Source organism: Lichenostomus cassidix, chromosome 5 (genome assembly GCF_008360975.1).
Source record: "Lichenostomus cassidix isolate B80296 chromosome 5, HeHo_3.0, whole genome shotgun sequence".
NCBI lineage: Eukaryota > Metazoa > Chordata > Aves > Passeriformes > Meliphagidae > Lichenostomus > Lichenostomus cassidix.
In genome coordinates this window covers 27,203,571-27,491,928 of record NC_139486.1, presented here as the reverse complement: position 1 = coordinate 27,491,928, position 288,358 = coordinate 27,203,571, and the positions used below count along the sequence as shown (strand labels likewise).

General features: G+C 36.5%; 2 protein-coding genes across 6 annotated transcripts; one reads left to right on the top strand and one right to left on the bottom strand.

Moving 5' to 3' along the window:
* Positions 1 to 69,001: 69,001 nt before the first annotated feature.
* PRKD1 (protein kinase D1) lies at positions 69,002 to 189,378 on the bottom strand. 2 transcript variants are annotated; one of them, XM_085061974.1, is made up of 19 exons: positions 189,190 to 189,378; positions 125,406 to 125,544; positions 111,710 to 111,841; positions 110,845 to 111,005; positions 108,039 to 108,062; positions 98,132 to 98,342; positions 96,451 to 96,528; positions 93,368 to 93,572; positions 90,807 to 90,930; positions 89,905 to 89,982; positions 89,058 to 89,337; positions 86,705 to 86,757; positions 85,569 to 85,641; positions 84,520 to 84,626; positions 83,933 to 84,094; positions 82,905 to 83,003; positions 81,582 to 81,849; positions 72,232 to 72,317; positions 69,002 to 69,976 (listed from the first exon to the last, which is right to left on the bottom strand). In XM_085061974.1, the coding sequence occupies exons 1-19, from the start codon at positions 189,376 to 189,378 to the stop codon at positions 69,758 to 69,760; spliced, it is 2,688 nt and encodes an 895-aa protein (XP_084918100.1). In that variant the 3' UTR covers positions 69,002 to 69,757. The 2 variants fall into 2 exon arrangements, with proteins under 2 accessions (XP_084918100.1, XP_084918101.1); XM_085061975.1 differs by lacking the exon at positions 108,039 to 108,062.
* A 180-nt stretch (positions 189,379 to 189,558) lies between these two features.
* On the top strand, positions 189,559 to 196,468 carry LOC146436221 (uncharacterized). Of its 4 annotated transcripts, none has more exons than XR_014852577.1 (4): positions 189,559 to 190,199; positions 193,327 to 193,437; positions 194,024 to 194,116; positions 194,438 to 196,468. XR_014852577.1 is itself a non-coding variant. In XM_085061977.1 (2 exons), exons 1-2 carry the CDS (start codon positions 189,559 to 189,561, stop codon positions 193,331 to 193,333), a joined length of 648 nt encoding a protein of 215 aa, XP_084918103.1. In that variant the 3' UTR covers positions 193,334 to 193,982. The 4 variants fall into 4 exon arrangements, 2 of the variants coding, with proteins under 2 accessions (XP_084918103.1, XP_084918102.1); XR_014852576.1 differs by having other exon boundaries at positions 193,327 to 193,561; XM_085061977.1 differs by lacking the exons at positions 194,024 to 194,116; positions 194,438 to 196,468 and having other exon boundaries at positions 193,327 to 193,982.
* Positions 196,469 to 288,358: the final 91,890 nt, after the last annotated feature.

The following is a 288,358-nucleotide window of genomic DNA, read 5'->3' as shown; positions in this document are numbered from 1 at the left end:
AGAGGCTTCTGATAGTTTAGAATGCTTTAGTTTAGCCATTACATGGCATTGAATTTAGTAAAAATTAAGAGGGGAATGTATGAGGCATTATCATTCCTCCATCCCTGGGTACAAACCATGACATTCTGTAGAAGGTACAATGCTGTGTTCCCTGTGGGTTTGTTAATTTAGTCTGCTATGGAATACACTCGAAATTCAGTTTCTATGGCTTTTACATCACATTTAAATAAATGTGACACCATATATATTAGGCAAAAATGGTATTGTTTCTTCTCTATTTCTTAGCCTTTCATACATGTTTTGTACAATTATTAAGACCTGACCCAGAAGGACATGGGAATGATATGAATTCTTTTCTATCAGCTACAAGGTCATAGTAATGAATTAAAGATATATTTGGAACTAAAACTTCTGAGTTTTTCAAGTAAACTTCACAGTTGCCTGGAGGTAGATTAAGGCTATTACTTTTCTCTCTCAATACTCAGGGAATTTTCTTATCATATTTATCAAGAATTAAATGATTCTGAGGGTAATTTTGATAGATGCTGTCATTTTTCATTTATTGTGTATTTGATTTATAATATGTAATGCCAAACAGAAAGTAAAAAAATCTATAAAAAATATAATCATCTAATAGGTGATTTAATTAGTGCATGTATGTAGAAAATGTAATCTGTGGTAATTATCTATAATTATGTTTTCCTTGCAATTTAAAATAACTTGTCTTTTTCAGTAGGGAGCAACCCTCTTTTTCACTTTTCACCATCTTCCATAACATTGATTGCCTTTTTGTCAAGGAAGAATTCACCACTTTAACTAGAAGAAATATCAAGGAGTTAGTAACTGGTTGTAGTTTTTCAGGGACAGAAATACTTTATAAGGAGGTCAAGTGTATTATTTCATCAACAGCTATCAAATAAAACAACAATGTAGATTATTATAGAAAATCTTCTCAGCAGTGAGATGTATTGCATCATTCAGAAGTCTCCTGCAGGAAAGTGGAAGAATCTTTTGCGTTTAATTTGTAGCATGAATTTGGTGCTCCTATTCCTGAATCTGCTCTGTGACAGAGGTGACAGTGGAAATGAAGACATAGGAGAAGAATTAAATTTTACAGGTATTGAGGAGACTTATGAGGCACTTACAGGGACAATTTGCAAGGCCAGTAGGGCACGAAGACAGATAGATCTATGAGTAGAATTTACAGAGGGGAGCTAGAGTTAGGTTGAAGCCTTACATATATCTGAGTATAATAACACAATAGCACAGATAGAAAAGAATTATTAAAATTCTAATAGAAATATGTGAGAAATTAGCAAAATAGGAAGAGGCTTGTCCAGCAATAGCCATAAAAACCCTGCATAAACATTTAGAAATATATACCCCAAATCCTGCATTCACAGATATGTGGATTGTAGAACTTGTTCCTGAATTCCTATAGTAATGGAAATGTAAAAAATTCAGTATTAGAATAAAAAGATGGAATATCAACATTTCAGTAGGTTTCACTTTGAAATTTTCTATTGAACAGTCTATTTATGCATTCCCATTTCAGCCTTATATAATCAGTAATATTCCACCTGAATTTTCTTGGGTAATAAAAGATTTTTCTTTTCCATATAACGTACCAGTTCTCTGCCCTCTGATACTGCCAGAGTCCTGTATTTGAGCCTATACATACAGTGGATCTCTGAGCTCTTGAGGCATTTAGCCAATCTGAAAGACATGAACACAAAATAGTTTCCATAAGACAACCTGGTAGTAGTAAAATTAAACAAATACAAAAAACCGTTTGAACAAATGGTTACCACAAATGAAATAATTTCAAAGCCACATAATTTAATTGTGTGTTTCCTGATCACAGACAAATATCGAGTTTGATTCTGTTTCTGACAACTGCATGATTTTCACCTTAAGAATTTGATTAGGGTGAAAATGTATTTTCTCTCCCTCTGACTGGATTGAACAGATATTCTGCTTCAATGACCATGTTCTTTACTTATGCTTGATGTTTGATACGAAGAGAGAAGTTGTTGATGGCCTTCTACTTCTAGTGTCATAGTATACAGTTAAGGATGAAGAGGTAAAGACAATAAAGCAAATGCCAGAGAAACATCTTGAGTTTTTAATTTTGAATGTGCTAGAAATATTATTAAGATAATACAGTTAAGAATAAAGGCAAGACTTTATGAGTTGTTGAGTGAAAAAGGGTATAGCAATAATGAATAACATATAGTTTACTTTTAAAAGTAGCTCAGATCAAAATGAATTAGGGGTGGTATAAACTTTCTCAGACTAAACCAGGATGTTCATAGGTGTAATGATAAATTAGGCCAGTTGACATCTCCATGGTTTCATTTACCTCTGTCAGCCAAGAGTCTGCAGTCAATGAGACAGGCATGTCAAGACCAGATTCTTTGCAAAGGGTTTCAATGACCACACTGAGAAAATATTCAGTAAATTTTCACAGCCATATGGTCAGTGATCTGTACTGGGGGTTCTTCTCCCTCTGTTTCTTCAGACCCAAGAGAAAGGCCATGGCAGTACATGTCTAACACAAGTTCTTCACTCTGGCCTCTTTCTTGGCATAGTTTTAGGATGGTGTTACTCAAGCCAAGACTTCCTTTCTTTCCAACACTTTTTGCAGCATAAAAGTGAGATTGAGACTTCTACAAAATGTTTTTCTGAAAAACTTTTAACTTTTTTAAAGAGGAGACCTAAGGGGAAGGGGTTTGGTGGGTGAAGGCCTTTGCAATAACTAGTTCTTAGGCAACAGGCATAGGTGACTGCTATCATATACGAGTAAATGCAGCTTGAAATGTAACTCAGTCATTTATATTGATTGGGATGTCACTTTTCCAATATTAAGCAGCAGAATATTTTATCTGATGCTAATTTATGATTAGTTAATATTTTATGCAGACAACAGATCTCATCTGTATTATTGCCAAAAAAGTGTTATATTCTAACAGTTGGCACTTAAGGAAAATAGGAACCTGATATTGGAAGATGTAGGACAGATTAAAAAAATTTGAAATAATGAAAGATTGTAAAATCTGAGGAGGGATGTTTCAGTTTGACATCCAAAACTCTGCATAGGTGATTGAGAGCCATGTTAAATAACACTGCTCCTAAAAAGATGGGTTCATTCATTATAGAAAAGATTGATGCATGAAACTCACATTAGAAGCATTTAAGACGTTATTTTAAATTATTAATTCCTATTTTTCAAGTTATTTGTTCATGACATCCTGGGATGTCCAGAACATCAATTCAGTAAGCGTAGTGGGTGGAGCCTGGCTGAATGCCAGGCATCCACCAAAGCCACTCTATGTTTCCCCTTCTCAGCTGGACAGAGAAGCAAAAATATAACAAAGGTCCATAGCTTGAGATAAGACCTGGGGGAGAGATCCCTCACCAGATACTGTCATGGGCAAAACAGACTCAACTTGGTGATATCAATTGAATTTTACTGCTGACAAAATCAAAGCAGGATGAGAAGTAAAACAACTCTTAAAAAAATTATTTCTCCCTCACCCCTCCCTTCTTCCCAGGCTCTTCCTTCTCCCTACTAGCAGTGCAGGGAGATGGGGAATGGGGATTATGGTCAGTTCATCACCTGTTTTTCCTGCTGCTGCTCAGGGAGAGGAATCCTTCCCCTGCTCCAGTGTGGATTCCTCCCATAGCTGACAGTCCTCCAGGAACTTCTTCAATGCAATCCCATCCCAGGCAACCCTTCTCCATGAACTACTGCAGTGTGGGTCACTGTTCCATGGAGTGCAGTCCTTCAGGCACATCCTGCTCCAGCATGAATCCCCCACAGGGTCACAAGTCCCACAGGGTCACCTGCTCCAGCATGGGCTCCTCTCTCCACAGGTCTGCAGGTCTCTACCAGGAGCTGTTCCAACATGGGTTTCCCTGGGTTTACAGCCTTCTCTTGGGCATTCATCTGCTCCTGTGTGGGTCTCCTTCGTGGGCTGCAGGTGGATCTCTGCATCCCCATGGACATCCATGGGCTGCAGGGGCACATCCTGCTTCACCATGGGCTGCAGGGGAGTCTCTGCTCTGGTGCCTGCAGCACTTCTTCCTCCTTCTTCTGCACTGAGCTTGGTCTCTGCAGGGTTGTTCCTCTCACATAAGGTCACTCTGCTCTTCCCTAGTAGCAATTACATCTGTGCAATAACTTTTTTTCTTTCCTTCTTAAATATGTAATCACAGAGGTGTTACCACCATTTCTAATTGGCCCAGCATTGGCCACAGCAGGTCTGTCCTGGATCCTCCTGGCATTACCTCTGCTGGACGTGGGGGAAGCTTCTGGGAGCTTTCACAGATGCCATCCTTGAAGCTCCCTCTGCTATTAAAACCCGGCCATGCAAACCCAAGGCAGTAAGGTTTAGAAATACTATTCATTTCTAGCCTGAATTTACTCAGAGCTAGTTTATATCTGATTTCTCTTTTGCCAACAACACTTATATAGTTCATCCTTTTCCCTGCTACCTGGCTGAAAAATTTAGACAGAAAAATTATTTTCTTTTTAGCTTTTACTTTGCTTGGTTAGACAAACCAGCAAGACCTTTCAATACTCTTTAGAAAAGATCAGATCACAAATCATCTGTTCATCCTACTAGCATCTCCTTGCTCCTTTTCACTTTGAATTTCCCTTTTCTGAATATTGATGTCTAGAATTATAAATGTGTTACACATGAGATTTTATGTATGTATATATACTTACTTATTTATACTTATTGCATTGCCCAAATTAGTGGAAATGAGGTCAGACTCATGCTTTACATTGAGGGAAGAGATTATGAAACTCAAATATCAAACAAAAATTGTTTCTTCCCTTCATTAATTCCAAGCATTTTTTTGAGAAACAGAGTCACACCAATGAAGACATATTAATTTACAGTGTTATCTCTGTTCACTGAATTTCTCCCTAGCTATTTTGAGGTGGATTTTTTTTTTGCTTTTAGGCTATGAATAACCATAAGTATTTCATATTTTTATTTCTAAAGTACCAGTTCAATTCCTTGTAAATTCTCAATATTTTGCAGCTCATGTAATTGCATATAACAATAAATCATGCACCTTTATCATACCACTTATTCCTACTCATTGAATATATAACTGTCAAGAAACAACTATACCATCATATTTCAGTTTCAGTAAAAAAATCTCATTTTATTGTGGCTTTCATTCATTTCCAGATGTCCTCCCTTCCTTGAAAGAGACAAGTCTGGGCGATGCCAGATTAAGATGAAATATCATCATCGCAACATATTAATTTTTCTTCAAAGATCTTAAAATAGCTTTCTTATGCTTTTGCTGGAACATTTTTCATCTTGCTTCAAGGGGAAAAACATGGATAAGAAAATCAACATCATAACTTCAAATTGAGTGGTATATCCTCAAAATGTGGGCTGCAAATTTAACTGCAGTGGCACAAACACTGTGCAGAAATAAACAAATACATCCTGCTATACTGGAGAAACATGTCCTTTTGGAGTCTGCACCCTTTATACATAAGTAACAAGATGAATGTAAATAAGCAATATTTTCTAGGCATACTTATGAGATTTATGCAAATAAGATAAAAAGGCAAACTTCTCTTGTGCACATTTGAACACTATATAGTATTTTCTGCATCATATGTATAATTTTAAAATTCTTAGAGATATATCAGCACAAATTTTGCTTGGAAAAAGAGCTCATAGAAAACACACAGCTCATAATCACTGAAGTTATTTTCACCAGTCTAGTATCTGACAGTATCTACTTGTCTTAGTTCAGATGAGAGAACAGTGTTAGACTAATAACACATATGGTATGAACATTTACAAGGTAACTGTAGAGACATTTTTCATCTAAAATGCAAATAGAATATCAGTGTTGTACAGGAAGCTTTTAGAACATATGAACACATCTGTAATTATATTTTGTTCTTGTGAAATACTTTATTTTTTAAAAAGTGCTTCAGAGTGGGATTACAATGTAACATGAGCCAAAAAGAAGGAATTGAAAAGTGTTTGTGTTTTCTGGTGCTTTCATTATCAGTCAAGGTAACAGTGAGTTAGTAAAACACTATCAAGAGAACAATCAAGTGTGAAAAAGCAAACAGAAAAACTTCATGTAAGGTTGCATTGGCAGAAAAACACAAAGCTCAGTCACTCTAGGCTCTTCATTTCAATGATGAAGAATGGAAATAGCTAATTTGGATTTTTATTTATTATTTTTCTGCCATATGCAGAACGTATAACACTCAAGTATAGTTAAAGTCTCTTGATTCATTTCAGCCATTGTGTTTGCCCATCTCTCTCCCTGAAGGATCCCTCATTTTCTTGGCTTAATAACCATGTCAGACTTAATCTAAATAGAGTTTGGATTATTCTAATTATTTTTGTTAGTGAGGAGATTTTTTCAACGTAAGCATACTGTAACTTGACATTATGACGTGTTTCTCAGACATTCAGGATGTAAGTTTGCTGACATTCAGGATGTAAGTTTGCTTACATCCCTATGGCTCACTGCATACCAGAAAGCTCATGTCCTTGTGGCAAGTTCTGTCCCTCCTGGACTCACCTGGCCTGTGCAGTTGAAAAAGGAGGGTTGAGAAATTAATGTAGTCCAGCCTCCCAGTTTAAGCATTTGCCATTTTCATGTGTGTAGAGTAATTCACAATTAACTTTTTGTGGTCAAGTGCAAAACATTTGCTCATGACAGCCAAAGCAGACAACATGATTGCTAATGTTTGTAGAAGACAGAAATGCTGAAATGGAAGGAAGAAAGTATATGCCATTTGCTTACACTAAGGATACATGAGGTGCATTGCTCTTTTTCACTTACCCAGCTGATTTTATGTCCTCCCTGAAAATGTGGTATTCAGTGCCATGGAGAGAGAAACTTCCCTGTGAGAAAGCTGCTGTCTGAGATTTCCATCAGAGAATGCTTTCAGGAGCACTCCCAAGGAGCCACCTTCAGAGGTATATTCATGTTCTCAGGCTCAATTTCTGTGAGACATGATATTTAACTGCTCACAACCACTAAAAGTGGCAGAAAGAGGGAGAGAAGTATGAGAGGATAGGAAAATACTGCTTTTTTTCTTTTGGCAGCAGTAATCTGTTATGTCAAGATAACTGCCTTTGAGATGGAAATCTAATTCCTCAGCACCCTGAGATAGCCACATTTGGGAAGAGTATACTTGCTCATACTGTTCATCTGCTTTTTGAAGTACTACTGTGATACCAAAAAGTTTTTTTTTTCTATAATACCATAACTATAAAAAATTAATAATTCCGTGAAATGACATATGTAATAATAAAACCAGATATGACAAGGAAAATCAAATAGTGGGTGCAGGGGATTTTATGTGTCCTGAAATTTTACATTAAACTTTGGTATGCAACACTTATATGGTATCAAATTGTAGCATGCAGATACAAGGATTCATTCCAGAAGATTCATTGCTAGACTCAATGCAGATGTTGCATTAGGGAGGCAAGAATGGGTGTGGTGGTGAAATTACTGAACCATATATGTAATATCTGGAATCTGTTATATTGAGATGAGGTCCTTTCTGTGCTACAGGGAAGAACATCCCTTGCCATCACTGAGTTTACCTTTTCGCCATGACTGTCCAGTGTCTCTTGTTTTTCCCTTTCTATGAACAATGTCCTGCCACCCACATGCCTGGCCAGGAGATATGCATTCCATCCGCTGCTTTCAGCCAGGGGTTAGTTAAGAGCCCAGCCAGGATGCACACCCTGCTTTCTCTAACAGTGCATATTGCTATTAAATAGTTGGCATGCTAGAAAAGATGCTCTGCAGGCTGCACGAAGTCCTTGAGCCTTATGTTATGCAGGTCTGTTCTCCAATTCAGTTTTGTTTGTTTCTCTGTGTGTCAGTGGTAGGATATGGAGCTGTGATCTCTTTTCTTATTTAAATATATTAATGTATTTCAAAGGCAGAGGGCTTTTAAAAATCATTATTTCATTTGTATGTTATCACTTATTTTTAATATGAATTTTTATATATGGTAGTTAGTCATCTCAGAGTAAACAACAGATGTATACACCTATATTATGGTTTAACACTGACATTACTATTAAACAATAATAAGAAAACATGTCAGAAACTTTAATGATTAATAAATGTGACAAGAAGAAGAAACACTCAAAGTTCAGTTCTGCTTTCAAAAAAATGACTGAAAAAGGCACATACTTTTTTTCAGGACATTCTAAAATGCTAACATTCCTGGTCAGAAAAATCCGTATTTGCTGCTATATATGAAAACTAATTTAGCAGGCATTTGATTTTTATTACTGTTTTCCCCCAGACCATGCTTTTCCCTGCTTCTAGGGTAAACAAGGAATAAAAAAAGTTATTCCTACAATGTAGCAGCCCCAGCTACCATAAAAGCATGCAGATTTAGTCCTGAACAAAAAGAAAAGTTTGTTAACACTTGAAACCAGATTTTTTTTGCACTCTAGAAGTTTTACACCTCACTGTTGCTCAAACCAATTTACAGCATTACCTGTGAGGTATCAAACGTGACTTCTTACCCCTGCCAAAGGAGTTGAGTCAGTTCAGTCCTTGTCAGTAAAAAACCAGCAAATCAGTGGCTTCAATAAAGAGAAAGTAGCAGTAATTTAGGAAAACAGTGAGAGAATAGAGTTGATGTTGATGACTGCAGCACCTTCTATGAAGCTGGTGCAGGGCCAGAGGACAAATCTGACCGTCTCAGGATATTAAGGGAGACATGTACTGAAGCTTAACATATTAATAAAATTAATTTATTTCACACATAGTCATATTGCATGGCAGTAGCTTCATAGGAGATAATCAAGGCCATCATCCATCAGGATGGAAGTAATTTTTTATAGCTGGTTGGAGATGATGGAAAACATTCCATAAATTATCGTGTGGTAGCTTACTGTCAACAAGATAGTCATGAGCACTTATGACCTGAATTGTTTAATTGTGTGTATCAATCCACTAAGCAGCATGATTTAATACTTTCCAACATGCTCTCTTTTTGTTCTCTGTAATCCCTAACAGGATTGTGAATTTAATTTGACAATCTGGGCAGGGGTAACTCAACAAAGGTGTAACTTTTTTGTAATTGCACAGTATAGGGATAACATTGACTCAGTATTTAAAAAAGTTCTCTCATATGCCTACATATACATATACACAACATTGGATTTATTAATCAAGAAAGATTATTGCAAAGTATTGCAGGACTGTAGAGGCATAAAAAACCCAAGTCCTGTTGATCAACTTGATGAAATGCTTTATTCATTATAAGCAAGGAAAAAAGTTTACTTTTCACTTTGCAACTAACAAACCACAACAGAGTAAGAGTAACTGGCCTTAAGAAAGAGATAGCAGGAAAGCTTAGCTATGGAAAGATGAAAAACACCTTACCAGAAACGTAAGGTGTTATGAACTATTTTCCTGTCATCTACTCCATATCTGTATTCTTTCTGAGTGGTACAATGCAGTGTAAAAGTGTGCTGCAGGCAATTCTTGCAGAGTATGAGAAACACAAGTTCAGAGGGTAACTTGCTCATCTGCACACACCCTTAATGCCTCTCAAGTTGTGCAAGTGAGGGATGCTTGCAGATAAGACAAAACGATTATGTAAAAGCAAGTTCTATCACATCTGCAGCTGACTGCAGAAAACTAGCAGCCTGGAGCAATGGTTAGCATCATTTAGAATGAGACTGCACCACAGAAATATATATTTTCAATAACTGAGCTATGTCCATGTTTCATGTTCTACAACACTCTGTATTTTGTGAATTTTTAATATTACTCTGTTCTTCACCAATGGTTTTCCCCCATATGGCAACTTCCACAGATTCCAGGTTCCTAAAGCACAGAAAAGCTCCTAGAATTATATCCTAAGTCATGTACTGATACATCAATTTGTTGCTGTGGTCCTGGCTCAGCTGAGCGTCCCTAGCCCATTGCACAGTGGCAGGGACCCACGGGATGAGTCGTGGGAGCAGCTAAAAACAGTGCTCCCGGGGAGCCTTGAAGGGAGATGTTATTGGCCCAGCTCGTCTCCCCTCCCACATTACGTATAAAGATTAATTCCAGAAAGTTCGTCTTTGTTTGCCAATGCCGTGTTCTCTGATTGGAAAATTCAAAGTTCTGTACCCTCCCCCCTGTTCCCTCATAAGATTAAGTTATTGTCAATCCAGAGTTTTGTGTTCCCCATTGGCCCTTTCGGTCTCCCCTCTCCCTTTTCTCCCCGCTTTATAAGCCCTGTCACAACGCAGAGCCTGCACTTTCAGGTCACTGATCCGGTCCCATCCCGTCCCTCCTCCATCTCCCCTTACCCTTTTAATAAACCTCCTGGATCGCCAGCTCGACTGCCTGCATCTCTTGCCTCCGCTCCTTATCTCCGGGTCTCACTGCTCCCCTGAGAGCTCTGCTGTTTCCCGAACACCCCACCTCCCTCCGAGAGCGAGCTGCCCTGCCAGGGCTCCAAAACGCAGCCAACCCAATCTCGAACTGAGCTCGTGGGTCACAAAACCCATTATCAATTAAATTAAAATTATTGATTTTATGATTGAGAAACAAAGCTAAAATGCAACTTCAAATCTTGCTTAAATCTGTCAAGAAGGAAAAATAATTCCTAGTCATAAGAACCACACCAATCTCACTCCTTTGTTGTTGTTTTAATTTTTGGCATGTACATTTATCTACTCCCAATTTCTGTTTAAAATACATTCACAGAATAAAGAATCATCCTTTTGTTCTGATTGTACACATTTGTACAGTTTGTTAATTAGAGTGAGGCACTTCAGCTTTGTGTCTTTACTCTTATGATCACTTATCAACCCCCTGCTTCTGTCGGGTAATGTTTATGGTGGAACAAAGAAGTGTCATTCTGCCTTAAACACTGGATACAGTAGTACCACTAGTGAATGGAAACAATAGTGCCACTAGTGAGTAAACAACCACTGTCAGAAAAGTTATCCACCTCTCCACAGTTCTTACCCCTTATCTGGACTATGTGTAAGAAATAATTTAGAAACTGTCAAATCAAGGTTCAATACTCAGCTCAGTATCGTCTACCTTATTCATCAATGACTTGGATGAAGGGGAGCTGCCTCCTCAGCAAGTTCACTGGTGACACAAAGCTGGAAGGAGTGGGTAATACCCTAGAGGGCTGTGCAGCCCTTCAGAAGGGCCTTGACAGGTTGGAGCGATGGGCAGAGAGGACACTTCTGAAATTCAGTGAAGGCAAATGCAGTGTCCTGCACTGAGGAATAGTAACCTCATGCACCAGTACAGGCTGGGGGCTGAGCTACTGCAAAGCAGCTCTGCAGAGAAGGACCTGGGAGTCCTGCTGGACAAGAAGCTGTCCCTGAGCCAGCAATGCCCCTGGGGACCAAGAAGGCCAGGGGTATCCTGGGGTGCATTGGGAAGATCATTGCCAGCAGCAGATCAAGGGAGCTGATCCTGCCCCTCTAGTCAGCCCTGGTCAGGCCACATCTGGAGTGCTGTGTCCAGTTCTGGACTCCTCAGGACAACAGAGATATGGAGATCTTGGAGCAGGTTCAGTGGTGGCTACGAAGATGATTAAGAGATTGGAGCATCTCTCTTATGAGAATAGGCTGAGGCAGATGGGCCTGCTCAGCCTTGAGAAGAAACAACTGAGAGGGAACCTTATAAATGTCTCTTAGTGTCTGAAGGAATGAGATAAGTCAAGAGGATGGACCAGGCTCTTCTCAGTGGTGCCAAGAAATAGCACAAGAGGCAACAGGTAGAAACTGATGCACAGGAAGTTCCAAGTGAATGAGAGAAAGAGCTTTACTGTGCAGGTGACTGAGAACTGGAACAGATTTCCCAGGAAGGTTGTGGAGTCTCCCACATTGGAGATCCATCTGGATACAACCTCTGCCATGTGCTCTGGGATATCCCTGCTTGACCAGGGAGGTTGGACCCAATGATCCACTGGGGTACCTTCCAACCTACTCTGTGAAATCAAATTAACATTGCCAAAAGGGGGATGATTGCATGAAGCTATCCTTGCTCAGTTATAATCTGTTGTTTTAACATTTTCCACTGATTGTTGTAAAATTTTCAATTCACCTTCACCTGAGTACTTGACAACTAACTGGCAAAGAGCAGGTCTTAAACTTACTGAATTTGAGCTGCAAGTGACTTAAGCACTTAGGAGAGCTGCACTATACAAGTTTAGGTTGATTTAAAATTATGAAAGGAGTTTCTGAGACGATAAGAATCTTTTATCTTTTGTATGCTGAGTGTGAACAAAGAGTACTAAATGCCGTAGAAAGTTACAATCTTTTCTGGTGAATTATTCTTAAACAAATATGGACAGCAGATTTCAAACTGATGCTATAAAATGTGTTTTACTATATTCTAGGCATTTAATACCATTTCTATATTTCTGAAAATGTCTATTTTCATGTGACACTGTATACAGAGAAGTATACGTAGTTAATTTACATATCTCTGTGCAGGTAATCTCAAGAAATTTATAGGTTTTGCATGATCATGCACATTTATTAGAAACCCTAATTACCCTCTAAAAGTTTATTTGAAACCAGGGAAACTACAGAGGAAAAGGAAGTTAAAGTAATAAGTGATGTCAGTAATATATACATATATATATATGATATTTATGAAATACTGATTTCTACTACTAAATGAACACTAGATACTTTATAAAATTTTTACCAAAATGGATGGTAAGGGTGTGATGGCATTGGTAAAGATAACTGTCCCACTTAAGAATGTTTCTCCAGAAATAACCTTTCTGTGGTTGTCAGGCCCACTTGGTGAGGTACAGATTAAGGATAGGATCCCATTCAGTTCTCCTAACTTCAGCAGCCAAAGACATGGCTTCATATTCCAACCCAAGGGGTGACCATCCTCAGTGATGAACATCATAAGACAAGTGACACCCCCTTTCTCAGATAGGTGGGGAATTACCCTTCTGGAGGTGGTTCTTCTTCCACTGACTACAGCAAAACTTAGAAGATTTATGCAAACAAGATGCTTAATTTTCATATATAAAATTATGCGAAATAAATATCCTCATCTGACACATGTATCCACAAAATATCATAGTTGTCAGAACTAATAGTTTATTAGTAGCCACATTTAAAGCAGTAGGATGATCCAGGTGGTTTAAGTGTATAGGGGCCTAAATGTTTTGCTGGACCTTGGTTTAAATCTGTGTGTTGTGAGCATGTTTTCTCTCTCAGTTGCTGAAGTTTACCAAACCCAGACTGCTTTCAGTAACTGCCATCCACTTAGTTTTCCTGGCTGAGCTGCTGTTGAGATTGCTTTCTAGGCTATTAAAATTAAAATGAGCCAGCATAAACCATTGAAATAATAGATCGCTTCTGCATGCCTGCTTTGCTAACCAATCACTTTGAAATAAATTAGGGAGTGATCACACAAGTAATTTAACCAGTGGATCTGGCAAGGCAGTGTTCTCTGGCAAGAGGATGGCAACAAACAGTTGGGGGTTGGCTGGGGCTGGTAATCTCTTCAGCTGGTCCTGTGGGAGCAGTAATGCAGAAACAATTACACAAAGCTCCCAACTGTATCTTCTTTTGAGGGCCATCATTTGTTTTCATCCAGTAGTCTTCAGTCCCCTCATTTACCATCAGAAATAATGCTGTGGTTTCCTATTTCTCATGTAAATATAGGCAAAAGAAAGAACTTCATATTCTAAGTAAACAAACCTTGCAGGATATGGCACATTTAGACCCATTTGTATTAAGAGTATGCAACTCTAAATCATAAGGAAACAAGTTAGCAGTTTACAGATTTAATTTTTACTGAGGTTTTTTATAGAAAAAGAATGTGTTAGAAATTCAAAATATCTGGTCTAGTGAGATAGTATAGGAGAACTCCTGGAGTTGACATACACTCAGAAAAAGAAAAGAAAAACAAAAAGAGTAAATGCTTTACCTTTTTTTTTTTTTTGGCAAAGTCATCTTGGAAGTTGATGAGGGAGAATAAAAAAAAGGATATATTTCTTTTTAATTCCTGAGGTATAAAATGTTTAAATACTGCAACTTATTCATTAATTTTGTGTTAATAAGTCTGTTGCTGGGAAACACGTTCAAAAAGAGAAAATCTCTACAGTTTCTGTGTTAGTAATGCACCTATTTGACATAACTCTTATTCTTGAAGGAATCTAATTCTTAGAAGAAAGATATTTTTCTGTTCAGCTCTCTTCTGCCCTTCTAAGTGTCATCCTATCTTGCTGCTTCATGAACTACATGAATGTGATCTTCATGCTACTTGATAATCTATAAAGTTTGCGGCTTAAATAATTTTTCTTTAAAATGTGTTCACTCAGGTTTTAAAGTTCATAAAGTATCCTTTATTGGTTAAGTTTTGCACGCATAGTTCTTTGCATTTTAATTAATTCACATTGTTTTATATAACTGCAGCCTTGGATTTTTAAATAGCATTTCAATATGCAGTCAAGATTTATACTTTTTAATGAGGAAGTATATATACCAGTGTACAAAATTTATTAATTATTACTGCATTAGACATTTTTACACAATGATTGAAATTTTCATACATTACAGATAAATCATTTGGCAAATCTTTAAAAAGAATTCTACTTGACACAGCTGTGAAATTATTTAGGAGGCTAAATCACTTCCACACTTGCAAGGTCCTTACTTGTTTCTATCATATATTAAAATTGTTCTCATAATTGTATTTAATCACACAGAAAATGTGAGCCATGAGTTTGTTCAAACTAATACTAGTTACTTTGTGCCAAATTGTTTAATTTGTCTTGTGGAGAGAGTTCATATTATTTTTTATTATTCTTCTATGATAAAAACTTTGCACTATTTCTAATTAATGTGAGCAATCAGAATGCCACACTCTTTTCTCACTGTGGTGACTAGTCTTTGCTAGTAATTGAATGGTAGCCTTAAACAAGGTGAGGTCATGAAGCTTATTTATCTGACACCATGAATTCTATGCCTGTGTAAGAGGGAAAAAGGATGTTTTCTTGCCCTCAGGGTATTAGTCATGGTCCATAGGTTCGTGGGAAAAATGTAGGAAGTCTCAAAAGTTTGTTCCTATTATTTCAAATTTTCTTAGACTCCATTTGAATCCCAAAGTGAATTTTCTATTATTCCTTTGAAGGGTGCATAGGAGGGTACCAACAGTCTTTGAGGAGCAACACCTGCAGTTGCATTCAAAGGCATGACTTTTCCAAGCAGTTTCTGAGCTGCCTGGTATTGTCCCAGGAAGGATAAAGGCCTAGGTTTTTTACCTGACTGGCAGAACATTCCACCACCAATAGAACTCCAAACATTGTTTTAGAAGTAATGAGTCCTGCTGGTTTCATCCTGCAAGACCTTGAAATCCCACAGGGCAATGTGGTTAGAAATAAAACAGAAGGCTGAGGCTTTTAATGAGTTTCCTATCCACAGATGCCATCAAGCTTTTATACTATTCATTTTATTTCTACAGCTTCAACAAAGGAACCCAGAGTTGTGGGCAATACTCTGACAAGTGCAGTTCACAAACTTGGCAGAAATCTAGACTTTAGACAATAAAAGATCATTGAAAGGAGTAAAAGAAAAAGCTAAATAATTTTTTAAAATTAACTTAAATATGGGATACTTTACTTACAAAAAGTGAACGTAGTGCAATTCAGACAAGCTAAACTGCTTGGAGCATAGAATGTGGGCATGGCTGTGGGTTTCCATGATGTTTACAGAGGTTATGATGACAAAGAAAAGTGAACTGAATAGGGCCAGTGAGAGGTCAGTGTGCATTTTGGGGATGTCCTTCAAGCAATACTAAATTGACAATTCTCTTCATTGTGTGTGGATCTGAACTATTTGAAGTCTCCCATACAGTCAGAGATAATGAAGAATTTTAATGAAGAAGGAGTATATCTCATATGAGAAATGAGGAGGAGAGCATCTGTACCTACGTACTAGAATGCAGAATATGCATGTGTGGGTTTGGGAGACATTACATTTCATTTTTCCTCATTTTACCTGAGGAAATCATCTTTATCACTTCTTTCAGGCCCTTCCTTATAGGAAGATCCTGGCCTGGAACAAATGTGGTATAAAGAAATACATGGTCCATGGACTTCCAGTCCAGATTGAATAATATCGTGCTGATCACCCTTGATTCATCCCAAGTAAAATATGGAAGATTTTGTGACTGTAAGATAAACAAACCCAACAAGTTGAAAAATGTGACTTTCATCTTATCTTTTCAGCCTCTGTTCAAACACAAATGAAAAGTCTTGTTGATAAGCACATAGATATTTTGTTCACAGTAGTTTCTTCTGGCAGTGGTTAAGAACAAGTCTGTGTTGAATGCATTTGTGAGGATGGTCCAAACCAGTTCAAATGTCAGAAAACACTTTTATTGTAACATGGAAAAGATTATTTTTCTAATATTTTCAGTACAATTTTGCAGTCTTTGGAGTTTTCACCAAAAAATTTAAATCTGCTATAAACCAAATATCCATCAAGAAGAATTTTTCTTTTTGAGATGTGCATGTCAATGGTTTTTAGATGATGAAACAATGATGACAAATAAAAAATAGACATTTCTGAAAACACTAACAGCACAGACTCTTTTGGTGTGTGCAATGCACTGTTCTCTAAATGTCAAAATTTTTCTTTGTTTTTGTTTTCATTGATACAAGAAAAGATGCAATCTCTAAAAAATCTTTAGGAGTTATGGAGAGCTATCAGAACAGAATATAAGTATGAGAATCTTTTCCTGTTCAGCGTTAAATTCTTAAAATAGTATTTACTTCATATGTAGACTTATATGTCTGTAATTTCAGCTGTGGACTGCAAACATTGAGTCAGACTCAGCCTATTGACTCAGTCATGGCCAAGAAGGTTGAAATGAAGAGATGAGATTGAATGCCTCAAACTTCTCTGTACATTCATTCTAAGAATTTTCCAGGGCTCTCAGAAGCTCCACATTTTGGCACTTCTCAATTCTGAACATCTCTCATTCTGTCTTCTGTATCTTACGCTAATTAGCTGTACAATGTTTAAGTTTTACTATTTAATATTGAAAGGAGACTGCCATTCCATCTTCATGTTCTCTTTGAAATTTCTCTCTTTCTTCTAATATCATGTGTTTAAATTTAAATAAATCATGTGTTATTTGTGATGCTGTCATAAAGACAGCAATGGAAGAATCGGCTTTTGAAGAATATATATTGTATAATTGCTGCATAATCATATATGCATGCATAGACATACATACATACATACATACATACATACATACATACATATTCTATACATTACTATTACCAAACCTCATTTTTACAGAGCAAAATAATGCAGTATTGCAAAGTTTTTCCTTTTTTAATGAAAACTGCCAGCTGATTATAAATTAAACAGCACCTAATGTTTAATGCTGCCAGTAATGACTAACCAGATATTTGCTGATAATTCCCAATATTCATTGTGCAGTACAGCTTTCAAAACAAATTTGAAATTACTTAATAATCAACTGGCATTTAAATATAATCTTGCAGCTACACATTCTTACCACTTGCCCTAAATCCTTACTCCTGTATTTGTCTGCTAAGCTTAGATCAACACTTTTTTGAAATTAATTGGCACTTTTAGAATGAAATTTTTGCATTTTTCAAATCTGAACTCAAATCTCTGTTAGTATTTTACTAACAGTATTTTTTCAAATCTCTGTTAGTATTTTACTGACAATAAACAAACCATAAAAATCATTGATTGTAGCATCTAGTTTTGTACAAAAGTCTAATACTAAATTCCAGGTCTATAGCTGATTCTGCAGCAGCATATGTGTATGCTCAGCACTCCAGTTCCTTCAAGTGGGCTCTGGTTTGGTATGGGAACCTTGAGCAACATTTGGTTTTGACACTGGCATTTGGTGCCTAAACCAATTTTCTAAAAATGCCCATACTGCCTATTATAATTTGATAATATCCTGAAAATGTTACTTACTATTTAGTAATGGAAATAAAGGAAAAGTAGTATTAAAATTATAATGGTTAAAAAATGTTCTGCTTTAAGCTTATATAGCTGTTTGTGGTAGAGCCACTAAAATTCCTTCTTTGTCTTTCAGAGAACTTCACACTGAAAAAAAAAGGAAATAAAATATTAAAGAAGGTAGAATGAATGGTTTTGGAAAAATATGTTGTAAATTATGTTTTTTTCTAGTTGAGTGCAAGTTTAAGTGCTAACTAGTATTTCGAACACTTACCATGAGATACCAAACAGCATGTGCTTTCTATTTATATTGGTTACCAATCTCAATATTCAGAGGAAGAGTGTATAAAGTTAACAAGCAATTATTTGGCAAATTAGTACTCAACAACCCTGAGTAAATAGGAAGTTTGAAACCTATCTGTTATACAGCTACTTTAATTTGCATAGCACACTGGTGTGTTTGCTTTGCAAATACTTTGCAATGAATCATCATTTGTACTATACAGTCCAAAGAAAAGCAATCAAAATTCACAGCAAGACAATGAAATTAATTATAACTGTTGAATTCTGTGGTGGTAATTCCTCCTCATGCAGGAAGATTAATTGCATTGCACTTTCCTTGCACTCCACTAAATGATCTGATGAATGTATAATCATTTACAGATTTTTCAAATGCTGAAAATTGATTACCTTTGATTAGCTCTGATCTGCACAAAGAGCTCTGACAGAGTATCAGTGAAACATTACAACATTACAGACAAAGTAACAAATGATTTAATTACCAGTGTGCTTATTAATGTTAGATTCCCTGCAGTGATCCTGGCAAATCAGGGACCTGTAATAGACCTGTGGGTTTCGCTGAATTCCATTAGGGTTTAAATAATATTTCTCACTATTTCTCAAATCCTTCTTTTCATGGCTTCTTAATAACTCTAATTAATTCTAATTTGCACAAAAATCCATTGCATCTCCATAAACTTTTAATTAGATGTAAAGTAAGATAAGTCACTGCTGTCAGAGACTGGGGAAAATGCAAACTGTGGTTTTATATGCTTCCAAATAAGTTTTTCATCAACAAAAGATATTTCTCTGCAAAGCTTTTTAATGAAAGTTTAGAACTAATTTTGAATTAGGCATGTGTTTCAGCTATACACTTTCAGTTACAAACATAATAATAGTTGCTTATAGATGAAGCAAGTGGAAAAAACAGGATGGTAAAATGTTTAGCTAACAGAATGGTAAACATAAATTTAATACTTTTTTTATGTATTGCCAATATATACATTCACTCATTTTGTTAATTGTGGTAGATAAAACACTCTGATTAAGCAGCTACACTGTACACTGAAAGACTATTTGAAAATTAAATAGCAAAGGAACACTAGCCCAGTTACAGACCATGCTGAATGTTGTTGGCACAAACAAATCAGGCTTTTCTATGCTTATACTAGTGAACACTTAGATCAGTTCAGATTGGCAGCCTCTGTGGTTTTCCCTGGTTTTATGTCATTATATATGACATTAAATTATTATGAAGCAATGACAATGAAAACCCAGATGATCAGAGAAGTCAAACAGAGCTAAAATTAAGCTCTGTTTCTGCAAGTGTTTCTTAGAGAAAAAAACCAAATGTAGGTAATTAAAAGCTTATTTAGCACTGAAGTACTAATACATAGACAACTTATAATAATATTTTTGTATTTCAGTTTTGTAGGAAAGGAGGGACTGTAATACTGCAGGTGTTACTTTGTCATTCGTAATGCACAAGACGGAAAATTTAAAAAATAGAAATATTCAGCCCCCAGTGTGGATGATTACATTTATTACATTCACTGCTGTCAGCAGCTGAAAAGCTATCCATCACACTGAAACAGCGACGAGAGTCAGAAGTCTCTTTTTGTGGAGAAATATTGAAGTCAGATTGTTGATGTCAAAAGTCAAACTCTAGTTCAGCTATCTGTTTTATGAATCTGACTGAGACACATTGTGCCTGTGTTCAAACTGATATCTAGCAGAGCTCATTTTAGCAAATGTGTGATTTAGAAGTCAGAAAAACATTCGTACCAGCAAAATATTAAGAGGAAACTGATAGGGCACTCAACTGCTTTTATATTTAAATATCACATCATTCAATAATAATGCATCATTTATTTTTCACTGATGGTTATAAAACTGAAGTGTATGATACAATTATGTTATTGTACTTGCATGCAGTAACCACAAAAATATTTTATGTGCACAAAAGCATTTGAGATACAGCTGCTTTTACCACACTAACATAGGTTTTCTGTTGACATGGGTATAATTTTTTTTTTTCAGTTTATTTTGGATGCACATATACATACATACCTACACACACACAGAGACACACGTGTGCGTATATATATATGAGGGGTGATACATTCAACTAGTTTCAAAAGGCAAGCAGAAGACTTACATGGAGGTATATTGACATAAAGAAGAGGCAGTGCTCATACAATAGCTGAGTGAGAAAATCCAGTGTAGACATGATGAGAAAAAAAAGAATGTTTTAAGCCCTTAAACACTGATTACACATTCACCATTGGAGTTACCTGTATTTACCGACCGCAGCTACCATTCACTGTATTTTGCTAGCATATGAGAGATTCTTAGAAAAGCAATACTGAATAAAAATACCTAAATGTACTTTCAACTCTCTAATTCTTCATGTCTGACTTCTGAAAAAGTGAATAAATCAACTGCTCCTTTTAATTTCATTAGAATTTTTAAAACAGAATTTTACAAATAATTGGGAGGTAAACAGGTCCCAGATAATAAATTGTATTCCATTAAAAAGCACTAAAAATAAAACAAGAAATGTACTCACAGCTTGGGGAGTACTACTTAATATGAGTATCTTCAGTAGTTTACATAGAATATTTTAAAAGCGTTTCTTAAGGAAGGTGCTTTCTAGCTGAGAGAAAAACGTATGCGCTACACGTTATTGAACTTGCTACCGTCACCGCAGATTTTGTTCTGTTTAACAAAAACAAGCACAGTTTGTGAATTCAAGTCAGGGAGTTCCTTTTATTTTTGCTAATTTCACCATCCTTTCTCTTTTTAAGCACAGCCCTCAGGGTACATGATGTAATGGTCACCATTATAGTACAGAACAGGAAAAAAGGGTATCATGAAATGCAGAATTGAATGGTATTCTTAGAAAAGAAAAATGTATGCCAGATTTTTTCCAAGGGAGCTCTACTGAAAAACAAACAAATATGCAGATACTGTAGAAAGCTTCTTGAATCATCATTAGTGGTTAGAAAAAAAATTGGCAGAAAGAAAGTGGACGGTTTAAAAAAAAAAAGCAAGCCAAAATGGAAGGACTAATTCAATGATACCAGATGTAACACATGACTGTGGGGATTGAAGGGTCATGAGTTTGAGTCAAAACTCAACTTCGAGTTAATTGGCTGGCAGTGGGGCTGCACAAATTGCAGAGATAGAGTACTTGTTTCCTAGTGCAGGAGGTCAGCCTTCTTATGCATTTGCACTCTTTGCATGGCATCCAAGAACTAACACTTTTATTTGCTAGAAAAGAGTTTGCTTGCTTGTCATCTTTTTAAGGAGAAGAAAAAGAACTGGCTGAGCATAAAACAGAATGACACATTTAAAAAGATTCAAAAGCTGCTCTGTCTTGAACTACATGTATTTCCTTCTGCGGTTTTTTGTCTCTACAAACAATCCAGAAAACAAATGGTACACAATAGTTTCAGGGAATATTTTAACTCAGTGTTATGAATTCATTGATATAAGAACCATATATAAAATACGTAATCCTAACATATTTTCCCTTTGAAAAGACCAATATATTTCTTTCCACCTTTTCCAAGTTGAAATGTTATTATGCTTAAAAGAGGAAAATAATTGCTGTGACCGACTTTGCTGAGGGAAAAAAATATAATGTTCCTTAAAACATTTAAATGGGCAAGTGGGAAGAATTTTTTTTAAAAAAAAAAGCTTCTAGCTGTGTGCGTGGAAACTCTGGCTATGTGCCTGAGACATACAGCAAAAAACAACATATGGAACTCACCAGTTCCTAAAATCCCTTTCCACAAAATTCATGCCACTCCTCACCACAATAAAATGACTCACAAAGGGGTGTGTTTTATGCCTCCCAGGCAGAACTCCCTAGTCCACAATTAGTCTATCTATTGAAAGGCCAAAATACCTTATTGTTTTACTTGCTGTATAATTATCTGTTATGATGAACTGTGATTCTAAGGACTATTGTCCTTAGGCTTGGATCTGTGTGTGGAGCAGTTCCCTGGCTGAGACCCAGGAGTGGACCTTCCATTTAGAATCCATGCCTGAGTGATTTCTCCAGTCTCTCCCTGGCTGGCTGAAACAGGGACTGTTTCTGCATGATTTCTTGGGTTGATGAGAAGCAATTATGCCTTAAATGAAGTCATTCATGTCTGCCATTTTGTTTGCATATTTTTCAGCATTCACCTGTTATTAGACCTGTTTTTAAACTGTAAACTAGTTTCAAGTAGACTCTTGTGTCTAATGCGGTTTGGTAACCAGAAAAAAATATATATGTAATGTTTTCTTCACAAATCACTCAAGCAAGAAATCTAATAGAGTGATTTAGAAGTAAAATAGCATTTAAGAATGTCCCAGACGTTTCTTTTCTGAAGTGATAACGTATAAAGATAATAATCTTGAGATATTAACCAGGATTTTTAATGTGCATTCTTTAAATAACCTTATCTGGTAAAGAAGATTGCCAAAACAGTTACTTTACATCATTTAAAGCTGGTAATACTGGTAGTATAAACAAAATACTACTTTGATATTTAAGAATATATTTGCATGTATGGCAAGATATTGTGTGCCGTTTTTCAGAATTCATTTTGAAATGTATAATCTCTTTAAATAGCCAGATTTTCTTTTGCAAAGCATTTACTTCTGATTGTTCTTAAGTTATTATAAAAATTCCTTCACTATGTATAGAATCTTCTAAGTAGTTAACAAATAATTTTCTGCTTTCATTCTCAGTGTCTGGTAAAGCTTTTCCACAAAGCAGTTTCCAAGGTGATGTTAGGTACAATGCTGATAAAAGGTAGCCATGCCATGAAAACAAATACTGTAGAAAGAGCTTTGTCAGTCTGTATTAAGCTGGATATATTTTATGCTAATTTACCAAATCTTTTGTTGATTTGTCAGGCTTCTGAATGCTTTTTTTTTTAATGAAGATGAGTGAATTTTGATAGATGCAATTTATGTCTGAGTATCTCCTCCTAAGAAACAAATTACTTTGTCACATTTTTCCCGATGGTAAATATAAAAGACAAAAAAATATGTAGTCCTGACAGATCTTTATATAATTGTAAAGCTTAAAACACAAACCAATTTTCAGATATTTGAATGAATTGTATGTGTAGATCACTGATCAAAACTGTAAATGTGCTTAGAAAAAAATCCTCTCTTCATATTGAATAATCCCTATAGCTAAACACAATGAAATTAAACTGACAATATAATCTTTTTTTTTTTTAAGTTTATATAAAACATTGGAAGGAAGTTGTGAGTACTTCTAAGTGCATAATTTATCAGGGTAGAAAAGGGTTTTTTATTGTTGTTGTGGGCTGTTTTTTTAGAAGAGACTTGTACTAAGGTGACCTCTACTGTTTAAAAAAAAGGCTTGCAAAAGCAGCCCTCTCTTAAATCATCCAACAATCCTAAATTGCCAAGACAGACATGGATACTGCTGTGCTTAAAACTATTTACTTAATTCACTGCCATTTGGATTACCACAAATGATTTTAAGGTTTCTTTCTCATACATTGGAAAGTTCCCCTGCCATTTACTTCCTAGCCATTTGCGTGCAAATTCTGCCTGTACTGGGATCTCTGCCATTAAATTTTCTTCACACTGAAGGGTTTTCTCTGCTCCTGGCGGGGCGAAGTCATGACCCAGAAAAAAATTGATTCATGAATTCTCAGGGTGCAACTAAAGAAGGGAGGAAATATGCCTTGGCTGAGCTCCTACTAGTGACAATTTAAAACCTGTAATTAGTTTGGATTCAAGCTGCAAAAGGAGTCTGAATTTAAAATGCATTAATTCAAACTGATATATTAACTTTAACAAAGTAGATCAATTATTATGTAGAATCATTATTACAGTCTGTTTTGCTAACTGTTGGATTCCAGACTTTATTAACTTAGATTTTATTAGAAAATGCAAGTAATTGCTTGCGAACTCTTTATCTATGTGATGATTTTCTTGGTGAAAAAGAACTTTTTATTGGGGTTAGTTAGCTTTAACACCTCAGTTATGGATTCTATTTTTGTAAATTCCCATCATCCACATGCTGCACAATGGCTGAGGCCACTTACCCCCCGCTGATATCAGGACCCCACATCCCCTTTAGCTAACTCCCTGACATTTCTATGAACTACACAGCTGAAATGTTATACAGTAATTAATGTTGATCCTAGCACACACACAGCCTCCAGTACAAATTAGGATAGAAAAGGTTATCATAATATTTTGCTAGACTGTTTGGTAGACTTGAATTGCTCCCTGTGGGGGACAAACAAGAAAAGGTATTTTTAAGGTTTGCATGCTGGAGGAGCATCCAGGTATTTTTATTCAGATAAAGTAGAAACTGTTTTGAGCATTTGGTCTGGGAAATGTTAGTCTTGCTATTGGCATGTTTTGATACCTGTGTAGTTGCAGTCCCTTAGGAGCAGCTTGCTTGTGGTATGTGTTTTCAAAGATGAAACAATGTATGGTGACTAAAACTCTTAAGCAAAGCTCTGTTATCTTGTGGAGTTCAAATCCAGGTACAACCAGCAGCTGGATCCTCTCGGACTGTCAGTGGTGTCTGAAAAACACTCAGAGACTAAATAATTTAGATTACACCATTCTGACCTGTATAATTGTTTAAATGAGTAATGCAGCCACTAACTGAAAGAGGTCAACCATCTGTAGAGGAAACATAGAATTTGGTTTCATTTCCAAACAAACTTTTGAAGCGCCATACTGTGGGAGGTAGGGAAAAGTCTGCTGACAGATCAATGGCTTATCTGCTACACCAAGGCTAAAACTTCTATCACTTGTAGAAAGCAATGTTAATAGAAAAAGCTCCTGAGAGAGTAGGCTTAGCACAAATAAAACTTGATCCACTCAATATGCCATTAATTGTCTTTTTTAATTTTTTGTGGTTTGCAATGAATGTGCTTTAAACAGTTGTGATTAGTATTGATGGATTCTCATTACTCACTAAGGAAGACCACAACCTTATTTAAATATTTTTGAAAAATTAGATTCAACATGGAATTGCTGGATAGTATGTGGCCTGTCAGTTTTCTTTTTTTAGGAAACAAAAACCCCTACAAAAATTGCTGTTACATTAGAAATTAAAATTTCACATCTCTTCTGAAAATGGGAAGAGAACGGGTTCCTCATCCAGAAGCAGGCATTTGTGCATGCATGAACCGAATTTTTTTATTTAGCCCATATACGTACATAATATTTATCTTTCCACTCACACGTTGAAATGTGTTATATGGAAAAAAGAGAATTTTTCATGCATAAGGATATTTTTTTCAAAATTTAAATCCCAAGGTACAATTTGCCCCACCAGTCTGTGCACAGAAAACTCAATGTGAAACAACATTCCCCATGACTAATGTAATCTCTGTAATTTTGATAGCATATATAGTGGCATCAGAGTTCTTCCCTGCTATTTTCTGTCTTTTTTTTTTTTTATTGGAGAATATATTTTATATGCAGGCTGAACCTCACTTAACACTGCACAAGATTGCAACTCGACAAACATATATTATTGAATGATGCCATTCATCACATTCAGAAACAGAAGTGAAGGCCAATTTCGTTTAACAGACAGTGTGAGGATTGCTGCAGAATGCACAAATGGTACTTTGTAAATGTTGTCCCACTCATTTATTAAGGCTCTCTTAAAACATAACTATTCTTTGAAGACACTAGACAGAATATAAGATTTCTTACTGAAATTAAAAGAAACATGTTTTTCCCTGGAAACCTGCTCAAATTCATATAAGCTCATAGAAACCAATACAAACTGATAAGTTGGGAAAATCCATTATGATTTCTCACCCAGTGGTGAACTTTGTCTTTTTATATAGGGAAAAGAGTAAAGTTTGGGATTATCCCAAAGCAGTGTTTACCAATCCTCCTGCAAAATTCTTACATAGTAGCAGGCTAGAACAATGTTCTCAAAACCCAATACAATAATGATGAAAAAGGATCATGTCTGTGCCTAAAAAAATGTTCAACCTTTTCAAGTTAGGATTGGGTTACTCAGGCCCAGACTATTCTAGTAGGAAGTAGTCATCCCACTTCTGAGAATTAATGCATCCCTTTGTTTAATTTATCTCTGAATTCTTTGCAGCTCAGTGCCCTAACCTGAAAAAGTAAGGACTAAATTATGTCCCTCCTAAGACTTCTTGGTCACCAGATGCAGGTTTAAATATAGAAGCCCTGAACCTATATTCTCTAGCCTCTGGTTAAATATGTTAGCCATCATAACATAAAGTATCAGAAATATTTGGGCTTCTAGAGATATAGTGAGACAAAACAGAAAGGGATGATTTGAGAGTCAGTCAAAAATGAGAGCATGAGCTGTAAATCTCAGTCTTTCATAAGCATCTATGTCAAGACTTTAGAGAATGTTGGCAGGTGTATCACAAGGAGAGTGTATCACAGGCAGGTCATACGAGGCATAGGCTGGGAACAGGTATATTCCAGAGATGGACATACAATCCTGGTTTTTGTAAAGGAATGATGTCTTTTTAATCTTGACAATTTAAACTCAGAAACTTTCTACCAAAATTCAGTTGTTCAAGAATTACCATTGAGTCACTAACCCATAAATATTACCCCTCAATAATCCAAACCTGACATTTCAGAGGAAGGTGAAATTCCAGTTGCCCACCATTAATTCATTGGTGTGTCCTGCAGTATCACCCAGGCCAGACATCAGCATATTACCATCTTAAAAATATTTCAGCCTTTTTTAATAGACCGTTTTTCTGAATAAGTTTTAGAAATGGGCTGTGGGATTTCAGTAGCAGTTCCTATAAGATAATTTCAAATAGATATCCTTTTATGCCCATGCATAGATCATATTTTTCAGAGTTACAATTTTGAATGTAAAAGTATAAAATTTTTCTTTATTAGCACAAATATGACATTGTCTTTGCTACCATAAATATTCTGTGCTACAACACATTGAAAATTATGTAAATAATCAGACTCTGCTAATTACATTATCTTAAGTTAGATTCAGTTGAGATGGTTGGATTTTAAATAGTGTGACTGAAAAAAAAAGTCTCATCTTGAATAGAAAGCTTTTGTAAGTAAGCAGAAATAGTCATCTGTATAAAAGGTGAAATAGGGGCTAAACGCTTCAGGGAATTTGCAAAATTGCTGCCACACACTCTGAGCACTTGACAGCTTGAACCACCCAAGCAAATGAGGTCTAAGGAATGGATATCCAGCAAGTATAAAAAGGCAGCATGATCTTCAAAATGGGCCATGTAAGTGAAGCAAGGAGTGACAGGTAATGACATTCAAGCAACAGATCTTCACTGCCTGTTCCTCATTCTTTTCTAAATTACCGTGTTTCAATAGAGTAGACAGATAGATTCATAGAGGTACAAATTAGGATTGAAATTTACAGTCCTCATAATGACATCTGTGAACATGAAGTTCTTTAAAAGAAAGAGTTCCAAATATGGCGTTTAAATTTGGTGATTTGGTCTTTGCCAAAAGCCGGTAGATAAATTGTAAATAAATGTTACATTTTATGGTAAAGGGGCTTTTTGTGAGGTTTTGTTTGTTTTTCTTGGTAATGGTGGCATAATGATACTATGAATTAACCTGGTAACTAATAGACACCAATTAGATGCACCAAAATTCATTCTCAGAATATGTTTTCTGACCTAGGTAAGGGGAATTCTGCTGTAAGTTCCAAACAGAAAGCAGACTATTCCAAAAAATTCATGCATCTTTTAGTTCTAGTAGCAGAAGTACATGAGCAGATAAACAAAGTTTATTCTATTTTGTGGTAGATTAATCTCTGCTAGTTTACACAGTTTCTGCCAGTTCTTGAATATGTGCATTCCTAAACTAAGGTTTATGCACATCGTGAGGAACACATGCAGTGCAGCTGATGTTTGTCATTATCTGTTTTATACATCATCAAAATCATGGTGTAGGAGTGTCATGTTATGGTACTATACTGCCACATTTAAAAGACGGATATTTTAAAAGATGGATCTTTTAGGATATTTTAAAATATTTTAATAGACTCCCTATCTGTTAATTGATAAGCCAATTTTCCACATCCTGTTTAGATGGAAATTTTCAGGATATTGATGTAACATTACAAGCTCAGCTTCACATCCCACCTAGTAGAACTCCTTTTTATTCCTATAAGCTTACCTGTCAGGTGCCATTACAGGAGATGCAGAATGATAATTCAGGGTATTCACCAGTGTAGTAACCCACTTCATGGTTAGTTAGGGCATTGGCCACCTATTTTGCATTTTGAAAAGATAACTTTCTTTTAAAATGATGTGCAGAAATGCAAATTAAAATAGACTCATATAGTTGTGATGACACTTTTTCCATTTGTTACAGTCTTTGCAATATTTTGTATTTTTCTTCAAGCATAATTTTGGAGACATTTAAATATAAGAGACACTAAACTGTCATTTAAAAAAAAGTGTTTTGGTGAAGTGCTGGAAGGCCTAAAAGACTCATGCGAGAGTAGGCAAATGAAAGGAACCAAAACTTTCTAGTTTCACACAAAATATTTTTATATAATTTTAATTTAATGTAATCATAGGACTGGATTATTGACAGTGTGTACTAAGGGTACAAAGTCCTGGAAAATGAAGATTGCACAATCTGCTGCATAGCTCACATTGTTGAGACACCATTTATTTTTACAGTGTTTTATGCTGTAAAGATAAAAATGAGTAATGATCTGGAGATTCTACAAGAGAATACAATTCCTTTAAAATCAATACAACACGAAATGCCGAAATAATATTTTATTTCTAATGGGAAGAAATGCTGGTTTATAATTGCAGTATACATTTGTATTTACTGCAGACAACATGCCTTCTCCTTTAAAGAATTTTAAGAACTGTTTAAGCCTCTTTTAAGTTACCAAACCTGGGACCTCTTGTACAAATCTGTGCCATCACATCAGCATGTAAGTGCACTCTGCATAAAAAAGGATGGGGATTGATTTAGGCCGCACTACGGAGCCATGCCCAGGCTGAGAGTAGCTTTATTCTCTGCTTGTTTTCTCAGCTTTTTATTCATTTGCAATGAGGGAGTGTGGTGCTTTTTTGAAAATGACTCTCTTGATGAGGCCTCTGATTGTAAAGTACTTTCAAACTGGGAACTTCACCACCTTTGTTGCTGAGTGGATAACTTTTCCATTAAAAAATATGAACCTGCTTTCCACCAGTCCCTTTCCTCCTTTTCCTTATTGTTCATGTGCATCGAAAGCGACTTTCCATAGCAGACCACTTACAGGATGCTAGCAAAAAAGATGCCCATGTTCCAGTGCAATTGCATGATAGCAACCAATATTTTCATTGCCAGATGGTACTAATAGCAGTTCTCTAAATGCAACTTGAGTATTTATCTAATCCACTTTATCTCTGCAGATCTCCTATAGGCTTCCCATCCCAATTTCATCTCCATACAGAACCTGCACACCCAGCATGTAGATATGAAACAATCCAATGAATTTTAGTTACAAAAGTAACTGATTTAATGGCAGACTTTTAGTGAGAATTTGTCCCTGGAAATGCTGTCGTTTCTGCAGACTACTGCTCACTACCCACCCTACTTCCGCTCTTCAGATGCTTCTGCCTAGACTGAGCCCACATTGCCTTACTCTCTTGCTCTCTCTCTCAGAAATCTCTGTTTTCTTCCTCATGAAAATTGGATGTTTTTTTCTCATCGTGATTTGGAATTTACCTCTTCTATATACTAACTGTTCTTCCTACTATACTATGGCTGTAGCTGTCAGATCTTCAAATCAATGGTAATTTACCAGTGAAAAAAAAGATAGATACTTAACATTTTAGCAAAAGTTTGGGCAATATTTAGCACTTGAGTGTTAAAAGAAGTGAGAATTCAAATTGTCAGCACTTAGCACTTTCATTCATATTCACTAATCTCAGGAAATTATGTCCTGAGAAACCGGCACATACTTAAAATTAAAACAGGCTGTTTAAAAAGGAGTCTGCATGGCATCATATTTGTCAGTATTCAAAGTAGAGATGATTATTTTCTTTTTCTTATTAGATTGGTAGCTGCATCTCTTAATAATTTATCGCCTCTTTGTTTGCAGCGTCCCAGGACAGAATCTCTCACAACCCATTATTGGAAGACATGACCAAACTCTGTCAAATTTGGATGTCAGATTATGTTATACATTATAAATTACAGCAGCAGATGTTCTTTTAAAAAGTTGTGGTTTCTTTAAATGATCTAGCTGATGCAACTCTTTGAGTCACTGTGGTGAGAGACAAAATTGATGACAGGCTGATTTAGTGGTGCACTTTTTAACCAACAGTTTGAAGAGATTAGGAGGTTGTCAGAAAGATATCAAGAGAGGTAAAGGGAATAATTTAAAAATTAGTTTTAAATTAAATATAAAGAGTTTCTTTGAAAGCTCTTTTATAGGTGAGAGCACCTCAATGGGAAATGGGCCAGAAAGAAAATTTTTCATTTAGTACTCCCTTTTTTCTTTTTTTTTTGATTTTTTTTTTAGGCAGATGATTTCTGGATGCCCAGTACCCTGCTAATTTTCTTGGAAAAATGTAATGTGAACATTTCTTGGCAAACATTAATCTGTTAAGTTTCTTAAATATTTCTTCATCCCTGGAATGTTTAAGCCTTAACAACAATAAAAGATATCAATCAAGTCAATAGACAGGAATGTGTTTGGTTTGACAGATAAATATTTTAAATAAAATGTGTAATTGTCATTAAAGAAATAGAAATAAAGACAGAAAATTACAATTAAAATATTTTCTTTTAAAATCTGTTGCAAAGTGAATTAATGTGAAGGAAATGTTAATTAAAATGTGTTTATAATTTCAAAAGAATTTATCAGAATGTGTTGGCATGGAAGATGGGATATAGATAGATTGATAACATGCGATGTAAGCCGATGAAGTTTCCAATGTTATAAACAAGCCCATACCTTAAAAATAATATCTGCAGGTCCAGTGCTATTTTTTGCAAGGAGAAGGGCTACTCAAGCATACAAAGAAAGAAGACAGGGAGCTCTCAGATAATTTACTCCTGGAGTTTCCATGTAGTGGCTTCAATTGCATGATTCATTGTCCCAGGTACTACTCCCAGAACTAAAGTTGTTCAATTATTTTCCTTTAAAAAGAACTACTTTTTCAACTTATTATAGCTCTGCCAAAATTTATCAAACTTACCTGAACCCTACCCAAATTTCTACCTGAAATTTGGCAAACTAATTATATTTAATTCTGTGCGAATGCATGTATATATATATATATAAAAGTAAAATAGAGCTGCTGTTTATAAAACAAGTAGATGGAAAAAACCCACCACAAAACAAACCCCTACAAAAATTGGTTCATATTAAAAAATTATTAAATTGCTGTAGTTCAGTTGTTCAGATGCTCTAGCACATAGCACCTCATGTACATTTAAAGTACTATTGAAATTTGTTTAAAATTCACACTGTTAATAAGACTATGCAAAAAATCTGATCTCCGATGTAATCAGAGTTCTCTCTGTGCAGTCAGTCTCCAATCTGAGGACAGAAACTGGCCTTCCAGATTTCCAATATTGTCTCCTTTTGGTTGGCAGGCAGTGTGGGCAGAGGTGAGTACGGCTTGACCGAAGTAAGCATTTACTCAAAATATATATTTGAGCAGAAATATATCTCAAGAATAGAGGAAGTAGCAGAAGCTTGAGCAACACATTTATGGACAGGAATAGGATCAGTATGAAGATAACAGATATTTGCAGAGGGAGGGCTGAAGGGAGAAATAGATTTGGTATGACCAGGAAAAAGCAAGGAAGAAAGGAATGGGACAGAGTCAGAGTCGATTGATCATTATGTTCTACAATTAGGGTTTAAAAAAGACATCCAGAGAGCCTTGCTCTTCTGCAGTTAAAAAGTAGTTCTAATGTTAATAATTTCATACATGGACCAGGGTTGGTTCACATAAAGAGTAGTTACTGTGTTGATGTTTGACACCAGAAATTACATAGATTCAGAAGAGTTCTTGACATGAAAGTCCTTTTAAGTTAGAAACTGTTCTAGACATGGTGTCACTGTTGAGCCGCTAGCAGAGAAAGGACCCGGGTTCTCAGTGTGGCAAGAAAAGAGAGCTTTATTATTTTGATTCCAACTTATATAGACTTTTCAGAGGTCAACCAGATTGGTCAGTCAGAAACCTCCCCCTAGGCCTGATTGGCCAGGCCTGAACTGTCCAAATCTCGAGACACTGTTTCAATAACATCCAAACTTTATCTTTCTTTATAAAACACAGGAGAAAGTTCTCATGGGAAAGACCTGTGCTAGCCACAGACACGGGATGTTTGTTTTCTCAGTTAATGAATCAAAACAAATAAGACACTCTATTTCCTAAATATTGCAATTAATACTTTGATGTAAATGCATGATGATGCAGCCGTTCACTAGATGATCCTATTCAATTTCTTCCAGAGTAGCCACATCTTTTTCAGTAAAACCAATAATTGCTTTATACCCAGGTTGTCACTTATAGAGCTATCTTCACAGAACTACATGGAGATAAATTAATTAACTTCTTTATAGCATTCAGATGCTGCAGTAATCATATCAAAATACAGAAGAAGCAACCTGTGGTGAATAATAAAAAAAAAGGGATCACACTTTGAATAGCTAGCCAAATATTGAATTACTAATCATTCATCAAAAGAGGCAGAGACTGTACAAAAATAGAGAGACTCAAGTAAAGAACCATAATCGTGATACCTGCATAAAGGGGCCAAAATAAGAGTGCTCAAACTATTACAGTTGTAGCATTACAAGAGTTTGATTTCCTTTGTATTATCTCTTTCTAAAACCCCAAGGGTTATTATTATTCTATACTTCTGTCTCTGTATGAAGAACATACATGACCCTCTATAGTAGAATAAATGTTTCAAAATCTTCCTTTTACATATGTTTACATCATATTCCTGTTAGTTCAGAAAGGACTGTTTCTTTGTTTTTACTTGTTTAAAGTTTCATATGAATATTCTATAAAGCACAAAAATTGGTCTTGTCTTCTTTTTCCAGCTTTTATTTAATCCATCACACTATTCATTTTCCCGCCATTTTAAAGGACTGAAAACAAGTTATGTCTAAAAGGAAATAGAAATGCCTACTCCTACTGCCATGCAACAGCTACAGCAACTCTTTGAACTTTTTATTAATGCAGGATTTAGCAAAGTTATTTGCTATAAATTCTACTGCTCTTTATTTTTGCTTGCATAGTGCAACCTCTTTTGCATCATGACACAATTTCTCACAGAGACAATGTAAATGACTGCAGTGTGAAAGCAAGCATAATCTTTTAGTTTACCAACCAAGAGTGAATTTGGATTGAGATCGAGATTATTTGGATTTTAAATTTACTTGATCACATTCAGATTACAATAAAGTGGAGCAATATATCTTTCAAATATTTTGGCAGGACACATGCTCTCCCTTGCATTATACCTTGCTGAGTGCTCCTGTGGGGCTGTGCCCTATCCTCTGCTGATTACCACACCAAACCAGAGGTTGTGCTACCTCCAGAAACATACTCAGAATCATGAGTTGGCCCAGGGTCCCTCAGCCTGTGCTGTGCCATCACCCCACCACCAGCAACACTACTATCGTTACCACTTGCTGTTCTTGGTATTTCCACACCACCTGACTTCACATACTGCTCAGTATTTTTTAGCACTCCTCATCCAAATGCTGTAAAACCCACCATCCAAGTGCTTCAAAATATATATGCAGTATACATATATATACCCCCACGCTACCCACAAAGGAGTAGCAGAGCTGTAGACAAGCAAAACTGAGACAGCCAAGACAGAGTGACTGAGCGGAAGGCTGGGATGCAGAGTAAGAATCCAGAACATTCCTTTTGAAAGCAGAGATCAGATATATCCTTAGGTAAATACTTGGCCAGAACAGCCTGTGGTAAGAGCGTTCTTTCCCCTGTACTTGCTAGAAATCTGTCCAGTATCGCTGAAGAGAATTGAAACCTTCATTCCATGCCTGGTAATAAGACTTAGGAATATCTCTAACTGATTGACTAAAGTTTCAAGTACTGTAGGTAGTCCTAAAAGAATAAGCTTGTTATAAAATCCAGGTATTTGAAATCCTATCAGCAGTGGCTCTGAAAACTATTTGACCTATAATTCAGTCAGACTGTTCCACTGAATATTTTTCATGGAAGTGTAATGTCCTGTGTCCACTACTTGAGATTGTTTAGTCTAAACTCTAATGGACATAACATATAATGTCATAAATTTGTCCAGAATATCTGGTATACAACTACCTTTTGGGGTTCAGAGGCACAGAGGGGTCAAATGTTTACATGTTTGTAAGACCTAACACTTTAGACCAACCACAAAAACTCAGGACCTGCAATTCAAAGAATCTGCACTTATATTGAAACTGCTTATTCAGCATTTTGGCTATAACATCCATGGCAACTGGCAGTTTCCACATCATTCTGTTTCACAGGTGATACACATATATTTGATTAGGACTTTGGCAAATGTACCCCAGAATAAAAAGAAAATATTACTTAAAAAATATTTTCCTTCTTAATATTACAGTGATGTTTAAAGGATAACAGAAACTGGTATTTTTTTTTTAATTGTGTACGAATGTAGTGTTCCATAAAACCTCCCCCCAGTCAGGTTTAGAGGCCTTTTTCATTCTTTAAAAAATTTAGTTGGGGATGGGAGGGTTGTGGGGTTTTAATTTGTTTGTTATGCTCAGAATAAGTGGAAGAGAGAGAAAAATGAAACTTGTATTGTTATCTAATCATGTTTGATATAAATGTTTTCAGAGAATTTTCAGTACTCTTAAGCTAAATTCTTATGTAATTAACAAATATGACACAGTTAATCATATGAGAAGTCAGAAAGCATCATGGGTTAACTCTGAAATCTTAGTAGTTACCTTTCTACAATTCAAGTGACCCTTTTCCCTGCTGCACCTCTCTGCTGGAAATTTTATTGCATAATCAATATGCAAAGCAATAAGAGTAGATGATATTAACTGGGAATATGTTTCTGGGATCATAGACCCACTTGTGAAAAAGTGTTGTGGGAAAACCAAGGATAACAAGTGCAAGAGGACAAAAATAGGAATCTGATCAGATTCCACATCCAAAGTAAGGACCTTGTCTTGACCACTTTGCTGTTGCTGACTCCCTGAAATTGATTTCTCTGCTAGCAATTTTGCTAGTCTACAGTAAAACAGGATGCTACAGCATGTTTTCTGTTCAGAAACAGTAAGTCTGCTTCAATTGGGTTTTAAATGTCTTCCTAGTCCTGACATAATCCTAGCTGCAGGCTTTGTTGAACCAACTGGTGTTTATTTTGAAACTGACATCTTAATTCCCATAATCTGACTGCTCGTTGTAGGTCATTATCTCACCAGCAATGTGCTGACCACTATACAGAAAGGTGTAAAGAGAAAAGAACCTTTAAATGATATGTTAAAAGTCCTGCAGTTTTGTTTGAATTACTGTGAAAGTTGTATTCATGTTTCTGTTTTCAGCTCCACTCATCAGTTGTTTGTAACTATGCTAGAAAAGATTCTCTCCTGGCTGGAGCCCAGCAGATTGGTGCTCAGCTTGAGAGGAACAGTATTATTTAACTTTGAAAATATTTATTGATTCATGTTTTAATTAGCAGTAAAAAGCAATTTGTTTATTTTCAGAACATTTTCCCCCTCACATTTAAGGGCAAATTCTACTCGTTTTGTGTTTCACTTGCATAAAGGTGACATTTTCATAGATGCTTGCTTGGCACAAGGCAGAATCATGTACTTGGTATCCTGCCCTTGCTTTTTGAAAGATCCAGAATTGGCAGCTATGGTTATGCGTAGGGGGTTTTTGCTCTCTCTATAATTTGCTACCCAGATCAAATATGGAAATTTTTAACCCATATTTTGTGGCTTTATTGCAATTTTGCATTTGTAGGTGTTTTTCCTGTAATATGCTTTGTTCTGACATTTAAACACAGAACAGATATGTTTAAAATGCTTATGCCTAAAATACTATTCATCATGTTTCTAAGTTTGTACAGTGCATTCCAATGAATAGTTAACATTTTGGGTCCCAAAATAATCTCGACAAAGCACCATTTAATGTAGAAGCCAGGAAAAATGGTGGCAAGTAAATCCAGGTTTAAATGATACTGCATTATTATCCAAAATCATGCATTTCATCTATCTCAGCAGCATTCAGATGAGGAACTTTTAACAATGTCACTAATGTTACTGGTACTTGCAATGAATATAAAGTACTGATAGAAAGTATTAATTATTATCATTGCAGGCTTGAAAGTTGAAGCGGTGTTATTTCATATGACAAATTCTTTGAGCATCCAACACTGCCTCTGAAGCATTAGAACTGGGCAAAATGCTCATGAGAAAGGTACTTATTTGTTTTCAATAATGGCAAAAAAAACCCAAACCTATTTTCTAATCTGCAATTGATTCAGAAGGAAATAATGACAGCAAAAATTTCATTATTCATTAATTAATTATTTTCAGAAACTTGAGAAATATGTCCTTCTATATCCACATTTTCTCTCATGAATATTTTAAAACCCTAATGAACTATATGGACAGTGGGAGCTAACAAGTTTTTGCACATTAGAGTCATTCTTATCAGACAAATATTTTTAACCTTTCTATGTGCATTGGAAAAATGATGCTCAGACAAGTGAAGACATATGCTTTGTATAACATACATACAGGTACTCTGATATTTTGTGTTTTTTTGCGGCAGTCCACAGCTGACTATCCTGTTTCTTTGCTGATTGTTTCCAAGGTAGAGGAGATGAAAGAGAAGCAAGTATGTATGCCCACTCTCCAAACCACAACGTGCTGCATTAATCCATTGGTGGCTATTTAAGTGCATGTATTAGGATGTGAAATGCAAAGCTCCATTTCACTGACCAACTCCCCTGATGGGGTGTCAATCTCTAGCAGAGAAACACAGCAGCTAGCTAGGGGCAATAAGGTTTCTTCCTCTCTCCACTGCTGTGGAAAAGCATACAGATGACAACACAAGGCTCGCTGGAAAGCTGTTTGCAGAGCAGATGTTAGGTGAGTTGAATGCCACACCCAGAATACCTGCAAAGTTCCAGCAGCCCCATGTGCATGTTTGAGAAATCACTGTCCACAATTTTATATTTACAGGAGAGGATTATCTCAGCAGCAATGATATCAGAATGTCTGATGTCTCTTCTCAAGCATCACTGCAACTTCTGCAAGAGAATATAGCACAAAGAACCAAAGTGCTTGGTGACAATCTTCAGAGATCTTGCACTCATAAACAGTGGTCTAATTGTCAGGAATACCTTTTAGCTTATGCAATTAGTTACAAGTTTTTAGTGCTTTGCTGAAAAATTTTGTAAATTTGAATTCGTTCATGGACATATTATCCTCATTTTGACATGAGAATCCCTGTGAAACAAATCAGTGCACTCAAAATTCTTTGGATTCAATTTATATTCATTTTCCACAGGGAGAGGAAAAAGAAAAAAAACCCAAAAAATAATACTATTTTCTTTATCAGGAAGGACAATAACTCCTTAAGGCTTTCACTTGCTCATCTCCCCACTTCAACCTCAGATATTTCTAACATTCTGCTGCTACCTTTGTCTAGCAGAGAGGTTCCAAAGCTGCCATTCAAAGTGTTTCTCTCCCCACAGATGGGAGCAGATCTATTATCCATAGCATCATCAGTCTTTGTCAGCCAATCTGTCAGCTATGAAGTCATAAATTACGGCATCCAAAAATTCTTTCTGTTCATACTTCTTCACTATTATTTTAAAAAAATATTTTAAAAATATTTATTTCAATCAATATAAATAGAAATCTTCATATAGCACTTCTTACAGTAAGATTCCTTTTATTCCACCATAAATCTCTAATGGTGGTGATGGAATGGCATAATCATGGGGATTAGAGCATGTCTGGCTAGAAACAAATGCCATGACTTACAGTTTACAGTTTCCTCTAACTGAAGAGTTTAGACAAGAAAAAGGATTATTTTGTTCCTGAATCTTGTATGTTTTAGCCATGCTGTGGTTTTCCATGCAGTTGTACACCTAAAAAACACAAAAAGAACAAACAATTTTCACCTGCAGGCCTATACAGGCTCTGTCTACATTAGTGCTGAGGTTTGTATTCAGTTCTGCTGGCTTTCCTGGAAAGGAACTTCAGAATCGCTACGTCCATCATCGTGCCACCGCACAGATAAACAAAATATTATGCTCATTTATCAAAGCCTTAAAGCTGGCTAAGCAGCTTGCCTGCACTGCAGGCAGGGTGTTCTTGATATTCACGCAAGTTTCTGAACTGTTTGGGACATTTCCCTGTACTTCATCTCTATATATAACCAAGGCAATCTGTATTAATCCCTCCCTGTAAGATCAGCCTTCAATCATTGCAGTAGTTCTCTTCACCAGCTTCAGGATGAGCTTATCTTAAGTGACTATGGAGGATCACAGCCACATGCAGTAGTAAAATGATCCTACCAGCTTCTTGTGCAAGGGCATTAGCAGGTACATGGCTTTTCTGGAAACACTTGATTAATCCAAAGTTGGTAAAGTAGAATATTGTCTTTGCTTTTTTATCTATGCCTTGGCAATGAACATGAGTCAATTAAATATAAGAAGTTTTTTCGTCCTCTAGTTTTTCCAGATAAGAATTTATCATATATGTTTTCATCACATTGCTCTCATTTCACTTCTTAGTATCTTGATGCTGTCCCGTGGAACATTTTGAGTATGCATCTACATCTTGTGTCATTAGAAAATTTCAAAACAAAGTATTTTTTGTCAGTGTTATTCATGAAAATGCTAAGTAGCATCAGATTCTGCTCAAGTCCCAGGAAAAACTGGATCTGTTAGCTTAACCATTTGTTTTCAGTCCAAGTAATTCTTGTCTCTCTTTTAGTAATACTACATCACTATTATTCATTTTCCTTTTATCTTGTCTGCCCAGTTAATCACCAGTTAAAATTACCTCAGATTGTTTATATAATCTGCTACGTTTCCACATGAAAATGAGTGTGATGATTACTTTGTTGAAATGTAGTGGCCTGAAGAAAGTCAGCACTGTTCTTGTGTCTCACTAGCTTTGTTTTCTCAAGTCCTAGAAGTCATTGGATCTTTGTTTTCTTTCCTCTACATTCTCTTTTTCTGTTGTTTTCCATATAATTCTCATTACATCTCTCCCATTCTTCCAGAGTGTTAAATTCTGTCTTCTCAGTCCCTTCTTCCTCATGGTAGTCACATTTCTTTTCCATTGCAAACTCCAGATTTTGCCTTTTCTTTCTGAACAGTAACCTGGTTAAAAGCTTTTTTTATATCACAGAGAAGCAAATTATTCACCAAGTTTCTCCTCCGACATTGATGATACCTGAATTTTGTTAATGAAGTGATATACCTGAAAACTGCATGTGTTCAAGGTCCTTTAGGAGTGTGATTAACTCCTTGTGACACAAGTGTTCTAAGACTGTGATAACTTTATAAAATTTAAGACATTTATAGAGAATCATAAATGGCATAAAAATTCTGAGAAAAACATTTTCCCAGTTACTTCTTAAGGCTGTAAATCTTTGGCCTCTTGGATATAGACAATAAAGAAGGAAAAAATGTGAACTGATGATCATCTGAATATATTTATATAGAGGTAATGTGGCCATGAATGGGCATATATATATGCACATGCATATACATATGAATATAGATGTATATAAATCTATAATATTCCTAAACTAGTTATTCCAAAGCAGTTAGCATGTATAATGCAGATTTCCATAAGATGTCACACCACTTTCAGAAAACTAGGTAAGAGACTACTATATAATTCACAGCTCTAAAAGAGTATGTAGCCAAAGAAAGAAAAGATCAACTTTAACATGTCTTTTTAATTTTTTTTTTTAATCTGTTGAACATAGTTGCATTATTAAAGAGCCAGCCTCTGGGAAGATACTTTTAAAGAAAGAGTAAATTAAATATAGTTCAAGCAAAATCTTTACCAATGAAATGCATGGTCACCAAGCAGACACTTCAGAAATTGTGTCTCTTTTCTGCTACCAGTAATGTCATTGTAACAGTCAGTGAATTGGGTTGTTTTATGCAATACAGGAGGTATTGTTTTACCATGTGATTCATTATTCTAGCTTAAATGCAACACTGTTGATGCTGTAGTTAACTTGGGAGACACCTCCAAGGTAGCCACTCACCTCCCCTTTTGCCACTGAAAAACTAGTTGAAAACACCTGAACCTCCAGTGTGAAATAGAAGAGCAAGGCATTGCCAGCAGTAATATCTCCCCTTATTTTGAGATATTTCATGCAATGCTCCAACAGGAGGACTCTCCTGAACTTTGAGCCTTTAAATGAGTTAACTCTAAACTTCTGAGACATGCAAATGAAGGTTCCAGCTGCAATTTGAAGATTTCAAGTATATGATTTTGGTTATTTTGTATTTCTATTACACAGTCAATATATTTATTGGGGGGGGGTTGACTTGGAAATATCTGATTTACACTATTTAAATTGACATTTTTTTGTCAATGTAGAAACTGGAGGAATATCTATATTCTCTCACAAGGGATGAAAGGTGACTGAAAACGTGGTGCAATGGCAGGAACTACTCTAGTGTGATTTTACCAGAGAAGCGAGAAACAAATGGAGAGCATGGAAATATTTTGAACTTGGACTGAATTACCACCTGAAAGCACTGGCTTACAAATACATATGAAAATGCTGCTTTGAAATAAGCAACTTATTATATAACAATACATAACATTTTTCAAAGGGGGAAAAAAAATTGTGGAAGAGAAAGAGCATGCACATTACCAAAAAAGTAAGATTTGCTTGTTACTAAATATAAGACAATTGTCTCAGGAAGGTTTCAGACTTAAATTTTTTTTGCCAATGCCTGCAATCTCTTTAGAATAAAAGTTGGATGTTAAGCTAGAACAACAATATGAAATTTAAATCAGGCATTTTCTAAAATAATATCCACTGAATCCTATTAATTTTGAACTCAGGTGAGAGCACATATCGACACAAAGAGAACATTTATTCTCTACCTGATCTTTAGGACTTCTCCCTTCATTTTGAAAATATTTTTCACCCTGCATTTCCTTTCCATTTAATTTCTCTATTGAAAAATAGAACTCGAGCTTCCACAGTATTTAGCTATTACTATCAAAGCTGAGCATTTCTTTATAAGATTTCCTGTCTAATGCATGTCTCTTCAGGATTTCAATTCTATTTTATACACTTCAGGCAGACAAGATCTCTGTTTTGGGAGAACTGGGCCAAAAAGACATTATTCTTGATAAAGAAGGTATTTCTAAAGATACTATTTCATTATGAAATATAGCCATACATGAAATACAGAGTTTTAGGTATTCACAGAAGCTGATAATCAAAATTGGTTAATAATGGATTTATCAGCATTTAAGTAATTTTATATTCTGGACCTACCCTTACATTTTGAATATCACAACAGCTTTTAATATCTCATCCCTAACTATTTCCTCAAAGTCACCATCATTTTATTAGACAATTTATTATTATTGTATTCACTGAAAGACAGCTATTTAATAATATATTAGCACATCTTCCAACACAAAAGATGAAACCATCTTTTAAAAAAAACCAGCAATACTCTACATTTATTCCATTGCCGTAATCCCAAAAAGAACTAACTTCTTCCAATTATGTATTTATAAAATGATGAAAGAAAAAAAAAAACGTTTGCTACCTTTTTTTCCCCTTTTCCTGTTACATTTTTTTTCCATGGTGGTGTGAAAATTCATGCTATCTGACATATATAATGCAGTCAAATAATTTTAGAGAAGCCAAAAATTATATTGGTCATCTCTCTTTCTTTCCTCTTTGTAATTAAGATCTCATTTTAAATCAAAGCTTTCCATTTAAAAACTAGTGATTTAGTTTTGATAGCAATATGGTGTCATTCAGAACACTTCTCAGCATTCCCACAGTGAATGCAGAAATTTATTTGAGTTAGTCCATAAATGCCCTCTGGTGACTATCTCAGAAAATGCAAGCACTTTTTCCTTTGATATTACCTTTTTCAATCACTAGCACGGTAGATCAGCCAACTAATGTTGAAATCATAACAGAAAATAAGCAAATAGAAATTTAGAGATAAAACTTCTGTGCTTTGCAGGCCTTTAATTTCTGTTTTGTTTGTCAAGTCTGAGGTTTTAAGGGAAGAAATGGCAATATTAACCTAATCCAGGTCTCCTTTTCCATGGTCTTAAAATTATGTTCAGTGGCAAGATATATTAGAAAACTCTTATTTATTTAAATAAAAATTTGAAAAATAAAGATGAGGCCAACAGATCAAAGAGCAAACAATGCTGAGAATCTATAAATCAGAAAAATTGTCCATAAAATAAAAATTAAAACATTTTTTTAATTATAAAAATCTTTATATAAAGGTCAGACCAGTAAATTGAACTAAAACTGCTTTCCTCAAAATTTCAGGTAAACTGCAAAATTATTTACACGTATTAGAGCCTATTCGTTCTTTCTTTAGCTAATAAATTTTCCTGCTTATTATAGATCATTTTTCTTTAGATTGCAACAAAATTACTGAATTTGACACCATTTCTTCCCCTGTGCATAGAAAGCAGTTAAAGTCATAGTTTGTTCTTACAGAGTGTCCATACTGCATCTCCTGGATTTTATCAACCTAATATAAATAAATATTTGAAATTTTCATTTGTAAAGCTTATAGGATTAATAGAAAACTCTCCAGCTGATAAATATTATATAAATAATGTAACACTGCACACCATTTAATTTGCTCACTCAATTGAAAATTTTTCTCAGAAGGGTTCCTCTATTTGACATCTCATTCAAGGCAGTTCTAGAAATATTTCTAAGAGAAGGTCAAGATAAGCTTTCCCGGTTAATCTGAAGACACACAGAATGAAGGCAATAGCTAAGAACTGTCAGTAGTGAAGAAAGCTAAGAATTTTAGAAGTTGGAAAGGTAAGGGTAGGAAAATATGCCATTACTCACCTAATGGCCTGGTAAGAAAAAATGTAATTTACAGTGTCAGCTCCCACAACTCACAAGGATATTCAGTAGAACATATCAGATCAATAAATACATACATTTTATTAGAAAAATTTGCATTAGAAACATTTTAACTAAACACTGCATCCCCTAACAGAAACTAAGAAAAACAAATCAAATTACTCAATCCTTGTTGAATATTTTTCCCTATGAGCATTAGACATGTAATTAAAAACAATATAAAATGCTTTGAATTTGCTGAGACTATAACAAGATTGCCTGAGTGCATCTAGAAATATTCCAGCAATGAGTTCATGGAATGATTTGTAGTAGTTGCTTTGATCAAAAAAATCTGTTTTGAAAAATAATCTCAAATTTACGATAGCCTTAATGCCATTAAAATAATACACTCTAGTATGATAGAATAAATGTATAAACAAAGAAAACGTCATGCCTTGCAATTCAATTCTCTTTGGGGAATCTGGTCAAGAGTGAAAAAACATTGCTTTCCCATGAGTTAGCTAAGAAATGCTCTTCTTTTATAATGCTCTGATAACATACCTAGAGAATAACAGCACTCAACGGTCACATTGAGTACAGATTTGATTTGCTACATTATTTCAAATGCATCATTAAACAGTGAAAATCATGTCTTATAAAGATATCTTAGCTGTGTCAACAAGTTAAACTTAAGAAAATTGTTTGATTTTTACTGTGTGACAATATGCCAAATCATGATGTTTCCTAAAATACAAGATTTACTGTGCTCAGGGATCCTAAACCTAAATATGTCCAGACAACTATATTGCTTCACAAACATATGCACTGTCATGACAATCAAAAAGAACCAATACCAAACAAAACAAACAAAAAAAAACCAACCCAACTAGAGACAAAAAAAGACCAAACCCGTAAAATTTTGCCTATACTATTGTAAGTGCAAGTGGTAAGCACATAGATGGTGTATGTTAACTTTCACCATTCTAGAAGTTAACTAAATTAGCAGGAGGGCTCAATAAGCCTTAGTATTGGTTGAAAAAGGAAAATAAAATGGGTGGTTTAAGCGCCCCATGACTGCTCCTTTCACTAAGAAAGAAAAATAATTTGCTTTAGGACTCTCTATGTTCTCTGTTGTCAGGGCTTGGGACAATGGCTAGGCAGGACTAGGTGATCTATAAGGTCACTTCCAACTCATACCATTCTATGATTTAGGTTTGTGCAGGAGACAATTGTAATAGGTAGGTAGGTAGGAAAGTAGGTAGAGAGCTCTCTAAATCTTTCAAATGCACATAAAGTAGCTCCTGTAGCCATGAGTTTTACTGCTGTCATCTTCATCTTTCCCTAGTTTCTCATTTTTTGGTAAATTCACAAGTTTTAGAAATTTCTTTATAAGATGTTTGCAGTTTCTGTCATATCTTCCTGAGTTTTTGTCACATATCCACCTTAGTGTGATGCTAACAAATAATACTGCTTATTAGATATGGCAGGTGGAATGAAAATATTCCATGTAGACTGTCCCCCTTGGAAATGATCAATAGCTTTATTTTTACATTGCATGTATTTTTGGTGTGTCATTGTTATAGACAAAGGAACCCTGCCCAGTATGAATACCATACTTTTATCAAGATGAATCTGGAATGCTTCCTAGGTTATACATCTGCTTGCTCCATCTAATTTACATATCAGAAGATATGCTGACCAGGGGATATGGAGAGTAATTATATGTATTACAAGTTGTTAGGCTACTATTTCTACAACTGGCAAAGACTCATCACCACCACCCCCTAAATCTAAATAAGCTTCTGGTGATCTGGCTGTCAGAAGCAAGTTAGAGTGCTTGTGTGCCAGATACAACTAGCTCTACTGTGTTTACATGCTATCCTGGATGTACTGCAAGATTATCACAAACTAAACATTTTGCCACTGACTAAAGGATGATAGGTTTGAAATATTCTAACATTATATGTTGCACTTAAAATTCTTTATCCTTTTGACAACTTCCCATTTCTTTACTAATTGTTTTTAATAAGCTGTGTTCGTCTAGTTGATGAACGCTGGACGGAAGCAGTGGTAGAGCCAGATTGAAAATAAGTGAGTTGCCTTGAAGGACCAGAGTCTCTTCTTGCAGTAGCTGCTGCAGCAGGTTGTCCTGTCTGGCCAAACATGCAGTGACAGTGACAAGACAGCAGAACACCACTGTTTGCTCACAATGTCCTTTGCAAGTGAAACGGCATATTAGAGTGAGGCCAGCACTTCAGGAAGCCACCTCAGTTTTGCTACTGTGAATATTGCTTGACACATGTCCAAAAATTAAGAAAATACTCACTGGGTAGTACAATAGCTTGTACCTCAGTTTTAAAGAATTTTAAATAATTTGTCTGAATTTCAGCTGTGGAATGCTATTTGTCAGTACTCAGGTCAATTACTAGAGGAGAACTAGGTTTTGCATGTTTCCCTTGAGAATCCAGTACAAAACTTGGCTTTTCTTTGTTCTTCCTGCCTGTTCCTTGTTCTTTTTACCCCATCAGCATAGGTGAAACGTTAACCCAGGTCTTTTACATACACGTAAAAATGTATTATTACGTGTATGTATTATACACAGTGTCAGATCCAGACATGCAGTATAAAGTAGATGTGCTGGTTAGCAGTGAATGTGTCTAAGAGGCAGACTGTCATTTTGGAGAGAACACCTCGGTGCAAACACCTAACATGCACTCCTATATAAAACTTTTGGTATGAGTCTGAATTTGCTCTCTCTTCCATAGGTCAAAATCCTGCTTGAGACTGACTAAACAAGAAACGTAAAAATTTAGTTTCCAACAGAGATTTTCAAAAGTATTCAATAATTTTAAATGGATTTAAATGCTGATTTAACATCAGCAGCTCAGCAGAAGGCATTGCTCCAGCTACTTACCCTGCCACATGTTTTCTTCAGAGAAGTAGGACACTAAAATGGCCTGTAATTTGCCTTTAAAGCACTGGTAAGTAATATGGGATGTCCACCAGAAATGCAAAAGATTTTTCATGTCCATGCTCTTGAAGAAATCAGGGCAAAGCTTACCCCAGCTCTCAGTTTACCCCTCAGACACACTGAGACTTCTTTGCATATTAGAAGTGCATGCTCAAAAAAGCACATTTCTTGAGAACAAGTTTTCTCACTGATGTACTAATTCACACTTATACTCTAAACTTCAGTAGCCCCTTTTGAAAAACAGTCTTTATCTTCAGAACCATTTATATAAATGTTTCAAGTTAGTGGGTTTGGCTTGTACAAAGAGAATGACAATAATAACTGTTACAGAAAGTCCCATCACTATGATTTGTGTGAAACAGTAGTCAGTATTGAAACCTTGTATTAGTGGTGATATGGTGCAGCTAGAAAACTTTCATTCCATGATTTAAGCTTTAATATACATGAACATAATTACTTCTACAGAGAAAGCTTATGGTAGTTTTTAGTATAGTATGTATTTAGTACTTATCTTTCTAATCATATTTAATCATCTTATTTCTCCATAACAGTTTTGAAACATGCAAAAACATCTAAAGAGAGGATACACCGTTCTGTTTGATAATGAAAAACACTTTGAATACTTAGGTCAAAAGAAAAACAACATAAATTCAACATTGAATTAGGCTTATTAATTTTGTTTTAGTTATCTTAAATAGTGAGAAATCAGTCAGAGCCAAAGTATTCGGAAAGTTCAGAGTCCTGAGAACATTAGAAAGGAATTGCACTGTACAGTAGGTAAAGAATTTCTTATTCATTCTGTGAGTCACCACTTTTTCCTTATTTCAGACTTTCTGTATATACGTGAAGAGATTATTGATCTGATTCTCCTGTCATACAGGTGGTGTGATGTCTGATCATGACGTGAAAGAAAATTTGAGTACACTACACTGTCTTTGGATCAAATGTGCTGTATAGATCCCACAAGAGTTCTGCAACCCTCATGCCCACAAGTTTTTTCCTTCCCTTTTTTCCTTATTAGGTATGGTCTTTAGAGATATCAAGTGTTCAGGGTTACCATGTGGTTTTGTATCAGTACAACTTCCAGCTTCCAGCACAGAATTTCATTTTAGAAGCTAAGAAAATGTAAAATTTAAATTCCTCAGCCAAGTTAACCATGTGTTGGATGTTAGCAGACATCTATAAAAAGCTATCAATAATGCAGAACTGGGCTTGTAGTATTGCATCTAGCAAGATACTTTAGCTACTCCATTAGCTTTTTATAATTATAATTTGTTTATTTACTATAACTGGAGATTATTAAATATATGACCTACATTATTTGAGAACCATCCAATATGAGCAATCATATTCATTAATCTTTGAATTGCACAATATTAAACTAAAAAATATTAGTCTAGAAATGAAATTTAGTTTTACAGGTGACAAATGCATTTTAATGGCTAAAATGCCTTCAGTCAAAAGAAGTCTTATTTCAGACTTTATGGATTTTATTCTTCAAAAAATGAAATGAAAAAAAATATAAAGTAGCTACAAAAATTAGATATAGTATTCCAACATTATTTTCTGTGACTCTGATTCTGTTCCATGATTTTATTTCAGAGGCAAATTATAATGCATATATTACCAAAAGTATTTTCTTTTAACTTTTCTTTACCAAAGTTGTTTCAGAAGACTTAATAAGATTTGATGAAAATAATTTGTGGGATACATTAGAAAGTTCCATAATTGTATTTAACTAAAACCTCTTTGAAAAAAGACCCCAAAGCATTACAGATTTGCTAGATATGGTCCAAACACAGTTTTAGAATTATTTCTTTTTTATTTTTGAGAAGGTAAATTGCCCCGCTGTCTATACTATGACAAAAAATTGCATTGGGCTGAACCTTTACAGGATATGTGCATCAGTCCAAATAACTGAAGAGCTGTAAACATTGCTGATGACTTATTAGCTGCTTCTTTGGGATGTGCAACAGACAGAAGTTGCATTAGAAAACTTATTTTTTATGACAGTGATATCTAAAATATAATGCTGTTTATTTTAATATGATGTGCTCAATGTGCATTCCAGATGTAAAAAGTTTGTAGTTAAAAAGACGCATTTACAGGTGCACAATGATCTAAGAACAAGAAGTGGGGCTGAGACCATTCTGAAGGAGGAGGCTATAATGACAGGAATCACCTTTCCTCCTTATGCATTTCTTTTACTTATCAAATACTTGCAGTCTCTCAATTCATATTAAGTATCATTTATATCTAATGCACATAATACACACACATATACATATAGTCATATGTACCTATGTTTTAAATGAATAAAATGTAAGATATGATCACTTAAGGGAACAGGATACTTTAATTACAGCATTTTAGCAGTGTTAAAGTACTGAAAAACATCTGGAAGACCAGATCAAAGAGATAAATGTTTAGCTTTGTTATGAGTAACACACTAACATACAATTAGGTTTTAATGGTTGTAACTTAACAGAACTGTTGTATGAAATATTTTGTTTAGCATTCATTAAAAACTGCTAATGTACTTGTGGCTTTTCATGGACTATATTTTTATGCATATTATTAGTGGAACACAAATATGCAAAAAACCAAACAGTTTGGTGTTATAATGTGAAAAGAAATTTACACCAATCTTATTTTTAATTTGTATGGGAACATTTTTATCACAAATTCCATATTTTAATAATACTATCCCAACTCTATTTTTTAAACTCATTTTGTCACTGTTTTGTAACAGAAACACTGTAAATATTATAGATGTGGTAAACTATTATACTTGTTTTCTTATAAATGAAATGATCTGTGCCAACACTGACAAAATGAATTAATGTGTTACTAAGGCAACAGTCACATTATATGCTTTCTCTTTCACAGTATGCGGTAGAGCATATGGTTTACTCTTAATGGAACACTAGCTTCTCATTAACATACCAGTAGCAATGTCAGAACTTACAAACCAGCATAACAGAAAAATGGAAAAACTTATAAATTAGACCCTTTCAGTATTATTGAGTAGAAAATGACTGATGTTCCAAGGTACAATATTTAGCTAATACAGTGCCCTTTTCCACATCTTTCTTCTCAAAGGAAAAAAAAAAACAAACCAAGAAACCCACAACTTTTTCTTGTAACAAATGCAAATATTGAGGTCCTTTTTTTACTTTAAAATGATTGACATTCCTATAATTTTTAAAAACATGTTTCAGTATTTTTCTTTCTCATACAATGTTTTACATAAGCTTTGTCTTCTCTAGAAAGTATTAATACCAACATCTTCATGGGGAAATAAAAGTGTTCACTTCTGTGTTGGATTGTCCCTACAGTAAATGAAGTAAACCAAGCAGGAATTGTAAAATGAGTTATGAAGCTTCTTTGACCATTCAGGATCATACAAAAGAAATGGATACACCAGTTTGTTGGATCATCCTATGGGGGAAAAATAGTCCATCAGATTCTCATCAGAGTGGTCTGGTGTTGGTTACCATATTAAACCCAGTTTCCCTAACTGAAAAAGTTACAACTAGTTTATGCCCACTGATGTATTTTATCTTTTTTGCCTAATGTCTTGGGAGTGTCTGTGGCAGGACAGCACTAGGGCATAATTGTGTGCTATAAGGAGAGATAATCAAAGTTTTTCTTATTTTATGCCTTTACAAACAGATTGAGTGTGAATTCTGAGTGTGACTGAGTATGGCAACAGCAGAATTAAAACCATGTGTGATTAGTATTTCCAGTTTAAAAATTCATAGCAACTAATCCTTCCCTCTGATTTTTTTTTTAATCTAAAAATAAAGAAAATACATGATTATGCTGTATTTCTTTCGCTTCAGCACTCTTATCTTTACATCTCAACACAGCAGTGGTACAGCCGGATGATGACTTGGTTGTAAGTGGTTTTCTGCTATCTAAGTCACTTCACGGGTAAAACTTGAACTGTCTAAGACTGGGTCAGTTCAGGGTTCCATGAGAACTGAAATCTGAAGCTGAAATTCTGTACATTTGGTGCCACAAACTATTGAATCTCTAGACCCTTGGTAGGCTGCAACACATACCAAGGAAAAGAAAGTGACACATCCCACTGGATTCAGCATGACTGCACTACTTTTGTTCACAGTGAAACTCATTTCAGCAGTAGCTGTTCCAGTGAATCAGAGAAATTATATAAAGTAACTCTAGGAAGATCACCACAACCTTGTCCTCTACGTTACATTAATTTAAAAATCATAACTATAGGCGGGTTTTAGAAATTTAAGAAATCTTGAATAAAAAATTTATATGTGTCATTAAATATAGATACAATTTCAGACTTGGACCTTTAAAGCGATGAAAGACTGAGAGTTTGCTCAGCTTAGTCCACTGACAATTTTCTTCTTGCTTATTGTCAATTAATTTTTGAACCCCCTTTTTCATTCTTATTCTTTCACTTATGTCTTGCTTTTAACTCTGCAACATACTCGTTTGTTGTTGGTGAGGTTTCTACAAATGAATGACCTAAGCTCCTTAGAGTTAGCAAATAGTAACCACAGGCTGAGGCCAAAGCAAGAAAAGGCTCCATAATCCAAAAGCAAGAGCTGTTTATACCCAGGTGCATGTGGGGGTGTGTGCCTGTGTGTGTGTGTAAATAAACACAGTAAGGCATACTTCATTTGTGGAATCCAATTCTTTCATTGAGAGGAAGTCATCAACAAAAAAAGTGTAATTATCAGACTAGCCTAGCTTCTCTTTTTTTCAGCTGTATTGTGTATCTGCACCTGAGTGAACCCTTATCTCACCTCATCGAGGATACCTAAGCTGAGTATCAGTTTAACTTCAATAACACAAACTGCAACTGCAATTAGTTCTACACTAATTCTGCAGTGATGTCTGTCCTGTATATACTTTTACTAACAGAACTAGTGCATCCATATCATTTGTAGAATATAAACAGGTTAAGGAGGAAGAAGCTTTGCAAACTACTTTAACTTTATGAAACAAAAAGATAATTTCCCTAAGTACAAATTGCTTGTTAACTCTATTCTTTCACAATCAACCTCTGCTAAAGAAGCATTCATTTTTAGCATTCACCTTTGCACTTCAGCATTATAGGGAGTATATTACCATTGAACAGGAGCGCTGCTAACTCCTTCCACTTCAATGAAAATAACATGCAAAGAGTTGGTTTTTATTATTATTTCAGTGAAGACTCATTACCTGATCTGGTCACTCCCTCACTGGACTTAACTGCTTTGATAGGGAGAAATCAGTGTTTGTGAAGAAGTTGCAGTTATTTATAATTGCTTTACAATACAGTACATGGTAATAAATGTCTCTGAATGAAGTTACAGATTCAAAGAGATAATTAAAATGTATGTCTATCTGACTCCAGTTCCTGCCAGCTTCATGTATCCACTATGCTGCCAGCATCTTTGTTATGTTTAGACAAAGAAACTCTGTGTGGCATTAACAATGAAACTCTGTGTTGTTTTAACAATACTTAAAACAATTGCTGAAATAAACATTTGGTCCAAGCTGGAGAACTGCACTACTCTTGTAATTCTGGTGAGGTGCATATACTCTACAGTGGTTTATTTTCCTAGAAAAACATTATTTCGTTGACTTTCCACTGATGTTAAAGACTTAGCTCAGGGATCGCGCTATGCTAGGTAGTCTCTTCAAGAGAGAAATAATTAGAGTGCAAAGGAATCCAGCATGCTTATCATTTGATCAGGTCATTGACATAAGTGCTTCACACTTTTTTAAAGCCAAAAGCTGTCTTGTACACCTGCTCAGAGGTCTCATCAATTTTATTTGAGCAAGGCAGGTCTTTTAAGCTTGCCCAAGGAAAAAAGTGGCAATTTTGACGGAGAGGGAAAAAGAGAGAAAGATGTGTTGCAAGCTCTTTATCTTGATCTCATTGTTTGTTTCTGCCCTGATGTATGTAATGAAACAAAGAGGGTTTAATCACGGCAAACAGAGGACTATTGGCACCCAGAGGGATCTCATTTTCTCTCTTACAAGTCTGTTTCGTTTCAGGTTGCAACATCTTCTTTTCAGCCTATCCACAAGGCCCAGTTTCTTACCTGGGGCTTAAACTTGTGAGGCGTGAAGCTCCTTTGTTTTGACAGGTGCTCTTTGCTCCACATCAGCCCAGCATTGCTGGTGCTAATACACAGAGCAAACTCAGATGTTCTAATGACTTCAGTTATCAGAATTCTGACTGTAATGGGTTTTATTAGTTTACTTCTCTTTTAGTTCCTCGAATAAGGTGGTAAAAAAAAATTGTGTTGATATAAGAGTGAGAAAGTTTGTTTTGCATTGCACGGATTTCTCCAGATTCTATAAAATCTCTGGAGTAATGGAAATATCATAATTGAGTTAGAATCAGACCATAACCTCTGTCACAGAATAGCTGCATGTGTTTCAAATGCAAGGAAAATGTTCAGAGGGAACTTAAAATAGTCCTATACTTATATGGCTTTCAAATTCTTCCAGAAAGGAACATCTTTTTTTGCTGACCAGCTGCCCTGAGCCTAATGTAGTATTTGCATATTTTGATTCTTAACTGGTGGATTAGAAGGTGATAATATAATATTAATATAATATCACTAATAAATAATAACACATCTTTAAAAGGTGGACAGTCAGGCCTCAAAGTTGTGAACAAATATCCTTGCCTTGCCTTGCCTTGCCTTGCCTTGCCTTGCCTTGCCTTGCCTTGCCTTGCCTTGCCTTGTCATACCTTTTCATCCCTCCCTCCACTTGCATTGCCTCACCTTGCTTTCCTTTCTCAGAACCCTCCATCACTTATATATTCCTAGATATATCTTAGGTAAAATTCGATTATTACATTCTAAATAGTTTTTCTTTGTGGTCAATTTAATCATGTGGAAATGATGTACACATTGTTCTTTTGTGGTTTGGAAGGAGCTTGTTGGCCTCACACTGTGGAGATAAAAAGGCTGAATAGGCAAGGAATATTTGGTTTGGACAAAATGTAGGAAAAAAGAGAGAATTCTCCAGTTAGAGGATAGAAATTAAATATAAGGTACAATATTGCAAAATCATTCACAAATACTTATTCAATTACAATTTGTTTCATTTTTCTAGTGATTTCAATCCTAGTTTTAGAAGAATAATTATCCCAGTGGCTTGGCTTTTTTTTTTTTTTATGCTTCTCTTTGTACTTTGAAAAAAAAAATACAGTTGTCAAACCTTGCAAAAACAAGAATGCATCATTTCTCTGGAAGGTATTCAGATCTTAGTGCATCTGAACTGTCTATAAGAGGTCAACAATTCTGATAACTTGAATCTGATTTCATCAAAGGTTTTAATTTTTCTCACCTCTAATTTCATCCTGTTAGTAGACTTCAGGAAAAGTTGACATTTCATTGTCCCACTAAGACACAGGCTAGAGAGGTGTGTTTTATCCCCATTTCAAATAACTATGAAAAATTATATTATAGAATCATTAAGGGTGGAAAAGACCTCCAAGATCATCAAGTCCAACCATTAACACTGCCAAATGTACCATTAAACCAAGTCGTTATGTGATACATCTACATATTTTATGAGCACTTCCAGGGATAATAACTCCACCACTTCCCTGGGTAGTCTATTACAGTGCTTCACCACTCTTTCAGTGAAGATTTTTTTCCTAGTATTTAATTTTTGTATACTTAAGAGATCTATCAGATATATAATATGTGTTTCATAATCTTGCCCCTTTTAATGAACTGGCTTGCCTTCTATGATTAAAGTAATCAGAGAAAATCTAAGTAAACCTAAAAGCAGTGTGAAGTACTGCTTGTCAAAAATGTACGGTTTTTGGCTCAACCTTTTTCTTGGAAAACTGTTTTTTTTAAAATCTGTCTGAAAAACGTAAGTTTGTTAAACTCCCATGTGGTTTTTTTTGTTTCTTTCTTTTTGTGGCTTCTTGTTTGTGGTTTGGCTTTTTTTTTTCGGAAGGGTACTCTTGACACTTGAAAACAAAATTCTGCGTAAACAATTGTTTGGATGTCAAATATTTGATCACGTTTATTTACAGCTTCCAAGAGATACATTCATACAGACTCCTACAAGGGTGAAAGGGCCTTTATTAAGACAGTGAAATTTGGAATGGAAATTTTGCCCAGGACTACCAGCACAGTACTTGCCTTTGGCTGAATTCTCAGGAGATATTTTAACTTCATGCTGGCAGGTGCTCATCTTTCAAGGTTTGATCAAGGTTTGTTGTTTTCTTATATTAGATACTTTGGAGGGAGGAAGATGAGTGAATCCTGCTGACTTTCCTTGAAGTCTCCTCACTGCAAGTTTGCCCTTGTTTCACAACCCTTCTAGCTTTTGTAGCATGAAGCACAATACTCAATTTGACTTGCTCAGTTATAATTATTTGCTTTTTTGATGGAGTGTTATATTAATCCCATATTCTCTTTGGAAAAAAATGCAATTAATGTATGAATCTATGAATGCAAAGTTTCTGGAATGTAAGCATTATAGATAATCACATCAGATTGCCAAACCCACCTTGTTTTCAAGTCTAAGCTATGTTTCTCTCCTTTCCTTCTTTAACTTTTATTCTAGGGACTGCAGGCACAAGACCTGCAACTGTAAGCTGTAGTTGCTCTAAGCAGTGGAGTCACTACTTGATAGCAGTTTGCTTGCAAATAGCAGCAGGTGGAAAGAGAAGCTTGGAACTTCCCTTCCTGCTGAGGGAAGACATAGACTCTTTCTCCATCTTCCTGGAGACTGATGAATTTCCAAGATTTTCATAAATAGGGACAGATACAGAAAAGGCATTTAATTTAGGATATTTGTTCTTTTTCCAGAACTTTATAATTTCTTCCATTGTATCAAGTAAAAACTGATCCTATTTTTTAAAAAAGGGGGACAAAGCTTTTGCCACAAGAAAGGTCCATTGCATCATTGATTTTGCTCTTGAAGGGTTAAATTGTAAACCAGAAAGCTCATTTTTCAGAGAGATTCTAGGACTTTAAGTAACAATGGAGTTTGAATTTACTGCTGGGATAGAAAGCTGAACAGCAAGGTTCAGCTCTTCTGAGGGAATCTAAGAGTAAGCCAAGAGGCCAGAAGGTTAAAGGGCAGTGCTCAGGCTTCCCATCAGTTCCAGAGAGTCCAAATATTCAGGCATTCAGTAGCTGGATTCCCTCATGACATTCAGATGAATGGCCAGTAGGAACAAAGAATTAAAACTGGTCCTGCTTTCTGTAACTTGTACCCTTCCTTACCCATTTAAATGCAGGTAATAATCAAAGAATAATTCTATTAAAAGTTATAGACGAGAAAAAAATCATATTTTCTCAAATATCTTTGAGCATTATTCCCTATGTGTTGAAGTGCAAGCAGAAATGAAGATAAACTCAGTGCATGTACAGAGAGCTCTGACTCCATTGTGTCTTTTGCTATGAATGTGTGCAGCAAGGTATATTTTGCACTAAATATATCTTTTTAGAGGACATAGCTTATTGGAGCTTCTCAGAACATGTAGTTTAGAGGGTTTGCTGAAGGTCAGAGAATGAGGTTTAGTAAGCTACAACAATAAGACCAGAAGTTAGGAAAGACAAGTGCTGTTGTAGCAATCATTGTGCAGTAGAAAGACTGATTAATACTAAAACATTTACTAATGACTCCAAGAAGCTAGGGGCCACCCTGTGTGCTGCTTTTGGCTAGGATGAGAAATATATTCTGAGTTCTGGCTAATTACAAAGACCATGCAAAAATTTTTATATCCCTTTTCACTGTAGATAACAAAAAGGTGAGAACATCTTTGTTCATAATTCCATTTGCTTATCCAACTGTTGAATTTTGCCCCAGTTCTTTAATTTTTTAGAGAATTACACTACTTTTACTTCATTTGGGCTGTTTCTTTGATGAATAGCGTGTTTGAATGCTATGCCCAGAGCATCACAAGCTCCTCCAGGAGCTCCATGTGTTTCTTGATCTGGGGAGCACAGAACTGGTCGCAGCACTCCAGATGTGGCCTCACCAGGGCTGAGGAGAAGGGAGGAATCACCTCTCTCTGTTTTAGTAGAGGATTGAAGTTTTTGTACCCAGATTTTACATGGCCACTTGCATGCTTCAAGAAAATTGTATGCAATCTTCCTAACAACAGCATTTTCATCATGATTTTTAGTGCAGATGAATTGATTACCCCCTGCATGTTTTCATGGCCTGCTTTACAGTAGTAGATACACACAGCTCCTGATCTAACCCCACCAGAAAGTCAAAATTTGAGCCATGGTTTTCTTTTCTTTACTCAACCTTCTAAAATTTCACCATAAAACCAATGAACAAGTGATAACCTAGGTGTTTTGACCTCGCCTAGAGGGGCTTCAATGACAGAGTTGGACTGTCTTGCAAACAGCTTACTGAAAAGCTTGTAAAAATTGATTTTTGACTGCTTCTGGTCGCATTTGCAAAAGACAAAAGATTTATTCATAATCTCATACGCTGTGGCATATGAGAAACACAAGTTTGACAACAGATATTGATAACAAGGGATTCTTTAGCTCATTGCTTTTTTTGGCAGGAAGCAATAGGGGAGACATTAAAAAAGGAAAAAAAAAGAAAGAAAGAAAGAAAAAATATCTGGAAACACCAGATCTATACAATGAATTTTTTAACCAAAGTATGTGAGACTTAGCTCCCTGTGTTTTGAAGCAATATATGTAAGACTAGTTACTATGATTCACAAAGAGCCATCTTGCCACTTAAGCACACTTTCAGCTTCAGCAGCTGTTTTGATTCATAATCTGTGCTGTAGCAAGGTTTATTTTAAAATACCAAGCAGGAGACAGGGCATTCAAACATCAATTACTTAAGCGAGAGGATTCAAAACCTGAAGTGCTTGAAACTGAAATGAAACACATGGCAAATATTTTGCTTCCTGTCACACAGGGGATTCGATCGTGTGAGCTGTGTGAGTGCAAAGCTCCAGTTTGTCTGCAGTTAACAGGTGAAATTCTGACATTGTTGTCATCAACCACAATCTTTCCTTCACCTTTCGCAGGACCAATCTGACCACGGGGATGTCCTCAGAACAGGGTAGGGTAAGGTCTCAGAGTCTTTAAATTCTTGTCATTTTAAGTTATATTTCCTGCAGGCTTTTAAATATAAAATCATTTAATGCTATACTTTAGAGATGTTGACAAAGAATGTCATACCTGCAGTCCCTGGGAAGGAGTGTTTGAATATTTGCATTTGTCTTTTGCAGCTGTGATTGGAGCCAGTACACTTCACATCAGCCCTTCTCTGACACTGCATTCAGGTCTTCATGAGAGTTAGTGGCAGCCTATATATGGCAGAATAAAACAAAATTTTAAAATGTATAAATAAAACTGCCAACCTATTATATATGGATACATATTATATCCCTATATCCCCTCCATCCTATTTCCAAATCTTTTCAGGTTTCCAAGTACTTATCAGAGAGGAAAATGTTGCCCAGTAACTGCTAGCCTCTTCCTGTGTTTGGTAAGTCCTGATCTGCCAGCCTGAGCAAATTCACCAGTGAAGCAGTGTGCAGGATCCTTTCACCATGCCTGGGATCACTGGTGTGAGAGGATTGCCTGGATACATGATTTGCAGGATGGTGCTCAGACATCACCTGGAATGCCAAAGCATTCAGACATAGAGGTGGTCGAGAGGAACTTATACGAGGCACTCAAATTATTTTGTTAATGGTGCCATCTCCTGGTAGCAATTTGCTAAGATACTCTTTGCCCCCACAGATTTTTTACTCTTTCTATTTTAATACAATAGCCCTGAAGAGAAATAAACAAAGTAATTTAGACAACTTTGTCTGCTAATATTTGTTTTATTATTTAATAAGGAATATTCAATTACAAAACAAGCTTTTATTAAACAACAATATATTTTAGAACAGAACTTTCAGGATATAGACCCAGTGCTTTTGGAAAAGATTTATTTTTTCCCTACTCAAGTTGCTTTCATTTATTTCTTTCATAAGTATCAAACAATATAAAACCAAGTGAGATGATGCTGACAGAAAGCAATGGGTCTGCATACCAGTGCAGGTCCTAAGCCACCACATTTTGGGGAAGCAACAGTGTAATTCAGAGCAGGTTAATATTTGACAAATAAAGGAACTGTACACTGGAAGACACTGATAGCATGCCTAAGTCAATAAGAAATACATATTTGTATTTTTAGTTGGACTAGTATTATGTTTGAATGCTATGTCCAGAGCCTTACAAAGGCTCACTTTTCAGAAGATACAAGAAAAAAAGTGTGGTTGAACTACAAAATACTAAGCTATCACAGTGGAATAAGAGAAATATACAAGTAATCATCTTATTCCATGATACTACACTGAGGGAAACTGTTTTCCTGAACTTAATCAGTAATTTATTTCACTGATACAGAAGGATTTGTACGGTTACATTATGGCAAAGTTACTGTAAATTTGTTTTCTATATCTCTCTTTCTGTTCCAGTTCTGTCAGACTAGGCTGTTTTTGTGAAAAAATGCTTAACTGAGATGCATCTCATGTATTTTACAAACAGAAAGAAAATCTAACAGGAGTGATGGTAGTTTGAACTTCACATGACTCCTGTAAAGATCAATAAAATAAAGTTTGCAAAGTGCTTCTATACTATAAAGTTCAGAGCCACACAGTAAGTAACTTGTACTATAGTTCCTATAAACGTGAAAATGTCTTGGTGAAGGTGAATTTGGCTTTTACTGTACTTACATTCGATATATAAATTTCTGTAGGATGACAAGTTAGCTACATTAGAAGAAACATGGATAGCCTCCTGAATGTATGGATAATCTTCATTTACAAGCAGGAATGGACATGTATTCTGTGTGAGGACTTCACTTTTGCAGATTCCATTTTGATGTAATATTTGTTTTTCTTCACATTTCTACGCTCAGAAAGCAGCACTTGAGCAATGTTATAACTCCCCAGAGTTTAATCAGTCAAAACCTCTGTCTTTTTGACTGGAGGAAAGCAGTCTTGCATTTTAATTTGTCACCTATTTGCCCATGTTTTTCCATGCATGCATACTGTTGCCACCTTCTCCATCTTCCCCATCTTCCCAGCCAAAGAAAAGTAGGGGATGCAAAGGTAATCCAGTACCAAACTGGACACTTCAGAACAGCTGCTGGTTTACCCTGGCAAGTGTAAAGACCCTCCAGCAGAAGGGCTTTGCTGGAAGTAGGTCTTATTCAATAAATACATAGAGGAACCCAGACATGGCCTGTTTGGGGAGCAGTCCCATGAGAACCATGCTGGAAGATATTCCAGAAGACAGTTTCTATTGCCATGTGATGCCTAATGTACAGACAAGCTGAAATGGTAGTAAAAGAAGTAGGGAAAATGTTGCCACAGGCAGTGTGTGGATTACAACAGAACAATTTGCAAGGGAGTGGAGAAGTGAACTGCACATCTGCTGGGAAAGGTCAGCTCATGTAAGTGACAGAATTTCTACTTGGGAAACTCTAATGGTAGACAGATGTAAGCAACACACTAAATTACTCAATACAGTTGGGTATCTAGTTGTTTGAGCAAAAAAATTAGCTGAAGAGAGACTTCCAAAACATACTTAGGGAGACATTACAATCAAAATGGTAAATAACAAAGTAAACTATAAACATTTGCAATATATGTTAGAAGCCACATACTAGACAGTTTGAAAGCAAAAGAGATATGGAACCGAACAGGAGGAATATCAAGAAGTAAAAAGTGAGCAGGTAGAAGAAGTCTAAGAGAAATAATCAGCTCACTTCTGTGTGTAGGTTGCTGAATATCCTACCTTTCTTTTTGTTTTCCCAAGTGTATATCATTACAGTTTAGCTGTGATTTTTTACTTTTTCCAAATATGCTTCTTTAAGGAAAAATCATTTTGATCTAGAAATAAAAATGTTGTGTTTGCCTTCTCTGGATGGAATTAAACTGGATTAATTTTCACTCATAAGTACATTTTTTCTTTGCTCAACTTTTCTAAGGAACTTTCAGGATCTTATTTATATTCAAATTGTTTAAAGATTTTTTTAATGCAAGCTAAGCTTTTTACTTCATAGCCACTATTTGCCCAAAGTTAATTATCAATTAAACTCCTAATCGTTTCAGTGAATGTATCTTGCTATTGTCTTATGGCTTAATGCTTTTGAACTGAAAGTGGGACATTCAGCAGTCTTCCAATGCAGCATTATTTTACAATTCAGTTGGAAGTGGCTGCCTGTAAGTTGCTTGGCAGCACCGCTCCGTGACCTCTGCTGACTAGAAGCTGTCAGAAGCACTGTAACCATTTCTAGCCGTTGGCATCCGCTGCTATATTTAAAAAGAATTTATAGGTTTTTTTATGCAAATAGAAGGCGGCGGAGGGCGGGGGGGAGTGGGGATCTTATTGTTCTGAAACGCAGAACAATTAGCAGCAGGGGAAACTCCAAAACATTCCGACATCAGACAGAAGGAGACTTAGTATCTACCTTAAAGCGAATTATTGCGTTTTCACATTAAAACCATCCTGGCGGGCTGGCATTTACACACTCCCTCTGTGGCTCAGGGTTCGTAGAAACAGGGCGACCCGCTGATCTGAGCCACCTCGGGCGCTGCCGTGCCGCGGGATGCTCGGAGCGGCGAGCGGCAGCTGCCGGCGCTGGCCAGGAGGTGGCGAGGCTGGCAAGGACACGCTGCGAGCGCCGCTGCCCGGGGCGGCCGGGAACTCCGCCGCTCTCCCTCCGCTCCGAGGATGGGTCCTGTTGAACATCGCAGCTTGAAAGTACAGTACCCTGGGATGGGAATAAGAAGTGGTTAATATGTATCTACTACCAAAAAAACCCCACAAAACCACACCCCAAACCCGCCAAGTATGGATATATATTGGTAATGGAGAAAAAATCACGCAGCCTACAGTTTTACAATTATCATGCAAATCAGAAAGCATAAGGTAATGATTACTGGATGGCTCAGAAAATTGGCGACACCCTGGCATTTTTGTCTTTGATCATTGGTTTGAGTTCAATCTAGAATTGTGATATTACCCACTTGGCTCAAAAGAGATTGCTTTGGTGGTTTCAGGCAAATGCATGATTGTTCACATCATAAAATGCTAACAGTTACTTTGCAAAGAGATTTGAAAGAGGAGACTAAGGCTTTGACTGAGCAGTAAAGTTGAGCTACTTATGAGAATTTAATTCAAATTATATTGTTGTCTGGATCTAGTCATACTTGTACACCTACTTTTTTATGAGTAGAGATTTAACCACTATAGTTATAAGATACTTTTGTGCTCATATAAATATGTCTACTTTAGAAGCTGTGCCAATATAATTTTACTGGTAAAAGCTTCGGCTTAGCAAACAAAAGAGTACAAATATTGAGAGAGGATTAGAGTAATAAATTAATTTCATCACCCTTAAGGCTATGAATACATGAATAAGTCTGCTCAAAACAAATTAGACAGGGAGTATGTGAACCAAGGTTTTAAAGATGTGTGATAGGAGTGTTATTAAGCATGCAGAATATCATAGCATTTATAATATTAGTCCTGCATCCTCTGCAGTAACTAGCCTTCCCACTCTGTTGTCTCCTTCCCAGAGTCATGGAATAATTATCTTCATACGCTGCGTGCTATAAAAGCGGAAGAGCTGGTGGGAGTCTCCTTCCTTCTGTCCAAAAGCTGCCCGAGCCTCCTCGCAAGCAAAAGAGTGTAGCAGATCTACAGTAAATGTGGAAGCAGCAGGTCTGTGAGATGCAAAACGCACTGGGTGGATGGAAGGGCAAAGCCTTGAGGCTTTTAAAGGAAGGGCAAGGCGTGCTCCCTGCCGGAGCAGGAACTCGAGGAGCTGGAGCCCAGCCACAAGATGCTTCCAGGAACAAATAAGGTCCGTTATTACTGGAAGGCTGGGAAACAAGACACAGAAGAAATTAGATTTCTAGTACAGTCGCTGACACCTCTGCCCTCTTGATCAAAAGAGCAAATTGTGTCATGCAACCACACTTTTATTCATACAGCACTGTGAAGGATTGAAGTGCTATCACCAATCAGTGACAGATAAGTCTTTTTGTGTGTGCATTCTCTACCACATCGAGCTCCACATTTTGCACAGGGATAGGAGATGCACTGGTGCAGTGTAATCTAACATATGAAAAGATATTCTACTTTGTCATAGTACTTTGTTAGCTATGTGCTGTGAGATTAGTGCTAAACAAGGCTGGAGACTTTGGATCTGCCATGACTAATTAGTGCCTGTCATTGGGATTTCAAGGGCTGTGCTTGTATCTAGCAGTCAGCCTATGGACATTGTGACCTCTAAGGCAACTGGTTGCAGTTGCAGGGAGTCTGTGCATTTACAAGTATTCAAATGCCTGACAAAGAGATTTTTTTGTAAATGGACTGTAATTCAAACTTTTTGGACACAGTATACCCTTTGCCTCCCACAGAAGAGAACATTTGGATGCATCTAAGTTAACTGGAAAGGTGAGAATGTATCACTTAGTATGTTTGCCTTTTATTGGCTGTGAGTTCCAGATTACTGCTCTCTGTGCCCAAGTCATCCATTTACTTTCTTTGTCAGTTTGCCATCTACAAATGTAGTTAAATATAGAAACATAATGAGGAGCTGACTGAGAATATTGTACATTCCTGCATATTTTTGAATATTGCATTTTCCAAGTGTCAGTAATCCATAAGAAAACTAAGATATGTCAGGATAATATCTGTCTGTGAAGGTACTCTTGTATTGAAGCTGATTTTTTATTAATGTGAGCTTGTTTAGAGCAAGCCAGTTCATGCATGCAAACCTATGCTACCCAAGCTGTGAAGCTCAAACAGTTGTATTCTTTCTCAGGCAAGTGGCTAATAGTCACAAATTTTTAGAATAGGTACAAATATTGTGCATCTCAATTGTTGCTAAATGGGGAACAATTATACTGGATACCTAGTTTTGCTTTGTGCTCTTCCCCAATTTCTTAGTATGCATTCAGCATCCTAATCGAAAACTTTTTCTGAATTTCCTGAAATATTGTGATATTGAAAAGCAACAGTCTATGAAATTTTCATTCATGTTTTACTGAATTCTGGGATTGAATTCTTTATTTCAATTTTAAATAAATACTTTCTTATGACTCTTTGCTTGTTTAGTAGGAACTCTTCCAACTTTAATATTAGTTAGTGCACGTGTATATACATGTTTTCAGACTACAATGAATATGAAAAGGCCATTATCAGGGTCAAAGCAGTTAATCTTGAACTGGCCCATTTTTCAGAGGGAACTTTGATGTGCAAAACTTCCCATTTGGATAAAGGCTAAGTCAGGTTCAACCCAGGAACATAAAAAGTGCTCCTTATTAAGATCTTATTTCCCTAAGAAAGACTGCAGTTACTATGTTTTACTAGTAGGTCTGCTTTTGCCTATTAGAGGTTTTCCAGTCTGGAGCTGTGAGCCAAATGCCTACTCTAACTTTTCACCACTTAGTGCCATGCATATTGCTGACTGTAATTCCTTTTGGCAGATGACAGAGTAAAGCCTGTGGATACATAAATTTTACATGAGCATGGGTTTTTAAAATCACCTTAATTATTGTTTTTATTAAGATTCCTATTCATAACACATGTAGTGATCATCTGTGGTGAGCATAGAGATACAATGCCATGAGCAATAGCGGCAAGCTTAGAAACCTCAGCAGTCCCTAATTACTCTCCGTAGCCCTTAAATCCTGTTTCAGAAGACATCGGGAAGCCTGAGACACATAGAAACCCTCAGGGATTCATGCCTGCAAGCATAATTCACTTTTGAGAAATACAGTTAAGCACTCTGACCCGTGACTTCTGGCAAACTCAGCTACAGTAGCAGAATGCCCTCACCCTCCTTCCTGCCCTTTTTCCAGATGCCAGAGCTGGCAGAACAATGCATCACAGCTCTAATTCACAATTTGACAAATTAACTTAAACATTAAGATAAAAACTGTGCTTATGTTTTTCTGAGTGTCAATCAGAAATATTCTATTTTTCTCTGTTATAAGGCCAGTAACAAACAGCTGGAGGCTGAGACCATAACATCTTAAACTGTTGCAGCTGTTTACTTGGTTAATGTGAGCCAGGACCCTCAAGTAAATTTTTATTTTTTTAAGAATATGTCAGTTAAGTTTCCATGTATTAAATTCAGTGACCTAACTGCTCAAATAACTCATGTTTTTATATGTCTAAGTCAAAAGAGGAACCAGGACAACTACTCGCTTTTCAAAGGGTAGTTATTAGTACTCTCTGAAAAAACAGTCCCCATTAAAAGTGTCAGGAGGTCATTACCAATAAGTCCCTATTCATTTTGGAAGGTACCGAGAAAACTATTTAAGTTATAGTTGGCAAATGTATCATAAATTTATATTGAAAAATAGTTTGTCTTGATAGAAATACTTTAATAGAATCTGCCAATTTTTGTCAAACTTTGGCAGCACACACATGCTTGCAGATTTCGGCATTTGCCTTAAAGGCACATTTTCATCATGCCTGTTTTCCTTGTAGCTCCCCTGGTTGGCACCCTGCCTGGCAGACTTCTGCAGTGTGAGGCCTCAGGTTCTCCAGACTCACAGCAGAGATAGATTCCCTTCGTTTAGGGCCTTAGTGCTTGGATGCCCAAGCAAATAATTTCATTTCATGGAACCTTTCAAAAGAGCAAGTTTTCAGTCTGAAACGGAAGTAGACTTTTATTAAATTCTTATTTGTGAACAGCTTATATTCAAGTTTGTAAATGTGCTTAGGCAGCAAAATAGTTTACACTTCTTATAATGTGTGCTCCCTGTTCTTCACCAAAATAAAGCAGTGATCCATGAAGCAGCACAGACAATTAGCTTACCCAGTAGATTCCAATTTCAGCATTGACTCGTTCCAGTTGCTAGAAACAAGCTAAACAAAAAGCAAGGTGAAATTGCATCCCCTTCATGTGTCAAATCCATTACCCCTGGAAAGTGCCTCATCTACCAAGACAGTTCCTCTGGTTTACATTTGATTTGGTTGAGTTCTTTCCCACCTGGCATATGCATGGGAATCACAAGGAATGTGAGAGTTTTGGTACAGATGCCATAGGTCTGGTGATGCAGAAGGTGGCCAGTGCAGTCTGTGTCTGGCTTCCTTTGTTGAATATGTTATGGCCTATTATTCCAGAGGGAAAAAAGTTTTTCAGCAAACATGGTAAGTTTAGCTAAGTTTGGGGTGCTAAATAACTACAGGTACTTGTCTCTGGAGTATCTGCATGAAGTAGAGCTTTTCCAGGATGCCAATATTTTGGTAGACTTAGCTGAATAATACTGCACCCTGATCCATAAGTATCCAACTCTGATCTTTTGCCCAGTCTTATGGACTGAAGCAGTATTCGGGGGCTAATCTGCCTAGTGATTAATTTTTAAAATTTCCCTGGAAGTTTTTTTTCCTTTTCTCCCTAATTTAATAGGATGCCAAATATCCTTATCAGCTTGTTAGCATTTTCCCCATCACCTCCATGACTCCATTGTCCAGGATAAACTCAGGTGTGCAGAAGAGGTGCTGGTTTATCCAATAATGTAAAATAAAGAATCTCTCAAACAAAAAAGACTGTTATTAACACCAAAAAGAGGTAGCTATTGCCTGACATGAGGACAGGATTTACTACTTTCTAACCCCTGGAAAGGTGAGACTCTAGAAAGGCTTTTCAGGAGTGAGGTGTAGAGGGGTAAGACGAGGGAGGATGAAAAAAAGAGAAGGTAGAATATTCAACTGGTTTTGAAGAGATCCTGCTAAGATGAGAATGAGGAGGTCTGATATCTGAGAGAATGGGAGAAAAAGGCATACTGACAGGAATTCCCTTCCATCCTATGATGTCTTATCATATCATGGAAGATGAGAATGCCTGGATGGATGGAAGGTCACATGTAGCTGAGCAGCTGCATGACACTTGAGCTGTACAAATTGCACAAGTGCATGCTTTTGCTCACCTTGTTTGTTTAGTTGAACTACCTGCACAAGACATTGGATAAACTAAGTGTATCTGAATGACCAAAGATTGTAGAATTGAAAACAACAACTTAACATACATCAGAAGTTCTGACTTCCAAGTATGTGTTGGATACATCTCTGCATCCCCAGCTAAGTGTTGACACAATAAGCATGTCTTCATACGTATGATTACCTGTACACCTGTGCTTGATATGCATAGATATGGTGGGGTGCAGCAGAAAAGGAAACACCATCAACAGATCCTCAGGTCAACACATACGCAGCATAACCACTTGGTTTTGTTTCCATGATGCATCTGCAGGAACCGTTGGCCTAATGGAAAATGGTAAAGGCCATGGAAATATTACCACAGAGTAGCTTACCATTCCTTTTTCCTGAGTCAAAAAAAAAATCAAAGGACAATTATACAGGACAACACAACCCCAGATTTGCTTCAGCACCCTTTGATGCTGATGTGTCTGGAAGAGCAAGTTTCTATTTAGGCTATGAGTTAGGAATCAGTGAATTCATCTGTCTGGCTAAAAGGCAAACAGTTCAAATTTCACAGCGTAACATTTTTGAACAGCAGCAGGGAAAATTTTAATGTATTATATTGGCTAATGGCAGATTATTTTTTGAAAAGCAATGAATATTTGCACAAGTTTCTTAAAGTGATGAAGCAAGCTTCAGTGGTCAAAAAACCCCACAAAAACAAAACAGGCATAGAGAAGAAAAAATGTGAAATATGCCCCTAGTAATAAAACAAGGCCTTGGAAACCATGTTTAATAGCTAGCCAGAGTGTCTCAGGATAGAAATTTATTTATACATTTGTCTCCACTCCGATAGTAAACAGTTTATCAAAAGTGCTCCATGAGATTAAAAAAGATATTAACATAGGTCTGTGCTTAGCAAAACCATGTGCATGCTAAGCATTGCTCTGGCAGAAATCAGCCGACATGGGGGTTTAGTAAAACTACTCAATGTTCTTCTCCCCTCACTAGTAGTTGCACTGTTTTTATTTTTGTCATCCAGCTTCTTAGAGATGCTGTTGGCAAGTTGCAATGGTTTGCTTCCTCTCTTATCTCTTGACTACTGTCCATGCTCAAGAACAGGGTGCCAGTATACTATTTGATATTTCTGAGAATTTGTGTTAAAACTACCTTTGCTCAAGAGTTGGTACACTAATTGTAAATGAAACCAAGTCACCAATAAAATCCCAACTCACCTAAATTGATCAATATGAAAGCAGAGCTCTAAATCTGTTACTGGTTAATACAGAGGAATGACACAACAACACTAAGGCAGTTCAGTGAAGTCATGGTTCCTTATAAGCAGTCATATTGGCATCTGAACAAAGCCTGTATGATTCTGGTAATTTTCCAAATTTCCTTTCAGAAAAGTTAGGTTTTTTTACTTGACCCCTGCAGTCCTCAGAGAATGGAATATATATATATAACCTTTATATATCCATGAGTCCACCAGTGCACCTGTAAGTGGACTTGCTTTTAAATACACACAAGCACATACACTTTTACTCACAGAAAATTTGGTAGTCAGCCCAAGTCTATTTTTATGTTTACAGTCAATTGATGATTAAGCTTAAAGCTGAAAGAAAAATAAACAATGGCCAATGGTTAGCCAATTTTTAGTCTTGTAAGAACATCCTAAAGGAAAATACAGACATGGCAGAAAATACAGCACGGCAGAATAGTCAACACATTTGAACTTGCCCAACAAGAGCTGCCTCAGAACATGTCATAAGGCCAGCATTACCAGAGACCTTCCTTGAAGGTCTGAAGTGGAAAAAATTTCTTTTTTTGGCAGTGTGAGTAGGGAAAGGTGGGGAGGAGGGAGAAGAGATTTATAAATAATTTTTCACTATACTTTCTAATTTTCTAATTTTTTTTTTCTGTTTGAATAAAGGTGCCTTTTTCTCATTTTCTCTACATTACATACTAACTATCCAGCAGAGGTGCAAAATACCTAAGAAAAATTCTTCTGACTTTAGTCGTGTTATGTATCTGGCAAAAATTTCCTCAGGACAAAGCTCTCATTCAATGAAAGAAAGGATTTATCTACCGAAGAGCTCATGATTCTAACATAAAGCCAAGATTTAAGCAGTGGAGGTTTACCATATGTGGCTATTAGCTCACGTCTTTGCATACTTCTGCCTCTCATTCAATGTATCTTTACATTTTTAACCTCAGTCTTCAATACCTATACATTAACTGTTTTATTCTGAGACAGACCGTGGCACAGAACAAATATCAGCTTTTCACCAAGTTACTCTGTCACATGGTTTTATAGCACAGCCTGAACATCTCTCACTGTTAAAAGTAAATGACCTAGCATTGGTAGTCTTAATTAATTCTTAGAAATGACAATTAGTATCATTAAAGTTTTCAGGGGAAGAGCAAGAAAGATCTGCAACAGCTTGCAAGTTCAGTGGAACCCAGTGGAAAAGCAGAAGCAGCACATTTCTCAAAAAACTAAACTTTCTTTAATGCATCCTCAACTTCCCCATTCCCTCAGGTTGTTTTAAAACTCACTAAACTCATGATCAGTCCAATCATGTTCTTAAAAAATATGTGTGACAGGTGCAGAGGTTAGCCAGCAGCATTTTCTCACCTACCTCCACATCATCTCCTTAATGATTAATTATTTTTTTCTACCTACTTCTGATGCCATTCCAGAAATACTTCAAAAAGAAAGTTTCATCAATGAACCAATTTTAACAAGACTTTTATTGAAAACATATACAAAGTCAACACGTTATTTAGCTTCTGAATGTACATATTAGAGTATATTAATATTAGAGAAGAATATTTTAAGAAAAGGGGAAATACAACTGACATGCTGCAGTTTATATTTTACTAAGGCATTTAGGCTTTAGAGCAAGTTATATTGAGTGTATGTGTATGTGTATCTATACACACAAACAAACACATACAGGTTATCTGATTTGAAACTGTACAATTCTATGCAAATCATTCTTTTTGCCTTTTCTATTTTTAGAACACTAAATAAAGCTTTTATCCAAATGGTAGAAGTTGTTCACAGAACAGCAGTTATAATCTACTCTTCAAGAGTTTGCTTACAATTACAATACTAACGATGCACAAAAAATCCCAAGATCTTCACAGGAAAGTTCTCTCTTACCAAAACAGGGCTCAAGTAAGAAAAACACTAGTTTGCAAAGGCACCGTGGAGACAGGTTTTAATACATTAAATACAACATGAATCATTCACAATAACAAGTTTAGTGTTTCTGGGAACTTTTGTAAATACAACACAGTTGGTCACACAAAAATGTTTCTGTTGATTTGTCTTGGCAACTCGGATATATCAACAGCGTAACAGCATAACAGCTTTGTTCCCATCTGACAGAAAATAATGGCAGTTCTGCAAGGCAAACGTTAAACCTGACCGTATGTATTTATTAATTCCACAGTGTTTTGACAGATTATAGGGGATGCAACTTAAAGGATGCTGACACGCTCACTGAGGGCTTTCATTTCTGTTTCTTCTAGCTTGGTGTTTTCATTACGGTTAGCACTTGGGCTGATAAGGTGTGCTGGATACTGCAATCCATGTTCTTCTGAATACTGCTCCCACCGGGAGTCATCGCTTTCATGGGTGATGTAACGTTCCCCCATTTTACATTCCAGTTCCCTTAAATCTAACCAGGTTTGGTAGTCCTGAAAAAGAATAACAGTATTAGTTTTAGATTTCTTAAAATAAATTACATTCCCTTCTGCTATCAATAATATGCAAAGTGCTATTAACTCAGCTTTCTAAAGGTCATCCCTATTGCTCTGCAATGGAAAAATATTACAATATATAAACATGGAATCTGCCTAAGGATATAGATTTCATCTCTGGAGGATTTTTTGGATAAATTAATTTTATTAAACTCTGTCGCTAGTATTAAGATGTTATAGCTTGTTTCATAGATACATGATACATAGATACATAGATACATAGATACATTCATTCATGTACAGATATATATATAGATTGCAATAATGTCTAACTGAAGCATGGTGGTAAAGCAATTCCTCACCCCAGTCACAAGATGAATTTGGAAGAAACATCTTTCAATCATACATGTATATTCTAGTGATATCTATCACATAGTCAAGACAGCTGAGTCGGCATCTCAGTATAATCACACAGAATATAAATTCAGCTTGGGCTAGAAAAAATTCCTTCTCCGAACTTGGGCAGTTACTGGTGTGCTCAAAGAAATGTATACATCTAAACATCAAGGTACTTTGGAACTCCTTGTTGACAGTCAAATGTCAAGCTGGAAGCTAGTGTGAGTCTCATGCTATTTAGACCATGATCCTCTGCAGCCTCTCATCTGTCCAAGGTATAAAAGTTTAATAATTCCTTTTATATTCCCATCCAAAATACACATGAAGCTGCAGTAATAGAGCTAATCCTAGCCCCATGCAGACTAATCTCTCCTCATTATCCCTTATCCAGTTTTCTTTTTTCTCTTTCATCTTGTTTCAGCCTAAGACAGTCCTAACCACCTAGCCAAAGCACCAGAAAGTTCAAACACTTTAAATGCATAAAGCTTTCACCTTTAGTATCTCACACCCTTAGGCCCATTTCTTACCCAGTCATCCTCTCAGAGAACATCACTAAGCCTCACTGCCCTGTACCACTGTTATCTTTCCTCAGCCTGCAAGGTAAGACTCTTCTAGATAGAGGACACATCCCATCCTAGGTGCTAGAGCTGGTGCTAAACTGCCTCATCTTAGTTCATCTCCACTCACTATTGCACAAGCAATAAAATGGACATAGAGGTGAAGGACTCTGTCCTGTCATGTGAGAGAACCAGCATCCTTGCTGCAGACCTTAGCCCAGACACTTCTGGTCCCCAAAGACTCAGGCAAATGCATTCTGCTGTGGTGGCCAGAGAGAACAACAGTCTTAGAGAGAAAAACTAGTGAGGGACAGGAAATCTGAGAGGAAGAAAGCAAGCTCTGGATAAATGTCCCTGAGGAAGGTGGGGTGCAGTGTGGGAGGTTACAGCCCTTTTCCTTCTATACCAGAAGGTCACCATTTAGTTTGAGAAACAGCATCAGCTACAAGATACCAGAGTAGAACTCAGTTTTATTGTTTGATAAAGATTTCTTTGGGATTGGGGCTTATTCATCTGTTCTATGCCATGCCTGTACCATAACTACGTTCCTAGATGTAAACAAAGCTCCCTTGGGAGATCTGACAGGCTAATGTATTTGTCTGGCTTCAGCCTGTCCTCATCCCCAGGGAGTGACCCAATGCCCTGGCCTGGGCTGTTCCCAGGCTTCCCTGCTCCTTGGCTGGCGGAAATATTAGATTCCAATACTCCTGCTCCTCATTTCACTGGCTCCTCACTGCACTGTCTTAGGCCTTGAATTTGCAGTGGTTTGACTGCTGCCAGGATAAAAGAAATTACCATATGGTGAGCACCATATGGTAATTTGAGACCGAGACTGCTAGCATCTTAAAAATTCCTTACATCTCAGTTTTTAGTAGAATTCAGTTGAATGTTGCTAATGTATTTTCCTGAAAAGCATACAACTTCACTAGTTTTTGTGATGACTGTGAAGTGAAAGCCCATTGATTAATTTTAATAAGGAGTGAATCAGGGTAAACTCCAGGCAATGAAATAATGTGAGTAAAATAACTACAAGGGTTTTTTTAATATACATAATTTTCTCAGTAGACAAATACAATTAAGTATTTTTGTAGTGTATTTTGAAAGCATGAGACAGTTTAGTATTGGAATCTAATACTTCAGAAATTAATGAGAAATTATAGGCAAATTGGTGAATGAGCATGAGGTTCTAAGGATCTAAAAACATCTTCAAGTTTGTAGATTTTCTTAGACTCTACTGGGCTTAAAAATGAAGATTTGTTACATGCATAAGTAAAAACATGGAATTTTTAGAAATAATACCTGTAACCATGGGTGGCTTAACGTTTTGTCCACACTGTAGCGCTTTCTCATTTTCACTTGCAACAAATTATTTATGAGATCAATAGCTGAAAATAAATAATATTGGAAAATGTTAGTTCAAATGAATTTGTTTCAACTAGGACATGCAAACAGAGAGCTAGATAGACATGGTAGTTGCAAAAAGAGGGCAGTCATCCCTTCTTACTCAGCTTTTCACAAATTGCAGTCAATGCTGACGTACCTGAAGGTACCCATGCAACCCTTCCTAATGGGATTAAAACTGTTTTACTCAACAGTTGTCTGAAAATAACTCTCACTTGGATCCTGCTCAAGTGAAAAAAACTCACGTAAGTGAGGATTAGTTGTATGATTTGACACACACAGGTAACCAAGGAGACCACCAAGTCCCAGCTGAAATGCAAGTAGATTTATTCCATTAGCTCCGTAACAACACTGGGTGGCACAGACACAGGGGCACAGCTCCATTAGGCTCAGCTCATCCTTTCAGAAGGGGGCACTGCCTGCCCCAGTAGATCAAAGGGCTTTGTGCACCTGCAGTTTATCTCAAGGCTGTGCTTTTGTGATCTCTCTCCCCACCAGGAAGCTCATGCATACCTGTGAGAATGTGTTGTCCCTATGTGGGAATTCTGCTTCTCAAAACAGGCAGAGGATGAGCAACACTAGGCATAAGAAATGGAGTTTTCCCACACCAACATTTTTAGCAGCAAGGTGCAAAGTCACCTTGAGTGAAAATATTCCCTCGTTGCCAAATCTTCCAGCTTTAACCCTCTCCTCACAAGAACAGTATTCTTCAGGTACCACAATTAACAATATATATGTGTATATTTCTGAGATTTTCAGTGTCACTTTTAGCTGAGAGCAGCACCTTCCCCAAGTGGAGAAATCAGGTTTTGTAAGTCATCAAGTCTTGCTATACTATTCTTTTGAACTGAGCATTGCTTCTACTTGCTAGTCAACAGTCTGCTGTTTCAGAAAAGTGAGAGGGCTTCTTTTGCAAATGTCATAATTTCTGTGGTTTAGGAGTCAATGATTCACAGACGTTCACAGAATCACAGAATGGTTTAGGTTGGAAAGGTCCTTAAAGATCCAACTCCCCTATGATGGGCACAGACGACAGCTACTTGACCAGATTGCTCAAAGCCCTGTCCAGCTTGATCTTGAACACTCCACAGATGGGGCATCCACAAGTCCTCTGAGCAACATGTCACACTGCATCATCACCCTCACAGTCAAGAATTTTTTCCTAATAACGAAGCTAAGCTTATCCTCTTTCAGTTTAAAGCAATTACCCTTTGTCCTATCACTACATGCCCATGTAAAAGGTCTCTCTTAGCTCTCTTGTAGCCTCCTTTAGGTAGCTCAAGGCGCTACATGTTCTCTCTGGAAACTTCTCAACTCCAGACTGAATAAACCAAACTCTTTCACCCTGTGGGTATGTGTGCTGTGGTGCCTGAAGGGATGAGCCCCATGAGCCAATGACCAGTGCATGGAACTGTTATGAGTGACCCATTTGAAAAAAATCTCTGGAATGAGATTGATGAGCTTTAAATGCAATTACAGAAAACATTACAAAATTTAAAAAAAAAAAAAAAGAGGGTATCATGAAAGGTTAAATCCTGTTAGGTGGTGCTAAATGTTCAGCATGTGTTCTGGTGGAAAGTTACTGTTATTACAGAATAACTGACTAGCCACAAGGAATGATAATATTCCTGCAATTTCCCATTTCATCACATTATCCCTTGGATGTCCGAAGTATGCTGGTTTACATCTTTATTTCTCTGTTTATATCATGATGATAGAGAAAGATGGCCTTGAGAGTAACAAAGACACATGGCATCACTGAGAGGCATTGGGTCAGAAACATGTCAGATGGATATTGTTGCCAATTGTATTGAAGGAACTGAATAATCATCTTGTCTGTTTTAAGGGTATGAGATGGGACAGAATTCTTTAAACCAAAACATCTCTGAGGTTGTATTTTGTACAACAATATGGAAAAGCTTTCCTTTTTTAACAAAGACTTCCTGTCTGCAGGCTCAATTTGCCATCTATGGCTTTACGTGTATTTCTGCCATGGGGTAGAGCACAGTGAAAACAATGTCCAGGAAAATGGGAATGCACATGGCAGCCTATCTGAATGTATGCAGTAAGTTTGACAGACCAACCTATTCTTAGCAATAGCAGACTATCACTAAAGCATCCGTGACTTCCTGGTGATGAATACTGTCTTGGAAATCAAAGCAATTGTGGGAATAAGAGAAAACAAATCTCAGGACTTTTGACAAAGAAAGCACTGCCAGAGGCTCTGAGCCATTATTTTCCTGGAACAGATGGTCCTAATTTTACTTCTCTGTTGTGGACAAACATTCTTATCTACTGTCTCTTTTAGCATCAAGTACAGTTCATGCTAAAATTTCTAACTCATGCTTATTTTGTTCTCTCTCAAAATGCTGGTGAAGTCAAAGTGGGATAAGAAAGTCAGTGGATATCCAATAGGACCACTACTGACAGATAATATTCTTAAGACTAATATATTTTCAAAAATAGTGGGGTTAATCATCTCCCCTTTAAGAGACATTCTTAAATTCCAAGCCATGGGGAAGAGATTGGAAAGTCAGTCATACCCCACAGCTTTGATACCACCTATCAAAAAGTAGTGACCATTGTTTTTATCTGATGTTTCTGAGAAGGAAAACATAGTCCCTTACCCACTGCAGTACATCTCGGCATCAGCAAACATCAACATCTTCTGCACCACTGTCAACATACCCTTACATTCAGCAGAATTACAGTGAGACTTCAGTCTGTCTTTTGATACATAAGCCAGTGCTAATGTGAATTTAGTAGGGCTACCATTTCTTTATTTTCAGTGGTATTTGTGTGTATTTGATCTTCAGAGTTCATTTTTCAGTGTTTACTATGAATCTCAGTTTGGAAAACAGGTGAAGAACTTGCTGAAAGGGCTGATTGTCCTGGTAACTGCTGCAATGCAAGAACACACATCCCAGCATGTGCCTAGCTAACTGCCAAGTACCTACTGAAAGCTCTTTCTGCTGTTGAGGGCTGATAATGTCTCTACTAGACACCTTCTGCACAACCCACTGGAAGAGAGATGACTGTGAGCCTTACAAGTGATGAAATTACGTATAGCTATTCAACCTCCCTCAAGTTACAAGAGGATGAGGACCCCTATGTCCCTTTTTACACCTCAGGACAAGGATGTATTACATGTAATAACGTTATTTCTTTGTATTTGTGGGGGAAATTGCCAATGGCTTGTTGGACAGATCAGAAAGATACTGGTCTATAAAAAATCACTAGAGAAGGTGCACAAAAAAGGACAGAGAGGAAAAACTATGATGAAAGTGAAAAGGCAGCTTCACTGGATGGTTGGAATTGTCAATATCAAGCAATCATTTCTTCCTGAGAACAGTTTACACAGATAGTCTGCTTGTTTCACCACCGGACTATTGCTGTCTCTGAAACCAGTTTTGTTGCTTGTTTTTAGTTCTTTATTTAGGGTTCTTCTGAACAGGAAATTTTTGCCTATCACTGGCCTCTTAATAAATAAGCACAAATAAATAGATAAGCAGAAATACAACATGATTACTAGAAGTACACATGAAGTAGAAACTCAAACTATCTGATACAATTTGATTTGCTTTATTACTCAGTTTTAAAACTTAGTGGAAGAAAGAAATAAAACACGAGTTTCAACAGCAAAGAATGCTACTTCTCAAGAGTAAGGGCTCTGTCTGAGTATCAGAAGCCAAGATGCAAGTGATACAAGGCAAGGCAAGAAAAGAACAGTGCTGTGTAAAGCAAAGAAGAAGCTAGGAATTTTAGTACTGACATTGTGAGAGCTGGAACTAAAATACTTAAAAGACAAGTGGAAAATTTCTGGTTTTTCCTCTCTGTTTCAACTCACAAAAAACCCCATCCTGTTCTAACAGTGTCCTGACAGCCACTATCTTACAAAGTTTAGTCTGGCTTCAGTTCATGTGAAATGAATGAACAGTAAGATTCATGTTGACTCAATTTCTGAATCTAATTTAAAAAATTCACATAACTGTTTAATGATTAAGCTTTGAGTTGTACTGCTTAAAAACACTGGAGATACAAATTTGGAAGGCATTAACATTTATTTTAGACACACAACTTCAGGGGACTAAATTTGAGCATCTTCTGTTACAAAATTAATTATTCTGTCTAGGAAGATAAATTTTGAGGAGAGGGTGGCAACTACACTGTATTTTAAAGTAATTTTATGCATTTTCCCATTTTTTTAAAAAAATCAGATTTTAAAGTAATCCTTGTCAGACATTTCAGGAGCTTTATAAAATTTTATGGTATTCCTCTGTAAAATCAATAATTAAATAAATTCAGAGCAATAAAAAAGACCACCTATGGTCTGCACACCATCTACAGGAATGCGACAGGTTATCACCAAGAAGACAACCTGAGTGAAAGTTCTGAGAGGGCTATGGAACTGCTTTTTCTAACACTTTTATGGGTCCTGTTTACCTTCAATGATTTAAGGATGGTGTAAGCAGCCAGCTGAGGGCTTATAAAGTTTCAGGAGCTGGAGATTTTATTAAAGGGAATAAACTAGCCAACTACTCCAATAGAATGAGTACTGGTCTTTTAGACAGCAGATCATTCATTAGAATGCCCAACACAAAGCTTCAAATGCAAACTTTAGAAAGCTCTGGATCCCCTGGATTTTAGGAAAGATGCCTCTTCAGTTTCAATTCACTGGAAAGAACCTTCACAGTCAAGAGGTTCATGGTTCTAAACTGCTTATACAAGTTTATTATTATGGTGAATAATTAATTGCAGTAAAGACAAGGTCACAATTTTCCCTCTAAGTATCAAATTACCACAATAATTACTTTTCACAGGAATTACTTCTTTAACTCAATTAGGATATGACCCACACATAAATGCAAAAGTTTACAAAGTATCTGAAAACCCCATTATGAACATATCATTCATTTAGTCCTTCCCTACATACTTAAGCTTTTTACATAATTTATAAACAAGAAATCACCTTAAGGATATAAAAAAAGAAGCAGTCCTAAATTAATAATAAATGTAGAATTTGTTCAGAATTTTTAAAGTACACCTATAATATTACCTACTCTTACTGCCATCATTTGTAAAAATTTAAGCTGCTGCCACTAATATAGGAGGCCCAGGACTTCCTAGGCTCTGGATTTTTCTAAGAATAGGTTTATTGACTAGAGGTACCATTTTTCATACACATAAATCCCTTCCCTGCTGCTGGTCAATACAGCTTTCTTGACAAGTGCTTCAGTGTACCTCCAATTGTTTTAGCATAAAATGATGTTCAGCTGGCTGAGATTTTCAAGGACATGGAATCAGCTGTACTCTCAACAGAAATCCTTTGCAATTCTAAGCTGTACCCCCTTACAAGAGAGGTTTCTTAATACAAATTTATCCTAGCAAATGTGTAAGTAGAGCCAAGACCTCAATTTCAACAGCTAGCTAAACATTTACAGAGGCAGAGAGCATCTTTGAGCTATAACATGCATTGACCTCCTCATACTCAATGCTTGCTCATTCATGTGACTTTTTCATTAATGTGTGAAACAGTCAGAGCTTCTATTCACATTATGTTCTAACAAGGATAAATAAATACTGCCTTGAAGGCAGCTGTGGTATTTATTTAAGACTACAAAGTATTGTAACAGGGACACCATGGTCAAATTTAATGCATGAAAGGAACTGCATTGTTTCTCAATGTGAAGTACCTAATCAATGATGTGCACATCACACAGCTCATCAGGCTAGTAGTAATAGCTGTGTTGGTGGTAGCTGATGAAAAAAGAGAGAAAAAGTCAAAATAAATCTTTTGAGATTATGCAAATTTGGTTGACTGGAAGGTCAAAGCTGGAAACAAACAGTAAAGCTGTTGAAAAGAGGTTCCATGTTTGAGAGATGTGAAATTTAAAGGTATAAAACGCATAAGAATTCTGCAAGTAGATTCCTCTAGATCAATATCTAGCAAAATGCCACAATAAAGACTAAATTAAGTTCAAATTGTCATACAGCAATTCAGTGAATTTGGAAATGTAGTGTGGCTTGACAAAACATTGTTTTCTAAAATATACCCAAAGTCTACTACAAAAATTACCTATGTCCAGTAATGTCTTACAATTTTATTTAGATATAGAAAACAGACTCAGGTTTTGGGATGTGGTCTTTCAAATGAGTGAAGTTAATGGAAAAAGATGGAAAAATAAAGCCACTTAGGTAAAAATCAGAATTCCCTATGGAGAAATCTGAGACCTACAAAATTGAAAGGTCTTAGTTTTCATAAGTTACATTTTAATAGTGAAAGGAAGGACAAAGCATTACACAAAAAAGCTACATTTCTCAGCAGGAAGAGTTGACGAAATTAATCCAGGAGTTATGACATCAGACAGACACATTATGGAAAGAGAAGACTCAGTCAATGACTAGACCACACAAATGATTGGCAGAGAAGACAGAACTGTTGACGGTGACTTAAAAACATTAAGCACTCAAAAAATATTATCCTCAAATAGATTCCATCTTTTTTCTTGGCTTGTGACTACAGATTTTTATTTTAAGAATTATTAGAAAATGCTACAGAAAAAGTAACTACCAAGAAAATAAACTAACACAGATCACAATATTGCACAGTATGACACACCTTCCCTCCAAAACACAACTTATCTCCATGTGCTTTTTCTCTGAATCTGTTAGATTTAAAGTATATTATTTACATTACCATGCAGTTTAAACTGTTATAGGTCATGTGCTTTTAATGCATCTATCACCTCATCAGTGCAATTTAAAATTTTAAAAGCCAATTTTACCTGAAGATCAGTAATTAACTAAGGAACATATAATAGGAATATTTAGGCTACTTTACCACTGTTGTTGCTTTTCCAGACACATTGTTTACATATGATCAGTCTCTTTTTTTTTCTTTTAAAGTTTTGCTACCCTCTGCCTTCCAGCTCACAAATTAGCACGCTGTTGTTTAGCAAGTATCAGGAAAAGCATCTAGTGTGCACTAAAACCAAAGTAGTGATAAACACAGAATCATTTACTCTAATTTCTGCACTATCCATTAAATTGAAATAGACGTGTTTTTTCCTCTCTGATTACAATAAAAATAGAACATGGCAATAACTACATTTAGCCATTCTTAAACTTTTTAAATGAGCATTGGTCTGAAGAGAGCGTTGAAATAGCTACGGTTGCAAGAAGTTTTACACATTTGGCTCTCTGAGTCACAGCAATAATCATGGATGAAACACAAAAGGTTTAGCTGCTCCTCAGCTTTCCTTAGCACCAATCATTGCAAAAGGCATGCAGACGTTCCTTCATAAAACCTTTCAAATTATCTGTGTTTCTCCCCATATTATTTCAATCATTTGCAGCATTAATTAACATGGCACTGTTCAGAATTGTAATCCAGATTAGATGTGTTGAGACACCAGGTGCAGGTTTGCATTTTAACCATGCTACATTGTCAGAGGTAACAGAAACTGGATGGAGCTAGCAGGTCCACAGGGCCCAGCTCCTGCCCTCTTGCAAGCTAGGAAGGAGAGAGGAGCAGGACATGGAAAAAACTTCCTTGATTTTCCCTAAGTAATCTGGAATTTGAGTTCAAATTTGAGCTCCAAAAATCAGCCTTATCACGTAATACTTGGATGGAGATCCAGATTTCAACTGCCTGCGTTAGACATAATGGAATCTCTTCAGACATTTTCCAGGTTTTCATTTAGCACAACAGAGTGGTTCATCAGCTAGCAATTCAAAATATGTAATAAAATCACAATATATAAGCAGATTTTAACTTAGTAATTTGTGAAAGTGTTTTTCCCTCCCTTCTGCATGCTTGCAGCCTGGTATCCATCAGCTCTTAATGAAGGCTGCGATTCTACAAATGGAGAGATAACACCCAAGTAGGTGAGTTTTCTGTAGGTGCCCTACTGAATGTTCACCTCTGAGTGCAAAAATTGATCTTCTGTCTACCACAGCAGAAACTTGTGGGAGACAATTTCTTGCAGCTTCCCCTGTGTTGATTGCTGTTTGCTTATCTCTAGCGACAGATAAAGCATTGCTGCCAACAGATTCTGTCAGCTTACATATCAAAGTGTGTGGAGGTTCAGGAGAACTTCAGTGTGTAATTGTGCAGATTTATAGCATTTTTTTCTCCAACAGATTTCAAACTTCATCTGCCACCGAGATAAAATAGCAAACAATGCTTTCAGAGCATTTTCAGAAGTGAATCTCATCACATGGCTGTAATGTATATTACAGTAAGCATTAGGCACACTGCTCTAAACTATGCTTAACAGGTACATTAAACATATCACCTGAAAACTAGAAAAACGGTCCTGTAAATACCAGAAATTGTAAATGGTAGTATTGTAATTCAATTTGCCACATATTAAAATTTGCAAAAAGATATAAGAATCTGATGCTTATAATGGTTCTTTACTTTAAGACTTATGAAGCAATCCTGCAAAAATTCCAGACAAAAAAACACCAAAAAAACCCCAAAAAAACCCCACAAACCAAGAAAATCAAGTTGCCTGAAAATATTATGTAAGTGAAATTGTTGCTGAAACCAGAAGTGCCAATTTTGTTAAATGCCATACTTAGTTGAGTTTAGAGACATCTTTAATAGAACTATTTTACCTTCTTTAAGGATGTTCCTAGTGAACTAGTCACATTGTTCTTTATGTTTTTATCAAGTCTTTGATGCCATTGACCAGAAGTCAAGTTTCAAAGGTCTCACAGTTATCTCCAAGCCTTTTCCACCTGCCTAAAGTCTCTTGTATGACATTTTCTCACACTGTTCCTGAAATCGCATCAACTTGGAATTGTTCAGCAGTTTTATCTTCTCCACACAAAGATATCAGAGTGCAGCATCCTATTGAAACCAAACTAAATTACTGGAACAAGTAAAAGAAACAGACTGCAGATGCAATAGAGCTGAAGGATGAGGTATATAAATAAATCTACACAAAACCAGTTGCAGCAGCTGAAGTTCCCCACAGATTCTACAGCAATCTCCTCTGTAGGTGGTTATGTGCCTCCTTCAACACCTCCTGGAGAGATCCCATGCTAGAAGATTATGCCATATGCAGTCTATATGTGCTCTGTAGGAAATGTCTAAAGCAGCTGATAGCACAAAACAGACACATTATATTACAGTAAGTCGGATTTTTTTTAATACTGTCATGCACAGGAACAAAATATAAAAGCAAAATACATCTACTCTTTTTAGCATTTATATAAGAACAGCCACAAACAGGTATTACCTTCAAGAGAAATTTCCTTCCATGGATTAGGTGGATACATGAAAGCAGCATTCTGGATTTGGTCATGTATATCTTCATCTTCATTGAATGGAAAAGTACCACTGAGGCTTACATAAATGATGACACCCACTGACCACATATCCAGAGATCTGTTATAGCCTTTGTTTCTCAGAACCTCTGGAGCAAGGTAGGCTGGTGTTCCTACAACCGAACGCCTGAACGATTTCTCTCCAATGATTCGGGCAAAGCCAAAATCACAAAGTTTTACCTGTTCAATGAAAAATGCTACAGTAAGACATACATTATTTTTATTATCAAATACATAGTTGAGGAACTTGTATCTTTAATTAGTTGCAAGATACATCTCTACTGTTCTTCAAGGATACTTTTTTTTTAACTCCTCTCTGAGAGGAATACTCTTATTCCACTGAAACAGTAGATCAGATTACCAGTCCATAGTATCTCTTCTACTCCTTCATTCCATTAATAAGACACAGTTTTTGATAGGCTTAACAGCTCCAGTTCCTGATGAAAGTAGTAATATAAAGTAATACTTATTCATTCATAGCACAAGAACAAAGCAAACAGAAAAATTGTTTTACCCATGGCTTTCTCTTAAAACAAGCAACTTGATAAGATTTAGTTCTTAAATTTCCACTTTTATTGTGGATCTAGTTATACCTTGCCTCTCTGAAACCTACTTGTCTGAGTTCTGCAAAGAGACAGATTTAGCTACTTGAAAATTCTCACAACAACTCAGTATAGATCCCTCCCTTCCAATTATTGATATTGATGTTATTAAAAAAATTCAATAGTAGTCCTTTTGAATATGGGCAATTGAAGGAGATTATAGATGAACTCTGCAGACTGTAAGTAACAGAAGCTAAGAATACCTCTTAATGAGACATACGACCAGTCAGAAAGTATATTTAAATATCCTCCAATCTATCTGGCATTTAAATTCATAAAATTAAAGAAGCTCTTGTTCTGTGTGAGCCCTACCCAAACTTTCAGAAAAATAACTTTCTTTCTGGAGCAAATCAACCAGCTAAGTAATTTATGCTGCAAATGTGAGTAAATTAGAAAGGATCACACAAGTAGGTATTTCACACTTGAAAATCTAGGTCAGTATTTTAGACAAATGACAAAAGTCCAGGATTTTCAAACATGACTTCTTTGTAAAGTGGTTTGAATATGTGATCAGTTTCTTCTCATCTAAAAATTCTGTGTAGACAGGTAACTAATCGCTTACACATAAAATAAACACTGCTAACACTTATTAGTTTGAACAATTCATCTTAAGAAAGGGCATTTTCTACTTGCCTGTGGGAAAGGATCTGCTGATGCCAACAATACATTTTCTGGTTTGAGGTCACAATGAACAATATTTTTGAAATGAAGATGTCTTAACGCAACAAGGATCTGTGAATAAACAAATCAAATAACGGTTGTTTGGTTTATATTGTTTGAACAGTATCAATGACCAGAGAAGCAAGGACTGATGTGAAGAAAAACAATCCAACAAGAATGTACCTGTAACAAGAATGTCAACAATGAAAAAGAAAAACCCAACAAAAACCAAAATGCTGTGCCTCAAGTTTTCTTGATGTTTCACTGCATCAAATATGATTTTTCCCTCTCCAAGAGTTTATACTATAAACATTTTTTAAAAACTGGGTTCTAAGTATTTGTTTACTTATTTGTACATGAAATCTTCAAATGAAGTAACAGTTATTCCTGCTCCTTTATTTTTCCTGACTGCTGAAACATGGGCTGCTCTGACTGTGAGATGGCTCACTACTGATTTGTGTATCTAAATTTAAACAAGTATTTTGGGTAGCCAAAGAAGCAGTATGATAATATTACAGGAATATATCAACAGGAAGCTCAAATAAACCCCAGATCAAATTGTTAACAGAAGTCATAAAGGAAGCCAGACTCGAACACAGGTAGCACTAAGATCCAATCTCAGCACAGAAAATAGGTGTAGAAGTGCATAGTATGAACTGCTTGGGATGGGCAGTTCAAGAGGCTCAAATTTCTTTTTGTAATTCAACAGATTTTTTTCAGTGCTTTCCTTTTTTGTGCTTAATTCTTCCAGCATAGGAGAAACTGCAGTTTGATGTCCCCGCCATGCAGCAGCAACAGCTCTATATGTGTCTAGTTTTAGGTCCTCTTAATGGTTTACTATCTATCAGATAATGTACAGTGATGTAAAGAAAGCTGTTTTATCACTCCTGTTTTACTCAGACTTTCATAAACCAAACACTTAATTATGTCAAAAGGAAAACAAGAAACAGTGATAATAATTGACCTCAAACCTCCTTCTAGGTCTATAATTAATTTCTTACCTGAGTAATTAAAAACTTTGTTATTCTCTCTGGCAATCTGCCCTTTTCACTTGACAAGATCATCTCCAGCATGTCTCCATGGAGTTTTTCCATAACAACAAAGACTCTTTCTGGCGTCTCAAACATACACTCCAGATTTACAACCCCAGGATGATGAAGGTTCTATTGAAGATAAATACAGCACTAGATTTCTCAATATGATCAGTAGTTTTTATCATTACAGATCCAGACTTCAGACCTCAACCTAATCCAGACAACGTTTCAGTATTTCACAATTTAAACTGCATGCCTAACCTGTAAGCAACAGGGACAAAATTTCTAGGGGCAGTACAGGAAAATGTATAAATTTCAAACTAGTTTAACAAACATACATTTTTGTTATTGTGCCTGGTGCTTAAAACTGCAGAAATCATAACTCCTAGTGTGACACTGCCAATACATTTGCTCTTCGCTGCTTATGGAGAATAAGCAGCAAAAATATTAGCAATTTTCAAAAACACTAGTGATTATAAATTAAAATAATTATAATATCTGGTATTTATAGTAATAAATAATGGAGGTAATACAGTAAAAAAATAGAAAAATACCTGTAGAATGGCAACTTCATTACGAAGTTGACTTTCCTGTTTAGTCGGAAATCTTAGTTTATCAATTATTTTAATGGCAACATCTCTTCCAGTTTTGCGATGTTTTCCTGCATTAAGAAAACAAAAGCTATCAATTAATATGGTTAATTATGAAAAGTATTCCCCTTTCATGGGTTGTACAAATGGCCATAACCAAGTAATTCCCAGATCCAGTTTGCAGCTAAGACATTAAAAGTTTTCTGTCATTTCTCTTCTGTCTACCTTTTAACAACAGAACTTTTCTTACTCTCGCCTGACAAAACCATTTAAACATGTAACAAACATACATATGAGAAAATCAGCTCTACATTTCAACAATATACATGCAAAGTTAATTTTCTCATCTACGTATAAGCTGCAGCTGCATTCTCTGCAAGTGGCTGGTTGTAGGCTTAGTCCTTCACTGGTAGCTCCAGACTAGCAAATAATGGAATATGTGATTGCCTTTAGGCAAGTAAGTGCATGTCCCAGGTTTATCAGAGAATCAGGGATACCTCAGTGAGAAATTTGTTGCTAGTTCTCACTTCACACTGTCTCAAACAACAGCTGTATCTAAATACACCCCCAAAAAACTGCTGAAACAAAGAGAAAAGGGAGAGGAAAAATTAACAAGAAAATAAAAAGAGAAACAATTCTAACAAGCTATTGAAAAAAAACAATTAAAAAAAGCCTCACTGGAATATGTGAAGAAAAACAGAAGGAAGAATAATTTTTTTTCACCCATCGCAAATCTAAAAAAGAACAGCTTTCTGCACTTCAGGGCTTGCTTTATTAGAATTAAGGGAGAATATGAAGCTATTGATATACACAGACCCACTACTGGGCAGAAAACTTCAATCTACAAAATTACTTCATCAACACAAAACATAAACATATATTTTGTTGAAATTATAGTGCTTAGATGAAAAGACAGCTAATTTCTACAACAAAAGATTTCACAGTCCAAATACTTTCCCCATTCAAGAAAATTTTTATCTTAAGCACAATTGTACAACACACCAAAGCCTTACCTCCATAAACAATTCCAAACTGTCCTGATCCCAATACTTCATCTGGGAAGATTTGGTATACAGTGCTAATATCCTGTTTATATAAACATAACAGATATTAAGCCCTAAGAATATGGAAAGAAAATTTGTATTTCATTTGCTTTTTCTAGTGGGAAGTAGCATATTTTTAGTATAGTACATTTTAAAATATATTATCTGCCAAAAAATTTCAGGTGTGTTTTCTCACAAGCCATATTAACTGTAATTGCTGTAAAAGCTGATGAATCTTCAATAGGTTCACTGAGAGGGGCAAAATATTCCATTTGTGCCAGAGAGGCAGTCTCATGTCTCACGATTTCTCAGTGCTGTAACACAGGCTAAAGCACAAGCTGTTAGCAGATTCACTTGGGAGATTCAAACAAACATCAAATCTTGCAACTCAGTTTTATTTTCCTGATATTTAACCAGCCTAATTCATAATAAGAATGCCTAATTCACAATAAAAGGCTGTCTTACTTTTTGTTAGGAAACAAATGGACACATCCCTAGCAGGCAATCTTTTTCTGACAGCTACCAGAGCTGTCCCAAAGCTTTAGCTGGCTGCAGGGAGTATCTATTTTCTCCCTCTGCCATGAGACTGAAAGCAAGCAGTGTGACTGTTTAACTTGGCCACATGACCTGTGTCTAACTGTCCTAGCGTAAAAGAAACTCAGAATTCTCTGTGTGTGTGCAATGATATATGCAACTCTTCCTTTGGATAGACTTTCATCTTCACACAACAGAGAATATCTGATCTCTCAGAGATGACAGGAAGTGGTACATTTATCAAGGCTTGTGGTCAGTCTTACAAAGTTCAGCTGACAAATTCCATGAATTAGTAATTTCTACACCTCGCTTTTCCATTTGGTAATTAACACCCTACACAGATCCACAGCTAATGTCTGTGAAATCACCCATATATAATTCTTGCATCTCAAGAAAAGGTGTCATGAAGATGGTTTTTGTCAAAAGTTAAAAAAGTTAATTGTTTGTTAATTTCTAGGGAGTAAGTGAAAAAAGGCTGATGGGAACTCCTCTAACACTCCTCTTAAAACAGATCAATGACTTTGCAAGCCTAATCATAGCATGTCTAGCACCAGCATCCAGAGAACACTCACCACATTTTCTTGGACTTGGCAGTTTGACACAGAAATACTGATGGATATATCCCCTGGGGAAGAAAGCAAAATATACTTTAGATTGCTGTGCTTTTAGTTCAAACATGTAGTAATAGGAAATGACAGTCACATTACATCAGTATCTACTGACAGCTCTAGAAATTGGACCAATTAGGTCAGGTTGTTTGTCTAACAGCTAATACAAAATTATACCAGCCCACAAACATATGAATTGAACAACACTTTTGCAGTGTATGGAAAAAACTGAATTATACTATTCATTATTAATTTTTAATAGTGAGGTCTCATAATTCCCATTTATAAGCTTCTTACTGCTTTTTTCCATTCTGTTTTGAGGTGAGGCTTTGTACCTCATGCAAGTAACAAATGCAACTAAACTGGTTTTATTTAGAGTATTTCATAGTAATTTTGATTTATTTAGTCACCTACAACATATTTGATGCTATTCAGATGAAGGCAAATACACATTCATATTAGACTCCATACTGTTACAGGGAATATACATTTCAACTGGCTTAACAGACATAATTAAAATTTAAAAATTAGAATAGACATAATGGAAACAAAATCTTGCACTTATGTTTTAATACAACAAACACCAGATCCAACTTCTATCAATTCAGAGCTTAGGATGTCATAAGCATTTTGAACTGAAAATTTACTGAGGGGCTCAGTAAAAGTTCAGTCTATGCCTACTGCTAACTGCATTACACAAAGACAATACTTTGGGAAGGAAAGAATGCACTTTGGAACATTGCCACTTCTGTTTCCTACTTCTGCATAGAATCGCATTCATGCTGACTTTCCATTTGTTTAAGTAACAATTTTGAAACCAGTGTCCCCTACTATAAGGCCTGTATTACACACTTGCTACTACCCATCAGCACATCCTAGTTGCTGTAAGTAACACGAGTAACGTCTGCCTCACATGGTTTATTCCCTTTCCTTAGGAATACTGCTTTTGGCATAGAATGTTTCCATTATGGAGAGGCTTTTTATCATTGCCAATTTGTTTTCAAATATATGTACTGCTGTGTTTACATGAAAAGAAGCATGGACAAAGACATGGACAAGTCTTAGTTTTTGAGCAAAAGAAAGAAGGTTGCTATCATCTCACCCTCCACAGGAAATTGTTTTAAAGGTCTCAGACGACCTTAATTTTTGCACATATAACCCAAAGATAACTACTAACTTGTAAAGAAATTTTTCAAACTTCCCAAGAGGGAAAGAAGACAGCTGTCATGCCCAGACCAGCACTTTAGGTGATTTGTTTAGCTACACTGGACTCAAACCAGGGGCACTAGGCAACTAGTCTGATGGAAATGACGTCCAGAATTTGACACTATTTTATACAGGATCCCAGTTGAGAAAGCAAAGGACGCTGCTGATCTAATCTGATATGTGAGCTGCTGTGCCTGGAGATGCAATGCCACAGCCTGTTGTATTACTTGGTTCCTGAAGGGCTTGTGGCCTCATTAGCATTTTGTGCTGCATTAATAGCATCCAGATGTCAAGTGCTAAAGTGGGTGTACATTGCAAGAAAAGGTCTAATCCAAATTGTGTAGACATATCCAAACTCTCTTTACACTGACTAGGCTGAATAGCAGCACACGCCTAGTAACGGGGAATTGTTTGCTCTGTGCTACTTTATTGTCAGTACCCAGGCTAGATTTAAACAGCTCTCATATTTGGTTTACATAAACTGTCACCTTTGCTAGAGAATTACACAAAGGTATGTAAATTGGAAGCAAAGATATATTCAGTCCTTTTGGCCCTGGATAACACACATGCCTTGTTGTGCTCAGAATAGCTGTTCCTCACACGTGAGCTCTTTTCATCTCAGCATCGGACAATGTTTGAGGCAGCTGTACATCCAAATATGATGAAAGGGAGCATATCATCTATACTGCAGTGACCCAAAGAGTGAAAAGCTGCTTCTGCAGACAGCTAGAAACATAAATTACAGTCGGGATGGGGAAAAAAAAACCTATCAGTTCCAAAGCCGAGCTCAGAAAACCATCCCTTCTGCACAAGGAGGCCATTTCTCACACCAGCAACACAAATTTGAATTAGAAGCCTTACTAATTTCATAACTATTTAATCACTAAAAAATCTGCATCTTGTATGTTAATACAGATGTCCTGCTATAAACTGAAAACACATGGATGAGAAACTGTGGTGTTTAAAATAACATGGAAGACAAGTGATAAGCCATGACAGAATAGCCTTTACCAGCTGTGCAATACATCCTTTCGATGTGCGCAGAAGACTGAGCAATGTCATCTGTGATGTGATTCTACTTCTGTGAAATGGAGGAAATGAAAAGACTTACTGTGCAGGCTGGGTCCTGACCCAGTGGATGCCCCTTTAGGGATGACAGGCATCAGGGCGTGCTGTATTGCCATCTCCCACATCCGTGCCACATCGATGCCAATACCACTACTGATAACACTGTTATTCAGTGGAACGCTTGAGAGGGTGTCTATGTTTTCTCCAACATAATAGACTATATTTGCTGTGCTTATTTCAAAACAATGAGGATTGGCTCCTTGAGGAAGCAAAGTGAAAGTTTTTGCAGGTTCCAGAGACAAAATTTCAGACAATGGGATTTCCTAAAATGAAAAAAATATTTTACTTTCTGTATGAAGATTATTAGCATGTAAAGCTTAAGCATGAACTTCATTTAACTAGTTTATGATATCAGCTGTTGCTTTTTACCACATGCTTTTGTACAAACAAAAAGGCTCTTGTAACCTGAAACTCCATGACACAGAGGACTGTTGATGGTAAAATACTAAAGGTTTCTGTCCAAGACTAAATAGAACTTGAATTATATAACTAAACTTATCAAGGAGAGTAGCAAGGTTCCTTCAGAAAAAAAGCAGGACATCCATGTATCAAGAGAACTCCATGAGAAAATAAAACCCTGATGACTTCTCATATAAAAATTTTTCATTTCCACAACACACATTTTACAGATCCTTGTTAACTGACACCTTTCTGATCAGAAACTTGTTTGTGAAAAGCAGAGCACACATACGCAGCTTAAACAATGAAAAAATTAAAAACCAAAACCTAGATAGAAATTATACTATTATTGTACTTTTAGTAAGCATCAATCTAGTAATTTAATCTTTATATTCTGTTGGTATAAAAGCAGATTGAAAAATATTCCTTACTTTGTAATATTTGCTTCCAGTATCATTTTGAAAAAGAGTAATGCATTTGCTGTCCAGCCTCCAGTAGTGTCGCTTTCTCTGCAATGAAAAACAAGTGAAAAATAGTTCTAGCACTTTCCAAGTAAATTAATTAAATGCTCATTTCTCAAATGTACCGCTCCCAAAATGTTTCTTTAGTTCGAAGAGATGTGCTGTGAACAATAAAGATCTATTCACTATTACAAGATTTTAATGAAGACTTAATAATTGAAATTAGGCTTTATAGAGCTCTTATTACGCTCTGCTGATTCAGTAATAGCTCTGTTAAAATTGTAAAACTTTAAAAATTTTAAAATGTCACTTTGATGTCTGCATTACATTCAGCACAACTTCTTGATATATATGTTCTTAAAGCAATTTAAATTTCCTTTTTTATCCCTTAGAACACCCCAGCTCACTTTTGAAGAACACATACTGAAGGCTTTATTCAGTATGTGATCTGTATTCCAGTACTTTCATTCCAGTATGAAGGCTGGGATGAAAATGACCTTTTTCTACACTAAATCTACTTTACAAATGTTGCAATTCAACTGGCAGTATCAGGGACAGTGCAGCTGGAAGGTAAAGCTATGCTACAGAACCCTTTAACATTATGTTTCACTTCCTTCAGAATGACTTTACATTTGGCTGCCTATGATAAAGTAATAGATATAATCAGATGGGTTTTGTGTGTTTTAACTGTCTCCTGTTCTTACAAGCAGTGCCAGTCGTAGTTATGATAAGAACTGGGACTTTAGGAACTGCAAAAATCCCAAAAAATGCCTTACATGAGTGACTGTAAATTATCAGAGCATTGTTAGAATTTGATTCTAAACTATAATATAGTAAATACTGGAAGACAGGTCTTCCATTACAATACTTACCAGTGTGTCCTTGCTTGTATAGTGAACCATCCAACCCTCCTTCATTACTGTGCTACTTCTCCTTTTCGTGTGCTTCACAGATTGTACCACTCTCATTAATGGAATATTGTTGCTGGTTGAAGGGCTTAAGAATAAATCATTAAAGGCTTTTAAAAAGAAGATAACTTTGGACAAAAAGAAAAAAAAATCTTTAAAATCAGAATATATGTATATACACACACAACAAAATATCCACATTCATTTTTATCATTGCTAGCAGACCTTGTTTGCACACTGTGTTGTTTTGTCATTCCAATTATCTTGAGATTACAAAGAAAAAAGACCGTAATATCTTTTTTCCATGAGAATATCAGAGACCATCTGAAGCCTTACACACACTCTTTCAAAAATATTTCTAAAGATGAGCTAAGAAAATGGGCAAATGACTAGGGCCTCAGCAAGGCTGTGGGAGCCATTGCTCAAGTTTGTGCAATGCATGATTCAGACAAGTACTTGATCTTGAATCTCTCATGACCTAAGTAAACACTGTCCATCAGATTACTGTCCTGTGATCTTGCTTGGGTTCAAACACACAATGGAGTGATGACACTTAACAGATTACAAAACATGTTGGCTGCCCAGCTGCACACACCCTGGCCAGGCACAGCAGAGAATCCGCTGCAACCTCTCTGGAAAGGAGGTTTAAGCTACTTTATCTTCAAAGACTTAAGGCGAAACACTATTGCCTTGTGGGGTGTGCACACAACAACTTTCTACCACTCAGCTGACACATAGTAAGTTGGGAAAGTGTGGGAACATGACAGCATGCCTGACAGCACAATCAGATAAAACCTGGTAGTAACCAGAAGCAACCTAGCCCATCTTCCTTGCTGTTAGAGTTAACAATCCCTAAAGCACATTCTTTGTAATGGAATATGAAGTCAATCTGCTTCAATTCTGAACATGAATGCTTAGTTATTTCTGGCGGAACTTCAAACAGTGATGCTGCATTTTATGTGAAAACAGCACAACACAGCTCGTGAATTCGGCCCTGTTAGCAAAGCTATTGGTGCAACAACTCCAACAAAAAAGGGCTAATACTATTTAAGAAAAGAATAATATGTTAAGTTCCTGAAGTTGTTGTGACTGTAGATGTCTGCAGATGGCCCTGCTTCACTGTAATGCATTCTGGAAATAAGTTTTATGAATTGGTAGTTTCCCATTAAAATGCAAAAAGGGCTGTCTGAAAGTTTAATTAATTATGTAACATATAGTTAACATCTCTTTTCTGCCTAAAAATGATTAAACAATCTGCAGTTCCTATTTAGCTATTCCTGTCTGTACTTACAAAAGGTTTACTTTTTATTTGCCTTTTACAGATCACTTAAAAAATATCCATGGATACAGAAACTACCGTTAGAAATAACTGAGAGAAGGTATTACTGGAAATGCAGGAATGTCCCTTAAATAAGTAAAACATGTACCTTAGTTATAAATGCTTTTGTTAGTACAATTGGGTATTTTTATTTTGAAAACTTGCAATGCTGTCCGCTTAATACAACTTACAAATTTAAAATGTTCTGTGACAATGATTTCATGATCTAAGAACAGGCTCATATTCCAATGATACAAGGTATCTATACATCATTATATCTATGCAGATAAATATGACAGTAGTTCACCACTGCATTAAGTAAAACTGCATATTTTTTAAATTTTAAACTTTCTATTAGTTCAACAGGTGTATGATAGCAACACACAAATAAGGAGAACATATTACTGAAAGTCTCCCAACAAGCAAATAAAAGAGGAAATTGCAGGTCAAGCAGACCTGTGAAAGAAAAATGTTCTGTAATTCTTAAAGGTATAGATTCCTTGCATCAAGGAAATTATAGCTGAAATTACCTTAATTCATTTTAGGTTCCCAGACAATGAATAATCTCTACTTTTTCTGTATTATTCAGATAGTTCCAATAAGTGTTTCTTCTCTCAATACACTTCTGAGCTACATTGCCTGGGCAGTCATTTCAAAGTACTTATCTATTTTGTAACTTGTTTTAAATTACTACTTTAAGTTTGCCAAACTTTCTTTTTTTCTAAAGGCAACTAAAAGTACAAACAATTAATCTAGATCTGATTATACTACAGCCACTTACACATTTTATTTATTTATGTAAGTGACCAGGCATTGCACTGTTAAGCCAGGGAAGAAATGCCTTGGAAAATAAGTAAGCAACAAGGAAATTAATAAATAAATAGTTTACTATTGCTTATGCACAAATAGTTTCACATCATTTTTCCTAAGAGAACAGACCTGTAGGAACCACTTGTACATAAGCTTTCAATTGCTACTTCTACTTGACAATAATTTTCATGCTTCCCTTAAATTACTAATGCATGTAATCAGTGAAGTATTCTCACTGAAATTTCAAAACCACATTTCACCAGCATTCTCTATTCTAAATGAGTGAGAATAGCGCCCATGTGATTCCCCCTTGAGCCCTAGAAATAGTAGATTCCCCTTTGAGCCCTAGGCAAATCATAAAAAGGAAGATGGAAGGTGCATTCACTCCCCAGCTCACCTGATCATCCTGTTAGACTCATCGTGATCCAGATCAGCATCCTGCATTTCTCCATTGTCACTATGGCATCCTGTCATTGACATCTCTGAATCATGAGCCATAGATTCTTCCATGTCATCTATAAAGCCACTGTTTCTTTCACTGTCGTTGTCATCACTCCCTTCTTCCATGACCACATCAGACTCAGCCCCAGGACTAAGAAGGTCTGGAATATCATTTCTCAAGTTATTATCTGAAAACATACAATACTCCAACTACTACATCCTGGCGCATCTTAGACTTCCAAAATGCTCAGGTTCTCTTTGGAAGTCTATTGCCTGCATCTAGACCAAGTAAGTAGACAATTACCTATAATGTGAACTACACGCTCCTTTGCACAGGAACAGTGTTTTCTGTGAAGCCTGCACCAAACAGCATAATAATACCACTGAAATAATGTTTCCTGCCATTAGAAAATGAATATTAGGTAACCACCAAAACCAAAGGCTTAGGATTTAACTTATTTGACTATGGCATAGCATTAATAGTATCATCCAGCTAATATTTAAATTACATTAAACTTTCCAGTTTTCAAATTAGATACACCTAAGCAAGATCAGAGTAAGAAACAACTTTTTGTTGCATTGCTGCTTGGGAATGTAGAGTTATCTGGAATACAAAATCATTAGTGCAGTCAGAGGGTAAAGACAGCATTGTTTTTTTTGGTATGTTGCAGTATTTCAGAAATTTGAAGTAAGGCTAAAATCACATGGAATACATCAAATAGTTTCTCCTAGCAACTTCTGCCTAACTGTGTGGAATAAGGTTCTTGACAGTCTATGTAGGCAACAAACCACCAAAAAAAGAACATTGAGTTGTCTGACAGCAAAATGTTTGGAATTGATGGCATTTCACTGAAATGAGAAGTGCACAGCTGAAAAGTTTGTTTTCATGCACAGTAGTCTTAAGGTATTTGGATATAAATTACTGATGTGTGATTAAGAGACACACACTACAGAACCAGTCATTCAGTCATGAATGATACTTCACAGTGCAAGGCTTTCTCTTTGCTATTCCTAAAACATTGATAAAACCTCTATTTTTAATAAGCCTACAATCAGTTAAAAATAACTCCTTACATTGAGCATATAATGCATTTACTAATGACACCATACTTAGAATTTCATTGCTTCAGCTCTTCTTTCACTTACTATTTTAGGGAAAATGTATCACACAGCAGATGGACAAAATGACAGATACTGTATTTTGTTTATTAAGTTTGAAAATAATGTGAGCCACATTATTGTGAAAATACAAATGGGATACAGCGTGAAATTGTCTTTGATAATCCCAAGGACCTTCTAGCAATCATTTAGTGCACACAGTTCAGAGTTCTATGAGGATACTATGTATACTGCATTATGATTATTTGGTGTAAAAAGCCAAATTGGATATATTTTAAGGTTTTGATCTTCAAGGATCATACTTGGAGTAAGCCCAGAATATGTGTTCTCATCCCAAGTGACTTTGCACAAGCTTTCCTGAGACAAACTATCACTTCCCATTAGCCCAGCATCAGATTCACATGTAACGAGGGAAGTCCAAACAAATGTTGTGTGTTGCTTGTGAAGCAAAGGTGGGGAGAAGGCAGAGGGGATGTGTTGGAAGATGAAACACAGCTGCCTCAGATGGAAAGAGGGAATTTGGAGGTGTAATTCAGAAAAAAAAAATCTAAATTTTGTTCATTAAGTTCAGCTGTGCAGAAACAAAGTTTACCTTCCTTCTTGTCTTCTCACAGCACTTTAGATCAATCACTCCTCTCTAAACTGCATCTATGCAGGAAAAAGTTTATTGTTTATAAGCAGGTTTAGTTACTTTCTCTCACTACAAATCTCAGGGAAAACATTACACTGCTGTCAATGAAATTAACATATCATTACCTATATTTTAGCTTTTGAAAACCAAACCCCAAATTTCCATAGGCAACATTACTTGCACTGCTGAAGAAATAGTTGTTGTGGGACAGTTAATGGTTAAATGAGGTATGAATGGTGAAAGATTTAAAAAAACAAAAAATAATGGTGACTTCAGGAGTCCAGTGACAGGTGCATCAGAAAGGACATTCAGTAGGAAGACATCTACTTTCCAGAAAATCATGCACCTTATCACATTTCAAGTGGGTTACTCAGTATCTGTAGTAATTTTCCTATTAAGCATAAAAACTTCATAGTGATACAATAACACTACTATGAGAAATATTATGAAAAACATTAGTTAGCATTCCTAATTTTGGAAATTCTTGATATGTCTTCAATAAAGTAGACCACTGAATTAAATGAAAAAGAATGCATCATAAGGTAATACTTTATTAACCTCAGAATCAGTTTAGGCTGACAACTTAACATGCTAATACACATTAGAAACAGAGCACTTCACCACACTTCTCATTCCCTTACCACATAGGGAAGTGACATTTTCAAGGCAATCAACAACTCATCTACAACCACTCCTTTTTCCTCCAGTACCGTCTGTCAAGCCTATCCATATACCCTTATACTTAAAACCAGCAGTACATGCATGGGCAAATCAGCAGATAGTCAAGCCTTGATTTCTGGCAACTGATATGATTAGTTTTATGCCATCAGTAAGTGGTGGAGTTTTTTCCTAAAGGGCATTCCTAGTTCTTCTAGATATGCTTTTCCTTAACTACTTTTTTCTCCCCTCACATTAAAAGATGATTTTGAGCTTCTATCTGACAGGTGAGTTCCAACTTCCCACATGTGTTTTTCAGCTTTCCTCTGGCATTCTGCATTTACCAGGTTTTATCACAGAGCCGTTCTGCTGCTGACATCACCTCTGTGGCAGAGCTCGGCCTGTCTGCCAGTGCTACCTATTTGGAAGAAACACTCCAAACTGATGGCATATGAGCCACTTGCAGCATTCCTCCCACACTTCATCTTCCACATACAACAGAAACATTGCAGAGGAAAGGCCACTCCCAAGCAATGGAAAAATGTGTGTTTGTATACGTCACAGTTTTACATTTCTCTTTTATTTAACTGATGGTTTAAACAATGACAGGAACAATTGCTAATGCAACTTACCTCCATTAATGGCAACTTCCCCCAGGCAATTATTTGGCACTTTAGGAGCACAACGTTTGTGACAGTTGAATCTACAGTCTGTTCAGTAAAAAAGGAATACAGCCAAATTATTTCTTTTTCTGTGATATTTTTTCCTTCTATCCAGCCTACAGATGTCAAGCCCTTCCATTTCATTAACACAAGTCATAAGTCCAGAGAGGGTGCTAGCCTGGCTGCACACTGCCTGTCAGTGGAAGGGACAGGATGAAGATGCTAGAAGCATGTTTATGAGGGGAAAAAATGCACTTCCAAGAGTAGCTGGTGGAGTGGCACTACTGCAGCCAAAGTGGTACTCAACTCATCTAGGGGAGTGATGAGGAGACACAAGTGCTCTGCTGCAAAGCCAGGGCTGCTTTTCCAGTGAATGAGGCAGACTGGGCTGCAGTGTGTCAGCTACAGCTTAAGAGACTGACTATATATCCAACACTGGTGATTGAAAATTGAAGCAGGAGAACTGTAGCCAACAATTTTAAGTGAGAAAATATTTGCTCTTTACATCCCAGGAAACTTCTAGACAACTTGCAACTGTCCTTCCTTCAGTCCTTTCCCTATTTTTCAATTTTTTTTTTACTTCTTTCATATGTGTAAGTAGCACTTCATAAGATGTCATGTGAACTGTTTTGTTTTGGCTTATGAACACATTTTACTTAAACTAAGAGCTGTAACTTACTAACACACCAGAAAAAGCAAAAAGCCAGGAAGGAAAAAATAGACAACGGTCGTCTATAGCCTTGTAATTATTTAAAACTGATCCAAAAACCAATTAGAGGTACAGCAGTGCAAAACTACAGATCTTTTTTTTTTTTTAAGTCGGGTTAATATTTGCTTAGGTTGCCAGGACTCAAAATGAACTGCAACAGGTGATGCCTTCATAGGTATTTAGCTTTAGTTAAATTGTATCAGAATCACACTTTAACTTAAAGGGTTCAAAGAAGCAACAAAAAGCATATTGATTAATTTTATGATAGTTATTATTGACTGTAAGAGAAGGAAGGTGATTTTGAAGCATCCATTAGCCAACATTCCAACCCCACAGCATGCACAATGCTTTGTATTTACAGGCTGAGGTTGGCTAAGGTGAGCCAGCAATCTAGGCTCTGATCCAAGGTGCCTGACTCACTTCAGCACCTACTAAGGTATACAATGCCATGAGACATGAGAGCACATTAGTCACACTGAAAAAATGTGGGCTTAAATTCTCATATAAGCCCATCTTATTTTACTTCCATTACAACTTCCCCAAAACCCTGAACTGCTGAGGCTCAGGCACATGCTTCAATTCATACAAAAGACTTGGTAGATTGAAAACAAAGAAGATAAGAATATAGCTCATTATGTTAACTATTCTGCTGTAAGCACGGGTTCACCTATGCCAAATACAAGATCATTTACACCTGAATGAAAAATGTGAGCTACTGCACATACATCAAAGGGCAGGTATGAACAACCGTGCAGCCAGCTCCTACAGAACACCAATTACTGTCATTTGGACTGCAGCTTAATCCAATGTAATTGTACATGTGCCTACACCTAGACAGTTCAGTGAGGAAATCATGAATAAGGCTACATAGTAACTACTCAAACACTAATTTATTACCTTTATTATGTGTAGCTTTTATGTTCCTAAAGGACATTTACTTACCTTTGCACTGCAAACCCTGTCTAAAAAGCCCTTTGAGAAGCTTCTTGCAGTACTGGCAAACAGTGGGACGTGTGTAGGAGTGGATGACAAAAGTGTGAGGCACTTTAACTTTGGACAGTAAAATCTTGTCTAGTTGAATAGGTCGTCCAATGTAGGACTGTGAATTCGACCTCTTCTCTCGCCCAGTGTATGATTCTGATGGAGTCTTTTGCTGTAAAATACATAAAATGAAGTTTTGTATTCGTTTTTAAAAGAATATCATACTCATCTATTCCCTCACTTCAAGAACACTGTCATGTAAGTGCCCTTAAACAATAATAGAACATACATCAGGCCCCTTTCAGACTGCTTTTGAAAAATTTGAATGGTACTGAACAACACCTTTGCCAATACTACTACCATACATTCCACATTGTTACTGAAACAAGTTTTTATTTAAAAAAATATAAATAAAAATTTAAATGCACATCAAAATTTCTCAGTAAAGCATTTTTACATTCTGATAAAAACACACTATTTTTACCTCTCTAATTTTCTCTTTTACATCAAACGTGGCTTTGAAAGGCTGTATTTTTTGTAAAAACATTAAGAAAATTATTACCTTATTCTATGTGCATGCAGGTTAATGACAGGAAAAGGATCACTATTTTCTATCACCTTTATTTATAATTTTTGCTATCATTAACCTTACCACATTTAGATTATGCACAATAGATCACAACAGGTATTTAAGAGAGAGAGAGAGAGAGAGAGAGTATGTGTGTGTGTGTGTGTGTGTATTTTTAGTTTAACGAATGAAATCCTAAGAATTCCTGGAAGATAAGAGTTACCCTTTTTCCCTACCAAATTTATTTAGATGTACATGTGATAATTACCCCAGAAAACAACTCGCCCAGAAAACTGCTTTCTCCAAATACCTGCCCTTGAGAAACAACCAAACTACACCCACAATTAACATTGAAAGGAGAAAAAAAAGTGGAAAAAATACAGCTTGGTTATTTAAAATTCAGCACCTTCTCAGCATCATCTGCAAATAATGTGATAACTGAAGGCTAGAAAACAAATCATTCACAGTGAGCCTGCACTATTAAAAAACTGCAATAGCTGAAGCTTCAGATAGACATTAACTTGAAAAACTGCTTAGATTCAAACACATCATGTTATAGGAAATCCTACATCTGAGAAGGTTGATTGATTACTATTTCCCAGTCACCAAAATACAGAAAAATACATTTTTGTGTGCTTCTGTCTGAGACTTTTGGAATAAAGAGGAATTGAAAAGTCATTTTAATGGCAGAAGAACCTAAGGAGTTCTTTCCAGGCTTTGCCTTCTTATTGTATTTGCAATGGGGAAAAAAAAATTTCTTCCACACGAAGTTCAGATAGATTTCTTGCCATGAAGATAAATTCTTTTGGTTATGCTGTAGAATTAGGTGTCTTTTTCAAGAATCATAAAGATCCACTGTACTAATGTAGTCCTTTTAAATAAAGGAAAAACATGCAAAATACATTGTATGAGCCAGGTACATAGGGTCACCAAAAAGGAAGCTAGATTGAAAGAAGACAGCATCTGTCTTCTCTTTATCACAAATAATAGTGGAAGAAGTCTGAGAACATACTCTGATATTATGGGTTTACTTCTTGAAGTTTATATCTTCATGCTCTGCATTTAAGACTAAATTTATTTAATATTTGTTAGCTAGCAATAAAATTTGCCTAATATTTCTAAGGCAGATTGCAGTAAGTCTTATGAAGTCAACATGAACAGGCCTGTAAAAGAGAAGGCAGAAGACCATCAGGACAGAAGAATAAGCCATATATTCTGCACAAACTCCATTGCTCAGCTAGTGCAAGCCACCTGGAAATTACGGCCCTTGGTGTTTGTGGACAGGGCAAAGCTCACAAGGAGCAGTGAGAAATAGAGATCCTCTCAGTTTTATGCTTGTGTAAAATAGGAACAATTTTGGTCCAGACTGATGTTACTTTATAGTCCTAGTTCAGTGCCTTACAAGTTACAGCCTCAACCCTACCCTATGATCAGATACCTAACCCTGAGTTTGGTCTTCAGTGCCCACAAGAAGAGTTTTACTTGTGGCATGCTATATTTTTATGTAAATATTTTCTTTATTATTAAAATAATTCCTAAAGAGTTTGCCTTGATTCTAATCACTACTTGCAACGCATTAGTCACAGCACTGCCCTCTCTTTTTTGAATCTGGACATTTGGTAGACTTTTCCCATGTAGTGACACTAGTCTATTAAAGTTTAACTGAAAAGGAGTGAGAATATGTAGGGGAAGAGTTCTATTGCTTACTTTCATTATGTCACTGTAACAAAGTAATATTTCAGTTTACCATTCTTGCCACTAGAGCTATTTCTTGACAATCTAACTCTTGTCTGCAGTACAAGTTATGCAAACATCTCTTAATGCTGTCATCTCTCTTAGAATCCTGACTAACATCATCTAAAATAAACATCTCTTTGGCTTCATTTTCCAAATTACTGCCTAATCAAAAATTATTTTGGCAACCAAATCGTGCTAAAAGCAATGTCCAAATTACTCATATCTAGGTGACTTCATGCTTAAAAGATTTTAGAAAGCTGGTTTGGCCCAGTTTTTCTCACCAAATGCCTTGCAGGTCTCAGAAACTTCAGTAGTGTTGCTGAAATGTACTGAGACTTATCTTGGGCAGTTACGATTAACAGAGAGAGACAGTCCTCCCTACAGCTTTGATTCTGACCTAGATGTCTGATCAAATCTCAGGTGTGGTACAGTACTACAAGCATGGGACAAATTATTTGCTATATTTTGTGCTCAGTTTGATGGCAAATTTTTTAATGTGCTAGTATATGTTTCTGACAAAATGTCAGGTTGAAGAAAAAGTAAATTCTAAATGCTCTACATTGAGTCTATTCTTTCTAACTCTGATACAGTTACTCATCATACCATCAAATACAGTGGTCAAATAGAGTTAGCTTATAAATAAAGCTAATAAACTAATTAATAAAGCTAATAAACTAATAAACTAATTAATAAACTAATTAATAAACTAATAAACTAATTAATAAAGCTAATAAAGCTAATAAACTAATTAATAAAGCTAATAACTAATAAAGCTTTTGTCCTGTTGTTTGGGAGGGTTTTTTCCTCAGAATTTATATTGGTCAATGCACAGTTTTAATTCCTGAAATATTGACTTCAAGTCTCATTTCACATGCCTGCCAAGTTGTGTTCCAGAACAGACAATTAACTGAGTTTGTGTTAGTAATTCATAAGTGCTCTCTGTATACAGCTCAAGCAGTAATGGGCACTAAACAAAAGATAAAACACTGGAAAACCTATTGTAAGATGTTAGTCTTCAAGTCCAGTCTACAGAGAAAAGTATTTCAGCTTTTCTTTGCCATTCTACAAGTGCTGGGCTGCTACGTGCCAGCAGTGCAGCACACCATATAATTCACCAGCAATTCTCACCTTACAGTGCCTTCAGGTCAAGAGGTAAAGCTGAGTTTCACCTTCTCCCATGCTAGAAAAGACATCAGAATTCATGGATCTAGTCTCACTCCTTCATGCCCAGGCCTGATATGCCTGACTCCACTCCCTCCCTCTGCCAGCCAGAGGCAATGTGCCCCCTGAGTCCTGCTCAAAGGTAGCAGGGGAAGGGAAGCTGGTGACAGATAATTCATGGCAGAAGGAGCTGGAGCATCTTCCACATCCCTCTGATGACTGACTGATAAGAAAGAGTACCTCCTCCCCCTTGTCAGACAAGCTTCTCTTCCCAGTATTGTCCAAAACTCCTGTCAAGTTCCCTCAACTCTAATTTCCAGTATTCCCAGCATCCCATTGATGCCACAATTTTAAGCCTCTGAAAGCAAAGGAAACCAGGAACTATCCTATTTTCACAGGAAAAGCAAGAATCTCTTCCACAAAGCACCTTCTCCTTTGGCTGGCGTGCCTGGTTTGTTAGAAAGATAAATTAGTTTTTCCTGGTAGTCAGCCAGACTACTGACTCAGCAAGTCTGGAAACTTCCCAGGAAATGATTGTTTAGCCAGATTACACCATGGAAACTAACAGCCTGCACAGCTCCAAATACTAAACAGTCCTTCAGAACAATCATCCCGGCAAGGTAATCTATACTTTAACAGCTCAAGAGTATGATTTTCCAAGTGACAACAAACACCAAGAAACATGTGCAGATACTTAACTGTTCAACCAAGCCAGTGACACTGATCACATCCAGAAACCTCAATTATGCTTTACCTACGAGAATATCTAATAGAATCCAGTTTGCTGACTTTTATTTTGAAAAAAAGTTTTGTTTTTTTAATTCCAAGAAGGAAGATGTACCAATCTTTTCCTCAACACAGGGCATTCATTGTGATTTTTATTTAGCTGATGCCTTGCTTCTCTTTCTTATTCAATTTCTTTGAATTTTTGGAATATACTGAAGCCCCTGGTGTGACTTCTGGTGAGCTTTGTTGAAAGCTATTAGAAGACACAACAATTTGTGTACATTAGCCTGAAGCATAAAATCATTGCACAGTCATTGCAGGAAGAAGACAGTCTCCCAAAGGTAAAAACAGGTCAGCAGATCTTTCCTGTCTTTTCCACCTTGTCCAAATACACTGCAAAATGCAATTAAGAAACTGAAATAAATACTGATTCGCCACCAATGGATTCTTTGCTTTTATTACCTGGACAAGTTTGACTGTCTTGTAGCATTCACATCTATTCCTCCCAGGCACAGAAATCAAAGAAACTGTAGGGCGATGCTGGAGGGACTAATGAGAAGCAATAAAAGCTGACTGCTTGGACACAGAGAAGGCCTCTTGGGAACAAAGACAAGGACCAGCTCTGTAATCCAGCTGCATGGGTTAGCCTAAAACATAAAAGATACTGCTGTTTGCCTTATTTCTTTTAAAAGGTTTTGACAGTCCCACCAAAAAAGTCCCAGGGTTTCTGACAAAACTTAACCAAAAAGCTTCATGGTCTATAAGAGTCAGAAAGCAATTACTCCCATTTTGGCAATCCTGCTTGCGGAAACACACTCAAGTCAGTAACCTTCACTCAGAAGAGAACAGGCTACACAACCTATAATCTCCTAAACATATATTTTTTTCAAAACTTACACAAAGAAGTATAACTTTTTGCAGTTATATCTAAGAAGAGTTTCAACATTATTCCTGTGCTTTACACTGAGATATTCAATCAGAAATAACAAAAGTATTCCCTACAATTTTGAAATGTTTGCCTTAACAAAATAATAAACAATTATGAGCTAGGGTTTTCTATATACTCAGACAAAAGAGAAAAGTGATGTGCATTTTAAAAAAGCAAACAGGAGTTAACTTCATGAAGTTTCATTTTTAGTGTGGAAGCAGACTTGTTGAAACATGCATTTCCTTCCTATACTAAAGGCAGAAGATAACACCTTAATATGTTCATACACAATTTCTTCACAGGAAGCTACTGTCAACCGAGTTGCTAGATATCTATGTAACCACAGGAACTCTGTTTTTAATGCAATGCAAATGTTGACTTTCTTTTACAAATTAAACTATGTGACTGTAATTAAGTGAATTCAAAGAAACAAATCTTCAGTTAAATATACTGAAATACCACACTTATACTGCAATCAACTGTGTTGTCTTTCAAGGCTTCTTGCACTCTTCTCTTTATGTCAAGTGTATGATTTAATCCTATAAGCACCACAGTTAGATAGCTATGGTCTGAAAAACATTTCACTTTCACATGTGTAAACATATCAAAGAACTGACTTCAGTACAAGCTGTTAATATTAAACTACCCGCAGATGGAAATTATTATGTATGCCGTTCTTCTACTCAGACAGACAGTGGTTTGAATGCTCTGTCTGTAACCTGCCTTATTTTGGAAAGTAGCAAGAGAAGATTACTGGGTTTCAGCAGGCATTGTGGGACTATGCTGACTTCTCAGAACCAGGGAATTCCCAAAACAAAAGCCCTCTCTACACAAAGGATTTGCTAGTACCAGCAGGCATAGTAGGACTTACATAGCACAAAGCTTCTTTTTCCACCATCTTACAGACACAAGCTCCTTCAAAAATATTAGGTTTAGTTTGATCTTGTATCATGTATTTCACAATTTTAAGTACAGTAATTAGTAAGTTATTTTCATGGAAGTACCTTCCAGTATTAGAATGGCTGCATCAGAAGTCAGATTTGGCAGCTTCATTATGCCTGCTGAATAAAGCTAATATATGGGGGGGGGGGGAGAAAACAAACATGATGACACAAAGGTATCATAGCCAAATTATAATTCAATACAAAGCCCTTCAGATAGGATGAATCAGAATTGTGCAAAGACTGTCAGACTGTCATATACAAATATTGCCTTTTTTTTCCCCTCCAGTATCTGTATAATCATGTCCCACCTGACACTGCCTACATACCATCCTTACCAAATCAGGGATAACCAGCAGCTCTTTAGGCTTAACCACAGTTACTGGTTAGGAAGGTTTTGGCACTGGGCAGAAGAGATCTAGACAAACCTACTGGGTGAGGCTTGAATTAAGTTTGGGGGCAGTACTTTTGCTAGCACTTAGAAACTACAAGAACTTGGCTACTAAGTTTCCTTAGATGTACCACACACTCGTAAAGAGTTCCTCCTGTTACAGCCACAGAGCATCTAGGAATTCCCAGTTTAAGCCACGGTGATTTATATGTAGGGTCATAAGCAGCCAACAAAATAGGTGATTTAAGAACAAGTGGCAATTAAATGATAACAAAACCAGCCTGAACCTTTCTCCTCTTCCAAGTTGAAGAGTGAAATGCCCATAAAACCTCTGGGATCACTAACAATTGAATTCAAAAACATCAGCAGACATAGCACATATGAAATTTCACAACATGTACATCTTAAGTTCTTTACCATTTTCTCTTCTATCTTCCTAGATATTTAGAAAATATTAGGTGCACAACTGATGCAATATTTCATGGTTTCCTAACTATACACCTTATAACTTGAAATTATTGGCTTGATCATCTTTTGTATCTTATCTAGTTGTAATGAACCTCTGACACAATCATATTGGGGCAAACTAGGTCAGAAAACTACCAATGTAGTTTGCATTACCACAAATTCAGTTCTACAACATTTAGTACGTGGCAAATAGTACTAGAACTACTATTATGTTATGGCACAGCAGTGTGTAACGTAAGCTGGTCCAAATTTTTCTTCTGTGTCCTAAAATGATTTAATTCAGGGCACAACTGAACTTTGAATATCATAGACACTGATATATCAATCAATATCAATGCAACACTTCTAAGAAATAAGAGGAAACATTGGAAATACTTTTTGATTTTGACCTTTAGTATGTTTTACTATTTTTAATTATCGTAAAAAAGCAAGTAGACTAAAAAATACATAAAAGATTGTGTAATTAACTTAAGTTCCTATTTAAATATTCAACTTTCAAGGCCAGATTCTCTGAGTTCTCAGTTCTGTTTAGCGCATGACCCTATATTCACCCGGTGGATCTGGCATTAAATCAATGTGAACACTACTTAGATTGGTTTAATTACTCAAAGCCTCTATTTCACCTTCTACTATTTTTAAATAAACTCTATATTTTGGAGCAAATTCCAGGAGCACTACGTAAAACAGCATAGGGGTTTTTATTAAACATATGAGAACACTGGAAGTAAGTTCCCATTACAAGAGAGGAATGTGCAGTGTGTATCAAGATAACTTGACAAGAATAAAACATAACTGAACAGTATTAATTCACAGTTAACTCAAGTGCCTTCAAAAGAAAATATTAATTTTGCCTCTGAGGATCTTCCGTCTAATGAACTCTACTTCAGCCATTAGAAAAGGACTTCTAATTACAAGTGGTTTAAGGCACCAAGATGCTCTCAGCTGCAGCACCCCAGCTCTTCTTTAATCCTTCCCTCAAGGGACCTTTTTTCCAGTTCAGTGAGCTGGGGAGGCATACAAGACTCTATAGGGACTGAAGGGAGAAAAAGGAGATGTATCTTCTGTAGGAGTGTGGAAAACAAAGGCTTCTTAGAGTGGGTATTTCTGAGTCACTGGAAACAAGGACTCCTTGTTTCATTGGGGTAAGACAAAAGGGCATCTGTATTAATTGTTGGGTGTGAGGGAAGAAAGAGAAAATGGCCACCTACGACTCAAGACAATTCCTTCCCAGAGTCTACTGTCCTAGTTCTGCAGAATCACTCTTCTATATATAGCTAAAAAGCCTCAAGCCAGCTCTGCTTATAACAAATCTACACAGGCAAGCAACACCTGGTGCTTTGTATTCTATCAGCAATATATAAATAGTCTTTTTAACTAAAACTATTTACATTTTATATTTTAAAGTATTTAGCAAAAAATAACTAATTCCTGATTCTTCATCAAAAAGTAAAGACAGTATGTAACATTCCACTTACCTATGCCCCATGACACTCATCATTCCTATTTTAAACTAGCAAAGCTCAGCTAGGCTTTTCCTGAGAAATCACTTCAAATATGTCTATTAAATGACCTTACTAAATCAACATTCATTGCTTCTAGAAAACAAATAAAACCAAAATAATGGAAACATATTAAAAATAGAAATAAAATTCTAGTGTGTCATATAAATGTATTTTGAAGCAAAAACATAGATAGCTAACACATTTTCTTTTCACTAGAGAAATAAAATTTTGTTTTTCCTCCATATACCCTTTTCTTTCACGACTACCTTTAATTATTGCTACTTTAGGGTAATCCACAATGCTCCAGATTGGTGGATTCATCATTTTTCAGACAGTACCATACTTAGAATAAAATTATCTTAGATATTACAAAAATTGTGCTTTATATATGCCTGTTTGTGTTACTTTATGGATATTCTGTGAGTTGGAATGCCGGGGCACACCATAGGAATGCACGTGTTTTAGGAAGAAATACAAACCTCATCCCCGGAAGTGTTCAGTGGGGCTTTGAGCAACTGGTCTAGGGGAAGATGACCCTGACCATGGCAGGGAGGTGGAACCAGATAATCTTTAAGGTCCCTTCCAACCAAAACCATTCTATGATTATAGGAAATAAAGATATTTCTTTCAAAGAGAGAGATGTTTGGCCATGGAAATCTTCATTTTAGCATAACAAAATATTCCTCAGACTAACTACGTAGTATTTCTAAAATGGAGAACATTTGCAAAGCCTGTTCTTCTCTGGCTGCGTCCCAAATACATGCTGCAAGGGACAGATGCCAATATTTCTTAGTTTCAAAAGCTTTTGAAAGCTTAAACACCAACAAAACTTCTTTGGAAAATCTGTACTGAAAGTCAAAGAGAAAAACCTTTGACATGAATCATCCACTTTTAAAAAATAATATTGTTTTCTCATTTAGACTTGATGCTCTTTTTATATATAGCTGTAACTTATTTTACACTGTTCATGGCTATTTCCACAGAAACACAGAATCCTAGACTGTTTTGGGTTTTTTTAGTTTAACCATAGTCTGAAAGAAAGAGCTACCACAATAGTAGCATGGTATTAGAAGTTTATTGCTGGTGAGCACTTGAATGTGAGGTTTGTAAATGTTAAAGACAAAATATTTTTTTCTACATTACTCCAGCAAATTCTCAAGTCCAGAAAGTGAAGTTAAATTTTTCCCCATACATTACTATCAGTATAAAATAGGGCTTCTGTCTAACTAATGACCTCTATCACACCTAAGCGATTAAAAAGTCACTTTTGTATTGATATACTTTAATGTTCACTAATTTTACTATTTAGTATAGGAATAACAACCCTTAGTCTGGAATCTGGACTTTACAAATCTGACTTAATTGCTGCATGTCTTCATATTCATACTGATAATCATGAAAAAGGATGATGCTGATAGCATGGTAGGGAGTAAATTTAGTACATACCTCATAGCCAGGGCTGACAGGAGACTGACAGGAAGTTGGAAAGAAGAAAAAACAGAACAAAGAAATAAGGGGGGGAAAAAGACAGAAAATAACGTTATTTTAGAAGCAAGCATGAATGTAGGATATTATACTCTCATTCTTTGTAATAGAATAAATGCAGAAGAATTGCATTTGAGCTGTAATGTAAAAATCTGGGTTGCATTGTATCCTTTTAGTTCTATTTTTTTCTAGCATTTCTGTTGATGAGTTTTACACTTCTAAGCTAAAAATCAAAAAGAGATTTTATTCTTTGGAGGTAGATTTTTAAAGCTGTACTCAAATATAGTTCCCATTCAATTTTCAGCTCAATTAAATGCTTTATTGTCTAATGAAAACATTTACACCCAAACTGAAACCGTTTCTGTGCATGGTGGTTGCCTATGTAAGAATAATTAAAGTACAGGTACATTTTGCATGATTCCACATTATCCTGTCCCAAAGATTTTGAAATGACACAATTTCATAAGACAGGGCATAACTTATTCACTTTATAAGTGTCTTTTTTCCAGAAAGCAGGCTTATGTGCTGTGTCTCCTTTTAGGTCCACACAGCATCAACAAAAGAAAAGGAACCAACTCAGTTTGATAATTACATCTATCAAAGATCTTCAGGAATTATTCTCTCTCAACTGCTCTGACTCTATATGGTAATAGGGGGTAAAAATGTATTTATTTTAGTCCTATTTAAAGAACTGATAGATATCTGATTGAATTCAGTGCTCCCAAACAGAACTTATATTTTGTTAGCAGTGATTCAAGTGACACATCAATATTAGTAATGAATGATACACTTTTATGAATGAGGATGATGTTTTACAGTATATTCACACAGACTGTAGAAAAATGAAAGCCATTCCAAAGTGCATGGTTTGAGTGGCATCACCATATAAACTGTCATAAAACTTATCTCAGAAGCACTGCAGAGGAATTGAGTCCAAAGGACAGATCTGGTACATAGAAACTGACAAAGCTTATGCCACTTAAAAAAGGTGGGGTGGGGGCGGGAATGGAAATGCATTCAATGGAAAAAAAACCAACTAAACAGAACAAAAGACATATAGAAGCCTTATGTGAGAGCATTTGTGAAAATCTGGTAAATGATACCACGATTTCATGAAGTAAGAAAACTATTTGACTTCTCTAGGCTAATGCCCATGGCTTTAACTATTGTAAATATATTTTCTGTGTGCATGCATGTGTGTGCACATGTGTGATGTCCTGACTCATCCAACACAGGGACAACAAGGTTTACCAGCTCTTAGACAAGTATAGCCTGCTGTATGGATGACACTTACTGCATTTCTTCACTGGCAATTTTAATACTTTTAACCATTTTGAAACACATAGCTTTGCAGAACAGGTATTTCATATAAGAATGTATGTAAGCAACACAGTCATAGAATTTAAATTGTTTTCAAATTGAAAATTTTTTGCTACATTTTAACTGTACAATGCAGTAAATATTTATAGAGGGTATACCAGGATGCTCACTCATACAATTTTTTTTAAACTGAAATTTAAAAAAAATAAATTAAAAAAAAAAATCAGAATTATGGCCAGCCTTCCTCAAAATTTTCTCTCTTGGCCTAAGTAATTTCTGAAACAACCCGCTGAGAATTATGATTAATCTGTAAACATTTGTTGCTGTAGTCTGCAGAACTTAAGCACCTTACTCATTTATGCAGCTTTTCAATTAAAAATACAGATTCATAATGTTAACCTTAATTTCCAAGTAGCTTTAGACTAATGATAATCAGTAGCATAAGTACATAATTATGGTTCGTCGATGGTACTGCATCTAACACCAGGTCTACATAATTTGCAATAGTGTCCTTTTAGTATGTCAAGTTTAATAAGTTTAATATTCTAATTGAGAGGAAAACATGATAATTGTTGTGTGTACTTATAAAATTCTTTCCTCTCTTTTAAACCTTAAGGTTTTCAAAACTTTCACTTAGGAGTGGATTCATTTACACACTGTGTAAAATCTTAACTATTCAAGTATATTATGACCATGAATGCTAAAAAGAACAAACACTTCAAAAGGAAAAAATAGGTATCATTGTCATTTACTGCAATCAACATTTTATTCTCAGAAGAGTTGCTTTCATTTTGAAAAATGAACATATTAATGCATATACAAGTATACCACGTATTTACATGTTTTTGTGTATCCTGTACATCTATATATACATCTGCACATATGTATATGCACACTTATACATATATTCACTACAAAGAGCCATTTAAGGATCTAATGGAGATTTCTCCTACTTTCTTCTGAACACTCAGAAATATGCTCAATACGCAGGCTCCAAATAATTAACTACAGCCTTGACTGTGACAGATACTCAGTTTAATACTGTGGTGTCTGGGTCATGGTGTTCTAATGAGGCAAACCTTTCCTATTTAACAAGCCAAAGGAAATAATGGTCCAATACAGAAGAAATTAAACTTCTAGTTCCAGAGACTGGGATTCTCCAAGATCCAACTAATTATATTATAGTGGGTGGCAGTTTTAGATCTTAAAAATAACCTAATTCTTGAAAAAGGAGGAGACTGCTGGGAGTATCAGAAGTGGCACATACCTTAAACCCACATACCTTAAGCTGGTGACCTCCCTGTTATGTCAAGATGCCTTCCCTTACTTTATAATTTACATACCACCCTCCTCTGTAGTCTGCAACAGGCAAAACCAGATTCTATAGCACTAAATGTCATTGTTTCTTAGCTCCTCCCATGGCCTCTACAGCTAGGAAATCCCATACCAGAAGGGCTTCATCCGTCACGCTGGGTGAAGGCTCTGCAGAAACTGTACGGACGGTGCTGAGTCCTGTTAGGGACACATTTGACAGGCGTCTTTTCCGTACACCACTGCAGTTGTTAGGAATTTTAAAAGCACATCTCTTATGGTAGTTTAGACCACATCCTGAAAAGAGAAATTTTAAACCATATGATTATGGTTTATTACTCAAAAAAGCAAATAATTTTGGATTTTTTCAAAAACAACATAAATTCAAAAACACTGGCCTCATTTTTGATTAAACTTTTTGCCTCTACTCTGCTCTTATATTCTACAAAATTTTTAGAGAGATAATGTTATCAGCTCCAAATAGACATATCTACAACCAGTGTCTTTTCTTTGATTTTTCAAAATCTATAGTCTCAAAGTGCAGGAAATTTCTATGACCAGCACTTGGGAGGTAAGGAAGTCTTTCACTGAAAATGGTATATTCTGTTGGATTCAGTCTACCAGGAGTCAAAGAGGTGTGGCAAAATGAGAAAATTTAGCTATTACAACCTTATATGGATTGACAGTAGCTTCAGTTAAATAATCTCAATTACTGTGATACAGAATGAGACACAGGCTCATTAAGAATCATAAGGGAAGAGTAAGATACCCAGCCTTTTGTTAAAAATACATATTGATCAAATTGTTTTACACTAAAGGTTACAGAGGCATGTCTAAGAGGCCTCGGAGCAGTCAAAAAGATCAGTTCTTTAATCAGTTAATTACTTTGATAGTTCTTACCTTCTCTAACTGATTTAAAAGCAGCATTAGACACAACACACAGAAGTAGAATGGAAAAGTCTCTTTTTGAGACTGCAAAACTGCATCTCTCTGCAGCTTACCTTCACATTTGAGTCCCTGACGCACCAGCCCCCACAGCATCTCTCCACAATGGTCACAAAAGGCTGGAGCTCGATATGAATGAACAAACAGAGCATGGGGCCGGATTTGAAAGTCTTCAAATGTAGCAGAAGCTATAACAGCAAGATCATACAAAAAATTAACAGAATTAGTAACATAATTAATATTTTTCACTTCTGTGATACTTCATCACCGAACAAAGCAAAACCCCTTCTGATCACTATGACGCTGAACCTTGAATTTGGTATTGTTCACTGTACAATGTTTTGAAGATTAAAAGATTGATGATATAGCCTCATACTACAATGACCACTGGAAAATAGATAAAGCTGCATTTACAAACCTGGAGCAATGATGTCTCTGACAGTATTTTCCCAATTAAACACAGGAGTATGATTGCATATCAACAATTACCAACTTGTCAGAGTTCAACAGAATGTCAGAAATTTTTCAAAATACTCTTTTACAGGCTTGACTCACTACACCTGAAGGTATATGTACATAAAATAAACTGAACACATCCAGTAAAGAACGGTTTAATTGATCACTAAATTAACATTGTGACTTTTTTCCCAGATAGAAAAGTAAATTGTCTGTACTGGATTAGAGCTGGATTTAAGTAGTTCTGCAGCAGGTTAGGCTGTAGTTTTCACAGTGAAAGCACCCTCCTGTATCTGCCACAGCTGCCATAACACAAAGTATGTACTCAGAAGGGATGAGGCTGACTGGCCAAAATGTTCACCTACTGTGACCTGAACTGTATTTCTGAGACTATCATTGAGCAAGAAACAGTAACAAAAGGTCCACCTGAAATGAAAGGTCCTGAAAGTTATGCTTAGAAGCTCCAGAAACCAAACACAAAGCACAGAAAGGCCCAAAACAGTTTCAGGGAATAGCAGAGGATTGTTATATCCTACCTTTGTATGGGATTTTGGTGCTGGAATACAAGGGTCTGCAGATCAGCATCCCAACAAATTACCCCAAAAATTATTTACTCCACAGACAGATATTCTTAGGTGCCACCCATACAGGCAGTCAGCAAGAAACTGAACCTAACAAACTAGAAGATGATGAAAACCAACCTGTTGGTTGAAATGGTAACTGAGGCAAGTTCTAGGCATTCTCATAAAAAGATATCAAGCAGTGACAAATACCATTCTTATTCTACATTTCAACCCTCCTGGTTAAATTATAAGAAACTTATAATATCATTTTATATAATGATATATGAAAAAAGCCATGTCATTTTATACAGACATGATAAAAATTCAAAAGGCAGGGAGGAAAAATGCATTTAATTTTAAGTAAGATTCAAATTTGGCAAGTACTTCAGAATAAAGCAACATAAACAATACAAAATATCATTCTTTCTCCTTCCTTTGAAACTGGTTTGCCAATGCTCCACTCTGTTGAAAAGCATGGAAGTGTTTTGGGTTTTAATTTCCAAGGGAAAAACACTGATTTTCCAGGCTTCAGATTTATGTCTTCTCATCAAGCTGTATAGTGTAGAGACAGCATTCTGTTTCCTCTTCTCATGAAATGATGTTAATTCAAATCACTATTCACTGAAACTAGTGTGTCATAAGGGCTTGATCTGGAAGTAGGTTAACTAGCAAGTTACACAAATCTTCAATCTGTATAAACATGTGTAATTAGTATTTTTTGTTCTGCTACCTGTGTAGCATAGTTGACTCTGTGCCTAGAAGTAGCAGGGCTTAAATTTTCAGAGCATGCCATTTCAGTAGCAGTGATTTATGAATTTGGTCCTTCTTCTAAACTTCTTCCTACCATCTAGTCAGTCATAACTTTTTAAAATTACATGTCTAGGAAGCCTTTCATACAGCCCCTAACATTCAAAGCTTTAACTTTCAGAACATTCCTGTGTTATTCACTGAAAAAAAGAAAAGAAAAGCCCTGCTGATCAAGAGAAAAATATGTGTATTTTTTCCAAATTAAATTAAGGCCTTTCTTGGTAACAAAACTTCTGTAATCAGGCTACACTTTTGCTTTGAGAGAGCACTGATGGGGTGAAGGCAATTTCCTTGCTATATGTAAAACTGTGCAGTAAAAAAGCTCAAAAATATCCAAATATGGCTATAAGCACATCCTGAAAAACTTAATTATTCTGGAGAAAAGTCTGCAATATTATGTTCTGAATACGACACCATTACACTGTTAACTCTCAGGCTACCTTGTCATCATCTATTGAAGCTTTCCCAGATCACCAAAACACAGCCATTGAAAGTACAACAGTTTTGACAAGACTATTTCATCAGGTCTATTAATGACTTGGCTCTTAATGGCTAGTACTCCTTGTTCTGGGCTCAGGAGCAGATCTATCAGTCAGCACAGCTGGAAATGAGAACAAGAAGACATTGCAAATCAGAGAGGCAAGGTCTTGCTTTCAGAAAGAGGCAAGTGTTCAACATTTTGTGTTCCAAGTCCAAAAGGGCTTTGAACTGTGAGCAGAAGTGAGATCCTGCTATTATGAGTAACAGAGCTTCACATAATGGGCACTGTCATCTTGCATTCACGCCTCTCATGGCAGAAGCAGCCATCAACCACAAGACAAGCAATACCTTGCAGCTATGAAAAGCAGGCATTCTGCTGCCTTCTCCCATTAGGAATGTATTTAAGAGTAATGTATCCTGTTGAATTCCCTTAGGGGTTCAAAACTTGAGTCCTTACTTACAAGAAGTGCTGGCATCCATCACTTAAAAAATAAATACAACTTACAACCATACACTACTAAACTTCAAGCCCTGATTAAACCATAACAATTAATGACTGTGTATACAGCTCAATTAGACTAAGAGAAAGGAAACTATTTTATTCTTTTCAATGTTCCAATCCTGGCAATCAAATACAGTTTGAGTTTCCAGAGTTTCATTTAAGTTTTCATTTTAGCAGAGTTCTGGCACTTCATACACGCCAAAGACTCCATCTCTCATTTCCATCCTAAAATCTGAATTAAAACCAGAATTATCAGAACCTCAACACTGACTAGAAATAACCACTGCCTAATATCTATACATGTACACACTTATAATCATTCTGTTTCTTTATTTGTTCTGCTCTGCAGTAGGGAAACTTGGATAGGAAAAATTTGGATCTAATAAGCTTTCTGGATATGTATGTGAGTATTTTAGCATTCTATATTTTGCACGCAGGAAAATCCTTCGAATATAATAAATTTCATTTTGTTTTCTTTACCTATTATTTCTTTAGAAGGAGAGATACGTTTTCCAGATTGAATTTGGAACTCTTGAGCAGAGGCCTGCTACTTGCTTAACTGCAACTGGTACAGGCTAGTTGCAATTTTTTTACAATATCCAGACTAATCAAAAGCTGCATGTCCTCAATCCTCCAGTGACAGAGATACAGGAAATTGAATCCCCTGCTACAAGGCTGATCACATGTTGTGCTTCTGCACCTGGACTATTTAGTTTGGAAACATGAGCTTGGATGTCCAGAAAGCCAAGGAGGGGGAAAAGAAATGTCCCCAAAAATAAACAGTCATCTCAGAAAGAAGGCAGGCTGGAAAGGTGAGGGTGAACATCCTGCACAGAGGTAAGATTCTGGAAATCGGAGAAGATCCCAGAGATCAGAGAGATGGAGGCCAGAGAACCTTCTATGCATTTTGATCAATGATACTCAAGGTTGGTAGCTGCAAATGGTGGCACAGCACAAACAAACAAGACTTTGTGTCCAGCCTTCCGTGGCCAGCAGCTGTCTCCTTACTCAGAGGGGCAGTGGGAAGCTGGAAAACATAATGCTGGGAAGGGAGCAAATGAGTCAGCATGAGAGGCATCCAAGTAAGGCTCTCATCTCCTTCCTCCTTAAATCCCACTATCCAGATTCACTACAGGCTATTGTTTACACAGTCTCATCAGTGACGTGAGATTTAATAATGAACTGAAGGATACAATAAACCATTTGCAATCATTTGTCCAGGGCTAGCTCAGAATTTTAAGGAGAGTGTTAATAAAAGATTAACATTTATGAGTCAACATGCTTGATTCATCTGTACCTTCTAAATTTTTAAAGTTCAGTTTTGATGCACTTCTATTCTTCTATTCATTTGTGAATGACTCCACAGTTTCAAACCTACAAACTATACAGCTCAGTAGGTTTAAGTTCATTCGAAATCCCATCACACAATTCTTTCATTATGACTTGACCCGTTTTTCACCCAAGTGGTAAAAACAACAATACCTTAGTTCACAGCTTCAGGCCCTGTTAACCATAAAACACTGCAGAGGTATCAATTTACCATAGGAAAAAAAATTAAATACTCCGCAGGTTTACTGGAGCTATTGATGCATGGTTCAAAATTGATTCTGACTACTGGCAGCACGAAGCAACTCCAAATGAAAAATAAAGTCTCATGCTCCTTTTCTATCCCCTGACTGATCTAAATTAGTATCTTAAACTAAATGCTATGAGTGCTTTACATCTTTATTTCCTATGACGTTTTTTCTAAGTTCTTCACAGTTCTTTTCCAAGGATTCTTAAAAAAACCCTCAAAAATAAGAGGTGCACAAAAAGAATTAGTAGCACTTGTAAAACTTACTTAATTCCCACAAGTTTCTTTCATAAAAGGTTAAGATTTTTTTATTACATGGTAAATAAATGCTACTGGCTAAAAGTATAATGGAATTAAAAGTACAGTCGTACATTGAATTCAGTAAGGAACAAAGGAACCTCTGCATACGCTAAATTATCTTCAACAAACTACAATGATAACTATCTGCAAAAGTATAGATATCTTTTAGAATTACCCTAAGAATTCATAAATGTATACCATTACAGAATAAACACAGGTGGATTTTTGGGGCGTTTTTGCATAGTATTATTGGATGTCCACAGGCCCTGATGGGATGCACCCAGAAGTACTGAGGGAGCTGGCTGCTGTCCTTGTGAGACCACTCTCAATAATCTTTGAATGATCATGGTGATTGGGAGAAATGACCGAATTCTGAAGGAAAGCAAATGTTATTTCTACCTTCAAGAAGGGTGAGAAAGAGGACCCAAGGGAACTACATGCCAGACAGCCTCACCTGAAGCCTCTGAAAGGTGATCAAACAACTTATTCTGGAAATACATGACATTTCTGGAATATGCTTTAGTGTCTGTCTGATTAATAATGCTCTTTCTTCAGGTTTCAGATCTTTGATGAGACCATCAGAGATATGGAACAGAAGCATGACTATACAACCATTCCATTTTCTCAGCTCCACTTGAATCTTTCTAGGATAACACTAGAAAAGGGAGAAGGGAAATTAAAAAGGCTGAAGAAATGCACAAGATGACATAATCTGGAAGAAACAAATTAACTATTGCTCAGAATCGTGGTTGATTTTTTAAAATTGTTTACAAAAAGTTCAATAATGACTCATCACGGAAACATCTCCATTGCCTGGCCAGGGAGATCTGAAGGTCAAAATTATACAAGCACAACATTTAGTTGCTCCCTAAAGACAACAGAAGAATTCCACTCACAACATTTTTACCCAGTATTTCATCTATGCACATAAATAACTAGAAATTAACACTAGGAAATGGTGATACTAATATTCCTCACATGATGCTCTGTGTTCAGTTGCTGTGAACAGCTGTGACAGATGAGGAAAACCACTGGAGGCATGGAAGAGACTTACATAGAGATATTAAAAGACTGGCATTATTTTGTTTGGAGAGGAAATGAGTAAGAGCTTACTGGACTCAAGGAGAGGAGGAAGCAAAAATAAAAAAAAAAAACAAAAAAAAACCACCAAACCAGGAAACAAACATAACTGCTGCAGAATAACCTGCACTACCAAACTACAGTAATAGGAGTCTTCATGTCCTAAGAAGCAGGAAAGCTCTACAAACTTCTTTTTGGCAACAAGTCATATCTTAACTACGTTAACAGAAACATTCTTGGGGTCACTTTAAAAGCCAGAGTGAGCCAAATTTCAGCTGGAATGACAGGCTTGAGTCACACTACCATCGAGATATAAAAACCAGCAGACTACAACCTGAGCCAGTTCCTGAGTTTCTTCCTCCTTAGTTGACACTTGAAATTGTTATATTCCCCAAGGGAAGGAGGTTTGCTTGTTTGTGCTCAGACCTCTTTTAGCTGCAAACCTCAAGCACTTCCTAAAAGAAGATATGTATCTTACCACAAAGGGTTGCAAACATCATTTATTGGAAATTACCATGAGACTGCGTATTGCTATTTGCTCTTTCAAAATCAAAGCCAGAAGCAGCCAATGGAAGTAAATTCAATGAGTACAACAGTGATATTGAAAGATCTTTTTTACATAAGCCATATTTAATTTGAAGCCTACTAAAACACTGAGTTATTGAGACCATAACTTCAGAAAGACTGAAAAAGCAGAGAGATTCTCCAAACAGTAGATTTTTTTTTCCCTGGCATACATCTGAGGAGCATAGAACACACTGTTAACTGTGGAGATAAGTTGTCTGATGGGTGAATTATTCCAAGTGTGTTACCCTTTATTTTTTGATGTGCTGAATCATTTATAGCTACTCTCTCTGTAAGACTCACTACTATCATTTAACTAACATAGTGATACAAATGTTTCATTAAGCATTTACTGGTCAAAGAAACTGTTAAATCTATCAAACAAAACCCTGTATGATGAATCAAATTAGCTGAAGCAAGATTTGCTGCCCAACAATTTGCAGCAAGTGAGAATGAACTGAGGAGGTAATTATTAGATGAAAGGGAATGGTCTGGTGAGGAAAAGAGAATTCTTCAAATGGTGGCAGTTTTATTATTAAAATCTGTTTTCGTAGCAAAAACAACTGACAGAATATGAAGAACTGTGAAAAGCAGGAAAAAAGTTGACATTTTCTTACTCAAACATTAAAAAAAAAAAACTTCATAAAGAGTTGAATTTCTTTTCCTAATATACAACTTCAAGTGAACCTATAGCTGTGGTCTCCATAGTGAGATAAACACGCCCTTATTTCTGCACAGGACAATCCATTGGGGTGCAGAAAGTAAATATTAGAACTTCAGCTACATATATTAAATATAAATAAATAAATGCACATATATTGAGGGTGTATGCTTGAAGACTTTTAGTGAGGAGGTACACAATAAAAAATTTGAACTTTGGCACTATATCTTTAAGAAAAGCTTAAGTGCTATTAAAGATACATCCTGTGAAATAATTTATAGCTATACCAAAGTTTCACACACCATAGATGTAAAGAAAGATTATATAGTAAATAAATTTGCAAAACAGTAAACAGAGTTGATATATCCTTTGATGAAAATATATTTTTTATTATCATACACTTTTTCCATCCATGACTTTTTAACTACATGCCTTTCTTACAGATTCTGAATGCAAATCAGATTATAGCATTGCATTTTAAGTCTAAATGAGCACACAAACAGCCATTAAAATATGGACAACATACCACAGACTCCAAGTTTCATTCATCACCTCAAATCTTTTGAGAAAGGATCAGTTGATATGGGGACTGCTGAAGTATAATACTTGAATTACATATTGAGTTACTAAGTGGATTGTGTTAAACTCACTCAAAATGATAGTATCTGAAATAATTTTTAAAAGGGTAAATGTGATATGTATCATATTAAGAAAACTGAGTAAAAATTAATAACAAAAGCTAAAAAATTGCCTCACTGAACTAGGAATAAGATATTTCAAGGAGAATAAGGGCTTTTTTTAACTCCAGAGGCTTTAAAATAAATATAATACGCAAATAACTTAAAGATTTAATTTGGTCCCCTTTAGAAGCTGATAGGCATTTTTTAATGCATTAACTTCAATTAAGGTAGCTAATCAGCTTCAATTCTACCTTTCTTGGAAAGCTGTCTGTACAATTCACTGAGGTGAGGCCTGTTAAACTGGTGTGACATGAAATATGTCTCTTTTCAGTGAAATCATGTGATAGGAATACAAAAGCATAAGAATTACTGGATCAGACAAAAATCTGCTAAGCCTGGAATCCTGTCTTTGAAAGAGGAGTTCTTAAAGCAACATCAGTATTTTCTGAAGCAGAGAAGGTGACAAAAGTAGATGACACAAGGGCAGTGATCACATGTGTGATCATTAATTACAAGTCATTTTCGGTTTTTTTGTTCACCTGACACTGACACTTTATTAGTAATGCTTTCCAGATCATTCATGATTGTATTTATCAGCACAGACTTAAGTACCTTGCTGGTAACCTGCCTCCACCGTGAAAAGTGCATGCACTTCTAGCCTTTGTTTCCTAAGTCATAAACAGTTATTTATCCATTTGAGCATCTACCCTGTTCTCATCAGGAAAGCATAGTTTCTTTATGAGAATTTGGACTAAAGTTTTTGTATTAAATCTTGAAAACCAAGTAAAATATCTCAAATGAACCAACAATTTGATTGAACACCACACAAGCCAAAAATTTATTCTTTAAAAAACTGAGACAATAAAGATGTATAAGGTTGGATGTTTGATCTATTAGGTTGCAGTGGAACAGTGACCTCTCACATATAGGCACTGTCCAGAAGGTGAAGGTAATAATTATCACAGTTACATATGGAAGAAAAGACAGTCAGGCAAGCATAAACGAAAAAGGAAAGAATCTTTTAGTCCTGAGAACTTCAAACACAGTCATCTATCTGAAATTCATAACCCAAGAACAATGTTAGACTAATGAACAGTGAGGGATACAAAATCAATCCACTTTAATGTAATCACCAATGAGCCTTACCTCTACAAGAATAAGAAAAATGACAGTAAAGAAAATTGAAAGGACATAAGAGGAAGAATAATTGTTAAAGATATCATCTTAGACAGAATAAAGATATTTGTGTTTCTCAAGATACAAAAATACAGCGTGTTAACACAGCCATGAAGGCAGCAAGAGAAGGATGGTCTTCAATCACAACAAAGCAAAAATCACAAACTGTGACCAACTATATAACTACTATAAAATTATGTTCAGAGATATAACATCACAGTGGTTCAATTCAAGTTGTACTAAAACTACAATCCAGTTATGTGTTGATATATGGCATTCAATGTAATTGCATAGCTATCCACAGCTTTTATTCAGCTCAGGATATTTTATCATAGGCAGTACAAACTGTACTGAATCCAAATAAAAGGTCTACATCTAACAACCAAGTGATCCACCATCTACGTGATAATATAACAGAAACAGCTTCTTAACCAAAGCAGTGGATCAATTCCTGCCCTCATCAGCTCAGCAAGGGAACATAAAATAGCTGCTATTTGACCTTCTTGCTTCAGGAATCCTGCCAAGTTGAGCACAACTGCTCACAGCAAGCAGATGAAATACATTCCACTAATTCACACAAGATGCTAACATTTCATTGTCTGCTTCCCAGCAGCAGACAAAAATCTCTTACATCTCAACGTAACTTTGCCCAGTAAAAATAAAATATATTTTTTATAAACAAACTCACGTTAAAACTGTAAATATACAATTTTTTCTCTACATCATTAATAAACTTGGCAAATTTACACAGCAGTTTTTAATAAACTTCATGAACAAGGTACAGAAGAGGACAAACTATGGTGAAAAAACAAATCTGAAGACATCTAAAGTAATTGTTTCCTTGAAGTCCTCAAAAAACAGAACTCAAAAAGAGAGTGCAGATGTACAGAACCAAAGCAATTCTCATCTGTCAGATTGTCCTATAGGGTCTGTGCCTCCATTTAAGGAAAAAACAGCAAATACAGTTATTCTGAAAAAAGTCACAGATAGACAGAGGAAGGGTGGTGATTGCATCTACAGACAGCTTAAAATAATAACTTCAACACATCATTCATTTTAGAAAGGGGCTAACTCATGTACATTCCAGATCTCATGTAACAACTTAAAGTAAAAATTTGTTAACTATTTAACTTCTCTGTGGAGAAAGGGTATGAAGGACAGCACCTATCATTAATATCCATTTGCTGGCATCAACATATTGCAGCAGAAATAAACTATTTTTATAAGTTAATCAAAACAACACTGAAGATCTCCAAAAACCCAGGAGTTAACTTAAAGAAGAGAGTTTATCACAGCAAAAATAGCCCATTCTGTTCAAATTTATTGTGAATTTTACATTATGCTATTTTGGTAATTCATGTTTGCATCCTTCATTTCATGAGTGGAACATGAAAGTTAACTTTTCAGAGGTCCAGTTGAAGATTTCAGCAAATACTACATCAAGATTGAAGACTATTTTTCAGCTTAAACCTACTTTACATAAATATGTTTCTTTTTCTTGGGCAAACAGTAAGACTACATTTTAGAGAGAGAGAGAGAGAGATCTAAAAAGACGTAACTTCTGGTTCCTCTTCTTTTCAGTGCCACTACTCATTTATAGCCATCTTTGACTGTAGCTTTGACTGCAACTTCTGTACCTTGCTTCCTGATTTTGGGCTACCAACTAATTTTTGACAATATTCTAATAAAAGGAACCCTTCTTACAAATACACTTTGATGAAATCCTCTCTCCAAAGATTCAGATCCTTTTCAGTCTGAAATGTAATAGAACTAAGCAGATGTTGGATTCAATGAACACATTAGTTTCCACAGAAGTAGTAAAGAATTTTCCTCTTTTGTCATCTGAAGACAAGATGAACTTTCCAGTATTTTGATGAAAGCATGAAGAATGCATAGCTAAGAAAACAGAAACATGGTGAGTTAATGCTACTGGCAGAAGACTATTAGTGAAACTGTTCAATGAATGCCCAGGAGTGCAGCCTAAATGTGCTCAACGTAAAAATTCTGCGTTTTAATACATCTCTCAAGTGTTCCCATATTCATGTACAAGCACTATCAGAATCCCATAAATAAAGTGTTCAAACAGATATTTTAAAAAATACATAAAATAAAAGGAAGAAAAGAATATAAGTAAAACTAAACCTGTATTTATTAGGGCTACTACATTCATAATTAAAGTTCACTTTTCCTCTTTTAATGTGCAGCTGACCAAATCCATAACTCAACATTCACTTTTGCTTCCACTCTTATAATAACGCTTGACCTTTCACTTCCAAAATGCCAGAATCTCTATTGGCACTGAACCACCTTCATCTGGCTGACTGCAACAGACTGGGCTTATCTCCTCGGGATGAGCCGGGAGACATACACACAACATTTGCTCAGCACATTACACGATACTTGCAGTCCATTAAAATACTGCTGTGTATTGCACCAATGCAAAATTCAAGTAATAATGTTCATTAGAAATACAAAAGCACAGCAGGTGCTGCAATCTGAGCTGAGTAAATTTCCTGTGTTTTACCAGAAATCTGTACCTCTAACACAAACTCTTTCAGTTATATTGCATGACATCTCCAGGTACAATTTTCTGTACTAAAATTGACTAAGATGCTTCAGCTACACTGAGGAACACCTCTCACCTGTACGTTTCTCTAGAAAATTTTCAGCTCTTTCAAGAACTTGTAATATAAGCTCTAAACCTGAAAACGATCATATTTACTAATCCTTAAACTGCCCAAGAACATAAGTGCAGTAAGAAAAAAAAAAATCACAGCGGGTCCAGCCTTTTTAACAATGTTTTAAGTAAACTACAATGAAAATTAGAAAATGCATACTACTAGGATATGAACTGATTGCATAATCCTGAATACAAGGACTGACTGTTCAGCTTTCTCTACTCTGATCAATATTAACTTGAGCAATAAAAAATGAATGCAATCGATCAGTACAGCTTTTGACATCAGATATCAGTGCCTCAGGGGATGCTGACCCAAAACACAAGGAGTTTTTAGCAGTAAAGCCATAGCAGTAAATCTGTTTTACTGCCTCTTTCAGACATGACATTCAAAAACAATTACCATAATATACCTTGAATTTACAGAACTTTAGGATGCATATTCTGCTTAGATCTCTATAATGAAGGCTAGAAATAGAACATTTCAATCAGTTCAACATATGCATCTGAACACATATTGTATTTCATTTGTCCTTCCACTACTCAAGCACTCAAAGACACTGTAGTGCTAAAGGCCAGTCTCTTCTGTTTTCAGGAGGTTTTTTTAATCCCTTCAAAATAAATTTTCAATGCATATTATTAAACATCCTGAAAAAGACTCTGTAAGGCCCTGTGTTTAGATATACTTTGTCCTTTAATCAAAAAGGAGAGATGACCCATCTACAGCTACCTTGATATGCACTACTGCAAAAATCCCTAATAATTTTAAACTATATATGAATATTTTTCAATAAAAAACTGCCTGCATTAGTTTTAATAATACCCTAAACATTACAAACTGTTTATATAGTTCTTTCTCTTCTTCAGTGTTGCAGAACTGGAAATAATTTCCCTCCTTTACATGACACAGGAATTGTCTACGAAAATGAATTGCTGCATTTAGTTTAAGCTCATCTGGGGGAGGACACTAATGCTCCCCAGTGTTTTTTGACGAAACGTGTTTAATTTCTTGTATAATTTTTGACACCTGACTGAATTTTTGCCATCAGTCAGGCACTGACGTATTAGAAGTTTCATTTGCTGTCCTTTGCTCCCAAAGATTTAAACAGCTACTTGCCTAATTTTGGCAAACTATAAAGCATGTGATCTACACTTCAAAAGCATATCAACAATACACCAAATAAAGCACTAAAGGCCATGTTAACTTTTTTCCCTGCATCCTGATTACTGATGTGGAGTGATTATTTTCTGTGGGAAATATTAAGTTCAGATTACTGGTATCTTTTTGAAAGTGAAAAACTTGTTTCCTGATACGGAAAAGGTGAATGACGACTTACAGGAATAACATGCGTTATTCCTTATTTTACTTTTTCCTATTCTAATCGAAGAATATGGAATAGGGTCCTATACAAGAAAACTGTATTTAAAAGCTCAGTTGGCTTACATTACGTGACCTAACTCTTACTTCCACTCTTTTCTACATCCATTAGGACTCGGCCTTTCTCTTCACTAATCCTATATTCTTCTACAGTTTCAATTCTTACTTTCATATGACATACATATTGCTTTATTTTTAAACATCTTTCCAGATGCTCTAACTGCATGCTCTATCAGCAAAAATTCAGCCCTTCAGCCATCTTTCAAGTTTTACTTGTCAAATAACACCTTTCTATCTTTACAGTTCCAGCATTCACTCCTCTGTGCACCCATGTAAACTTACTATCATTCCTAGTCACATACCTCATATCTTCTTATATCTAAGTTTTTGACAAGTTCTATTGACACCTAATCACATCTTCAGACATCCTTTACATTTGAGTCACATAATTGTGATCTCCCTTTCCTCTCATAATTTAAAAATACAAATCATGTAAAGAGTCAGGGCAGTCTTGGCAAGCGTAACTATGCAGGGCTTTGAAAAAGCAGTTACTCTATTTCCAGTGGACATTTTCATGGCTCTCCACATAAAGTAAAATCCTTATTAACATAAACCTGTTGCTTAACTAGTAATATGGATGAAAGAGGTTGCTACAAAATATACAGTGCAACAGAAAAAAAAAAAAGTAAAAGGCATAACATGTTGATATACATCTGAAAAAGGAATCAAGGAAAAGGAAATTTTTGTTTGTATGGACTCTGACCTATGCTGGGTCAAAATCTAATAGGGAGAAAACTACTCTGGATATTTTTATTTGCAAAAAAATGACACTAATTTTCATTGGTTTTTAGTTACCTGATAAGACAACTTCAACTAGGTCTCCCTCTTGGATATCTGCAGCTGATTTCACCAACTGGAGAATGTTTTCAGAAGTAGGGTCATGGCGGAAGAGCAAGATTTTGTCGTACATTCCATAGAAACCACATTCAGGAAACTGCAAATACAAAGCCATGAAAATTTACTATGCTGTAGAACATACAACTGTAAAATACAAAACCATAAAACACAATTGATGCATAACAAAATTTTGAGGGCAAGCTGGACCACTTCTCAGACTAGTACCAAAGAGGATGTATAATTTTTTTCATCTATGAAAATATTTATCACTATATTCTGAAAAGGCTTTTTCCCCCAAGCAAGTAAACTCATTTGCCTCTGTCTTCCCATGAACAATACAGTATTCACTAGGAAATGAGACAGAAGTGTATCCCTCAGCCACTGCCTGTAACTTTTTTCCTTCTTTGTTTTTTTGTTTTCTGCAGCACAAAAGTCAGCATTCCTTTTCATGGTCCCAGCCTAAAGAACTAAGATTTTGTTCTGAAAACACAACCAAGAAACCCTTTTTCCATTACAAAAGAATCCACTCAATTTTACATCAATGCACTTCGTCATGTCTTAGCAACATGTAGTGAAAAAAAAAAAAATGAGAAACATAGCAGGAGAGATAAACTGGTATGTTTTGAAGTTTTACACAAACACAGTGGCATTCCTAAGAATTTTTTTTATAGAGGCAGTGAAATATTATCCTTCAAAATGGGAACTGCTGATCCTTTCCAAAAACTGCAAGATTTTTCTCATTTCACTGGATTTCAGAGATACCACAGGCATTTCCCTCTAAAGTCATTATGATTTAACTTGTTTGCTTTCTCTTTATATTCCCATTCCATTTGCTCCTTTCAAATTAGCTCTACTTTTTCTACCTAAAAAAAGTATTTGGAATATTATACATACGATGTATGTATGTAGAAATATGTGTATCACAGGGTTTAATTTATTATATTCTGTAAAAAGAAGTAAATTCAATCACAGCATCTTTTGGTAAATTATATACAAGAAACATCTTCTGTTTGAATTAGTTTTCCCCAGATACACTACCCTCATGTCAAAAAGTCATTTTGACAGTGCGATTCTTCAAACATTGTATAAGGACCAACTGTTGCAACAGAGACAAAAATTCCCTCAGCTAAGCTTATTTCTGCCTACAATAATGCTAATATGCACAGACCAAAGTAAACAAAAAACAGCCACAAAGTTTAGTATTACATCACCATAAACAGCATTCAGTTTTGCTAAACACAAGACAAAATAGGAAAACTATGGTATTGGAGCTAAATCACCCAATACGAATAAAAGGCCTTGTTTAGGTATAATAGCCACTTAAAGTGGAATTACCAGAGTTAAATGGTCATTTCAGTCACCATAATGAGGAAATGGCAGTATGTCTATAAGAATTAGGAGGGGAAGACTTGCTTACATGGTGTTTAGAAACAGGATGTGTTTCTGACTGCTTAACAAGTCATCGGTAGCCGTTAAGACATCGCAGCTGTCCATAAACACCTTGTTTGCCCATTCCAAGTGTGAAGTAAAATTAATCACTTTAATGGCTTTCAGTGCGGTTCAGTCAAAGGTGCATTAGTTTACAAGTGAAACAGTATAAATTACCTTTACAGCATAATAACTTGTTTAATTGCCACAGTTTAGCTGTGTATTTCAAATGTTTCCCACCTCCCTGATTTTAGCAATAAAAGTATCAGATTTCTAACATGGTCCCTTAACAGCAATTTTAGGTTCCAGATTTAAAATTTAGCAAAATTTCTTGATCAACTCAAGTGTATCCCCAGTACTGATATTATTTATTAGATACCCTTCTGCTCGATTTAAGGAAATTTAAAGTGAAACAGTGAAAAATGAGTTCTCTCCCTTTGTTTTAACCAGTGCCTTTGCACCAATAAGGAGAAACAAAATACAGGTAGATACCAGTGAAAAAATAAATTTACTAACAAGTGAAACCGCAACAGGCAAAAAAACCCCAGTAAATAATCACTAGATACAGAATTGCTAAATCTCACAACTCCTATAGAACAGAGAGACCCAAAATGGCGGAAATGCCCTTTCCAAGATGGTGCCCACCACGGGTGACTGTGTGTAGGGAGACAAAGGGAGGATGGCGTCAGACCCTCCCCTGAGATGGCGATTGTGCGGTCTGGGAGACAAAGGGAAAGGATGGTGGCAAACCCTCGGGGAGGCAGGAGCTTACGGAGCATTCTAGTGGCAGATGAGAAGTGCCAGTGCATGTGGGGTCAGCACTGCTGCCCGCCAGACTCCATGTTGGTGCTGATGTTCTCCAGACAGTGGGTGTGTTGTGGGGGGAGAAACCGACCTGTCAGCACTGACACAAGGTGACCAGGCCCCTGCTGGCTTTGTGAAGTTCCCCTCAAAACAGTTTTTGATTGTGAAGTGCAGTTTTTCCAAGTGGCTACTATTGCAAGCCCAGAAGAAAAACCCAACCACCCAAAGCAACCCTCTCCAAAGTGGAGCCTCCACCTTCCGCAAAGGCTGCCAAAAGAGAGAGCTCTCTCCTTCCCAGCTCCAACTTAAAAAGAGACCACAGCAACACCCCACACCCCTGGTTCTGTTTTCTGCCTGCCAGATCTTAAAGTGTCAGTAAGAATTTTTGGACACAGATAGATATGGAATACAGCAACATTTTGGGTTACCCATGACTCTTCTAGTGTAGAGAAAAGAAATATTGGACAGTGCACTTGGTCTAAGAATGAAAGGCTCAGTGCATCTGAAGAAAGTTGAACATTTAGTGTGCTACAGACACCAGAGTTTGGAAAAGCTGAGATAAGTTTTTAATAAAATCACTTAGGAAAAAATATCATATTAAAACACAAATAAGAATGCAATTACTATTGAAGAGACTATCCAACATGCAATGTGAATCCCTTTAAGGCTTTATTTTTATTTTCCAAATCTGTACTTTCAACTTTGCCACTGAAGGTCAATTTATGAGAGACGTGTAAGACCATTAGGAAGATACATCATATTAGGTAAACCCTCCATAAAAATGAAGGTTCTTAGCCTAGACATTCTCTGTCTGGGACACAGGCATAATCAATTACAGTCTTGTATGTACGTAAAGACTGGTGCCAATAGGAACAGAATAATCCCTTTCTCCTCTGCATGGAACATTAAGGATTAGCAGATCTGAAGCACAGGAAGGGATAAAATACAGGCAATTGGACTGGAGACAAAGAAAGCTTTGCAAGGCTAAGAATTAAAAAAAAAATATTATCCTTTGTCTTAAGAGAATATCTATTACTGGAGAGGCTTTTTTTTTTAAAGAGTATATAAATGTCAGGAACTTGACAGCTGATCTTTCTGTGTTGGATAGAAAATTATAGATAACCTCACATGACATGAAAAATTTTCTATCTCATACAAATGGAGACAGTTTTAATCAAAATTATAGCTAAATGTGTATTACTAATTTTTATCTTATTTATTTACTTACTTACTACCTACAAGTCTCTCTGTCCACAAGCAATGTTAAATCTTGCATGTGGCTACCCAGAGTGATACTAGGCCAAAAAATGTACTAAACTTGGCATAACTGTACTCAATAAAACTGTTATTATCATACAGGGAATGCTGTACTATACATCCAAAAAATTTTAGTCATTAATTTGCAAGAAACAAGGGAATTGATACAATAGTTTGGGATTTTTTTCAGTTAAACTGTCCTAAGAAAATGAACAAGTATTCTATTTTTTACAAGGGCAGTTAATAATGTCCAGCCTTGCTATGTAAATCCCATTTGTTATTATGTTTTTATCACTGCAATAGTCTTACAGTGGAAGCTCAATGTTGTTCCCTCTCTCTGTATTACTGGCAAGCAACCTGTAATGCACCACAGGGATATTAGAGGACACTGTCAGAAAACTGCTGCAGAGGTAACACCACGTAGAAACAACTACTACTCTCAAAACAAACTATTGTCAAATCTGTAACATACTCTTCTGCAGAAAGGTAAATACAACACACTGCTTTTCATCATACTGACAGTTATATTTAAAAAAAAAAGAAATTGCTCCTATGAATAAACAAAATTCTGGCAGTAAGTAAACTGACTGTTTACCACACTTAAACCTTCAAGAAGAATCCAGTTTCTGTGTCCTGTAAAGCTGCATTTATAAAGCAGACACATGTACGTTTGCAGGGTGAAGATTCAGTTTTAGTGGAAAATATCATTCATGTAGACAAGTAATTATGTCACAGTACAGTCAAAATCATTTCAGCCAGCCTGATGAGGAAAACTTGTAATTTAGATATCCTATCCATTTAAAAATCAGCATTCAGGGATAGCAGAGGGGGACTGTTGGAAGTTTTAGCAAGAAAATGTTTCTGGATCAAGCTGCAAGTTACTCTTTTACTTGTCCACTTAAGGATGAAAAAATAAACATTGTATTAAGAAGAAGGTATTAATTACTATTGCTTGGAGAGATTACAAATGTATTCTGGATATAACCCATTTACTTTTGGATAGCAGTGATTTAAATTTGCTAGCTTTTAAGCTATTAATAGTTACTGAATGTATATGCAGCGATCATTCACAGACTTAGAATACTACTTTAGTACTACTTTAATCAATTATGGCTCCACAAGAAATAAAATGCATGTCAAGAGGTGTGATTACCCTAAAATTTTCTTCTAAGAATGTCAACAAAGACCTAAATGTTAGTTTTCATTATTCCAACTCTTGCCTTCTCAATAATGTTTGTCTCATATTATGCTGATAATTTTTCTTTACATGTACTGTAATACAACCACAATAAAAGCATGTTATTTGGCAAAAGCATAACATACTTTTATTCCTAACATTGAGCACTGAAAAAATGCTGTCTAAACATTCATATAGAACATGTCTTATGTGATATTGTAGCAGCTTTTATGGTAAAAAGAGGAAATGTTACTAGGAAATGAAGTTACCTGTAATAAGCACACTGAAACTGTGTGTTTCTTTCATTTTCTAAAAGCATTACATCATGATTGTCCACCCACAAGACTTAAATAATTTTTTTTTAAAAAATGACTTTTTCAAATGAAAAATACTGCTGATCAGGATATCAAGTAATCATTTGTTATTGCCCAGATTGGGGGCACTATGGCACCAGATCATCCATAAAACAGTGTAAAAGGAGCCTCAGCACCAACCTTTCCTCAGCAGACACAAAACAGAAGCAAGCATTTTGCTTTTGCACACATTGAAGTGCTTTTACCTCTAGCAACTGTAAACATCTCAAGAAAATCCACCAAAGTATTCCACCAATAACTGTATAGAAGCCAAATGATTACACAAATTCTGGATTTTCATTTAAAATGCCTTCAAGTGATACTACAAAAAAAAATTGCAGACTCAATTTTCAATAACTAGAACCTCTAATTATAAGTACCCACTAATTCATTTAATCCACTATCCATTGCATCAGTCAATCAATGGCATTGGTATCTCCAAATGCAAAAATGCAAAGCTCCAAAAAAAATGCAAGCTGAATTATGTACATCCATAGCTTTGCTGTTATTAACAGTTGTTCTCAACACAAGGATCAGAGAGAAGCTGACAAAAGAAAGATTAGTTATATTTAAAACTCTATTTATTGCAACAATCAAGTGGTTTTATTATTTGAGAATGGAACTTTACAAGACCTGAGATATCTAAATGCTAACATATTTCCAAACTGAATTGTGAAGCTTCCAAAAATTAACTAATAATAACAAATCATATACACAGTTATCTGAATGGACAACCTACTCAGCCTCCTTTTCTGGTAAACCACAATTTAGAATGGAAATTAACTTCAAAGAAAGGCAAGACAACTCTTCACCACTTTGGTTAAATAATTATGTATTTGAAAGATTAGCACCCTAGCTATGTCAAATGAAAACCCGATGAGAAAAAAATTTCTTTCGCATGAAGAACTTAACCTGGAAGAACTGGAAAACATATACTCTAAACACTGATGATGGTTTCAGTGCAATTAGTAATGTAGTCCAATAGTCCAAAAAGTCTGTTGCTGTGATAATTTTGCAAAAATACTTCTTTCAACATAATAAAATAGTAATATACAGATAGGCAGACTCTCATCACTAAGGATGAAATAGAAAAAAAAAGTAATCTTCCCATTTCTGTCTTTTTGTATGTTACCTCAATTTTGCACCTTCTGTGAAAGTTAAATTATGTTGCTTTATTCTAGGAAGTAATGAGACTTATTTTCTTAATTTTTTCAGTCATCATTAAACTTTTCCATAAAATTAAATATAATTGTGTTTTTTAGTGACTACTTCTTTTTTTCTTCTAGATTAGTTAGATTTTTAGAAACTCTTGGGGATTATCATAACAGCAACTGCAACAAGAACCTTGATAAACCTGGAAGTCTTTTACAGCACAAGATACTGATCCAGCAAACACAAGGACTGCTAAACAATGTCTTCACAGCATGTGGAGAAGCTGAGTCACACTGAATCTTTGTTGACTTAACTTGCTAAAACACAAGTAACATTGACCTAACCTAAACAAGACTTTTGACTTGACCTTAACATATGCATAAATAAGTAAATAAATGGTCTTATATCAATACAACTGTTTTAGTATAAAGATATAAATGTACAAAACTTTTGAAACAATCACATTAACCGAACTGAAATACTTTTCTTTTATGTTCTTAAAATAAAGTCAGAACTTCCTTTCTTGACAGAAGTCAGACAACAGCAAAATCATGACACTGAAAGGCCAATCTTTCACCAAGAGGACTGTCTTAATTTTCACTTAGTTGTGGCAGTCACTATTAACTCACTTGCAAAACTCAAGAGATTTTTAAAAGGCTTTATTTACCAAGCACAAAGTTATCATGAAAATATTAGTCTTATGCATAACGAAAATACCACAAGACTTTGTGGTTTTGTTGTAAGAAGCATCAGTTAGTATTCAAAGATTTTCTTCACATATACACCACTACAGTCACTAAAAACTAACACAAACTCTGGAGTTTAAATAGAAGTTTACACCATGTATATATAGACTATATTTAGCAACATCTGAACATGAAGAGGAGGTAGAGCTTGCTCCAGCAGTGGTGGCATCTCCACCTCAATCCAGGATGTCATATTCTGTACTTAAGACACCTCAGAAATGGTGACTCACCCTAGACCTTTCCAGTAACTGCATTTGCACTTGCCAGGCAGACAAGCAGCATGAGTAGGCAATAAACTATTTCCTTTCCTTTTTTCTCCTTTTTTATTTTTCCCAGGCAATCAGTCTTCAGTGATACAGGAAGGAAAAGATCCAGAAAATATAAGGAGTAGTACCAATCAACCTGATGCTGCCTATGCTGCAGTTGTCCTAGGTTGCAATATTGATGTAGTTTTCTATTACCACCAGCTGTGGGCCATTAGCTGCTATCACCCACTCCGGATGACAGGCAATGGGCCATCCGTTAGCTATTATCACTTGCTAACGACCCACCCCGCATGACAGGCAATGGGCCATCAGGGACCCACCGTGTGACTCATGGACTTATCTCATCCCATTGTGAGATGCTCTGCCCAGGAGGGAAGAACCAGGTGTTCCCACCTGGATATAACCTGGCCTTGGAACTGCCTGAGCTAGCCCTGTCTACTGGGTTCCCAGAGGATCAGAGCTACTACTGGATCTTCAGCTGGAGACTAGACCTTCACAGGATCACCGCTTCAACTGGACTACTTCAGTTGGACTGCTACTACCACCCTAACAGGGTGTTAGGTTGTATCTGACTTTGTCAGTGCTTTTCCTTGTATTATTTCACTTATTTTTAATTTCAATCTTGACTTGTGGTCTCCTACTGGTTTGTTTTCAAACCAACACACAGTACAACCCAAGACAGGGTCAGGTCAAGCCCATTTGACACAGGTTCAGAAAAACGGACAAATGACAGGTGAACAAATATCTGCATTGGAAAGGCAAAGGGGCAGCTGAAGAAAGGCAAGGAAGAGATGACCAGAGCAAGGAAAATACACTTAGAAGAGAGGCACAGGAAAGACCTTGATTGTCTCATGACCCTTGAGGATAGCAGCCAAGAGCCAGATTTACAAGGGTTAAAGTGGTGAGCAGGAACAGCATTATAGGTCTTCCTTTTTGCCTTTGCATTCCTAAAAAAAGTATCAGAAAGTTTCCTTCCAATCTAGCTACTAAGCAAAACAGACAATTTATTAAGCATATACTGACTATATCAGCCATTTATATTCAGGTTCCTATATCCAGGAACCATTCTCTGGATCCACAGCTGAGAGGCACAGAAATGGCTCACTGAGACACAGATGACCTCTTTCCCCAGAAGCAGGGAGATTACATTCCCATTCCTTATTTTAAACAGTCTCTTACATATGCTAAGACCCGAACTGCCTGGGCATCATCTGAAAGAAGGTGATTTGGCACAGTTGGAACTGTATCAGGAAGCATGCAGTTAAACAACTGAAAAGTTTATGTGATTTTGGGCCAATGTTTTGGCCTGTATTCTCATTTCAGTTTATTTATAGATATATTTTTAGATACAATCTTGGAGAACTGTCACCATTCAGTACATTCCTAATATCAGTTAAGCTTTTAATGCTTTGCTGTGGGCAGTGTCATTCCTTATTTATAATATTCATTATTTCTTTTACATTTTACTACAATTCTTGATGTACATACATGTTCTATAAAAGACTTGATGTCTGCGGAATAGAAGTCAGTAAACAGTTTCCAAATGGGCCATCAGAAAGCAGCAAACTTCTTACCAACTTCTTTATGATGTAAACAATATTTTAGGCACCAAACACATACATACAAATATTTCACTAATTCTGTTCACAGCAGTTGATCTGCTGCAGAAATCAGATCCCTTCATCTCTCTCAGATCAGAGAATGGAACAGAGAATGTTGTCCACACACACTGACTCGGACTGGCTATAGAACAATGAAGATCCACAGAGTTAAAACACAGTTGAGCTCCTTCATAGAACTACCCATGAAAAAGAAAAAACACAGCTATGGTGAAACATAGAAATATGACTATTTTAGAGAGAGCCTGAACTCTGAACAACCTTTTTATCAGCCTTTTTCAATGCAGGTTGTTTTCTGTGGTCATTCAGGGCAGGAGTTATTTCCTTTGTATTTCTTTAACAGGTTCTCTCGCTACCTATGTTTCCTGATGCTGTGTGTTGGTTTACCTTCTGTCACTCAAATTGCTCACTGCCAAAAATACTGAGTATACACCACATTACTCATGCTACTTCCACGCAGACTTTAAGAACTCCCAGTTCAGGGCTAGCAGCCCTGAGTCTTCTCTCACTGCTCCTGAATTGACTCTGGCCAAGTGGCTGCTGTCTGGGGTCTATCCACCACAGCTCAATGCAATTAAACGTAAGAAATCTAAAATAATAACACTTCTCTTTCAAACACAGAGAACTTCAGCATAACTAGTGTAACTCTATTTGTTCTATTTCAAGACACCAATACAACTATCTCAATTTCCATTAAAAATTTGATTTCTTTTTCATTGAAAATTCCATGGCAGTACTTTATTCTGAATTATTACATCTAATAGGTTACCAAAAATATGTTGATTATGTGTTGAAAGTTGATTTTCATTAATACCATGCAAAGACTACCCTAATTTAAAATAGCCTTTGTCTCTCAAATATAATGTATCTTCTTTAAGACTTAACTTTTTTACTATTATTACCTCAGCATTTTGTGAATATTCTATTACAGCTTCCAATGCAATGAAGATGATGCACGGTCAAGAAGCTGTAAAGAAAGAATAAGTTCAAGAACTCAGGAATTGAGAAAACACTCAAAATAATTTTGTTCCTAAAAGTTAATGCGCCGTGCAAATCAAAACACATTTGTGTAGCTAACTGCTCTATCATGTAGATTAAGAGGTTAATTCAATAGAAACATCAGAAAAGTAATAATTAAATCACAACAATGAGACTGAGAAGATAAAGTGGTCTTTGCATTCTGTTGGTGGCAAAAATATTATCACATCTACCACATCTGCATATGCTGTATTATTTCCCCAAAAATTTTCATGGGCAGAAGCACTAAGGGAGAGTACTAACAGTTTCTGTCTTCTCTGTCTTCTGCTGAGTGTTTGAGATCTATGCTGATCCATTAATGCCACATTTCTCTAAGACATCAGGGGAACTTCAGAAGAAAGGCTCCCACAGTTCCTGTACACATTCTCTGTGCAGCTCAACACTGTCCACCCCAGTGCAGAATTATGGAGTTTCCTGTGAAATGTTTAGGAGAAGAACGTGACAACAAGTGCCAGATTGTTGACAGGCATCCATTTATGTAGATACTTCACGAACAGATTGCATTTCTCACCAAGGAGGTTGAGAAATGGAGCAGAATCTTTCATGCCCTTCAGCAAACAGGCAGAAAAAGGATGATGAATCACCAACAAAACCAAGCTTTTTTTCTAGTTCCTTTAAAATAAAAACATCTAAAGACAGTGACTAAAGAGCCCCTTGCTCACAAGTATTGACTGATTCTGAAGCTGTAGTCTTACTAGTTCTATGCCATATACTATGTCTGGGGAAACAGATTCCTAATTCAAGAAAGATGAAAGGAAACCAATTAAAGAGCCAATCCCACATACATTATTAATAAAACACAAACAAACCAAAACAAAACAAATAAAGCCCCAAACCCCCCATTTCTGTGAGAGTCTACCACCAGATGTGTTTCAGCATCATTGATGCATTACATCAATTCAGGAGACTCAGTCACCAGTCACGTACATCGCTCAATAGACTACACAGATGTACAACAAGTGTCTTTGATCTTTTTACACACTGCACAACACAAACTGCCTACATGCAGTCAAAGCTTCTGTTTTTGAGGCAAGAGATCTTGGAAGATCTAATAAAGGTAAGAGATCTACAGACCACTCTCACTTCCTTATACCTCTGATCTACTTTCAAAATTGACATTATTTCCTTCAAGATAGATGCCAGTTTACATAATTGATTAAAAATAATTTTGTTTTGCACAGAACCAGAAAACAACACACCTCTGATCAAGAGCTCTATTTTAAATAAAGTATTCCCAAGTATGTGGTTTACTCCAAAAATGCAGAATTCCTTCACAATTTAAGTAAAATATTGAGGGAGAATCTGAAAATTAATTCCTCTTTCATCCACTCCCAACATTAATTCTATATTCCAGGAAATCCACCACGAGACATCTGAAAAATACTTGCAAAGGGCTGTCTCATACTGAATTTGATAGAAATTTAAGAATCATATTGGTTCAGTTTTTAGTACTGATAATTAGTTTGCTCCTTAGTTGGCAATATTACTTCCATTTGTTACTAACTACGATCCTTATTAATAAGGGATAAAACTTCTATTTAATAATAACTAGGATCCTTTTTCCTAAAGGAAAAAGTGACACCACCAAGTAACAGGATTACTGGACTCCCTAAATCTACAAGGAATATAATCAGGAGGGAATTCTAGCAGAAGAAAAGGCCGAGGGCACTTATGTTGGACACCAGTTTACTATGAGCACACATATCTAGAACCAGGTCTGTACTGGATGTCAGATGACTAACTTAGAAGAAAGAACTCATAAGATCATGTTATACACAGTAATTCCCCATTCCCAAATACTAAGAGGAAGCTGGCCAGAAGAGCTAGTAAAAAACATTACGACAAAAGTGCCTGTAAATTATTGTTTTATGCAAATTAAGCATTGCTTTGTAGCTCTGAGTAAGCCATGTCATAGGAAGTTTGGATTTCATTGTCTACAACACTCAAAAGAATTTTCCTTGCCAAACACCTGTTTAGGGATAGGAAAACAACATGGTTTTTGTTTTACTTTTTTTAACATGACAAAAAATGGCAGCTTTTATACAATAATACTAGAGATATATATAGGCTTCTAGAGAGTGAATCACATTGGAAGAGGACCTTTGTGTTGCAGGCCTTCCTACCTTAAAGTTTCAAAGGTGGACTGTACAACTTTTTGAATGCACTCCTAATCATGATACTGGGACATGGTAAGTAAAGAAATAGAAATCACTGAAAGGAGAATGAACAAGCAGATTACAACAAAGTTTCTGTCTCTGTAATGGGACAATTTGCATCCCTTGCTTCTTTTAATTGCATATATTCACTGCAGGAACACAGAGCATAGACAGGCATAAAGATTCAATATACGTCTAAGCCTTTGATGAATCTAGAAGCACTTTCACAAAATGAAGAAAAGAATTTAAAGGTAAGTATATGAATAAACCTTAAGGATAATTAATTTTCTTTTGTACTGCTTTCAAAAAAATAACTGCATTAAATACAGAAATTGCCAGGTTACAAAAGGGGCTTTAAAGTATGTCCCCCATAGATACAGAAATATAATGTTCAAAACAGAAACTTGATAGCAACAGATATAAATAGAAACTCAAGGGTTGTAGAAAACCAAGGAAGAAGCCCAAAGTAATGTGGAAATACCGCTGTCAGCATACCAAACGCACATTAAAAGTTTTGCTAACACTTTAGGGAAAAAAAGGAACTTTAACAATTCTATCACCCACGAATATTTATCAATCACTTTCCCTTTTGGGGAGAAGATATTATTGCATATTAATGATTCACACTTTGTACTCTAATTTGATGCAGATGCTGAAGAGGACTCACAAAAGCTGAACACTTATATTGTCAAGTCCAAAAGCAACACTGAAATAGCTGAAAAGTCAATGGTTGGGTTCTGGAGTAATCAAGATGAAGAAAACTAATATGTTGCTCTTGATAAAGTGACACTGAGCTGTAGACTTCTCAAAATAATAGAGCAAATGAAACAATGAAGGACAGTATTACTACTTAACTACCTTGGATTATGGAAAAACTAGATAACTTGGTTATGTAATGAGTAAAATGCACAAACATAGCTTAACAGTAAGACAGATTCAGACTTTGCAAAATATTATTTCAAACATGGAAACATGGACTACAAACTTCTCTGACGTAAAAGGGAGTCTCTGAAAAGCAGCAACGAAATTTAGCCAGTGTAGTAGATTATCAGATAAACATGTACTCCTAGTGAATTGTTTTTGCCATAAACTGGGGAATATCAAAAGCACATGGATTTACTAACTCTGCTTTTGGCAGTGATATAACTGCAACTGGAAGTCTCCTCATACCTATCATTTAGAATTCAAAAAACTAGGCCACTGGAAAAAGGATTCAGGGAGGAATATTAGAATAATTAAGAAACTGAAAGACATACTCTCCTGTACACGGCAGCAGGGGATTAAACTGCTTAATTTCTAAAGCCAGGTCAGGATTTGATCATTTTTGATAAACATCAATGCTAGAAAGTGAAATCTGATTTTCTATTGATTCATCTGCCAAGCAGACAAAGAAACCGCAAGTTCCAATTCCTAGCAGCTGAGGCTATGTAGAATTAGATTACACAATAATTATTTTTCTGGTCCAGCTTCTTTTTTTGCTTAATTTAAGTATCTAAAACAAGTGCCTACTGAAAAACAAATATGGCTGTGCTATTTCCACATTATTGGATTTTCATTTCTAAAAGAGACATACTATTTGAAAAGGAGTTAATTCAGACAACTCCTATGGCTTTCTTATACAAAAAAGTATTAGAACAAATTACCATACTGTCATATTCTGCAACAACACTCACTGTGAGGCTGAACTGGAGAAGGCTAACAGCTTTCTTGGGACTCTTCTCAGAACATCTTTTCCTTTCAGTCTCAGGACATCAAAAGGGGTATTTAATACCAGCTATCTGAAATTATCCTGACACTCATTTTGGCATTGATGAGACCTCTAATGTAACACTCAGTCTAGTTCTGTGTGTCCAAAGACAGTCCAAGGACAGCAGCAGAAAACATTTTGCAGAATGTGCTATGAAAGGCAAGATTTAAAGTGCTAATCAATGACTAGGTGGAAGACAGACTGAAGGAAACTTTGACAGTCTTTACTTCTGCCTCTAGATAGGCAGTAATGGGTGTATATAAAGTGAATTACAGTTCAGTATTAAGAAAAAAGGATCATTTAAACACTGGCAATGACTTTTGGAGGGAGCTTGTGGTATCTCCATTACTGGACGTTCCCAGAACAGGTTAGAGAGAGAATGGTGCAAACAGAGCTGATTCTGACTCGAAATGGGAAGAAATCCTTTTGGGTCTTTTGGAGTCTGTATCCACACGTCTCCTGGAAGACGTGAAAAAAACCCCAACTTTCAGTTCAGAGCAAGAAAACCATGTAAGGTACATTCCTAGAGTTTAATGCTCCTTTCTGCAAGTCAGATTCCTGTTACTTTCCTTCCTGATTATCTAAAATTCCCACTGTAAGTTCAACTGGATAAATATTTCCCCATTTTTTTATCCTGAACTGTTGTGTAGAGCTCCTACATAGCTGCCACATTTCACAAGGGAAGTATTTGCATCACAGTGTGGGTGAATACATGTCCACCCCCATCCAACTAGTACTGACAGATTATTTGACAGTTTAATTTCAGTCAGACCTATCTGCCTCAAGAATATTTTTAAACATCAGGACAAAAGTTGCCTTAGAGTTTAATGTGTCTGGGATGTGCATCTTAAAAATCATATATCTAACACATGAAATGAACACATTGTCAACCCTAAACTCCAGCATAGGTTTGATTGTTCAAATATCTACTTCCATATTGCCCTACTTAAGTACTTAATTTTTCCAGTACAGAATTTCCCACATTAAATTTAATCTCTTCTCATACAATGGAGAAGATATTTGACAGTATTGTTCTCAGGCACAACATGGGACTGGAACTTTTCTCATGGTTCTGCCCCTCCAATTTTGGACTTTAAGTAGGTTACTCCCTATTGTTTTTGATGAGATGGAAGTGTTCCTGCTGCTAAAAAAATTGTAAATGATTTTGTGAAAAGATACTGACTTAATCATGTCACTGAATATTTAATTTCAAGTGTTGGCTCCTACCTTCCTGTAGCAAATTCTTTTTTAAAAAAAACCACATCTTTTTTAATGCACTTTTCATTCATTCATTGTGCAGAGTTAGAATTTTCAGTCGCAGAACTGTGTTCCACAATTGATGCTAGAACTTTTTAAGAAAGCTTTTTTCTTCTTTTCAAGTCATCTTCCTAACAACCACTTAAACATAAAACAAAGGCCATAATTTTTTTTTTTTTAATTAGAACACCTAAATTATAAATGATGCAGAGAATAAATTTACACTGAGAACAAAAAGGTGAAGCAGCTCCTTGAAGCTTCTGGTTAACAGGGTATTTTCAGACAGAACACCGTATTAAAAATATATTGCTTACAGCAAGGAAATTATGGCTTCCTGCCTTTTACAGAGAAATTGAAGTCTTTGGCATTTACCACAATATTTGAAGAGCACGACAAGCGAAGTCAAAATTCTGTTCCTGCTATTGGAAAAGCAGCTGTCACAAACTAAGAAAACTTTTTAGATCTTCATTTAACACATAAAGAAACCCTTCTAAGTTCTAAAAACAAATGAGTCATTGTAAAATAATCTTATTTGCTTGAAGTCTCGGCCATTTGGCACCCAGCCAGCCAGGGGTGAAAAGACAGACACTTAATACACAAAGATCCTAGCAACTAGAAGTCTGCAGGGAGCAGGAGATTGTATTGCCAGCAGCTGAGTGAGCAAGTTCTCATATATTAAAAAGGAATATAGAAAATTAGGTTTTCATGGGCCACCTTAGTCTTTTGGAATAGAACCAAACCAGGAAGATGGGCAGTAACACTCATAGTCAAAGGGGGCAGACACCTGTATGTCCCATAAGCTGTGTGACCGTACCAACATGATTAAAAATGTTAGGAGATTGACTTCAGATGAAAGGAAAATAGAGGGGCCAACAAAGCTAGCCTCATTCATCACCATTTCAAAATCTAGTAAGTCAGTTAAGCTGCTTGAATTTTCTTCTCGTAGTTGAGACACACACCTTTCCTGGCAAGAAAAAAAAAAGACATTGTGAGTTTTGTTGTCTGAACTTTCACATTTTTCCCCCACCCCTGCAGAAGGGGTAGCAAGCAAAGTGACAAGTTAAAAAAAACAAAAAAAGAAAAGCAATGCCATTTTCGTATTCAAAAAAAGTGGTGGTTAATCTGTTTAGCTCTAACCACAGGCATTTAACTTGCACAGCAGCAAGCCTTGAATTCTCAGTGCCCCTCACACGGAAACTCCTGGCCCATGGATTCTGACAATATGCCTGAGTCCAAACCAAGCCAGCCCAGCTGCAGCTGGGTGCTTCTGCTCTACATTCTTTGTGTGTGAAACCCACCCAGTGTTTCCCATGCCCAATACTGAACATTCAAGGCGCTCATACGCAAACATCTACTGCCACATGCCACCTAATGCTCTTCATGCCAACCAGCTCCAATACTTTACTCTCTCTCAAGCACTGAAGGGGTCACTGTTATAATAAAAACATTTTAATTATCCTTTAGAAGTCTAAATCTTAGCATTTCCTCATGACATGTTCAACTGTTTTGATTCTCTCCAAGTGCCAGTGTTCTTACTATGCATAATGAAGCCATTGATGGATGTGTTATTAAGATTATGACAAACAGATCCCTTTCATTTTATCAGATCCTCTGTAACTGCAAAGAGAAAATTTGGGGGTGTTGTCCTTGCAATGTTTACCAAAGTACTTTAAAGGTAATATTTGTGCTTCATGAATGGCTTGTCTTTTTTTCCTCACACCAACAAATACTTTAACTCAACTAATTACATACTATCAGCAGGTAATTTCACCTCAATTATTTTCTGCCTCTAAAACCAGCAAGTGCACAACTGTGTGAGAACAAAGACATAAACATTTCAAGTAAGCACTGATCTGACTGCAGTGATCCAGCATGCTGAGTTGAACTGCCAACATGTATGGCTTCAATAATAACAAGTGATATTTCAAAACCCTAAAGCAATCACTGAAGAATGCTTCAAGGGTTATGTCACCTTTGATTCACCTTACATAATGTACCTTTAGATGCACACATTGGTCATTAATTACTATGTTCCAATAAGGTAAATGAGCACTCAAAAGTGGATATGATGCACTGACAGACCAGTCAGACTTTCTGGAATTTTCAGCAGAGTAAAACAACAACTGAGGCCATGATTTTTAAAAGCATCTGGTAATTGCTCTTATGTATCTAAGTTAAAATTTTTAGGAACTAAATTAGTTTGGTATACATTCATTTCTTATTACTCCGCTGAGCATTTGTAACCTGTGCCACACGAAAAATGTAATAAAAAAAGCTAAAAAAGTCAAGTGAAAAGAATCAAATCTGTCTATTAAATGGATGCATATATGCAAAGGTTGTATTGTGTATATTCAATCACATTTCCCACACCAAATGATTCACCAGCATCATCATTTCTACCTTTGACAACTATGTATGGAGGAGAAAGTTTTTTTTATTTTTCACAAATAAACACAAAACACGGTAAAACGAACAAAAATTAACAAGTAGCAAAAAGAAATCTTAATGAAGTAAAAATAAAATGCCTGTATTATTATATAGAGCCAAATCTGAATCCTGAATATAGACCAAATTTATAGGGCCAGAAACACTATTGCATGCACAGATGTGGCACCATGGGCGGGTGCTTATTCCAATTACATGCACATTTACATTGTGCTTGGTTTCTGACCATTCCCTCCTTTCCTGCTCACTGGTCCCTCTTGGGACCAATCTGATTAGAGACCTAAGATCACCTCTGCCCACAGCCACAAACCTGGGTGCAGCAAGAAGTTCTGTTTACAGCCTACGGAAGTCTGTGCAGGTAATCTCCCTCAAAATGTTAAAAAATGCAACACTCAGAGAAAGCTACATTACAGAGAAAACCATGATAACTGAATGCTCACAATGATACAGCAGAAAATAGAGACACACAAGGTTTGAGTGGCCTAGAAACATTCTAGAAATATTCTTTGCAAGCATATATTTTTATTTTCTTGTAAAGTGAAGAAGCCAAAATGTTTCATGTTCTTTACATGCAATTATAAACTGTCATTCCTCATCATTACTCAAAATGTTTCCAATTTGCAAACTTGCCTATATTTTGCTATATCTCTTATCTTAAATACAGTCTGGCTCCTTTTTTGCTCCAAAGATTTTATAACCATGTAAGTGGAGGAAAGTGACCACTTCGCAGTGGTTTTCTAATGAAAAAAAAAGCAGGGAAAATCACTCATAGCTTTGTCTGCCTACTGGGTTTAACAACCGAAGAGTCCATGCCAACTTCCCCATATAGCATAAGCCTTCTCTTCCCTTCCCCCTGAACTACACCTGGATTCAAGAGAAAAGCACTTGATTTCACCCAAAAGCCCACACAACCAAAACAATGGAATCATCCAATCCTGAATGGAACTGGTTATATTTACAAAAAAGCTGAAGTAAAAAAACAACCAAAAAAAAAACAAAACCCAAAAACCAAAACCAAACCAAAAAAAACCAAAAACAAAATTATCCGTGCTTTTAAGATTAATCATTAAACAGAAAGAGAAGTCTTCACACTGGTATTTTAAAAAGAAAAAAAAATTTAAAAATTGCCAATGATTAATTCTGCCAAACTGGAAAAAAAATCCTTTTTGTTTAAAATGAAGTATGCATAAATACACAGGAGTGACAAAAGATAATTTTTTTGCTTTCAGAGTACTATAATTTTACTTAAATGGTAGGTGTCTTTTCTAAACAGGGTCGGCATTTCAAAGAGACACCCAATCCTGTATCTCAAATGCAACAGTCATCTCTGAGACAGTGCCTTGAAGAAAATTTCAAAATGGCAAGAAGGAAATTAGTAAAAAAACAAAACTCATCAACTCTACTTCAAATAAAAGCATAATCATGAGGAAACAAATGTACCTTTCCCCTCCCCCTTCTCCTTGCTCCAAAGTCTGTGTCTGAACGATAGAAGAATCCACTAAACCACAGAGCCCACGCCTGCCAACCACAATGGCTAAATAACTCGTCATGGAGCAGCATCATTTTACATGTATGTATTCCCCTGAGATTTTGAAATAAATAAAATGTAAACAGCAAAATGATCACTGAAATTAAATGAGTTTAAATAGTTCAAATTCAAAGACTTCTAAGATTGATACTTTTATTTAGCTGTTTCATTTATGCCATGCTTACTCTTTTTAAAATATTAGGCATTTCCTTTACACATCACTACCTACTATAGAGCTAATGTATCCTTTCAGCAATAAGACACAAAAACACTCTTTGATTGTTTTTTAACAGAATGGTAAGATTATAGCACACCAGACCTGACTAGGCAGTGGTATTTTTTGCATGACTTCTAGCAGCTACACTGTATAGTAAATATCCCAGGAATGGATGAGAGATAAAAGTAGAAAACAATCTAGTGCTGTTACAGACTGCTCAAAGGGAAATAAAATGATAGGCTAGAAACCGGCAGAGACATACTTAAATACAAAGACTTCCAGCACATGTACCCTGACTTGTGACACATGCCATATGTAGTTTTTATTTCTGCTGTTAAGGCTTTTCAAGTTTTATAATTTTTATAATTTATGAAATGCAGTGGAAAGCTAGGCTTCACTAGATTTTTGCTGTTATCTCATATACTCCTCATGTGTTGCCAGTACAATGCAGAGACACTCTTGCCCCCACTATCAGGACAAACAGAAGTTATAAAATTCTAATTTAGACTGGTGACTCAAAAAAGAGCCAGGTCATGTCAAGTAACCTCTTTCACCCTCTTTTGAACACATCATAAACTACAGAAACAACTTTTGTGGTCACAATCCCTTACTAAATTAGACATCAACATTCTGCTCATATCCAGCAGAAACATACAGTTACATTGTTAAACAATGGGCCAGCTGATCTCACGTTCAACAGAAACTCAATCATAAAAGAATGTTTTGAAATAGATTTTATAAGTCAATTAACAAAGATGATTTCTACTGAAATAAAAGTATTACTGTTTATTTACAGCAAAGCTGAGCCCAGAAAAAAATACCTCTTGAGATATGCTGTATGAGCATATACACGGTCCCATGGTAATTTTGTTAACTCACAAAGTTACCATGAAGTACAGTGTTGCACTTAACCAAGTATAGAAGCTAAGTATGAGAACGCAGGCGTGCCCCTACAAACAAAAGTCTATACCTTTGACTCCAAGCATGTTCAGCAGAGAGTGATCTGTGCTCTAGTAAAAAGCACTAGTAAAACTTCAAAGTAGGCATGATGCCTAATCCCTACACTCCATTGCCAAAAAATAATTTTTAAAAAATCAAACAGATTCTTTGGAAATAAGATAAAATTATAGAATTAAGGACATACATAATGTATTTTATGGATGAGACAAAGTTTTCTTTGATTAATCTGTCTCAATGAACTTGAAAAAGAAAGAAAAGCTTCCAGAGATATTGATCTAGAACAGAAGGAAAATAAGAAGAAAACCCAATATACAGCCAACTGAAGTGACTATGAGGTGACTAGGAAGGGAATCAGACTGCATATTCAAAAAGAATTCCATAGCTCCAAACAAATTTATCTTTTGGATATTTTTTGCAAGTAAAGCCCCAGGGGCAGAAACTCAAATCTTCTTAAAAGTCAAGTTTGACAATTTTATGACACAAGTCAAATGATACGACTGCCTGTAACAGCAGACAATAACACAGGAGATCCTTGCCAGTCCTAGAATCCTATTTTAAAGTTAAAGAAGGAAAAAAACCAAAATCACACCCGCACTGCTATTAATCTTAGCAAAATACTAAATTATTACTAATCTCTTAATCAGTTTTATCCTCTTAGAAGTAGGCATAAAGAATAAGCAGCTGAAGCATTGTAAAATCTTTTGAACCATGCCAAAATTAAAGCTGAAATCTGATGAAATCTCCCAAAGCTAAATTTTCACAATGTTTTTATACTAGCTTATGGCAAAGAAATAATGTAGAAAGCATTAGCTTCTACTAATGTGCAAATACTTTAATACTAAGATAAATAATTCAAATAATGCAGTTTTCCTCCAGAAAGTTCCTAAAGATTAACAGAAATATAAACCCAAACTCACTGATTCTACTTTCATCAGCCCAGAATTTTTTTCCTATTGACCTGAGAACTTTCATGACCTTTTTCTACACACCTATCTGCATTACATTATAGTAATATATATTATACATATCAAATATATCTATTATATTCTCTGTTGCTCCACTATCTATGTACTAAATGAAAATTTAGTTTAGGTATTTTTATAACAAGCTACTTCTGTTAATAGTAAGTGTTCAAGTGAGTTTTTTGCACACAGGTGATTTATTTCTGAGGTGCCATCTCACAGGTGAACTGAAATTCCAAACTGGACTGACTTATCAGTGCTGGCAAATGAGCTACTGGCAAAAAGAAGGGAAGAAAAATAAATTAGTGCTGCAGTTGTGATGATGTAGGAATTCAAACAGTTCTCAGTGCTGTACAAGCAATAATTACTTGTTCTTTCTGCCTTTTTTTACAGAAGCTGATAAAGTTACCACCACTCCCTTTGGTAATATTTCTCTCTGTCCACGGGTTCCAAGCTTCTTTCCACTGAAACCTGGATTAACATAACTAAGAAAAATTCAGACCAAATGTTCTCAGCTGCACTTAGCTTTACAGCCACCACTGCTGTTTCAGCCCTAACGAAGGGCTGGCATGATGTTCCCAAACATATCAGGTAATGCACACACAAAAAATGTTAATGTTTCCTACCACAGAAGTCAAAGACCATAGCTTTAAATGTTTTCTGTATTTTTAAAAAAATTTATAATGAAACTATGTAAATGTTCCTTCATACTTTGGAAAGTCTTCAGCCATTGCAGCAGTGGTGCTAATTTCACCAGGTTTAAGTACTTACTTCCAATAAAGCTCCACTGCTACCACTGACATCCATTTCTTCTGTGGTATTTCAAATATTCAAACTGTCATTACCTCCTGCTTTAAGTTTTATTCTCTTCTAGTGTGACAGTCTTATGGCTTTTGCAATGGGTTGGATATTGCAATTTCCCATACCTACGGGCAGTTGTTAAAAAACTCTGGTTAATGCTTCCTGCATTCTTCATATGAAAATGATTTATTCTGCTTGGACAATTTTAATGATTGTATAGTTTTTTAATTTGAATATAATTTTAATAATTGAAATTTTATAAGGTGGATTTATTATTTTTAAGAAATTTCTTCCTAATTATTTTCATAAATATCTTACATCTCCATCAAGTCATGACAACTCCCCCATATGCTTATCCACTGTAATTTAAAGAGACTCATAGTAAACTAATATGAAGCAAATTCATTGGGATTGAGAGTTGACAGAGCTGCATCACTGCATTTAGTCAGAGGTATCTGCAGAATCAGGTGGTAAGTGTATACTTGAAAAAATATACTTGAAAAGTGTACTCCCTGTTAAAGAATTATCCACTGTTTATTTTTCAAAAGGCAGTTTTCTTCATCAACATTCTCTTAGTCACGACCTTTGAAAACAGTCAAACCAAACTTAAAGAGGCTACAGTAGCACAAACACAACCTGTATTTACACCACAATGAATGCAGACATGCTTAGCAATATCAATACAGAAACAACAAGCTGCATTTTGTCACAACTTGAGGAATAATAAGGGATATCAATCTTTGAGGGGTATACACTTCTTTTGGGGAATTCAGTTAATACTTTGAGTTTTAAGCACCTTAAGTTAAATAGGCTGCAGTAACATAACATAACTTTTGATCGCCCTGTGAATAAGAAGTGTGTTTATTTGCCTGTTATATCTACCTGACATAATACCTAATCACTTATTGCCAGAAATTCCTCCCCATGAGATCATCAGCTCTGAAGCAAACAAAAGGCAAAGCAATGTTGCATTTCAGTCTAAGAAACTAAAAACCAAAATCGAGTTTGAATTTCTAGAAAGTCAAATATCCCATTTCTCTTTTAAACGAATATGATCTCTAGAACATCCATGGTGGTTTTAAGGAATATTCATTTTGCACTGGCATCTCTACATAGTCAGCATCACAAGGGAACTAGAAACCATGGTCATACAAAGACCTCCCTGTTCTTTCTCCTGCTCCTCAGAACAGGGTAACCACAGCAACAAGTAGACATCTACCCAGCAGCTAATGCCATCAGTGGATGTGTGCCATGGCAGAGCAGACTTTGCTGACACTACATCAAACAATTTAAGTACCATCAGACACAAAGAGTTATAGGAAAAATAAAAACAATTTAATAAGAACTTTAGCAGACTGACTACATCATTTTGCCCAACAGACTATTCCTACAGTAAACATTCCCGGAGAAATATTTGTGATAAGTTTTAACATCACTCTCTTCAGCCCTCTCTTGTGGATGATGCATTTAAACATTGTTACATATATATATAGAGATATACAGACACATACATGTATGTATTTACATTTGAATGAATGCTTGTATGTAGAAAATTTAAATAAATTTAGGGTTAGTACTTGTAAGCATGAAGAGAGGGATGAAAGAGACCCCATTAGCACAGGAATAGTATTGTCCTTCGGTAAACCACTACAAACCAGAAAAAGATGTACAGTCCAGCCTCCCCTAGACACCTGCATATTTGTGGTATGCCCACACTTGAGTCTTACATCTCACAACAATGCAAAAATTTACATTAAATAGAAATATAAATGTTACGAAGTCTAAGCCAGAAGGTTCAAACAAGTTTCCTTAAGAGCAGAAGGATGGAGCAGTATAGAGTCCTGCCTATGACACAGGCTGCAACCTGCAGCTTAGGCTTGAGAAAAAGGAAAGGTTCTTCAGCCACAAAATATTGGAGGAAAGCACCAATTCCTGTTACTCCGTCTCTGCTGTATAAAAGTATCACATTGATAGCACTTCTTGATGTCTCTTGCTTGCCTCATCTTGGTAATCAAAACAGACCAGCACTCTCATGCCACATCAAAGACTGGGGGAAGGAGAAGGGTAAAGCACTTCTATTATCCAGGCGGAATATTTTGCTGATGAATCACCCACCAGCTGCCTGAGAGACCACAGCATCAATCAATACACATCCTAGTAGTCCACTCCTTTCTCACCTGTCCCACCCACCACCACACCAAGTTCCCACACAAAGACTCATTGAAGTTATACTTTCCACAAATTGATAAATATTTAGAGAGTCAGATCACCAGTTTTTTGCATTATTACACCAAAGAAAGTCTTTCAAATCTACAGCCATACAAGAGCTCATGGTCTAAGCTTATAATGTCCACAGCCTCACATCATAACTTTCTATAATATATGTAAGCAGGGACTTGGGCTGCTTGGCACTTAACAGAGGCACCTTTTAGCAGCATGACTGAGATACACCAAGAGAATACTAAGCTGTGAGGTTTGCCAGAACCCCTTTAGATGGCTACACTACTCATGGAGCATCTGCTGCAAGCAGTCTTGTCCTTGCTTCATGCAGAGGTGAAGTTTTACCTACAGAACTCTATTCTCCAGTTGCCTTCCTCGTAGAACTAATTACAACAAATAGTCTTAACAGTCACTGACAGGACAATGGTCTGATTCATGGAACACACCAACACAGAATCATTCAGGCTGAAAGAGATCTTTGGAGCTCATCTTGTCCAACCTCCTGCTCCAAGCATGATGGTATTAAAAAACAAATTGAATTACCTGTTGGACCATCCGATCCAAAATCAGAGCAGCAAAATTTCAAAATAAAAATCTATCATCTTTTCAAGATTCATTTTGCTCAGACAAGACAAAGACATATTTGCATAATACTAGATTTCACTGTAAGACATTTCACTATAACATTTCTGTCTGCACTGGTAGCTGGGGAAAGCATGACCTTTTTATGTCAATGATATAGATTATAAATGTCACCTATAAAACAGATTTTAAATTTCACAACAGTATGAAATAGCTTGGAAGAATAAACTAAATTCTACTAGCCAACAGCGGAAAACATGGACTCTCTAAGCACAAGTTTTTAAAGCTGAACACACATGCAACACAATGTAAATACTCTGGAAGAATAAAAGAAAAATTCTTATTTCCTTCACTTACCAAAGTCCCTTCTCAATGGTCTGACAAATGAGAAAGATTTTATTTTTGTTTTTAAAGCAGAGATGAAGATAAATTTTGCATTATATTGACTACTTCTCCTGTAAGCTTTTCCTCTGTATTCCTTGCTTACAAATTTTAACCTAGTAATCTCAGAAAATCAAGTCCCTAAAAATATCAGAAATATCTTTATTCCAAAGCAGTGGACAGAGATCAAAGTATATCTTTTCTCTGTAGCAGTCTTGAAAAAAACAATACTATATAGGCAAGTATATTATACTACCAAATCTAGAACTTACCTAAATTTTCAAGTTTATTAAGTTTAAGGTGGCCATTAAACAGGAATGTTTTATCATCAGTCATCCCACTACTTAAATATCTGTTACTAAAGAATTAGAAGCAATTTCTGAATGCTTTTATTCAAAGACAGGGCACACTTGAAGAATGTACATTCAAAATCCCCAAGAGCAATGCAGATGTCATTAAATGTCTCTTGTAAGGGAAAGTATTGCAAATTGAAGGGCTAAATACTACTAACTTGAAGGTGTAAATACATGAGGTGTTATCTAGCTATATTACAAAAAAACCCAGATGCTTTCAAGGCACATGGTCTGACATCTACCAAAAAAAAAATGTATATGTCATCTATAAACATTAAAACAAACCAAAAAGCCAAGCACATAACTCCATATTATTTTCTCAGGGGGGACATGGATTAAACTTTTTGCTCAATTTTAGTATCATAACAAAAATCTTATCTTGCATTCCTGCTCTAGATTTGATATGGGAAAAACAAACTACTAAAAGAAGCACTAATAAAGAAGCACTGTGTAAAGCATTAAGTAACTTGAAAAGTTTTAATAAATATTCATGTTGGACTATCCTTTGCCACAACAAAAAGAAAAAATATAAATATGCTTTCAGCATAAAACAATCATTAATTTCAAGTGGTACTTAATTAGTGAGTCTGGAACAAATCTACATAAATTCTCATTACCGTATAAAGCACATTTATTTAGACCTTCTAAGTAAAGCCAACTGTGGGTAAATTAAAGGTTTGACCTTCCTATTTCAGCATGGTGGGTAATGCTTCATCTCCTGTTTTCCAAAGTTCCAGTTTCCTGACACTGTACTTTCTGCAGCAACTCACATTTTTATCTCGCAAAAACAGCTACATTTTGACAAAAAAAATTGTCAGTTAATTCAACATCTTTTAATAGAAATAGTAATTTTAGAAACTAATGATGATTCTATTAGTTACAATTTTCACAAGTTTGCATTTAAAAAGCTATGTGATGCTATGCAATTCCACGTTACTCCCCCATCCAGGATAATTTAGCACAATAGAAATGTATTTATAGCCCTGCAGTGCAACATTCATTTTATATTTGCTGATGTTACCAGACAGAGGATTCACAAACATGCCTTGTATTTTAATATCTGAAGCATTTTATCGTACCATTTTCACAATTTTACATTTGTGATAGTCAACCTGTGCCTCACCTTCCATGCTCCAAACTGCAACTTCAGGTAACTTCTACCTTCCCCAGCATTTTCACTCTTATTACTCCATTACCAATTCACTAACAATTAGACAAAGCTGCTCCTTGCATATTTAGCATCATATGCTGCATTGTAACACAGTTTACCAGAACAGCATTCGTCTGCATAGTTTCTATCACGTGTTGAGCAATGCCTGCATCTGCCTCCCTGCTGGGATCACCTGAGACTAACTATGCTGTCACATGCCTGGACCAACCAGCTGTTCTGCCAAGGTTTTTACACTATATTCCAACCACAGTATAGACTATGCAACACATATATGTAATAATGTTGCATTTCTTAGTTTCCAGAGGTTTAAATTTCAGTTATCTTCATGACGCCATCCCATATTATGGGTATAACTGGAATATTTCAGGAGGAATAAACTAATACAAAGGTAGCATCTCCCCAAATGCACACAGAGAAGGAGCACTAAAATCCAAAGCATGGCTCTTCCATCTTTGCTGATCCATGTGGAGCAAATAACAAACAGCTGGAAATGTAACCAACTGCCTGTGATTTGGCATATCATGGAAGTTGCCTTTACTTGAACTCCTCCATTGCAAAAAGGATCATAACACTGCATTTGCTTCAGATGTCCTCAATTTTTTTGTCCCAATATATTATTTTACAAAAGAAACATATATAAATAAGCACAAACAGCTTTATTTTGAAGTACATGTGTTCTTAATAAACTTATTTATCTGTGCATGCGATGGGATTCCAAATTTCATCTTTAGAGAAGGTATCAGAAAACAGAAAAAAATAGGAACCACAAAAAAACTCACAAAACTAAACATACTCAAAAAAAAAAGAAACAAAACAAAACTCAACACCATTAGTCTGACCTTCATGTTTCATAAAATTGTTTGGGATTTCTCCCAAACTTGCTTTATTTTTGTCTTCTTTGAGCATTTCAACAATTATATCAAGATATCAAACCCTAAATTAAAGTCAAAGCTTTGAAGGAAAGCCTGGTCACCATGAAAAATAGCTAGCTCTGAAAGAGAATTTTGCAACATGTTCTAGGCAGTATCCATGTACTGTGATCTTTCAATATTGGTAGTGGCTAGTTTACTGTTTGTACTTTGTCCTATAATGAACTTAATAACAAAATTTTGTCATTTCTTCCCTCATAGAATTTTCTGTTTCTCATCTGGCACCAAGGACAGCTCAAAATTTGATAAACTGTTTTGCCAGATTTTGTACACAAAATCCCATCTTCACTGACACAGGTTTATATCGACTTATTTTCACCTCCTGTACAGCTATGCAGATTCTGCTATATATGTAAATGCATCTTGTGACAGTTTTACACTTTGGCAGATTGCAAATGCTGTCAGATTAGAGTTGGTGTCTTTGATAAAGTAAATAAGTTACAGGGAATCACTACAGAAAGGGGCAGTGGGTATGAATGCCCACATTAGTACTAAATGCTCAAGCTCTCAGCAGTTGAACATTCATGCCTAAAGGCTAGGTGTTGCTGTTCATCATATTAAAACTCTAGTTTACACAAAGCAGCAACATATTTGACACTTGCTTTTATCACTTTTTTAATCCCTGTACAAAGGTTCCAGTAGTTCCCCAGAAGGTATATAAAACAGAGAAGGAAAAAAAAAACTCAACCCACAGTACAAAAAAAGCCATGCATGCAAGGGTAGGAAGTGATACTAGTTCACAAACAAGCTATTTCTGGGGCTCATTCTTCATTCTTTTAATACCAAAGTCATTGTTAGCCCATAAATGTAGCTCTGAGAATAGTTTTGTAAACTGGCAAATTTTGTGTCATTACAGACTGTTGTTAAGATTATGACAGAAATAGCAACAGACAGGAGACAAAGCAACCTCCTGTGACAGCTCCAAGCCTTAGACCTTCAATAGGTTAAGGGCAATAAAAACACAAAGAGGAAAAACATGCATATCTATGTGTGTACATAAAAACACTAAACATATTGAGTGATACTTTTCTACTTAATTTCAGGAGACATATCTAACAATTTCAAGCAGTGCTTAAAGATGGCTGCTGTGAACACATTCCATGCAGTTAACACCAATACATGCTAACACCTTCAGCAAATGCTGAGGAAAACCCCTAAAACCCACTGGGAGTAAGCAAAGCCACAGATTTAGAATATGGACAGACAGAAAGGTGTGTTCAGAAATTAGTATTCTGGACTTTTAAATGGCTCTACTGACACACAGAAGGGCCTGAGAAGAGATCTGCATATACACAACTTTGGACCAGCAATTATACAAGAAGGCCACATTAGGGAAAAAGAGTTATGAGCATGTGCAGTATGAAGAAATGGTAACAAGTCAACACTCCCAAATAGTTTGCCTTCACACCTCTTACTTCCCTCAGCTTCTGGGGTTTCTTTGTGGGCTTTGTCTTTTCCTCAATACCTAATATGGCTTGTTTCACAGACAAAAATAAAACATTTATTTTCATTTGTTTGTATTTCCTGTAGTTGTACACTAGCTTAACATTTCTTACCATCTTATTCTCATCTTACATGACTCCCTTTCTGCTTCTACTTCTCCTCTCAGATTTCTCTCAAACTGTTGCCTCCCTGACCTGGACCCTATCATTTTACCTCACTTAAATGTCTCTTGAGATCAGTTTTCTTCTGTTCTCCACAAAAAAGCATTTCAGGTGGAAATGTCAAGATTCAGATGCAGGTAGGTCCTTACACTATCAGTAGGTTCTTTAATTGCATCACCATTTCACCTGAGAGCCACAGCACCACCACAGCTTCCACAGCCAACAGTTTCCTGCATTTCCACTTTGCAGAAGTAATCATTGGAAGAAACCCTTGCTGACAGCCGGGCTGAAGATGTTTCAAATCAGTCACCTAAATTCTTTTTATAGGATAATTCTGCTGCAATTAACACCAATAAAGGATCTATGGAAATGTTATGGTGTTGCAGAAACATTGTTCCACTGCTTACATTACCTTCTTATCCATCAACAGTTAAGATATGAGCCAAAAAAGTAATCTATTAATCTATCCAAGGAGCACAATGAAAGTTACAAAACTCTCTGTAATAGAACATAACCACAAACCATGCAGTTTTTATATAGTTCCCCAAAAAACAACACACCCCACTGAAACACAACAATATTCATAACAACCCTAACATACACCTTCCTACTAACTGCAGTTCTTTTCTACATTACAAACATCTGGCTACTGCTGTTCTCAAACAAGGAACTGTAAACTGTTTATTTTCAATCAGGAAAAAATTAATTTAGTTTTAAAATATACAGTTAATTGTTCTGAAAAATTCCAGTGGAAATTATACCAAATTGGAGAAATTTATGTTTGGTCCTGATGCTGTTCTTGAAATTTTGCACCTAAGGAAAACAAGATGTGATCTGTATGAAAATAAGAACTTTCTAAGAACACATTAATTTTAATGCCAGTATTCAAGCAGAGCTACAATTACCATTTGTTCACTCCAAGTAAATGACTAGACAGGAGGGAAGAACCAGGTGAAATCAGTTTAAGAGTAGACTTCGTCACTGCTTTAGCAAAATGTGCTTGCCAAAGAACTAGAAACAAACCAGTTTTCATTTTACCCAGCTTTATAAATTCTCTAGTGTTTTTTCTCTCTGTGCAGCAAAATAAACTTCAGATATTACAGAAAGAAAAAACATTTCACACTAGAACATCCAACAGCTATTCACCAGCACTTTCAGAGGGGTTCAGAGAGTGTTTTGGCCATAGCACTCCCCAACTCAAATAATAAATTCTAATTTATTACCATATGCCCACTGGTTATTTTACAGTGCAATTCCATCTTGCTGAGCACCATTAATTCCTGGGGTTTGTGTCTACTGCATTAGGGGGGGAAAAGAACCAAACAATCAAACCTTCCCCCCTCCAAAAAAAAAAAAAAAAAAAAATCAAAACCCACCAACACACAAAAACACACAAAACCCCCACAACCCACAACACAAGTCTGTCTAAATCAGTGTAAAAATATCCTTAAAAACAGATATTAGAGTGCAAAACCATCTGTCAATTATGGCACAATAACAGTTTGTATTGATAACTGCAAATAACAGTTCTGCATTTGGGTCATTTTTCACACATTTTGATGCCTTCTATCACACACACTGGCAGGCTCGAAAGTTGAAAGGTACGACAGCAAAGCTTTAGTGAAATAAGAGCCATCTTTCATTCTGCAGTTTTAGGCCTACCAGAGACAGTACTAAATGCTGATGATCGTCAAAAAGTTCATCTACTAATCAGGAAACTGCAAGCAATTTTATTGAAGCCCTGCTAGTCTCAAACCCATTTTTAGGTACAAGAATTTTAAGTCATATATGAAAATTATAGGAGAAATTGGAGGCTTTGTCCTCATTAGTAACTTCATGTGCAAACTTATATCCTTAAAAGCTAATGAAGAAAGTAGAATCTTTCATACTGCCAGCCATTTCTTTGCAAGAGGGCTGGATAAACAATTCTTGAATGTTACACTAATTTACTAATTTAAATACTTTAACTTCAATATTAAATGCATGTACAAGTAAAAATAAGTCATGGAATAGTTACCAGATTTCCAATTTTAAGCTTACTATTCATTCAGTAATAACACTGAGAAGCTTATTTAAATGAAAAATCCAACCCAGTGTTGGTGAGAAATCTTTCACATTTCGAAACAGTGACTCTAGCCAATAGCTAGATTTTCTAAAAGAAAAAAGCCTATTTCGTTTGCATAGAATTTCTCTCTTTGCAGAGCAAAATCTGAAATATGTCCGTACTAAAAAAATAAGAAGCCAAAAGATTCTTAACTGGAACCAAACCACATCTACAAACATTAAAAACATACCATAAAATACGGGGCTACTCTTCGTTTTCTGCACTCACATCTCACACCAATTTAGTGTCAGAATCAGTACTTATACAACAAGTACATACTTGCAATCCTTTACTGTGAACTAGTGCTGAAAACCAACTCAGTGAATCCAGTTCTTTGAATATTTAAGGCTATTTATTCCTTGACTCTGCATCTAGCAGTACCTAGCTCATGGATTATACTCACAGTCACTCTTCTCCCATCAGCACAGAAAATGACCTAGTTTTCTGGATGAAAGATTTGAATAAATAATACATAGTTGTTTAATGCTAAGTATTCATTACATTCAAGATGCAGAGCTCAGTCACCAGCAGATCAAATTTAGTAACTCCACAGTAACTAACACAATGGCTTTACTACTGTCTTTTTACCTAAGAAGTCTCACAATGGCTGAGCTGGTATCATTGACAGTCACCAGTCCATCTTAAATACCAGCAACATAGTTTGCACCTTAATAAGAAGATATGATAATCTATAATGGCTTTCCTTCTGTAATTTCCATTTTCATTATAATGATTAATATTAAAAATAACTAATGTTCCTCCTTCAAGAAGTCCTGTCATGTCGCCTTCAGTATTCTTCAGTAAACAAGAGTGCAAGTAAAATCATTCCAGTAAAAATTAAAAAAAACCAAAAACAACAACTTATAAGATTTTACAGAAAATTAGCCTTGATAGGCAAAATTGAGGAAAAATACAGCCATGACAAAAGGGTAAAGTAAACAATCTAGTCAGTGCTATTAGTTATACAGCTACCACTTATACAGAAAGTATATGAAAATTGAACATCTGCGCTCTGAATTATGCAGTAATGCCAGGTTTTCCCTTTTTTTTTTTTTTTTTCAAAAACCCATTCATACCTGAGAATATTAAGCCCATTTTTCTCTGTGATCAGTTTTATGATACAATTAGTATTGAGCAGGGTTATACCAAATGCCTGCCAGTTCTCCATGAGCAAAATTCCCAGCACACACCGCGAGCAGCAATCAGAAGGAGCACAGCTGGGAGTCAGCGCTCAGGGCACTTCAGCAGTTTAATCAATCTGTGCGCATTTCAAGTGAGTTATCTGCAACAAGAACGGTGGTGTAGTCCCAGCAGTAGTTACACTGTTATTCTGAGCAAACAATAGAGAGCAAAAAATGTTTTCATACTAGAGAGTGTGAGGTATGGAAAAAATGACACAATCTTTTTTTCATTTCCTTTTTTTTTTGTTTTTTAAATACTCTTCAGATGGTTATCAATGCTCCACTGACACCTCGCTGCCTCCAATCCTCTGTGCATCCAAATCACAGTCAGTACTGGTTGTGAGATACAGCCAATACTAGGACTTTTGGCTTTCAGGCTGACAATACAAATCTAACGTGTCTGTACCATTGTTTCCAGTAATTGCAGCTGGACTGCTCAACAAACACCGAAGCATAGCTTTTAGCATGCTGATATTACATACCCTTAAATTTGGAAGCAGCACAAAAAATGTCTTAACTATCGTATTCTCTTTGCTTGGAGACATTTTTTTAATGTATCTTTTGCAGTGTTCCAGATACTTGGGTGAAAATTCTCCAAACCAATAGAGACAAAAACATTACCAGTACTAACCATTTTATACCCATAGTTGAGTACTTAAAAGGTGGGTACAATGACGACAGAAACTTCCCTCTTCACAAGAAGCCATGAAGAGAAAACATGGGCAACAGGTAGAAGCTGCATGGAGAAATGTTCCACCTCAATCTAAGTGCTCCCTACAGCAAGAGCAGTTAAACTGCATTGCATTGGCATGGCCAGGGCTTTTCTATGATTGTATGAAATTAAAATATAACCATCAAGAAAAAAAATAAAGGAACACATGCAAAATATCATCAGTACTGTCAACAATGAACCAGTAATGATTCCGAAATAACATTATTGGTTAAAACAAAAGAACAAATAAAGCAATTTTTCATGTCATCTTTGTCACTAGAGAAGGGTAATAACAGTGTTGCTCAACACCTTTGGGTCTACATATCTAGGTTCTTTTCCGCCTGCAAGCCTGCTCTGTAGCTGTCCTCCATCAATTTGAAATGCACTGGAACCATCACGTTCTGCAGGAACCCACTCAAAGTCTACTTGAATTCAGAAAGGCTATAATAACAACATATGGAGACTCTTTTTACTATGTGTCATGGAGGATAGGGTCACAGAGATACAATTTTTATTACACAAACTAAATCAGAAAATTACACCATTACTGAATGGCTTGTCATTCCTGATTTTAAAGAAGTATTTCATAACATTCTCAACTGCAGTACAGATAGCTCCTATAATTGAAAGTAAGCTCTGTACCACTTTGGACTTTTAGCAACTCAGACATAAGATATTAAAAAGATGATTTGGGATGGCTTTATTCTGTGTAGGGAATCAATTACAACTCTTTGTTGATTTGTCATTAAAGCATCTGTGCAGCTTACTTGTTTGGAGGCAAATGAGTATCATCAGAAAAGCCATTTAATTAACTTAAATATTTCTTCAACCTGAATATTTTAAGAAGCAGAGGTTCAAACTTGGTTTGCCATTAGTTAGCTAAATCAGGTAACCCTATTAAGGCATAGATCCAGCAAGTTCTGTTTGTTAATCAGAAAAACATTTAAAGCCAATTATTTGAAATTAAAATGAACATATTTTAGCTTTAATTTTAAGGATTAAGAATTACATATCACAAAGTATTCAATAAAAAGATATTTTTGTAAGAGTTACAATTGCTAAAATAAATTTGGAATACTGTCCCAAACTGGCAGTGAAATAACCTATCTGCCAAAACTGTAAAATTCTGAGTATTTAAACAAGCAAAAAGAAGCTCTGCTTAAAATTTAACTATGTTCATTATTGTCCAAAATTGGCTAATCAGTCCTTGGTGATCACAATTTTTGCTGCCCTCCTAGTAAAATAAACAAACAAAAATGGCCTCTGATTTGGGTACTCTTTGTTGTTGACAGAATTCACATAAAGGTTTTATTTATAGACTCACACATATGTATGTAAAATATTAATGAAGTAACAGTGTTTGTTACATGCAGACAGAGCCTACTTTGTCTCTTTCACTGATAAATACATTTTAAATGAGCTAATGGAGACAACACATTTGCAACTGCAACTGCTGTTGCTTTTTCTCAAATTCAAATTTCTCAATTCAAATCTTAAAATAGCTAATCTACAGCATTCTGGGGACAATCTATGGATACTGTACTTAAGAGTGCATTGTTTGAGCATCTGGAAACCTAAAAACCTACTAAATAGCCGACCCCCTAAACATATGATTAGAGAATAAAAATCTATCTTAGTCAGTTCATAGAAATGGTTTGATACGGTGTATGTTGCAAACTGCACTTATTTCTGCTGAATACATTTTTTTTTAAGTATTGATTTTACTTAGTCCTATTTGAAATCTGGTCTGGAAAAGGACATTCACCTCATCAAATCTACTTACTGAAGGTTACCAAATTATTTCTGTTAAGAAACTATTTAAGAAATGTGATTTTTAAATATTAATTTAGCTCCAAGAGATTGCATGGTATCAGTCTGCCTTGGTAAAGTCTTTTTGCAACAAACCATTTAAGGGGCACCAAAATATTAATTTGTAGTCATCAGCCTACAGTCAAGGTTCAACTAGGTACTATTACAATAATAACAGTGTTTAAAACACATTATAGAAAGATTGTTTTAAGGTTGGTGAACTTTTTAAAGAAAAATCATATAATTAATGTTTTATTTCTTTGAAACAACAATGTGACTGGAATTACTATGGAGAATTAGGTTAGCACTGAAATACAGCTGAAGCAAAAACTCACTTTGCAGGGATCATAATAAGAAGACAGTACATATTTTATTTAAATTTTTCTTATTGGGACAGCCTCATGAGATGCATATCATTTAAATGAGGACATTTGGATGACAATTGTAAAATTTGACTACGAAATGCAATGAATAAGCTCTAAACCGCATGAATTTGCAGACACAATTATTCAGCATTTACCATACAGTATACGAAAATTAAGTCAGAAGATATATTAATCAAGTTTAAATACAATGATAATGTGGTACAAATGATATCCAGCAAGTGTTATAAATAATATTCTGCAAGGAGTACAAATTAAACTGCTCTGTGATCTAATATTATTGAAAAAATTCTCAATATATTTTAAAGAGTTCTCAGTAGTTTGACAGGATTCAGTCCCACCACCACCAGCTAAGCAGGAGGGTGATGATATTAGAGGTAATATAGGCCATCAGGGCAAATCCTAACTGAGGTACGCTAAATTGCATTCTTCTGAAACTTCCTTCCCCCCATCACTATGCAAAAGAGCCCAGCATATTTTAGGTGTATCTCAAATATCCTTCCAACCCTACAGTGGACTTGCATACAGTGCTACCAGGACAGCAAACCTGTTAATAGTACTACCATTTTAATGTATTTTAGCTTACTGCAGCCTGACATTACAGTATTATCTCTGCACACATAGAAGGAATTACATTCACACTAAGCAAAAAATTCAGTTAGCCTCAGAAGAGAAACTCTGGAAGTCTTACAAACACCTTTTTAGTTTTTCCAACGTATATTAATTCTAAACAAGTGGTTCTTGGCTTTCATCATGCTAACTCCATTTTACAACAGACAAAAACATTGAAGTCCTTATCCATCTAATCATAATTGAATGTAAAGAAGCTACCTATATTTACTATGTGTACAAACATATTTTTGAAAAACACATACCAAAAAAGATTGGAAGACCTGTTGACCGGCTTGCTAACTGAGCATTTATTTAACTGTTTACATAAACCATGGGTAGAAGGCAGAGGAATCAATCAACCCAGAAGACAAATCTTATAAATCATAGTTAAGTTCAACTTCAGCAATAGCTGGTTCTAGTCCCTATGGAAACAAGGCCCCTGAAGCAGTCGTGATTTTCAGATTGACCTGTAGCATAATTTTATGAAGCAATGTTGGCAGTTTACCTCATTTCTTTTTAAACATACAAATATCTTCATGATTAAGGAATCTGCTAAGAAGCTGTGAAATTAGCATATTTAGTTTCCATTGAAAACATTAACATGCAAATTGATGAATATCAAACGAGAAAAATAATGGAGTTCACCTTTGTATAATCAAACATTCTGGGAAAGACATTCTTTTTCTTCTGAAACATGGGAAAAAAAAAGGGGAAAGACAAAAGAGGAACCAGGCTACCATCAGTTTTCCAATACAAGTAACGAATGTAAATCAAATAAATTTACTACTGATTGCCTTTAGCTGTATGTTATGTGCAAATGATAATATCAAATATGTACAAAATTTGAGTTCTGTAAGATAATTTTAATGGTAAAATCTGAGAAAGCAGTTCAGATTCTGAATAACAGATTTAAAATGCAGGAGAGTTACAAAGCAAGCCGTCAGTAAACAATATACTCAACTGCCCCTAGTACAAATCTAGCAGGACAAGCAATGATGGCTCATATTCAGAAATTCACAAACTGTTCCTTCTAGAAAACTAGAAAAAACAAGACAAGGTAGCCACAATATACCACCACAGAAAAACCTAGCAAAATATAAGCAGGGAAGTCTGCACAGTGGGAGGTGTGTGGGGGAATCTCAGACACTCTTTTCACTATGCAAGTAAAATTACTACCCAAAAACAAAGCTATTTTAGTGCCCAGAAGATACAAACTAAATTGGTAAAATGTCTTTGAATATATTTCCTTCCTGAGTTTTGCTTTAGTGATAGCTCAGGCAAGAAAATGGGTCCCTCCATTTTTTCACAACACTATTGACTATTGAGTTGTTTTTCAATTCAGTTAAATTGTTTTTCAATTTCAATTGAGGTTCTCCTCCTCAATTTGCTCATCAGAATCTAGTTTGCTATATATGAATGTAAAATGTCATACACTATAAACTCTAGTTATAGAAAATCCTGTCTCTTTTTATATATATATACACACACATATATACATATATATACACACCCTCACACACATTTTTGTAACCTGTTCTATCATATACACTTCAATTTACACTTCAGGAATCTAGACAGGGCAATAACATGTATTCAGCAATATCCAAAACTGGTACTCAGATCTATAATCTACCCACACCTTGTCCAGGTACAATATAATAGGTGGGTACATGAGAACAACAGCATTCCAAAACCATTTCCCTCAGTCAATATGGCTGAGAATGTGTAAAAATATCCAAATGAATCATTGCTTCCAGAAGAAAAAAAAATGTGATTGCAAGGAAAATAAAGTAATTGCTGGGAATGTGATCAATATTTAAGTAGTGAAACTGAAGAACATCCAACATCCAAAATCCTCACTATCTACTGCATCTTTCATTATTCACAAACTATGAACTAATACTACTGCTTTGCCTGACAAGCTAACACATACCTTTCAAAGTTGTGTCACTATTTAGTGAAGTGGGGGGCTAGAGTGGGATAGGAAAGAGATAAAATGCAAGCAAAGACTGTTGTTTGTACACATGTTGCTGAGCAATACACCATGTGAAACAACCAGAAACAGTGACATTGGCCCCCAGTTGAATTTACATAAACACCAAATGTGTGTCACTGAAATAGGTGTGAATGCAGTGTCAGGTACATGACCTGTGACAAAAAGGGTAGCACAAAGATATGTGTTAGCATCTTAATATCTAAACAGAAATGTCACTTGTTTATAGTAAAGCCTAAAGGATCAGTCTTTCCTTTTATGATTTCAGAACTGAGATGAACTAAAATTCAAAGTATTTTTTCCCCGATATGCACCATAACAAATTAATTGTATTCCTACTACAATGATTAAATATACATCTTTAAAACACCCATTTCCCACATATAAACTTTGCCCTCATAGCTCTAGTTCTTTCTACACACTTTATTAATCACCTATTCGTATTCTGAACAAAAATAATTTTTTTAGTAGTCAATTACTATTACCAGTAATGCTCCTGTAAGATTTGCCCATTGATCTCAAAGTACACAACTGAAGAAAGACTGAAATATAATTGTCCTTTCTAAACATGAAAAAATAGAGCCATGGAGTGATGTAATGACTCCATCACTTACATGAAAGTGTCAAAGAGTAAAATCTTCACAACAGAGACAAAATATTGAAAGTAATAGTAACTTAATGTCAGCACTTTCATACCACATTTCACACCACAGTCCATATGTAAGGTCAGTTCTATCTACAGCAGTATGTCAAAACACAGAGATCAAAGACTTAGGGAAGGAAAGCTTATGTTTTAAAATTTTTACAGGTTTTAGACACACTTTTAAACACATTAGCCAGACACATATGAAACAAGTGTATGTACATTCCCTTCTTCATTTAAGCGCAATCTTTAGAAGACAGTTAGGGAAATTTCCCATTGTGTTTCCTAAAACACAATATGTAAAGTAAATATTATTCACCAAAGGAGATGAGAGAAAAAAAATTGGAAACCAAAACATTTTTAAGGGATTCAATATAAAATACTATATGTTTTGATCCCAGTAATGTACAATAGCAAAAAAAAAAAAAAATACAGTAGTTTTATCTTATAATGCTTTGTTGCTAAATAAACAAACTTCTTAGGAACAATTATTTTTCAAGTAGTGATTTGATTTGAAAACCGAAAGGTCATTATATGACATTAATTCCACATTAAATACCCAAAGAAAGAATGTAATCTACACAATGAAAAACAAACACCACTCTATCAGTAGACAAAATCATTATTTTTAATTTTTTTTTTTATAACAGTGTATGAGTAGAGGCTTATATTTCATGATAATGAGAATTCATGTGTTCTATTTCCACTTACTGTTTTTTACATACATAGCAATTAATCAAACAGCTGAAAACCAAAACAACCTGCCAGATTGCCTTTTTCAGCTGTGGATCCATAGTTGTACAGCACATGTCTCTGAGTATTCAGTCTGATAAGACAGATGTAATAATTACAGGTTGTCTTTTTGGAAGATGAAGACAAAGAAAAATGCATAAAAATCCTGATAGCCTGTCCAGTGCCACTTCCAGTGCCAGTGCCACTTAGAGTCATCCTACTACCTTGTGAGCAGCATATATCCTCACTGGCCTTCAAAGACAAACCCCTACATTACTGCAGAGTAGACATTCTCCTTTTTACCTCATCTGAAAAAGCTGTAATTGTCCAAGTCACTCTTTTTTTGACAGCAGATCAATGGAGGGGGAAAAATAATGCAAACTTGAAATACAGCAGGATACAAAGAGTGCTACAGATTATTGTTCCATCCAGAAACTTTTCTTCCTGAACAAGTCTTTACCTATATTAATAGACATAATTTCAAAGCAAGCATGCTTGCTGGTGTATATGTTCAAGGACACCTATGTCTACATCTTCTTCTGAATTAGGATGGCTTATAGATGGCACAGTGAAACTCCAAAATTTAAAGAAACATTTAATTTACAGCCAGGAGAAAAACAAAATAAAAGGAAGAACATATCTCAGAAAAAAAGGCATGACAAATATCAACTTGGAAACTGTTGTTTTTCTGTATGACAGACACTCCTACCTAGCCAAAAACATAAGGAGACTTTTCATATTCTGTTCAGAAGCAACAATTATGGTAAATATACAGGAGGCTTTTATATACATTATTACAGTGAGGCATCCCACGTATTGAGTTTTTCAGGCTTCCTGGGGAAAAAAAAAACACTAAAAAAGATCTAGTATTCTTGCAATATTCAATTCAGGCCCAAAGAAGCCAAGTCATGATGAATTTTGATTGAGGGATAAACAAATGATCAATGCTTACATTATGGCTTTAACAACACATTTTACTTTGCAATTGAGCTGAACTAAAAATGCACAGTTGCAGCATCAAATGTGACTAAGATAGTTTAACCATGCTTCATTAACTGTCCACACTCCAGCTAGCTCATATGAAATGAACCTAGGCAGACTTATCTATTCCTCAGACACACAACTATCTTCATACCCTACCAGTAATGTCCATCACAAGGCAGAGCATGACTGCATTTCTGCCCACATTAAAACTGTACATGTGACTCTTGAATTGCTGCAAGGAACTCATGAAACAGGGTGCAAAGTACAGTTGTGACATACCAGACCAACTGATTTGGCTCTATTGATAATTCACTCTATTCAGGCCCATACTTCCAAAACCTTCTGGTATATTTCCCAAATAGAGTGCAAAATATTCAAGAGGACTATGAGATATAAGAAAACCACCCCCAATTGGAGAACAAGGTTCACACACAGCTCTCAGCATGTTCCATCTGACACGTATTGACAACCCTTTCCCTCTAACTGGAAATACCACTCTAGTAAGAAATGCCTCAGGTCCCTTACACAGACAGCACACAAGACTTACAGAAAATGTCTAAGTTCTTTTTATAGAGATCATATAGAGATCTTCTGGAATGTATATGAAGAAAGTGTGGAAGCAGAAGTATCAACAGAATCAAAAACACGTAACACAAAAAAATGGACCACAGGTCCAAAACTGATCCTGAAATAAGAATGGAGATGCCCTCTAAAATCACTAATAAATGATAAGGACTTAGGGGGCAGCAAGAGAAATAAGCTTATAAGAGGGGGCCACACATGGGATATCTCCTTAATGAGCTTCTCCTGATTATTACTATTACTATTACTGGAGACCAGTGTACTTGGCTAGACAAACAGCTAGTCTGACTCATGAGATTTCTGATGTACTGGAATCCAAGAGGCAAATTGGTGCAGTATGGAGACCAGAAGAAAAACCAAGTATCACTTGATATAATTTAAAAACCCAAAAGAAACATTGTAATTGTTCACCATCAGAATTACAAATGCAATGGTCATTTCAAGCAATTTCCTATGTTCCCCCCTTAAGCAAAAATATGCAAAGGCAACTGAGGAGAAAGGAAACAGAATTCCTACTGCAGATGTTCTGTTTTAAGTAGAAAAATGTCAATAATAGCATCCACATTTAACATTCTTCATGAGGCAGGCAATTTTTTAAACCTTATTCCTAGTACAGAAAGTACTTGCCTCAGGGGATCCATATTAAAGGAACTTCCAAGGCCTGCACAGATTTGCAGAAGGGACAGCCGACACATCTAGTTGCCTAGAAGTAAAGTTAATTGCACCAAGTTATTGGAATGGAATAGTGATGCATGGACTTGACCTATGATTATGAGGCTAAATTCAATTTACTACGCTGCTCATTAACATTAGTTACTATATACGGGGAGAAAATTACATATAAAATACCTTCATTTAAGATACTAGTGCTCTGAAACCAAATACATACAATATACTTCTTAATTAGAGGACCTAAGTACATATTAGAACTGTTTCTGAGTACAGTTCTGACTACTGTACAAATAGTGTAATTCATAAGAACCATATGACTTAATCACAGTTTTTGTTCTGGCACTGATTTTCTTCTGCGACACTATTCAACAAGTGACCCAGTAAAACAGAAATTTTGATCACCTGAACTACTTACCCAAAACCAGTTTGGCAAAAATTTTTAAATACAACGCTACTTCAGATTGTCTCTAAATGTGAAACATTTACAGACATTCTCTAAACACAGAATATTTCATCACTGAATGTAATGATATGACCAGCTGCAGGATGAAAACAAAAACATTACACATATTTCTCTAGATTATTAGGTCAATCGGCAAAACTGTAAGGGTTTCAGGTTTTCAAATCTAGTGATGAAGCACATGGACATTAGTACAAATAACTTCCATTCCCTTTCCGAATCAGTATCTTATACATCTGAACATTCACAAAAAGATGTTTAAGCTTGCAAAGCCAGACATTTTAAAATTCAAAGTGCCAAAATTAAGGCTGTCTATGAAAACTCCATCTGCTCTGCAGGACCATACCACTGAGTCACTACACTTATACTACTTGTGATGTCTCCACCACTCTGTGCCTGGGATTAATTGGTCTGTTTTCTTCTTACTGTTTGGATACAGTATGGAGCAACTTACTTGAAGATGCAGATCAATTTTTAAATAACATTTGAAAAATTTTCTCAGTTACTGTTGTATGATACTGTTTGCCAGAGGATATTAATATTTCAAAAATATTGTTGTGATAACAGGTACATGAAATGAGAAATATGATTACATCAGTTTGAATTATCAGGAACTTAATCCAAGGAAGAGTAAGCAGAAAGTAACTGCCTGTGCCCAGTTTAATCTTTCATGTTTGTTTTTCTTTAAAGTACTTCCCATTATATGTAGCAAATGCAAACCCAGAAATGAAGGTGGCACACCCTCTGTGTCGCAAAATATAAGGAAGGGATGTGGTTGGAGCCACAGCATGAACAGTAAGGGAAAATACTTTTTTATATAGTTATATAAATATATACGTGGTTATAGTGATGAAGGGCAACAGAGGGTAATTGAGAAGATAAAGCTACAACAGTTTCCTCCCTTTTGCTCCTTCCCTATACCCAAAATAAGTCTGCATTAGTTACATCATGCTTAATTCATTCAAAATTAAGCACTTCTTAAAATAGCAGCTGCAGGTTCTGACACCTTAGCAAGCCAAGTCTTATGGATTGAGCAACAGAAAGCAACAGTGCAGTATTAGTTACTTGACTTGCTCCACAAATCGATTTAGCAGCAGGTAGGGGGATAAATACAAATCCAAAAAATGACACCCAAGTTTATAAACTATGCCATTATCTCTTCTCTTTTTCCAGTTTTTTCTCTGCCTTATTCACCAGATGCACTTCAAAATTTACAACAAATCAGACTGGAAAAGAGAAGATTGGGTGGAGGCCTCACAGCAACCTTCCACTATCTCAAGGTGACCTACAGGAAAGCTGGAGAGGGATTCTTCATCAGGAACTGTAGTGATAGCACGAGGAACAATGGGTACAAATTGAAAGAGGGGAAACTTAAGTGTGATGTTAGAAAGACATTTTTCACTGTGAAGGTGGGTAGACACCCCAAATAGGTTGCTCAGGGAGGTTGTGGATGCCCCAGCCCTGGCAGTGCTCAAGGCCAGGGTGGGTAAGGCCTTGAATAACTTGGTCTAGTGGGAGGTGTCCCTGCCCATGGCAGGGGGGTGGGACTAGATGATTTTTAAGGTCCCTTCCAATCCCTTAACATTCTATGATTCTATGTTTTCATGTTGGCAACAGCCTCCTTCATTACTCAGTCCCAGTTCAACCCCAGACCCACAGCCCTAAAATTTACACATATCTGTATTCCTCTGTGTCTGTTTCAAGTTTTGGTTTAGTTTAGTACTGAGGTTCATGGTACTGCTCTTTTTCTGGAGACAAATTCTGCTCATTTTCCACTCATTACAGAAAAAAAAAAAGGGAATTGTTTTCTTTACCAGTGAAACATCTAGCATGGACCTATCACTTTAAATCTACTAGACAGTCGCTACTTCAAGGTATTCGTGCAGTGAGCTGTACAAACATGATTTCCTGCTCCATTATTGCAAGTAAATTAGAACATAGCATGTAAGTGGTTCCAGATACAGATGTTGCATAAAGAACCAGATGCCAACACTTTTACAGCTCTGCCCTAATTGTCTTCTACTTTTTCAAAGGTCAACCTCAGTTTGTACATTTTGTAGAGTATCATATTCTCAGGTTAAAAAAAAGAATAGATATTTGTATTTAATTTTTTTGAAATGGCTACACTTCTTCGTGTATTATTTCAGTCAGTAAATTCCACTATGTTCTTGTTCCCTAGGTTTTATTCCAAAAACCCTATTCACTTATCCAGTGCTGAGGAGAGGCTCTGAAAATTTGTTTCTTTCAATAGCTGTCTCTTGCAGCTACAGTAGCACATGAACTGACTAGTAAGAACTCACATATTACTTGTGTCTCCTAAAACTGTTATCTAAGTATTTCTACAGCTCTAAAAGAATTGTTGGGTTTGCATGAAAAGAATCCTAAAGGTAAAAGAAAAAACTTCAGGTTCCCCAGGAAACAGATTCCTTTTGTAGATATACAATCTCAAGTGCCCTCGAGTGCTGGCTGACATTCAGGGAGCTATGCAAGAAGCATGCATGTGCAAACAGTTGATGGAAAAACAAACACAAAACAACCTAACACTGGAAGTGTATGGCAAATTAAAAAGTTCACAGACAACTATTTCTCCAGGCTCTGAGATCAGATTTAAATGACCACTTCCATCCAGGCTCAAGTATTTATTTTACAGTTGCTTAATTTACTTTAAGGAATGCAGGAGACTATCCTCATCTTGACAAACAAAAATCTGTGGCAGCTACAGAGAGCATTAAGGACATAACCATGTTTATAATCAGTAAAAGACTTGCTTTAAATATAATTATATTCTGAAGATGTAAAGTTGAATCACAGTAAAGTTAAACAACTTCAAATTCTAACCAAGGTAAAGTACAGCATTTTCCAAGTCAGTTTAAATCAATTCATTCTCCTTGCAAAAACACAGTCAAGATTAAAACACAACATTCATTCTGAACTAAAACTGCACAGCATTTCCTTGTATGTTTTCTAGCATACTATTTTTGAGTTTAATTATACATTGTACATTTCAGGACACAACATTTATGCTTGTCTACAGGAATAAATTGCATCCTCTTAACAAAAAGCTGTAAATAAAAATGTAACTGATACCCTTCAGTTACGCTTCTCAGCTTGAGTTGTAAAGGTTTCCTGTACAGAAGTAATTTGGTAAACTGAATCTTTAATTTTGTTGCAGAATATTGTTCTTCTACAATCTCTTCTTCATTAAGACAACCCAAAATGCTCCTAAATGCTACATCTGACCTAGATCTGTATTTTTGTAGTTTCTGTAGTTAAAAAAAATTGCCCTTGCTCTCAGTTATGAATATCCCCAAAACATTAACACATTTCCAGCTATTTTTTGTCATCTTGCTCCCTACTTTTTTAATTAAGTTACCTATTCCAATTGCATTGGTCATTGCTTACTCAACTGATTTCTCATGTCATGACAACACAGCTTCTGCTTCACAATTACCCCAAGTAGTTCACACAAATTGTAATTTCATTTTTAATTGGAGAGACAAAAAAATTGGGTGCCATCAGAAATTATCAGAACTCTAGTTCAGATTCTCTCCAAATTTCATAAGACAAAGACAAAACAAATTAGGTTTAGTATAGGATGAGCAAAAGCACACCCCTTCAGCTGCAAGCTCTTTTTCATAGGCATTCATGCATACTAATATCATAAAACAAAATGCTCAAGTTGAAAATAACTTCAGAGTATCTCGTTTTTGCTCAGATGATTATGATTATAAGCACAAAAAATGTGACCAACAGTTTTAAATTCACATTCTACCACCATATCATAAAGTCTCCAATACATGTGAAACATAAACCAATTTATCCTATTAAAGCATGGCAATTTTCTGCACATTTTTAGTCATGCCAATCAATTTAGATCAGAAGATTCTGGAAAACCACTCCAGCTTGCTGCTTTCAACCAGAAGGATTTTCCAGCCTTTTAACAAGCAACCTCACAAATACAAAAAACTTAACTCTTAGTTTTCAACTGAAATACAGTACATCTTACTATATGCAACATATCTGCACCTGCCACCTTATTGCAAAGTCTAATTGACCTTGGAGACATTCTAAATATTTCAGCAAAAGTCAAGGCTGCACTTTTCTGAATCTTGTCCAATAGGAAAAAGGAGACCACTTCGAACACTGAGAGACACATTTGATAGTTGTAGGCTGTAGATGTCAAGCTGCCTGAATAAGTATTGTTCAACAACCATCCTGTTTACTTAATAGCTCCTACGGAGAATATTATTGATGGATAAGAAGTTGTCACTCAAACGTCTTCATGTAGCCCTGAAACTGACAGATTCATTAAACTGATTTTCACTTTCTTGATTTTGGGGAGGAAGGATCACGTTATAATTTTCATATGTATGGATGGATTTCTGTTGATACATTCTAATTACGTTAAATCTATTAAAAAAAAAAAGAGATTGCACCAAATAGCATTGAAAAAGCATGCAAAATTAGCATATTTTCATATTTTATTAGTATGCAAAAAGTTCTGCCAGATTTTACAGAAAAAATTGTAAGATACAGGCATTCTTCAGGGAAAATACAACTGAGTTCCACATAATCTAGATAAGATCATCTACTGTTTCAGATGATCCATAACTTCACCCAAATCCATATATAAAACCAAGGAGTGAAACATATGGAAAAATATGTAATTCACCATCTTTTCTTAACTCTTCCAGGCTCTTTTCTTGGTCAGTTACTGTGAAGTAGAGACTTTTTGTATTATTATTTTTATTAAGCAAAGGGCTCAGCATAGCCATCGTGACACTTGAAAAAATTACAGCATATATTCAGTAGGAAAAATAACACAAGTCAAACTAGTCATTTATTTCCTACCTGTAGCAAGCTGGTACTTGCTGCTAAGAAATGAAAATATTTATCTAATTTTCAAATCTTTACGTAGGACCAAGAAAAGCGGAAAATGAGAACAATTTGCATCAAAAATCATGATGTTACACAGCTTTATAAACACTTTGAAATTCAGCACTTGAATTTGAAGACATTTTTGAATACTCTAACACAACTACATCCAATATGCCTTCCGATTTATGAGTCACATTTGATTCAATTCTAGTAATACATCTTAAAAATGGGTTGAAAAATAAAATTGAGGAGCTGTAGGAACTTTTGACAAATTACAGCAGTGTACAGATTTCTAAGCCTTAATCTTTTTTACATAATATTAATTTATGCCTTTGACTATTTTTCTTCTCTTTGGATAAAGTGATTACATGCAGATCACTCTTTCATTCCACCAGAAACAGTCTGATTAATTTTTAAAGCACCATTTTGTCATTAGTTATGGATTTGGCAGAAGAAAAGACAGCTGAGACACATTAATGTAGTTTCAGAAAGCAGTGAGTAGAAGATAAACAATGTTTGAAACTGTGCTACATAAACAAGTCTGCACACAAGGAAACAGAAATGTGAAAATAAATACAGGTAAAGTGGTGGAAATTTTTTTTTTTACTCCCCTGTCAGAAGAAAACAAATATCTACTAAGACAAATAACAACTTCCAAATCATGCTCCTGTTTCCAGAGCTGCTAGCTGAAATTTGTCTTTCTAGCAATAGCAGCTCACTTACCTGGCTGTACTACAAACTGGCACATAATGAAGACATAGAGCAGACATACATATATTCCACAAAGAACAGAAGAACAAGCATGCTACACTTGTTTTTTCCTGAACAAAAATTCAACCAAAGAATCAAAAAATCTCTTTCCCCAACCCCAAAAATTTACTTCCATGTAGGTATTCAATGCTTTTTGTCTTCTTTTTGTATTTTACAAACATTATCAGTTGATCATCACCTAAAAGTATGGACAACAGTTGCCAATATGCTGTTCACTTACAGTAGAACACCTAGACAAGGAAATCTCCAACAGCCATTTATCTTTCTCTATGCAATTACTACCCAGAGCCTTCTTGGGCTGAGTGCACCAGACATCATTTGCACTTGGAAGTCCTGGACCTGGCTTAAACACCACTTAGAAATCCTTGACATCTCATACATAACCCAAGTAATCAAAATTTAGTGAACATAAGAGTGTATATACCAAATACACTGGGGGGTAGAGGGGAGAAAGGGGAAAGTCTAAAAGTAAGATGGTAACAACTGAGAATATTGCCTAGAACAGATCACTAACTTAGATCTTTAGTAAAACTTTTAAATCATTTATTAGCTTGAGACACTATTCTTTTTATACCTCCAATCAATCTAAATTGATTTTAGAATTAAACTTTCAAACACTGCAGGAAAACTCAAAAACTCTATCAAAACCTGCAAGAAGTTATATTTCATCTTTGCATCACTATTTATAGAGCCAGTCACTTAAGCAGAGTAAAGACATAGTGTTGGGTACAACAACAGCACGGTCCCCCAATAGCATAGCTTAGAATTCTTTTTTTTTGGACAATTCTCTTTGACAGGATTTAGAAAAAAGCTGTAAACTTTGCAAAAATCACAGTACATGCAAAAGACAAGCGTCACTCCAAACAATAGATAAAACGAAAATCATATCTGGGGACACCTGCCCCAAAATACTCACTGAAACACAAAAAATTTGAGGACAGGAGTCAAGGAAAAATGGTTACACTTCCAGCAGGGATTGTGTACTTCAACTGTTGACATCCTCCACTAGAATGATGGAAGTTTTCCATCCCTGTTTCTTACCTTATTTCACAAAACCACAGAACAGCTGAGGTTGAAAGAGACTTCCAGAGGTCACATAATTTAACATCCCTGCTCAAGCAGGGCCACCTGTAGCTAGTAGCCCAGGACCACATCCAAGTGGCATTTGAGCAATATATTTAATATATTTTCTTATCTTTATTTATGCAGTATTTTTTACCTCATTCAAAATGTTTTAGAGGGTGTTATCATTAGTCATTTTGCTTGATTCTCTGAAAAGTCACATTAACTTAAAAATAATATGCAGAAGTCCTCTTTGAAAAACCCAAATTTTCAAATTTCATTAACAAAATAGGTGGGTTATATAATTTTATATTAGTGACCATTCAGGTAAAAGAATATGTCCAGCTTCAGGTAATTTTTTCTGTAATAACACAAATTCCAAACAAAAATATCTGTACACAGATAAATTTCATAGGTATTTTTCACTGGGTGAACTTCATTTTTTTTGTCCAGCTTTCCCAACTTAAGTCACTGCACAACAGCCTTCAGTACTTATTTTCTAGAAGAATATTTACTTGTAGAATTTTTCCTTCACCTACTCATTGTTGATGATTTTTAAAAAGTACAAATTGTTGCCAGGTCTTGACATAAAACTGCAAGAACAGAAATCCGACCTTTCATTATGAATCCTCATTTTCCTGAAGAAGTTTTCTATAAAACATTGTTCAGTTCTATTTCCTGTACAACAGCCCTGTACCTGCCGTTACCAAAAATCCTATTTTCCAAGCAATAAAATAAAATTATTTCCACAGTGGAATTCAACAAAAATAAAAACCCTAGTTAAAAATTTTTATTTGAAAAGCAGTTCCATTAATTTCTTGGAAAAAATATAAGAATCCACCTAGTTAATGTTTACAAATCTGACAGCTGTCCTCTGAATTTCAGTATGCTTACGGGCTTTTTTTCCACACTACATGCACAGTGGGCCAAATGTATAATGCAACCACATAAATATTTGTAAAGCTGTCCTTATATATAAATAACACTGCACAAAATAAAAACCTATCACTTCACAAAACAAAAGAATTAAAAATAAGTAGGATGACTGTTTAACTACACACAATATATTCTAAAATTAATACAATTTTAATTACTATCATTATACCCTATCAAAATAATCATAATAAAAATCTATCAAGAAAGTATTGACATACTTTAAACCAAGTTGTAATCCAATCTAACCATGGTTTTCTGGAACAGGTGAGGCTGTATACATACATGTACAAAGAAGGACTTATTATAAAGTGTCTCTAACGTATCTTAGATACTTTTACTTTCCAAAAGCTCTTGTTTAGATGTACATCTGTCCTCTATTCAGTATCTTCATTCACATTTGCCATTAGTAATTTCAAAGGCAACCACACTTAGTGACAAAGTATTGAACAGGCCTGTTCTTCTGAGGTTTCCTTTTTGGCTTGGCGGGCTACTTCTCTAAAAGAAACAAAAAGGAATAACAACCCACAAAGTACATCTAAAAGTACATATTAGAGCAATACAAAAAAAAGACAAAACATCCATATGTCAGAAAAGGCTAGTTAGGATCTGCTTGCCCCACAAGAGTCACAGTCCGGATTCTGAGAAGCTGGGACACAGTGTGATGAAAGGCATTTAGAACAAATAGCTAATTTAGGAAAGCATATTAATACTCCATCAATATTTCAGAATTTACATATAACTAGAGGACCTACTAACAAGCTTCTTTAGAGTTCTCTCCTGAGGCAATTTAGAAGGCAAAACTCAGTCTAAGGATCCACAATGATTTCCACCCATTTAATCCAGTAATAATAAAGCTCAACTTCCAATGTATTTGTCTCACAACAGTTTTTAAATTCTGACACAATTTTTTCTATGTTTAAGCCTGCTGAAATGTTTGAATCCTGCATAAATTCTCTCCAAACTAAAAAGCCTGAAGTCTGAGGCAGCCTACCCTCTGTAAGGATACTTGGTTCCTTGTTCTACCCTGATGCTAGCCTCTTTGAAAAAAACACTACTACGTTTTCTTTCATATTACTAGTTTTTCATCAACTGTAACTGAACTTGATAAATATGATAAAAAAACTGAGCATGGGAAGGCAGAGATCAAAGAATAACAAGCAACTTAAGTCTTAGAAAAAAAGTCTTAGAAAAAAAGCAAGATCTAGTTCTTACAATAGTGTCCACTCAATTCATCTGTCATTTGTTCTCATTCCCCTGCTGACATCCAGAGAAAGAACAAAGATACAGATTATTCTCATTTAAAGCTTCATGTATTTTCAAATTGTCACAGAGCTGGTTGAGCATCTATTTCATAAGAATCTGAATGCAAACTATGGAATCAAAAATTAGCACCTTTCTTGGATTAAAATAGTTATTATTATTTATAAATCTAGTTATAAGGTGCAGTTTCAATTTTTTTTTAAAACGCTTTTCCTATTGTTTATCTGTACTAATATAAGCATGTTCTCAACATGGCAAGTGACATTCAACAATCATTTTTGTTTGAAACATGTAAGGAGAAGAAGGGGACAATCAAGCCACACTAGTCAAAGATTTTTATGCATTCCTCTTCAAAAAATGGAAGTTAAGCTTTGACTTGCTCTTTGGAAAGCCCCTCTTGTTATGTAATGATTTCCATTGTTTTCGGAACCTCCCTCTTGTACTGCTAAATAGAGGGGGAAAACAGTGACATTATTACTCAATAATTCAGTCAAAATAAAAATATGCTTTACAAATTAAAGGTAAACAATGTAGCTTCACTCACCAGCAACTGATGGAGATATACTCTGTATTTTACTGACACCAACAAACAAACTTCTTTCCCTTCAGCTCTTTTCCTGAGGCACCTCCAAATATCTTCTATGAAGTTTATACATATAGATTATTTACCTCTTGAAAAAGAAAGCAGATATTTGCTGACCTTTTAAATTGATGAGATCAAGCTTTTTGTTCTTAGGCCACTTTTGAACAAACAGGTGTGATTTTCAGTAGCTTTAAAAAAGTTTAGAGATTGTTGTTTCACACTTAAGTCTTCAAATAACATACTTACTGTCTTAGCTATGTTATACCCAAAAAACTGAAACTTGCCAAACTGTCAGTAAAACTGACACAAATTTGTTTGTTCTTTTTTAACAACATAAATCATTTACTTCTGGGCAAACCAAGGTATTTAACAAAATTATGTGACTGAGGTATGAAACGGTGCTCTGAACATTACGAAAGTGTTGTTACATTTTTACATTGAACATTCTTCAATTTAAACAATACAATTGCACACATGTGCTAACTCTGAATGCACAGCACATTATGTTGAAAAACCCACTACCAAATTTTAGTTTAGACTGCATGTACTTAATTTACTCAACTCTCTACCAGTCCAGGATATTAACTTTAGATGCCCAAATTACAAAATGTGGCCAGCCAATAAGAGCCTGTTAAGAAAGCATGGGAAAAATGAGCACAGGTGAAGGAGGAGTTAAAACAAGAAGCAATACAAAAAACATCCAAATAACTCGGTTCTTCTCTCTAAGCCCTAACAGCAAGGTGGGGTCTAAATAATGCATATTTTGTCCTGTTAAACATCTGTAACGTGCACGTGTCCTCCCCACAAAGATTGATAAATCTAATATGTACTCATCAGTTCACTTCTCAAGCAGTGTATCATCTTCCTTCCTTGAAAAATTGGACATTGTTCCATTTGAAACAAATTTTGCAGCAGATGACCGTGTTTCTTCACTGTATCAATCCTTCCTTTAACCTCTTCACAGACCAACCCATCACCATTCCACAAGGACAAATAACTCAGCAGGCCATTGCCTTATTTTTTTATGTCTAATCTGTAAGATTTGTCTTTATTTCATACAGAACGTGTTAGTGTGGTTTTTATTAACAATTTTTCCATAAGAAATTACTGGGCTTTTGCCCACAGCCTAAGATGGATTTCTCATAGGAGGTTTTTTTTTTTTTAAGATAGTGCCAATAAACTGCAGGGTTTATATGCTGGGATACCATTCCATGTGGTTTAAGATGTGGTGTAATCACCAGCTGTCCAGTACACCTCAACTGCAAAGTACTGAAGGGAGGGACTTCTTCCCTATACACAACAACATAGTTCTATTATACTACGGGCTGCCTCATATCGATTAGGCATTAATGTAACAAATGTATGCACATTTATAACATTGACTGCATACTCTGAGAATCACAAAAACATAAGAATCTCTGGAAGTTATCTAGTCTGACTTCTCTCTTGTAGCAGAACTATCATTGACACAAGGTTTCATTTATCCAAGTCCGAAAACAAAGGATGAAGTTTCCACCACCTCTCTGGGTACCTGCTGCATACTGCACTACTCCTCTATTAAATATTTTTTTTTACCTAATGTCCAACCTGAATCTCTTTTAAACCATAACTCTCAGTCATTGTTCTTGTTTTTTTTGGCCTCTGTCACCAGCTGGAAGAGTTTTGCTCTACAACCTTCGTAAACTTTTATTAAGTACTTATTTAGTTGACATCAAGTACCAATTTAGAACAAGAATACAGCTCAGAACCTCCCCGGTTTTGTGACAGTTGCTAAATAAAAGTAGTCAAATGGAAGAAAGAAAGAGGACGTTTTCATTGGATGATCATTTAAGCTGGTTTAAGAACTGAAAGTCAGGACACTGCCATTTCTTTGCAAGGTTTGAAAAATGTGTCATTCCTTGGGTCAAGTTCCCATGGCATGATACATGAACATAAACACAGATTAAAGATATACCTTAATACATTTCTAGATCTAGAGGACAAGTATTTTTATTTTCCAAACTGTTTGATTTTACTACGTTTTTTGCCTGACAATCTGTTACAGTTACCTGAACTCTTGCTACTACGATGATTTACCAAGCTCCTTGTGACAAAATCGCCTGCAGACATACTATTACATGAGAAGGATAGCATACGCACAGCAGTGTTCCATTTTTCTCCAGAAATCAGGGAATCACATAGTCTAAAATCAAGATATCTTTTTCCTTAACCTAATTCCCTCCACCCCCACATGCGCGCACACAGATTTTGACCAGATTGTTTCAATTTTCACTCAATTTTTTTTTTTCTTTTAAGTGTAGGACAGCCAGCTCTTAGGAAAAAATGCAGTGAAAACTGTGTGGGTTTGGAATTGAACTCACTGGACTCCTGCTCATATTCTACATATTTTGCTGCATTCCTTCTATTTAGAGGTAAGTATAATAAATAGAACAAATGCATGAGTTCAACCTTTCAGATACCTATAATATGTGTGCTTTTTATTATTCTGGTATGCAATTTTCATATTTTCCTAGCTGTGGTTGATTTTAAGTGGCAACATGAAATCCTCAGAGAGGTAAGACCTGCACTTACAACAGTAGACAGAGTGATCAGCACATCTAGAGTCCTGTCATGTAAACAGACAGCAAACCTGTAACCCAGCCCTTTAGGGCTGATTTAGAGTGGGCTGAACTTCAGAGCAAAATGGGAAAATTATTACAGCTAAACTGAAAACAACAACTCATACTGTCGTCTCCTTATCAGTGAAGTTTCCTTCATGCCACAGACCCTCACCCCATGGACTACTAACACAATTTAAGAAGTTCAACCCTTTGTGGCCTAAGGTTCTATGGAAATTTCAGAAATGTTTCAGCCTGACTAGCCTAGCACCCATAAATTACATAAGGACATACAGCACTGCCAAGAGGGAGAGAAGGGCATGCTGTACCACTATGGCCCACACACACTAGTAATTTCTATTGTTATGTAAAGGGACTTCTCAGGAGGAAAAATCAGGCTTGTTTTAAGTACAAGCATCTTTCAGGCAAATTGCCTCAAGTCAGATTCTGTCTCCCAGACCCAGCTGCATCTTGCCTGCTCCTTTGTAACTGACAAGATGTTGACAAAAGCTATTTCTAACACTTGGGAAAAAATTATTTCTCAAGGTTGACTTTTTTTTAATAATTCGTAGAAAGAAGAAATAGAACATGCCTTCAGACATCCTCAGATACAGAGCTTTTAAAATGTACAAGGTAGAGGTTTAGAGCTGGCAACTGTGGTCATAGTTTGCAGCTTCTCTTAGTAGATCTTTGTATACACCTCGTGCTTAAAATCATGTTAGAAAGATCTTATGCCCACCAGTAATAAAAATCTCTAAATGCCTCTTTTCTTCTCTTAGGAAACAGCCAAGATCGAGATTAGATGATGGTCATTCATGTTTATTACTTTTTTTAAAAATAACAAAATTTGATAATTTTTTATCAAAATAATTAGTTATGTTCTATCTTGGATGTTGTAACACTGTTTCTGACCTAGTTCTGACTGCAGAACTGGCACACACCACAGGCTATGTAATAGATACAATTGCTACATGAATACACACATTGTATAGCTGGAGAAGTGAAAGCTTACCTCTTGACCAAGTTTTCCTGAGCTGAAGAAGAAAACAAATACAAGGAACAAGCAAAAGGAAGCCACAAATACGTGGAGGAAGAGAAAGTAGACAACAGAGATATACACTGAAATTTATGCCTAAGTTTATGTCTATGCATAAATCACTGCAACATATCCACAGTACTATTTCTACATAGCGTGATACACTACACTACCCTTCCAATCGTACACGTTGTTTCAGCAGATAAAACTAGAAGAGCATTTAGAAAGCAAAAATCTGCTTCATGAAGTAGCTGACTTGAAGTGCATACTTCAATATTTTAAACTTTAAAAGTTCAAAAACAGATTTGCACAATTAATTTTAGTCATACACAGTTTTTGAGTGACAAGCCTGTCATTATTTTAGACCATTTCCTGGATAGAAATATTTAAAAAGAAAGAAAAGTCTCAAAAAGCAAGAGCTCATTTAGCAGTACTAAAAGTGTACGAGGAAGAAAAAGTCAAAAGTCCGTGAGAGAAGACTGATTTGGTCTGCTAAATCCTGGACATTCATACCAAAACCACAATCCAGGAAAAGTAAACAAAGGGGATGTCAGAGCAGAGAAGTTTCCTTTGTAGCAAGTGAGACATGATAACAAAATTCAGGTAGCCTTTCCAGCAGAACCTCTACAGTCAACCCCGCAAAAGTGACACTCAAGTTTGATATAGAAAAATGAAACAACTGTTTTCTCACCTCTGCCTGGAAAAATCATGGAGTAGCTCCTCTTGGGCACTATGCTAAGGCATATGGAAAATAAAAAGGTGATTGGTGATAGCTAGCATGGCTTCACTAAAGGCAAATCATGCCAAAGAAATCTGGTGGCCTTCTACAATGGGGTTACAGGAACAGCAGATGATGGAAGAGCAATGGACATTATCTATACGGATTTGTCCAAAGCATTTGACACTGTCCTACATGACATCCTTGTCTGTAAGCTGGAGAGATGTGGATTTAATGGATGGACCTCTTGGTAGATAAAATTTGGCTGGATGGTGGCACTCAGAGTTGCTGTCACCAGCTCAATGCCCAAAAGAAAGTAGTGACAAGTGGATGTTCCTCAGGGGGTGGTATTGAGACGGGCCTTTTAAACATCTTTTCTGGTGACATGGACAGTGGGACCGAGAGCACCCTCAGCAAGTTTGCTGCTGCCACCAAGCTGTGTGGTGCAGTTGACAAGCTGGAGGGAAGGGAAGCCATCCAGAGGGACTCTGATAGACTTGAGAGGTGGGCATGTGCAAACCTCAGGAAGTTCAACAGGATGACGTGCGAGGTCCTGCACCTGGGTCAAGGCAATCCCAGCACAAGTGCAGGCTGGCTGGAGAATTGATCAAGACTAGCCCTGGGGAGAAAGGCTCCAGAATGTTTGTGGACAAAAAAGCTCAATGCAAGCTGGCAACTTGCAGCCCAGAAACTAACTGTACCCTAGGCTGTATCAAAGGAAGCATGGCCAGCAGGTCGAGGAAGGGGATTCTCCCTCTTTATTCCGCTCTGGTAAGGCCCCACCTGGAGTCTTGTATCCAGCTCTGGGGTTCCCAACCCAAGAAAGAAGTTAGCCTGTCACAATATTTCCAGAGGAGAGCCACTAAGTTGATCACATGGCTCAAGCACCTCTCCTGTGAAGACAGGACTGAGAGAGTTGGGTTTGTTCAGAGTGGAGAAGAGAAGGCTTCTAGGAGACCTTCTAGCAGCCTTTCAGTCCCTAAAGGGGCCTACAAGAAAGCTGGAGAGGACTTTTCAAAAGCACATGTGACACAACAGGGGATAATGACCTTAAGCTGAAGGAGGGTAGGTTTAGATCAGAGATTAGCAAGAAATTCTTTGCTATGAGGGTGACTGCCACAGACCTCCAGAGAGGCTGTGGACTCCCCGTCCCTTGAATTGTTTAAGGCCAAGTTGGATGGGGCTCTGAGCAACCCTACCTATTCTGTGATTCTCTGATCTCTAAGGTTCCTTCCAACCCCTAATCGTTCTATGCTTCTACCAGAACACACAATAAAGCAGATGTCAAAAATTACAATTTTTGCAAAAAGCAAATTGATATGCAAAAAATCATGTACTAACTCCAGAAGGGAAGTCCTCCTCCAAGCAGCAAGAGATATATACAAGTCAATTACCAGCACTGACTAAAGATATACACAAAAATACACTCTATGTACAGCCACACTGTTCTACAGAGAAGGTTAATCACGTGTTTTAGAGAACAATTCACCTACAGTTTGGATAAACACTTGAGAGATTTTAATTATATACTTGATTGCAACTATGTAACTGCAACCATATTACATAACGTCAACATAAACATGTCTGATGTCAACCAGAGGGCAAAGTCAAGAAGCCAGCATGACTTCTTGTACACCATTATACAAATTTTTTTAAAATCTACAAACAATGCATGTGGTTATCACAGGTTGCTTGAGATATATACTGAGTACCTTGAGACTGAAAGTTGTCTCTGTTGCAGTTTTTAATTCTACATAGCTGTATCTTAAAAATTCTATAGATGTCCTTAAAATAATTGATAGCATAGCCACTAAAAAAAAAAAAAAAGCAAACACACATTTGGCAGAAGTTTTTAACTGAAATAGTTTCATATACAAAATACAGTAAAAATAAGAAACCAAAAGTAACAATATGCAGATGTCACTTAGTGTGTTTGTTTCCTTGCAAGTAATCACAGTATAAACATATGGTAACCATACAGCCAGATTCCTCTAAACACAGCAGAGCAGGGGAAAAAGTCTAGGTTAGAACAAGTTAGTTTTACATGTTTGTGAGAACTTTTCAGAAACACAGGAAAACCCCTATGGACAAAGTCTGCACAAATCCATACAGGAATTTGACACATACCAAGGTATTTCACACACCTCACAGCACAGATCACCTACATACAAGCATAAACCCACTGCACTTTCAGGACACACTGGGCTTTCTGTGCATTTTTAAATGATTCAAACCCAGTAAGTCTTCTATGAGACAGACAGGCAGACCTTAGGTATTTCAAATTCACCGAGCACATGTCATACTATGCTCACATGGAACCTCTGTCTCAACAATGTTGCAACTTCATTGATAAATTCCATCCTTTCTCTGATGATAGAGCTGAATCTCATCAGCAATGAGAGAAGCATCTCGTATGCCTATTCTTCTACTTTCTTTAAATCATTAAGGAAATTGTGCATTTCCTGGGGAACCATCAGTAGAAGTAACACAAGATCAACACATCCCTTTCGTAATTCCTTTAAAAATTAAGATGTGAAATGCTTTGGTTACAAGCCTGTCCTCTATCTAGAGCTCCATCTTATTTTTTATTCTATGATAATTAATTTAATAGCCTTTAATCATTAGCTAGGAAATTCTCAAATGCTCTACAAAGGTTTGTGGTATAAGACCCAACTTCCTTATGTAGATGCATGAGAGATTACATAACAAAGTTAACATTTCTTTCTTTAAACTAATTCAGACTGACTCCCTTTCACTGATGTCTTTCCTAGCGTCTTCTCAGATATGCTCCAAAACTAATCTTAACTAAGCTACAAACTAATGTTATATACACTGACTTACAGTTTCCAGGGTGGAGAACAATAAATGTAAAGTCAATAAAAGATTAAACTGTAAACATCAAAAGTCTTCCTTGAGTTTGGAAAATGTTTATGTGCATAATGACAAGGCATCTTGCATTCCTCAAATTCAATTTAACAACTTAGCAACATTTCACAACACAGGCAGAGGAAAGCATTCAGTACTGAGAAAGACTTCAAGGGAAAAGAAAAGATATTTTGTTACCAGTGTACACCAGTAAAAGACACCATGAGAATTTAACGATCACAGATAAACACCACATCTGTAATAACTTTTCTAGAACATATAAAGACTGTGACTATGGAGAACGGTGTTGTGAATACATGAAATGTCTACATTTGTATGTTTGAATGAAGGTATATGACTTTTGGTCAGCATGGTAAAAACCTGTCATAGTTTCTCTGTTTATTCTGATGCTAAAAACCTCTATAGTACCCTATTTACCATGAGTCCCTATCCCACTCTATAGGAATTGATTTCATTACCACCAGACACTTGTTTATTTTAGGAGAATGTGTAGGTTTGGGGGGAAAACCAAACAAAAAATCCACCCAAACAAAAAACACCCACAAACAAACAAAACCCCCATCATTCATATAAACAAATGCCATATTTTTTTTTCCATGACTGCTTGAAACCATTGCAGAAAAAGATATAGTCTCACATCAAACTTTGGAAAAGGTTTTCTTTTTTTGCTCAGATCATAAGTTTAGAGAGTCCAGCCTAAGAAAAAAAAACTGAGTTCATTTTTATTTTCCTTTTTTATTTATTTAAGAATAAGTTAGACTTTCCTTATAATGACAACCAGAAGCAAAAGCGGATGCATACATGTTCCTAGATGTGCTTGGTTCAATTCTCAGGAATACTCTGAAAAAGGCTCTTGATTTGATTTGTAGCAATCCTCCTAATTTAACACCAGATACTTTATATAAAGATGAATCAGGGCACAGTATTACAGTTGCAGTATGCTACTTGAACCAAGTATGTTTCTTTTTGTCCTTTCCCCTTCCCAAAACTTCTATTACTTTTTTTTCCTACTGTAAAATTTCAGAATTGTTCAAATCACTGAACCATCTACAACAGCACTTTTATAAATCGCTCTGAACTACACAGCCTATGCAGCTCAAATCTTGTTTCCTCTGTTTCTGATCAAATATTTTCTTGTATTGTTTTATGATTTTTGTATTCTTCACACCTTTTAAGCCTTCAGGTCCTGAAGGCCTAGCCAGCATGGGATCTTAAGGGCTGACCAAAGGGCTGTTTCACAAAACACACTTTCTCAAGTCAAATAACATTGGATTATGTATTTATTTGAGAACTCAAAGTTTTCAAAACTTAGCAATGCCACTACAGTACCCCAACTCATCATACGTGAGGTATAACAACGACAAAGAATTTCAACAAACACAAAATACAAGTAATAACTAATTTCCCCCTTGATTAAACTTGCATAAATTTGTATTTTGAAGTTGTATAAAGATTACTTTCTTTGTCTTTTCAGTGTAAAAATCTGTGGCAACATGGTAATTCCATATAATTAAAATGTGCTTTGAATTACACTTTTGTCCTGGAGAAGTGGTTTTATTGTGTGCAGCTAACTCAAAAAGGGCAACAATTCACACTATTTGTCTTCAGAAAACAAAGATCATATTTTACAATATCCTTCCACTGTTCTTGTCAGTAGTCAGCTTAGAAGTCAAATACTGGCACATGTTTTAAAGTTGATCCCCATTTCTTGTCAACTACATCATCATTTAGATGCTAAAATTCCATTTTAACTGAAGAAAAAATAGCCCCACATTGACACGTCTCAAGGTTTTCATGTCACTGGTTCTAAACAAGACAAATAAAACACACAAACTCAAAGGAACCAAATTTCATTGTCTTCAGAACAGTTCTTAACATATTTAAATGTCTTTGAATTTATGCCAGAAATTGGTGTGTGCCATTTCATCTTTAGATTTGTTAAGGAAGTGTCCTTACAGCTCTCTCAGGATAAAATTTCTGAAAGAGTGCCTCTCATGGAAAATAGAGGAAAAGCCACACTTTGCTCATTCCATTTTTCGTATCATGTACATTAGATTAGCAATAATTACACTATCAAAATTAAAAACCTAAACAGTATCTGAAGTGCAAAAGTTAAAATACTCTAGTGTAAATGAGGAAATATAAACTTCTAAATTATACATAGCATTAAGTTTCATATATGTGAACCCACATGTATATTATTTATCTACAAAACCACCATATAAAGATATGGAAACGTGGAGGTTCTATACATATATACACATATATGCATCTATACACACACACACACCATATTAACATCCTACTCAGGCCTACCTACACTCCACATGCTTTGAGAAGTTTATTTCAACTTCATGTAATTTTTGAGCAGGAGCAAATTAAGCAGGTGTATAAAGCTGAGCAGAGTAAGGATCATAATCATCTCAAAATAGGTATGCCCACGTTACCACAGAAGTGGCTCCCTATAAACACACCATCTGACTCTGATACTGAAGAAAAATCAAAACAATCCTTAAAGTAAAGCTGTGTGCAAGAGGACTGCCTAAATATTTAATGGCACACCACAGACACAGTGTTGATTTTAGACTCTAAGATGACAACCATAGAGAAAAACAAAACCACAATTTCACCTTCTTTTCTACTGCTTCAACAGTCCAGACCAAATAAAAAGTTTGAAGAAATTTGTTAGCTGGTTGACCACTACTCTACAGACCCAGAGAAACTTAAAAATACAGTGAGATTTCAATATAATACTCTTCACAGTATAGTCTCCTGTTTGATTGTGATAAGCAAATACATCTTTCTTATAAAATCAAGAGTAAACAACATTTCAAATCATTTCAGGAAAAGATAAAATCATGAACCTACAACACACAAATAGTTACCTCATAACAGTTCTAAACATCACAATTTTTTTTAAGTCTCTGCCAGTGTGCCAAGTAACTTTGAATATGCAAATCATCCCATCAGGCTTAGTGAAACAATGCATGCTAGTAAAATCATGTATATAGACATATTTTCAGCCTTAAGCTTAAAATGGAGACTAACATACAAATTGCTCTGCAGGGTGGAGGAGGCAGAGGCCACAACTTCACAAGAAAAAAAAAAAAAAACAAAACCAAACGAGCCAAAGCCTATTTTTCTTCCAGTTTTCCCTTTCTTTGAGCCACTTCCCTCTCAACAGCCTTGGGAAAGCAGATACTTCAGCTCCAAGAAACTGTGACTAGAAGAAAGTTCCTCATTCAAGTGTGCCCTGCAGAGAAGCAGCTAAATGATGCTCTCTTTTATGCAATTAAGAAACTGCAACAAATTAGTGTCCAAAATTTTTATGTCAGTACTTGCTCAAGTAAGTTTGACTGTTTGAGCACAGGCCAGCGAATTCAGTTTTCTTTACACAATGGTACATTGTTAGGAAATGTGGTTTAAAATCACATTTATAGTAAGTCCATTAAATTAATAAAATACTCAAGCACAGTAAATAGAAACAATGAGTACAATGATCTTAGCTTTTCCATTATTGCTAGCACAGTAACTTTTGAATGGTGAAATATGAAAAGTATTTAAGCTGTTTCAGATGTATATGTGACCAAGTGACAAGTGTTGGCCTAGCTTTGAAAACAAATATAGTAACATGAAACAAAACAGTACTATAAAAATTTCTATAGAAATTAATTTTAAAAAAGCAGGTAGCCATTTCTTAAACCATGAAGAATGCAAAATTTAGAAATAAGGATGCATGTTTTACACTTTTTTGAAAACATTTCATCAGATGCTCTTCAACAAAAAAGAAGTTCCATTATTTAGTGAAGTTCAGATTGATGATCTACAAAGAGATGTAATGCAAAGCAATCAACTTTTAAACACAAAAAAAATCCCTGCCTGAAATTATTTTACCTCAGTAAAAACAAGGGGGGAAGAGGAAGACAATTTTTTTTCCATTATAGCCATCCTGAATATTTAGGTTGACTCTTTTCTCGTTTGCAATCACTATAATACTTTCACGTGGGTCTTTCACACCAACATGTATAAAGTAAAACTTTATTATACAACACGATTGCTACAACAGAGAAATCGGAAAAGGCAAAGGCAGCGGAGGCTTAGGAAGAAGCCCGGTTCATTTCAGCGTATTGCGCGAGTTTTAGCGAAGTGAACTGCGCCGGCCGCTGGTGCCGCTCCGGAGGGGCTGCGGTGAGTGCCACCCCCGCGGGCAGCGGAGCTCCCCTTCTCCCGCCCAGTGACCCACCAGGGCTGACTCAGTGCCCTCCCGCGCCGCGGCCACCCGCCAGCTGCCGGAGCTGGCCCCAGCGCCATCCCGCCCGGCGGACACCTGGCCCGTGTCCCGGCGCAGCGCCCGCCCCCAGGGCCCGGCACCGTCCGGCGGCAGGGCGCGACCGCGGGCGCTGCGGGGCCCAGCCCCGGCCGGCGGCTCTGCCGGGCTCCCGGCACAAGGAAAGGCGTGCGAAACGCGCCGCTTTGAATGCTGGGCTCTCGGCGTTGGTTTTTCCTTGTTACTGTTTGCCTTTTTTTTTTTTTTTTTTTTTTTTTTTTCAGTGGAAACTTTCCTTTCCCAGCAGAGGCCGGGACAGCGTGAACTGCCCCGGGGCGCCGCGCTGCCATCACAGCTGACAGCTTTCTGCCCCCCGCGCCTCCCCCTTCCGCAGCATTAAAGAGCAGCGGATGGATCCGGCCAGAGTTTGTTTTTAATAACGGCTTTTAGCTCGCACAGCTACTTATATCCCCCGCCAGCAAAACAAAAGTCAAGCTCGCATGTGAGCATCCCGCACGGAGCCTCCTCCGCACCAGGGTCGTGCGGGGCACGGCAGAGAGACAAGCGGGGCGCCGGGGGAAGGAAGTGGGGCCGGCGGCAGGGAAGTTGGGATGGGTTTCGGTGATCCCCGGAGCAGAGCCGCCGAGAAAGGAAAGTTCACAGCCAACAGCGCCCGCGGGCAGCGGGTCCGGGGTGGCGGGAGGGGGCTCGCTTTGGGGCCCTCTTACCTTCTGGTCTACGATGGAGCAAGCCATTTCCCGGACGTGGGCGAGGCTGAAGTCCCCCGAGGAGTCCTGCAGCAGCAGCACCGGCTCCCGGCTCAGCCCGATCTGGAGGTGGAAGGCGACGCCGCCGCCGGCAGCAGCCCCCGGCGGCGGCAGCGGGCTGGGCGGCCGGATCAGCGGAGGGGCGCTCATCGGAAACTTGCCGCCGGAGCCGAGGAGTCAGGGACGGAGGGGCAGAGTCGGGCGCCGCCGCGAAAAGTTTGCGGCCGCCCCGGAGGCGCCGGGCGAGTTTCCCCGCGAAGTTTCAGGAAAGTCCCGCCGAGCTCCTCCCGGGTGAAAATGGCGGGGGGGTAGAGGGGAGGACCGGGGAGGATGCAGACAGGAAAAGGCGGTGAGAAAGACGCGCGGGGGGAGCCCGGCCCAGCGCCGCCGAGGTGGTGCCGCCGCTCGGGCTGTTGGCGCCGTGCGCGGCGCGGGGGCGGGCCGGGCCGCGCCCTCCTCCGGGACGGGCCCGCGCCCAGCTGGGCCGCGCCGCGCCGCGCCGCTCCGCCACCAAACGGCGGCCGCTCCTGCCAGGCGGCCGGGCAGTACTTAGCGCAGCGGGGTCGGCTGGCTCCCCGCGGCGGAGCTTGGCTGAGCCGGCTCTGGTCTCCCCACCTGGCCCAGTCAGTGGGCTGCGGTGCTGGCGGGGGTGAGAGCCTCCTCTTTCCCCGTGATCCCGGCTGGGCAGTAGCTCAAGAGGCAGGTGGAGGCAGAGCCGGAGGAGAGTCGGGGATTTCCCTTGCTGGCAGGCAGCAGGGTGGCCTCCCCCGGGCAGGGCGGCAGCTGCCCCGAGAACAGAAAGCAGTGCCAGGGGAGCTGGAGCTCCCGTCTGGCTCCAGCGCTTCTGCCCGGCCTCGGCCGGCCGCTCCGGTCGGCATCCTGCCGCCGCCTCCAGCAGTCCCCGCCGGCTTCGGGAAGAAGCAGGGGACAGCTCTCACCCAGCTCTACTCTAAACCAGCTGCCAGTTTCAGGTACGGTCTGTGTTAAGGAGGAGCACCCTGCCACTTTAAACCAGGATGAGTTACTCTTTCCAGTTCTTGGGGTCCATGCAAGCCCCATCTGTTTGCACAAGCGACACTGATTGCAGGGCAACTCATTGTCTAAAAAACCTCTTGAAGATGTGCAAAGGCAGTGGAAATATGAGCTGTAAATGTTTTAAATACCAACGGAAAACTCTTAAGCTAGGTATATGTGGCACCTGTAGGGATAACTACAAGAAGTATATTTGAAAATAAAGTTGTTGGTTTGGTTTACAACCTGTTCCCTTGCAAACTTCTTTTTTTGACCGAAATTTACATCTGCAGCGTCATTTCATTTTGATCCTATGTTAGTAGGACCCATTTGACTGTTGTCAGCTTATTTCCAACCTAGGAAATACTGCAAGCTTCCCATGATCCTGTGGCCCAGCCAGCTTTTCTATGCAGGAGTCAATGTGGGAGAAGCATACTAGAAGATCCTGCAGTCCTCCTTCATTGTTGAATCTGAGGTTCAGAGTGGACTCCCATCCTGAGCTCCTGATGAGAGCTTAGGTGTGGCTAGCTCAAGTCTTTGACTCAGACATGGTCAATGGCTCATATCTAAACGATATAAAAGTACCTATAGCACTCAACAGGAGAGTCTCCCTTACACTTTTGTGTCTTTGTTCTCTGTGTAAGTCATTCTAGCTCAATTCTACCTCAATTTTCCTTTGTATGTTTAATCCATATAGTAATAGAGTGAACCTTGTCATCAGACTTTAAGCCATGCTTTTACAAATTCATATTAAACCTACTTTTGCTGATGTGTTTGATGGCCATTCTTTAAGCAACCTAAACCACTGATTCATGACACAGCTCTTAGGCAATTCATCAGATAACCAGAGCAGAGGTAGCAATAACAATATTGAGAATTACATGTCCTTGGTTTTCTCATGTATGTGAAATCGAGTGATAGAGGTCATATGTCATGACTTACGTGCAGCTCCACATCCTCTGTACAGACACAAGTTTTTCTTCAAAAGGAAAGGTTACAGTATTTTTTAAAAGTTGTATGTTGCTGAGTTGTTTGTTTACTGTGTCAGCTCTGTTGAATACACCTTTGTAATCGGAATAGATGAGGGCAGGATTTCTTCTGCGCTGCGTCAGACAGTCATATACAAATGCCATTTTAAAAGGATTCAGTGGAACCACATGATGTAATCCTGAGTACAACCTGGCCTGTTGTACTTACTGAAATGTCATCTATTTCATGATTCTTCCAGATCAGGGAATTGTTGTGCTGATCCCAGGGAAGGGAAAAGTATCTGACCTCATACAGTGTGCATGCCCGGTTGCTAATGCGTACATACACAGGTGCGAAAACTACTGGAAGTTAGGGTTTCACTGCACCTGTACAGATTAATTCAGCAGCACATGAACTGCCACACTGAACTTTTAGGGGAAAAAATGAGTTTGCCACACATGGCTACACAGTTTATGCATGTGGCTATGTACAGGAAGAGGGCAGTCAGCAGATATGAAAGCATCTCCAAGTTGCCTTCAAGGTACAGTGGCTGTAATGTTACTACTAATTGCTCTACATTGCCATGCTATGAAGGATGAATAGTGGTCTTTGTATGTTCTCATGCATTGTATACTTGACACTCCACTTTGGTGCATTTCTGAACCTCTTGCCTTCTATTCTTTCAGCTTTCTGCATTGTATAGATGGAATTATCTTCTATTCAATGGGAGTGAGTAACATCCCCTTCATGAAGTGCTTATTCCTTTCTGCTTTCCTCTATCTGTAATGTAACTGGTCCCTTTTTGAACAGATGACTGTCCATTTATGTTTCTTCTTTTCAGCAACAAGCAATTTTATGGCACATATGTATTAATTAAAAAAAAAACCAAAAAAACCAAACACCCAGCAAAGACTAATACAGAATATGCCTAAGCAATACAGAATATTCTGTAAATCAGTTTCGTTGACCTAGATGGTGGTAGTTTCTAAGTTAAAGTTGTTAACCTAAAGTTTAGTTCCTGTATGTTTACACAGAGTAGAACACAGATTATTACAATGAGATGTTTACTACCAGTTTTGTAAGGCATATAATGGAATATCATACCTTGTTCTGTGATCAGTATTTTGAAAAACAGGTTGCTTGGCAATATGCTCAATAGTATAGTGTATCTTGGCAGGGAGAAAATAATAGAAAAAAAGCAAATAAAGAGTAAGAAGAAGTAGTCACTGGAAACTGTATAGAAAGTGAGACTGAAAATAAAGTTCAGATTTTAACTGGGTAAACAAGTAGCCATTAGAATGAATAAGTCATGAAAGTGACAGGTAACCTTTTTTGATGTTCACAAATTTAGACTGTTTACTTGCAAGCTTTTTGGGCTTAGTACTGTGGTAACTTTTTCCCAGGGTCAGAGTGGAAGACACCTGTCTTTAGCTGTTTGTTATGTTCCTAATGGGATCCAGAAAAGACAGACCACATGAATTCAAAGACACAAAGATAGTAATTTCTCATTCTCCCTTGTGGGAAATATATCTTTTCTCAGAAGGAAAGCATCATCTGTCTAGGAAGAAAGTGATTTGGCATAAATCCTTAGTGCCTTTGGTCACTTTCATATGGGCACCTCTGCTGGACTCCATAAGAAGTTCAACACAGAGCAGGAGCTTGTGGAAGAGTTATTTTCCAAGCCACTGCTGAAGATAATAATTTTTTATCCTTGCAAATTTATGTCTTCAACATGTGAGAACAGATCAAATGTTAAAGTAGGCAAAGAGTTTTTGTTGTTGAATCAGGTCAATACTGGGTTTTGCATTCTGACACTAATATTTTTGTTTCCCTCATCTTACACATATCCAATCTACACACATACCTCTTTGCTAGAGCAGAAACCTCAAATTTTACGAGTAGCTTTCATGTCTAACAGTGGCTTACGTATTGTGTATATAGACTTAGATCTTACTATTGAACACTCAGCCAAATCTGTTTATGTTAAGAACATGTGAACTTATCCTGTTTCTACAGTTGAATACAGACTGGTATTTGCATTCTTGCTAAGTAGCAAAATGTGCTTTATTAAAAGACAGGTCTACAAAAGTGAAAACCTTTTTTTTCTGCTGTTTTCAGATGCTGAAATGATGTTAAAAGTGAACTTCATGCTCCTGTAATTTCTCTCCTGAAACAAAAGTAAAGCATTGAAAACAAATTAACAAAGGAAAAAAGAGAAAAAAACAACTGGTAAATACAATGGAATGAAATTTGGGAAGAAATGTGTAGACTGCGATGGAAAGTAAAAGGATACTAGAGCTAGAAATGCAAATGCCACTGGATCTGGGATTTGTATGGTGTTAGGGCTGAACTGGTAAGTAAAATGGAGCTGATATCTGAAGTACTGACAACATAGTTTTATGGATAAGCTCCTGGGTATTTATTTGGAGAGAAGAAGCAGATGTTAGCTGTACAGCTGGTTAGGGATTTAATAATAAACTACTTGTGTCTGTAATGAAAATGATAACATTTCAAGATCTAAATGGTTGTTGTAAATACTGTCAGTAAATCTCCCAAAATTTTTGTTTGTTGTTTAGGTTTTGTTGTTTTTTTAAAAGATTGTTTCCAATTGTTGAAAATGCTTCAGCATTTCTAAAAGGAAAGGAGTATTTATCTTCATGACTCTGCTAAATGGTGTAGAGAGTTATGACAAAGTATTTAAAAACAGTAAGCTTAAAAACTCAGAATTCAAGTTTAAGAAACTGATAGAACCCAATGGGGTATTTTTATAAATGAATCACCAAAAAAAATCTGATTCTTTTATCTTTTTTTATAGCTTGGAAATGGAAGTTGAAGTCTGATTGAGGCTGGCAAAACTGTTTGCTGACTATGGAAGCTTATTACTAGGCAAACATCATGGACATACAAGGTAGATAATATTAAAATAGAATCTGAAATATTGCAGGATAAAGCATTTTTGTGCCAAATATCTGTATATCCTGTGTCTTTGAGCAAAAAGTGTTCCGTTTTGAGAGGAAAGAGGCTTTTCCAGTTTTCTTTATTCTCTGTGCTCCAAACTGACCTCACTATACTTGAAAAATTCTGGGACAGGCTCTGTTTCTCATAAAGCATGCTTTGAGGATGTTTGTTATGGCTTGATGATAGAATAACTGGTGCATTCAGATACATGTATTTTGGATTTGTTTGTGCATATTTATACAAATTTTCCTCACTGGCTCTCTGTTCTTAGGAGTACAGTATGCCTGGAAGATGGTCATTGCTGCTTAAGACTCCTTAGACACGTTTCCTATTCTGGGGATACTGCAGTGAGGTAGTCATTGTGCCAAAAGGAAGACACAGAACACATTTAATTCAGTAATTTATTAATGCTACTTCTTAGGTGATTTCTGAATAAGGTGTGAATTCTGTATGCAGGAGACTTTTTTTATCACTTACATACCACCATTTCACTAAAGAGTCCTGAATGGTACTGTCTTACAAATCTGTGATCTGGGTCCAAGAGCTATATACTTTCTAGTGGTATAGAATATGTATTTCCTCTTCAGAAATGATTGCATGATTTTCACTTTTTAGCTGGGCATAATTTTCAATAAGCAGCTAATGTGTTGCTGCATTTTGGTATTTTTCTTGAAACAATCATTACTTGATAATTCCATTAGTAAAATATGTACACTATTGCAAATCAGTTATACTGTATTTTAGTTATTTTTTATTATTATTATACCAAATTTCTTGAAGTACTGTTCACTAACTCCTACAAACAACCAATTTACAAACTTTGTTGTTTTACGCATCAAGAGGGTATTATACTTTTACTTAACACTTAATATTTTTGTGGGTACTGTCCAGGCCTCCTTTACATTTTCATTGAAATTCTTCATCAGTTCAAAAAATAATCCAGGTCCTGGGAATGAAAGCACTGCTGCTATAGAATCAGATATATGTGTTGTAATTGATGCATGATTTTGACCTGTACGAATGGTGTCATTGTCACAATATTGCTGTGAGCAGATACAGCCTGAAGAAAAGAGTCTGTTAACTATCCATCAACAGTCGTGTCCAAAGCTTATGGAGCCAAAGTAGAGAACAAGCAGACTGGCCAAGAGAAAGTAAGGATAAGAGTCTTATTTGTGAGCTAAGCAATGTTGACAGTGCAGAAAGAATGTAGGTTTATATGCAGTTTTAAAACGGAGCTAGAAATTTATCTGACTGCTAGAAATTTCTGAAGTGATTACTGACTTTCTGTTCTGATATTTTAAAATATTCTAACTGAGCTTGTCAGGTTGATTAGGCCCACTATGAGTACTTTTAATATACTTTTATGTGGTTTGATATTTTTTGATATTTATGTATTTACAACAACATTTGTTGTACAGTATAATTTGAATAAACTGAACTGTGGTTAACCTAAATTATTTAATGATTGTTGTGTGAATACTGAGACCACACACAGGTCCAGGTAAAACTTAGGTGGAATTGTTGAGACAAAGATAGAAGACAGTCGATAAACACTGCTCCTGTATCCTTAAGTGTGAGTTTCCTCACTTGTAATGATTTAATGAGTTAAGATAAACTGCCTATAGGAACAGGGAATCAATAGATTTCTTACCTAAATTATCATTGATCTTTTAATATTTATTGATGTTGGTTACTGCTGCTGCTTTGGTTTCACTGTATGACACTGAAAAGCCAGAGCTAAGAATAACGTTACAGGGGAACCTACTATTTTACACAGGAGGAGAGAGGATGAAGTAATGGAATGATGCAGGGGATCACAAGGAACTTTTAGAGGAGAGGAATGTAAAAATGGAAAGAGAGAATATTCCCAGGAAAGAAACTTATTGCAAGGAATACTATATTTCTTTTTTCTTACTTGAAAATGTTCAGATTTAAAAATTTGACCCTAACAGTTGAGCAGATTCTGTCTTAAGAAAACTAAAACTATATTTTCCTTTCATTTATAGTCACTGCCATGCAATGTTAACTTTACCTTGTTAACTTTACCTTTTCAGTTTGGAGTTCAAATTAACTTTTCATTTCATTTTAATTTTCAACTAATAAAAGACTGGTAAACACACTATGTGCTGTATGAATGCTCAAAATTGTTCCATACAAGCCTTGTAAATAATGAAGGTTCGCTCTTACACCAATTGCATCACATAATTTTTTTAGGATAATCTCATAGAACTAAATACACGCAGAAAACAAAACCTCTGTTCTGGTATCTTACTCCAACACAAAAAAAAAACATCTACACATAAAAAAGACTTAGTTGGTGACCTTCTTCAAGTAATAAAAGGCCCTTTCATTTAAACCATAATTTAGGCTTAATCAAAGGGAGAAAAAAGCATATCTGTTCCCTGTCGTAATAGACAAACATCTCAACATGAAGTCCTACACAATGCTGTGGCATTGTCACCCGGGGTTATATAAACAAGGAAACCATAAGATAGAGTAGAAAGACATTTCAAACAGATTTCTCACTGTGTTTGATTATGCTTAAATTTAATGGATCTTGACATGATGATGCATGTGAAGAGGGTCTTAAAAATAACTAGTTTAGAATAATGTTTTTCAGGGATATAAAAGAATGTAGCAATGTGAAATTAGAAGTATAGATAGACAAACAGAAGAAAAAAAAGTGCATAACTAATCTGATCTTGATCATGGTTTATATCATCCAGAATAAAGGATTTTTTAGGGAAAAAAAAATGGGATTAAAAAAAAAAACCTGCACATGGAAATCAAACACAGAAATAAGTGACTTTTTTTCATTTTTCCCCTTGGAGTTTCACAAAGAAAGTGGACAAATTCATATGTGGATATCTTCCAAACATGAAGGGAAGCTTTTCTAAAAGTTGTACATTTGGTTCTACACGTTATTAGGTTTGACAAGAAAGCATCAGACCAACGTGTCTGTTTTGCAAACACAGGTTAATATATTTGTCTCTGGAATCTCTCTCTAGAGGTTGATAAGGCAGATTTGTTTCTCGTTTTTCAAGAACTTATCAACAATATTCTAACTTCAGAACTAGAAAACAAAAATAGAGAACTGGTCTGTTTTGCGAGTATTCATCTCTTGTGTATATATATATATATATATATATATATATATATATATATATATATATGTATATATATCTCTTTCCAACCAAAACCTATTTTGTTAGGGTTTTGGGAAGTTTTTTTGTATTCCGAGTATGGAACCCACTCCTCTAATTAATTTTGCCTGGATAGCAAGGCTAGAAGGCTTCACTGTATTCTTTGTGAGCACAAAGATCCAATTGTAGATTTGAAAATCCTTTAAGGATCACATCTCCTAGAGAAGGAAGCATAAAAAGGAGCCTCTAGAGCTTAAAGAATTTTCCATGCAGTCTTAAACTGAGACAGAATAAAGTCATGCACAGCCATGTACCTGGTATCACCATATCCCTCAAGCCTCCGGTGTTTATTAGTGACCAATTTCTGCTGTGCCCTGTATTCACTCCCCTACATTCCATTCCTTCATGTTTTCCTAACAGCTGTGCCATTTGTGAATAGGTAATAGGACCATCAGCAGCTCTGCACCACTGGACAGAGAGCAAGGGAGATTAAGATTGGTCATTGCTAGGATATAAAATATGTTTTCAGCTCCAGAGATGCCATTGCCTGCACTTAACCCCATGTGTTCCTTTGGTTTTAAGATGTGTACCTGCCCTTAAAAATAAACCTGTGTGGAATCTATCCCTTCTCAGTAGAATGAATGAAATCAAAAGTACCATTTTGAATACGGTGTTTATCCTCAGGGGGAAATTTGCTTCATATTCTTCTCTGGTACAACAGTTACTGGAGCAGCTCCAGTCTTTACCTGGAGGCTCAGCCAATAAGGGAAAGAATAGATCTTCTTTGGTGACGTTCCTCAGGGTAGCAGGGCACACATAGAGAAATATCAATGACAGAGCTAGAGCTCATGATACAGGATGCTTTTAGTAGGTGCCTCCTGAGTTAGGCAGTTTCCTCTCTGTTAGCTGTAGGAGCTGGAACTTTGTGTATGACTATCCATGGACAATCAGAAAGTCTGCTCTTCAGGTGGCCACCTCAAGTGTCACTATACCGTGATAGCACAGCTGTGTAGGAAAACAAAAGAGAGAAAGAAAAGATTGCTAAGTATTTTACTCTGGGATTTCAAGTATCTTTCTGTTCATTTTTTAACCTTATTTTGAACAACTGCTTAAAAAAACTTTTGGTCCCTTATAAATGAAAAAAAAAGAAAAAAAGCAGTTAAAAACTGATAATTCGCCTACATCAACAAGTGTATATCTGTAAATATAAATCCTTAGTACCAAAAACATAATGATGTAATGCTGGGTTGAGAAATGCTGCTATGGTGCATAGGGGTCAGTTGCATGGGCACAAGAAAACTCTATCAATGGACTACAGTGATTAACTTGCAGTGTTAGAGTACCAATGTATTTTACAATTCTTTAGAATTCTATGTGTTCATCCCATGCCATGTGAATACACCACAGTTTTTGAAGAATATTTTTATAGCAGTTTTGCAAAGCAGAGCAAAACCATTATTTCTATATCGAGTGCCATGGTAAGAAGCATATTTTTAATTCACAATACTTTGTGAAAACAAAGGTATGAGGTCTTGATTTAAACATAGTATACATGAAAGAGTTATACTTTTGCAGTTAGCCAGCTACAGAGACACAAAATAATTTCTTTAAAGCTGAATCTCATACCAGTGCACTGTGCTTTACAGCTGAGACAATTTCTCATAAATTATGGACCACATTGTTCTGTAATATAGCAGGGAATTGAATGTAGATATGACCAATATCAAATCAGCTCAATAACCACTTGCCCCCCACCTGCCATCTACCTAGAAAGAAAGCAAATGCTCTCTGAGGAGGAGACTGTGCATGCATGTGTGTTGGTACAAACCTTCAGCTGCTGGTTCCATTCAGACTTGAGCACACAGCATTACAGAGAGCTCTTTATAAATGTCTGCATAAATATGTTACAAGTTGGAGTTTTAGAATAAACTTGATTTAAGACATTTGACGAAATAATTTTAGGTAACTGTATCTTCCTTCTTTAAGACATTGAAATGTGAAAGGCCTCACAGACATAGCAAAGAACAGGCATAAAGCTTGGTTCATTAAGATTTTAGGTGGTCCTGTTTTGCTGGTCCATATTAATTGCAGCAATGACATTTGGGGTCAGGGGATCATGAAACAGCCAGTCTGTATGACTTTGACCTAATCTCAGGTGATGTTGTGTAGGAAATAGTTAATTATATTTTTTCAGTGACTCACATCTTTAATATTAGGGTGACTGATCTTTGCACTGTAGACACTCGCAGCTGTTTCTCATCACAAGATTCCTTCTCTGTATTCACCACAATACTTAAATACATTAAGTTAAGTTTCATAAATTATGTGAGTCCTCAACCAGCAACATGCTATCTCAAAGTAAGCAAATATAAAGCATACAGGTACAAAGCTCTACTGGAAACTGTATGGAACCTTGAAGGAAAAAGAGAGAAGCAAATTATCAGAAAATATTTTTATCTCATGTCAATCAACCCCAGTCCCCGCTCCTCAGGGGTTTCAATTAAAGTGTAGAATACATTGCCTTTTTAGGCATTTTGCAATAAACAAACCATACAAAACAGGAATTGAAAATATCAGCTATTAATATAAAAATTTAATGTTCATTTAATATATAGCACTTCATTAAGTTCAGTCAGTAGTTAGTAGGTTACAGAGGTACTTTCCAATGAAAAGCCATCTGTTTTTCCAAAAGCCAAAATAATTCATTGTGGAATGCCATATATTAAATTCATTAGAAATATTTATGTTAATTCAAGAGGATATGAAAAGTGTGGGGAAGCTGGGAACTCAAACTTTATGTTTTTCACAGCACCTGTCACTTAACTGCATTGCAGCAACAGCAGCATATCCTTTCAGCATTGATCTAATAAAATTCAATGCCTCTGCAAAGTGACTCAATGCCAATGCCTGTGAGAACCTCAATTTTATATTTCCTGAGTCTGGCATATTTAAATTTTCATCTATAACACAAGATTAAATTAAATCTTTATGTTGAATATATGGTAAGAAAATGGATTAAGCTCTGAATTCTCTAGTTAACACTCACAAAGTGCTTCTTGTAATAATATCACTTGGATTATTTATCCTGTACACTGTTCATGAAGATAGATGTTCAACATTTCCGCCAGAATTCTTTGTCAAAAGTTTATTCTGCCTGGGATAAAGTTCAGCTGTTGTCACAAGTGTTTCATTGCAAAGGTCTGAGACCACTTCCCTTACTCCTTTCAGGAATACAATAACAAATGTTTGGAGGGATAGAAATCACATGATATTCATGTACATTATCCAACAGCTTGTTATTTGCAGAAAAGAAACAGGGTTTCATTACCACTTTTAGAATGTATTTTTCAAAGTTTTAGTTGGGTCTATAGAATTATATTTTCTTTTTAAGTCTCACTACATTGAAAGCTATACATAAATGTTAGACAGGGATTTCAAAAATATTTCTCAAATTTATTTTAAACTTCAAATGATTTTTCATTTATATGCATACCTATTCTGGTTTTTTCCACAGTACTATGTATTTTTAATGAGAAAAATATTCACAGAAATTAATAAACTTCAACAATCACAGTCATATGTGCATGTAATATACCTTACAATAAATTCATCCAGTTAGGGTTTATCTTACGTATCACACTTAAGAAAGAAGTATGGATAGCAAATTTTAATGTCTGTTCATAATAAACAGATGTTTAAAAAGTAGTTTGAAAAGAATCATTAGGTGATCTTGGCTAAAGAATAGATTGGACTTAACTGCAGTCTGCTTGAAGACATTTCCACAGACAACTTTCTGCAAAGGAAAAAAAATAATTATTTTATAGTTCTTTGAGATCTTGTAGATATTCTCCTACACTTGAAAATAGTAGCTTTTATACCAACAGGACTAATCGCATATGAAATTCTGGTGTTTATGTACATTGTACATTTTTACTCTTGATACTAAAAATTTCAAAAGTTCTAAGCATTCTTTCTGGGTGCAGTTGACCTTTCTAATTCAAATATACATATTGCAAAGAACAGCCTACTCAGGGTAACATTTGTCTGGCAGTTTGTTCTATGAATTCACCACTTCATTTGCAGTGAATTAAATTGTAGAGATGAAGAATAAGATTAAGAACCACCATATTTCCTGATCAAAGGTTAGTACATGGGTTGCTTTACATCAAAAATCTCCATAATACTGGTATTGTTCTGCCTCAGGGGAAATGGTGGTTAAACATAAGAAGAAATGATAATAAAGGCATATCAATCATCTGTTTTGCAACACTCAGTCATATAATTATTACATGCAGTTCTTAACTAAGAGAGCAGAGATATTTTTAATACTTATTGACTACAGCCTGACCAAAACAGAAGATATGAATTGTGGTCTGGCCCAGTTCTGAAGCATAATTAAAAAAAACAGCATTGAAACCTGTGGACTGAAAAATCATTGTAATAGAAATATTCAGCTATGTCACATCGCAGCCTGTGACACTTGAGACTCTATAATAGACACAGGAAAATTTGTTAGCATGCTTCACAGCAAGAATTGCCTTAATGTAAGACAAGGCATGGCAGCTGGATATAGTTATCCTGAAAATTTTGAAATTTTAATTAGTTACAATGAGGTGAAGACCAATTTAATAAGTTACTTTATGTGCAAAACCTACAGATCCCAGGTTTATGTCACAGTACTACGACCTACAGACAATTTATTGCACTTTAATGTAAGAAGAGAAATAGTTTAATTGACTTTAGTTTGCAAGCAATTAATTCAAAATTAAGACTATTATTTTCTCTTTCATTTGCTCCAAGCCTTCTTAACAGGATCACTTCCTTAAGTCGGAGGAGTGTTACTCAGTACTGCAGAGACAGTTAAGCCATTGTGTGTTTCACAGCAAGATCCATGGTGATGTGGTGATTAAGACAAATAGGCTTTCTATTCTCAAAGAATAAATGCATGGCCAGGATCATCGGTGGTGATTGTAACCTCATCCCTTCATACTGGGTGTGTGTGGCAAGGCTTTGGTAGTGAGGGGGTCTGCAGGTGTTGCTTCTGTGAGAAGCTCATAGAGGAACTGATGGCAGCTGGCTCCAGGACAGACACTCCAGGGCAAGGCTGAACCCAGCAGTGACGGTGGGAGCACCTCCAGGGTAACAGAGTTAGGAAGGGGAGGCAAAACCTGTGCACTACCAACAGAAGTCAGAAGAGAGGAGTGAGAATATGTGAGAGGAACAACTCTGAAGACACCCAGATGAGTGAAGGAGAGGGAGAAGGTGCTCCAAGTGCCAAAGCAGAGACTCCCCTGCAGCCCAGGGTGAAGAGTCAGGCTGTGCCCCTGCAGTCCATGCGGGTCCACAGTGGAATAGAAATCTACCTGTTGATCATGGAGGTGGATGTGGCCAAAGTCGGCACTGATTTTCCCAAGTCTGTTTTGCCTGTGATGGTAACTGTTTCTAACTGTCCTTATCTTGGCCCACAAGCCTTCCCTTATATTCTCTCTCCTCTGTGCAGCTGAGTAGGGAAGTGATAGAGGAGCTTTGGTGAGCATCTGGTGTCTAGCTGGGGTCAGCTCACCCCACCCTTCAAAAGCTTCTTTTCTTCATTCTGTTACCTTCCTTTCACATAAAAAATAAACACTGAAACTTTTCAGGACTATTTGTTGTCATTTGTTGCTCATATATAAAATTTCAGCCGTTGTAACATCAAGAAAAATATTATTTCTTTTTACTACCTCCTAAAAGCATCTCTGTTCTGGAAAAGTTTGACAGTGACTTCAGAAACAATTGAATTAACAAGATCCCAGATATCTGAGGCCATGCACATGAAGTTAGTTTGTATTTGATTTTTTGCTTCAGTGCTCTTTCTCTGTTCCAGTGCTGTTGAAAAGTTATCCAAAATCCTGTATCTGGTCCATGCTACTACTGGACAACATTATATCCTTCCCCTTTAACTTCTTGAACTCATCGAATTAGAAATCCATTTGTTCATTAGTTCAGATGAACACCATGTTTCTTAACACAGTTAGCAAAGGCTCCTATAAGTGAATTGTTGTAGATGCCATATATAGTCAGTGGTGAGAGAGGCACTTCTGTGTGTTTTATGAACTAACTCACCCTCTGAGGCTTCTTGTCTCTCTCCATTGTCTCTACAGGAACACTGAATAAAAATGTTCTCCAGTCCTGTATTCAGCTATCATTGTTTGGGGAATTTGCACTAGCATTCATTCATTTTTAAAAAATTTATAATGTTTTCAAAACGGCCTTGTTAGTCTGGTCACACTCTCAGTTTCAGAGAGAGCTGGGTGCTGTTTTTTAAATAATGATTTTGAAAATTCCAGTAAATGTCTGCTTCAGAACCTTTTTTCCTTATAATTCAATGACCTAATTTCCTAAGACTGATGGCTACCACTTCCATGCATGTGTTTGTGATTAGATTTTTGGCCTAAACCTCCAGAGAACAGGAAACTTGGTTTTGACATCTACATGTAAACAAGAAGCCCTGGGCTTCTTTACAGCTCGGTCTGGGCCGAGCTTCTAGAGGTGGTGATACTCTGTGCTGCATTTGTCACTGAACAAGGAGGAAAAATGATTAGGCCAGGCCTATTTCCACTATATGTGTGTAGCAGCTTGGAGCATTTCAGTTAAAGATCTTGTTTGGAGGGGAAAAAATAGCTTGATTATCCCCTGCTGACAGAATAGGTGACAAAAACTGAACTCAATATTTCAGGGGAAACAAGATAGTGCAACTGTTTGTGCAGTTTTTCAGTAAAATTACTCAAAATACTGGCAAGTATGATCTGTGAGATATTTGAGGTTTGGCTTTTTAATCTGTTTTTGTGGGGGTCGTGGTTTTTTGAGGTTTTTTGATCCGTAGACTGCTAGTAACACTGAACAGTATCCCAGTGCAGTTTATTGAAACTACACAAACAAGGTCATTTCTGGGTGTTTTTCATTGTTAGGTGGGGGTTTTTTTCAATTTTCAAGAATCTTATAATCTCATAATATTTACTGAAAATTTACATAGCAGTATATTTGCATTGAAGTACACAGGATATTCCATAAATTAATTTGTCTTCAGATATTTCTGTTGTCTTTTTTGTTAGTTTTTGTCTTGTGTTACTGCGCATCTTCTGTGGGGCTTGCTGCTTTATATACTAGTGACATATTGAAGATTTGCATTACAGGAGACTCTTGCAATTTTCTATCTTGTTGTCCTGCTGTATGGTAATATGAAAAAGAATAAAAATGTGATGGAAATTAATTCCTCAGAAATGCTTTGTAGTTGATCATCAAACAAAGGAAGAGCATTCAGCATACATTCACTGCTACCATGCTGCAAGAGGTGTAAAAAAAAAAAGTTATTGTTGTATAGTGTTATCCCTAAATACGCATTCAAAGCTTTAGTTCTAGATCTGTTTGACATATTTAGAGCATGTGACAAGATCCTCAAAAATTTTCCACTTTCTCAACTAGCCTTCAACACTTGTGAAATAAACTGACTACAGAGTGCCATGTTAAAGCTCCATTCTATCTTTTTTTAACAGTAATATGTTCACAGGGAATAGATTCAAGACCCTGGACTGAATCAGGCTGACAAAGTCTTGCAGTATTATTAGGTAGTGAACATTGTTTGTTTTGGCCTACTTCCTGCAGTCTTTTGTTCTTTTATTGCTCATCTTATTTTTCTATAGTTTCAGGGAGAGGGTTTTTTTTCATAAGTGAAATCTAGTGACCAAAAATAGGGAAGATGGCTGAGGTTAATACTGCTACTTAGTGCTAATGAAATGTCATGTCCTTTTGTCATCACTGAGCATCTTTATTATCCAAAAATAAAACTGTCCTTTGCACATTTGAATGGTGTCCTTTTCTTATCGTGTGTAGCCCGTACATAACATGCATATGCAGTAAGCCATTTAAATAAAAACTGATTAGCTAGAACTTTTAAGGATATGTGCAAATTCATTTTTTTTCATCTAAAGAAGTTCCACTTTTAAAAAGCTAGTATGGTTCCACATTCTTGTAAAAGTGGCTGCTGTCTGAGGGCTTGAACAGTTGCAGTGGATTTAGATAATTGGTATCTATATTTTTATTCTACTTATAAATAGAGGAAACTTCTCAATGTTTTTTAAAGCATGTATCTGAAGGTGGATTAATTAAGTTATTATAGTGCATATTATGTCTATGTGTGTGAAGGGACAGCAAAAAAGTATCACAAAAAATGAAATGCTACAGCATTCCAAGTTTGGAAGCAGCTTTTTGTTCTGCTTATTAAATGGGACATGGCAGCCTAGACAAAGATAGTAACTGCTGAGCACAAAAGAAAAAATTTTGTCCTCTTGGTAAATAAATAAGTTTGCACTAAAATGATAATATTCTTCACAAGAAATAACTCTCCTAATCAAATCAAACCAATTCTCATTATCCAAATTATGACCTCAGTCCAATGGCCAAATCAGGAAACTGGCAGCGTGAAGAGGAAACCCTGCGAAAGGTATGAGAAGTGTTTTTTCTGTAAGCAATTGCTACCTTGTGCTTTCTATGAACATATATTAAATTCAGACCTGGTTATCATCATCTGTTGTTAGTTTTCTACTTTTTACTAAGGTTACATTTCAATTATCTGTGTCATGCAACTTCATTTAATGTATTCATTTCACTGAAGTCTTTCATGTTTGGCACCTGTGTGAGAATTTGTTTTATTTTGTAATTCAGCCAACACTAATTGCATGGTTTCCAAGAATGAAGCCAAGGAAAAAACTTTCCTGATCTTTTCCTTGAAAAACTTTGCGACTCACGTATTTATAAACAGAAGTGGATATTTGGCAGGATTTTATTCATATAAAAGTCTTCCTATTTGTTTTAAATAGGAAAATTGTTCAAGTAACAGGATTTTAGGGAACACCACTTTGTACATGCTCACTAGATGTTTCATAATGTTCAATGTTGATTCTATCATTGCTTATGTCTCTCACACCTCTTATTACTGACAAGATTGGACTTTTGCCATCTTCACGGTGGGACTGAGCAGGCAAACTTTAGAGTACGTGACAGAAGCCAGGTTTCCTTGCATGAGCTTCTTCATTTAGGGAGACAGTCAATATTAGGCACTGGACTAAAGAGCTTAACAGGTATTGACGTGTTCATGATCATCTGTTACTGCTTTCTTTCATGATATGGTGTAATGCCTTGTTTTGTGATTTTCAGACAACAGAAATAAGGAAAGCATCTCATTCAAGTCTGGCATCTTAGAACTGGAGTGAAGGGACTCAGAGCTCCTGAGTCTAGCATTGAAGGCAAGAGAAAGGACTCAGGTGTCTGAACTGTGGAATGTTGAAGGTGGGCAATGAATTCCCAAAACAAAAACAAAGTCAAAATCAAAGTCCAAATTGATCACATAGGAAGATTGAAACAAGATTCTGGTATATTGTTTTTAGGGAAGGTTGGAGGAGGGCTAAGAACTACAGGAGATGATTTCGCCTGACTTGGAATGTGGAGGAAGAAGTGAAATAATTTGGCAGATAGTTGGACATAAGAAGCCAGGGAGAAGGTTGGATGAAAAGAAAACAAAAAGGAAAAGCAATGAACGCCAATATTGGTTAGAGGGCAGAAGAGTTAATTAAGTCCTCCTCTTCTTCAAATAGGATTTTATAACTCAATCTTGCAGTAAAAAAAAAAAAAAGTCATCATTTCTTGTGTATATTTATCTTGGTTTAACCAACAACCTTACTACTTGAATCGCTGAATTTATAAATGCTTGACTGTCATAACATGGTTCTTAATTTTTCAGTGACACATAACAGAAAACTGAAAGTTCCTTTATGGAAAAAGATACAACCATTGCTTTAAAAAGAGGCAGATTTATGAAAAAGAGAAATAAATACAAAGTTTTTTATTTTAAGTTCCGATTTTAAGATTGCCAGTTGTGTTTTTTATTTTATTGTAAATATTATTCTGAGCATTCCAGTTCTCTGTGTATGTTGTTCATTGTGTTCTTTCTGGTTTTTATTAATTTATAATTTATTTTCAGTATTTAATGTGTTTGTATAAAACTTTTTTTTTTTATCTTGGAATATTTTCCATAATGATATTGAATGTAAAAATAAACACATACGGAAAGGGTTGTATTATAAGTTAAATTTCCCAGATAATGGCATTTAATTGTTTAAAAAACTTACCAAGAGTTTTGTGATTTTTAAAAAGTTTAAAGTACTATACCTGCCATCTACTGGAAGTACAAAACAATGCATCTAAGTTGTTTCAGGTTAACTGTTCAGCCAGCATATGTATCGTTATACTACTCTAATACTCGACTTTTTTCAGTAAAAAAAAATTAAATGAACATACATAATTTCATTTATTTAGAAATTTAAACCTTAAAAACCGAATGCAGACATGTTTTCAGATATTTATTTTATACATCTTTAGAAAAGACTAGTAACAGTATTTTAAATTTACATAGGCAAGTGGTCTTGTTGTTATTAAAGTGGTTTTATTCTGATGTGGGTCTCATTTTTAAGAGACTGGTAAATTGCATTAAGTCCATTTTCATCTCTTGACTCAGTTCTGGTCCCATAAATCACAGTAATTTCTTTCACTGAAATGTAATGATGTGCATTAGTCTTTTGTTGTCACTGGATTTGGGGCAGTCTGACTAAAACATCATTTGATTTGGCTTAGTAGTTCAAAACAGAAAGAAAAATTAGTTGTGTCTTCCAAGAAATAAGGCTTCCAAGGGTCCATTTTGATATGAGAAACAGTATTTTGCCTGCATATTAACAAAGCCTAATATCAATTGTTTGGTACATTAGGTTTCCATCAGATCAAACTGTGAAAAGGAAGAGAAATAATTAATTGTCTATTTACCTTTTTTTGAATGTATAGTTAAAAAAACCATGGCAGGCCTGAAAGGAAAACAAAGAAGGTCACCAGTTGTCATAGAAGAAGTTTTGCTGAATTCCTGAATGATTATCATGGAAATAAACCTTCTCAGCCCTGGGAAGGTTCTTTTACAAGATTATAATACTGTATGTCATTTTATTTTGGGTACTACTTATTTGTATTGTCCATTATTTAGATACTCTCAGAGTATTACATTCTGAATAATTTATGGCTAAAATTGCCATGTTTTTCTGGAACTGTTGCTACGCAGGAAATTATGTATATTTATTCTTCTATGTTTGTTTTCTTTTAGTTTAATTACTTATATCAGTATATGTTATCACTTTACTAGAGAAAGAATGACTAGGCAGTAAAATTAATTTTCAGTCTCTTGAAAATAAAATTTCTTCTTCCTCACACTGGGATAGAAAACATTTGAAATCTGTATGCCATAAACAGACGGACTTGGACAATAGCTACTCTCACTGGAAAATATAAATGCTTTAGGCAATGAAGATCTTGAACTTTTGCCTTCTGTTTGAACTGTATATATGCTAGCTTAATTTTGCAAGCATACACAGGGCCTGGATTCTGTAGAGTTATTTTCTTACTGAAGTAACATTTATTTGTTTATTAAAATAAACTAATTTTTTGTACATGATAAATATATTTTAATAGTGTCATTTATTAATAAAATATGTAAAACCCCTTTTGAATAATGGCAAACTCCCTTAATCTGAGAGATGGAGTTAAGCTCCATATTGAGGCTGGGATTCCTCTGTGCAAAGCTAACCACATGCACATCTGTAAACCATAGACATCTGAGATACCTTTTTCATAAATGCTTTGTGTATGCTCCCCTGATGACCTCTAACTCAAAACTCTGTTGTAAGGTATTCCTTACAATTTTAGTACAGGGAACCTAAGGCTGCTAGGATTCTCAATATGAGCTATACACTTTTTACCTTCTTTCTCTGCATGTTCGGGGAATAAGAGAGTTCCCGTAAGCAATCTTCAGATTTTCCAGACCCTTTTTTCCCTCTCTCTTTGACTTTAGAGAAGAAAAAATACAAGGGTGATAGAAGGGGTTTTGTTTATGGATGTTTTGCCCAGATCTGCTTAGCTCGAGGCCAGACCTGGTTAACCATTACCAGTTTAAATTAAACACTTCACATGCATAATGAAAACCAGGTCTCTTGTGTTGCTGCTGAAACAGAATGGCTCCCTTTATTCAATATGTGCTTTGATAGTATTCCAAAATCCTCTTTCTGTATTTAGATAGGTTAAATGGTGCCTGAAGGATGTTTTGCACATTATTCCAAGTAGTGATGTAGGCAGTCCACAGCAAAAGAGGAAATATTAAAATAAGCTTTTCTTTTTCTAAGGAAAATATTGTCCCAAATTTAACATCCATGTTTAGCAGACGTGCTCATTCCACATTTCCCCATCAGAGCTGCTCTTTTACTTCATGTCAGGAAGATTTCTGTGCTATGGGCTTCCCCACAGATGTGCATTTTCTGCCACCTAATAGAAAAAGGTCTCACCACATTTACTCAATTAATTCCCCACAAATATTCTGTAAAGGGTTTGTAATCACTTTGTTCTGTAAATCTCTGAAGTTACTTTTTCATCATGGAGACATACTGTGTGAGATATTCCCAAGCATTCAAGAGTCTTACCAGTTAGATATATTAAAATTAGAGGAGAAGCAAAACAAAATACTTCCATTAACTTCATGCACACAAATTTTTATTGCTTCTGAACTGAAATAAACAGAACTAAGTTAAACTGTGTGTCTTTTCATAGAGTGAACAGTTTCTTTCCTTTCCTTTCAATATCTTAGGTTGTCCTCTTCAGTAACTTTGGGGTTGAACTCTAGGAAAAAACTCAGTAGAAAAAAAGCACAGTTTTGGTTTTATGTTGTCTACCTTTACCGCTGTAATTCTATCAATGGGTTTTGCTAAGTTACTTCACCTCTGACTTAAAAAAATAAAAGTGATTTCTGGAGGTTACCATAGAGGAACTTTTTTTTTTTAATTTCTTTTTACTTCAGGGAGCTGTCTAACAACATTTCCTAAATAAATATTGTTATTACCTAATGTAGCTATCAAAATAGCATGAAGGTTTTCAATGTTAATCTTGTTTTCTTGGAGAAAGAATTTGGGCAGTGTGACATGACTTTCCCATAGCCATTTCAGTTAGTGATAATCCTTTTTTTTTTTACTTTTCTTTTTTTTCTTTTTTTTCTGTAGAGGTTTTCTGCATTAAATCTTCACAGGATAAAAATAAGAGATTATTGGTGTCTTTTTAAATAGAGGAAGTTACAAATTGAAAATTGATTTATTCATCAAGGTGTTCTACTAGAATGAGCTATTTATTTGCTGGAATGTGTGATCATACTATTTTATAAATTGAAATGCCTGGATCAGCCTTAAGAGCACAGTGCTGAGAACTATCTCAGTGCTATCTGCACTGCATGACTTCTTTCCTCATCCTTGACTGAAGAGATGAAAACTCCTCTAAAAGTTAAGAAAATACAAAAAGATCCTTAAAAGTGAGACTGGTCAAATCAAAAAGAAAAAAGAAAAAAACCCAAAAAAACTCCAACAAAATGGAAATGCTGATTTTAAAGCATTCCCTATAGAGTTTGGTAAGCATTCCAGTCATAAATTGGTGAGAAACATGGATGTAACAGATCTGATAAACAGATTAAAGAATGCTATAATTGATTAAATCAGATTTTGGCCTCACAGTTCCACCTGTAGAATAAGCATTCTGGACTGGCTCTACAGAAAATGTTTTTTCCTGAGGTACCCAGTAGAAGATAATTAGACTTGTCTTTGATTTCTCCTGTTGAGGCCATTCAGACCCAGATGCAGTTCTGTCTGGTATGTGCTATCTATAAGACAAAAAAAGGGTAAAAATCCAATTGATTCCATGCACACATTTTACCAACTTGGGTAGGTGATAAAGGATCAAAGAAATTCAATGACTGCTAAACAATTTTTGGAATTAACAATGTCATCCCAGAACTGCTGCGTCTATCTGGTTAATAAAAGGGCATAAGAAGAGAAGTGAGAGGAAGTCAGATGTCCAAACATGAAGCTTGGATGCCTAAACTGAACTTTCACATCTCCCACACATGTGTGGCCTTGAGCACACCTGTTAATCTTTTGTAAGCTCCAGCTTTCTACCATCAGTGATGATGATATTTTTCCTTTCTCCAGCTTTCTACCATCAGTGATGATGATATTTTTCCTTTCTCCCTGGAGTTTCTGGGGGAACTTTGTGGCAAAAAGTTCTACCCAGAAATTACAAACCAAAATTAAAAATTTCTTTGTGTCTTTAGCCAAATAAGAAGTAGTGATTTTTTTATCAAATGCATTTAATTTCTATCTGAAGTATTTTTTCTTAATTAAGCGTAAAAATACTGCCTGGATAATCATGTTTTGAGTAAATAATTTACTTGTCCATACTCTTATTAATCAACACTTTAATTGCTAGCCAAAATTTCTGTTTCATTCAAGTTGATTTTTCGTTTAAGGTATTTAGTAGTGCATGTCACTTACTACCAAAAAATAGAGAGGAACCTAATGTTTTTCTGCAAGTTACATCTGGTGTCCTATAAAATTCCTTCTTCAAAACACATTTCATACAGAAATGAGATTTCTGTCAGCATTAGTGTACCTAAGATGAAAGACACTTTCCATGTCTGTATTTTGTTGGGTACCTAGGAGTAATATAGACAACCAGCATCTGAGCTACATGTGAGCTTTTACAGAGAGATGCCCAAACAGAGTGAAAAGATCATTAACAGCCCAGATTTCAATCTTCTTTATGCACCTCAGGTATCAAATGAGTAATTTTCTGTCCATAGCTTTGAGTAGTTCAAATATAAAAGCTACAAGAGACAGGATAATGGTATCTTGGTGATTACACTTTTTCTAACTACTCCCAAGGCTTTTGCTTTCAGTTCTGCCTTAACAAAAAGATGGCCTGAAAACAAGCCAGGTCCTTATTAAAAGCATAACATTTCCTACCATGTCTAGCAAAAAAAAAGTCTTGCTGTTCACATCTATGTCTTTTGGCAGATATATAAGGTGTTTATATATAGCTGATTTGACCCCATGGATAAATGCTGAATTCTTTGCTTAATTCCCTAATTGTTAAGAAATTATGACTAAAATAAGTTCTTGGTAATAATAAGATTCAATGCTCAGTAATGACACCTTTCAGTATCAAAAAGGTGATGTTTTACCTTAGTACAATAAACATGTTTCACAACCACAGTTGGAAGGGCCAGCCAGTGAGGAAAAGATGTGTTATGTGCTACATCAGACCAAACTTTGACATGCTATTGCTCTAGTGAATGTATAATTTATCATTATTTTTTATTCTGACATAGGCTCAGTAGGCAGTGGGATAAGATCATGAATTCCAGACAAGTAGCTGCTATAACTAGCTTTGTTACAGGCAGGGATTTATTACAAGTGTCTGCTGAAATTATTTTAGATCAAGGTAATTAAACCAGGATCAACTACAAACATTTCATCCAGATCTTTTTAGCTAAGAAGAGCAATACTTCAGGGATTTATATTCTAAGTAATCTGGATTTCAGGAAGTATATGCATGTTCAAGTGAAATAATTCTGAAAGGGAGGACGTGAAATGTATTAATCCTGCAATGTACTCCTTTGGCTTGTTTTTCATAGGGAAACTGTTTCATAAGTATCTTTGGTAAAGGTTGCAGAAACCTTGGCCTAATCACATGGTTAAATGGATGCTTGTCTCAAAGGACACTTAGAATGACATAATAGAAAGGTAATAACATAACTTGTACTAAAGATTTGCTACACTTCTAAATTGTGGGGTTAATATCTTCCATGTTTTAATATTTATTATTCTGTAAAGACAAAAAGGCTATAGATATTATCATTCTCACATAGTGACCCAACTCACTAACTGTTTTTCATCCATTTGGTTAACTTGAAGTTCTATTGTAGTGCTGCAAATAAAGAAATGGAGAATCATCTCTGGACGATTCTCTGGAATATCTACTTATTTTTAAAACTCATGTAAGAATTTGAATTTTCAGATGTGGATTTTCTCCTGATGTCTTTTTTACGGTATTTCTTTCCTCTTATTAATGTCTCTAGGTTTAAAAATAATGATGCAAACCATGAACATCTTCAGTTTGCAGCTTTTCAAGCTTACTAGTTCTAGCACCACCCAGAAAAAGATGTGGGAAAAAAGCATTCAAATGCCTTCATTGTAAGAAAGTTTCAGTATTTCAAATAAAATTTACAGAGAAATGCACAATAGAGATGGCCATTAAGGAAACATAATTTCATCACAGAGTTATTCCATCATATTTCTGTCAAAAAGTAGTGTTCTTTATAATGCAAAAAAATCAAGATCCTTCTCCCATATGTAATTAAATATTTGTAGAGAATTGCAATATTTAAAACCTTTTTTTTTCTATTTCCTTGTAACAAATGGCTACATGAGGACGGGAAGACAGAAGAGGCTCTGGCTAAAAAGCATTTTTAAGACTCAAAAAATACAAACTTCATAAACCTTCCCTTTACATTTTTACTGGAGAAATCATATCAGTAAATGATATCCAAAACATTGTAAACTATTCTGTATTTCTCCCTTCCCCTGCTAACCCTAAACTTTTCTAGATTTAGTCCATGGGGTTGAAAGAAAACATTCCTACTCCCCTCTCCTCTGACACCATTCCTTGACATCTATCATTTATCTATGTAAATAGACACACTCGTGTTTGTAATGGTTTCAGCTCACTATTCTGTGCTCTGCCACGACAGGAATCCACAGGAGGCCCAAAGCCTTGCTAGCAAAAAACATGTAATATCTCAGCTTAATCTAGTCCTCCACGTATGATTTCCCTGGTGTGATGCTGTGGATGTCTCTACCAGTTTCTCAGTAAAGCCAGTTGCTCCTTTAGAAGTTACTGAAAATGTGCTCTGTTGAGAGGAGTAGATATGTGGATATCTTATATAGGTATCTTTCTGCTATTCCCTGGGAAGATTTCAGGGTATTATTATTTTTATTATTATTACTACTGTTATTTTTTATTGTTGTTTTTGTAATGCAGATTATGTTTCTCTTTAAAAGGTACTCTGTGGAGTGAAGAACATTGATAGTTGCTTAGTGACAAGTTATTGGTCTGAGAAGGCAAAGATATAGTCAAGATAAATAAAGCTGTGTAGTTAATTAAAAGTATACATTATGATCATAAATCATGGGTGCTACTATTAAAATTGCAGTGCCTTCTGAAGAATTTCAAATCTTTGAAACCTCTAATGTTTTAGAGGTAGCACATTTCTTCTGTATCATCTGATGAGCTTTACAATCTTTGTGATCTTTTCTAAATTGACACAATTTTCAACAGACGTATAATGTATTCGCAAGTTACATTTATTAAGCTTTAGAAATTACGAAGCCCACAATAAACCCAGGCTTCAAAACTAGGATTATAGATCTAGAGACAGTCACCATTAACTCAGTCATCTCGGGAATTTTTCTTCTGTCCAAGGACTGAACACTCATCAACACTTTTCTAATAAACTATACTGAATGACAGATGAGCAAAGGTTCAGGGACTAAACTGAGTTAACTTCAGTTATGCTGTTGATGGTACCAGTAACAACATTTATTATAACAGATGCTGACTGGTTATAAAAATACTCAAAAAAATCCATCAAGCTTATATGTCACTAGTGCCTAATATTATAAAACTTACTAATAATTGTACAGTCACACTGAAATTTAATCATACTCTTTAAGTATCTGTAAATATTTTGTCATAAACACTTTATGTTGCAGCTAAAGCAATGTGCTATTTCTTTTCTTAAGCAGTGCAAGTCACAAAATTTACTGTGCATGTTCAGTGTGACTGGAAACAACTGGATTTACAATGAGAAATACATGCTGGAGTTTGCAAGTGAATTCCCTGAGATGTAAACTCTTTTATATATGGTGAACTAGGTCTCAACCTCTATGTCAAATGTCGTTGTGAATTATAATAATTGCAATTTATGGTAAAGACTAGAGTAAGGTTTGAAACGTGTCAGCACATATCATGAAGTAGAAATAAATTACAGCTTGTCAGAATTGACAGATTTCTGTTAGGTGCTTTCTTTCACTTTGACTGCATCAGACCTTTATACACCCAGCAATTAACTTTATTCCCATTAATATTCAGCAGTGTTGACAAGACTGCCACAGTAAGACTCAGTTTGTATAAAAGTAAAGACAGTTTGATGTAGATTTATTATATTGTCTCATAATTCGCTGTTGAGAGGTAGATCTCGATAAATGAAGAACAAAGCTATTGACTCTGGTGTTGACTTACTGTGCCAAAAAGGATTCTGATTTTCTGTTTCTCAAGGTACACAGATTTTTGTTTGGAAATAAACAGTAATTTTATCTAAAGCCTTAGTAAAGCTAATATTCATAAACTGGTATCATCCTGTTTATTATTTCCATATATTCCCTGGTTCCCTAGATCTTCTTTCAATATTTAGAACAATTGTGATTATATATAATGTTAAATAAGGCAAAACATATATTAAAAGAAGGGGTTTAACTTCTCTCGGAAAGTTAAATATGTACACTACTTCTACCCCTGCTAGGTTACGGCCTCACAAAAGGAAAAAAAACTTTTCAGCTGAAGTGGGAAGGAAATAATTCCTGAAAACAAAAAAGTCCCACCAGTTGTCGTATCCATGCACTATTACATTACTCAACAAGGAGTTAATAGTGAGAGAGAGCAGGCTTAAAAGAAGTGTTTAAAAGAAGCTTTACAGATGTTAAGAGATTTAACAGCTGCTGGTTTTAGGCTTATAACATTTACTCAAACTGCATTTACAGATTTGTTGGTGCACTGTTGAAGCAATTATGTAGATACAAACTTTAAATTAAAGGACAGGCTTTCATTTGGTACCACTTTACTTTCATAACATCTTTTTACGGGAAGCCCTAAATTAACCCTTACTTCAGGCATTTCAGCTAAATAAATTAAATATTACATTACAGTAGTTGACAAAGTGACTTTTGTAGACATTCTACCTGAATGTGGCAACATTTCTCAATGGGGTCTCTGAATGGGATGGAAACAATAAGAATTTATACCAGCATTGCCTAAAAGTTTAAGCTGTTTTCTACCCAGTTTTTTCACATTGAATCCGGAGATTTAGAGGAAATTTACTTAAAGTCATTGTGGGTCACTCTTGTATGATAACCCTTCTACAGCTACTTCAATATCATGAGATTGCAACACAAGTAAAACAAGAACATATTTGAGAGAACTCATGACTCCTACACAATGTATTTACTGTGCACTGGATAGAAAGGAGGCAAATGTCATGGCAGAATGACTAAAACCTAGCTTATTGTTATTTCTTGGTATCAAAGGGTGTTCCTACAGCAAGACCAGCTGAGGACCAATTGGAACTGCTCCTAAACTGTTACAAAGTACATCAACAGTTCTTGTCCTAATAATGAAGAAAATCTATTTAAAATTTGTGATGCTTCTCCTTTCTCATTTTAGGTTTTTATTTTACAAGGAGCTGAGTTTACTTTCTGTACCTTTGAAGGGACCTAAGTAAAACTGGTCTACCCTTCAGAGTTAGCTTTAGCACTGAATCTGGAAGTTGCAGATTGTACTACAGCTGTCCAAACACACAATCCTCTTACCTAAGAGTTGTGGTGCTTTTCAGCCTGGACCACCTCCCCTCAAGAAGAATTTCATATAGAGGGGAGAGTGCTGATGGTGTTGGTTTTGCCTCCAGGACCCCAAGATGAGCATGAATTCTTTGCTCAAGGGAAATGTGTCCCTTTGTTTCCCAGGCTATAAGGCAAAATAAAGACGTCATCACTCCTCATGAGCCTTTCCAATCTAAGGTGAAATTTTATTTGGACCAAACTGTTGGATAAATTTATAAATAGTTTTGTGATTAATTATATAAATGAGCAATGAATTTTTTTTTTCAGATAAGTCCTTTACTACAAATGCTAACAAACCTGTATTATAAAGTCTGCCTGAGACAGCCATGATTTCATTTCATGGACAGAATTTTCTTGCTGTTTTTTAATCTCTCATTTCTTTGCTTTATATCACATTTATCTGTTCTCAGTTCTCCTGCAGAGTTTAATCATAATTTTTACCAGTGCTGAAGATCTCCAGAACCCACTCAAACCTGTTTGGAGATGTGGGCTGTGAAAGTGAGATTTGCAGTTGTGCTCATGAAAGAGAGAGAGGGACAATTGCAGCCTTTAGCTCTCAGCTGAGTTCACCATAGAAGTCATCTATACAGTACATAGTTGAGCTGGAATCATGGGAGCCAGCAAGAAAACTGGGGCTTTATCTTGCCTACTTTGGGATCATTATGAGCCACACTAAACTCTGTAAGGGTTCCTCTCTGCTGACAGATGATTAGATTTGATCACCCCTTTTATGAATGAGGAAAATTAACTGCAATATTAGATTATTATTGATGGTGCATTTAGGGGTAGGAACACTTATTTTAAATCTGTATTCTGCCCTCTTTAGAGGAATACTTTTTGAATAAAGGTCTCTGGAATATGGACCAATATGGATGTATGTTCACACCTGAATTTCTATTGCACTGTGAACATTTCTGATCCCTAGCTGATTGACTTAACCCTCTGATATTCTCTTCTTGGTCCAACAATCAAAAAACTACTGATCCACAATGAAAGTTTGACCCAAAATGTTTTATAAGTGCAGTACATGTTCTCTATGTGCAAAGAATAACAGAAATGAGAGTGAGCTGCGTAGATGCAAATCTAATCTCACCGGTCTTCTCTCTGAAAAATTAAAGCCCTAACCATCCACTGAGCAAAGCAGGACAACATTACTGCTGTCACAAATCTTGTCTTTGGGCTTTAATTTCTCATTTTAGGTCTGCATTTTGCACTTTAAGTGTCAAATTCCACTTTGGGTCCAACCTCTCTGTGTCTTTGGAGATTATCAGGAACAGAAAGACAAAAATATTAAGTACTGGACAAACCACAGAATCACAGAATGGGTCCACTCCTACTTCTATGGGTCCACAAGCAGGGTCATCCTAGAGCACATGACACAGGATTGCCTCCAAGTAGTTGTTGAATATCACCAGTGAGGGAGACTCCACAGCCTCTCTGAGCTACCTGTTCCAAATGCACAATTAGGTGGAAAAAACCAAAAAGAAAGACGGCTTGACTGGACTAAACTGCCCTCAAATTCTCCATATTATACTGGTTATTAGAATAATCCCTCTAAACTTTGCACAGCTTATTCTGTACATCTTTTTATAACTGTCAGAGCAGTTTTGCCAAAAAAAAATAGCTATGAAGGACGAGCACTTTCATTTGGATTTTTCTCTATTAGCAACATTCTAGTAATTAATTTTGCATGAGTATAAACCCCACACTTTTTAATTGTTATCCAGCTGTTATGCCAACAGTGTTGCCCATATTACTATCTGAAAAACATTGCGTAGGTATTCTGTAACAGTGAAAACATTAGCATACACAGTGTGGTTCCTCAAGAGTATGATCAGGAGTTATTCAGTCTTTCCTAACTTCATTAACATTAAACCTTCATTTACATATTTGTATATTGGCTTAGACTCTTATATTTTTTCTCAGATTTTTCAGCTCTAATCCTGTCTTTCAGGATATGAATGATTGCCACAGCTTTCTAAATGTATTCATTCCCTTAACTACAGCACCAGCCTTAGCGCATATTTGTGTGAGAATTGTCTACCTGGCTGCTTTCTTTTTCCACACTGAGGTAACTGCAAAGTAATAGCAAGACAGAACTTTTTATAACTTTGTTCCTGCTGGTTGATGTTATACAACTTTGTTCACCTATGTAATGGTAAAATTCTTACCTTTGTGATTCCCTATTGTCGGTGATTGGATATGGCTATCATAAAAAAAAATCACTAAGATCTTTTTATCCATTCTTCATGCTAGTTCTTTATCACCAGGATATTGTTGGCTAGAACTTAATTTTTTTTTTTTAGTAGCAAACTGATTAAGCTGTAACTTAGTTAAATTTCATAAACCACAAACTGGCTGCAAGCCTGGAAACACTGAAACTTTTGCCTAATTGGAATCAATTACTTCTCTGTTTATACTGGATTACAATGTTATTGGCTCAATTTAGTTTGTGGGAAATAAAATGTTGATGGTTTGGCTGAGCAGCTGTAACAATGAAAAAACGTAAAAAAAAAAAAAAAAAAAAAAAAAGTGAAGACAACAGGCACAGCCTGTTTAGCATTGCTAAAGCCATTGACATTATCATGGAGAAGTGGCTTAAAGCCAAAAGAAGCTCATTTGGACAAGATGGAAGAGAAGAATTATGGAATGTTACCGAACGTTGCAGATGCAAAAGACATGTTTATGCTGTCACATTGTCCCACTCCCTGTTTATTGCCAGGGTACTAATCTAATATTGTTCATGCAGAGATGTTGATGCACATGCAAGCTCCGTTCTGGGATGAACTAAATATTTCTCTTGAGGAGAAATCCTACCCATGTGATCTCTGTGGCCATAGAGTATGCTGATTTCTTAACCCCTCAATGTGCACCAAGAATGTAAGACATGCTAGCTACCCTTAAAGGACCTCTTTGTCCTAAGATCTTTGGAGAGATCTTATTATATTTTGAAGAGTATTAAACTCCTATGCCCATTCCCCATGTAATGTTATAAGAATAAATCTCCATCAGCCCCAGCAAGGAAGAACTTTTAACAGCTTACTAAAGGAGGCAGGTTGGCTGCTTCTTTCCCTCTTCATCTCATCAGTACTCACTAGAACTCTCCTTTCCTGCAGTCCATTAGAGTTCTAGAGGAATCAGAGCACTGATCTCAAGGCTCTGACTTAAGCCCATGTACTTTTGCCAGTAGCTGCTATGTCGTCTCGGACCTCTTTTGGTAATTCTTCTCTAGGGCTGCAAAGCAATAGATATATCTGGGCTTAGGCAACCACTTAGATTTTTGCAAAGTTTACTCAGGGTTGGCTATGGGGCATCTGTTGCGTGTCACACACATTGCTTTCTGAACAGCAGTGCAGTACATCATGTGTTAACAGGCACATCATGTCATCAAACACTTCCAAGAATTGGTGTACTTGGTTGTTTTTTTAAACTGCACTCACTGATAGTGGAAAAGCTTGAGGTCTGAATGTTTTAAGCCTAGCTATTATAGTAAAATGCAGGATTTGCCATTAGTAGGCTGCCTAATATAAGACATGGTGACAGAACAAGGAAAAGGCAAGAGAATTCTCTCTCACCCAGGCTGGGAAGATCTGGGATGGTAGAGACAGATGTGGAGATATCTCTGCAGAGAGTGCAGAAAAAAATATTACCTATGTGGAGGTGGCCTGGAAGGTAGTGTGATTATGCTTCCACGCTTGGCGTGAAAGCTTTCTTGAGACAAATTGGGCCAAGTGATATGGATGGCCTTGAGTGCAACAGTGCCAAAGCCATCCCTGGGGACCTGCCCTCCTGCTGCCTGGCAGCTAGGCTCACACCTGACCTCTCTCCCCAGAGGTTATAGATTAAGTATTTTAATGGAGTTCAGGTCTTCCTCTGATGGAAAATGACAGTTTTTCAGAAAAATAGGAGTGTTATATATCTGACAAGAATGTAGTAAACCAAACATTTTGGAACTATTACTGACTGTGAAAAAAAAGACCCTAAAACCAACAACAAAACCAAAAAACAACCTACATCTCTGGCTTGAGTTTCAGCTGAGGAAAATCAGACAACCATACAACAGGACATACGTGCTTGCTTTGCTTCAGTATTGATGCAATGGTATATTCAGATTTCATAGGTTTTAACCTTAACCTTAAAAAGAAACCCAAGCTGTTGAGGTTCTTTCAAAGCAAAACATAAAGTAATGCAAACTGTGTTTGCAGACAGACTGAAACCATGACTGCAATGTATGAGCATTTCCCATCTGTCATTAACCTCATTGTGATATTTAGCTCTAAAGCCTGATGATGTTCTGTTAGCAACCATATTCACTGTCTTAGGAGTGATTATTTTAGTGTACATACCACAGAAGGAAAGGAGGCAAAACTGTTGGGAGATATGAACACTTTTTCATTGAATAAAATGTAGAGGGCAGGAATGAATTAGGACAGAAACAAACATTAAATAACTGAGAAAATATAATAGCAGGAAGAGAAAAAATAAATTGAACTATAACTTTTAGAATAAATGCTTTTCTCACAGGGACTTTGCATGTCCCATAATGACACTGCACAAAGGTAACAACAAAAAATTTTTCTGATATTTTCCTTAACCACTAGATTTCTCACTGATATCATAAAGTATTTCATTACAAATTGAGAGCAAACCTGAATTCATCTGTAGCTCACAGGAAACTCAACTATCCCCTAAGAAAACATTTCACATTCTTGTCCTAGTCGATCTGAAACAATAACACTGCAAGAAGTCTTACATTTCTCCCATACCAATTATTGTAGTGGTCTGTGAATTCTGATTTTGATTGGTTAGATGCTAACACTATTAATTGCTCATATGCTGAAAGATGCAGCAGATATGTTTATCAAATATTTTTATCCTGCACATGCAGACAGACCTGCCACTCACCCTTGGAATTCCACCCACTTGAGCAAAAGTAATAGAGAAAAAACACTGAAGAAAGCTTAGGAAGTGAGGGGGAAGTGCCTCCTTTTGCCTCCCTTCAACCTCCAGAGAAGGGGAAGTGGAGAGGAAGGCACTGATCTCTTCTCCCTGGGATCCAGTGACAGGAAATATGAAAATGGTTCGAAGTTGAGCCAGGGGAGGTTTGGACTGGATAACAGAAACCACTATTTTATCATGAGAGTGTTCAAACACAGGAGGAGGCTTCCTAGACAGGTGGTTGATGCTTTAAGTCTGTCAGTGCTTAAGAGACATTCGGGCGACGCCCTTAATGATTTGCTTTAATTTTTCCCTGATTTGGTTAGGCCTTTGGGCTAGATGGTGCTGTAGAACCCTTCCAACTGAAAAAGTTCACCCAGATGAGAATATGAATATGGATATCCACCCCATTTCACTTGTATTAGGTGCAATTCTGACCATGAATACACAGTAGTTTGATACCACAGTGATTAAGTGATCAATTTCCATTGCATTTTTTTTATTGGACAGATTTTTTACAAAAGATGGGGAAGGCTTTTAATTTTACTGAGTAGCATCACAGCTTCTCTTTATCATACATGTAAAGCAGGAAAACAAAACTGGAGAAGATAAATGGTAATAAAGGTGTGACCAAGAAATCTGAGTCTTTACTTCAAGTATCAATTTGAACACCTTTTGTTTCCAAATTCTAATGGATGATTTGCCAACAAAGATGTCAGCTTTCAAAGTACTGTAGGAACAAGAGTGCACAATCGGATAAATTACATGCATTTTTCTAACACCTTCTTACTAAACTGATTTAATTTACTACAATTGAAAGCTTTTTTCTTTTAATAACTTGTACTGAGATGTACTTTATGTTTTGGTTCTAGTGCCTGTGCATTTCGGCAGTTAAGTGATAAGTCTCTAATGTGCCACTGTCACATTACTGATTTTTGGAAGAAAGGAAAAAAAATAGGATCATACAATATCATGAAACCTTTCAGTACTTGTGTCGCCTTCTTCCTTCCTTCCTTCACCTTCAGCCAATTAACATGCCCTGAAACTTGCTAAATAAATATAATTATATAAATATCAACTGCTTGAAAAAGATATTCAAATCAGGAATCTGCAGATATATACTAAACATTCTGTGAACAGTAACTTAGTATCTATTTAAGAAAGATATGTTACCTGGGACAAAAGTCAACTTGTCAGTTCATTGTTTACTTTTACAGCTTCAACTATGCAACTTGTGACAGGACCCTAAGCAGACTCTGATCAGGATAATCTGTCACACATTCACTTAAACCCTTCAGCCAACTGAGGATGCTCAGTTTTGTAAAACCATACTTTATTAGATTGTTAGGACTGGCTTTTGACTCACAGAGGACTCATACTTACTAGGTGAGCCCTGTAAGAAATTCAAAGACAAAACACAGTGTGACACAAATCCTGCCCTGTGTGGCTGTCATACCTTCCCCTTGTCCTATCACTACAGGCTTTGCTCAAAACTGTCCCCATCTTTCTTAGAAGCCCCGTTCAGATATTGGAAGGCTGCTATAAGGTGTCCCCGGACTCCTCTGTTCCCCAGGTTGAACAACCCCAGCTTTCTCAGCCTTTCCCCATAGGAAAGGTGCTCCAGCTCTCTGATCATTTTTCTGGCCCTCCTCTGCACCCACGGCCATGGGTCCACAATCTTCTTATGCTGGAGGCCCCAGAGCAGAGTAGAGGGGCAGAATCCCCTCCCTCATTCTGCTGGTCACACTGCCTTGGCGGCAGAGCAGGGTAAAATTTAGTGGAAACACTAAATACTATGTGTTGGCTTGCTCAGGAAGTCGTTTAAGGATGTGCAAGCAAGCAGTTATAAGCAAGTTATAAATAATAGGTCTTAGTAAGATTTGACCATTGGGCAAAACACGAACTCTCATCACCTGCCTCTTATGTTGTCTCTTAGTGTTTCATATTCATTACAAAAAAGTAATTACAGTAGGTTTTCGGAAAAAGGTGCAGGGTGATACAAAGTCTTGCTACATAATTTGAATGTTCTGATTTATGTTAAATATGATGTGTCTGTTAATAAGAAGACTAACAGTCTAGTAAATTATGTCCACTCAGCAACCAACCTTTACAGGTTTTTGTTTTGTGCTTGCTATGAATACAGGATTTTTTAAGTAAACTTCTCAACAAAGGACTAAAAAATGCAATTTGGATATATTGCATTCCTTAATATACGGAAAACAAGAAAATCTTAGGACATTTAACTTTTGCAACAAAAAGTTATGATGATGCAGGTAGGGTTTGCTGATGGGAATTCTTTTTTCTGAGTGCTCTTCTGTAACCATGCACTAAGCACAATAACATTACTTCTGTTCTATTGAATATTCGCTTTTGTCAAAGGTTAATAGAAAGTTTCAAATTCAATCAGTGTAAGAAGCTTTAGGTCAAACGTATTTCAAGGATACTTTTAAGTTTGTCAATGGAAAGGCGTGAATCTCACTTTGGCCTTGAAATAGCATTTGGAAGTTTTTTTCAAACCTTTGTGCTTAAAAAAAGTTCTCTGTATTTAAAATGTCACATCTTGAGACCTGTTCAATTTTCCTTTTTTTGTTACGTACTTTTTCTCCTCTGCAAGGCATGCACAATGGGAACAATAGTTGGAACATGAGAAAATTTGAGCTAGGATTTCAAAATGATGACACCAAAGTGAATCCATCAAAACAAAAGCTTTGAGACCACACTAAACACACTGCAAGCTTGATAATGAGTATATGTTGTTATGAATAATCACTGAGAATTCTCTGAAGCTGTATAGACTGTGTTTCATGTTTGCTGTTGTGAGTCATGGATAACAGCAGGACCTCTGACATTGCATTAGGCTGACACATTTGTTAAGCTGGTGTTTACCAACTGTCCTTCATATCACAGCAATTATGAACCCAGTAGGATCATACATAGCTCTGTGTGGTAATATGCTGGATTTGCATTTGAATCCTGCACAGACTTTTAAAAAATTTTAATAGACTAAATATTGTTTGTCTTTCTGAGTATGACTATGAAAATTTTTTTATCTGACTGATCATCCATAGCTGAACATCTTTTGAGATTTTTTGACCACAGTCAATCTATTGAAACTTAATATACAGTTCTGAATCACAAAGACTTCTTTTTAATAGGGATGTAAATCAGACAAAAAATGAGAGCAACTGGAGTTGAAATGGAAATGCATCAGAGCATACATAATCTGCTTTGCTGTTTAAACTGAGCAATGAGAATTTTTCTACTTCATTTTATGTTGAAAAATATTTAGCTATGTGAAAAAAACAAGGCACAAAATGTTCTGAAGGTGGTAATAGATAAATTCACTGTAAAGAAACAGCATTGAAAAGAATAAAAGCAATAAAAGTTCGAAGCAACTGTAAGCATTCAGCAAGATCTTGGGCATCATGGCAGACGTTGCAGTGTAAATCTTGTATAATGTTCTTGTTTCTTGTATAAATGGTAAAAAAATTGTTAGCAACAACATTTGAAAAATAAGTTCAAGTTTAGTTCAGACATCTAGTTTTCTGTTTTCTAAACTTCCCCTCAACTTTTCCCTTTATTTTAATACGATGCTGCCTAAGATTCTACCTATCAATAGAAAGACCATCAAAATGTTTTAAGTAACATTTTTATGCTGTGTTTCTGTCCTAGGTTGCAATATTGATGTAGTTAAGTATTCTATTACCACCAGCTGTGGGCCATTAGCTGCTATCACCCACTCCGGATGACAGACAATGGGCCATCCGTTAGCTATCATCACTTGCTAATGACCCACCCCGCATGACAGGCAATGGGCCATCAGGAACCCACCGTGTGACTCATGGACTTATCTCATCCCATTGTGAAATGCTCTGCCCAGGAGGGAAGAGCCAGGTGTTCCCACCTGGATATAACCTGGCCCTGGAATTGCCTGAGCTAGCCCTGTCTACTGGGTTCCCAGAGGACCAGAGCTATTACTGAATCTTCAGCTGGAGACTAGACCTTCACAAGATCACCGCTTCAACTAGACTACTTCAGTTGGACTGCTACTACCACCCTAACAGGGTGTTAGGTTGTATCTGACTTTGTCAGTGCTTTTCCTTGTATTATTTCACTTATTTTTAATTTCAATCTTAACTTGTGATCTCCCATTGGTTTGTTTTCAAACCGAGACATATTTTGGCGCCCAACGTGGGGCACGACCTGGAGAAACGCAGAAATCCTATCACCATGATGCTCAGCTTATCTATATGGGTGCTTTATCTCGCTCTCTACATCTTTCCTCAAATGAGAAGCTATCTGCCCGTCGTATTGCTCTTGTTACGATCAGGGCATAGCATGAAAATTGCTCTATTGGTTTATTATGCCTATTGCATAGTAACCTGTGAGGCGATGAACACCATTCGGTATATTTACTCAACTTTGTCTGCCTGGCCTAACCTGAGCTGCTCCATCTGGGACCTCCTCAGCAATCACACCCACCCTCTGGGGCTAGGAGGAGAGAGCGGTTTCTTCCAGCCTTTCAGGTCAGGCACAGCCGTTTTTGAGGATATTGAGTTCTCTCTAGATGCTAGAGATGGCATAATCTTTTTGTTAGTTCTGTTTTCTTTGACCAGCACCCTGTACCTCATGCTGCAGATCAGGAAAATATTTTGTCTTCTTGCGGAGGAGAAACAAAGCAAATCAAAACAGCCGAAGCCCGTAGCAGTTGCCCCCGTCCAGAAAAAGAAATCCAAGAGCAAGTCAGTCCGCACAGCGACTGATGAGGATGCGGCAGGACCATCTCACCAAGCAGAAGAGACAGAGCCAGAGATCATCACTCGCTCTCTATCCCTGGGGGAGCTGCGGGACCTACGGAGGGAATTCACCCGGCAGGCGAATGAGTCCATCTTGACCTGGCTGCTCCGTATCTGGGACGCCGCAGCTAATGACACTATTCTGGATGGAAGCGAGGCCAGACAACTGGGATCCCTGTCTCAGGATGTGGTCATTGACCAGGGGATTGGGAAAACCCAGGAAACTCTCAGCCTCTGGCGGCGATTGCTACTGAGTGTACGGGACAGATACCTGTGCAAAGAAGACCTCCAGATGCACCAAAAGAAATGGAACACAATAGAACAAGGTATCCGATGCCTGAGGGAATTGGCCGTGCTAGAGATCATTTTCTCAGACAATGAGAGATTCCCCAAGAGCCCAGATAATGTCCGGTGCACTTCACAAATGTGGTTAAGATTCGCGCGGCTCGGACCAGAGATATACTCTCATTACCTGGCAACACTGCAGTGGAGGGAAGGCGAAGACCAGGTGGGCGTGTTAGCAAACAAACTGAGAATTTATGAGGACACTGTCACCGCCCCACTACGCACCCAGGTCTCATCGGTAGAAACAAACCTGGCCGAGCAAGTCCGGAGATTGATTGAAGAGAGCCATCAGAAACTAAGGAAAGAGCTCACAGAAAGATTTTTCCATGCCACACCAAAACCAACCCGAGTCTCTGCCATCAGGAGCAGACGTACTCCAGTCAGGGAAAAAAAACAAACTCCACGACGTGACCTCTGGTTTTTCCTTCAAGAGCATGGGGAAGACATGAGGAAGTGGGATAGGAAACCCACCTCCTCCTTAGCAGCCCGGGTACGTGAACTAAAAAAAAAAACATCCACTTCAAGAGGCTCATCTAGGTACAACACTGCCCCAGTCTCTTGTGGACAAAACCCCCAACAAAATGGAAAGGATAATATGACTGATCCTCTTGAAGAAACCTCAAAAACACATTTACAGAAGAAGAACATCGTACACCAAAAACAAGATTAGAGGAGCCCTGCCTCTAGCCAGGTAGAGGAAAGAGATAATCGGATCTATTAGACTGTGTGGATCCGATGGCCTGGCACGTCTGACCCACAAAAATACACGGCTTTGGTTGACACCGGCGCTCAGTGCACCCTGATGCCATCCAGGTATGTGGGGACCGAATCCATTTCTATTTCTGGGGTGACAGAAAGATCCCAGCAGCTGACTGTACTGGAAGCTAAAGTGAGTTTAACTGGGAATGAGTGGCAGAAACACCCCATTGTGACTGGTCCAGACGCCCCATGCATCCTCGGCATAGATTATCTCAGGAGTGGATATTTCAAGGACCCGAAGGGACATCGCTGGGCTTTTGGGATAGCAGCCGTAGAGGCAGAAGACATAAGACAACTGAATAGCCTGCCTGGTCTCTCAGACAACCCATCTGCTGTAAGACTACTGAGAATTGAAGAACAGCGGGTACCAATTGCTACAGCAACAGTGCACCGCCGGCAATACCGCACTGACAGAGACTCTGTGGCCCCCATCCATAAGATGATTCGGGAACTGAAAAGCCAAGGGGTGGTCAGCAAAGCTCACTCACCCTTTAACAGCCCTATATGGCCGGTGCGTAAGTCCAGTGAAGAATAGAGACTAACGGTGGATTACCGTGGCCTGAATGAAGTCACACCACCACTGAGTGCTGCTGTACCGAACATGTTGGAACTTCAGTATGAGCTGGAATCCAAGGCAGCAAAGTGGTATGCGACCATTGATATTGCCAATACCTTTTTCTCCATTCCTCTGGCAGCAGAGTGCAAGCCTCAGTTTGCTTTCACCTGGAGAGGTGTGCAGTACACGTGGAACCGACTGCCCCAGGGGTGGAAGCACAGTCCCACCATCTGCCATGGACTGATCCAGGCTGCACTGGAAAAGGGTGAAGCTCCAGAACATCTGCAGTACATTGATGACATCATTGTGTGGGGAGACACAGCCACAGAAGTATTTGGGAAAGGAGAGAAAATCATCAAAATTCTCCTGGAAGCCGGTTTCGCCATCAAGAAGAGTAAAGTCAAGAGACCTGCCCGAGAAATCCAGTTCCTGAGAATAAAGTAGCAAGATGGACGGCGTCAGATTCCTTCTGAGGTCATCAATAAAATCATCGCGATGTCTCCACCAACCAACAAGAAGGAGACACAAGCCTTCCTAGGCGCCATAGGCTTTTGGAGAATGCACATCCCTGAATACAGCCAGATCGTGAGTCCTCTCTACCTCATAACCCGCAAGAAGAACGATTTCCACTGAAGCCCTGAACAGCAGCAAGCCTTCACCCAGATCAAACAGGAGATCGCTCATGCGGTAGCCCTTGGACCAGTCAGAACAGGACCAGAGGTAAAGAATGTGCTTTACTCTGCAGCCGGGAGCCATGATCTGTCCTAGAGCCTTTGGCAGAAGGTGCCTGGTGAGACCCGAGGCCGACCACTGAGATTCTGGAGTCGAAGTTACAAAGGGTCTAAAGTCAACTACACTCCCACCGAGAAAGAAATCTTGGCAGCTTACGAAGGAGTCCAAGCTGCCTCAGAGGTGATCGGCACAGAAACACAACTTCTCCTTGCACCCCGACTGCCAGTGCTGGGGTGGATGTTCAAGGGAAGGGTTCCCTCTACCCACCATGCCACTGATGCCACGTGGAGCAAATGGATTGCCCTCATCACACAGCGCGCCCGTATTGGAAACCCGAATCGCCCTGGGATTCTGGAAATTATAACAAACTAGCCTGAAGGTGAGACTTTTAAATTATCTTCAGAAGAAGCAGAGGAGCAAGTAGCACGTGCCGAGGAAGCACCCCCGTATAACGAGCTGCCAGAGAGTGAAAGACGCTATGCCCTCTTCACCGATGGTTCCTGCCGAATTGTAAGCGCAGATCGGAAATGGAAAGCTGCAGTATAGAACCCCACACGACAAGCTGTACAGGCTACCGAGGGACAAGGTAGATCGAGTCAGGTTGCAGAGCTTAAAGCCATCCAGCTGGCTTTAGATATTGCTGAACGAGAGAAATAGCCAAGGATCTATCTCTACACCGATTCCTGGATGGTAGCCAATGCACTGTGGGGATGGTTAGATCGCTAGAGAAAAGCTAACTAGCAGCGCAGAGGAAAACCTATCTGGGCCGCTGAGATTTGGCAGGACATCGCCGCCCGGGCAGAAAAGCTGACTGTGAAAGTTCGACATGTGGATGCACATATACCTAAGAGTCGAGCTAATGAAGAGCATCGTAACAACGAGCAGGTAGACCGAGCTGCCAAGGTGGAAGTGTCACAGGTAGATCTAGACTGGCAGCACAAAAGAGAATTATTTCTAGCTCGTTGGGCCCATGATGCCTCTGGTCATCAAGGGAGAGATGCGACATACAAGTGGGCTCGTGACCGAGGAGTGGACTTGACCATGGAAAACATCTCACAGGTCATCCACAGCTGTGAGACTTGCGCTGCAATCAAACAGGCCAAGCGGGTGAAACCTCTGTAGTATGGTGGACGATGGTCAAAGTACAGATATGGGGAAGTATGGCAAGTTGATTACATCACACTTCCCCAAACCCGCCAAGGAAAGCGCTACGTGTTGACCATGGTGGAAGCAACCACGAGATGGTTAGAAACCTACCCTGTGCCTCATGCTACTACCCAGAACACCATCTTGGGTCTGGAAAAGCAAGTCCTGTGGAGACATGATACCCCTGAGAAAATCGAGTCTGACAATGGAACCCATTTCAAGAATAGCCTCATAAGCACCTGAGCTAAAGAACACGGAATTGAATGGATATACCATATCCCCTATCATGCACCAGCTACCGAGAAAGTTGAACAGTGCAACAGACTACTTAAGACAACTTTGAAGGCACTTGGCGGGAGAACCTTCAAAAATTGAGAACTGAACTTAGCAAAGGCCACCTAGATGGTTAACACAAGGGGTTCTATCAATCGAGCCGGTCCTGCCGAGTCCGAACCTTTGCACACAGTAGATGGAGATAAAGTCCCTGTGGTACACGTAAGAGGTTTTTTAGGAAAGACTGTTTGGATTAGTCCCACCTCAGGAAAAGGCAAACCCATCCGTGGAGTGGTTTTTGCCCAAGGACCTAGTTATACTTGGTGGGTGATGCAGGCAGATGGAGAAACCCGTTGTGTCCCACAAGGAGACCTTATCTTAAGTGAGAACTGTGTAGTTGGTAATAGAATAAGGGGTGGATAATATCCTAAGTTGCAATATTGATGTAGTTAAGTATTCTATTACCACCAGCTGTGGGCCATTAGCTGCTATCACCCACTCCGGATGACAGACAATGGGCCATCCGTTAGCTATCATCACTTGCTAATGACCCACCCCGCATGACAGGCAATGGGCCATCAGGAACCCACCGTGTGACTCATGGACTTATCTCATCCCATTGTGAAATGCTCTGCCCAGGAGGGAAGAGCCAGGTGTTCCCACCTGGATATAACCTGGCCCTGGAATTGCCTGAGCTAGCCCTGTCTACTGGGTTCCCAGAGGACCAGAGCTATTACTGAATCTTCAGCTGGAGACTAGACCTTCACAAGATCACCGCTTCAACTAGACTACTTCAGTTGGACTGCTACTACCACCCTAACAGGGTGTTAGGTTGTATCTGACTTTGTCAGTGCTTTTCCTTGTATTATTTCACTTATTTTTAATTTCAATCTTAACTTGTGATCTCCCATTGGTTTGTTTTCAAACCGAGACAGTTTCCCACTCATGACACATTTATGTTTGTGTGGGTGGATTTATTGTCAGAGTTTGCTTTAATGTGGCTGTAAATCTTATCTCAGATTAACTGTCATTTCATGAATCAGTAATCTGATGATTTTTAGGAGAAGCTTTTAGTTTCTCTGAATACATAGCAGCATACCTTTAGAACAGTTTTTTAAGTGATGCTGAACAAGGACCAAATGTGCTAAGAAATGGAATTTATGGTGTGCAAGTAGATAAAGGATGCTGAAGTTCTGAATGGTACATGACAGAGGGAAGAAAATGAACCTCCAGTAAGGATCCCTTGCTATCCAGAAGTCACAGATCTGAAGTCACTGTACCTACAGGGGATAACTGTACTTAGTGTTGTCTACCCAGATTCTGCAGAGTGCTTTGTTAACACTGTGTGTTGTGTTTTGACACAAGTGTTGAGAGCTCTAAATATATGAATTGCCTGTGTTAGCACCATTAACATAGAATATTCAAATCTCTGACACTTTCTATAAGAATGAAATCTTGCAGAATCTAAAATGGGATACTACAGAATCTCAGTTGTTGGTCCTTTAAACTTCTTGCTGTCTTTCTACATGTATAGAAGCACAAAAACTTAGTTTTCTGCAAATCAGTCAATCTATCAATAATTTTTTAAGCCTTCACCGCAGTGGGAGGATTCCACCATTATTGAAAAATGACAGGTTTTTTTTCCCTAGTTCTTATCATTTAGATTAATCATACACAAAAAGGTCAAAACTGATCCATGTCAAAGAGGTTCCCGTGAGTATAATTATTATATTATTGTATAGATTCCATAAGATTTTAATAAGATTATAAGGGCAGTTTCATTTTCTTATTTGACAATGTGGACCATAATTAAGGTTTATTTTACCTATTAGCCAAAACAGGAAAGCAAGTCAGTATGGAAGTATTCACAAGCAGCGTCAGAGAAACACATATGTGCTAGAGAGGCTTAAAATCAATGGTGAATAGTCCTGTGTATGCCATCCCTTCCATTTCTATTTATTGTAGAATTGTTTCAGACCATCATAAAACTTTTTCCAGACTTATTACTACCTGATCCTAATCTCTAAATCAAGGAATTGAATATACTATGAAAGATATTCTCTTGCAAATGTGTCATGCTGTTTATCTGTATAATTATTCTTCTTTCACATGATTTCATTTTATCCTACCCTAGGACTTAACGACGAAAACTTCTTCCTAAGATTACAGATTTTTGACTTTTGCTGGCTCTTAAAGGAGCTAGGACTTTTTTGTTTTAATAATAAATACAGATTTACTAGACTAGTGTAGATAAAATCTGACTCAAGAAACATCAATGTTTGAATAACTGAAGGAAAGCAAAACCAAATATATAAAGTCACAGATTTTTTTTTTAATACTTGCAGCATGATTTTGCAATACTGCAAGTATAAATCAGCCCCATCAGAAGGCAAGGTTAGGTTCTAGAAGATGAGCTACATATATAATCATTTCACCAATTGCAGATATAACTGTTATTGGAATCTAAAACCAGCAAGGAGTAAAAATAGTTTATTAGATTCTGAGAAAAAAGTGCATATAAAAATCTTTTGTCTGATACAGGTGCACCTCCCAAGCACTATCAGTGAACAACAGGCAGCATGCTAATCACAAGGAAGAGCTGTTTGCATTAGTAGACTTATAAAACATGAGCATGGCCACCACAAGCTTTGAAGGCACAGATCATCAATTATTCCACTAATTGTTTGTTCTGCTTGTGTCTCAGGCTAAAAGAAAAGAGTCACTGAAGCAAAAATGAGACACAGAGAATTACAACCTCAGTGACAGTTCAGTTTCACCATCTCATTATTCATTACTTGTTTTGCTGTGCGTGTGTGACTTTAAGTTGGGTGGACTCATGAATTCTCAAAGATGCACACTGTGCAACACTGGAGAAATCATTATGTACATTATTCAGCAACTCCAGGCATGAAAGCTTTTTCTTAGAGTTCTGCCAGCTCCTTTCTTAGCTTTTGTTTCCAACTGAAGTAAGAAATACCAAAGGTACCAATTTTAGGGTTTGGGTATCTCTATTTAGATTTGAAATCCAGATGTTAGCAAGCACATTTCTAGGAGAAAAATAATTCCATCGGAACAAGTGCATCTTGTGACACAACTTCGAGAAAAGATTTGTTTTTAAGCATAACTCATTCATCTCTCTGAAAAGGACCCAATTGCAAGATATTAACAGTAGAATTGCCCAAAAAAAGGTGATCTAAGAAAGTTCAAAAAGGACATAGCTATGATAGCAGGAACTTCCTTGATAATGACCAAGAAGGATAGCATGCAGATACAAAATTTAATATTTACATAATCTATTTAACACCTTTCATAATGTTATAAAAGTAATTTTCACAAGATAATATATTATAAACACTATTATATATTCCAAACATGTAGAAAAGCAGTAATAGTGCTCTGGTAGCAGATTTGTCTGCTATGCTATCTCACAGCAAGAGAACTATGGCCATTCACTAGCAGTGCATCATGTTGACTCCTAGCTTCTATCTTTTTTTTTTTTTTTTTCAATTGTACTTGACTTTGTATCCTACATTTTTGTTTGATTCCCAGAACATGAGTCAATTAGGTTAAGTCTGTAAGTGTACATACCTATGGTATCTATTTCAATGATTATGATAGAAAGACCAAGGAGTTTATGGGAACTCCTAAGTGAGAGACTCTTGCCCTCTCAAAAAGTACATTTTAAAAATGCAAGGACTCTTCTTATCTATTTTTATTACATGAATGAAAGTCTGAATTTTAAGAGTCAGTAGTGACACTTCTTTGTATACCATCTTTTTAATTGTCTCTTCCCAGCACTAACAGTTGCTTGAAAAACATCTGAAAAATATAAGTGCTATCATATCCAAATTGTGTTCCGCTTCCAAAGTGTGAAGAAAATGTTTTCTTGCCTCTAAGGTCCTGTTGCTTCCTTGCAGAAATTTCTTTAAAATGAATTTTTAATTTAAAGAGAAGATACAGTATGGCAAATATAGAAAGTACTATGTTCATTTGGTTTTGATTTCATATTCAGAAATTATATCAAAGTTTCAAATGTGTAATTCTTTGAAATTTTACATTCAAGGTATATTATTAAATTCTAGTTTTACAGTTCTAACTATGGATTACATAAACCTTTTCATGTATAATTTAGTTTAAAATAGTCCAAATAACAGACATACTAGTGACGCATGTATTTAAAGGATATAAGAATTACATTCAATAATACCCTTACATTTTATCATATATAATGGTTTGACAATATCAGAGGTATTACACAACACTTAAATGTTCAGAAAGAATTCATAATTTGAATAGGTATTAATTTTTTTATGACAGTGAGTTAAATTTTTGACAATGTACTTACATTTCAGTGTTGAATTGGAAAAAATCCTACAATTATTTGAAAAACTATTACTCTTTAATATTCCACACTTCAAAATGATTCAATATGAATGAAAACTCTATGTGATATGTGTACTTGCAATACACACCCAGATGTATGGGGTGGTTATTTTTTGTCTCTCATATACTTTTTGAGGAAAAAGGTAAGGACTTTTTTAAATGCACAAAACTAAATGACAGGGATCAAAACAATGTTGACAGACCAGTGATACTGCTTCAGACCAAAGTTTCATCTAGTCCTCCTGAGCTGCTTCTGCCTGGAGCTGTGCAGCACCTGGTGCTTCAGGCAGAGCCTGCTGCTGAGCCCAGAGCAGTCTGAGAGTTCTCAATCACTTATCCAAAGCTGAGGGAGGGAAAGGAAAGAGGAAAGAGGAAAGAGGAAAGAGGAAAGAGGAAAGAGGAAAGAGGAAAGAGGAAAGAGGAAAGAGGAAAGAGGAAAGAGGAAAGAGGAAAGAGGAAAGAGGAAAGAGGAAAGAGGAAAGAGGAAAGAGGAAAGAGGAAAGAGGAAAGAGGAAAGAGGAAAGAGGAAAGAGGAAAGGAAAAGTTTGAGTTGGTTGGCTGCTCCTCCAGGAGCAGGGCTGGAGCCTTTAGACAGAAAGTACCTCTTGTGTGCAAGTAGCACTTCACCAATCTGAAGGGGAAAAGAGGACTGGCTAAAGGACTATTTGTGGAAACACAGGCAAGCATACATCCTCATAATTCTCTTCTTACAGTGTCCCAGGCTGTAATCCTCGGGGATTTCCTCACCATGATGCAGTTTGTCACTCTGGTGCGGTTTGTCATTTACAGAAGTGTGAACATACTGATAACAGAAAGTTTGTGGAAGTGTCTGTGATGGTGTTGCTGGATCAAAGAGCTCTGCAAAACAGAGGGCAGTGCACAAAGGAAAAAACACTTCATTTTAACTGGATTAAACTTTATTTTGAAGTCATCCTACCCCCACAGGTTTGTATTAACTTAGTAAATATCGTAAATATCATAAATAGTCCTTAAATAGGATATTATACAATGTAATCTAGATTGTCCTCTGTGAAAACTAAATGTAAGGCTCACCTATGTATGTCAGAGTAGAAGTAATTCAAGGCATAATTTATCAGCATCACCTTAAAGCCTTTCACCTTTTAATAGTTGTATATTTGGAGAAAAAAAATAAGCATACAATAGGAGTATAGGAAATATATGTGATAGTGTTTACTTTTCCAATGAAATACCTATATTCATAATTTTTTCTGAATTTGCTGAACAATAACCCTGCATATGGATTGAAAAAAAATACTTAGAGAAAATATTTTTGTTAATCTCTTAAATATCATCTTCTGAGAAAGTCTAGCTCCTCACAGTTTTTCTGTATTTACTTGAAGCTTTGTGGTGAGGGTCAGTGTGGTAAAAGACAAGTGACTTGCACCAACCATATATAAATGCACTCAAATCCAACCAGTGGTTATATCTGTGAAAAATCTCTGTTCCTATAAATCGTCAGAGAAAAGTTCTTGGAGAACATTTTCATTCACTTTCTAGCTGACCATTTTATGACACTCCTGAAAATGAGTTTAAGACATGACAGAAAAAGAAAAATTGACAAAAACAAAGACAGAGAAGATCTAGGGGGCTTGCTGGTAAACAGGAAGCTGCCTTTATGCAGCTTTCCTACAAAATTGCTGTTCTCCCTTGTTTACCTTTAAGCACATAATCAATGCTTCTGGGTGCACTAAGTCTAACATGACAGACTAGTCACGCTCTGTAGCCAAAATTTTCAGTAGTGTTTGGGACAGAAACAGTTGTTTGCAGCAGCTAAAAGTGAGATTTCTGCATTTTGACCATGACAGCTTTTTTCATTATAGAGTCACAAAGGAACCCAAGATTCCAAATAGGAATGACAAATAATTGTGCAGAGAAAGGCACATATTCTGTTCTTCATCTTAAATGACACACAAGTAAAAAGGAAACTATGGTGATGAGATGCTATAGGCAAAATAATTAAATTGGTCCAAGATCAAACAGTATTTAAAAGCAGGAAGAATCTCTGTGATTCTACAGCTGTTTCACTAGCCAAAGTATCCAACATCTCAGCATCAAATATTGCTAAATATCCTGAAAACTCTTCCCAGCTAGAAAAGGCCAGGTTCTATATTGTATGAACCAGATTTGTATTAGCATACAAATGGGCACTGATAATGCCTCCCTACTCTGTGTGAACCTTGCAGATATCATTACTTTCTACTTATCATTTTGCTGAAGGGTTGCTGCTAAACACTTTAATGACTTTTTATCATGTTTCAGAATTTCCCTCTAGCACACAATACATACAATGAAAACATGAAAGAAGTAGTGAAAGAGTGGGTAGGAAGTGTAAAGAACAAAATGAGAATGTGCACTACTTCATTTTGCTTAGTCTATTTTGTGCATTTTCTTACATAGTTGACTTTTAATTGTCCAGCCAGCAAGCTGACAATTTATACATTATGTGTCAGAGCTTTACAAATAAGTACTTTTTCCTGGTTTGCAACAGGCTGGGGGAAAAAAAAACCAAAATCAAACAAGAAAAACCCAACAACCACCCCACAATATCTAACCTGAGAATCACAGAATCATTGACATTGACAGAAACCTCTGGAGATCATCTTGCCTGACGTCCCCATTCTCCCCATTCAGGCAGAAGTCTGGAAAAAAAATATTTTGCTCTGTGTTCAAACAAAATACAAGAACAGTTTTGTAGGTAGCTGGATTAAACTTAGGGATATTACCAGTGTCATATGGACCGAGTGATCTTTCCATCACTATTTAAATTTTGTTGAGCTCTTAAGTATAATTGATTAAGGAAGTGAACCTGGTATGTTCTTAGTATGTCAAAGGTCTTCATTGGAATTCCTTTACTCCAACTCATTAAATAATTTAGTAGTGCCTGCAAGAAAGAGCAAATAGGTCAGCATGAGAAATGAATCTAACAAACAGTCCTTACAGTTCAACATAGTGGACAGAAAATATTGATGTATACTCGGAAACCCTCAGAAAAGGCCTGACGTTCTCCATGTGACATATAAGATACAGTCATTGGGCACTCAAATGAGTGACAAAGTGTCATCAGTAAAATAAAACTAACATGGATTGTTTATGACACTCTGAAAATGAGATGTTTAAAAAGTTCTTTTGCTTTTGTTTGAAATTTAAATACAAGATCACTTCTGTTTTCTTTTTACTTGACCAGTAATTTTGAATCAGATTAGCTGAATAATGTCATTGCCTTTATTGTGTTTTGAAATAGAAGTATATTTTACTTGGAAGATATGTCATTATTTAATGAAAAAGTTTATTCATGTGTTTTTTAAATTTTACACGGTCATAATTTATTATTTCCACCTGCATTATTTTTCGGTTGCTTTTAGTGGTACGATTTTGAGTGTACAGAGCTTGGCCAAAGGAAAGTCCCTGCTATGGTTCTATTAGGGCAGTGCAGTTTCACAGTTTCACTTGCAATCCTTCAAGAACAACAGTAGCACTCAAGCACTCACAATGATAAAAATAATAGTGTAGATAAAATTCTAGAAACCCAAGACTAGTCTTGGTTCTGGATGAGTTCTGTGAATCTGCAACACTGAGCTGGACATTTCATAAGAACATTTAATATTTCTGCACAGATTTAGTAAATACCATTTGGGTATACTTGTCTGACATTTCTATTTGCATTCATGTCTATAAACAGTCCATCCAGTAGTCAAGAAAAGGAAGAGAACTTAACCATTCTTAAAAATATCCAGTTTTTTATTTTGGGTCTATAAATATCAGTACTGTTCTTTTCCAAACATTTTACTTCCATATTTTACTGTCCCTTCTTTAACCTATTTGAATTCTAGCTTTGCAAAGAACATATGTCTGTGATTTACCACAACATAAAATGCTCTTTACTCTGCCAGTAGGGCAAGAATTATGCCATTTTTAAAAAATTTATTTCTGTAACAAAAGAAATGAAAGAAAACACAACAGGCAGAATAAGTTCTGATAGACTAGAATGCAGACTAAGAGACAGCACACAGAAGTCTTCACTGTTGTACTTCTGTTAGATTTAGATGAATTCTGAGGTTATAATAAACCAAATCTTAAGGCTTATTAGAAAGTAAAGCATGGCATCCTCAGTTCATCATGTGGCTCAGCTTCACAGAGAACACAAGCTTTTCAGTAAATACACTGACTTTTGCAAACTGTAAATCATCTGCGAGCCACTACTGTTCTACTAATTACAGCAAGAAGCTGTGCTCATTAGCTGTTCTCATCTGGTTCACTGCACGAGCTAAATAGGCCGTAAATGAGCTAGCAATTATTGCTGTATTACTGCTACCAGCTCTGTTCATATCAAAATATCTTCACCAAATGTTGTGCTTCTTGGTATTATCACGTTAAGATTTTCACAATTTCATGTTGAAGCAGTTAATTGGGAGGTTGCTCTTGGAAGATGGAGGAGTTTCTATAACTTCTATGAATGACTGGCTCTTGTAAATATCTTCAGCCCATTTATGACAGCCTCTTAAACCAGGCAACTACAGGAATACATAAATATTGTCCTTGATGCACTAAGAAACTGCACACCTTGCTATTCATCCTCAGTTTTCTTCAACAGGAAACATTTTTAGATAGTAGATTTAAAATATTTTAATTATGAAGGAGAGACTTTATGGTCTTGGTAGCAGTGCGATAAATTAGATATATGTGAGTTTTTAGAGGGTTATATACTGCATTAGGTAAAACAGAAAACACAAACTTATTGTTGTATTCCCCGTGGCACCTTCTACAGCAAGATTTTAAGGAGCAACCTGTATGCCAAACACAGCCTGCATGTCCTGTCCAAGTGGCCTGCAGATGAGTTTTCAGATGGGAGGGTGTGCTTTAGACTCAGAGAGGTGGGTAGGGGTATGAGCTTCCCTTTTCTTACCTGCAGCCTCACATATATACTAAGCTGTTAGCATTTGTCCCCTGTTCTGAGTACATCTTCCTCTGTTTTCTGACTTGCTTCAGAATTTATACTGAGTCTTTTTGTGTCGGTCAAAAGGCCACCCATTTGCTCTGCCATTTTCATAAATGAAGTTCAGACTTTCTTCTTTTTACTGCCTGTGTGGCTCAGGAGAGTTTTGCCACAACACATATTTAGAACCATTTTTCACATGAGACACTTTTGGATGTTGCTGAGAGAGAAAACATTCAAAGTGGAAACAAATATTGATCTGAAAGATCTGACTTGTCTCTCAGAAAGCTGAAACAGCAAGCACTAGTGCAGCAGTTCCTAAACTACACCATATTTCATGGCCCTTGTAGATTTTATTTACATAATGTGGTAGTGAGAGGATAAAAAATAGTAGCTGCAATTTCCAAGATGTTTCTATAAAAACATGTGAAGCTGTGAAAGCATCTGTCCTTTAATATGTGAAAGTTTCTCTGTACAACTTCAAACAACACAAGTACCATTTATTCAACTCAATTGGAACACACAAATGTCTCTTTCTTCTTAGTTCTGGGTTTAATGCGGCTGGTCCAAGTTAGGAAGCCAGGAGCACTAACATATTGAAGCAGAGACTACCACGAGTTGTCACTGGAAAATTACATTTACATGTTTTCAAAACTAGCTCCAGGATTGTGTTGAGTGTCCCTGAGGTGCCTTTGTAGTGACATGGTGACACCTTTCCCTACCTGGAAAGCAGGACCTGCCTAGCAGTGGCTGCTTGTCCCACTGTAGCTGTTTATCAGTCAGGGATGTTGGGCATCAGGAACACTTCAGGTGCAGCCTGGGACAGGATTCTTCCAAAGGGCCTTGTGGTGAGCGAAGAGAAGATGGATGAAGAACATCAGGAAGTGGTCATTTAAAAAAAGAATGAGGAAGAAAGTATTTTGAAATATAGTAGTGGAAATACACAGATTACCGAGGGCTCCAGGATTCACAGTTTTGTAGAATATTTATTGTCTTCTTTACATTTTGGCAGTCAAATAAACCAAAAAAAGATCAACTAATTTTGGTTGTGGTAACTGCACTACTCTGAAGCATCTTTTTAAATGAGGATTAAAAAAGTGAAAAAACCCCTAAAATGGTACAAAATTTGCATTTGCCTAATTTAATTATCCTACACTTGGAATAGAATTATATGCAATACATATTCTGAAGCCACAGAGTGCCATTATAAATAAGAGATTAGGTGGGAAACATTCTCTTGGATAGCATTCAATTGTATCCTAATCTAATATTGGTTATATTATCCTAATCCCCAAACCATCTGCAATTATTTCCATTAAAATACAGCTAGACCTACAGACTGGGAATCAAGAGTTATAAAATCCACTTTTTATACAATGAGTTATTTTGACCTGTTTAAAAGTACATTACACCTTTAACTAACTGGCTTTTCAACAGACAAACTAAATCACAATTTGTGCAAGTCAATGTACAAGGTATCTTCAGCCAATAAGTAGTAATCTATTTCAATAAAACCCCTTTGGATGTAGCAGCATTTTCTCTCATTCTTCATTTTAATGAAAATAATTCATGTTCATGAAAAAATAATCGTGTTTGGATAGGCCTTTCTTTTGTTGTCATTGTTACTAGCAGCAACAAACAAATCAAGAGGGATAAAAAGTCAGGGATGCAGTAAAGCAAAAGGTCATGTGCTGATGTTTCATGTTGATTCTGGAGAATTATTAGCTGAACTGTGACTGGCACACTTAACAGTACTTTCATGAGTTATTTGCCAGTCACTCTGCAATTATTCCAGGTGCTGCTGGGGAAATGACTCTCTAGTTTTATGGAAGTAATCAGCATATAAATGTTGGCAGGATAAAACCTCCAACACAGGCTTCAGGTGCAGCACTCAATGCAGATGGAACCACTTCAGTCAGTTCTTAAAAGCGGTGGTTCTATTTGGCTGGAAAAAAAAGAAAAAACTTGTTCTGGTGGAACCCTGGTTTTTAGCCTAGTCTTGTCTGAAAAATGGAAAGTAGATCTTAAGAAACTTTTTGCTAATTGAAAATAAAGAACTGGGGTTTTTTCTGAACTAAGTTCTTTGTGTAAACAAATAAGAAATCAGATCAAAGGATATTGGAGTTCAAGTGGGCTGGGTGTATTATTTTTATTCAAAGGAGTGCCCTGCCTCATCCTTCTCGTTTCTTCTCTTCAGTAAATGCTGAAGATTTAGATCAGTGATCTAAATCACTAGATCAGTGATGCTAGCATGGTTCAGCTCAAGGGAATACAGGTAACACTTTGTTGTTAAAGTCTTGGCATTTCTGAAAGGTTCTCATTCTTTTCCAAAAGGGTTTGAACCCATGTGAAAAGATAATATCATAAATACAATACAGTCCAATAAATAAATGTCATTTACATAAAAATATAACTTCAGAACAAAGTGTTTTCTGGGACTTAGTGATCGAAAAGCAGGATGAAGGGGTTAGTCAGTAAAGGTGTCATGAATGTTTGATTGAAAATTTTCCTCTCAAATTGTTAAAAAGAACAGTTTGGCCTAAATGAAATTTTACACCTGTGAAGTATTTCTTTCACAAGATTTTAAAGGAAAATACCTAATATCCAAAACATTGACAATGTGGAAAAATTATATTGTCATTTTGTATTCTTCTTCCATATTCACTGAAAGTTCCAAGAGTTTGTCTCGTGCCTCTGTTTTTCTTTATGATATAGATTAACCAGATGAATCTGAGTTGAATTTATTGAGCTAGACATTATTTCATTTTAGACTATGGAATGCCTTAGAGATTACAAGCACCTGAAAACAACTTTGAAATTAAGTCCTTGTTTATAAAGAAAAAAAAATTTGGAGAAGAAAAAAAGAAAGCAAGTTCTACAAATTAAATTCAATTATGTAATTCCAGGAAATAACATAGTGCCAGTATCCCTTAAACAAGATTTGAAGCAGCTATAGATCAAATAGGTGTTTGTTTAATTTGCTGAACTGTGATTAATTCACACATATTCTTTTCAGAGAGTAAATCTTAGGCTTGGTTTGGAAAATAACTTTTATTTTCCTTTTAAATAGCATCTGAATGAGTATATCTTTAAGTATATTTACATGACCCTGGCTCATCCAAGAGATTCAGGTGAGAGGATGCATCTGTTGGGCTCCCACCCCTGCACTGAATAGGCACTAGAAACCATATATGGCACAGTGGCATTGGCCCACTACTGTTAGAAACCACAAGGCATGGTCTATTAATTAAAAGTAACAGAAGAAAAACTTTATAGAGTAAAGCATTTACTGACAAATGAAAAATTGAACCGGACAGAATAGCATTAATAAAAGAGCACAGTTCTAAAATCTCTGTGTGGCATAGGTGACCATCCAGTAGGCCTGAGGTCTACTCTTCTCTACTTGCACAAGGATTGAAAAAAAATTGGGTTTTTTGTCTTTCTAAAGCTTTGTATTACTGATTTGTTATCTTTGTGATGCTAGCTTCTTCACCAATCATAAAATAATATTACTGGTGGTTCTGTCACGTAGAGATTCTGTTAGGGAGCACATTAAGCTTCTGCACAGTCTTGGAGTTTACACTGTCCTTCACTAGTCTTGGTTTTGCGACTGTGGCAATATCTGACAGGACAGCCACAAATACAGTGTCTTGAGTGGTGCTAAGGTTCTCCCATTTTAGAAGCACAAGGGATCATCAGCTTGGTGACTGTCCTTGCAACAGCATTCAGGAGGATTGTAACTATTGATGTTTTTATGACAGAGAAAAGTGATGTCGGAGGAATGATTTTTGCATTTTAAAGGAGGTGGATAGTCCAAATTTTTAGAAATACTTTGGGTTGCAAATCTAGTGCCAAAACCTTGTCACTGTCAGGGCACAACTGTCAACACTGTGACTGGCTGTTCCATTGAGTGCAGCTGTCCTAAGATCAAACACTGTAAAAGATTTCTTGGTCATAATCTGGGCAAAACTTGCTTCAACAGACCTTCATTTCCTATGATGTTCTCTATTCTGTATCAGTCACTTAAGAAAAAATGTATATTTTTCTATTATAAAACTAACATTTTTACATATTCCTTTCTGCAAATGAGCTCTCTGGAAGCTTTTCTTGTGCTTGTTTACACGACAGTGAAATTATGAAAGAAAGGATATCCTGTCTACATGGATGTAATCATCTAAACACATCAATATGTTACAGCAATAAGAACCTTGTTAGAAGGCAGTTACGTCCTCACAGTTGTACTTCTGTGCAGAGTTAAAGGACAGGTAGGAAATTTGCAGTTAAGATGTAATGTGTAAACGGGAAAAAATGTGAATCACCATATAAGTCCATTATAAACTTAATATGGGAGGACTTTGAGACAATGGATTTATGTGACTTTTCAGTTCCTACAAGTTGTATTGATTTTGAAAATGAATGGATTTACACTACTGCTAGCAGCCTCCACACTTTTAAGCATTAAGAATTTGTCGACAATGAAAAAACCTTCTAATTACTATTTTTTTATTCATAACAAGCTTTAGTGGGAGAAAACCATTCAGCTGGAGAATGATTAAGAACCAGGGTATAATTTCAAAATACTTGGAAAATTTGTGGAAGTAGAATATGAAGCTACTATTTACTAGGAGACACTATGAGACTGCTTGTTAACATATGATGAAAAATGTCTTGTATGGTCAAAGTTCACATCATTAATTAATAAACAGTTTAAGTACCAAAACAGATAAAACTAAGTCAGCTTCAGATGTTCTACACTTCGAAGGCTGATCAGATTACTGTAGGTTGAATTAAACCTGTCAAAACAACAACCTTCTTCAATGAAATGACATTACTTTGTCATCTTGATTTGCTCACAAAAAAGCTAAATTTAGTAATTTAGATCAAATTTACATGGTCTTTTTTTTCCCCTACTGCATTTCAGGTATGTAATACTACTGGCATCTTTGTATCCATTTTTTTTTCCACAGAGATTTTCAGGGACATTAAGGGTATGGAGTGTATTGGTTTGAAAACAGACCAATGGGAGATTACAAGTCAAGACTTAAATTAAAAATAAGTGAAATAATACAAGGAAAAACACTGACAAAGTCAGATACAACCTGACACCCTGTTGGGGGGTAGTAGCAGTCCAACTGAAGTAGTTCAGTTGAAGCAGTGATCCTGTGAAGGTCTGGTCTCCAGCTGAAGGTCCAGTGGTAGCTCTTGTCCTCTAGGAACCCAGTAGACAAGGTTCAGTTTCCAAGGCCAGGTTATATCCAGGTGGGAACACCTGGCTCCTCCCTCCTGGGCAGAGCATCCCACCATGGGATGAGATAATTCCATGAGTCACACGGTGGGTCCCTGATGGCCCATTGCCTGTCATCCGGAGTGGGTCATTAGCAGCTGATAGCAGCTAACGGCCCACAGCTGGTGGTAATAGAATACTTAAAGACATCTATATTGCAACCTAGGACAGGAGTTAACACAAACTACATGTAAGTTTTCTGAAGTATTTACATCTAATATGAAACCTCATAAGTGTTCTATAAAAAAACAGCCCATTGTTTTTTTTTTTCTCTGTGTGTGTATCATTTAGTTACATTCTCTCTTCCAGTTTTAGCATCTAAAATACAGAGTTGTTCCCATGACCAGCCTAAGAGTAAGAAAGAAAATATTTTCATTAGGATGATCTTCTATGAAATCTCCTTAGGAAACCTTGGAAAAATTTCTTTGCATTTAGCACATTTGTGAAGAAATCACTGAAGTATACTAGACTACCAGATAGCTTCCAAATTAATATAAGGATTTACTACAATTATGGCACTTTAGATGTATAAGTAAATGGTTTTGTTACAATTAAAGTGCAGCTTTTCTAGTTATGTAGTAATGAATCTTTCAGATGACTGAATTAAAACTGCAGCAGGTATAAATTATTTTCAATAATTTATTTAAAGAAACCGGTGATAATTCTAAATATTTTGTAATAAAGAAACACTTTCTGCAATGCGCTCTGTAACTAAAAATATTTCTTTCAAGCTAAGGAGAGAGTTTAGAGCAGAAGTCCGTAATTTTTTTGTGTACAACAGCCACCGTCAGTAGCCGTAGTTATAATAACCGTCACCATGAACAGCTTTTACTTCTGTATTGAGAAAAATGTCTTGTGTGATGTGTACCTACTTTGGGAGCTGCTGCTGCAGAGATTTTATAGTAGTACAATAGTCAGTACTGGTATTTTTAGTCCTGATAGGATATTTTACTTCTCCCTGAATACTTTAGGTAGGACTAATTAGTTTTTCATCTTGGTAGGATATTTGTACTTGAAAAAACTAATGGGATAAGGAATGACATAAAATGGGACTACTTTCCATATCAAAACACTACCTGTCATTTCATTTTGAAATGTATGGGAAAAAAGCTAGAAAGTGAGGCACTTTGTTTTAAAATAGTGTAGAGCATAGCCTCTTGATGACATTCAGCTGTGAAACAATTCTTCTAGAGGAGAATGGGACTATAAGTCATTTTGAGAGTAACACGCAGGAAGTGCAGCCAAGGCATTTTAATTTTTAGAGGTTTAATAATCATATTTAAAATCTTAAATTCCAATATATTTTTTTTTAATGTGGAATCAATAAGTGTGGTAAGTACAGAAAGGAATCCTCTCTTTAACTTAATGGTCTAATGCATTTTGAGGTCTGAGAGGAATGAGAAACAGCACTTGCATTTACATTACATTCCCATAGAAAATTTGTGCACTATGTGGATAGCACACTAGAATATATTTAATGTGTAAAAATATACTCATAATGTCTACTCTTGATCTTCTGAAAAAAAAAAAAAGAAACTGTGTAGAATAACAAAGCCACTTCCAAGTGGTAGCAGTATTGCTGGGGAATAGGGAAAATGCCAGTTAATTGAGAAAATCAAGTATTTATTTCTGCTCACAAGAAATAGAGATAGATAATTTAGACAGAGTATGAGAGCTGGCTCAAAGCTTCTTCTGTGGCACAAAACCAGCATCCCAAAGTATATCAGTGAAAAAAAGTTTTGCTTTTTTCAGAGATCTTACACACTAGCATCTAATTCTGAAATGTAATTAAAGTTGGAGAGCTGGGTTTTTTTTAAATACTTGACATTTACTAGTGCATAGCTTCTCTCATCAGGACTCCTTTCCTCAAAATGTTTGCAAGCTGAACAGAAGCAGAAACATTAAAATGCACCAACATCTAAATGGTAGGAGCCAACTAGATTAGGGAGCACCAACATGAATATTAAGAAACTTTAAGACATACAAACAATTTTTTAATATCCATCAAAATATGTAGATATTTGTTCAAAGTGTAATGCAAAAGATACATAAGCAAGAACAATTTCATTTCATTGAAATTTTCAAAAGAATCTATTATCTCTGCAAAAAATGTGATCTGTGCGTCCCTGCCAGGACTCTCAGCAGGAGAGCAGGAGAGATGGATCCTGACCAAGAAGACAACTCTTCTATCCAATCTCAAGAATGCCCTCCCCTCCTCTCCCCTCCTCTCCTCTCCCCTCCCCTCCCCTCCCATCCCCTCCCCTCTCTATTTTTCAAGACAATTATTAGGCACAAGAACAGTGGATATAATTTATTATATAAATTATAGGGGATTTTCAGACAACATACATCCAGACATGATGGAATGTGGGCATCCTGGAGTTATTTTTTTCCTCTACCTGGTGATGGTTATGCATGACCACTGCTAAGAAACTTTTCCCCAGAGGTGATTTTCTCAAATGATATTCACAAACACTTAGCAACAGGAAAGATATTCATTCTTCCAGGTGGAATTTCTTCTGTTTAAACATTTTCTTTTGAAGAGCAGATGGAAGAATGAAAAAAATTGCGAATGTAGCTAGGCAAGAAATGTCTGCCATTTTCCAAATAGAACTCCAAGTCAGGTCCCATTATAATATAAACTTTATAATTTTTGTGAAATACTGTATCAAATGGTTTGATTTCTTCAACTAGAAAATCCATTCTCTCACAGAATTTGTCAAGCATTGTCACAGGCAAAAAATGACAGAAAATCTTTTGTGTTCCATAGGAAATGTCTTTTTTATATTATCTTCTTGTCCTTCATGTGCTGAGAGGGTTCTGGTACAGTTTAAAAAATAACAGACTATGACGCTGAAAGTACCTAGTGAATCTTGTAAGTGCCCACTGAACTGAACTGTCCTGTTGTCTCACTGGCTGGAGTACTTTGGATGCACCAGTTGTTTTTGTGAAAGATTACACCAAATTACACAATAATTACACTTCATTACCACCATTTCTTATGTCTTAGTTTAAGCTTTATATAGGAAAGGATGGGTCACTTATGTGCCATCATCCCCTCAATTTGTCCAGAGAAGGACTGCATTGCATAGACTGGGAGAAAATTTTGGTAAACTCTTATTATTTAGTTACCTGGAAGGGCTTCAGTCCATGGGAAATATTCTGATATGCTCAAGAAAATTTGTGTCACCAAGTAAGCAATAAACAGGCCACCTAGAGAAGGCTGACTGGGAAACTGATTACACTGAATGTCTTCAGAAGTTAAGAGCAGTTTATCTGCAACTGACTGTAAGTCTAACTGGTAATGGACCATCCATTAGCAGTAAAAGTAAAGCCCTTCAGTTGCTCAACATGCACTTACAAGGTCTGGAATAGCTCTGATTTGAGTGCCTCTTGTACCTCTGCCTCTGGCCTTCCATCTTCTCATCCTCAGTTCCCACTTACCTTCCAGAAAAGAGTCCTCTTGACAGGTAGATTCTTGATTTATTCCTTCCTTTTTCATAGATTGATCTGAATTGCAACTTTTACTTCCTTTTTTCAGTCTTTTCTAGAAGTCTAATTTCATGTCACTACCATATACAGTTCATGAAATAATGAAAGCACAATGCTTTAGTACATTGTGCATCTTTGGAGAGAGAGCCTACAATCATAAAACATAGAACACAAATGTCTCTGTTTTTAAGGTTTACTTCTGATGATGTCATGTTTTGTACTACTCCATGTCTTTCACTTAAATGATGCCCATCCAGTCAGGAGTGTAGATTGTGTTATTTGAACATTATAGGAGTATTATGTGAGCAAAAATTTGGTTTGTCAAGGAAGAAAAATTATCAGAATATGACAGATATTCAATATCTGCTGACTGCAGATGGTTGACATAGATATTTGCTGATTTCTCTGAAAGTCAGCAAAAGGCAACTAGTGTGAGACAGGAAGTAATCACTACTCCCCAGCAGATCTCCTTGCATTTTAATGAAGTTTCTCTAAACATTGTTACACTAACCAAGGATTTATAAGAAGATGGATTCATAATAAGCAATTATATCATTAAACAAATAGAACAATATGGTGTCTTAATTACAGAATCACAGAATATACTGAGTTGAAAGGGACCCACAAGGCTCATCAAGCCCAACTCCCAGCCCTGCACAGAGTGACACCATGTGTGTGAGTGCACTGTCCAAATGCTTCTTGAACTCTGTCAAGCTGGTGCTGTGACCACTTCCCTGAGGAGCCTGTTCTGATGCCTTAAAAGCTGGTAAAAATAAGAGGCAGACACACCAGTATAGGGAAAAAAGGATATCACCTTGGTCTTAATAGGATCCCAGGTGCACCCTTGTCAAAGGTGGAATCATGCCAAGGAGCACACCCCGTGTACAATGCGTATACAATTTTATGGACCTTACAAATTAGCCCAATAAGAAAATTAACCAATTAAGTAATTGCTCCCCTATTCTAATTATCCCCTCCCAAATGAAAGTACACTCTAGTTTACAAAAACGTGTTCCAGAGAGGAGGTTCCATCCAAGGTTGGAGCCTCTAGTTCTGAGATACTGGGGATGTTTCGTCTTCCCCAGAGAACCTGAACTAGGCTAAAATATCCAAGTACAAGGGTTATAGACACGTAGGGCTAAGGTACAGCGAGTGAAAGGTATAAGGAATGGGAAAGGGTACAAAATGTATATTAAAAGGGTATAAAAGAGGGTATAAAAAGAAAAGACAAAAACCATCAGGCATCAGTTCCAGTGCCCAACCACCCTCTGGGTGAAGAATATTTGTCTAATATCCAACCTAAACCTCCTCTAACACAACTTCATGCCATTCCCACAGGTAATTCAGAGAAAAGAGATGCCACCCTGTGGCTAGCACAGGTCTTTCCCATGAGAACTTTCTCCTGTGTTTTATAAACAAACATAAAGTTTGGATGTTGTTAAAACAGTGTCTCGAGATTTGGACAGTTCAGGCCTGGCCAATCAGGCCTAGGGGGAGGTTTCTGACTGACCAATCTGGGTGACCTCGGAAAAGTCTATATAGGTTGGATTCAAAATAATAAAGCTCTCTTTTCTATGCCACGCTGAGAATCCGGGTCTTCTTCTCTGCTAGCGGCTCAACAGTGACACCACCCCATTCACTACAGCCCTTTGTGCTCAACCCATGAGCCAGTTGCTCACCCATCACATGATGTGTTTATCCTGCTGTTTGCTGGACATTTTGTTTAGGATACTGTAAATATTTTAAATATAGGTCATATTAAACTACAATAAAAAATATCTTTCCACATTGTCAAATACATCTCTCCCGGATGTCAACATAATTCAGGTCATTAAAACTTGATAAAAGGTGGGTAATACTGTAGCATGAACTCATTGTTCTGTCAGTGAGGACAGAAACTTATTTTGACCTTATGCTGGTTCCAGAGAAAATAAGAATTAAATAAGGGGTTTTTTATAACATTCTTTGATACCATGCATAAAAACTCTTTAAATTCAGTTGAAACTTGACATTACATACATCAACCAAGTCATGGAAGAAGTGATGATGGAGAAAAGTAGTCAATTGGCTTACTAGATGAGATTCTTTTTTCTAATAGAAAAAATAAATCTACTTCATTTACTTACTGGTAAGCTTGATAATGTTTTGCTTGGTTCCTTACCATTACAGTGGCTTTCTTGGAGGGTTTTGTTAGAACAGCATCCCCAATGCAAAAAACATCTTGTGTTGTATCACGGTCCAGGAGGACTGCACAGGCCAGCTCCCCCCCGGACCGGGTCCCTGGTTCTTGTAAATCCCACCGGATCTGGTGCGCCCAGCCCCCGAGGTTCCACAGCATGGCAGCAGTCTTCCAACCACGTCAATTCAGGCAGGAATATAGTGATATGAAGGAAGAACTGGACTCCATCTCTGTTCTGGCAGGGAGGTTTATTTGGGGTAGCAGGGAAAAGGGGGTTATAGGGGAGGAGAAAGGGGGGAGGACAGGCAGGGATAGGAGAAGGGCTGCCAGCCCAGAGATGCAAAAGACCTCGAGCTGATCCAGGCTCTGCCTTTTAAGGGGAAGGAGAGGGGGCAGGGGCTGGCTCTCTCTGAGCCAGTCCCAGGAGGACGATGGGAAGATTGGCAGGAGGGTTACACACCAATAGGTTTTGAGGTACAGCAGAGCATATTTTAAAATGAACCAATGGTACACCGAGTGTGGAAACAAAGGGAGCACATGGAGATCTGAATATTGCATTACTACAATCTTGCTATAGTAAAGTCAGGAGAACAGATGATGTGTTACTGCTTACATCAATATAGCATATATAGGTTCTATTTTTCAAAAACTTGACTGTTCATACCTATTGGCACAAACTCAATTTAACAGACTCCCACCTTCCCCTTTTTCTCAGACAGACAGAAGGCAAAACAAAACAGTAAAAAGGGCAGCCTATGCCCTTTGCAAAAGGGTATTTTTCACTTTTGGGAATTTCTCCTCTCTACATAGTTGTGAGGGAATTCCCATATTTACTCTCTTGTTAGGCAAAGGTGCTGTACCTGCATTGCAAAAAGTAAAGCATACAGTCATCATGCATCACCCTTCCCACAAATAATATCACCTGTCAAGTCTCTAAATTGAGTAGTTGCTTGAGGGTATCTTTCAGAGAGCATGTACAATGTACAAACAGAAGGAAACTTTTCTTCTGTTTGATTAAACACTTTTTTCCTAGGTGAGTTCTGTAGCCTTTTGTCAGTTTTTAAAGATGACTTCCATCCTTTCTACTAAGAAGGGGTAAGTATGCCCTTAAAGTCTTGAATTACATTTAAAATCCTCCCTTGTTATTAGGTTGTTATGATATCTGAGGGGAGAAATACAATTTTAAGCCACAGCAGCTTGTATTACCTACAAATTCTAACATTGTTAATTAGAACCTGCCTAAAGTAGGAAAAAAATTCTGGCATACCCATACAGAATAGTAATGTAGTCACTTTCTCTTGATTTAAGCCCTCAGTTACAGTAATTACATATTGGACAAGTCTCCCAGGGAACATTGCTCACACTTTTTTAACCGGACATAACCTTGGAAACACTTCTACTTGTCAAGCTGGGTGTAATTCAATAGACTCCAGAGCTATCTCTAATTCTAGCTTCTCTAACAATGTTAAAAAGCAGACATTATATTTAATATTACTTCTTCTAATATTGCAAGGTGTAATTTTAAAGCTAAATTACACATAAACTGAAAAAAAGCAAGCCTATCTTCTCAGCTATTAGGAAGTATGAAATAACTAGGCATTTAAGCAAAACACCGCTTCAGTACAAATTCTCTCTCCAGCATCCTAAAGTTCTCCCTGAGAGACTCTACCTATGTCCTTTATTTCAAGACCTCTCAATTCTGACTCTGCTAATCCACTTCAAATTTTGCTTTCTGCTTCTGTAATGAAATAACACACAGCAATCCAGGATATTGAGTCCTGCTGCTGACAGGGAACAAGCAAAGAATTGTCCATGAGTTCTGGTACCTATTTTTTGTAGTTTTGTTGGGAATGGCAGTATTCCAGCAATGGTGATAAAGAAGAGCAACCTCTTCAGCAGTACAGTCTGAAGCAAACATATTATTCCAGTAGCCTTCCACACTCATACATTCAAGAAGACTCTGCTTCCATCTGCAGCGTGCAAAGTTTCATTAACCTGGAAGTTTTTATTCATAAATGTTAGTAATAAAAGGGAAAGTAATTACATGAATGGCCATATGTACTCTCTAGTCATATCCAATTGTAGAATTCGCTCTCCTTCCTATAACAGAAGCAGGGAACAGTTCACTGAATGTAGCCTAGAGGATGATTCCATCTGTCCGCTACCTTTGCATCTGAAGTACTGACAAAAAGATTAAAATAGCAAAAGAATGCTAACAGCCAAATACTTCCCACATTGGCCATGTATGGTCAAGCATTTAGAGGCAGAAGTATTTTTACCAAAAGTTCCTAGTCTATGAGACAATGTCATAATTGAGCTCAGTCTTCTTTGCAGGAAAGATGGATTGCCTTGTTTTGTGAGACGAAGTGAATTGCATTTATGGTTGGTGGGGTTTCAAAGCATTTGTTTCTTTTTACTCTCTTTTCACGTTATATTAGAACTTAGGGATTTCAGTCTACTTTGGCCCATGTTTCGATTATGAGTAATTTCCCTCTAATTGGAAACTGTTAGCTGGAACAGCTGCAGGAGTCTGAACAATAACAGCTCATCTCTGAGAGTCAGTGTCACTTACCATAATTCCAGGGCATATTTTCTTTACTAAATAAATATGGGCTCCTCACATCTCACAGCTATTGCTTCACCTCTCTGCTAACTCAGAAAGACATTGTGCTGTGATTTATACTGAGGCACGATTTCTGTTTCCTTCACAACTGTTTTGTCTAAAGACCTGTTAAAAATGAAAGCTTTGATACCAAGTAGCAGTTTGCCTTGTCCTTATACCCACGGTGTCATCTTGCCTTTTGAATAGTTGTTAGCAGTCCTTGAGCTGGAGGACAGCTCCTGTTGTGGGAGGTCCCATGCCACTGGAATCTTTGCGTCTTGTAGTGTATTTTGCTGCTGCTAAATGTAAACAGCATGCATGTTTTAGAGGTACTGGAAACATTTTCATGTCTCCTCTAGGGCTCACTTTACAATTTTTTTCAACACATTAGCTTTAGCAAAGCTGCAAGATTCGTCCAAGATACACTGTCCCAACTGCTAGAAAACCTTACTAAAACCAACAGAAATTACAGGGCAGCAAGGCTTATGAAAGGGACTAGAGAACATGTTTTATGAGAGGAGTGGCTGAGGGTTTGTTTAGTCTCCAGGACCCTCAGGGGTGTTCTCATCACTTTTTATAACTACCTGAAAGGAGGCTGTAGTGAGGTGGGGCTGGTTTCTTCTGCCATGCCTGCAGTGAGAGGACCAGAGAAAACGGCCTTAATCTGAGACAGACGATATTCATATTAGATATTAGAAAAAAAATTTTAAGGAAGTCAGACATAGGAGTAAGTTGCCCAGGGAGGTGGAATCACCACCCCTAGGGGTATTTAAGGAATTTAAGGAATCTGTATCTGGTGCTGGGTGAGGGTTTAGTGGTTTATGGCTTACAATGGTAGTGCTGGGTTGACTTTGGACTTGATTATCTTAAAGATTTTTTCCAAACTTGAAGATTCTACAATTTCTTGTTTCCCCTATTTAATATTCTTCTCTATATTTAGAGGATTCCTGTAAGGAGCCAAGTTAAATTATTTAAATACTCGTTATTTTGTTTCTCTTCAGTATGCCTGTGCAGTTTCTATTAATTGCAATGGGTACAGTTGTGATGGGCAGAATATTAGGTAATTAATATTTCTTTGCAACACCCCTAACTATCATTTGCTTAGATTTACACACAAGGACACATAATCCTGGATTCTCATAGGTGATCATTTTACTCTTAGGCTGACATTGTCTCTAAACAGACTTTAGTAAAAAACTATATAATGGGTGAGGGGACAAAGTGACGGCAGTTACCCGTGAATGACATGTGGTACGCCATTTCACCAAATATCTGCTACTTGTCTCCAAAATAAGTCCAACTTGATAATACTTAAATTTGATTAAACCCTTTGCATTTCCATTAAAATAAATACCTAGAAAAAGTCATATTAAAGAATTGCACTCTTCATATTACTTCAGATGGAGTGCACACTTCATATTACTGTGATGTAACCCCAGACACATGACCATGTTGACACAGTTGTAATTTCAACCAAGATTTTTTTGCATTATTTTGTGTGGCAAACTATTTGTTACAATTCCAATAAAGTTCTGACGGAAGTCAGGCCATGGTACTAGATCTTAAATACTGCTTTTACCCAAAGAACTCAAACTACACATGATATTTCAGCCATGAAAAGCTGAGGTACACAGTCTCATGAGACATACTTGAGGAAATTGGGGTTGTCTAGCCTGGGGAAAGGAAGGCTCAGGGGAGACCTTAATGTTCTCTACAACTACCCGAAAGGAGGTAGTGAGGTGGGTCTTGGTATCCCAACTTAAAAGCCATAGCGCAAGAGGAAATGGTCTCAAGTTGCACTAGAGGAAGTTTCAATTGGATATTAGGAGATATATTTTCACCTAAAGGGTTGTCAAGCATTGGAACAGGCTGTCCAAGGAGTGGAGTCACTTTATATGGAAGGATTTAAAAGATGTGATGAGGTGCTTACGGGCATGGCTTAGTGGAGGACTTACTACAGGTTAATGGTTGGACTCAATGACCTTAAGGGTCTTTTCAAACATAAATGTTTCTAGGATTCCATGACTCTTTCAAAATACACTTGTCTCAGTTCCTTTGTTTCAAGTATACATATGATAATTCTAAATAGCTTTCTCTTTCCTTTATTCCCCTGTATCCTTCCTCTGTATACATGTTTACTGTCATGCTGCTGCTACATTTTCATATCCTGCTCTACCCTGATGGGTACACACGTTCCTTACATTTACTGGTTACATTTGCTGCTTACACATGCTGCTTACACTTAGTCCAGACATATTTTAGTGCACATGAATGTGTAAGTTTAAGTGTTCCCAACATGTTCAGAGGGAAAAAAATCTTCAACTTTTCTCTCTACGCCATGCATCTTTGCTGTTGTGTCTTCTGTTTGGCTCCTCTCTGTATAGATAAGGAGCCCTTGTGTTTGCTTAGCCCCAGTGCAGCCTTTTCCTGCACATATACACATTACACAAATGTACCATGGCTTGGTGAAAGAATAAAACAGAAATAACTGTCAACATGAAAAATTCTAAATTTGATTGCTTTTATGGAAACTCCATCCAATAAATGTTGTATTTGTAACAGAAGTGCAGAATGCTACCCAAATAACCATTTAAATAACTTCTGAGACAACATTAGAGTGGGTTAAATAATGAATATATTATTCATGAACAACATGCATACAAAACTATTTTGATTCCAGTTGCGGATCATTGAGATAAATTGCGCCATTTGAATGTCCAGTTTGGAAGCTTGAACACAAAAAAATAAACCATTTTTAAATATATTTTGTCCTCTATTTATTAAGTTCTTTATTAATTTATAAATTAATCCTAAAAAATGAGATTACTTCATAGAGAAAAAAGCTCATATTTCCTCTGCCCCTGGTTACCCACACACCCCCGATATTCCAAATAAAAGTTTTCATGAACTTTTCTAATGCTTAGCATTTGCCAAGTATTATTTTACTAGTTCTAAATAGAAGGTACCTAGATGCCTATACTACAATAACTATTGTGGAGCTTGTCCTGGTGCTCTGAGACACGAACAAGTTAACTGTGGGATGCGCACACTCCTCTCCCGTGGCATTCAGAAAGCAGCCTGGCACGGTGTGAGCTCAGAGCATCAATGTGGAAGCTGAACTCGCTGTCATTTTGTTTGTTTGTTTGCCGCGGCAGCAGCTCCACGCTCGGCAGCTCCAGGCTCGGAGCAGCTCCAGGCTCTGCAGCTCCAGGCTCGGAGCAGCTCTCGGCTCTTCAGCTCCAGGCTCGGAGCAGCTCCGGGCTCGGAGCAGCTCCAGGCTCGGAGCAGCTCCGGGCTCGGAGCAGCTCCAGGCTCGGAGCAGCTCCGGGCTCGGCAGCTCCAGGCTCGGAGCAGCTCCAGGCTCGGCAGCTCCAGGCTCGGAGCAGCTCCAGGCTCGGCAGCTCCAGGCTCTGCAGCTCCAGGCTCGGAGCAGCTCCAGGCTCGGAGCAGCTCCAGGCTCGGCAGCTCCAGGCTCGGCGGCTCCGGCGTCGCTGTCACTCGCGGCCTGCAGCGACATCTAGTGGGGACGGCGCTTCCCGCCGCTCGCAACCCTCTTTACCGGTTATCAATAAATCATTATTGTTTAAAGTTTTTTATAGACATCACTTTTACTTTATATGACCAATGCTAAGGTATAACTCCAACAAAAAAAATTCAATCTAAATTACTTAATTCAGGTTTAAGTAATTTTGATTTTTAACCAGCAGCCCAAAGTAGGTTGCCCACATTTGATTCTTTGTACATAAAGCATGATTCTGGATTTGGGTCTCATACTTCACTACCTCCCTGTAGATGCAAAATCTTGAAGCTTTTAAAACTCAACAGGGTTAACACAATTCCTCCTCAAACTAAGCAGATTATTCACATGGGAAAGAGCTCTTATTTTGCTCCATTTTCCTTCCACCCTCTCTTCACTCTTTACACAGCAAGGCAATTCCCTGGAGAAAATCTCTTTAAAACACACAAACTGCTGTAATGCAGAGCAGGCTGATAGGAACATGAACACAATAAGCCTTTCCTTTGCTTAACAAAATTAAGCCTGTTAGTGTCAGGCATCATCCTGTCTGTAAAAACTATTGTAGCTGGTTACCTACATGGCAATTTTCTAAAAATACGTATCTTGGCCTCTTCTCAAATGTATTCCTGAATGTTGTACTTGGCTCTCTGGAGATTTGTTTGTTATTCAGCATACTTGTAAAACAGTGTCTACTAAATATGAAGAAATTGCGATTTTGCTTCTGTAATATTGCATTGCAAAATGAAAAGGTTTTCATTTTTACAAACTGCTCTGTAGCAGATCTTTTTCTGTGACATTCTCCTGACACTGCAGCAGAACTGATTGAGCAGAGATTTATAACATACTTGAAAAACAGGCTAGGATTACATTAATCTTTTTCAGAGTCCACCATGGGAAACCATGGGAATTATCTGAAAACTCAAATTAACTTCACCACCAAAGATCTTGAAGTGTTATTCCACTTCACAGAATAGCAGTGAATTATGAAGAATTAAGCAGAGTGTCGGAAATCTCCCATGAAGCTGACAATCCAATGACATCAAGATTTTACTTCCCTTAGAGCACAGAGAATTTTTAAATAACAAATTAAAAAGAAAATACATGGAAAACATCAACTAGATGGAGAGACACAAGGTAATTGCTCCTGAATAATTCTGGTTCAGCTTTTCTATGGAGAGATCTTTCAACACAGTCTGAGACAGAAAATCCGCCCTCATGTGCTGTGGTATCTTTGATCTGCCTTTTATTTGGTTCTGAATTTGTCTGAGAAAATGAACTTTGCACCATGTTACTGATTATAATAGATTTCGAAGTATCGGAATCATGTAATAATGAATCTTGTGGAATTAAGGGGTTTTTGCAAGTTAGAAAAAGTAAGTTAAAGTAAGAAATCAGAAATACTGATTTGGAAAAGAGTAGAAAACCAGATTAATTTAAAAGTCAATTATGTATATTAAATCCATATCATTAGGACAAAAAGCACTAGAAATTATCTGTCAGTATTTTGAACAGATTCCCTGATTCTTTCTTGCTATTAGGGATGATACAGAAAGATTATTTAATATTGAAAATAATTTTTTGTTTCTGTTTCCATTGTCATCTTATATATTTAAAGCAATGGTTTTTTCCTATTACAAAGCATAAACTTATGTGGAATCACAGAAATCTAAGAAATAGAAATATACTCAGCACATTTCTTTGGCATAGGATTTTTCCTGAAGCACATTTTTTTTGTCAAGTTCAGTTTTAAAATTCTCTTTTGATGGCATTTCCATCATTTCCCTCAGGAAACCACTCCACTGGAGAGTGTATCATTTTGACAGGGAACTTTTGTTATGATTAACATAAGTATTTTCTTTTTTCATTTGGCTGATTAGCCTTAGCCACCTTTCCATGGATTTTATCACTCAGCTAGCAGCGTTGTGGCCTCATGCATTAGGGATGCTTGAACTAATATGTTTCTCTTGACTAAATTCCATGAAAGTGTCAGCTCATGAGAAGGATTAGCCAAGAAAACCATTTGTACCTTCAACTTGCAGAAGTTAGAACTTTTGAGAGGTACAAACTTCTTAATTTTCCTGTTTCTCACTACTAAGGTGCCATACTCTGTATCTGAAGAAGGAGTGCCTGCCCCACCTGCTTAGCAGAAAACTGAAGGCTCTAAGATGAAAGTGGGGGGAAGGCTGAGGGCCACATATTCAGTTTTGCTGCTGTATGGTGCCGCAACATCCCTCCAAGTTTTCATACTGTGAATGTAATGTCTGGGAGGAGCTACATCAGGCACATAGAGCCTCAAGTTACAAGGAAGTTGTGAGGAGCCTCTCCTGATGTGCCAAGTATAAGAGCTGTCAGATTGAGGTGAAGGAAGGACAAAGGGAAACTCCATTCTCCTCTGCAGGAATTCACTGGAGCCCCAGAGAGCACTCAGAAGAGACAGGGCATAACCTGGCTAGCTACTGGGCGATAATGCTGTGTTCATACTCAAGGCTGTGGTACCAGACTGCCCAAACTATTAGTCTGTTCTTCAAACCCCAACACAGGAGACATGTAGATGGACATACATGAACTTGCTGTGTTAGTGCACTGTGTATTGGAGGCATCCTGGGAAAAATTCAGCACAACCACAGTGCAACTTACTGTGCATGTGCTGTAGAGTTGATCTATTCATGATACATTTGACTCACTGTGGAAATAGTAAGTCCTTTATGCCTACATGTACTAGCCATTCATTACAGAGCTGTAAATAGAGTAGATCTTCATCTGGATGGGAACAACAAAAGGCTAAAAGGAGAAGTCTCTTGTCAAAGTGGTATGACGGGCAGATTTTTTCCTTGTTTTTTATTTGCTGTTCATGGACCTGATTGCTTTTGTGTGCTTCTTCTCTTGTCAAAGATTTATATGTGCACATTTATTCCGTAAAGTGACTCTTAACATGAACTTTGTCACCTGGATGGACGATTACATCTCCAGATTTAAGCTGTATCTTACTGAATCATGAGCCATAATTTTACTAGTACTACTTTATCTTACAGTGTCTCCCTTAGTGACTTTCTATCTTCCATATTTAGAAGTGGTAAAACTGACCCAGGTGTTTTAAATATATTTTAGATAAAATTTATTTTCTTTATTGCCTTGCATACCACTCCTTTTATAACCTTTTGGAAAGATGTAATGGAGTATTTGAAGCAAGATTTGTGCAAAGAAGACATTTTTTACACAGCAAGGCTAAAGATTAGGTGTATGAATTGATGATTAGCATTTATGACTTCTACAGATTAAATAAAAATATAAATGTCTTTTAAGATCTAAGCAATCATTTAGAAGTCTTAATAAAATGTGTCATCAGGCTCAAATTAGATTATATGTAATGGAAGGATACAGTTATGATATTTTGCTTATACATTCAAAGAAGACACGAACAGAAGTGAAACAGCTGGAGAGGAAAATGAAATGTGTATTTTCTCTCAAGTGAAGGAATATATAAGTGAAAGAAGATGGCAATACTAGTGCCTTCAGAGATAAAGATGATGATTCTTTCCTGAGAGAAAGGAATATATTTTCAACCTTATAGAAAGAATTTCCTTAGGAAGAAAAAATTCATATAATTAGATTTTAAAAAATAGGTAAAAAACTTGGAATATAACATCTCATTTTCAGTAGACTTAAGAACCTTGAGAAACCACAAACAATATTTTGAGTTCAGAACACTTTGAGGCTAAAGGTAGAGCTAAAGCAGAAAAATAAAACATTTGCAAAGTGCTTTTATTTCACATGTGTAGTTCAACCTATTAATTTTGCCATTTCAGCAAAATACAATTAATATTTGAATAATCCCATTATAATGAGTGAAATTATTCAGGTCCTTAAAATTAAGTATATACCAATGAGTTGAGGATCTCAACCTGTAATCAAATGTATCCCCAAATATTTTAAAAATGCAAAATCCAAAGATGGGCATCTGTAGCAATGTGGGGTTTTCAGATTCCATCTGCTCCCTTTGTTTCCCCGTTTGGTGTACCATTGGTTCAATTTGAAACATGCATTCTGCTGTACCCGAAATCTATTGGTGGGTTCCCTATGCCTGTCCTCCCTTCAGACTCCCCGGGACTGGCTCTGGTGGAGACAGTCCCTCCCCCTTCCTTTCCCTTTATAAGTCAATGTCCGGATCAGCTCGAGGTCTTTGCATCTCTGGGCTGGCACCCCTTATCCTGTCCCTGCATGTCCTCCCCCCTTTTCTCCTCCCCTGCAACCCCTTTTTTCCCCATTACCCCAAATAAACCTCCCTGCCAGAACAGAGATGGAGTCCAGTTCTTCCTTCATATCACTATATTCCTGCTTGAATTGACGTGGTTTGGAGACTGACGCCATGCCGCAGAACCTCGGGGGCCGGGTGCACCAGAGCCGGTGGGATTACATGGACCAGGGGGGAGCCGCTCATGCAGCCCCCCCGGCCCATGATACATCAGGCTTCCATTCTGAAGCTTTTCCAGTTCATTTTCAATAGCATCTATGGCCAGTGCAATTCAATATTCTTTTTGATTTAGGAGACAGAAAAGTTCATGGGTACTATATTAAGAAGTAATATTGCTGATCTTAATGTGCACTTTGGAACAATGACAAATTTGTAGCAATAACAATTTTGCTGTTAAGAGCATCACAACAGTAATTTCACGTGTGTGTGTGTGTGTGTGTCTGTGTGTTCTCTCTCATTCCTGTAGTTTTACAACTCTTTGTCCTCTTCTGTGTAGTTTCAGGGAGAAAATCGTCTTATATTCATCTGGCTCTTGTTAACCATCAAACTAATGGAGAGGACTTATGCACCTTGGGTCGGAGTGGCTTCTCGCTTTCGAGTTCAGGCCCCCAAGCCACACAGAAAGGGCGAGCCGCCACACCGCCGCACCTGCCGGGTGTGCCCTGGTAGAGAGGCTCACTGACCGGCCTGCGGAGTCCCTGGGGGACGGAGGCGAGCGGGAACCGAGGTGGAGCAGAAGAATGTACGACACGCAGTCTGCAGGCTTCCAGGGATTTATTTGAGGGTCTTCAGGTGAGGGTCCAGGGACGGCAAGAAGGGATGGAGAGACGGGGACGGGCTGAGGGCTGCAAGTCCGGAGACTGCAAGCCTAGAACAGCCAGTGACAAAGAGTTATACGGGGAAGGAAAAGGGGAGTGGTTTGGTGCGCAGACCAACCAGGACAGTCAGAGGGAAGAGGGACAGGGACACAATTCAGATGAACCAATAATACACAACTCAAGAGGGAACAAAGGAGAAGTCTCTAGAAATAATTTCTTCAACCGCAGGGGCTCATGGTTGGTTTCCACAGGTCTCCATGACCTGAACAGTCCAGGCTGCCACAGCCCCCTGCAGCTGGTCTCTTGAGTACTAGAACTTGCAGGCACGCACTGCAACAGGTTGGTAACTTCTGAACACAGCAAGAACCTTCCTGTGATTCTATAAAAGTGAAGGTGTGTTAGGGGTCCTAACACCTAAATAATGAATATCCTGTCTGGTAGAACATTGATTCCTACACAACCTGCCAGGCACAGAGACTGCCACCTATTAGCAAGTCTGCAGTACACTGTGATAAGGTTAACCACAGGTTCAAACATTTCATTTGTATTCTGGGTTTGAGTTCCATGCATCTGAGATCTAGAGTTTTCTTATACCTTGATAATGATTACATAATTTTGTCTGTTCTCTAACTATATATACCATATGAATTTAAAAAATCCTAATAACCACTAAGCAACTGATAAAGACTGATAACCATTTGCAGGTGAGCAGTTGGCCCCCACATGCCCTAGGTTCTACTTGATTCTTACTCTCCTTTCTTTTCTCACACAATTTATAGTTTTCCTTTTAACAATGTACTGGAAATGCCAAACCAGAGTTAGGTTTAGGTATTTCAGGTTTGTCTAGGACACCAGGGTGGCTCAAATAACAGCTTTCACATTTCTTTGCCAAAAGTAGCAAACCAGCCTATTAATCTCCACCTCCTACCCGTACATTCAGATGATGTCAATATGGCTGTTCATTAGCCCCTGAATATGAAGTTACCATCAAAACTAAACATCTCTTCTAGACCTTTAATAGTAGAAAGACAAATCACTACTCTCTATGTCTCTTATCCTATCTTACAGCCTCAGAGATAGTTTTATCTTTAGCATTAGGGAACTAAAATCAGTTACCACTGCTGAGAAGACTTGAGCTGTCTCTGAGTCACTTCTGCCAACCTCTGAATTCAGTTCAGCAAGTCCTCAGTGAAAGTAAGCCTATTTTTTTAGAAGCATTGCAGACTCCAGAGTAGGCAGATGAAACTGCAATGATGATGTGATGCATTTAAAATAAATTTCCTTTGCTCCTCCAGTCTTTTTGCTTTTTCCTAACTTGGTTTCAAAATGTTTCTTCCCAAATTTTCCTTTGATCTGAAAATCAAGAGGAAATGTCTGGAACTTTGAATTGCTCATCAACACTGCCACCACTACCTGGGCTTCAGAAAGCTTGCTGTTGGATCAGAGCTGCTCCTACCCACAGTAAACAAACCAGGGGATATGAAGAACTAGAGGCTAGTAGAAAACCCTGCTCACATCCTGGGTTGATGCCACTTCATGCAATGCTGGGTGGCTAGCAAATTAGTTCTGTATTCAAGGAGAAAGCCACATGCCACTCTACAGTACCTGTAAGGAGTTAACTAGCTCCTTCTTGTTGACATGACAAGTCCTACCAGATATAAATGTGAACTGAATTCTGGCTCATAGATTTTACTGTTGACATCTTTGAGACAAAAAATAGGCACTCCAAGTTCTTCAAGGAGGTAGAGCTGAGGTAATATATGTAGGACATTTTAAGCTTTATGTCTTTGCCTGGGTCCAGTTAAATACTGTATTACAAAAGGTATGTGAGAATTACCCACCAGTCATAAAACTTTCAGGAAAAAGAGACAATTCTACGTTATTTCCATAAAATCCTGCCAAAAAATAGCCAAGAGAATTAAAAAGAAATAAAATCCATAGGTTTTCTTTCTTTTTCTTTTCTTCTTTACATGAAAGTATACTTTCATATACATGAAAGTCAAAACAAATAGAAGTGCACAATTTTTTTTTCACTTAGACCAGTCACCTATAAACTACAATTTTATTTTTAATCCTCTTCTGTTTGAACAGCAGACCTATTTTTATGTAGAACTTCTGTTGGCAATTTTCCTCCAAGTGCTTTGAATGTGTTCATAATAAGAGCGTTAGTTTAGTGATTGCTGCACTAATGTGATGTAAGGAATGAAAAGAATGATTCATTTCTTATTCTAAAGCTTTAAATACAAATTAACACAAAGAAAAAGCCCCACTAATCTTCTTTGGGGGAGATTTAGATGTTACAGTATTACACAGTCTACTTAAAGGCAATAAAAGAAATAACCTTAGAAAATTAAGCAAAATGAATTTTCAATTAATTCCAGAAACCTCAACAAATGCATTTTGAAAGAGTAAAATACAACTTTGTTCAGTATAAATTGAAATTGCCTTTTGTGCTTTATATAGTTCACTTATAATTAGCTGAAGATTTTGTTCTGGTTTGAAACAAAGTTCCATCTTGAGATTACTATGTACTGTGTACACAGAACTTTTATCAAGAAAGGCTGGTGCTGCAGGGTTTGCTTTGACAGCCTTTATCATAGCTTTATAGGAATGAAAAGTGAAAGAACACAGCTGGTTTTAACAATGGGGCATGTTCAACATTAGACCAAAACACATTAGATATTGCAAAAATATTGCACATTATATTTATAGCTCCATGCAAGTTTTTGAAATTCATGCTGATGCTGCTCTAATCCAGCTTGTTAGAACAATCTGTCCCCTAATGATGGAATTCGATTTCACTTTGAGAAACTGCTTTTTAAGCTAGTAGCAGGAGGGTTGGATCCAGAGCACTGATAAAAAATAATTAATTTAAGTATATTTGTGGTGTAATTTGAAGGTCTCTAACAGATGCTGAAACTACATTTGCAGTGGTCAATCTGTCATTATGCCTCACTGTTTCTGAAAATGCCATTCCAAAAACTACCTGGTATTCAGCCATGGGGTCCTTCCAATTACATCTATAGTAAAAACATTTAGGATGAGATTCCCCAAATATATTTAAACAGCAGCTCCAACATTTAAGAACTACTGAAATCTTCAGAAAACCCACTCATTGGTTCATCATGCTTGAATAATCTAAATTCCATATATTCTGCTGAACACCCAAACACACAAAAGGTCACTCAGACCTTGAGGTCCCCAATCACTGTAACACTTAAACCTTTGCAAATAGATTAATCAAGTTGTTTTGTGACACAGGGCTTTTTTCACTGACTGAGAGCCTGCCACAACAAAGACAGCAGTAAAGACCTTTATTTTTTCTAGGCTACTGGCTAAAATCTTCACCAAATGTCCCTGTCCAGATCACACACCATGCCTGCTCCTGGCAAAGAGAGTGCCAGCTGAGCCAGGCTGAAAGCACAACACAACAAACAAACAACAAACAAACAATAAGGATGATCACATGAGGGTGCCAGACTCAAGCCCTGAACTGGTGGTTTAACTCCAGCCAGGAACCAAGCCCAGGCAGCTGCTCACTCACTCCCCCACCAGTGGGACTGGGGAGAAAATTGAAAGGGTAAAATCCAGAAAACTCATGTGCTGAGATAAAGACAGTTTAACAGGAAAAGCAAAACCTGCACACACAAGCAAAGCAGAAAAATGAATTAATTCACCACTTCACAAGGGCTGAGAGATGTTCAGCCATCTCCAGGAGAGCAGCACCCCATCACATGTAAAGCTGGCTCAGGAAGACAACCACCATCACACCAAACATCTCCTCCTTCTTCCCCTCACTTTATATACTGAGCATGATGTCATATGGCCTTGAGTATCCATTGGACCAATTGGGGTCACCTGTCCCTGCTGTGTCTCCTCCCAGCCTCCCATGCACCTTCAACATCCTTGCCAGTGTGGCAGTACAAAAAGCAGAAAAGGCCTTGGCTCTGTGTAAATTCAGCAATAACAAAACCATCTTTATATAATCAACTCTGTGTTTAGCACAAATCCAAAACCTAGCCTCAAACTAGCCACTGTGGAGAAAATTGACTCTACCCTAGCCAAAACCAGGACACTTATATTCAAGATTATACATAGGCCTACCCTTGATTTACTATAGAGGTGAAAACATATTGATACCTAATGTGAAACAGGTTGCTCTTTGTGATGTTTAGAAGAGATTGCAATCTGCCACTGAAATATCAAACTCACTCGAGATTGAATCTTTTTATCTCATTGTATGCAATCAAAAAAAAATTGGTGAAAATCTCAGACAACTCTCTTGTGTTTCAGTATTTTTCCATATATTTGTAGCCAAGCTTTGAATCCATTATTGTGATCTTGACAATAAACAACAGCTGAAACTGAAATAACATTATTTTTCATAAATTCTATGAGGGATCATTGTCTATCCAGTGGTTTATTGAATATTATATCTGTATCAGAATGCAGTCCTATGTCATTAACAATAAAATGATGAACATTTTCTACAGGTAAGGAAAACGTTGTAATCCTGAGCTCTGGAATGCCACTTCATCATTTTCTAGTTTTATTCTGCTATGTTAGCCACCCAGATAACCTGGTAGGCTGTCTGGTGATCCACTGTGAAAGTTCAGTCTCTTTACAAGCATGGTTATCAAAATTGGCTGATATAATTGTCTTGAAAAAGGATTGTTAATAATGAAGTATTGTATAAATATTTTAACCTATTTAGTGTTAGCACTAGTACATGTATTCAAGGAGTACAAATGCTGGGTGTAAAGTTACTTGATAGACTGGGAAGGTATAAATAATGGATATTTACAAACATCTTGGGTTTCAAATCAGAAATTGCCACTATTAAGATAGTGAAAATATGCCTGTGGTTATATGATGTCAGTAGGCATGGCCTTTTCTTTTCACCTGTGAGTGAAGATACTGCACTAATGGTGGCATATGAAAACTTGAAAAAATTGTAAATCTTTTCCATCGCCCTAGTAACTAGATTGATTTTGTAAATGAAGGATAAGAGTATGATTTTGGTGTTTGCTTAACTCAACTCTTGGGTGTCAACAATTAAAAAATATTAAATATGAGAAGGCTTGAAAGGCGGATATTCCATGTAGCCAAGCTCCCTACTTCATCATGTACTACAATAAGTCACCTCTGTGCAATTTGTGGTTGATGTGTATGTTTAAAGAACTGCTTGGTAAAAATGGTAATTTGATTATTTCATGCACTGTGTAGAGCTTGTTTACTTGAAATATAGATTATTTCTACTCAGATTAATGTCTAGTTATGTGCATGACTTGACATGCATTTTTAGTTGCATGTGTTATTATCATGTGTTATTAAAGTTCAGGTTTGGGTTTCGTTTTCTAAAGACCAGATTTGTTTTGGCAGAGACATTGCTGTTACATCCTGTAACATTTTTTTCTGGTTTAAGCATTTATGAAACCAAAGTATGAGGTGGAAATATAGTTAATGACTCTAATATCAGAATTCTGTTAAACAGATACAAGAAATATAGATTCAACTGATTGATATGACCAGGTATAAGTCTGATAGAGGCAACTGGGGTACTTTTATACTAATCTTGATTGGATTGAGATTTTACCCAAAGTCTTTTCTCCCTACTATGGGAATAACAGTACATGTCTGAAATGTTTCATGTCTGGATAATGACGTTCTATCCTAAGAAAAAAAAATTGAAGTGTGAGTTTGTTAGAATAGAGAAGAACAGTAACAGCAATTAAAAAGATTGACACGTGGAAAAATTGCAGTAATCTTTATTGTACATCAGACAGCATTCCTATAAGTTTGCTAGCAGAGAAAATGAGGGGTGTGCATGTTCTTCCAGTCCTAACAACTGAGTCTACAAGTGTGGCTCATGATTGTGAGTGTCAAGATGTGCACACCAACAAAGGTTGGGAAATATTGTTTCAAGTCAGTGTAGTTGTCAGATATATGATAATGTAATTTAATTATACAAGAGTATATGAAGTTTAAAGTCCAAAGCATCAAACAGGTAGGAGTGTGCACAGATCTGAGCTGTTACTGTCTACATAATCTGTCAAGATAACATTGATCTTTATGTAAAGTGTCTCATTTCATATTAATACAGACATATGGTAAATACTTGTTTATTGCAAATATAAACATAAAAGCATTGAGATAGTACAAATTTATGATCTAATTTATTCTTTCAAATTAAAGCCATAAAGAAAGAAAGAAAATTAAGAAACTGACCTATGAATAATACTCCTTTATATTATAATATTATGTATGCTAGCATCAATTTTATTGAAAAAATCTATTGTAACATTTTACTGGAGAATTATGAAATATGAAATATTTATGTGAATAGAAATCCACATATTATTTGACAGTCATGAGCATACAGAATTTACTATTATGAGACAATGACATTGATCACTTGCTGAAAGAACTGAATTATCATTTGGATTACTGAATATTCAAGTGTATAAATGACGTAAATAATGCATTATAAATGCATAACTGAATCCAATAAGCCTATGATATTCTTTGCTAATGATCAATCTGTCTTAGCCAAACTTCAATGCATAAATAAATAAATAGACTTTGAAATGAGCCTTATAAGCCAAGACAGGAAGCCTCCAATTCATTAAGACACAACCAAGACATGGTCTGCTGCGGTTGGACTAGTAAGTTTGGCCATCTAGAACAGTATTCTGTCTCTGACAATTGCAACAGGAGATGATCTCTACTGCAAGTAAGTGAGCCTGGCCATATCCTGTAGTCTGGTTAATTTTCCCCAGGTGCAGTGTTTTGCATTGGTAGCAAGAAAGGTGTTGATAACAAACCAGTGTTTTAGCTACTGCTGAGGATTGCTGGCACAGCATCAATGCTGCCTCTCTAAAATTCTGCGCCTCACCAGTAGGCTGGGGGTGGGCAAGATCCTTGGAGAGGACACAACCAGGCCAGCTGACCCAAGTTAACCAAAGGGACATTCCAAACCACTTTACACCAGTTCAGATATAAAAGCTAAGAAAAGAAGGGGGAAGCCAGCGGCATCTGTTATTTACAGTGTTCACCTTCCAGAGCAACTACTACACAGCCTGAAGCCCTGCTTCCTGGGAAGTGGCCAAACATACACTTGTTGATGGAAAGTAGAGAATTGTTTTCTCTCTCTCTGTTTGTGAAAATGCAACCTTTATATTTTGTTTTAGTAAACGGCTTATCTCAACTTATGAGTTGTCTTCCATCTTAGTTTATTCCCCCAAATCCAGCTGAGAAAGGGCAATGATAGAGAGGCCTGGTGAGCACATGGCATCCAGCCAAGGTGGATCCACAACATGGAGCCACTTCTTGTTAACTCAGCAGATTTTGATTTCTGCCAGTAGGAAGAACTAAGGCATCTAACCAAGGTCAGTGGTTTTGTAACTTATTATTGAGTAATAATTATTGAGTAATTTAATAAATAAATTATTGGAGTGTACCTGAAAACAAATAGAAAACCACTGCACTTATCACATCAGCAAAGGTGTATGCTATTACATTACTAGTCCAAAAACATGTTATGACCCAGAACTCTGAGAGGATTCTGTACTGTTGCACTTTGCAGTCCAAAAAAGGAGTTGTAGTGGCACAGAGATACTGAGGGTTTTTACAACCTTATACTAAATACCCATGGAAAAATACCTGAGTGTTGATACACAGAAATTGAAAGAAAAAACCCCACAACTAATACCTCCTTCTAGAGTGATTTACTGGCCATGGAATTCAATTTGAGGAAAAATATTACTATGGGTGACAAAGTATGATTCGAGGTAGGTCAAAAAGGCAGGAAGTAAACTATATTTCATAACTCACAGTTTCAGTTTTTGATGTTGTTCTCCTCAGTAAAACAAATCAGTTTAATCAATAAATACCTTTCCGTTAGCTGCAGGAAAGTCCTGATAAATATAGAGATTGTTTAAATATGATTTTATATTTCATGGGATTCCTATCAGATATGACTGTAAGTGAAAACATATGTCTGTGAATCAAAGACTGTTTTCTGCTGTTGGAACAGAGCTGCTCTTCCATAATTTTGTATCTACTTTTTTTCAGGGAAGAAAAATTTTTAAGTTAGTTAAAAATAGAAGAATTAATATGGATGCCACAAGCACTGGATGTATAACTAGCTAACTTCCAGTTTTGGATGTGTTGATACCCCTGTAATGCTAAGGGTTTTGAAGATGATAAATTGTCTATTTTTCTGTCATTTTTCTGGATATTATATTTCAAATAATATATATTTGTATTATCTATGTATTTATATAGCGATATCTTATTTTCTTACAGTGTGTACTTTGTCCTTGTATATTGATAATACTAAACCAAGACTTACTAATGAGGATAAGGCAAATGGTTCCTACTTATATAATCTTTCTGTAAAATATATGAAGTAGAAAAACATGTTTGATTAATGAATCAGGCATCCAAAGGAGCGATTTTGAATGTGATTTGGTGAAATCAAGATACTTGCTATTCCACCATCAGAATACCAAAACCAGTAAAGACTATTAGAACTATAAGAACAGTCATGATACTTGTTCCTAATTTCCTCCCCTTTCTTTGTCTTCTGTAAGACATTAATCTTAAAACATCTTGGTGAAATAAGAAGACAATGAACTACAAGCAAAAAAGCAGTATCAATATACACTTTAAATATACATGTGAATATGATGTAGGATAACTTTGTGTTCAGAAATTAAAACTCATTTTAACTTTAGATGAAATTGATTGGTTGTTGCACACAGTATTTCATCCCAAAAGGATTACTTCATCATCATTAAAGTACTGTGAGCCATTCTTTTTCAGAGAACCTATTAAGAATTTTTTTTTACTTTTGTAGCTATGTATATGATATTCCCTTTATAAAATATCATCTTGCATTTTCTATTCCTGTTATTTCTTTTAATTTCTGCAGCACAATATCTATGTATTCACAATCTTCTGAAGTGTATGTTAAGTCAATCAATTACTGATTACAGAATGAGTTAGATGGTATTTAAGATATATCAGTTCTCATCTGTTTAATGCTTTGAAGCTTATTGGTAAAACATACATCATAAAAACACTTTGTAAAGAATTGTGTAAATGTATCTCCTCATTTCTTCCTTTTTTGCCTTTTTTCACTTGCAATCTAGTTTGCTGATAAAAATAGCAGATTCCTAATTTGTAAATTGTACTATCTTGTTTGCCAGCCATAAGAAAGACATTCTTACCAGTTATGTTGTGTCTTGCAGTGCTCATGAAAGCATGAGATTGATGACCTTGAAATCTGACCTTTTCCACCACCAAAGGATGGGGGTGGTGAGAAGAGGGGCAATTTGAAATTCTCCACATTCCTTTACAAGAGTTAAATCACAATACATCGGCAAACAGTGCTTTAAAGGACCAGCTGAAAGCCTTTTAATCAGGCCATTGAACTTTGCTTAAAGCCATGAAAAGCACAGAAACTGAGCAATGTGTTATATAACAGAAACTTGGTTAAGTAGTACTGCCCATATGCACCTGACAGTTCAGGACCTATTGAAAAGATACTGGAGGGAAACTGTACAGGTTACTTCAGTTCTTTGCTTTTCCATGAAAAATATCTTTACTCTCTATCTCCAAAATTTCATCATTCATAAATGGTAAATTAATTAACATACAGAATTGGAATTTTTTTCAATTAAATATCAGCAAGACTTTCTTTCAAACAATAGCATGTCTGTTAGTAGCTGCCCTTTGTACCATTGAAATTTGTTGTATTAAAGGACTAATTACCATTTATGCTCTTGTTTACTTTTTCTACAGTGGATTTTCAAGCTATCACAGATTTACTGCAACACTGATTTCTACTGCAAAATGAGCTAAGGCTGCCTTCCTACATCTCCCCCAGCCTGACATAACAGCATCAGTCACTATACAGAAAGGTTGGGCTGTACTATTGTTCTATAGGCCAGTTTGTATAGGCCATTTTTATTAGTTAATAATAAGCCATTAGCCTAATGGACAGATACTTAATCTTCAAAAGTTCTCAAACTTTTAAAAGTCAGTTGAAAAAAATTTCTCATTCAGGTGTTTTGTTGACTGTAGAAAATTTTGTGCATAACGTCATGAAAGTTATACAATGTCACTAATCCTGTCAGTAGGGAGGATAGTGCCTATAAAGATATTTTTTAAAATATCAAAGCAGTAAGCAGAGATAGTGAATGCCATGCCTATGAATATTTTTGATTAAGAAGAATTAGGTAAATTGTTCTTACTTCTCAGCTCTTCATGATGCGCTGTTTTGGGTTTTTTGAATGCCTAGGTTGTCTTCTTCTACTGTATGTGTAGGAAAGATAGGGTCTGGTGGGGGAGACTTTGGGGGAGGGAGGAATTGTCTCCATAATCCTTGTTATTATATCAAAAGTGATAGTTGAGGACTAGAAGCTGAAACAATATTTTATGAAAGTATCATGTTGAAGTTTTTGCAGGTTTCAAAATATTTAAATATGTAAATTTCAATGAAGAGACTTCAGATTTTTTGATAGCCTAATGATTTTAAGCATCTCATTTCTAGTCAAACACTGACAAAAGATGTTCAGATTGCAGTGTGAGATGGTTTCTATGGTTACAGTTGTTTCCTAGCATTTTAGTGACATCTTTTGTGAGCATTGGCTGCTTCACTTATTTGTCACTAATGTATGTGTAGAACTATAGTTAATAGCCCTGGGCGGACAATTTTTTTTCCTCTGAATGGTGGTATTGTTTTTTAGCAGCATTTTTCAATAAGGTGACAATGCACTAGAATACTAATGGTATGTATGGTATTTTAAGATGTCAAGTTTTCAATAAAATGGTAATGAAAATTTTGCATTTCATTTAATAGCTAAATATTCATGAATTTTTCACAGTGTGATCAAGTGGGCAAAAAAATAAAGGAACTGTATAATGTGTAATACTAAACATCATAAATTTAACTTCCTTTTATAGAATCTACTCAAGACTTTTTAATAAGTAGCTCTTTATAGATTTAAACTAGCTGTAATAGAGGTATATAAAACTGAAACTTTAAATTTATTTAATTCTTTTATAGATACCTTTTATGTTATGCTTATGTTATAATGTGAATGAAACATACATTATGAATAATATTCTACATATGCAGAAAAACTGTTATGACCAAAGGCTGAGCACTTATATGTGATAAATGAGGGTAAACAATTACACATTCAGATGAAAATACCACTCTAAGTTTGTGACTATTTTGTTGAAAATATTTTTATTTATTTCAATTTATTTAATCACAGTGTTGAAGTATGGTCAGCTAAGAAGAAATGGGTTGCAGCATTATAATTTGTAGAGTATAGAGATATCAATTCCTCAGCTTATTACAAGTTCAGTTCTGCTTCTCTGTAAGACAGTAGGAGTTTCCCGTTCTTTTTAACAGAAGCAGAATTAGGTTATGAGGTGAGTACATTCCCTATAAATTGCCAGTGCCAGTAACCATATGTGTAGTGATTTATGACATGATCTCCCTCTCTAGGCTGTACTTACAAAGCTCTCTTTTGCTGAAATGGAGTCACTCTATGCTGGGCACTTTTTGTCAGCCAAGTCAGTATTTTAAATGTAGATTTTTTAAATGCAAATATGAAATGCATTTTTCAGCAGCAACACTGGGCTAAGTGTTGTTTCTTCTCTGCATATGAGGGAGCTTCATATGGATTTAGTTCCAAATCATAAGAACCTGTACCATACAGTATCAACAACTCTATCACTCTTGCACGATTGCAAGGCATATTTTCCTCATATCTAATTTCTTTTTTTTTTTACAGACTGGTATGTTATTTCAAGTTATTCTTCAAATTATTCTACATATCTTCCCCTACAAAAATAGTATAAGGATATTTATATACAGCATCATATCTCCCAAAAGACTTGCTTAGAATCAGGCTTAGACATGAATCTTGCATAGACATGCTCTAGAGCAATGGAATATGCAGTCAGTTTGCTCCATTAACAACCTGTTGATTGGGCTGAATTCAAGACCTACAGCAAATTATGTGATGCAAATTGCTGGGAAAACATAGGCAAAATCAAAGCATTGGACAGAGAGTTCAAATATGCATGGTTGGATGTGACAATATGCATTCTCTGCATAGAGAGACACTAATGCTATGGAGAAGGCAACTGTTCCTGGTTAGAGCACCAATTCTCATTTCATGACATCCAAGACATCTAAAGGGCCACAAAAAGCCAAAAGCCTCTGGTTACCTGGTGATTACTTCTGACCAAACTGTTTGCTGTAAGCTACCCTCCTGACTCTCATTACATGCAGCTGAACTGAATTCTTTACAAAGATATTGCCTGTGATCACAATGAAAAAAATTTATTTTGGGTTTTATGTGCCTGAATAAGGACAAAAGAGTGGAAAAATCAAACCATTAATCTAATTTAGATCCTGGCTTCCTTCCTGACCTTTGAAAAATTGTTACATTTTTCACCTTATAGGGTTTTTTGCATATTTATTTAGTCTCCTTTTCCGGTCTCATTTTAGGGAACTGTTATTTATTAAGATGGCTAATTGACTGAGGCTTTGATTTGAGTGGTAGAATTATCCAAAGGTCTCTTGCTAATTTGCTTCTAATAGCAACTGTTTCAGGTTTAGCAATAACACAATTAGATCACATGCCCATCAAATACGTCTACTTGAGTGACTCAGATATTCTTAACAGAGGAATCAAATTCAGTACTTAAAGATAGGATTGGCTATATATGTCTTCTTCCTTATAATTTATGCATCAATATGCCAGTTTAACCCAGACCAATGGCTTATACCAATTTAAAAGGAGGACTGATATATTGGGAGGGGTTCATGTAATCATCATCTGATAACTACACCTTCTGATTTCTGACAAAAATGGAGTAAGAAAGGCTCTCAATGATCATACCTGCAGGAGAAGAAAGCTCACTTCCTATATGCTGTAAAAAGCCAGATCTTCATGAGCTACACTCTAATACTCTATGTAGACATGTCATTTTGATTTCCTGGTTTGCATACTGAAGGAACTGGCTAAACACAAGAGAATAAATACCCAAACCAAACTGTATGTCACAGAACTATTGGCTGAGTGATTTTGGATTTTACATACATTCCTCATTAACCCCTTCACAGATCCTCCTGTTCACAGGTTTTATCTTGGACTAGAAGCAAAATGCACCATTATTGTTGGAACAGTTCAGTTCACTGTTAACTACTCAACAATTTGAATCATCAGAGGCATAGGAAGAAACTTAAAATCTAGAAGTAAATTCAGTGTAACCAGGATACAAATGCATGGTACTTGGGTATAAAATATGCACACTTTCATTGGTAGAAGCTTAACTATAATCTGTCAACCATGTCAGTAGAGTTCCTTTAAACAAAAAAAATATGGCTTTTAAGAATGCTTTACAAAGTGTAAAAACCTAAAATGAAAATTCCACCTTCCAGCAGAGGCAGCACTGTTTTGGATTTTTACATTAACACAGCAAAGACTATAATGAGATGTAAGTTTCTATCTGCAGTTCAAAGCATCTTTTAGCAAACAAGAGATAGTGGCCCATTATTGTATTGAGCATACCACTTTGTATTACTGAGCACAAAAGTAATATCAGGTTTGTGACTGAGTAATCCTTCAGCAAGACACATATTGTCAAAATGTCCCTGGAAGGATATCTTCTGTATAAGGATGTGCATATTGATAAAGTGTATGCTGACAATATATTATTTGTGGACCTGAGAATAAATCTAAACAAACATATAACCTTTTCTACAGTGCTGAAAGCTGTCTCAGTCCTTTGTATCCAGATTGTACTAAGTGCCATACTAAGGACATCTGTTGCTGCAGTAGTTCATAAGATGTCGTGGTTGTCCTCTCAACTTACCAAATGTTGAGTACAAGCAAAGGTGCAATGCTGTCTTGAAGTGATTTTTTTTTTTTTAATGCTTCAATCCACAGCCTGCCCCTAAGCTGACACACATCATATGTTCTGGAGACATAGCCTGCCACAGGCAACTACATGGCTTCTTCTTTTCAGGTGTTTTTTTCTTCTGTGTGCTCTTCCTGGGAATACAGTGAAATACATGCAATGAAGCTGAAAACAAGCTTCTGTTAGAATTGAAGAACATTGCCCTCTCCATGCTGTTTTTTGGAGAGAGAGAAATTTATGTTAAAGATTCACATCAGACAAAGGAATATATTGTCTCTGGGAAGATCAACTTGCTGTTCCAGCTCATTATGCTTTTTAGAAGGAGCAGGTGCTATGTGGTGGTTCTTAAAAATCAAAGGATCCCCAGCCTGCTGAAACTGCACTTTTTACACATTTTTTTGTTTGTTTTCCATGGTTTCAGAGGTGTATTTGAGGTCCCACCACAACACCTGTGGGACCCATGGCCACGCAGTCCCTAGGTCCCTAGGTACAGGGAACTTGCAGACTGCTCTCTTTAGGTTAAGAATTGTTCTTAAATTACACATGACCTCAGAAAAAATAGGATATCTGATGCACTCAGTGTAAGATTGAACATTTGAGTGATCTGCCTACAAGAAACCCCACGTATTCCATGCTTCACAATGTTCTGCAAACTCAGCAATTGTATTACAGCCATATTAGTCATAGCAGTATTAGGCATGATCTCTGTGCTATACAAATGTGAAGAAAAACGTGTAATTAAGATATCTTCCAAAATATTTTTCCACTCTTACATAAATAACTGCATTTTCATTGTAGACCTTTTTTAAAGTCTGTATTTCTTTATGCATATACTGTTTGTTTTTTTAAGAGCAACTGTAGTTGTTTTTATCCAGTGTGCTTTCCTATCCAGAAATATTATCCTGTGTTTTATAAATGTTTAATGACAGTAACTATTGTACTACCAAAGCTGCTGGTAGACAGTGTACAAAATTTTGTAAGATGTAAAAGCACCAAAAAAGGTTGGAGATTTGTCAAAAAAACTTGGAATAATCTCTGGAAAATCATGAAATCTTTCTAGAAAATTTCCTTCCTTGAATGTGATCCAAGTCCTGTTTCTGCCAAGGATTATTTTTACAAGACAGTTATCTACTAATGGAGAAGCCCTCCATGATGCTGTGCCTGCTACTGACAGCTAGGGATTTGTTTTTTCCTATTCACTATTCATAGTAGATTTTGAATTGTTTTTGTGCCCATGAAACAGAAGACTAACAGTCTCTGAAGCCAAGCACAGTCTCTTTGTTGGGTAGAAATAACGCCTACAGGAGAGGATTGATGTGCTCAGAGTCCCAGCAAGTGGCTTGAGATGAAGTGATATTGGCAGGATTCAGGCTGAAATTATTACAAAACGTGAATGCCACATGTGCAACTGCTGCCTGGCTGTTTCTGTGCTTCTCTCCTTTTGTTAAAAAATGTTGTCTTAAAAAAATTCTATTGACCTTGATTTTGTGCCATTGCTATCTGAAAATTGCAGGGTCTTACAGATCCCAGGATCAAAGGGGAAAATGATTGTTCTGCCAAACATGAAGCTTTTGTAATGACAGTACTGTGTATTGCTTCAACAGAATAAGCCTTCTGTTTAGCTCATCTTGTAAACTAGCCTTACCTAGAAGGTTGGTGACCTGCTGTCTTCTTCCCAAAACAATCTGAGGAACGATTAACAGCAGTTACTATCCAAGTCTGTCATTTATTAATAGTAGGTTGGCATATTTTCAGTTTTACTCATTTGTATTGTGCTACTACAAAGTTATATGCGATTTTCTTTAGGTTAGATAATCACACTAGATATTGTGATCTTAAAATGAATAAAAGTACTGTCACAAGACAGTTGTAGGCAGGCTTCTTCATTTCTGCCAGTACTTCTCAATCCTAGTTGTGCTAGTATAGTTGTGCTATCCCTTTTATTCAGTCCCAAGGTTGTCAACAAAACTCATGCCAGCTGAGTAGTGTGTTTTTTAATAAGAACTTTGGAAAATAGTATGAGATCATTTTCACCTTAGAAAGTATCTAGTTACAAAGTGTGAAGTTGGTACCTCCACCAGCTCTTGTTCCCCCCTTGTGGAAGAATGCCAGGTTCTTCTACCATGACCTTAATTCTTCTCAGTATTATGTGCCACTCTACTTTTATTAGCACAAGAATAAGATCATTACAAGCATGTTAATCATGGAGTCATGAAAGTTAAATTAAAGGCTTGACTTCATCAGAAATTTTTTAGTAGCAATGTAGATGAAAGACAATTAAAATATCTTAGTAGTTATACTATGGTCTGAAATTAAAAGCAAGGACATTACTGAAGCCCCAATTGCATTCCTTGATTAAATGCATTTAATTGAACTGACACCATTATTGAAGCCCACTTGCATTTCTTCATCCCAATACTCTTTATGAGAAAGAACAGCTACCATTATTTCTTTGGTAATGTTACTCATTTTGGTATTACTGCCTATGCATCCTCTTAAAATCTCAGGTATGATCATATGCTCGGGCATGACCCTTTGAGAAACTCAGTGTTCTGGGACAAACCTGGTAAATGTACTATGAAATGCATTTTCTTGGCAGTACTCAAGAAAGCCAAGAATTTGGTACTTGGCCTCTCAGTCCAAACCATTTAACATCCTACTCCTTCTAATGTAGCAATACCTTTCCACAGATGTTTGAGCACTGAAACTCTATTGCTATTTAATTGGATTTCAGTTTCAGTTCCTCCACTGTTTTTGTTCCTAATATTGCTTAGCCTTATCTCTGAAGATGACTTCTCTCTTAGCACACCCTTTTTTGGAGTTCTGCCTTCTTCATGGGTACTGGATGGAGTCATTTTGGAAGTCAGATTCCCTTTAATGCTTTCTTTCCATTTCTTAGCTTATATAAAATACAGCCAACCTCAGTCTTTAGTGCCACAAAGGCACTGTACTCAGTGACTGTCTAGCAGTGGTTCATGGAATCTGAAGAAGCTACATTTCTGATTCTATCCCTTTTTATATTGGCATAGCCAATGCAACAGTGTATTGCCTTGATTCTGAATCACCAAAATTCAATATGAATTGTATTCTGTTAATTTTCAAATGCTACAGAATTTTTAAGTGAATACAAAAAAGAGTTTGGGGTTTTAGCCTGCCATTTGCAGGGAAAATTTTTGACAGGATTACTGATATTACCACCAAAAATCTAGGGTAGCATTTTTAAACTTTTTTCTTTATTTTTAAATCCTGTCCTTGAAACAATGAATGTTTATTAAATGAATTTATTTGGCTTTTATCCAGGATAAAGAACTAAGTATCACATTTTGTCTTTTTCTCTAAACCTTACTGGCACTTCACAAGCACATGTTGAAAATAAAAGTCAGAACGCTGTTGGGTTTCCAGCTGCGTTTTGATGATCATCCTAATTTTTCTTCATCTGTAGAGACTGTGACCTAACTAGAGCAAATCTACAAAGATATGTTGGAGGCTTATCATTTTCTGCATGTGTCAAACCTGCTTTGGATTAATTTTCTTTGCGTACTTCTGAAAGCTATGTACAGAGGGAAATTTTGCTCCAGCTTTCTGTCGGAAATTTTTGTAACAACCTTTGTTTTCCTCCTTTTCCTCTAATAGATTGGTTTGGAATTTCTTTTTTGTAATTTTTTTCTTTTAAAAACTATAATCAGAAATGTATTGGACTCTGTTACTCCTTTGGACTTTAATAGTAACCACACATTCAGTCTTTGATATATATCCACATGATTCTAAGTTTTGACTATTGTTATAAACTCACAGTTTCATGTGACTCAATTACCTGTGCTATAATAGGATATTTTACGTTTTAATACTGCAGTCTGTCTAAGAGTAGCTCCTGTTTCTTTATAGCTCTTGCTAAATTTTGTTTGTGACTGCTTCATTCCCTTTAATTTTATCTCTACTGATGATACAGAAAATGACTCAGAGTCCATCAACAACACTTTTCATATTGAAACCAAAGATAATTTACATGATTGACAATACTAGTACAATGTGATTTTAAATATTTTCTATAAAGTGCTTGTAAAGAGATGCAGTATATCAAGTGCTAAGGCAGATATTTGAATTTATTTTATTACTGTTTCCTATTTAAATTATATATACAATATATAACATTACTGGAACACTGTTGTGATCTAAAAGAGCGGTTTGGAACAATCATACGAGGCTGAAGAGAAAAATCACAGTATCTATTTGGGAATGAATTTACAGTTCTCAATTTTCAGTGAAAAGGTGAGGAGACTTCCACAGTGACATTTGCATCAAATATGAAGAAAACAAGAAATAATAACTTTCATTTCTGTGGACTTTTTCAAAGTGTTTGTATGGAATAATTCTCAATTTTTTAACAGGTGATGAGAAGAAATGCTTATTATAGTAGCACATATTTTAAATCAGTTTTATCCAGGGGGATAAGCTCCTATAGCTCATTTTACAGCAGGAACAGTGAAGGGATAAAGGGCCTATTTGATGTTGATAAGAGGTTGATCTTCATAGAGTAAGTCATCTGCAGCCTAGAAAATATAGAATAAAAAAAAAACAACGTGATTTTGACTATTAAATTCTTCGCATTTCAAAGAGGCTGTAATTTAATTCCCAATTCTCTATACAGACATTTTACCAAAGTACAGCTATTCCTGATATGATACAGCTTAAAATCTGCAGCAGCAGAGCAGATTTTCAATCATCATTTCTATTCTGGGTTTTCAGTAACTGTCATCTGTAGACGTCATGTATCAGGGCAGATTCCAAAGGAGTAAATTGTAAGAAAAATAAATTTATGTCCACAGAGATTTGACCATTGTCAGAACAGTCTTTATTTTTTCTTTCTACTCATTGAGCTGAGGAAGTGAACAAATGTAAGACCACTAAATGCCGTTTTTCATGCAAATAGCTGATAGCTGCCACATCAGAATTATGGGATGCAAAGTTGGCAGAGAAGTTATGACATGTCCATGTTTGCATATATTCAAAAATTCAGCTGGAAATATTACTTCGAATTTGGCTCTGACTTCAAAGTTGACCCTGCTGTGCACTGTGCACAGAGGACTGGAATAAATACCTACAGAGATACCTTCCAGCCTGGGTCATTCTAAGATTCTGAGTCTGCATGATTGCTATGGAAGGTGATATCATCTGATTAAATAATCACAAAAAATTCTCAAATTTCTTCTTCAAATTTTCTAACTCTAGTTCTGTGCACAGACTTTAGGTGACAATACCTATATAATGCATAATACTCTGTAATAAGTATAATCTTGATTTGTGGTTAATGTGTCACGTCAGCATTACAGTGCACTTAATATTCAGAAACACTTTTTCCTACCTTATGACCAAGTTTAAGATTTTATAATCTTATAACCCAACAAGGGGAAGATAAAAGTTCTTGCTGATTTCTGTATCTTGTTTTATTGATTGTGTAGTGGCTTTATGATGAGGTTCCTTTCAGATATAAACTGTGCCAAGAAGGTTTTACAGAGTGTGTCTTGAATACCTACATATTCACAGAAAATATGCCCAACAGGAAAGCAAATAGAGATAAACCAAATTCATGTTTAAATGTGGGTAAATATTATCAAGCATCTATGATCTGCTTATTCCCTTTGTGTCAGTGAAGACTTGCCTTAATATTCCCGGCAAGATGTCAATTCTATCTCTTGATAGTACATGTAATATAGATGACTAGTTATTATAAAGATGACATTTTATCAGAGCATAGGAGTCAGAAATAGCTCAATTATATTGGATCATTTATTTCCTTTTATCTGACACTTCCCTATAAGACATTTACATTGCTAAATTCAAGATTAATGTCACTGTGTGACACCTCGAATTTTAAAGAAAATTTTCTAAACTGTACAAAATTTTTTGTGTTTTCTTCAGAAAAGTGCTTGTGTCTTTGTCCTAACAGCATTGAAATTCAAAGCAAGCTGTTTCTGACATCCTCTCAAACTCTAAGCATGGATTTTATTTTTCTTGAGCAATATAACTAATTTTTCAATAGCCTCAGATTATAGATCCAGAAACTGGAGTCTAGTTGTATATTGTACACAGTGGCCATACAGTGTTCTTCAAAAGAGTTAGAAATCTGTGGATTACTCCATGGTAGATTTCAGTACAGCTCCTTCAAAATTTAGGTCAGAATTTGAACTAGTGTCTGCAGAACTTTTCTTATGGAAACGGAAGGTCTGTGAAAGCTGATGCATAGATTACTGCACATGTTTCTTGGCAGAGAAAGATCTGTCTTCTTCTACTCCAGAACAGCCTCTTTGAAATTCACCATATTTTGATTTTAACCTTCTTGTCTATCTGCATAGTATTAATTCTTTCAACAATAATGAATGCTTTGAAAATACAGCTCACTTAACTGAGCAATATCCCGGTTTTATTGTTGAAAGAATTTTTCAACTTAGTTTGTCAATGTTTTCTACTAATCAGTTTTCAGAAAGGACAGTATTTTTGTTTGTTTCTTTTTCTTTTTAAACTGAAGTGCCATATTACAAAACATGACAGGTCTCAGAACCTGAAAGTCCCAGGAATGGGAACTGTAACAAGGACTCTTCTACAATGTATTGTAAAGCATCTAATTTCATTTATTTTTTGCCTGTGTATTTCAGTGTAGCATCTTTCATAGAATCATAGAATATGCTGAGTTGGAAGGGATCCACAAGGATCATCAAGTCCAACTCCTGGCCCTGCACATAACACCCCAAGAGTCACACCATGTGCCTGAGAATGTTGTCCAAATGGCTCTTGAGCTCTGTCAGGCTTGGCGTTTGTGAGCACTTCCCTGGGGAGCTGTTCCAGTGTCCAGCCACCTTCTGGGTGAAGAACTTTTTGCTAATATCCAGCCTAAACTTCCTCTGACACACCTTCAGGCTATTCCCTTGGACTATCACTAGTCTCCAAAGAGAAAAGATCAGCACATTTCAGGAGGAGCTGTGGTAGGGATGACTTTAGGAAGCAGCTAGCCTCTATTTCCTTTTTTTAATCTCATTTGCTTAAATAGGTGAGTTTATGAAAGCTGTTGTAATTATAATGTTTTTGTTCACTTAGTGGAAGTCTGTAAAAAGTCTGACATTTTCTGTAGTATACTATTACTATTCATCATACAGATCCAGTAAATTTGTTGTTACAGGACTGTTCCAGAATTCATTGATAACGCTGGTAAAAGATCAGAAAAGAGCAGTTAATCATGTATTATCAATAAATAATTTCATGGCCTGTAAAAGCAAGAAATTAATGAAAAAAAATGAAAAATGAAAAAGAATAAATACCAACTAATTTGTAACTTTTTCCATGAAAGTTGGCATCAAGTTTTGGGAGTGTCCATTAATTCTGCTTAATACTGCAGAGTTGTACCTAGAAAATCAGTATGATATACTGTTTTTCTTATTACAAAATAATGATTTCTCATATGCATAAAACATTATTTATCATATGTTTCCACATGCCAATTTTTTCTTGCCATTTTAACCAACCTCCATGATCAGAAGGTGAAAACGTTTTTGTTAAACGGTGGTGGCCAGTTTACTTCATGGGATTTTTTTCTTTAGTCATTTTCAAATAACACACAGAATAGTATGCTGGTAATTATTGATGGTTGATTGAGGTATTTTCACATATGCTTTTTATTTTTTGACCCAACCGTGTGATTTCTTTCTCTTCTCCTCAGTGATGACATGCAATAAATTCCTTGATTTTTCAACCCTATCATCTGATAAGTAAAAGAAGGTTAATGTCACCCATTCCAGGCCAGCAAGAACAAAGAAACAAGGTAAACTCTATTACCTCCACTTACTCTCTACTATATGGAAAGAGTATATATATTACATATAGTATACTATAACCTTATTCAAATGTTAACCTAATCTGTTATACCTCAAAGTGATTCAAATAAAAATATTTCATAGTACATAAATCTATAAATAAAATAGTTAACAGTCTGTAACACTAGTTTTATTTTGAATACTTTATTATTATTCTCTAACTTCTTCTTTCACTGTCATTAGCTAATTTTCTGTTTACTTTTTAAGCTCCAAGTACTTCACAGAAGACTTTATTGGTGTAATTTCACTTCTATTTACACAACATTGTCCTCAGAGAAATGAAAGTTACATAAGGATCTAAGTCTTACCCAGATTAGGCAGTTGTATTGTGGTTTCTTAAATTGAACTGCAGTAACCACTGGAGAGTCAGTGGTAAGATCTCATCATAAAACATGACATCAATATGTAAGAGCAAGCATCTAACATAATTGTTCCAGTTCAAGATCTATGCTTTTAATTTTTTCATAAAATTAAAAATTCTTTCAGATAAAATATGTATTATATCTTTTGATTTCATTTTTCACACCAGGCAATTTGCTTAAGTCTGTATAATATCTTTAAAAAGTAAACATAAATTGTAGCATTTGATGGACAATTTGGTAAAGTCTGAATTAGATATGAATGAGAAACCTGACTTATTCAAAGACCAAATAGGTTCAGGAAATAACATGGAAATTTAGAAGTGAGTTCAATTATAAAAAAGCTCTTTGGAAGTAAAGATGTTCAGGTGAGGGTGATTATGTATGTAAGACTGTACTGGCAACTAGACCAAATAAGAAACAGCACTTTTTCAGTCCTGCAACTCAGCCCAGCAGGCTTTCTGGAAAGTGATATCGCTATTATGGACTGGCAGAAATGCATTAAATACTTTTCTCAACATTCAGGTTATATGGATATTGCACTTTTGAGTCTGTTTTTCCATGAAGAGCTCTCTGGAAGAAAGGATAGAGTTCCGAGGATACTCGGTCTTGCACTGTGAAAATAACAAAGGAAGTACTTCCCTTATTGTGTCATTATAACAGATAACTGGTGAACCTCATTGAAGACTCACATGTTCACATAAAAGTGTTCTCGATACTTGTATTTAAGAAACTTGTTAAGTATTTGTATACTGATGGTCATAAATGGTATGTTTTTTTACTTGTATATATGAAATATTTTTATAAATTAGGAACTAACCTTGGATTTTTCAGGTCTTAATTTTGAAGCCTTATTTGGCTGATAATGTAAAAAGTGCAAGATGGTACCTACTATTTAATTTTTATTTTAGAAAAATTTTTAAATGCCACCATGCTTCACTGTAGGAAATACATAGAAATGCAATAAGTGATACAATAAATTGTTCCTACAATACTGGTAGGAACAACAGCACAATAGACATAATTTCCCAATAAGGAAAGAAACAACCCAACCCTAACATGAAAGGAAAAAAGAAAAGGCAAAAAGCTTGTGGCTTGTAACAGAAATGCATCAATCACAGTGCACTATGCCTGAGAAAGGGGTCAAGTAGAGGACTGTTAGTTCTGCTGACCATCTCATTAAATCAGAACCCAATAAAGGTGCGTTACAAAAAGGAGATCTGATTTTGAGAGGAAATAAAAATTTTCTGAAAATTTGGCTGATTATATCAAGTATTGACTTCCATTTGAAAAAAGATATTAAACATTTTTATCTTGACTTTTTTGAACCTAAAAATAAAGTTAAATCAAAATACTAATTAATTTTAAGAGGCTGTTACTTGAGATCTCAGCATTTAATCTCCATTCTTTCTTTGCTGCTAATTTGCATGTCTCAAGTCATAATGGCTGTGGAAATTAGTGGTATGAGGAAGACTAAGCTAATGTCTCAGGAGCTGCCATTGACAAATGAGTCCTTCTAGGGTTCATTTGAAAGGTATTTGGCCATATACTGGTTTTGACATATGTTGTTGAAAGGGCTTGTGTCTTTTTGCAGATCTCTGTGAAAGCAATGCATTCAAGTGAGAAAGTACACAAAAAAATTAATACTTTGAAAGTTCTAATTTAAAGTCTAGAAATACATACAGAGACACTGTAGGAAACTGTAAGTCTTTCAGCTTAAGAATACTGATACATACTAAGGAAGACTGGAAACTGTGTGCCTTGATGCAGTTGGAAATGGCAAGTTCTGTAATGCCATAATAGTTATTTGGATCACTGTGCTTGCCATTGGGGTCCCTAAATGGTATTTGGAAGTACACCTTTGTCATAATTTTACACGTCAGTGAGATTTGTAATATCCTAAACTTAATTTAGTTTGAAGATAAAGACACTGTGGTGTAAAAAAGGAGTGGCCAACATAAAGAGAGACACTACTTGAAGGAAACAGAGAAAGGAATTAATGAGAAACTGAAGTCAGTGGATTTCTTAAGCACCAATTTTATATGGACATACTTCATATTCTTTGTTTATTTTCTGAATTCTTTTTGTTCTAATGCCTGCTTAAATAATTATTATCAGTATAACTGCACATTAAAACTGTATAAGTACTTTTAATACCCTGATTTATATTAAGACACTTGAGAATAGGTTATCCAGAATCATTACAAAAATTTGAAGTACGTTTCTCTCCTTTATATAAAGTTCTGCCTGATTAAATGATAATTTTTCTTAGTCATCACACAATCATGTTCTCCTTTGTGCTGATACTCTGAAATACCAAGAAATCTGCAGGTTTCAGTTCCAGTTATCACAAAGGCTAAGGCAAAAAATGTGAAGGACACAACATTTGAAAAATATTTGATTGTTTTGGCTGCTTCTTTAATAAACTTGGAAATGTTTTAGCCTTGCATCAGCAAAATGGACTACTAAAATTGCTTAATTATTTGTAAGACTTTATTTGACGTTGATAAAATATGTGTCACATCTACATTAGATTCATTAGTCTACTAATTCTATTATCCTATTTTATCTAAACTATAAACATCTCTCAATCCCTCTGTAATGAACAGAACAGCGTTTGGAATTCTTGGTGCTCTTATTACAGCAGTTTCAACTCCTGGGCTAAGGTTCTTCAGTTTTCCTCTGTAGCTGAATACTTGATTTTAAGCATTTTCAGTATTCAAAAGGAAGTTAATTCACACACAAGTGTAATAGTGTTTAATAAAGAGCCTGGATTTTGCAAAATGGGGAAGATAATTTTCTTTCTTCAACAGTCTGCACGGAGAATGGGACAAAATGTTGGTAGACAGGATCCTTTTACTAACATACAGTTCGACTTTGCTTGTTCATAAATTCCACGGACTGTATTACTTGCTAACTGCATCTGATAACCTAAAATAGTCCAGCTATGTGGCATTATGTTATGGTCTATGTTCCATATTTCAAAACACAGTAGATCTAGTTAATTGTAATAAAAAACTTCATTTTTAAAAATAAATATAACATAAAAATATGCCACCTCAATAAATCTCAGTAGTGTATACAGAATAATAGAATACATATCTGTACATAGCATGATGGCTGTCTAGAATCACATTCCCATATAAATCAAATTGTTGCTATGACTGAATTATTTTTAATTTGGTTTCTAAAAATCAATTTATTTCTTCCTCTTTACTGGACAAGTGATAAAGTTTAGTGGAAATTCTAAGGCAGCTGAAACCTTTTAAATAATCAGAGCGTCTTTTCCTAAAAATTAATCAGAAATTATAGGAAATACCATTTTCAATCATTTTTCTTTGTGTCATATGAATTATTCTCACAATGGCTCCTCAAGCCACATCTATCTAGGGGTTTGGCCTTGAAATTTACACACCCTTTATTAAATCTTCATGCACAAATATCATATAGTAAGCATTGAAACTTTCAGAGTCTTATCATGTAAATTCCATTTAAAATATCTATGTAAGTGGAATTAGCTGAGGCTCTACCCCCCAAGCAGTTTTCACTAAACAGTTTCATGTATGGCTTTTCTGGAAGAGCAATACAGAATCTAATAGCAATTGCATCTCTTTGATATTAAGACATAACTACTCAAATGCTTTGAACTATTTCCATTAGAGGAAAAAGAGGGGAAAAAATTATTTGATGGAGCATGTTCATTTACAAAGAATTTACAAAATCTTCTTTCTAAGGACACAGTATGAATCAAATAGATGGAGACAATTTGTCTTCTCACATTTCTCAGCATTTTCCCAGGATTCATCTCCTCAGAGGTATTTCCAGTCTTTCCTCAGGGTCATTTTACTTTTTTTGTCTCTATGGCATTTTGATTTTTCTCTGAATTTATTTGTCATTTTCTAGATGATTTGCACACAGATATACTCACATTCACTTTTTAGCACCAAAGAAACTCCTTACTGTTCAGTGTCTAAGCAACCTTGTATTTCAGTGAAATAACAATTTTTTAATGTTTCTTGTTCAAAACAGAAGTAGTAACAGCTTGCTGAATCTCTCCTGAATAAAGAGTGACAGTCAGCTTTATCCTACTAATTCTCTTTCCCAAATAAAGCCTTATGTGTTGTCTGAGGGTGAACTGTTTTTATAGTTATTTTAAAAACTGTTGAGATGATAAAATACTTTTCACATAGAATTCCTAGCCAAAATGAAAAATGTACCCAAAGGTCGATAGAA

Bases quoted from the DNA above. Each gene is read 5' to 3' on its own strand.
- LOC146436221 (XM_085061976.1), top strand. From the start codon at position 189,559: ATGCAGACAGGAAAAGGCGGTGAGAAAGACGCGCGGGGGGAGCCCGGC. The intron at 190,200-192,748 runs GTACGGTCTGTG...ATCTTTTCTCAG, and splicing joins AAACCAGCTGCCAGTTTCAG to AAGGAAAGCATCATCTGTCT.
- PRKD1 (XM_085061974.1), bottom strand. From the start codon at position 189,378: ATGAGCGCCCCTCCGCTGATCCGGCCGCCCAGCCCGCTGCCGCCGCCG. The intron at 125,545-189,189 runs GTAAGAGGGCCC...TTGTATTTGCAG, and splicing joins GCTCCATCGTAGACCAGAAG to TTTCCTGAATGTGGTTTCTA. The intron at 111,842-125,405 runs GTAACTAAAAAC...TTGCTGTTATAG, and splicing joins AGTTGAAGTTGTCTTATCAG to CTTCTGCTACATTTGAAGAC.